Genomic DNA, 255572 nt, shown 5'->3' with positions numbered 1-255572 from the left:
AGAGTGTCGAATACTCAAAATCTTGGTACCATTCCATTGGTCCTTTTAAAAATTGAAAACATTCGCAAGAACTTATTGTGTATAAGTGAATGTGCACCAATTATTTGCAATACTTGCATATTATGAAGCAATCAATATATCCCTTAAAACAGTTATTTACAGCTATTCAGCTTTATGCTAAATCCAAAAAGTGTCCACACATTCAATTATGTGTATACTAAAGCACTCATCCTTGATTTTGGGCTTTTATGTTAAAATTACTGGTTGTCCTAAGGCTATTAAGCTACTTGCAGTTCATGCCATTATGCACTATGTGGGGAGAGCCTCGAACTGGCAGCATGAATGTATGCTGCCAGTTCGAGGCTCTCCTCGCACATAGTGCATAATGGCGAACCGCAAGTAGCTTAATAGATTGGTATGTAAGTTAATAATTAGTCATCCTCGTAATATTCAGTGACAACTACGGTTGAAATCATGTATGCTGCCAGTTCGAGGCTCTCCCCGCACATAGTGCATAATGGCGGAACCGTGCAAGTAGCGAATAGATTGGTATGTAAGTTAATAATTAGTCATCCTCGTAATATTCAGTGACAACTACGGTTGAAATTAAGGATTTTAGAGTAGAAATAACAATATTGTCCTATATATATTTTGTGTATGATTTTCTGTGATTTCCCAATTTCAGAAATATAACAGTAATGGGTCAGGACATGTAATATAGAAAATTCAGAGTTTCCAGCTGCACTTTATCAACCAGATTTGTACAGCTAAGTATATGAGTTGTCTTTTTGTCATATTCATTAATCGCACTTACATGTAGGCACGATTCGTCCAAATCACAATATCAATATCTACGTCGGGGAGTAAGACTTATCATTAATTTTTGGTGGAAATGAAAGATTTTGTGAAACATAACCACAAGCATACAATTACTCAATTTGCTCAAAATGCTTGATTCGTCACTCTGCCAAATTTATAACGATATATAAAAGGAAGTAAAATAAGGATTGATCCATGTTATCTGAGATATATTGTTTGACATTGCTAGAAATAAAGCAGGTCCTGGGTCCAAAATCCTGTGAAAATCACTGTATGCTTGTTGATATTGGCCCATAAAATGTTCTTTTGGCCAGTCAGCAAGACTGATGACCCAACTCTGACTTCAACATAAAGTATTCCCTGCTATTTGGCATTACCTGTTGTTAATGAACCTGAAGTCTTGAAAAGTGTCACAAAATGTGGACCAATATGACATTAAGGTAGCACTATTGGATGGATATGGATTTTTTTTACAATTGAAATATGTAAAAGTCCATTCTCTCCTGATTACAAGACTGAACATTTTATTTTAATCTGACATTCGGTTACCAAAATATGGCCTGTCAAAATGGTGCAAAACCAAGAAGTTGGCAACAACTTTCTTTTTATATGAGTGGATATTCATACGTACAGTGTAGTGGTAGAAAAATGATTTAACAAGTTTATTTTCAACACTACATTATTTTTCGCTCACCTGAAACGTTTTCACTAGCTCGAATAGCGTCTTCAACAGATGATGATGCTGTGATACTTATGAGACCATTTTTGGACCATAATGTACACATAAGGACCAGTGATTACACTGACAAAATTTCATCGGTATAGCTCTTTCACTTCTGGGTGATGTCAAAAACTTTTGGATACCCCCGCGTACCATACCTCAGTACCATAGCTCTTTTAATTTGTCGCTGTTTTGGCATAGTGTCGTATGACGATTTTTGGGCAAAATGAGTTATATAAACTTTCAAAATCTATGAATGAAACTCTATACATTCACAAAGTTTTGAGACCTAATGTAATTAGTTAATGAGATATGGCACTAATTAGTATGATACAACATGTTTTTTTATGTAACACCCTCCCCCAAAAAAATCTTCATTCTGTGTTTTGGCATAGGCCACCGTGTATCTGCGGCCCCTGTATTAATAAACACAGCACAAAAAGAAAGTGCACACTTGTTTAATTGTTCCTAGCAATGAGGAGAACAATATGAGGAACATTACATCATGATAGAACAAATTTTAGATTTTGGCCTTATTATCACCTTTGACCCATCGTAGGAAGTAGAACTAGAAGAGGCATAGAAAAAACTGATTCTAGTTTTGAGGTGTAAGGGTGCCAAAAAACATTGATGCCACTAATGTTGCAAGACACAATGCTTATTCAAATATCACTACACAGCGCTATGGACTATTTAAATTGTCCAGATGTGAACAATTTTTGCAAAAGTTGCAAATTGAAAATTATGTCACAAAAGATGAGCTCTGTTTCCTCACATGCAGGGAGTGGCCATCAATGTGTGTTATTGATCAGAATAACTTGGCTGAATAAGTACCTCAATTGACAGCGGTCTCCTCAATAAGTTGCATCATAATACCCATCTTTCTACACAATGTACATTTTAAATTGGCATGTACCCATTGATCAGAATAAGAACCTGCATTGACAGCGGTCTCCGCAATTTGGATTACATTGTACCTTGACGATACCCATCTTTTTACACAAAAGACAATACGATATTCGGGGTCTCGAGGATTTAGAATTTTGCAAAAACACATGATCATTTTGCAAGAAATAATAACTTAATCCTGTTCAGTTTTATATCTTTAAATTATAAAGGACCATAATTACTCTTAATTAGGGAAATACCACTAGATTAGTTCTTATTTAAATCAGTGTAAAAGTAGTACAGTTGTAACTTAAGTTTTGTAACCATGGCTTTAATTTTGTTTACTATTTTCAGTAGCGGTGCTATGGTAGGGGGCTCGAGGTGGGAAAATGACCCTCGGTCAGAACTCTGTCTCCGGGTCAAAACCCAAATTACGAAAATGTCCACTTTTAAATTATGCAGCAGTTTTGTGCAAATTTAAAAAAAAAAATTTCCCCCTCCTCCCTTTGCCACTAGGTATTTTTGACTGTGTCAAGGTGAAGAGTGATGAAATGTATGTTTTATGTATCAGCATCATAAACATTTATATCCATTGTCCACCAGACAACCATCAGGGTAACAGAAGTCCAACACTAATTTAGTGTTTAGTAATATAGTTTGTATGCACAGACTACCAGTGGTGTAGCCAGTGATATCTACTGGAGGTGGGGGGGGGGTTGGTGGTAAATGATGTGACATGCTTTACAAGAACATTGTTACTTTTGATTAGTTTGTATGTACAGACTACCAGTGGTGTAGCCAGTGAAAGCTACTGAAATGGGAGTCAATGATGTGACATGCTTTACAAGAACATTATTACTTTTCACTGAACAGTTTCATCTGTAGGATTGGTTTGGTTATCAAAGTAAATTTAGGTAAACAAATCCAGTAAACTACTCACGTCTTTAGCTTTCGCCATCTCGGATGATGGCTTTCTCAAAAGTGACTTGGTTCACTGCTTCTCCCGCGGAAAGCGGCTGTAGCCTCATTCCCAGAGTGTGATGACTCACTGCTTGTACCGACCATAGCTTAGCCCCTCTGTTCCAATAACCTGGCTACACCACTGCAGATTACCACTAATGCAAATGCTGCCAAGGACACATTTTTCTCCTTTTTTAATTTTTTAATACAAATTGTATGGTTTTTCAATATCATCACAGGCAGAGGATGAGTTCATCATTATTAGTTGGATTTTCAGTATAGCACTATTTCATGTATGTATTTTTATTACATATTTTTATTCTTTCACTTTTTATATATTTTCTTTATAATGCTATTCTGATGTTACTGAAAACATTTACATGTAATTAGTATTGGTAGTTTATCATTTTACCCATATGAAATCACACCACTAAAATCAAGTCCCTCTTATCTGAACAAATAAGAGCCAGTGTTTCCAGTCGCTTGTCAGTGGTTGATTTTAATTGGAAAAAAGTTTAGGTTGAAGGCCGATATGCCCATTTTTGTGATAATTGTGGTCTGTGGATGTTTTGCAACTAACAAAGCATAAAAAGGTTTAAAATATTATAATTCTGATATTTTAGGAACGCCCAAATGATGACATAACATAGGGCCTAAATGCCCTGTGCTGTAGAGATTGATATGGTGTATCATGTTTGAACACGGAAAATTGATTCCCTCAACTACCAAAAAATTGCATATTCTAGGGTAGAATATATCATAAACTTTTAACAAAATGGTGTTTTGAATGCATGATGACATTTTAACGATGAGAAAATTACAAATTCCTCTGTACCTTTTAACACATAATAGGAACTTGATTTAGTGGTGAGATACGATATGCAAGCATCAGGTGACTTTGTTGAGAGGGTAACATTTTACTAGAGAGATCTTGAAAGGATGTGTAATAATTATGAGCCCTAGGGAGGAAAATTTTTTTGAATGGCATGCCAAAGAACCCCCCTTTTTTTTTTTTGGTGTATCCAATATTGCTTACACTCACCAGCGGAGGGGGACATATTTCGTTGGAACCTGAAATTCGCGAAATTAAATCTAATATAAAAACTATATTGAAACTAACAGTAAGTCTTCTAGATTCGCGAATTTAAAACCCTCAAAATATTTTTCTCAATTCACGAAATAAAGTACCCACGAACTTTAAGTGTTTTACAGTATGGGATCACTGAATGGGCCTTTAATGTTTTTGTAAAATTGAATATTACCTTCTAGAAGCTCGTAATATTGCACAGCCGATAATAATTTTATTGTAGATCAGTATTGAGTTATTCAAATGTCAGGTTAGTAATGTTTTGTAGTATAGCCAGTAATTTCTAAGAACCACATAGGTACAGCCATGTGTTACAATGTGCCTTTAAAGGAGTATTTTGTAAACCCGGCATCCTCTTTTTACGATATTTTTCAGTATATATTCACGAAAAAATTTCAGTTGATTCTGATTTTGCGTTAGCGAGTTATGCATGATTATGCGTATTACACTGCTCATAGACAATGTGTTGTAATTTCGTTCTGGTGCACCAGAACGTAATTTAAAATTCACAATATCTTTACTAAATGAATTATTCTGCCAGAAATATTTGTATATAAACATTATGTAGCCAGAGGTTTTCAGTGGTATAAAAATCTCAACTTTTTTGGAGAAAAGTTGGGGGGGGGGGGTGATGCTGTGAATCACGAAATGCCCTTTTAATAAAATATTAAGTATATTTTTGTAATCTGGAAATACTAAGTCTTGTAAAACTGCTATTGCAATTGGTTTAACTCTTAATATAAATGATCTTGGCACTCCTGATCTTTAACGCACTTAACCCTATACACTACACTCTTTTAAAAATTAAAGGTCCTACTTCTGCTTCTACAGCCTGTCTCAAAAAAAATTTTGCAGGTAAAAAGCGCCCTCTTTGGCAATTAGAAAATACCGTTGTGACATGATGCTTACATCAACGTCAAGGGCACAGTCTTAGCTCTCAAATACCGTTTGTTCTGTTCAATTTGCTCTTTTTAATCTCGAGATATGTTTAGTTAAGAACAAAAGGGTAAAATCACAATTGTGCCACTTTTACTAGGGAATAGGGCTGTACATGTAAATCAATGATAGTTGATGTTGATGCATCTAATGCACCCCCCCTTCGGGCTCGTGCATAACACCAGCCAGCGTGCATTATTTTGTCTAATTTCATTTATTTGTCAAATTTCATGAACTTGTCAAAGTTCATTAACCCATAAGTGTGTAATATTTGTTTGTCTTTTAACATGTCTTGAATGAAAAAAAGAACAGTATTTACCATGGTAAAATCATTGACATGCACATGTATTTAATTTTACAGCAGAATGTGAAATATTTATTTATCGTTTAATTTGTCGTAAGAGGAAAAAGAGAATCATCATACCTTTATCATGATAAAACATTAAAAATAATTTTGTATTGTTGTGTAATTGATGCATTCTTTTGATTTCACGAATGAACTCTTGATAAACTTGATGCTATCATTGATTTACATGTACAGCCCTCTTCCCTGGTAAAAGTGGCACAATTGTGATTTTACCCTTTCGTTGTTAAGTAAGCATATCTCGAGATTAAAACAAGCAAATTGAACAGACTAAATTTGAGAGCTAAGACTATGCCCTTGACGTCGATTAAGCATTATGTCACAACGGTATTTTCTAATTGCCACAGAGGTTGCTTTTCACTTGCACAATTTTTTTTTTGAGACAGGCTGTATTTATTTGAAAGAACCCCAAAATGGATCATTCTGGCCTTTCCAGAATCTTTTTCAAGTCTGTGATGAATCGTTCTAGCCTTCCCAGAACCATTTTGGTTCTAGAACCATTTAATTTTCTACATACAGGACAGCTCCTTTATGTTCCATTTATTTGAACAGTCAGTACAAAATTACCATACACTACAGGGATGTGCCGCACACATGGGTAGCATTTTTGGCCTTTTGGTATATCAATAACCCCCTTTTCTAATCGATTGGTCATTTTTTCCAAAATTTTCTCAATTTTTGTTTTTTGGCAAATAGCCAAATTTTGACTTTTGGTATATCGGTGGATTCAAATTTCTTTTCAAATTTCAAATTTATTTTGAACTTTCAAATTCTCAGTGGCACACCCCTAATCATGAGTACTCCCCCTCCTGGATAGAGGAGGGGGGGATGGAGAGGAGGAAATTTGCATTGTGATTTTACACTCGTTTGTAGAGCTTGTAGTATTTTGTAGAATAACAGCACTTTTGTCATGATATTGTTAACCTGGTATTAAACAATAAACATGTTTTCTTTAACAAAAACAATGTTGGGTTTCATTGTTTTGTTTTATTCATTGGATGAAGCTAAGATTGTTTCCTCTCCACTTGGTTGTTTCTTTCTGTAGGAGCTACATACAAAGATATGTAAAAGATGGCTTCAAAATCCAACTCTAGTTGAACAATCTCCCCTTGACAATTTTGGCATGCTTGGGAGAACCCAACCCAGGCTTGAAATTTAGCTTATGGTCCTCTAACACATTCAAGATGTTAACAAAAAAAAGCAAATATATCATAATAAGTTAATTTTGATCAAGTTTATTAATCTCCTTTAAATTTAAATTTAAATTTTATTGATATTGTTTATTTGATTACACAAGATAAAATGATCGGAAAAAGGAAGCAAGGGTGTAAGACAGAATGACAAACGTTTTCAATACCATGGATACTTTGGAATATATGGATGCCAAGTCACATAATTATGAATACTAATATTATAGCAATGCTGTTCGTGAGAATATTATTATTATACTAGGTCTAGTCTATGATGTTACAAATTTACATATTTAATTATAGGGAGTCTTTAGGGCTATGATAAAATTAATTAAAAAAATCCTATACACCTTAGTCTAATTATAATTATCATTATTTTATAACTATTATTTCTTTTTAATCGTAATCATAAAGAATCAATGAAGTCTTCCTGCTGCTGAATCATTAAGTATTTTGTATATAATCACCACTAGCTAGTTTACATGGTTTAGGGGATCTTTATCCTATTTTCATCGATCAATTGGACACAGTAGATGAAGTATTTGATTGCCAAGTTTAGGCTACTCCTGTGTCCCCTATGTCTGGGGGTGATCAGTTGTTTGTTTTGACAACACTGGGGTCAAAAATTAAAAACCCTCGAATTTTAATGCAAATGGTCTCAAATATATATTGCTTGCATGTTGAAATTTGACCTGTGTTGACCTTGTCTTGTCCCCGGGGTCTTGTCTTGTCTTGTCTTGACCTTTGAACAAATTGAATATGGCTGGAGTGCCGAATTATTTTTGTTAACGTCTTGAATGTGTTATCGTCTCAGATATATATAGGACCATAAAAGGAAGCTAAAAAGTTGGGTTTGTTAGTAGAGTCCTGGGATATTTAAATGGGGGAATGCACATTAAATCCCTGTATATGCTAGACTATATTGCCGATGTTAGGATCATTTTAAAGCCATAATGTGTGATTTGCTCCACAGCGATGCCATCAATTGAATTTAATGCCCAATACTGTGCTAAAATATAGGCCTACCATGTTAAAGACTAAGCCTGAAGTACTTTAATTTAAGTACAATTTTAAGTTTTTATATTAAAACCGGAGATCTCGGGTTTATTCAGAATTCACCGATCAAGTGGTGGCAGCTGGTGGCTAAACACAAGCTAACACATCGCGTGCATGTGTAATTATTGAATCAGTGACGTATAAATTCATGGTGTGTGCATATCAGTATTATCACTGTTCATCTTACATCTTGACGTATAAACTGCATATTGCTATTCGTCTTATGTCTTGTTTGTTTGTCCTGGCTGTATGAAGCTATGCCAATATTCATGATAGCATACTAATACGATCGGTGACCTAATAAGCTCCAATACATGCAAAAGGCACTGGAATAAGATAGCAATTTTCTTTGTTTTAACTCATTTGTTTGGCACAAAGTTGAGGGGACAATGTGATCAATGAAAATTTAAAGGAGAATTTCATGATCCTAGCATCCTCTTTTATGACATTTTTCAGTAGATATCCAGGAGAAAAGCTTATTCCAAATTTGTCAGTGGATTCCGAATTTGGGTTATGCATGATTTGTGTATTACACTGCTCCATAGGCCACTGTTGTAATTTCGTTCTGGTATAGGCCTACCAGAACGAAATTCAAATTTGACGATATTTTTGCTAAACGAATTAATTTGCAAGAAATTGTTGGTAGATAAACATTATGTAGCCAGAGGTTTCCAGTAATGTAAAAATTTCAACTTTTATGTAGCTAGAGGTTTTCAGTGGTATAAAAATCTGAACTTTTTTTTTGAGAAAAGTGTGGGGATGAGGCTGTGGATCACGAAATGCCCTTTTAAATAGGAATCTATTCTTTATGCAAATCAGACATTATGGCCGCTTTCTGAGCACTAATGAGTTTGAGCATACATGATGATGTGCTGTATGTTATATAAGACCCATGTTTTTCCCAGTTTTTCTCCGAGAGACCGTAGGCCTACTTTTCTTTGCTCTCCAAAGACCCCCCCCCCCCACACACACACACATTTTTTTCTTGTTCTCCACACTTTTTTGTGCAAACAGTTTTACCCATGTTTTACTATTGTAGGACAGGGCCTACTCTAAAGTACTCTTCTTTTATAGTGCTGGACGTACCGTAAAATGCCGGGTAACTTCGGTCAGCGGGGTAACTTTGGTCGGTCAAATATATTTTTTTAAATGGTCATATTTTCGTACAGCAATATTGTTTTTAGTCACATTTGGTGTCAATTTGTTAAGAAATATATTTGGAAGAAATAATAGCCGTTCATGTCCAATTTCCTCGAAATTTACGAAAAAATTGGGATTTTTGACCAAAAATGGGCATTTTTTAAAAAAATTTTCAGTAAAAATAAAAATCGATATTTGTGAGCAAGGATGTGTGCTTGACTAATTTTGCATGGGGTCAAATGTCACCAAAAACAACAACTTTCCCATATACAGCGAAGATAATTTTTTTTTGATTTTTTTTTCCTTCATGAAATGTAGGCCTAATACTCTGACCAAAGTTGCCCCAAATGCGGGGTAACTTTGGTCAGGTTAATTTTAACCCCTAGGGCACCCTTACAAAATTATTAAAAAATCTTTCTCAACTTCAAGGTGTAGATGGGACCCCTAATGTCATAAAAAAGAGTTAATTAGAAATATAATTGGTTCTGTTTAGAAGCAGTGGTTTAAAAACTCTGAAAAGTGCCCAAAGTTACCCCATTTTACGGTAGGTCTACAAATATCCTTGAATAAAGACCCAATTTTTAGCATCTGCCCGGCGCCCATAAAAGACTCGATTTTTAGGACCTTCCCTCAAAAGTTTCCTATTTTGTAGCATCTTCCCATAAAAAAACAATTAAAAAAAACAATGGAAGTGGCCTGGCCTCGGAAAACTTGCCGTAATGTATGCCGTTGGAGCAATTTATTTAGTGGTGTGCTCCCTTAATAGTAGACGACAAGCTGTATTTAACGATATGGCTAGGGCGCATGCGCATGCGCAAAATTTTAGCGCAACGAAGGGCATGGAAATCGAATTTTAGGTAGCAAATTCTTTAATAAATTGCTACTTTTTTCTTCCTTCACTTGTCCTGACAGAACCAAAATCCACTCTGCACAGTAATCAGCACATACAGTTCCTGTAGGTAGGTTTTATGATGTGAGTAAACACTGTATTAAATTAAAATCAGGTAAGAAATTCGCAACCAAGTTAGCCTGTGTTATGTATGGCATCATGCACTTCAGTGATGCCAACGCCGCGCCTTAGGCGCACAATTGGGCTACTTGGCGATCACTTGCCGCTACTCAAAAAAGCATGCCGCTACTTGTCTAAAATTGGGCTACTTTTGTCAGTCTCGGGCCGCGGCACTAATTTAATGCATTTTCCTTTCAAATTAGCCGATTTATAAAGGTTTTGAGTCTTTGAAGGTCCAAATTGAAATTACAATGGGTTTTGTGACCATTTATTGGTCAGTAACTTCCCAGTAAGTACCGGAAGTTTCAAAGTCAAGTGCTTTTCCGCCCAATTGGGTGTTTTATGTTCTAAATTGGGTAAATCCGCCCAAATATCCGGTATTGGGCGCTTTTTGAAGCTTAAAAATTGGGCTACTTGAGAATCCTTTACCGCGGCCTGGCGAGTCAATGCGCCGCGCCTTGACGCTGAAAAGTTTTGGCAACACTGTGCACTTTCGGTTTCGCATGCGTTTGAATGGGAATTATTTTGCCCAGTCGCCACAAGTTTAGGGAGCAAATTTCTTCAATATTTTGACAAGTTGACATAAAATGTTCTATTCTATATTGTTTGGCAATAATGTCTTTTGCCAATAGTACGTCCAAAGTTGTAATTTTGTGTTTTTGATTGCAAAGATCGGATATTTTTTATTCCCGATTCCAATTTTGCACCCTTCGCAAGGGTGGAGAATTCGGCAGAATTTTGCCTTTTTGGCCCGCTTTTTGGACACTAAAATGCATTCGATCCTTAATTTTGTTTCAACCAAGTCTTAAATTAGCAAGCACAATAAGGTGGGTACGGTATTAATTTTATATACCTTTGATGAAATTTTTCAAATATCTGACCTGCGCAAACCGTAGTGTGTATTTTCCATAGACAGACAAAATGGTGTGAGCCAGTCCTTAGGTATGTTATGTATCGTAGGATTGGCGAGTGAGTCTAAACCAAGTGCGAGAAAAAATCCTTTTGGATTCTCCCAGTGGAATTTTGCAAGAATCCATGGATTCTCGCCATGTAACTTCGTCTGATAAAACTGAAATATTTACGAGAGTCCATTTAGATTCTTGTAATTTTGTTGACGAGAATCTTTGCGAGAACAGATTCTCGGATTCTCTCCGAATTTCTGACCCTTAAACTAAAGACATGCGATGTAAATTTCTATATAATGTTAAATATGGAGTTGTCTGTCCAATTAAGGTCATGTTCACATATAAATTATTTAACCGGGACCCGAGTTAATCCGGGTTGTACCCGGGTCCCGGGTTGAAAAAAATTCTGTTCACACTATAACCACTCTCATGAAGAAAATTGACCCGGGTTGATTATTTTGGCTAAAGCCTACTGGAAAAATGCAGGCGTGTACATATTCTGTCATTGACTATTACCGGTATAATAACAGGCTCCCGGCCTAATTATGCTCATTTTTTATATTTTATTTTCTAATTCCACCTCATGTAATCTTATCTAGTTACTTCTTGTAGCTGTTTTGGGTTAAAAACTCACAAAAATAATTACTTCTTGATTCGATAATACTAGTAATTTGTTTGCTTTTATTGCCAAAGAACCGAATCATTCTTTTCCCAGTGCAGACAGAAACAATAGAAAGGGAATGATAATGGTTGTGTTTATACTTCTAGTAATGCGGGTCAAACAGTGAATTTCTGTTCACACTACAATTGACCCGGGTCATACCCGGGTTTGACCCGGGTTTTAACCTGCTCATTCCTAGGTTGAAAAATATTGACCCGGGTCGATTTTTTTAAGGTTTTTTCCTGTTCACACTTATAATCAACCCGGGTCTAACCCGGGTTATACCCGGGACCCAGGGCAAAACAGGCATAGTGTGAACACGCCCTTAACTTAGACACCCAGTTTTTGTTACTTATTTGAAAAAATATCCACTTTCAAAGAAAGTCATGAAAGAAAAGTGTTAACATTCGCTGAGACCTAACTGGATTTTTGTGTTTCCAAAGCATGATTGAGTGAGAGTTTACCAGAAATTCTATTGAAATTGGAAGGTTTTTCTCAACACTTTAAAAATAATCCGGTAGCAGTTGGGTACCACTATTTTGGAAGGTCTCATTATACAGATTTGTAGGTAATATTGTGATTTTGGATAGTGAATGGATGAATAGTAAATTAATTATACTCCTCCCCAAAAACATTTTATAAAAATGAAAAATATAATTCAGTTCATAAAATGCAGACAGTGTTTCTAATTGGCATATTTATTCTTAGTGTAAAACCAATTACAACAATTCGGCACGGTATTTGAATCTTGTTCTGTGCATGCTTTTGGCTTGGCCCAATTCCAAGAAAATACAAATTGTATGAATGTTCTGATGTTATTGATGAGGAGTATAATTCACAATACACTCCAGACGCATAGTAACTTGCCCTATCATTTGTTATAATGCACCAACTGAAATTATTGATTGGCTCCAAACAAAGGATTTCAACCGGTGTCCTTCACCGAAATCATGGCACATTGCAGTCTATTCAATCAAATATTGTCATCAACCTATTTGATTGTAGTATATTTGTTATGCGTGTGAGACGACCTCTCGTGGTAGATTGCAAACATGCTTTTGTTGAATGCATTTGAGTAGACCGCCATTATTGTGAATTAGTAAAAGGATCAAAGAAAGAAGGGTGGCATCACTGATAAAAAAATATAAAAAAATAAATGTAGATATTTATATATAGCGCTTTATGCCGTAAACAGCCTCAAAGCGCTTTACATTTATTCCGCCGTTATTAGAATATGTCGGAACCACGTTTGCTGCCTACAAATGGCGCAGGGTTCATTCAGTACAACGACTGTGACTACCCCTAACAGCTTCCCATTGCACCTGGGTGGGGTGAGGCAAGCGTGACAAAGCGCCTTGCCCAAGGGCGCAACACGGTGGCGGGACGGGGACTCGAACCCACGCACGTCAAGCAAGCTCTCAGATTATGAGTCCAAGGCTGTAACCACTGAGCCACCGTGCACCAATATGCATGATTACAATGTTCAAAGTCACACCCCTTACTGTAAATAGATTATCCCATCAAAAGTTTCAAGCCATTAGGAAAATTCGGCTGGACCCAGATATCTTGCTGTAAATTGGTCAAAATTTAATAAAAGTAGACAAGGAAGAATATTTTTTCATCGCTTTACAAATAATTTCTGTTAGGTCTGACCGTGTTTAGCAACTTTTCTTTCATGACTTTTTGCCAAAGTAAAAACTTTTCGAAATATATCCTAAAAACCGGGTGTCTAAGTTATTTGGACAGACAATAGTAACTATACATGTACTACGGAAACCAGACAACTCGCCCCAGGTACCAACTCGCCCCAACGCTGGACAACTGGCCCCGCGGACAACTCGCCCCAGTGATAACTCAATGGAAGGTATTGATTGATTATGTGCATTATATAGGCTACCGTGATGCAGAGGACATCATTTATAATTAAGAGGCGGAAATTCAAAGAGGCTATGCATGCCGTGGGGTCCTGCCCGGGTATGTCTAGGCATAGGTATTGGAGGAGATACCTATGGTCCCAGCCTATAGCGTCAAAAAAAGCTGTGCGGGAACATTATTCAAAAGGAAAAAAATGTTTGGCAAATTTTTCAAAGACAAAATTAATGCGCACAACTAGCAAAACAAACGCCAGCAGCAGCTTAGAGATATTGTGACTTTCGCCCCCTTTTTTGCACCGCGTGTTAGTGGCGGATATTAGCTGCCACTTACACGAAAACGCCGGGTGTGACATGTGGTCAATCAATGGTATGACGACAAAGCACGCAAAAGTGCCAGAACTTGACACGTACACTGAGCGTGCCGTACCTTGCTTGACAAGTCCCAAGCCCCGCGCATGGCCGCATGCCTTACACACTGATGTACGATGATTGCTTGACAAGTTCCGGGTCAAGTAGTATATGCTCTCATTAAGACCCTGAGAATTACAGGCCGTGTTTTGAACTTGTGACGTAGGCCTATATATCGGGACCTGGTTCAACGATCAGCTGCAAGGATGTGTCTCAACGACTACTCACGCGAGTCCAGCGTGTCAGCTATGATTTCATCCCTGAATTGGACTGATCTTGAGACCAGACGTATCATCGTTAGACTTGCTATGATGTACAAAATCAACGGTGGACTAGTGGATGTTGATTGGGAACCCCACCTGACCCGACCTAACTAAAACGCTCCCATCCTGCTTCATTTCAACGACCGAGAACTAGAACGACCATCTACTCCGACAGCTTCTTTCCTTGGACCGTAAAGCACTGGAACGACCTACCACACCACATCTAATCAACCAGAACCAGACCTATTAAAATACGATTTCGGTCAAATTTAAATTTGGTTATCCTTTGCAAAAATATTATTAGTAATGCGCTCCTTTACTCACATTCAAAGACCTGTCCTTCTTGTTTTCACGCAAAAGGACAGTTTTAGAGTATGGCCCAGAAACTCATTGGGGGGGAGCAGGGGTCTTCCCTCGAAAGGTCCCATTTGTTAGCATCTTCCCCAAAAATACTCCATTTTAGGATCCTACTCCTATTTTTCGCACAATTTTTCCCCCGAAATACCTCATGACCACAAATAATAATAATATATTATACTTAACTAGCGGGCGCCGGGCCTCCCGCTCGTTTTACTTAATTTAAGACAAGCGAGGAAAACTGAACTTCTGGTATGGAAGAATGGGATTTCCAACATTTTTAGGCCTACTCATGTTAATGGTATCTTGCAGTGCATGAAGCATGCGTTTGAACTTACATATGTGTACATCCATATCAAAACGATGCAATTGTCGGCTGCTACATGTGTCTCATTTCACATAATAGCTAGGAATAAATATCTCAAGTGGAGGTCACTTCAAATCATCACCAAGTCACATGGTTTAGGAATATGTTCTCTGTATTCCTAAATTAAGTGACTTCAGTATGAACATCAGCGCGCATGCATTATTTTGTCTAATTTCTCTCCCAACAAGTAATACACGTTCATTAACCTATAAATGGCTAGTATTTGTATGCTCAATATAGCCACAGTCATCACAGTAATAACTCCGCCCTAATGAATATGAATAGCTGATTTCTAATGTGCCTTTGTGTCAACATATTTTGCCGCGACTGGTGATCTCTGAAAGTTCCGATGCACGCAGTGCTGGCGTGATTGTTTGACACGGCACGATCGAACAATCGGCCCTCAAATTTTTTTGATCCCCCAATAGTAAGGTCCAACTATGGGGGTGAACCAGTATTTCCAAAATAGAGTAAAGGATTTTGTTTGTGTATACAGGGATCCAAATAGACAAAGAAATTATACTAATAAAACTAATATTAAGAATATTATTTGCACTAAAATGTCCACTTGGGCTAGCCAAAACTATATTTATTTGACACACTTTTTATACCTTGAACATCTCCCCCCTGTAAAAATGGAATGGCTCAATGCTCATCTATTTTACGGAATAAGACCCATGATTTTTTGATGTATTTTCACCACCAAAATAAAATATTGGCCATAGTTTCAGCTTACTCTTTGCTGAAATTTGAAGGATCTGAAAGTTCCTGAAACACAATTTTCCTGGATTTTCCCTGGCTGATGTCCATCATTTTTAAATCACACAATGCTGATGTCATCAACATGTACAGGCCTACTTTTACTATTATTATACTCTTGCTGACGGCACTGCCCTTTAATATTTTACGTCAACTGTGAGTTTCTTAAGTGGGAAATTACTACTCCCAACTTTATTTTGGTAAATTTAAATATCCTTTTATGAAAATATTTAAATTATATATTTTGAATTTGTAAATTTAAGTTTAGAATTTAGAAACTAAAGTCAATTTATTTGGGCCCGCAAAAGTTTGTGAGGGCCCCCAAAGATTTAAAAACAAGGGTCCAAATGGCCCGTGGTCATTTTTGCTTATTTGCCATGCTGTTTACCATCAGAAAATACTATGTACTAAAATTTGGGAATTGCTGCACAAATTAAATTTTACAGGAATGCACTTTTTGCTACTAAAAAATTGCTGCAAATCCAACACTGCCAAACACGGTCAAGCAAAGAGGAATCAACAACCAAACCAAAATAATACGCTATTCAGTAAAAAATTCCGGTCCTACCTCTGTCCTGCTGGACTCCGAAAATGACCCCGGACCTCAAAATTTGTGAAAATGAGGGGTAAAGGGGTTCAACGGACCCAATTTTGATCCAGCGCTAACCCTGGTTAGGAAATGGTCCTTTTTTTTTTCATTTCATTGTAGCCCTAAAATGACTTCCTTGTAAAGCCCATGCAGGTTGCAAATTAGATCCAACACTGTCTTTTTTCCTCCTTGCTGCAATCATGTCAAACATGTGCTAGAAAATGGCATGTGCCCAAAGTGACATCACAGGCTATTCACAGCTCAATTACACATTTTATTCAGTTTTCAGTTGTTTACCTTTTTACTAGATTTAAAGTGCACTTTATCACTTTGTTAATAACTTACAGGTGACAAGATGGCAAATGCAGAACATAGCATGAACAACATGGATACTGAAAATCAACGTTTATTAGATCATGTTCAGAAAGTATGTGAGGGGCTTCACAAACTTCAACAAAACAGAACCTTGTGTGACATCACTATAAAGGTTGGCGACGCATCATTTGAAGCTCACAAAGCAGTCCTTGCCTCAAGCAGTGACTTCTTCTACACCATGTTTACATCAGGATTTCAAGAAAGTCATGCATCCGAAGTTAGTATCACAGGCAAACCAGAGGCCTTCCAGATTCTGCTTGATTTCTCTTACTCGGGCAAACTTGATGTTCCTTCCGATGAAGCCACTGCTGTTATAGACGTCTTAAAAATGGCTCACTATCTGCAGTACAATTTAATTGTCGTCAGGTGTGAAGAGGTGTTACTGCGAATCTTCCGTCAATTTAAAATGAAGGATGTTCTACAGATGATTTCTGACAGTGATGTGTTTGGGCTTGGCAAGTTGAAGACCAGATGTAAGCAGTACCTGGCTCAGAATTTTGAAGGGTCAGAAGAGTTTCTCCAATGCATGACCAGTGAATTGATTGTGGAGACATTGAATCACAAGGACTTTAACGTTATGGATGAGAAAAAGGTACAATATCACTTAAAATCATTATATTTTCAGGATATAGCAAGAATGCAATTTCGTTCAACTTTGTGTGAATGAAAATTTATTCTCCCAAACTCATTTAGTGAAATGTAACTTACTGTGTGTGTAATAGAGGTACCGGTAATCATTGTGACATCACATATGTACGCCATCTTGTAGGTACAGGCCTTTTCTTCTCATAAATGCAAACACATCATAAACACACGACAGTAGTTGGATGCCGCACTGCATTCTGCAGAATTGCCCATCAGGAAAAGTCAGCAATAGAGTAGAAAGGTCATTTTTGACTAATTTCAAAACAATTTGCCTACAATAAGGTAAAATTTGCTATTTTCCGAGTTTTGAAAAGATGATCCATCCATGGTCGCATGTCATGAATTGGTCATCTTTTGTGTAACATAATGTAAAATGAGGAAAATATCACCAATTGTGATTCACTTCAACACAACTTTTAATAAATACATTTTAGACCATTATAAGTATATATTTCTGGAAAGCTTATATTACAAGGATGCCAAATCAACAAAATATAACATTATAATACAGGGTGGGTAAGAAATATACAGGGTGAAACATCAACAAAATTAGCATCTTTCTTGTCACAGTGAACCCCATATTTTTCTTTTCTGAAAGCTATGTAGCTCAAAATAAATATGGATTCAGAAAGACATTTCATGGGCCCTTCAAACAAATTAGGAAGAAAGAGTTTGGTATCCCTTGTGTTAAACATACAGGGTGGTCAAAAATTGTAAAATAATTTTACAATTTTTATGACATTTATCAATCAAAACTGTTTTCCTCCATTTCTGGCACTAAAACTAATAGCATAATTGAATTCCTCATCAAATTTCCTTTAAAATATGTGTACTTTTGAATAAGCAGGATGACTCGGGCCAAAGATGGGCCATTTAGAAATGACAGAGCATTACGTGTACACTTTGTACAGCAACATTAGGAAAAACTGTCTTAATTAGCATTTAATTAGGCAATTAATTAGTTACATCTTTTGTTACAGTTGATCTACTATGAGGTAGATCTACAATCCAGGATGATATATGTGCAATTTGTGGTCCATGCTAGTTGTACTTTTTAAGATACAAAGGTTTGAGGTTTGCCATATTTTCACAATTTTGTGTACAACCCTATGGGGCTCCCCCGCCCCGGCTCCCCCATTGACACGTCTTACATATTGAAGTATAAATCTCAAAGTAGTTGTCCAATTGACTTGGGGTTTTTTGTATTTGACAAAGAACATAATTATCTACAAAATGACACCAAACTTTCCACAATAGGTACTATACTTTTAGAATAAACCAAACTTGAAGTGTGAAGAAAGCATTTTCATGTTACGGCTCCTCCATTTTTGGGTGACCTATTTGTGACATGCGACCCCGTGTAAAAGTGGCCTAGAAAAACGACCCATGTTTGTGCAGATCCCAATATGCAGAGATGCCAATCTTCTGATTTTTATCAGAATTCTGATTCTTTTACATTTCCAACAAAAAAATGTGATTTTTTTTTTCAAATTTTCTACAAAAAAAAACTTAACAATTTTTTTTTCAAATGGGAGCTCCCATTGGTGTAAATAGACTTGTATGCCATACCTTGTAATACTGAACTTCAGATGGACTTTCAAGGTATTAAAACTGTTTCAAACGTCCAGGGACCCTTGGCTTAAGCATGCCTCTGGACCCCCGGCCATTACACGCTCCCTACGCTGGCGACTTAAGTTCAGATTTTTTTCACAAGCTATTTGCATCTCTGTATAATTTATGGTCATTGTACTAGATTGATAGATTGGCTGATTGATTATATTGATTTGATTGACTGATTGGATTGCTTGACCAATTCATTTTCCCTTTAAAGGTGTTTGACATCATAGTTGCATGGCTCAAGCATGACTGGGAAGGTCGCAAGGAGTTTGCACCCTGTCTTCTTAAAGCAATGCGTCTTGGAGCAGTTCCAGTGTTCCACCTGAATATGACCTTCCTACAGATGCCGGAGCTAAATACCATCCCAGAATGCCCGCAGATGGTTATCAGAGTGATGCAACTACTTGATTCCAAGAAGCCAAATGACCCTCCACTGAGCATGTCCCACCCTGCTTTATTTGAAACCAGATCAACAGTTACTGTAAGTATAAGGAATTGTAGAAACTTTGAAACATGAATTGCTCACCCATTTATCATGTTTCTATCATTTTTATGCAAAGGAAATATATACACAAAAGGCCATGTGTCATGAACTGGTGTGTCATAAATTGGAGATGTTTCACTGTATCGTAAATTTTGAGCTGTTCCCTATTAGAAAATACATTTCCTTTTTTATCAAATTGTCATTTTTATCAAATACACACTTATTTTAAACCTGGAATGTTTCCTTGAATTTGACACCAAAAGAATTACAATTGGACCTCAACCAAAAAATATATTAATTAGCACTGATTAAGCTAACGAAGATGCAAAGTTTATTTTCTGGATCAAAAGAATAGTTGTTAAATATGGTTCGATTTGAAAGCCTAATGAATATTTATTTTATTGATTATTCATATATCAGTCAATAATTTGATTTAATCATGTTTACAAGTACTCACTGAGAACTGCAAGTCACAAGAATCACAATTTTTCCCTATTCATTACACACAAAAGCCAAAATTGTCAATATTTGGATTTGGATATTTTGCCTTATATTTTCCACATTTGTAATGAAATGAAAAACTATACTCACCAAAAATATCATCCTACATGCATTGCTTATCGTGTATCCTGTAAAATTTTCCGACGAAAGGAATAAATTTACAATTTTATTTTCTGCTGCACTTTAAGATTGCACTATAATGATGTTGTGAAATTGTGGTGGTAAGTTGCCAGCGCAATAACCTCAATCCCGATCTACTCCCCTACATATTTACGATTGATTCCATATTCATTATGTGATAAAAATTTAGGGGATTAGATCCCGATTCAGGTTCTTGCATTGCCAGCTCTCTCAACTTGGAACTATACATGTAATGGCTGACATAATTTTTTTACCACAATGCGTCCCCATGCAGATCGCTATAGTTTGGCTTCTTCTTGTTCTCCTTCGAGAGAGTGACATCATACGTCAGTCAGAGTTACTTCGCACAACTATGTATTGCCATTGATCGTGGGTGTAAACACCATTTATGGTACATGCACTGACATTATTCTCTTGAGGAAGCCAGTTGGACTGTAATAAATAGTCAGGGGAATAATTCCTAATTTACATTCAACCAAAATTATGGAGGGGTCAAGTAGACCAATCTGGTTTAAATACAATGCATATTTCTTTCATTATGTGGATTTAGAAAAGTACTAGGTTGACCTATCTTGTGTATAGTTTTTGATTTGGTCAAATGTCACATTTTGGGCTCAAATAGTCTTAAATTTTGGGACAAACTGTTCATTTTGTTTTGCCCAAATGCAGGCCCGTACACAGGGAAGGGGGTGCGGGGGTGCGACCGCACCTCCCAAATTTGCAAAAGTATACAAAAAGTCCAAAAATGTAAGAATTTGCGAGTGTAGCTAGCAAAAAAAATCAGGTTTTTAATGGTTTTTTGGTCAAAAAAGGTCCAAATTTTTGGGGAAAAGTCCATTTTCCCCAAATCGCCCCCCCCCCCCTTTGGAAAAAGTCCACTTTTTCAAAATCAGCACCCCCAAAAAAAATCCTGCATACGGGCCTGCCCAAATGGAAAAAGATCATTCATAAAATGAAATTAACAACATACGATACAATAATAGAATAAATTATGTCCTAAATATCCATTTTATGAGATTTAACTTCCTATTTACTACGCCAACTGTCAAACTGCACAGGCACAAAATCAATTATTTTTATATCAATACTGATAGCTTGTCCCCAGTACTTGAAAACAGCACCAAAATAATATAAAATTCCGAAATGAGTTCAAAAGGTCATCATTTTTATTCCATCCAACATGCTTGATTTCATCTGACATGGTGGTATTTCCAGGGGGCGCTATTGGAAAAGTGGCCATTATCAGGTGGCATAGGACACGCAATTCGGACGTACGAGGCTGGCGAAGATACAGGGCTGACAGCCCCATTCACAATACACGGTTAGCGATTATAAATGGACAATTAACATACTTGCAGTGGGGTACTTTGCAGAACCCCAACGGTTTTAGAGTAAGATAATTTTGCTTTGACACCACATAACAAATTTAGAATTGTTTGTGAAGATTTCATGATTATGTGTTAATCCAATGGCGACGCCAAAAATAGCGATATCGCATCCACCATCATCTGGCCATTATAACATTAAAATGATCAATTACTTCATAGTAATCGGTAGTTTGTTGTCTGAATATTAACACATATTTTATAGAATCGTGCTCCTTTTAAGTTGAATTAAAAATTCACGAAGAACCCTATTTTTGTTAATTCCGACCGACAATGTCAGTTTTTTAGCGATAAATGGACTCACGCATTGCCATTTTCCCAAGTTCTATCATAATATGTGATGCGATCAAGCAAATTCAGTCGAAACACGGAAATATTGATTTTGAGATATAGCCAAACAAAGGAAATATTTCCTCTTGATTGTTTTGCAAAGTCTTTTTAAAGACTTTGCAATTAAAATTGCTCAAATCTTTGGAACTGGTTGTTCAATTTCAGTGCGGTTTTCTGCAAAATGCAGCTTTGTAAATGTTTTTTTACTATCCTATAAGAAACTGAAAATTTAATATTTCCGAGTTCCGACTGATTTTGCTTGATCGCATTATAGTAGTTCAAAAATGCCAACCATTTTCTTTATCAGTCCTGTATTCCTTATTTATAAATACGAATTTATAAATTCTTGATCAAGAGAACTAGAGGTTGCCTTTATGGCTGGGCGTCAGTATGTCTGGAGAGTTTGCCTCTAGCACAGATGGTAGTCTTCCTGTACTTTTCAATGGTAAGGCAGTTGACTTCAGCAACTTGTCGCTCAAAATTTGGTGTGTTTTACCAAATAAAAACCATTATAAAATGAATGGTGCTCGATAACATTTTAAATGCTTTTCCCTAAAATCAGTTAGTCATATGTAACTTACAGGATCCCCTATCTTCAGATTTTTGAAGTAGTCATTTTTGTGAAAATTCATGAATACCGACATCTTGTTTTCCTATTCATTTGTATGGAGTGAATGCTTATCTAGGTATATTTTGCTGATACAATGATTTGTGTAATGGCTGCACTCATGTACCCCATGGTGAATTTATAAATAAGGAATACAGGACTGTCCTACATGATAACAATATTTTGAAGAATGGCCACATTTAGTTTTCTTGTAACTAAAGCAAGGCTATTATTATTATCGCTCTCTTTTTTTTTAGGCAATTATTAGTGTAGAAGATGGTAGTTTGAGATTCTTTGATGTAGGTTGGAAAATAATGACCAAACTTCCAGCACTACCAAAAAAGGACTTCTCTGACAGCTCTGATAATTGTGTGGTTGTTAATAATGCTCAACTGTACGTAGCACGTGGTACACAGCAAGGCACAAGGCGTTTGCGGCACCCTCAATTTCTATCATTAGACGTAGTAAACAAGAAGTGGACACCCCTAGCCGCCATGACACAGAGACGGGAAATGTGTTCTTTGGTATCACTTGGTAATAGACACATATATGCCATTGGTGGGGTGTGCAGAGGCGTTTGTATCAAAAAGTGTGAGGTGTACATCATTGACGAAGACAGATGGCATGAAATTGCACCCATGCCTCATCCAGTATGTTCAAAGTCTGCTGTTGTTCACGAAGATAAAATTCTTGTGTATGGCGATCAAGATATAGACTATGCTTATATTAATAATCGTTTCAAGCTGATGATGTACAATCCCACCGTCAATACATGGCATGTTCTTGATACTTTTGAACATGACACAAACGGGTGTGTGTTTACCTCAGGTTTGGTTGTCCAGAATGGAAGATGCTACCGAGTTGCCGGTGATGAAGATGCTGGTTTTGTCGTCCATGAGGTGATCATTGATCACAACAACAGGTTTTGTACAAGTGGTAACGATCAAAGACAGGGGCAAGATGCTATTCCAAGCAATTTTAAAGATAAGGGCTTGTTTTGTATTGACCAAGTTGTGTATGAGGTAAGACTTCATGGCTATTTTAAGATGGACGATATAGTTCCAGAAGCTTTAAACCAAATGACCGATACTTACATGATGAGTCGGATGCAGAATGTATATGGTGTAAGAGACACTGAATGTGTCGCCACTTTCAGATTTGACAAAGCTTTGTTGGTTTAAATTTGCCATGTTTCAGACAATCAGCCTGGTGTTGTCACTTGCCATTCAAAGGTGTAATGCATGATCGTTCCCGTAGTCAAAAATGAACCCCTATTTTGCATGCTTTCAAGGACATTTACAGCAATGATTTTGTACCCTATTTTGCACAAAACCAGGGACAAATTAGCCATAAAAATTACCCCCGAGAGTTAAGGACACTTTTGTTAAAGCATCCCTTTGTTAACATTTCAAGAACACAACAAAAACACATTTTTGGATTAATTTTATTGTCTAAGAAGGACTCTGTTGTCCCTGTAATCGACCAAGATGAGTTCCAGTACATGTATAAACACTCCAATGGATAAAATGCCCTATTCTTGAATTTCGAGGACACCATCATCAGAAACGCCCCTATTTTTTAAATATAGTAGCCATGCTTTAAAATGGCCTTTTTCTGTGAAATTGGGAACAACGATTATACAAATAGTCAATGGTAAGACAACTTCGGGAGTAGCAGTAATAGCTACTATACTGGAAGACAGAGATAAAAAGGCTAGTTTGCCTGTGACGTCATCTGTCAATCAAACTTGATTATGGTTTGTTTACAAGTGTCGCGATGATGTGAGTTGATGAACGTGACGATAAAACCGGGCACCTTATTGTTAATTTTGCACCTTCAAACATACAAACCATCTCAAAAGATAGGTCTTTATACATGTTATAGTAGGACTTTCTTTCTTTCGCGAAGGCACCATATGTCAACAATGCCCCCCCCCCCCATGATGCTTGTTGATATTGGCCCATAAAATGTTCTTTTGGCCAGTCAGCAAGACTGATGACCCAAGGCTGACTTCAACATCAAGCATTCCCTGCTATTTGGCATTACCTATTCTTAATGGGCTGAAGTCTTAATCCCATGTGAACTACTTGCCGATTGGCCAAAAAGAAGTTTTCATTATCAATTGGACCATTCAGCAACATTGTTACAATAATTTCACCACACAAAAAAATTGGTGTGAATTATTTGCAAAGCTCCATTCTGATTGCTATCGTGTAATTGGCCAATCAGAGGCAATGTTAGATCGGCAGGTAGTGCTCAGAAGGTTGAAAAGTGTCACAAAATGTGGACCAATGTAGCATTAAGGTAGCGCTATTGGATATAGATTTTTTTCTAATTAAAATATGTGAAAGTCCATTCTTTCCTCATTACAAGACTGAAAATTTTATTTCAATCGGACATTCGGTTACTAAAATATGACCTGTCAAAATGGCACAAAACCAAGAAGTTAGTAACTACTTTCTTTTTTATTTTTATTTTTGTCATGCAGTGTTGTCAAGTAATTTTCTAATAATAACATGCAAGAATTATTCAAAGTAAAGTTTCCAGATACACTTAGAAGAGGTGTGGGACTGAAACTTGGTACATGGGTAGTACACATGAAATGCAACAAACCTATGAATGCGTTTGGCAAATTTCCATTTGCATAATTAATTATGGCCTTAATCAACTGGCCCTAATTAATTATGCAAATGGAAATTTGCCAAACGCAACCATAATTTTATAGTATCTTGTGTGTACTACCCATGTACCATGCCTCAGTATCATAGCTCTTTTAATTGTATGTGGAAACTTTACTTTGCATTATTCATGCATATATAATTAGAAAATTATCTGGCAACTGGACTTGTCAAAAATATAGAAAATAAAAAAGTTGTTGCCAATTTCTTTGTTTCGCGCCATTTTGACAATGCCATATCTCAAGAACCAAATGTCCGATTGAAACAAAATGTTTAGTTTTATAATCTAGAAGGCAAGAGCTTTAACATATTTAAATTGAAAGAAAATCTAAATTTTTGCATTAGCCAATAGGGCCACCTTAAAATATTTTCATGAAATTTATCTTGATTTTTTACACCTATTGTAATTAATCTATCTATAGTCTATTTGGCTTTCTCGTAACTGCAGTAGCGTCTGTTTGTGATACCAGCTCAATCAAAGGCGGTGTATATGGTGCAGTCATTTTGCGCACTGCGAATGCACTGCCTTGGACTGTGTGTGTGATGGCGCTCTCCTGTCTAGAGGAAGCCAAATGGACCATGATAGTAATAAACACTTACAAAAAGTGCACACTTGTTTAATTGAGTGGTCATAATTATTCTTACCATGATTGATTGTAAGAACATTGTAATTGATATAAATGTATGCAAAGAATTTTAGCTTGAATTTATATTACTGTCTGTTCAATTTGCTTAGATTCTTGTATTCTTGTATTTGGGGTTTTAAACTGAATTTGAAAAGTGTAAATCACGTTGGGTCTAAAGCTGTGCTAACACTTTTCTTTGATGATTTTGACTGCAACTTTTTATTTTTTCAAATATCTTAAAAATACAAGAATCTAAGCTAATTGAACAGACAGTAGTACATGACAGTGAAATGTTGAATGTCACTGAGAACATGGAGATGTAATAAGTATTGGTAGTTTATCACTTTACCCATATGAGATCACACCACAAAATCAGGTCCCTCCTATCTGAGCAATTAACAGCCAGTGTTTCCATTTGCTGACAACTCCTGGTTTATTTTAATGGGAAAAAAGTTTGAATGATGGCCGGTGCATGCGCATATTTTTTTTGGGGGGGGGCTTTGGGGGCGCGAGCCCCCGGGTAAAAGCAGGAGGCGGCCAAAACGAAGGGCGGCTGAAGATGAAGGGGTGGCAAAAATAGGGGCGGTCAAAACGAAGGGGCGGCAAAAAGTATTATTAAAGGGAAAAGGGCGGAAAAAATTGAAAAAGTATAAAAAGTTTTGAAAAAATGGTACTAAACATCAAAATTTGTTGCTTTTAGAGCGCTAGCGGCAAAATTGAATATTCTTCAGCCCCCCGGGGTAGGAGCGGCCATGGTACGCCACTGCGGTGTGCCCATTTTTATGATAGTGCTCTGTGGATGTTTTGCAGACTAACTAAGCATAAAAAGGTTTAAAATATTACAATTCTGAAATTTTTGGAACGTCTTGAAGCCAAATGATGACACAACAGAGATGTGTAGTGCTGTAATAATTGGTGTGGTGTACATCTTGTTTGAAGCACCACCGCTAAAAATCAAGCCGTTCAACTACAAAAAAATTGCAGGTTCTATATAGGGTAGAATATATCATAAAGTTTTAGCAAAATGGTGTTTTGAATGCATGAGAAAATTACAAATTCCTCTGTGCCTTTTAGCACATAAGGCCATCTTTATTTAATAGTTCGTCTCAAAGCCCCATGTGCATTTGGTTTTTTTTTGGTTATACCCGCTGGATTGAGTAAATTTCATTTTTTTTCCGTTGTTTTATTTTTTTCCAAATCCACCACACAAAAATCTCACGTCTGACATCATCAGATGTCAAAATCGCCTAAATCGTAAACCTGAATAAAATTCTTCATCTTGACCACAGTGAAACCTCCTTGAGAGATTAAAAGGTGGTCTATTCTTGTCAAAAAGTTCGTTCCAAAGATTTAAAAATATAAAGTAAAAAAAAAACTAAGAAAGGTTTTTAACTTGGGAAGGGCTTTGAGACGAACTATTAAATTAGGATTTGCCTAAAAGAATAGGAACTTGATTTAGTGGTGTGATACCATATGCAAGTATCAGGAGACTTTGTTGAATGGAGGGTAACATTTTAGAGAGGTACCCATCTATCTCATCTTGAAAGGATGTGTAATAATTTTTTGAAAGGCATGCCAAAGACCCCCCCATTTGGTGTATCCAATATTGCTTGTACTCACTTCCTACCTCCCTTGATGTGATGTAATGTGCCAAAAATTCCCTCTTATCACATGTTAAATTGGGGGAGGGGCATACTTTGAATTATGATATGATTGCAGGATTAGCAATTGGGAACTTTAGAATGCTTTAAGGGGTACTACACCCCTCGATAAATTTGTGTCTATTTTTGCATTTTTCAAAAACTAATAACACAGTGGTAACAAAAGTTATGTATATTATAGGGGCAAGGAATCCAATTACTACACTGAAATGTCAGTGACTCAAGACAAGCGGTTCAGTATATATGATAAGAAATAAGGTACCGCTAGGATGTACCTCTTTTCCTATCATATATACTGAACCGCTTGTCTTGAGTCACTGAAATTTCAGTGTGGTAATAGAGGTTATCCACTTTACTCATGCGTGACTTCTAACAAAAGGCACTGGTTCCCGTAGTATTCCTCATTCAAACTAATTCAATGCACGACCTCTGAGTTACCTGCATGACTTTGGCGGGCTATTTTGAAATAGTCATGGTTGCACATGCAGGTAATTCTTTTGAAAGTCCTAAACAAGGTATAGGAGTCGCTGGTAGGATATGCAGCTTATAGAACACGGATAACCTCTATTGGATTCCTTGCCCCAATAATATACATAACTTTTTGTTACCAGTGTGTTATTATTTTTTGAGAAAAATGCAAAAATAGTCACAAATTTACCACAGGTAGTACCCCCTTAAAGGCCCATTCATTGATTTGCTCATCGGGAGGATCATGAACATCAAAATTCAGGTATTTTCGCCTTTATGTTACTGTCATAGATGCTAATATAGGCTGCTTTTGCATAGACCTTTTGCGTGAATCTGTAATTTCTCTACTTTAGTAAAAAAATAGCTACATGTATTTGAATTGGGCATCAGATCAACTTTGTTAATACTCCTGTTTTCTTCACTTTAAGACAATTTATAAACAATTTAAATTTTGTTACACTTACGATGGGATCACTTGAATATTGCCCTGCCAGAATCTCATAATATTGCACAGCCCATAATAATTTTATATTAGATCAGTATTGAGTTAATCAAATGTCAGGTTGATAATAGGGGTGTAAATTAACGGTTATTTGTCCAACCGTTTAAACGGACCACAATCCGGTCGGTTAATCGTGTAAACGTATGTAAAAAAATCTTTAAAATTTTTTTTTTTTAAATTCAAAGTTTTCTGCGACTTTGGAGAACACTGGACCTACCGTATTGTCTGTATTAAACACCCCCCTCTCATAAACGACACCTCAAATTTTTCAATGAATAATTGACAAAAATGCAAACATTTCCAAATTCCGACCATGCCATATCGTTTGACTTTGAGTAAGCTTTAAACTTGCATCAGTCATGTCATTGACAATCGCTAAATTCAATTGCATGGACAAAACTTACTATGACTCAAACTTCCATCCATTTCATTGCTTAATTATTGCTTGATGATGCATTTCTACAGGAGCACCATCAGGAAATTTAACCCGATTTAAAAATTTTTTTTTTTTCACTTTTTTCAATTCATTTCCAATAAAGGAAAAATGTAAGGCAGATGTATTACAGATAATACGGTAGATCCAGTGGTTCTCTAAAGTCGCCGAAAACTTTTTTACGTTTAAACGGTTAGTGATTTTCCTAAACGGATAGTGCATTTTACGGTCGGTTAAACGTGAAACGTGTAAACGTAGACACCCTTAGTTGATAATGTTTTGTAGTACAGCTAGTTAAATTCTAAGAACCACATAAGTAAAGGTACAGCCATGTGTTACGATGTGCCTTAATAAAATAAAGTATATTTGTGACCCATCACATCGAAACAGACCACTTCGCAGCTAGCTTCATTGGCAGATAACAATGAAAGAAGATGAAAAAATATGAAGAAAATAAAAAGAATTCTGAGCTTGCTTTGCCGCATAAAACATTTTTACTGTATCTGATTTCAACAAGTAAGGTGTCATTTTCAAGCTAAAAAGCAGCAGTTTATCTTAGTCTTTAAATCTCCATTTTCATTTCTGCCGCAAGGTGGTCTGTTTCGATGTGATGGGTCACATTTTTGTAATCTGGAAATACAAACGCTTGTAAAAATGTTGCTGTTGCATTTGATTTCACTCTTTAAAACATGCAATAATGTAAATGATCTTGGCACTCCTGATCTTCAGCGCACTAAACCCTACTCCACTACACTCTTTAAAAAAAAGGTTTTATGGTTCTATACACTATGGACCACAATGGCCTCGTCCCAATGGCATAGTTCTATAACCCCAATTAAACAATTATAGTACAAAATTTAACCTTAAGTTTCAGAGTATGAGCTTTTGTACCCAAATTTTCAAAGGTCGTTCAATGAATGTTCAAATGAAGTGGGGTTAAAGAACTGTGCCTTGATAGATGAGCATGTTTATGTTGTGGATCCTAGTGATACAGGACGGCTAAACATGCTAAAGAGAAAAGGGTGCTATTTATTTGATAGAAAACACCATAATTGATCTTTCTGGCATTTGAAATTCCTTTTCAGGTCTAAGCTGGGTCTAAGATGATTCGTTTTGGCATTCCCAGAACCATTTTGGTTCTTCATAGAACCATCTAAGGTTCTACATACAGGACAGTTCAAGAACCGTTAGGTTCTATTTATTTGAAAGAACCCCATACGCAGTACATAATGACCATGCAGGGATGTGCTGCAAACACGGGTAGCACTGATTTTTGGCCTTTTGGTATATCAACGACCCCCTTTTCTATGCCAATTTTGGTTTATCGATGTCCTTTTTCTTCCAAAATTATCTTTTTTTTTTTTTTTTTTTTTTTTTGAAAATAGCCCAATTTTGCCTCACTGTAGCCAAAATTTTGGATATTTCCCAAATACTTTTTTTTTTTACTTTGGTATATCTATGGGTTCAAATTTCTAAAAAAATGGTGTTTTGATGGGTTTTCAAATTCTCAGTGGCACACCCCTACCCTAACCAAACTTGAGTACCCCCCCCCTCACACACACACACCTCCTGGAGAGAGGAGGGGGTGGAGAGGAAGGGACAGGGAAGTACTTTAACAGTGCATTATGCATGATTTTATACTGTAGAGCACATAGTATTTTGTCAATGACAGTACTTTTGTCATGATATTGTTAACCTGGTATTAAACAATAAATATGGTTTCTTTTACAAAAACAATGTTGGGTTTGATTGTTTTGTTTCATTCATTGGATGAAGCTAAGATAATTAAGGGGAACTACACCCTTGGTAGATTTTGTGCCTGTTTTGCATTTTTCTCAAAATTATAGCACATTGGTGACAAGTAAGATATGTATATTATAGGGCAAGGAATACAACTACTGTACTGAAAATTCAGCAACTCAAAGCAAGTAGTTATTGATTTATTGATCAAATATTGGTTTTCCCTCATTTTTGACTGTAACTCCACAACTGTTGTCTGTGCTGAAATGAAATTTCCAGTGCAGTAGTTGTACTTCTTGCCCCTATAAAATAAATATCTTACTTGTCCCCAATGCGCTATAATTTTTGAGAAAAATGAAAAAATAGGCACAAAATTGGGCAGGGGTATAGTACCCCCTTAAAAATGGATATTGTCCTTTCTTTCTTTAGAGGCTAAAATACAACGATACATACAAAGTATAACATGATATCGCTATTCGTTTTACGTCTTGTTTGTTTTCCTAGCTGTATGAAGCTATGCCAATATTCATGAGCTAATACAAGCATTGTAGGCGCTGGAATAAAATGGCAATTTTCTTCGTATCTCATCCCCCCCCCCATTTTTCGCAAAAAAGTTGAGATTTTTATACCACTGGAAGCCTCTGGCTACATAATGTTTAATTCGTTTAGCAAAAGTATCAATTTTGAATTTCATTCTGGTATATACCAGAACGAAATGCATAACTCACAAACACAAAATCGGAATCAACTGAAATTTTGGGAATAAGCTTTTTTCATGGATATCTACTGAAAAACGTCATAAAAAGAGGATGTTAGGATCACAAAATCCTCTTTTAACTCATTTGTTTGGCTCAAAATTAAAAGGGGACAATGTGATCAGTGAAAAGTAACGTTTAAATAGGAATCTATTCTTTATGCAAATCACACATGGCTTTCTGAGCACTGAGTTTGAGCATTAACGCATGATGATATACTGCCCTTATATAAAAAACCTGTTTTTCTCCCGGGGGTTCTCAGTACAAATGACCATACGGGACGTGCCGCAAATATGGGTAGCATTTTCAGCCTCTTGGTATATCAATGACCCCTTTTTCAAAGCCTATTTTGGTATATGAATGGGTCCTTTTTCAAAATTTTCTCATTTTTTCGGAAAATAGCCCAATTTTTCGTTAATTTAGCCAAAATGTTCAAAATTTTGGGAAATTTGTAAAAACTAGGACAATTTGGGTTAAATTCGGCCGAAAATTTTGACTTTTGGTATATCAATGGGTCTAAATTTCTTGAAAAATTGGTATATTTATGGGTCCACTTTCAAATTCTCAGCGGCACGTCCCTACCAAAACCAAACTTGAGTACCCCCCCCGGGTTTTCCTCCCAGATACCGTAGGTACTTTTCTTAGCTCACCAAAGACCCCCACACACACCCCCCCACACACACCCCCCACATTTTGTCTTGCTTTCTTCTCCACACTTTCTTTATGCACTGAATCAGTTTTACCCAAGGAGGTTAGATATAGAAAGGAGAAGAAATAGATTACGTAACGCATATTGTTCCTTTGTGCCAATTAGAGTTTTCGCCAAGCTATATTCATCGAGGTACCAAAGGGCTTCCGCAATCGGTAACTGACCTGACAGCGTATTAACGCTATATAGGCAGGCCATTGTTAATAAGTGATCAAACGAAAGTCACGTGAAAGCGCCTACATTAGCAGTGGCGTAACTACAAAAAGGTGGCGCCCGGGGCACGTTTCCCCACCCCTTCCCCCCGGTAGTTACGCCACTGTACATTAGTGAGAGGTACCTTTTGTTATAATACCACCCAAGGGTGTGCTCGAGTTGTCGCATAAACACAAAAGCACAAATTTCCGTCGATATAGAATTATTTACCACCCATCATAATTTAGGCGCCTCATTTAAATAAATTCAATAGAGTCGCTGACCGATTACCCGTAACAACGTGTCATTGCTGTCAGGTAGGCCTATATAGGTCTATCTGTGTCACTTTCTATAATTAACTACTTCGCAGCTATTTGTTATTATCATGGTTATAAGCCTGTTTAATAAAATCAAATGGATTTCTTAAGGGATCTGGAATGAGCGTTTTGAGCGTTTCGACAGCATTTTTTGTGGGACTTGAGATCACATCAGACATATCGAATTGCATTCTGAATACGAAGAATGTCTTTCTGATATCAAATAATTTTCATTTTATGAAATTCACGATATAATACAAATTTTATGACAAATTATTAAAATTTGATATTTTTCACATTTTTGATATATAACAGTCCTCGAAGTAAATTTTATAAATCTAATGATATATTCTTGAAGTGTAGGTAGCTGGGAGGAAAAGCCGACGATCAATTGAAAATTTTGACCTTTCATATTGAAGATATGGATTTTTTTCCCAAAAAGACCTAACTTTTTTTGGTGTTTTGGGGAAAAAAAAAATCCATGCATATCTTCAATACGACAGGTCAAAATTTTCAATTGATCATCGGCTTTTCATCCCACCTTCATACACTTTAATTATAAATCATAAAATTTACTTAGAGTACCGTAAAACGGGGTGAATCGGGACACCGGGGTGAATCGGGACAAAACTCAAAAAAGTTTTTTGACACCAAATTTTTCAAACCTATTTGATTGTTTTGTGTGTTTCTCTTCCCATGTTAAAAAAATGGACTGTCAGTATCAGAATGGTGGCTTTGCACATGTGATACAGGAAATATGGAGCCCAGGACACTAAAATGAAATTTCCTCCAATTGCTCCAAAAAAATGATGTGGTCAGAACTTTATCCCTCCCAGTGGAACCATTGGAGGAAATGAGCTGGAAATGCACAGGGACCTCACAAAAAGTGTCATACATGTGCTGTAAAAGTGAAAATTTGGTTAGTCCAAAGAAATTTTTAATTTTGTTGATTTTTGTACTTTTCAGATTTGAACTTTTGAGAACGGGGTGAATTGGGACACAATGTACTGTAGCTTTAATGGTATTAAGTTTGGATTATTCTCTATGTGGCATCACCTTAAGCCTGTAATAGTTAGTTGTCCTCTACCCGGTACCACCCACCACTAATTTTAAAAACAGGAAGTGAGTTTTTACTGTCCCGGTACAAAATTTACCACACCTAATTTTCAGAATTCCAGAAATAATTTGTTGAAAGGATTTTCAGGTTTTAAATAAATACGTACTTTGTTTTAAAAATATTGTTATTAATTTGTTTGTATCTTTAATGGTATAACTTGTATTAAGATATGTATTGGTAAAACAGACCTATTTGCACCTTCATTGGGCACAGGTCATTGGGTAGCTCTATAATTTGACTTAGAATTAGAAAATTAGAAAAACAAATTTGAAAGCCACCCACCCTTAACCCAAAAAAGTTTTGGAGGACAACCATTTGAACTATAATGTTGTTAGTCTTATCCTGAAGTTCCAGTAATTATTGAGTTTTATGCTTTGAATATTGCTGTTAGAGTTGGAAAATGTTTGCCAATGTTCAATTTGTTGGACTGATAGAAATCATTCGTGAGTTGTTTTTAATGGCACTGGTTGCAAGTTGGTACCAGTATGGTATTGCTAAATTGCCCATAATGTGTTTGGCCAAAGGTTGTTTTGCTTTAGGCTGTATGTACATGATAATTGTTATTGATGGAAAATCACATGCAAGTAGCAAGAACATTTAACAGTTGTCTGCAATATGTGCGAGTTGTCCATTTTTGACTTATTTTTTCCTTTAAAAATGACACATGATTATCGGTATTTTTTTTAATGTTTAGGGAGAAATGCAGTATTTATTTGGTAAGAAACACTGTAGTATTACCTTATGTAAGTAGTGATAAGAAAAGAACAATGAAAACTTAAGTTTTAACATGAAATGTGAAGGTCAAAAGTTTTATTACTTTTTTACCGTAACAAGTACAGTCCAGTTGAGGGTACCAAAGAACATCCAAGTTATGGCAGTAAACATGACATCAATTGTTGTTAAATTGTTCTAAATTATTAGAGAAGTATTTAAATACTTGTTTAATGTCCCAATTCACCTCATTTGTGGGGATAAAGGGTACAAAAACTAATTCAAACCTTCATCAAATACTATTTACTTGTTGTCCTGATTCACCCCAAACTCGGGGTGAATCGGGACAGTCACTTTTTTTAAAAAAAAGAGGTAAAGCACTTGAAATCCACTCAATCTAACATTACCAGTATGTAGATCTCATGTGTGGACATAAAATGCACCAATGACTGTGGCAATTAAAGCTACAAAGAAAAAAATACAATTAAAGCCATGCCCAAACTGTCCCGATTCACCCCGTTTTACGGTACGGTACTTATAAATATCAAAAATATCAATTTTTAATCATTTGCCATAAAATGTGTATTACGTTGCGAATTTCAAAAAATCAAAATTATTTGATATCAGAAGGACATTCTTTGTATTCAGAATGCAATTCGATATGTCTGATGTGCTCTCAAGTCCCAAAATAAATACTGTCCCAACGTTCATACCCCATCCCTTAAGGGATCTGGAATGAGCGTTTCGACAGTATTTTTTGTGGGACATGAGAGCACATCAGACATATCAAATTGTAATACGAAGAATGTCTTTCTGATATCAAATAATTTTCATTTTTTGAAATTCACGATATAATACAAATTTTATGACAAATTATTAAAATTTGATTTTTTTTAAACATTTTTTATATATAACAGTCCTCGAAGTAAATTTTATAAATTTAATGATATATTCTTAAAGTGTATGTAGCTGGGAGGAAAAGCCGACGATCAATTGAAAATTTTGACCTGTCATATTGAAGATATCGTGGATTTTCTTCCAAAATACCTAAAAATTTAGGCCATTTGGAAAAAAATCCATATATTCAATACGAAAGGTCAAAATTTTCAATTGATCGTCGGCTTTTCATCCCACCTACATACCCTTTAAGTAATTTACTTTGAGTACTGTTAAATATCAAAAATATCAATTTTTAATGATTTGCCATAAAATGTGTATTACATTGCGAATTTCAAAAAATCAAAATTATTTGATATCAGATGGACATTCTTCGTATTCAGAATGCAATTCGATATGTCTGATGTGCTCTAATGTACCACAATAAATACTGTCCAAACGTTCATCTATCTATCTTGCGGACGCATCCGAGAAAGAGTTTACAATTCTTTTCCAGGAATCTCTATCAGCCATCAGATTTGGGAGGTCATTCATTTCTTGGTTGACGTCCCTTGCCACACAGTCAATGTAGTTGAATGGTCTTCTTCCTCTACATGTTCGTGGAAGCCTCATACAGATGACATCTGAAATTATTTGGTCTTTTGCACGGTAGCAGTGGCCTGCAAATCTGGCTCGTTGTTGAGCAACGATGGAACACCATCATAGATCTCTGCTTTGGTTTTATGTTCACGCCAGGATATATTTCGAACCCTCATCAACAGCAGGGTGTAGGTACCATCAAGACGGTCCTGAAGATCTTTCTTCATTGTCCAGGTCTCACTTCCATATAAGAGGATACTCTCTATGCAGGCTCTAAAGAAGGCAAGCTTGGTATTTCTTGATATGTTGGACCGCCAGATGGTGTGCAGCTTGTTGCAAGCTTTCCATGCTTGAGCTTTGCGAGTCAGAAAGTCTTTCTTGCTGTCGGCAACAAATGAACCAAGATATTTAAAGTCCGACACCTCCTTGAGTTGTGTGCCATCCCGAGAAAGGATTGGAGTTGGGTTCTTATCTCCATTAATACACATATATTCTGTCTTCTTGGAATTGAGAAAGAGGCCAACTTTGGCGGAAGCATCTTCTAAAGATGACAGAAGATCTTGGGCATCTTGTGATAACGTAGCTGTTAAAGCTATGTCGTCTGCGTAGTCAAGATCGGTTAGATACTTGTTCTTCTCTCTGCTCGTCTTATTGGGCATGATGTCAATCCCTTTGGACTTGTCAGTGTCTATCGACTGTCTGAGGAGATAGTCTACCACTATCACAAAAAGGTAAGGGGCCAATGTGTCGCCCTGGAGGATTCCAGCAGTAGAGAGAAACTCTTCAGTTGGTCCATCACCTGTTTGTACAAAACTTGAAGGATTATCATACATTATTGCAATAGCATTCACAATCTCCTGAGGGATCCCATAATTACGAAGAATATGCAGCATGGCCTTCCGGTTAACACTGTCGAAAGCTTTTGAGAAGTCAACAAACACAATATATGCCTGCTTGTTTGAGATTTTAAGCTCTTCTATTATCGTTCTAATTAGGGCTAGAATCTGTGGTGTGGTTGATCTACCCTTGCGAAAACCATTTTGGTTACGTCTGAGAATAGGATCTAGATGAGGTGTGAAAATCCTGTTGAGCAGCATAGTGTTATACAGCTTGGCAGCAAGTGCTGACAGTGTGATACCTCTATAATTTGATGGTTGTGAAAGATCCCCTTTCTTCGGGAGAGGTATAATTGTGGATCTTGACGCTTTTGGCTTATTTCCCTTCATGGTTTCATTACAGAAATCAAGCAGTTGCTGATGGAAGAGTGGGTTTTTCCAAACAAGTAGAGAACTAAAGCGGTTATAGACTGCTACCACAAACCGCTCACCCAGGATGGTGTCTCTGGTAATCTTCTTCCAGTCAATACGTTTCATTGGGTCTTTCATGGAAGTTCTGCATTTCCGGTAGCTGATTTGACATTTGCATGAAACAATCCTATGGTCCGAGTTCACACCCTCGAAGGAGCTGTATGCACGTGAATTCTTGATTGAGTTGATCCACTTCTTTCTTATCAGGACAAAGTCTTGTTGAACTAGTTGACCATAAGGACGCCTATGTGTCCATAATCTGTTGATGCGGTTTTGAAACCTTGTGTTTGTTCATACCCCACCCCTTAATATCACGAATATTGATTTTAAAAGCCAGATCCAATTGAGGTAGTGAAGGAGGGGTCGAGAGGTGAAAAGAGGAGAATCGGATGGGTGATCGAGATTGTAGGGGAGGGGAGGAAGACACAAAAAGGAAAAGGGGGAGAAGGAGAGCGATGGAGTCACAGGTCTCTAAATTCCATAGGCATAGATCGGGGTGGGGGTGCAATATTTTGGTCGATATAAACATTTCCCCCCTCCCAATATTAACGCCTGTGTATTGGTTTCGGTCGAAATTAATCTCATATTATTTGGCCATTTTAGCCACAAAATGCCATTTTTAGCGATTCGCGCGAATTAATTCAACTTATTTCACCAGTTTAGTTTCAATAGGCCTATGCTAAAATTTCCCAGCGCATTTGTACCATAAGGTTAACTGTACCGGGTAGGCCCTACTTAAAAAAATCCACCACCCCCCCACCTCCATGTCAAAAAGAAGTCTACGCCACGGCTTTAGTGTGTGCATAAGAAAGAATAAGTGCAGAGAAAGGAAAAGAACGAAATTAATAAAGAAAATAATAATTATTATTATAGAATCTAAGCATAATAACAGCACTAGGCAGCCATTTAATGATGCCAAAACCTTAATACGTTACGTAATTAAAACACCGGATATATTTCACACCTGCCAAACACAAGTCACCCAATTTCGACCGAACTGGACGTTGAATGTACACTCGTGAATATTGATTGGCAACATTTTCCATATGTCAGCGCTCAAATCGGACACAATAGAACAATAGACCCTTCAGTGCATTGGTTTTACCCAGGTGGTAAGCGCAATGCATTCTCTAAATTCAGTAAATTCCCTTTGTCGGCCGTGTGATTGAATGGGATTATTTTGAAATTTTTAAACGCTTAAAATATCACAAACAAGTAGGAAGTCTAGTAATACTAACTAGGTTAAAGCCGGAGTGAAAACATCAAAATAAAATTTTAAACGTCTACGTTCCTATTGAGGTCATAGACGGTATAAAGCAGGCTATCAGAAATTAATTTTTCCATGATATTTTGCCTCGATGGGCGGGCAGAGCGATTTTAATCACATTGAAATCCAAAAGTAGAATTTAATATATGATTGTTTTCTTTCCGTTTTTAATGATTGCGTTCTTTGCTTGTAACAATATTATGACAAATTTTATTGAAATGATATTCTTGATGGCAAATTTTGAAAAATCCCTTAATTTTGGTGAGTATGTTAAACTTAAAATTAATCCAGCTATGATATAAAGTTTATGGTTAATATTTTGATTTTTAATACATGGTATTATTAGTTTCATGAACCCCACAAAACTAACCTACAAATTAATTAGAGTAAAAACGGCTGAGCAGTTTTGCCGTCTCTCTCTCTTTAGGTTCCTGAGATGACCCCAAAACTTAATCAGGATGTTCCCAAAATATAAACTGGCCCCAAGGGGGGGGTAAAAGGCCATCGAACTTTGCATAGGGTCAAAATTTCACACAGATTCAGAAAATGTATAGTTTGACCTATCTAGGATGTACCATTCTTGAGTTATAACCAAAAAGGTCAAATGTCACGTTTTGGCCTCTATGGGGTCGAAAACATCAAAGTGTTCCGATTTTGCCAAAAGAGGTGTCAAAATGTTCGTTTTGATGAAACAAATCAAATAAGGATCATGGGATTGCACCATCTTGGATGTTCGTTACCGAGGTAACACATCAAAATAGATCAAGGTCAATAGGCCTAGGCCTCAATGGTCCCAGATAACACACGGACGTCGGTCCAACGTCGGATATAAGGAGCTAGCAAAGTCGACCGGACGTCGGGATTCGTGTCGGGTGCTCATCGGGGGTGCATCCTGCCGTCGACACGTAAAAGACGTTGTTCCGACGCTGGGCCGTCGTTTTGCCTACTGTCATGCCGATTTTATTCCGATGTTTAAAAAGGGTTGTCCCGACGTGGGACCAACTTGTTCATGTCGACTTGAAAAGGACGTCGTTCCGACTTAGGGGACAATGTTTTGCCGGCTACGGACCTTACTTATGCCGACGAGAAAAGTACGTTGGATTGTTTTAGGGCCAACTCTTTGCCTACGCTAGTGCCGATGGTATACCAACATAAAAAGTACGTTGGTTTTACTTACACTTTTTGCCAACGGTCCTGCTGATTGTATACGACATGATGGGATGGTCCGACTTCGTTAAGTACGGCAACGGAAGTTGTGAAGGCATCGTAGTGAGGAAAATCCTAGTTGTAAACACATAAAACCATGACGTAGTCATACACCGACCAAAGTAAAGTACATCATGTAGTAAATGTATGACCCCGTGGTTAAACATGTTTCTGTTGACCGTTTTCTTTCACAAACATCAGTAAACGTCTGTGCCTACCTGTTTCGAGATTTAAAAAGATCTAATATAGCAATACATTAGGCCCTAACTGGTTAAACATGAGTGAATTTGATGTAGTTTAATAGGTTTACACGTTAAAAATTCAAATTGGAAGAAAAATATTTAGAAAATACTTACTTGAACCTGCATAGGCCTATTAAAACTAGATCCTTCTACTTCTACGCAAGTGCTTGTCAAAGCCAGCTCGACAACTAGACAACACTTATCTCCTCATCACTCTTCAATGAATACGAGCAGCAATCATATAAACAGTATAATGTACAGCCAAAAAGATATAATATTATCCATAACTTCCAAAAAATATTAACGATATAGCGCTTGTCTCTTTGTGCCATTTGAATTTCAACTGCCACGCACTGATGTATGTAATTCTACGTAGCATGCATTGGCTGTACATGTTTACGGCAACGGAGGCCAAAAGTTCACTTCCAACACTGGGCAACAGGGGTTAAGATCAGTTCAAATGTTATAACGGTTTTGTATAGTCTCATCACCCGTAAGCTGCCTACTCATTTCAAAACAAACATCGTCATGATAATAGCTAGCCTATGACTGGGTCATCATTTCAACTCTAAAATCGAGATTATAATATTGCTTGTAGGCCTAGGCATGTGCCTATTTATTTTTGGGGAAATCTTTTCGTTTTGCGTTAGTCATTTACACAGGTTATTATTATTATTATGACGCGAGTTTTAACATTGTTCAACACATTATTAGTAGGGCCTATAGCACTTTCGACCAGGTAATGTACAGTACAGGTAGGCCTATAAAGATGAGCCATTGCCTGGGGGAGGGGCTATGAATTAATTAATAGGCCTACCCCATTCCAGGCAAAGAAATTTTTAACCCAATTTTGCAATTTAAATTATGCAAATAAAGATCGCATAGGCCTATACGGTTCACTGTCGTTGGAGCAACGTTTTACCGACTACCCATAAAAGACGTCGTTACTCGACCGTAGGTTCGACTTTTTTCCGACTATGCATGAAAGACGCCGGCTGACTGTTGTTGGCCCGACGTCCTTCCAACTATCTGAAGAAGACGTCGTTACATTGCCGTAGGCCCGACGCCGTTCCGTAGAAGCAAGGGCGACTCCGACGTGTTCCCACCATGTCCAACCCATTGCCAACGTAGGCCCGACGTATCGGTGTTTACTGGGGTAGGGCCTACGGTAGGCCCACTTGACCTATTTTGCTGTGTTACCTAGGTAACGAAGCGGGTATACGAAGCATCCAAGATATTACAATCCTATCCTAATTTGATTTAAGAGCCAGTCTCCCTTATTATGTACATGAATAAAGGGGGTTGTGATACAAAAAAAATAGAATTGTCTCTAAAAAATAATTTTGGTACATATTAGCACCAACAACTCACATGTAAAATATGAGCGTGCACAGCGCCCTCGTTCAGCTTAAAAAAATTCTTGAAATTTCAGCCTCTCTGAGCCTTACTTTCAAATGGTTAACTTTGGAGGTGCATAACATCGTGCGCCATCATCATCCCAACCTGCATTTTGCATTTTTTTAAAGTACCAAATGGTTACATTACAAAAACCAAGAAAAAAAATGGGATCTTGATGGCGCACAAAATCAGCAAATCCAATGATTTGATGAAAAGCGCCCTCGTGCAAACTTCAAAGCATCATTACGGGCTGCGCCATCAAGATCCCAAGTCCAAACAAGTTTGAAATTAAAGACCTTCATGGCAAGTTTCATTTTTCAGCAAAAAATTTTTGGGATTTCGTTGGCGCACCGAGTTAACAGAGGTCAAAGGTCAAAATATCCTATTTTCGCACATATTTGCACGCCTGTATTATTGTGCGCCAAGGTCACCTGACGCTCCGAATAGCATTTCATCAAAGAAGAGGTAATTCTCTGCAAGAACTGAAAAAATTAGCTTGGGATCTCTTGATCTTCATATTTTCTGATTTTTGAAAATGGACTTAGCCTCATTTTGGAGGTCAATTTGACCTCTTTTTCCCACTCGCTGCACAATGTGGGCTTTTTACTGCATCACAAAAAGATGCGCCAACAAGATCCCAATTTTATTAGTCATCGTTTAGCTTCTTTGGCGACCAGTAGATAAAACACAAGCAACAGCTAATTGGGATCATGTGGGCGCACTAATATAAAAGAGGTCAAAGGTCAAGCTTTGTGCCAAAGTGATGCATATTTGCCTATGTGCAGCACGAAAGTGAACTTTGACCCGCAATAAAATGTGCGCCAACAAGATCCCATCTTACTTTTTGGATGATTGGATAAAGGGGCCTATGTATAACTGATAACAAGTAAAAAAAAAAGTGGGATCATGTGGGCGCACTAATTCAATAGAGGTCAAAGTTCATACTTTGTGCCGAATTGGCATTATTTGCCTATGTGCAGCACAAAAGTGGAACTTTGACCTGCAATAAAAATGTGCGCCAACAAGATCCCATCTTACTTTTTGGATGATTGGATAAAGGGCTTATGTATAACTAATAACAAGTAAAAAAAAAAGTGGGATCATGTGGGCGCACTAATTCAATAGAGGTCAAAGTTCATACTTTGTGCCGAATTTTTTTTTCAATGGGGATCACCAGACATGTCTCATAGAAACTTGTGTGAGTGCATTTCAGATGATGCTGATTCCATCATGGTAGTTGGTGAGAGTAAAAAAAATTTTTGTCAAAATACTAACTTGAGTGAAAGGTTGCTGAATTCGGCAACTTTAGGCTAAAAATCAGTTAATTTTGTATGAAGTATGAACTTTGACCTCTATTGAATTAGTGCGCCCACATGATCCCACTTTTTTTTTTACTTGTTATCAGTTATACATAAGCCCTTTATCCAATCATCCAAAAAGTAAGATGGGATCTTGTTGGCGCACATTTTTATTGTGGGTCAAAGTTCTACTTTTGTGCTGCACATAGGCAAAGTAATGCCAATTCGGCACAAAGTATGAACTTTGACTTCTATTGAATTAGTGCGCCCACATGATCCAACTTTTTTTTTTACTTGTTATCAGTTATACATAGGCCCCTTTATCCAATCATCCAAAAAGTAAGATGGGATCGTGTTGGCGCACATTTTTATTGCGGGTCAAAGTTCCACTTTCGTGCTGCACATAGGCAAATATGCATCACTTTGGCACAAAGCGTGACCTTTGACCTCTTTTATATTAGTGCGCCCACATGATCCCAATTAGCTGTTGCTTGTTTTTTGTCTACTGGTCGCCAAAGAAGCTAGACGATGAAAAATAAAATTGGGATCTTGTTGGCGCATCTTTTGTGATGCAGTAAAAGCCCACATTGTGCAGCGAGGGGAAAAAGAGGTCAAATTGACCTGCAAAATGAGGCTAAGTCCATTTTCAAAAAATCAGAAAAATATGAAGATCAAGAGATCCCAAGCTAATTTTTTCAGTTCTTGCAGAGAATTACCTCTTCTTTGATGAAATCCTATTCGGAGAGTCAGGTGACGTTGGCGCGCAATAATACAGGCGTGCAAAAATGTGCGAAAATAGGACATTTTGACCTTTGACCTCTGTTAACTCTGTGCGCCAACGAGATCCCAAAAAATTTTTGCTGAAAAATGAAACTTGCCATGGAGGTCTTTAATTTCAAACTTGTTCGGACTTGGGATCTTGATGGCGCAGCCCGTTATGATGCTTTGAAGTTTGCACGAGGGCGCTTTTCATCAAATCATTGATTTGTTGATTTTGTGCGCCATCAAGATCCCAATTTTTTTCTTGGTTTTTGTAATGTAACCATTTGGTACTTTAAAAAATGCAAAATGCAGGTTGGGATGATGATGGCGCACAATGTTATGCACCTCCAAAGTTTACCATTTGCAAGTAAGGCTCAGAGAGGCTGAAATTTCAAGAATTTTTTCAAGCTGAACGAGGGCGCTGTGCACGCTCATATTTTACATGACCGTGAGTTGTTGGTGCTAATATGTACCAAAATTATTTTTTAGAGACAATTCTATTTTTTTTTTGTATCGCAAATCCGTACATAATAAGGGAGATTGGCTCTTAACCAAAACGAACATTTTGACACCTCTTTTGGCAAAATCGGAGCACTTTCTTGTTTTCGACCCCTATAGAGGCAAAAACGTGACCTTTGACCTTTTTGGTTATAACTCAAGAACAATACGTCCTAGATAGGTCAAACTATATATTTTCTGAATCCTTGTGTCGTGGGGAATACATTGGAATGGTTTTCAACACAATTTGAGCAAGTTTGAAATTTTGACCCTATGCAAAGTTCGATGACGTTTTACCCCCCTTGGGGCCAGTTAATATTTTTGGGAACATCCTGATTATGTTTTGGGATCATATCAGGAACCTAAAAAAGTTGGTTTGGTTTGGTCCTGTGGGGGGGGGTGCACATAAAGCAGGGCTGTCAACTCTCACGCATTGGCCGTGAGTCTCACGCATTGGGTCACTTTCTCACGGTCTCACGCCAAGGTAGTATAATCTCACGCCTAGGAAGTAAATCTCACGCAAAAAGCTGGAAAATGAGTAAAATCTCACGCATCGTGAGATGATAATAATTTGTTACTCCCCCCCCCCGCTTTTCACAGTCTCGAGCACCGTGGCTCAAATAATCACGGTACAAAATGAACATTTGAGTCGGCTAAGCCCGGTACGCCTCTGTCTCACGCCAAGCAATTTCAAAAAGTTGACAGCCCTGCATAAAGTGGAGGGCTAAGTGGTCCTAGCTCCCCGAGTATATAATATGCCGCGCCGTTAGAGCAATTATTTAGTGGTGTGCTCCCTTAATAGTAGACGACAAGCTGTATTTAACGATATGGCTAGTGCGCACGCGCAAAATTTTAGCGCTACGAAAGGCATGGAAATCGAATTTTGTGGCTTCCAACTTCTTTATTAAATTACTACTTTTTTCGTTCTTCACTTGTCTTGACAGTCAAAATCCAATCTGCACAGTAATCAGCACAGTTTCTGTAGGTAGGTTTTATGGTACATGTTAGAGTAAAGACTGTATTAAAAATACAATTGGCGTGAATCGTGATGTTTTATTTCCCTGCCGACTCAACCATCATGACCTTCAGACACAGACCTTAATTTTTTTTAAGGTACATATTTCGAGGAGCATAACAAACACCAAATTGGTGTCGTATGACCTTTAACATGCATGCATTCTTTTGTCGAGAGTGACATGGTCTTTCAATTCGTACCGAGTGTCCTTGGCAGACTTGACTTTGCTTCAGTGGTCATGAAAGGATTCGTTACCTCTGCCCCAATAATCCCAAGCTATTGTCTGAAACTGCACCTCGGAAGATGTATGGTAAGAACTCAGTCCTCAAATGATTGATAGTCATATAACGACCAAAAGATAAGTGACTGACTATCATTGAGGACTGAGTTCCGCAGTCTACATGACCATTAGTCCGAATAATAAATCAGTCCCGGGAATCAGTCCCAGAACAAATTATTAATTTCTGACATGATCGTGTTCTGGGTCTGAACTGTTTCCATATGAAATCTTGATGGCAAATTGGACAAAAGAAGCACATGGTTCGACTAGACAGCTTTTTAATTCCTATTCATGTTACGCGAATCATGCTATTGTGGACCATCCTGCTGATACTTGAGTGTTTGGACAAGCGCGGAACGGTCTTTTGTCTACCTCTCTGTTTGTAAACAGACAAGGAGGTCGAAATTGTCATCCTCCCCGAATAGGAAAGTCAGCGTAATAGTACGGCACATGTAGTGCCGTACTACATGAAACTATTGCGCTATGTTTTGTATTCGGCGAGGATGACGATATTTACATCCTGAACTTGCAAATGGCCACAATGTGTTTTACTTGATATTTTTCACCCCTAAATAATTGTATAATTCCCTGCAACGTGATAATAACTTACTTATCTCTCGAGCGCAATACTTCAAGCTTCTGCCTGGATGGGCACCGAAATGTGCACAAAAAATCCAATTTCTTTCGCTCTCACCTTCGAAATTTCCTGCTCATCGCGAATCTTGTTTGCATGGACAACGGAAATAAATATGGCCAACCCCCGCATTTAGGGTTCATCCCATTAGTCTTCAACTGCTACGCACGGTCATCGAATGAGAAATGGCCATTTCGTTCCACTGTTTACTAGCTTCAAAATCGGGGCCGGAAGACTTATTAGGCTAAAACTAAATTTATACTACATCGCTAAGCGATAGCGATTTTTTTGGGCCAATGAGGTAGACCACTTTTTGTTATGTTGGAAAAAGCGTGTACATCCCATTGGTCAAGTACTGATCGGGGATGGAGTATAAATTCAGCTTAGGCCGTATAGAATTAATGTTTTGGTTCTCGTACCCTCCCTTCTCAATTTCTGGGATTTGTCAGATTTTTTTTTTTTTTTTAGATTTTTCAATTATTTTAGACTTTGGAATGATTTATGAATTTTTCATACATATAAATAAGTTTATTAGAGAACAAGGATCACTTCCAAGTCTTTTTGTGGTACTCTAGGGGTTTATCCTCAGAATCTCACATTTGAAAAAAAAAAAAAAAAAGTGCCTCATCGCTTCCTCAAGCACTGTTGGAAAAGACCGAAAACTACTGACAATGCTGATTTTACATTGAAAAAAAAAAAAAAAAAAAAAAACACCTCCCTCCCTCATCAATTCATGAAAATCCTCTGGACGAGAACCAAAATATTAATTTTATATGGCCTTAGCCGCGCATGCTCCATATGCCAGTTTAAAAGTAAATACGCGAGCATGCGACGAGAGAAACTGCGCTGAAAACGTAACTACAAATTGTTTTTTTAAGGAATGCATTGATGTCGATTGTACCCAAACCTCGTATTATATACAAGCAACAATTTGGAGTGGTTCATATAAATGCAGGTGAGACAAATTCAACAAAAAGTGACATAAATACGGTGAAATACCACCATGGAAATAGTATTGTAACCACCAGGGATGCAAATTGTGTGGGAGCGGGGAGCACCGCTCCTAGGAAATGAGAGTCAAAATTGAGGAAATAATGCCATGGGAAGAAAAAAGAAAGAGAGGACAAAGGAGGGAGAGAGACGAAAAGAGGAGAGAAAGGGGGGAAAGAGGAAATTAGAGGAGTGAGGTACAAGATAATAGGGGAGGGCTGTGAGGCAGTGAAGCTACTGAATGGAAGAGAGGACACTGGTTGTGCAAAATTTAGAGGAATTCACATTAGGCTAATGGAACTCGATTGTTAGTTTCCTATTGACCTCCCGCATCACTTTTTCAATTTGACCAAAACTGTCATTATTTTCATAAAAAAGTCAATTATCTGAACATTGAAATGGAAATAATCAAAATTGAAACTCTCAAAATGTCTGACATCCGTTGCTGATCATAAGGGGGCACACCACTAAATCAATGCGCCATTTGTGTAACCCTAATGAGTTCCGGTAAAAAACAGAAACTTTTTGAGGTATTTTGGGCTGGTCTGTAGACTTATTAATCAGAAAGAGTGGCGAATTATAGCTTAAATAAAAGTGTAAAGCCTATACATAAATTTGAGTCGTCAAAAAAGTCGCATTTTTATAATTATTGAGAAAATAGGTCCGCTAATTAAAAAATGGCAGAATCGGGTTTGCAGTCTTGAGAGCATGTCAAAAACAGTGAGGGCGCTGTTCGCGGCATCCTAGCGGGAAAACGAGATGGAAGAACCCCCATACATTGAAACATATGTTAAACTTTCATCGATTTGCAATCGACTGGTCATCATAAAATATTTTAAAACGAGCCCAAAAGGCCTCAAAATGAGCAAAGAAAACCGGTGTTTTTACACGTGTTTCAATGGGAAGATTATTTAGTGGTGTGCGCCCTTCAAGGGCCTAGGCGTAATATCGTGCTCTTGAGAGATTCAGCCAAAATTGAAGTTGGCTTTCGATTAAATTGCGGTTTTTGATTTATATAGATATTTTTTATGTTAGTGAATATATTTAATGCGTTTTAGATGAAAGTCGCGCTAAGTTTATTCTCTCAGAGGCCTTCAAAGTTAAAGAAACTGTCAAAAATGTGAGAAACCTAATATTTCTCAGATTTGAAGCAAAATTGTCTTAAGGTGACAAATCGGCACAAGTCTTTAAACCTCTCAAATCTTAATTATTTTATAGGGGGTGATTGTTGTAAAATCATTAATATATAGACCTTTGCCATTATGAAACCTAATTTCTTTTCATTTTAAAGCGGTTTTTAGCAGATAAACGGTCTAAAACTATATGTTGAGAATTGGTATTTAATGCAAATCTAGGGAAATAAGCACAAATGGTCAAAATGTTGAGAATGTGCACATTTTTGGAATGCACCATGTATCTTTGATAGGACATTTCTCTTGATGTGGATGTCACAGAGCACTCAAACCTTGAGTGTTTTACTCAAAAAATTTTATATTTCAAGAAAATATAAAAAAAATCGATTTTATGAACATCATTATTTCTTGAAGGGGCACACCACTAAATCAATGCGCCATTTGTGTAACCCTAATGAGTTCCGGTAAAAAACAGAAACTTTTTGAGGTATTTTGGGCTGGTCTGTAGACTTATTAATCAGAAAGAGTGGCGAATTATAGCTTAAATAAAAGTGTAAAAGCCTATACATAAATTTGAGTCGTCAAAAAAGTCGCATTTTTATAATTATTGAGAAAATAGGTCCGCGAATTAAAAAATGGCAGAATCGGGTTTGCAGTCTTGAGAGCATGTCAAAAACAGTGAGGGCGCTGTTCGCGGCCTCCTAGCGGGAAAACGAGATGGAAGAACCCCCATACATTGAAACATATGTTAAACTTTCATCGATTTGCAATCGACTGGTCATCATAAAATATTTTAAAACGAGCCCAAAAGGCCTCAAAATGAGCAAAGAAAACCGGTGTTTTTACACGTGTTTCAATGGGAAGATTATTTAGTGGTGTGCGCCCTTCGAAGGGCCTAGGCGTAAAATCGTGCTCTTGAGAGATTCAGCCAAAATTGAAGTTGGCTTTCGATTAAATTGCGGTTTTTGATTTATATAGATATTTTTATGTTAGTGAATATATTTAATGCGTTTTAGATGCAAGTCGCGCTAAGTTTATTCTCTCAGAGGCCTTCAAAGTTAAAGAAACTGTCAAAAATTGTGAGAAAACTAATATTTCTCAGATTTGAAGCAAAATTGTCTTAAGGTGACAAATCGGCACAAGTCTTTAAACCTCTCAAATCTTAATTATTTTATAGGGGGGTGATTGTTGTAAAATCATTAATATATAGACCTTTGCCATTATGAAACCTAATTTCTTTTCATTTTAAAGCGGTTTTTAGCAGATAAACGGTCTAAAACTATATGTTGAGAATTGGTATTTAATGCAAATCTAGGGAAATAAGCACAAATGGTCAAAATGTTGAGAATGTGCACATTTTTGGAATGCACCATGTATCTTTGATAGGACATTTCTCTTGATGTGGATGTCACAGAGCACTCAAACCTTGAGTGTTTTACTCAAAAATTTTATATTTCAAGAAAAATATTAAAAAAATCGATTTTATGAACATCATTATTTCTTGAATGGAGCACACCACTAAATCAATGCGCCATTTGTGTAACCCTAATGAGTTCCGGTAAAAAACAGAAACTTTTTGAGGTATTTTGGGCTGGTCTGTAGACTTATTAATCAGAAAGAGTGGCGAATTATAGCTTAAATAAAAGTGTAAAGCCTATACATAAATTTGAGTCGTCAAAAAGTCGCATTTTTATAATTATTTAGAAAATAGGTCCGCGAATTAAAAAATGGCAGAATCGGGTTTGCAGTCTTGAGAGCATGTCAAAAACAGTGAGGGCGCTGTTCGCGGCCTCCTAGCGGGGGAAACGAGATGGAAGAACCCCATACATTGAAACATATGTTAAACTTTCATCGATTTGCAATCGACTGGTCATCATAAAATATTTTAAAACGAGCCCAAAAGGCCTCAAAATGAGCAAAGAAAACCGGTGTTTTTACACGTGTTTCAATGGGAAGATTATTTAGTGGTGTGCGCCCTTCGAAGGGCCTAGGCGTAAAATCGTGCTCTTGAGAGATTCAGCCAAAATTGAAGTTGGCTTTCGATTAAATTGCGGTTTTTGATTTATATAGATATTTTTATGTTAGTGAATATATTTAATGCGTTTTAGATGCAAGTCGCGCTAAGTTTATTCTCTCAGAGGCCTTCAAAGTTAAAGAAACTGTCATAAATTGTGAGAAAACTAATATTTCTCAGATTTGAAGCAAAATTGTCTTAAGGTGACAAATCGGCACAAGTCTTTAAACCTCTCAAATCTTAATTATTTTATAGGGGGGGGGGTGATTGTTGTAAAATCATTAATATATAGACCTTTGCCATTATGAAACCTAATTTCTTTTCATTTTAAAGCGGTTTTTAGCAGATAAACGGTCTAAAACTATATGTTGAGAATTGGTATTTAATGCAAATCTAGGGAAATAAGCACAAATGGTCAAAATGTTGAGAATGTGCACATTTTTGGAATGCACCATGTATCTTTGATAGGACATTTCTCTTGATGTGGATGTCACAGAGCACTCAAACCTTGAGTGTTTTACTCAAAAATTTTATATTTCAAGAAAATATAAAAAAATCGATTTTATGAACATCATTATTTCTTGAAGGGGCACACCACTAAATCAATGCGCCATTTGTGTAACCCTAATGAGTTCCGGTAAAAAACAGAAACTTTTTGAGGTATTTTGGGCTGGTCTGTAGACTTATTAATCAGAAAGAGTGGCGAATTATAGCTTAAATAAAAGTGTAAAGCCTATACATAAATTTGAGTCGTCAAAAAGTCGCATTTTATAATTATTGAGAAAATAGGTCCGCGAATTAAAAATGGCAGAATCGGGTTTGCAGTCTTGAGAGCATGTCAAAACAGTGAGGGCGCTGTTCGCGGCCTCCTAGCGGGAAAACGAGATGGAAGAACCCCCATACATTGAAACATATGTTAAACTTTCATCGATTTGCAATCGACTGGTCATCATAAAATATTTTAAAACGAGCCCAAAAGGCCTCAAAATGAGCAAAGAAAACCGGTGTTTTTACACGTGTTTCAATGGGAAGATTATTTAGTGGTGTGCGCCCATAATCAGCACTTTTTCTTAGTTGTAGGGGTAGAGGATGTAGTAAATAATGGAAATTTAAGGATTACCTCATCATGTTTCTAGTGATTACAACAATTGCTAATTTCTTTTCATTTTTATGAAAACAAATTCAAATCTTTTCTCAATCTGTTGCAAAATGCCTGTAAAGATGATCTAAGGGACCGATCGTTATTTACGGCAGGGGGGGTAATGGGCGTTTTGGAAAAAATATCGACAAAAAAATTTCGCGTTCCCCCCCTCGCGTCCGCTCAAAATTTTCGGATTCCCCCCTTGTTTTCCCGAATTTCTCCATTTAAAACTTAACATTCCCCCTCTTGGTTCAACGAAAATTTCGCGTTCCCCCTCAAGACCCAAAAAAAAATTCGGATTCCCCCCTCAAAACGCCCATTCCCCCCCTGTCGTAAATAACGATCACTCCCTAAGCATTAATAACAGTTTTGAGATGGTCTTTCATCAACAATATATACTTTGGTACTTTTGGGGTACCTTAGTCTGGAGAAAGCTGTTCATAAAATCACTGATTTTGTTGACATAATGGATAATGAAAAGAGACCGAATAATGAATAATGAAATAGTGACCTCGTCCTTTTTTTCAAACATCCAATCGGAAACTAATAATCGAGTTCCATTGGCCTTATTGGCTCACCTTTTCACCTAATGTTTCCTCCCTCTTGCATTTTTCCTTTTCCATAGCGCTTTGTTTCTTCATTTAAAAAGCGCTCTCTAAATCTGTGTATTATTATTATTATTATTGTTCAAGAAATAAGAGCAAAAAAGAGGAAGGTGTTGGTGTTAATAGAATATCGAAATGGGATATGAGGAAATTTACAATTCATCACCAAAGGAGTTATTCAATGCAATTTAACAGGAAAAAAGAAAGAAGTTGGATGAAGGCAGGTGGAAACAGGGCACATATCTGAGGAAATTTATAGAGAGGCAGCAATGAGGATTTATGGGAACAAAAGTCATGAAGGAATTCAGTGTATCAATACTAATGCCACTGGGAAGAGGACAAACTGGAAAGTATTGAGGAAATTTAAAAAGAAGAATCATATAGCATTGAACAAGTTGTGCTCCCTCTGACAAAAATGAAAGAGGAAATGGGGGGGGGGGGGGTAAAGGAAAATAAAAGGGCAAAGGAGCCTCTGTCCCACCAAAATTACCCCAAACTAGTGTAAAATAGCAAATTTTTGCGGGCTACTCGCGCACATTGTCCTCGTAAAGCCAAGCTCGAACACTTAACATATATGCTCTAAAAATACACGCTATGTTAACATTCTCATCTTTTGAATTAATGAAGTTCAGAATAAAGCAATTTTACGCATGGTATGATTGAGGAAATCTTGAGCCTAAAAACCTTGCTCCTGAGGAAGAAATCACAATTTGCACCCCTGGTAACCACTTCTGTCGCTATACAGAATGTTGTATTGCGACTGATTATTCGGTCTATAAATGACCATGCATGCACAGTTGTAGTAAAGTACAAATTTCGAACATTTGAGGACTTGTTCTCAAGTTGTAGCAGGTTCCAATATGGTGCCCAGTATGAAAAATGTTGGCAAGTTTGCATTTAATAATATATAGTAAAATACTCACTTCAGAAACCTGTGGCACTGATGTACATGTATGTTATCTGTGATTCCTGAACTTATACTACGCATCATGATCAGCTTTTGTCCAAAGAAATATTTAAAAAGATGATTTTTGAGTGATTTTTAAGAGCAGCGAAAAGTCCATGCCTTGACTAAATTAATTGCCTATGTCGAAAATGTCGCCGTAGACCAGTTGTCGACCCACTTACGGAGCTGTTTGAGCTTAAACTGGTCCGAGTTGTTTATTTATTGAAATCCACGTGCTACACATGCGCACTCAGTCACACGCCCGGTTGATGAATTCTTAGAAAAATCAAAAGCAAAAAATTTAAGATGTGGATAAATGTCCTCAAACTCGATCCACTTTTTTATTGTTTTTAAAATATTCTAACTTAAGAATGTACCATTTTCAGGTTGTTTATTTAAAGAGAAATGAAAATTATTGACATTTTTATCAAACATTTTCTAAGACATAAATGAAGATGGCGCTGGATGGTACCTGCGTACTGCAACAACTTTCTCTAAAATCCACTCAAAATTAACCATCAAAATTAATTTCTTTTTAAATATCAGCATAACCGAGGTTAGTTGAGATACTATTTATTTGCTTTTTACAATAAATATTAGTTTCAATGCATCAAGTCATTCGATGATAGTGGATGGAGTTTTTGTATTTTGTTTCAAGGCAGAATGACAGATTACATTAATTCTGCCGGCACAAATGGCAGTCTCTTCATCAGCACTACTACCATAATTTGAATGTATATTCGTATCATATGTATTACACATGTAGCGCCCTATAAGCTAGGGCTGAGTCTAGGTTTAATCCACCAGTCCTTCAATTGCTTACACACGGTCATCTGGTTGTGCCATGTTTATTGTTTCGAGATTGGGGCCGGGGGACTCGGGCTAGGCTAGGTCAAAATGCATCGCGGATTTGCAACATTAAAATGGTGGAATGTTTGAAGCGATGCTAGAGGATTTCAAATGTGTGGAACTTTTTCGATGCATATATGAATTTTGTGATAGGCCCAGTTTAAGTATCATTCCATGCCAGTGTTGGTGAGTACTGACCGTTTGGGAAGTCACAGGTACTGTTGGCAAAATTTGTAATTTGCAAAAATCAGTGAATATGGCGAATACCCATAAACGAATACTAGCATACACACTCTACCTGTTGGAACTCATACCATCACCCGATAATGAGGGCCAATTGTTCCATGACATGCGACAGGCAAAATTGCTACGCAACTTACCACATTTTTTTACGGTCTTTCACGTAATCGTGAAGGCACGCAACGCTCTATGCCTAAATTAAAATCGCATATACGCGAAGGTATGCAATGCTGGCGTGATTGTTAGACACAGCCATTTCATTTCATTTCATGTTTGTTTGACAAATCGACTAACATCACAAAATACAAAACATTACAAGATAAATCAAGCAAGGAAACAACAAACATTGTAATCAGACACCTAAATGTCGCGATGTCAGGATGACCCATAAAAGTCTAGCTAACAGTACAAACTTAATTCTAATGGGTCCCACAAACAAAACAAACAGGTGCCCAGAACAAGGAAAAGATCAAAACAACAAAAAACAAGAGGGACCAAAAGTTAAACAATGTAATTGTAAGCAGACTCATGGATCAACCTGGCATTTCTAGCAAGGTGCTTCTTCATGGTAGACTTAAAAGTACATTTATCAGAAATAGAATAATGTGAGATGACAAATTGTTCCAATCCAAGGTAGCCTGGTAAAAGAAAGACTTTTTGGCATATATGTGGAAGTTGAAAGAGCTAGATCTGGTTGCATGTGAATGGATATCAGAAATTGTGGTAATTGGTTAACGGCTCATATTGAAATTCCCTTACACAGGAAGGTGTGCGCCATCCTGCTACTTTCCTGTGCTAGCCTTCTTTTGTTAAAATCCTGGGAACGCTTAGCGAGGGGAATCCTGCCTTCTTTCTGTGTGAAAACGTGGTAGGGTATTTCAATATGAGCCCTAAAATATGATAGACGGACCAAGAGAGTGGAAGATGTTAAACATGTGGTTGAGCCTTAACTGCCTGGACATGTTTTGAGGATCCAGGGACCCAACTGCATGATGTACCAAATCATTTTATTTTGGAAAATTTGCAGTTTTTGTTGATGGTATTTTGGCAATCCATGAAACCAAGAAGTGCAGCAGTAATCTAAGTGGCACTAAGCATGGCTGAACCAAGATTTTTGCGAAGTTTTTGGTTGAAATAAAAGCCCAATCGACCCTCATGAATATGCGAGAATTCACAGCATACAATCCACAGGGACTTTGAATGTTGATACATGGTCTGTAGTAAGGCTAATGAAATGATTAGTTTCCCGTCACATTTTTTCAGTGAAATTTGAGGTCATTATGATTTCATTATTCATTATTTTAAATATTTTGGAAAATTTCATTATTGTCAAAACTTTCATTTATATGGCTATTACCTATATTGTTGATGAAAGAGCTGTACTTATTGGCCCCACACAATTGTGGGACTTACATGTATGTTATCATCCAAATGGTTGTCTGGTTGTTTCTTTGTTTGTTTCTTTCTTTATTTGGCTGTCCGGGCGGAAGCAAATTCATTAATCCACTCTGCAGCTCCAACGCAATAACCGATTAACTTCATTATTATGTTTTCAGAGTTATTAGGAGTTGAGAAAACCTAATAATGATAATATTGGATGGCTTATTTCGCATGACACCATAACATATCGGATTCGTCATACAAATATCGAACTCGCCGTTGGCTCGTCCGATATTTTTATGACTCATCCGATATGTTATGGTATAATGCTCAGCCATCCAATATTATATCAAACTTGGTACAGTGATAGGATATGGTAGCCTGATTGTCATGCATATTGGTCCCTTTTTTCCCCCACATATTGGCATGGAAAAACAGGGCCTAATATACATACATACAATTGTACCAGACTTGACTTGCAAGTTATTTATTATTATTTATAACTTCAGATGACAAGATGCAGAACATTGCTATGGAGGAAGACCCTGGATTGAGACCAAGACCGTGTAGACCCAGACCACCAGGGAATAACAACAGTACTATTACTGAGCTGAAACATACCTGGCAAGTATGCACAGGTCTTCACAGGCTTCAACAAAACAGAACCTTCTGTGACATCACCATAAAAGTTGGAGACACATCATTTGAAGCTCATAAAGCAGTTCTTGCCTCAAACAGTGACTTCTTCCACACCATGTTTACATCAGGATTTCAAGAAAGCCATGCATCGGAAGCTACCATCGCTGGTAAACCCGAAGCTTTCAAAATCTTGCTTGACTTCTCATATTCAGGCAAACTTGTTGTTCCTTCCAATGAAACCACTACTGTTATGGATGTCTTAAAAATGGCTCACTATCTGCAGTACAATTTAGTTGTTGTCAGGTGTGAAGAGGCGTTGCTGCAAAATTTCCATCAATGTACCATCAATCATGTGCTACAAATGATGTCTGAAAGCGACGTGTTTGGGCTTGGCAAGTTGAAGACCAAATGTAAGCAGTACCTGGCTCAGAATTTTAATGGATCAGAAGAGTTTCTCCAATGCATGACCAGTGAATTGATTGTGGAGACATTGAATCACAAAGACTTTAATGTTATGGATGAGAAAAAGGTAAGATATAGGGTGGGAGGACATGTTGGTTTAGAAGGAGTGTACTTACTTGTACCACACCAACAAATTATAGACTGGAAATTAATAAAAGGCCTCACATGTCAATGAACAGATCAAATCCAATTCCACCCAAACTTGAATCATAGCTGCAATATGGTCATGTAATGTTGGTGTTCAGGATCACATACCAAGGTCAAATATTACTTATTTGAGGTCAACTTGTAAGGAAATTTGAATTGAAATTGCATCTCCAAGGTAATTGCCAAAGCAGGCGACACTTGCTGTTCAGGAACCATTTTGCTTTCAACCCAATTTGATGTGATTAGGTTTATGTAAACTTGCACGTAATTGCAAGCGGCCAATCACTGTGCTTGTAGGAAAAGCTACGTAAATGTTTAGTATCGCTTTAATATTATCACTCTGTATAATTGTGTTATATGGCTCTCCCTTTAATGTTTACTGTAAAAGTCAATATTTTCGCGAGAAGATATTTTCGCGATTTTGACGATTTTGGAAATAGCTCGAGAATTTAATTTCCCGGTTTTGATATTGATACAATAGAAACCTAATGCAAAAGGTTATTTTCGCCAGTTTTTATTTTCGCGATTTTATGTCCACTCGCGAAATTCGCGAAAATAAGAACCTCGCGAAAATTTCTACTTTTACAGTATTCCTCCCATTTCGTCGGTCGCAACACATAGTGGCGTACGTGAAGGACAAAATACGTCTCCGAGCAAAACGTTTTTGAAGGATATGCTACTAGTAGCTACTAGTAACGGAGTCGATACTCCTCCATTGTTATCTCTCAGTGGCCCGATTCCGTTTAAAATTAAAGTTTAAGGTTCAAGCTATTAAACTGTATCTTTAATAGTTAACAAAGAATAACTATTATAGGATATTGGCTAGCTCTAAACTTATACGCCACTATGTGAAACGGAAAATTTGGAAAATGGCTATACGTCACTATGTGTTGCGACCGACGATTTGTACCCCTAGTGAAAACGAAAAAATCACTTGAATTCCATGCAATTCACCCATCCCTTACCTGGATAAAACATTGTGGATTTGGCATTGAGTATTTTTAAAATGATTTATTGATTGATTGTTTGATCAAGAAATTGATTGACTGTTTTTTTTAAGGTGTTTAACATCATAGTCACATGGTTAAAGCATGACTGGGAAGTTCGGAAAGAGTTTGCACCACTACTGTTTCAAAGCATCCGCCTTGGAGCAGTTCCATCAGGCCACCTGACTGTGACCTTCCTACAGTCACCAGAGTTAAATACCATCCCAGAATGTCAGCAGTTGGTTGTGAGAGTGATGCAACTACTTGATTCCAAGAAGTATGACGACCCTCCACTGAGCGTATCACATCCTACCTTATTTGAAACCAGATCAACGGTTACAGTAAGTATTTAAGGAACTGACAGTAGGTGGATATACCTGTAATATCGACTATGGACTTTCAATTTTAAACAGGATTTTGAACGGGCAAAGTCCCTAACACTCACACTGTCAATCATACTTGTTTATCAATCAAATTTAACCACAAGCAAATACAAGATGCGCTCATGCACTTACTGACGCGTTCATGCAATACACAACACAAAGGCCGCATACTTGTGTACCATGTAGTTATTAATGGTAATGACAGGTACCCGGAGGATTTAAACCATAACGAGATCTGGGCGACCAATCACAAGCCAGATCCATTTAAAGATGCATTACATCATGGCCAATTTTAGTAGGCCAGATTTCCGACAATCTCATCCATAGAAGCTCATAGACAGCCGTTTTTAAAGCATGTAAACCACAATCCAAAGTCAGTAGTCCACTTGGGAAGCTAACAAACAGGGGGAGTATATAGGGTGACTGAAAAGATCAGATGTGAAAATCTATCAATCGTGCAGAATGTGCACACATTAATTAAATCAGAGTTTTAAGCTTTTAAAATACAATATCCAGAGTATGCACAATGGGCAAGTGGACTATGGGGTAGTCTAGTAATATTGAAGAATGGCTCATTGATAATGTGATGTGCCTGAGTAATTTAATTTGATTATTTATCTTTGTTTACAATTTAAACCTATGTCATGAGAGTTGGGAATCCCCTTGTCATGATCACAGTAAACAAAGCCAGGACTATTTATGGATGGGGAATCCCCAAGAATTGTACAGTTGTTTGTTTGTTTAAACGGTCGCTCCGTGTGGAGATACACTTGGGTCCTGATGGGACCAGGCTCAAACAAAATGCTCAAGCCAGGCTAAAAAGCCTATAAGCATGCGGGCCTATGGAGTAACTTTATCATATTGGGAATACCCACGGGAAGTGTTGTAATTTGAAAGGTCAATGTATATAATTAATCTGGGGAAATCCCAGGTTACATCATATGTTATGAAAGTAGTAATTGGCTATTATAATAATAGAATGGGATATTTTATTGGTGCTTAGTATATAAAATGTACATGATTTTGATCACAGTGTAGGGATTCGTAGTTGTCCACTTATCCTGTAGGAAATGGAAGTACGTTCATTATTTTAAGAGATACGCGAATGGGCCTACAATCCATCTGGGTTCGGTTATCTTGATTCTGAAGAGACAAACGTGACTTGATTGAAAGACGTTAAGACATTCTTTTTGTTACTACTGTCGAGATACCTCTCTTTTATTAACGATGGGCATTCAGGATCGATGTGCAAATCATCCTGGCCCGAGCCTTAATGTTTAATAAGACGAGTTCTCAGTGTACTTCTCCTGCCTAAAGAATCATGCCATATTGAAACCTGTTAACTTCTACATAGTTAACTATCAGCTTTAATTACCAATTCACTTCACAGTGATGGTCTTAGCTCCTTCTCTGTTGAATAGCTACACACAACTCCCACTCTACTGTCTACTTTTAGAATGGCATATTCTCCAAAGGAGAGGGCAGTAGCACTGAAAACACGTGGACTTATCTAAGAGTATTAAAATGTCGACACATCATTTTCTTCTCGAATCTGAACTATGTACGACCTATCTTATCCAGGTACTTCTTATATGAAGGATTATTACATCACTTCACGGCCTGAGGAAATTGGTCCTCCAATTTAAAAGAGGAAAGAAAATCAATTAATTTGGTGTACCTGGCAGTTGTCTTTACATAATTAGATTCAACTTCTCACTGAGTGTGTCACCTGAAAGAAAACACAATATGACTATGCGAAAAACAAATAGTTCAATTTCTGCATGGTGGTTGACTGCTACTGAAGAATCTCTGACGTGTGGCTGGCACGCGACTGCAAAGGTCAATTCCAGTGTAGGGTACGCGAAGGAATGTTATCAACCAATGTTTACATTATGAAAGTTCGCTGAACTGTTGCAGCACTATAAATAAACACGGTGTCCTTGCGTGAAACCAACTGAAGAAATTTCAATTCCTATAATGTTTGACTGACTGCAGTGACCTCTTTCATGAGTCCTGTAAGTTGCAACAAGAAGAAACATTTTACGTACACAGCTTTGCTTGTATTGATATTGTAGAAATGCATCGCGGATCACAGTTGACTATTAAGGCAATTTCTGTCCTTATAAGGCAATAAATGTTTGTGACCGAAGAGTTCAAGATGCCACCAAAACAAGTTGTGAGCAAGGGCACCAACAGCCAAGGATACATATACACCCAACAATTAAAAATAGTTTGTTTAATGTTCTGGGTGTTGTACACAGTTTTCCCTTTGTAAACTGACGTAGAAGGTAGGCATGATGACTTTCATGTTGTCCTGTAGACTCGGTGAGGAAAGAGAAATGATAAGTACCAACATACATATACATTTAGGGTGCACATTGTTATTGACATTGTGCTTGGAGTGAACGTATGGAATGAATGACTCTAGCAATGAGTATATTTGAATATAGAGTGTGGCACTCGACAATATTCTGTTGTGGCAATAATGAGAGAAAAAAAACTTAACTTACTACAACTTAATGTACTTTGTTTAACTATATATATGGTTACAAAGAATAAGTATGTTATAGTACTGATTCAGATTATAACCAATCCATGTTAAAACATGTATTGATGTTTAATGTAACTCTATACAATTCAAGAACTATATCAATCAAAGCCATTTTTGGCAGTAAACAACATCTGGGAATTGTACACATATTGGGAACTAAAATTTGCCAACAGTAAAGGTTAAAGATCAGAAATGACCAAGTTATAATCAGGTTATGGTGATTTAAGTTAATATTTAGAACACATCAGACCGGATCTCAGACTGTCGTTTTGATGGATTACACCATTAAACTTTTTGTAATGGAAAAGTTAAAACATGCCAGGTGAGGATGGTGACAGGCCTGGGTAAAGTATTTTTGCTGACCACAAGGGTCACATGTACAATTCCATTAGTGAGTAAAAATGAGCCCTGGATATTGTGTCACAACTTGTGACGTTGCTAAAAGTACCTGGGAGTTTTTCTCCAAGGTAAAAGAGAGAGCTGTGATTGGTTAAAAGTTCTTAAATTGAATATTTGCTGTTTGCGTGGGTGAAATTTGGGAACAAAGATGCTATGTTAGCATTCTACTGACAAATGTCAGAATAACGAGAAATTGACATTTGAAATTGATAGATCTAACCATTTCCAAAGACCTTTTAACACTAATGCCAAAAGATTTTGTGGGAAACCTGATGACTATAGAGAACTGAAACTAAAATGTGGGTCACTAATGGAGGAACCCGTGATTTAGAGACATTGTTTAATATGGTTTAATACAATGATGTACTTAGTACTCAACATTTTTGTATATTAATCAGTATGCAAGAAATTCCTTTTGTAGGAAACAGATTAGTTACCTCTTAAACATGTTCTCATTTGTATCAGTCTTGAATTCCCAAATATTATCTGACACTTGAAAGAGCCTATATAAAAATGACATACGCTTATTCAATTCGGTGTGCATACACGCACTCTTGAAAAAGATATATAACAAACATGTGGATGATACAATAACGTTTACTATGTATGTAAACATAAAACATCCTGAGACTTTAATCAGACAATTTTTTTTGATGTCTATATTTGGAAAGACATAATAGTGTCGAGAAAACACAAAAATTTGTCTGTCTATACACTAGACAGTAAGTATTAGAATATTAGCTGCATTGTTAACAGCATTATACAGAGCATTGATAAGAACCTTTCATTATTTATGTGCTCTACTGATGTATGGTACATTTCGTAACAATTTGTAAAACAAAATGTTGGATGAACATTTGGAAATGTCACAGCAAATTGTTTTATTAAAGAAGAATGGGGGGGGGCAACATGTACTGGTGTTTTATCCAGTGACATGTGGTATACATTAAAACGTGCACACTTGTAATAACAATGTGTCTTGTTTAGCAATTTGTAATTCGATTGGAAAGAATGAATTATGCGTATTACAACAATTAAAAATCGCACATATTGGTGGCCGATTATGATTAAAGGAACAGTGACTGTGTAGGCCTATATGACACAAAAGATGCGAACAACAAAGACAATGTAGTTAGGTAAGCGATATGACAAATAGTTATGAGTAGAGTTTTGAAACTTGGAGGAACATGACAAAGAAGAAGAAAAAGCACCCATAAGATGGTGTCAGAATTAAACTGAATATGCCACGCTAACAAACTGGTCACGCAAAAAAGGCAGATGTTAAAAGGAATATACTGCACAACAAAGTAATACTTAGTTATAAATGAAACCACATGAGGTGACTGACAAACAAGAGGGACACACTTCTGCTCTTATCTCATGAGGGAGGGGACACACAGCCTTTTTATGACTATGATTACTTTGGCTGTTCCTCATTCCTTCCACATAATGCCTAGTTTTGTATCAAATTGTATGCTGGAATATTAATTAATCCCCACAATGTTTTAAAATTGGGGACAATCTCCGCCAGGTGGCCCCGTCTTCTGCACTGATAGCACAAACCTGGGCGTTGTCGTGGTTTGCGCTGTGCAGAATACGAGGCGTCGACTGTATCAGCCTGACTTTTTGTTGAATTCACATTAAGTTTCTTTAACTCTTGTAATATATCTTGCATGATTGGGTTAGATTTTGAAATTGAAGGGGGTGTTATACTATCAATTTTCGCCACTTGAGCCGACGGCGTAGCTAAGCTCTGTGCTGAAGGCAAATATGGGCCGTATGGCAAAAGATAACCGGCGCGTTGGTAATCAATGTGAGCCTTTTCTATATTCCGCACGACATCGACTACCCTTCGGATAGTATCTGCGCCTAATTCGTGTACGCGACCCCTTGTAATAGGATCTAAGCCCGCAATTAAGCGGCGTAATACTTCAGCGCGTAGTTGAGCCTCTGTAAAAGTTGGAAAACTTTGTCTAGTTAAATTACGTAACTCTGCAACATAGACCTCAATGTTTTCGTTCGGGGCCCTAGATCGCGCTGTCAATGACTCCCTAAAAGCTGATAGGAAAGCATCATTATTGAACACTCTGGACAATTCCGTTCTAAGAGATTCATAATCGTCGTGTGTGTCTTGAGATAAACTTGTATAAACTCGATAAGCTGCACCCGATAATCTATGGGGGATTACTGCACACATACGATCTGCCAATTCTTGATCGGTTATATCTTGATTTACAGCTCTCAATGCATGTTCTAAACGATCAAACCACGGATCGATAACTTCGCCAGGAGTTCCTTGAAACCTATCTGGCAATTGAAAATGAAATTGCCAATTGTTCGCCATAGTTAAGAAAGATGTATAAAGGATATGCCTGAAACGGCGAATGCCTATTCACATATAAAGTACTAGACAACAATAACTGTCAATTATCATTTAAACTGGGTGCAAATACTCTACACGCATAGCATGTATGAAGAACATACCAATAATATTGGTTATAATAAGAAACCAAATGACCAAATCATATAATATAGTAAGAATCAAAAACAGCTGATGGCACCCACGTTGGCGTTGCCGTGTTGGGTCTTTTCAAACCATACGGTATCGCGGTATTAGTATTGAGAATGGCAAAAAATTAAAACGCCGCGAGCTATACTTGGTTACAATAGAAGACAAAATTAGACATCTATTGACATTTATCACATGTGATTAATCAGAAGCATGAATGAAATCAACCGCTACAATGTAAAGATGGGACTGTCTTTTGGACCATGAGCGAGGACGAAATCTACATATTAATGAACAATCTCTATGTCACTTAATTAACCGCTACTAGGCAAAACAAATGATGCGAGCGTGTACAATTTGTTTTGTAAGGGAATAAAATTTTTCACCTCAAAATTTAATTAACCGCTACAGTAAAACCTGTTAGATGCCGAGCGTGTACAATTTTTGAACGCGCATAGATTGTAATGTGATGTCAATAGATGTCAAATTAACTAATTATAATATAAAAAGGCTACCACACCTGAATCAGGCGATATACATAATGTGGAAGTGTCTATCGCTTAAACATCATTATCATTTCTTATTAATGAAATATAATAAAAATTTCTAACTTTACCACCTTTGTGGAAACAGTATTGTCGCATATCACAAATAACTAAACACAGTGACTCATGAGATTCCAGAGTATGTGTAACATTTGATTCACAGTACTAAAAGAGATTTTCCTTAAAAACACTTATAACCGCTGAGAGCTATATACCTTGAGTGAAGTTAAAGGAATTGTGTGTTAGTAGGAATGATCGCGCCAAACGACAATTCATTTTCACAAGATATAAAAATGTTTGGAGAAAAGGTGGCATAAGATTTTAGTCACTTATTTTGTAGCTGTTTGAAAGTCCACTAACGTTTAAAACACATAGTCCAAATATTTCCACTTTTCTTGCACTGACATTTCTGAAAGCATAGACATGTTTTTAGTCAGTGGTGGAAGATGGCTGGTTCGATCCAACGGAGCCTCGTGGATATGAACGAACGGCTGGGATGGAGTGAGCCACGTCACCCAAACCAACTGGAATTTCTGGCGGCTCGAACCCGGGTATGGAGCGTATACCTATGGACGTAGTATATGTGAGACACAATTGGTGCCTAGAAACAGCAGGAATTGTTAGTGGAATTTCACTACAAGTATATGAGACTAGTTGACATCTGCCACCTAAAAACCCTAATATATATGCACAATGGGTATGATCCACCACTGTAAAAAGAACTTGAGTATCTACTCGACAATAAACAACATTGTTCCGAGAGGTTCTATATTGTAATTTTGTCCAAATAAACTGACCTTGGTACGGTAGTGGCCAAGGACACGGAATTAAAACATTGAGCATTATTAATGACCTTCAAAATCATGGAATAATCATTACGCTATCAACTTCAACCAAACTGCAAATGAAATATTTTATATGCCACTTTGAAAAAAAATTGTTGCCACTAATACTCATTGCTAATTGTCATTATTTCATACATTCACTCACCCCTGCGTGTTGGTTTTTTCTTCTGCTCCATTCCTCACTTTTATACACACTTCTGCTCCACAATCAAAATAAGCCCTCAAATTGGGCACCAGTCTGTAGGGATTCGTAGTTGTCCACTTATCCTGTAGGAAATGGAAGTACGTTCATTATTTTAAGAGATACGCGAATGGGCCTACAATCCATCTGGGTTCGGTTATCTTGATTCTGAAGAGACAAACGTGACTTGATTGAAAGACGTTAAGACATTCTTTTTGTTACTACTGTCGAGATACCTCTCTTTTATTAACGATGGGCATTCAGGATCGATGTGCAAATCATCCTGGCCCGAGCCTTAATGTTTAATAAGACGAGTTCTCAGTGTACTTCTCCTGCCTAAAGAATCATGCCATATTGAAACCTGTTAACTTCTACATAGTTAACTATCAGCTTTAATTACCAATTCACTTCACAGTGATGGTCTTAGCTCCTTCTCTGTTGAATAGCTACACACAACTCCCACTCTACTGTCTACTTTTAGAATGGCATATTCTCCAAAGGAGAGGGCAGTAGCACTGAAAACACGTGGACTTATCTAAGAGTATTAAAATGTCGACACATCATTTTCTTCCGAATCTGAACTATGTACGACCTATCTTATCCAGGTACTTCTTATATGAAGGATTATTACATCAGTTTACAGTGTTGTTATGGGCTAGTTAATGTACTAGATCTTCTCCGATATTACTGGATACATAAGATATGTCTAGTTTGCAATTTCCTTTCTTTGCAGGCATATGGACTGTAAACATACTAACTAGCCCACAACATTGTAAACTGTGAAGGATTGTGTTTACATTCTCTTATATACCAAACACACTAAAAATCCCATTACATTAATATATTAATAGGCAATTACTACTTTCACAACATATGATGTAATCTGAAAATTCCCAAGAATAATTATAAACATTAGCCTTTCAAATTACAGGGATTTTCCCACTGGTGCAATACAATGAACATTCTAGAGAACAGGGGATTCCCAACAATCCAAAATTAGATATGATTCAATTTGTTTTTGATCAACTTGATGCATGAGAGGGGATTCCCCAAAATGTCATCTCTCTCATGAAATAGATTTTAATTGTAAACATTAAACAAAGATAAATTATCAAATTAAATTACTCAGGGCACATCACAACCATGATATTTATACTACCGCGGTATACCATGTCCTGTTCCCTTATTCTTGGGCATTACGAAAACTATGCAGACATTCTTCATTGATTGCCTAACAGCCACATACTGCCCACTCACACAGCAACACAGAGCATGTATAGGGACACCAAAAACTTCCCCTGATTTAACACACTTAGCTCTCTCGTATATTTTTAGCCCCACATTCAGATTTTACCTTTTCTATTCAGCTTCTCAAAAATACATATATTTTTAATTTTTATAAGGACTTATTGTGCAATATTCCTGTTTTACTAACGCATCTTCTAACTTGTATTACGCCTGAGCATCTGGTAATTATACATACCCATAACATGATCACTCAGCCACCGTGCAACTCTTGGCAACCTGTAAAGTGTGCTGAGGCTTGTGGATCAACGTCTAGGCATTGTGCCTGTGCGTAGCGCACTATAAATCACTGCGCCTTTTTTTTTTAAACAACAATTTTAATGACACTGTATCCTTTCCTACGCTTGAATATTTTCTGCAGTGGTCTCATATGATTGAAAATATCAATAACATATCATGTGTACAATTTCAACCAATTATCAGGTCGCTATTACGTATCTGTTTATCTAACCTGATGACCTGGATCAACAAACTGGAGGACTCTACCATTGTTAGGGAGGGGTAATTGCCATGTGAAAATAACTTGGAATGTTTAGGGCTGTTATAAAAAAGCCTAACATATATGAAAACGGGCATTTAAAATTTTGGCAATAGTTTTAATTATTACTTTTTTTCTTCTTTTTTCTATCATTTGGTTACTTTCAAAGTTATTTTCTTTCTGATAATCTGAAATCTCAAAAGGCTCAAATTTTTGCCAATATTGCTCAAAAATCAATGCATAAACCATGATGTTCATGGTACTTTTAATTGGCAGACTTTTGCCTTGAAACTTGGTCAGACTTTTGCCTTGAAAGTGTTTCTGACGTGTTTTTTGATGTGCATTAAAATGCATACTAGTATTTGTATTAATTATTAGCAGTAAAATAGTGGATGCAGTAATGGAATATGGTCATTTTCACAGTAAAGGGTGTAACTTTTGATTTTAGGGTCAAAATTTCAAACCACTTAAATATGTTTCTGTTTACTGAAATCATGCATAGAAGCAACTTAAATTCCAGTAAAATAATGTTTCAAGGCTTAAACCTTTTGATTTCTAATAAAAATTTGACATTTCCATAACATTTTGGTTAAAATCGAAGAAAAATGTATTTTACATAACCTCAGAAAATTATGATATGAAAGCTGGAATACATGTGAAATCCCATTCCAAAGTCAACAGATATAAGTTAAATTTTATACCATGTTTTGCTATGTTTGTAATTGCAGTTTTGAAAATTTTCAACATCAAGTGTCATTAACAATGGAAGTTTCCAAACCTTAAACATATTTTTTAAGTTTTATTTGGGTTCCTAAAATAATTTGAATGTCTAACTTCATGTACAAATACTACTTGATGAAAGGAACCTCCCAGCCAAGTTTCACAGAAATTGGAGTTATTTTTTAGAATTGGCAATTCAAGCGATTTGTGTTTCGGAGGCTTCAGTTAACAACACAGGTGATCATAAAAGTAAAATATTTGGCTAACTACTACAAGTTGACATAAAAAAATAGGTAAAAATATCACAATTACCAATTTTCATGCTTTGCTTCTAAGTATTGAATTTCAGTTGTGACAAAAATTAAATTATCACAGCAAGTCATTTTTTTTTGTTTCGGAGGCTTCATGTTAACAATTGTTAAACATTGCAGAAGTAGTTTTTTTGAAAACAACAGTGTTGGGATCATCTAAGCTGTTATTTTCTTGTGTGTATTGAATCAATGATACTATGCGGCAGATATTGTAGATTTATCACATGTTAATTTTTTCACCCATTTGTTAAGTATGGTGTTTTTTGCATGTGAAGCCTCCGAAACAGGCTTTTTTGGGTATCAGTATATTTTTCAAACATTAACCATAATGTCAAATTTTTTTAAATTTATGACATTCTGCACATATCAAGTAATAATTACAATGCAGATATCGGTATGAAACACACCAATTTAGATATGCATAGATGATAATTAATCTTATTGTTGTTTCGGAGGCTTCATTTGTTTCGGAGGCTTCAATTGTTAACAGAAAGTTTGTATTGGGTCCCATTTTCAAACGGTGATATATATCTCCATGATTTAAAAACATGTGACTTGAGGATCTACTTTGCTACATTTTGATAAATAGATAGGATGAGCTCTTTTATTTATATTTGCACAAGCTTGCTGAACAGTTTGTTTCGGAGGCTTCAAAAAAGTTAACGGAAAAACGGCTCTTTGAAGTCAAGATTTTATAAAAATTTTAAAAGCTTGCAAATTGACTCATTTTTGTTACCCATAAGATATTAACTGTTATGAATCAAGAAGAAGTGAAGAAATAACCAAGAATTATGAACCAAAGCTACACCCACAAAGTTTGTTAACAATTGTTAACGGAAAATGAAGCCTCCGAAACGACAAATATCAAGTCCGGTTCTCAAAAATACAGGGCTGTTCACAATTAAATCTAATGTGGCAGTGTTTACTGAACATATGACTGTACTTTCAGGATAAGAAAAATTATCCATGAACTAACTGAAGAAAACACAGGGTTTTACAAAATGTTACTGTTTTTATAGTTTTTCAAAATGGCAATATTAAGTACATTTAAGCCTGCTAAAACTGAACGCAGTAACTCCCAAAGCTGATTATGCTACCCAAGGTAGCTGCTAACTAGATGACTTATGTGGCCAAAAATCATGGAATTCTGTGGCTTTATTAGAACGCTGCGGATTAAAATGTTAAAAATCCAAAGTTACACCCTTTACCGTGAAAATGACCATATACATACATCATATACATTGAGGTTAGTATACAAGTTGAGCTCCAGTTGCATTACATGCTGACAATATCTCAAATAATCAACAGAAATCAAGTACCGTATTTGTTCCATTAACCACCCAAGGTGCTTAGCAAAGTCATTTTGGGTGGGTGCTAATTATTTTTTATAATGTTTACATATTAAATATTGCATGTAAAAAATGGCCCAAGATATGTATTTTATGTGTAGATGGTATGATACATGTGTAGTTGGATGCACATATTAATGGTAAAAAATAAAGGATCATGTGGAGTAATATGTCACTGGGTGGGTGCTTAAAGGGGCATGGGCAGTTAATGGAACGAATATGCTAAGTCCCATATACAATTTTATGTTTATTGTTAAAATAAAGTAAAGCTGCTGTCTCTCTCGTTTTTGTTTAACTGTTACAGGCAATTATTAAAGTGCATCCATTACATGGCAGTTGTTACTTTGCCGAAGGTGGGTGGAACGATTTAACCAAACTTCCAATGCTACCAACAAAGGACTTCTCCAACACCTCTGATAATTGTGTAGTCGCGGATGCACAACTGTACGTAGCACGTGGTACACGGCAAAATCCAAGGCATTTGATCTACCCTCAATTTCTTTTATTGGACAAGGTAACCAAGAAGTGGAAAACCCTTACCGCCATGACGAATAGACGAGAAAGGTGTTGTTTAGTACCTCTGGGTAGAAATCACATATATGCCATTGGTGGGATGTGCGGAGGAGTTGGCATCAAAGAGTGTGAGGTGTTCCTCATTGATGAAAACAGATGGCGTGAAATTGCACCCATGCCTTGTGCATTACGTAAGGTATATCTAAATTCTGCTGTTGCTCACAATGGTAAGATTCTTGTGTATGGTGAGGCAATACATGATGGTAATAATAATTACAATAATGTTAATCGTATGATGATGTACAATCCCACCTTAAATACATGGTGTGTTCTTACAGCAAGCGCCTCCCAATCCAGGCCCTTTACCTTGGGTTTGGCTGTCCAAGATCGCAAATGCTACCGAATCTACAGTGATGCCCGTACTGGCTTTATCATCCAAGAGGTGATACTAGTTGTTGATCGCAACAACATGATGCGTTGTACAAGTAATACCGATCAAACACAGAGCCAAGATGCTATTCCCGTCACTTTCCGCAAGGAAGTGTTTCGTATTGATGAAATTGTGTATGTGTTGTGTGGAGGTGGGTATCACAAGACGGATATAAAAGTTTCAGAAGTTGGTTGCGTAGGGAACCGCCTAGAGGATATGCGTATTGTAGGGGTTGATGATTGTGCCACTACTTTTAGATTTGACAAAGCTTTGTGGGTTTAAATGATGGGTCTGTGTCAAGTTGAGATACGTTCAGAGATCAGATCCATTGAGGACAAGTAAACTATCAAATTTTCTGAAGTCACTTAAAAATGGTTGATAAATTGGAATGCCCTTAAACCATTTTTCTGTTCAGAAATATTGGCAATATATAAAGAAACTGAAAAGTTATGTCGAACTGTCTTTGAGATTAAAAAAAATCAGATTGTGTCCTGTATTGAAATTGAAAATGGTGGAATGCCTTAATGTTGTGGCATAAAGAATTAAGATTTGTCTCTCTTAGTTAACATGAAGTTAAAATCCTGTGTTTAACTTACTGTACATGTATTCATAATTGTAGCTCATTACCACATTAGTAAATATTATAAAAATGTCACTGTCAGTAAAATATGGTATACATAATGTGTAGTTTGGGAGTGATGGATCTCTAATTTAGTCTCTATTTTGTTGCAAATTAGACACCCAATGTTTGAATTTTTGCTATTTTTGATATCCTAAACAGTCTATAATATCGAATTGATTAATTCGAATTAAACAATTCATCGAGTGGCCATGGGCAGCGCCATTAGACATGTTACAAGACTACCAAGTGACAGGTGATGGACCGTACACACACAAAAAGAATAGGCACTTTTTTGATGATTTTCATCAAGGTTACTCACAACTTACGTAGCTATTAAATTTATTATACAACAGGGGTCTCTGACTTTTTAAGTACGTTATGAAAAACTTAAAGCCTTAATGTACGATCTTTTTAAATTTTTAGATTTTTCTTTTTTTCTTCTAAAATGATAATATGCAATCATTATGAAAGTTCACAATACATTTGGACGCGAAAAACATTGGGAATTTGCAAAAAAAAACCCATCATAAACTTCACCTCTATCACTCAAAACATCTCGCACTATTTGGATTAGGACAGCGAGTGCGGACTCAGAGTTAGTCTCCTACGCGGCCAGTTTTGTACGAGACTACGGTTTGATCGTGGCCAACATAAAGTCATAATCTAAAAATTATGACTTTATGTCGGACCAACAGAAAATCGTCCCGTTTTACTACAAATAGGACGAATAATATTTGACAGTTTGCTCATAGATTTAAGTTAGAACATGTGTAAGTATTACAAATATTCCAAAAAAATCGGTTTTGAAAAAAATAAAGGTAAATTCTGAAAAAAGATCGTACATTATGACTTTAATTTAAAAAATATTTACAGACGGAAATAAAAATCCATCGACGGAAAGTTTTGTTATGCTCTCACAAACTTAGAAAAAAAATCTGAAAAATCTTGGTCTAAAAATTGGCCAAGGTTACTGCTGTCCCATTCAAAAGCACAGGAAGACCACCCGCAGGCCAGCGTTGAGGTCACCTTTCCAGACATCCTGTCTACAGGCAGTAATGGATACTACCAGTGCTAGCATCAATGAATTGTTTAAAACAAATTAATAAATTCGGTATTATAGACTGCTAAATGAGAGACTTGTTCATCTTACCTGACCATGAAAAATGTATCTGTTTCATTTTTTTTATACACAGATACAACATACATGTTGAAATAGAAGTAAACCTCAGAAACCAACCTGTTTTACACTATGCTTGATTTCAACGAAGTTTATAATGATATCAAATTCTTCATCATTTTCAGCAAGTCACATATTTTTCAAATTTCAATGTATACTATGATCAGCTCTTAATAGGCGGGAATTATTCGGTTTTTGTTACTGCGCGAGTCAATAAAGTTCCAACTTACGCACGCGTAAATTCACAAAAGCACGCGTCATTCACGCAAAGCCCAGTTCGCGTAGGTGCTGCGCCTAGCTGTGTGTACGACATTCTGTATCAATCCACGATGTTATGAGTCCCGCCTATTAAGAGCTGATCAGAGTATAGTTCTCATTATCTGGGATGTGTTGTTCAAAGTGTTCATCATGATGTAAAATCAAGTTAAGTAAGGAATATTTGCAATGTAGTTCTCATTATCTGGGATGTACATGTATAATTGTTAAAAGTGTTCATCATGTAAAAGCAAGTCAACTAAGAAACATTTGCAATGCAACTCTCATTATCTGGGATATACATTACATTTTGTTACCTGGAGAGGTTTGATCATGTCTCATCTCCTTTTTCAACCAAATCGACGGTAATAACTCTTGTAGTGAGGGATCAACATTTTTACCACAAATTGCCTCAGACAAAACTCAATTCCTGGGAACCAAATACCACACAAGGTCAATTTTATGTAACTCATTGACCCATTTGTTGTTATATACTACCTCTAGCTATAATGATATCCTTGTGATCTGGTCAACTCATTGACAGATACGAACCTCAGGAGGGAATTCAATTATTGATCAATTCTCACCAGATAGTGAAACATAATGAGTGTTAAAAGTGTTAGAACTAAGGCAAACCCTCATAGTGAGGCGGATATGTGAAATAGATGTTCACTTCTGGCAGAAATCATAGAAATTGGTAGTTGGGGGTTCTGAAGTATGCTGATTTCCCGGGGGGGTCACTCCCATTGTGGCCTGTACACCATCCACGATAATCAACTTTTGAAAAGCACCCTAAACAAGGATTTAACCCTTGGCTAAAACGACACCCTAAACGGGGATTTCATTCCTAACATCAAATTTCATACCCTAAATTTCATTTCCGCGTATTTAGAAATTGCAATTTTGCTACCCTTTTTCCAATTTTTCATGTTTTTGACACCCTAAACGCGATACGCGCGTATCGTGCCTACCCACGAAAAACGACCCTTTTACGCGTTTTCATTATCGCGGATGGTGTACAGGCCACAATGGGAGTGACCCCGGGCTGATTTCAAAAAATCTTCGGATACAAATGATATGTGTATCCGTTTGGCGGCCATCTTGGATTTCAAAATGGTATGTTGAATATCTTGGCCTGTGGAGATCACAGGATGCTAAAAATGGTGGCACTCCCATATTTGTAATGCCAAGGGTACCGTAAAAAAGTATTTTTAAACATGAGAACTGTTACCTCAAGCGACCAGCTTGGATTTCAAAATGGCCGCCATTTAAAAATAGTATGTTGAATATGGTGGCAATACCCATATGTACAAATGTAATGCCAAGGGTCCCATACTTATACATAATTATAAACATGAACAATTTGATCTTAAGCAGACATATTTGATTTCAAAATGGCCACCATTTGAGTTTAATAGTATCCTTTGTTATTTGTGACGTAACCAAGATAAATAAAACGGTACTAGGTAATGGTAGTCCTATAAAGGGTCCTAAATACTACTATTAAACAATAAAACTATTCCAGTGGACTTGTCATCTTGAATTTCAAAATGGTTGCCTTTCCTAACTAGTTTACTAGTATGTGTTTGAAAGTGGTAGTACAACTCATCAATATCTGTATATTCAATACATGATGAAAGGATTACATTGGTTGTCAGGAGCAATTTACCTTCTGGTACCGACAACCATTTTGAAATTCAAGATGATAAGTCCATTGAAACTGTTTAATAGTAGTATTTAGGACCCTTTATAGGACTGCCATTACCTAGTGCTGTTTTATTTGTGTTGCTTACGTCACAAATAAGGATACTATTGAACTCAAATGGCAGCCATTTTGAAATCAAATATGTCTGCTTTAGATAGTATTTTTCATGTTTATAATAATGTATAATTATGGGACCCTTGCCGGCATTACATATATGGGTATTGTCACCAATGTTAGCATCCTGTGACCTTTACATGCCAATATATTCAACATACTATGTTTAAATGGCAGCCATTTTGTAATCCAAGCAGGTTGCTTAAGGTAACAGTTCTCATGTTTAAGAATACTTTTTATGGTACCCTTGGCATTACAAATATGGGTATTGCCACAATTTTTAGCCTCCTGGGCCAGAGCCAAAAATGGTCATCACTCAACCTAAAATTTAGAAATTGTTACAGGAGTGAATTTCTCCTCTGGTTTAATAGACCACTTACCAAAGATTATGAATCAGCAAAAAAAAATTAAAATTTGCCCGTCAATTTTGGAATACAAGCAATAAAACACACACGTAGCGCCCTCTCGGTGTGGCGGGACGGAATTGTTAAATTTGATGTTACTGCATATTTAAAAAAGATTTTTTGTTTATGGTATTATAAAGGTTTTCTGTATACACAATTTCAGCACTAAAAAAAATGTCAGTGGACTTTGTAAAAATAAAAAAATAAATTAAAATATGTGTAAAATTCCGTCCCGCCACATTTTGAGGTGATTTTTTTACGTTCCGGAAGGGACTAAAAAAAAATTTTTAGTCAAAACTTACCAAAATATCAACTATTATGGTAATAAACATTACTGAGTACATAAAAATTGAATTCATCAACTTTGCTAGGCTCAAAACCATTTTAACTTCTTCTATTTCAGGCCTTTTGTGGTAGGATGCCAGCAATAATTCTATTTTCAGGGTCTTTGGTGTAAAACACGGCGCCGCCACATTTTGAGATGATTTTTTTAAGTTCAGGAATCTATGAAAAATTTCTTTCTCAGTCAATATTTTGCAATAATTTTTCATTGGAAGTGAAAGAAAAAACAATTTCCCAAGGCGATGGGAATAAAACCCTGTTGCCCGAGAAACCCAGATTTTCTACCCGGGGGGGGGGGGCACCTCCAACTTTGGAGGTGATGCGTATGTAGGGCTGAAGACCCCCTTTTTCAGCATCGCTGTCACCCAAAGACCCCATATTTTTTTACGAACACATGTTCTGTCACCCGAAGACCCCTTATTTTTTCATTTGATCTGTCACCCAAAGACTTTGACTTGTTCAATTTTAACAGCAACTTTCATTTATCAATGATTTTGTCACTTATTTTGATAAAACAAAGAAATTTGAAGCCATTTAGAACTAGAAATTTGATTTTTGAGGTTTCTGTTGCGCTGTTTTGGCTCTCACCCAAAGATTCCAGTTAAAAAAAGGTCATGTTCTCACCCAATAACCCCATATTTTTTACATTTTGCTCTCACCGAATGCCAAAAATCATGCTCTCGCCCAATGACCCCATATTTTTTTCATTTTGCTCTCACCGAATGCCCCTTAGTGCGAAAGTGCCAGCCCTACACATATCCATTTCGAATTGAAGTGCACCCCCCCCCCCAGATTTTCTGTTTAGGGATATTTTTACAATGTACAAATATTTTCTGTATTCATGTTAAAATTTTTGTTACTCATTTTTTACATGACAAAATTATTTGAGACACTCACTGTTTGTTGAAATCGATGCACTTTCTTAGGCACTCATGGCTGAAGAACTTTGAAATTGATATGAGCATGTGAAGAGAAGTTTGTTAGCTTGAGTGAGATAGCTCAGAATTCCGTATCGTCCAGATTTGAATGATTTTGTGAAAATTTGTGCGATTCACATGCAGTGTAAAATTGATTAAGTATGATATGATATGATATGATATGATATGATATGTTTTACTTGCCTTCAGTGAGTGGCTGTCAGTGTGTGTCATCAGTAATATTGCCCTTCCAGAATCTCATAATATTGCACAGCCGATAATAATTTGATTTTAGATCAGTATTGAGTTATTCCAATGACAGGTTGGTAATGTTTTGTAGCTTAGCCAGTAACTTCTATGAACCACATAAGTAAAAGTACAGCCATGTGTTACGATGTGCCTTAATATAAATTATATATTTGTAATCTGGAAATACAAACGCTTGTAAAAATGTTGCTGTTGCAATTGATTTCACTCTTTAAAACATGCTTAATGTAAATGATCTTGGCACTCCTGATCTTCAGCGCACTAGGCCCTACTCCACTCCACTCTTTAAAAAAAAAACGTTCTACGGTTCTACACACAGGACGGATAAACATGCTAAAGAGAAAAGGGTTCTATTTATTTGAAAGAACACCATATCATAATGGATCTTTCTGGCATTTCAAATCCTTTTTCAGGTCTAAGATGATTCTTAAAATTTTGACTTTGGTTGCTATATCTTTGGGTTCAAATTTCTTGAAAATTGGTATTTTGATGGGTTTTCAAATTCTCAGTGGCACACCCATACCCTTACCAAATTTAAGTACCCCCCCCCCCACCACCACCACCTTCTGGAGAGAGGAGGGGGATGAGGGGATGGAGAAGTACTTTAATAGTGCATTATGGTTTTTATACTTGTTTGTAGAGCATGTATGTAGTATTTTGTAGAATGACAGTACTTACTTTTGTCATGATATTGTTAACCTGGTATTAAACAATAAACATGGTTTCTTTTACAAAAACAATGTTGGGTTTGATTATTTTGTTGTATTCATTGGATTAAGGCGATTTAATACCCTGATTTTCATCAGTACCCATCTTCTTTTTTTTTTGTGCAAATTTATAAAGTATATAATATGTTCATCATCTCATGTCCTGAACTTATAAAATATCTCTACATACAAAGTGGTTTTAAACCATTTAAAAAAATCATTTTAGCTCTATATATTTTTTTGTTTACTGTATCCTGGTAACTGAGATGTGTGTTTCATAACAAACCATAATGTATTCTATTGAACATGTCCAAGTAGAATACATGAATAGAATACATTAAATCCTTTGTTATACTATCTATAGAAATATACTCACTGATTATAACACTGAATAAATTAAATAGGCCTAAATAATCTCTTCCACATAGACAATTTAATACTACGCCATGTATGTATCTTCTATAATATGTTGTTAGGAAAAGAGATTAAAAAAGGCTATAAGGTCATCAAAGGTCAGGTTATAGGTCAATTGGTTCAGGTCAAATTCAGGCATCAATTTTGAATACATGTGATAGTCTGTGATATCATACATGTCATAATGAGGCATCAATTTTGATATTTTGTCTGTTACTGGATATATAATGGAAATTTGTGAGGTGGATATACTAAAATACCTTGGGATGTAAATGGTGAGTACAATTTAGATTGCCTAGTTGAGTTGTATTGGGCAAATAAATATAAAATAGTTACCAAAATCACAAAAATTAAGCTTGTACGGAAAACTACCTAATATGGCGGTATAGGTGACAAAAATACAATCTTTTTCAACATTGCTGTAGTGTGGTTGTGGTAACCTGTTACCTATGGCTTAATTAAGTTTCAGTGACATAGTGTTGCAAGTTCAAAATACAAAATATAGCTCGACATTGAAAATAGAAGCATTTTAACCGGTTCGTTTTTTGATAGTTGTGGAGCACCAAGTTCATGAAGTCATAAAAGAAATCAGGGACCACTTATTCCCATTTTACATATCAACATTATTTCCCTAATGTGTTAGCAACACATATCCAAAATTTTAACGAAATCCGTTGATAGTAAGCTTTCCAAAATGAAGTGAATTTAAATCATCAGTGATGCCTCCTTTTGGCTTCTATCTTCCAAAGCATGTAAGCTACATTGATACCGATGCCACCAATAAAACGAGAAGATTTGCCCCTTCATTTTGCATACCACTTTGTCCAATTTTTTTTTGTAATTTCTTCACAAAATGCAAACAAAAAATCAATGGGTGTAGTACCCCCTTAAGCTAATGGATATTGTCCTCTCTTTCTTCAGGGGATAAAATACAAAGATACATACAAAATAAGGGATGGCCCCAATAAGGCATGCTTGGCAGAACCCATGCTTTAAACTATGTTCATTATCTGGCTTGAAATTGCGCTTATGGTCCTATAACATACTAAAGATGTTTTTAAAAAAGTTCATTCTGATAAATTTATTATTAATTTCCTTTAAATTTAAATTTGATTGATATTGTTTATTTACACAAGATCAAAATAAGAAAAATAAAGATCTAGTCTATAATGTTACACAATTTAAATATTTAATGAGGGCTATGATAAAAAACAATTACAATTTCTTTATTTAAAAAAATCCTATACACTAGTCTAATTATATCATTTTATTATTATTGTTTCTTTAACCCAGTACTTTTAAAATCATAAATAATCAATGAAGCCGCCCTAGCTGCTCCAGAATTGGAAAGTATTTTGCATATTAAAAATACTCCAATTTCAATACAAATGGTCTTAAATATTGCTCGTATGTGTTGAAATTTGACCTCTGTGCTGACCTTTGATCAAATTGAATATGGCTGGGAGTGCCAAATTATTTTTTGTTAACATCTTGAATAATAGGACTATAAAATGAAGCTAAAAAGTTGGGTTGGTTAGTAGAGTCCTGGGGGATGATTATCCCCATATATGCTATACAAATGAAGAGCTTTGTTACAAAACCCCTAACATCCAGGGCAACACAGTAGTTCCCTCGCTTTGCACCACTGAGGTCCCGGGTTCAAGCCAGGCGTGGCCCAAGGACTCATGTGCACTTGGTTTATCCCAATTCCATGCTCGCTCTCGTAGGTTTTCTCCGGGATCTCTGGTTTCCTCCTGTTTTCAAAAAAATTGGTAATTAGTTGTTTGGTAGTTGTGGAGCACCAAGTTCATGAAGTCATAAAAGAAATCAGGGACCACTTATTCCCATTTTACATATCAACATTATTTCCCTAATGTGTTAGCAACACATATCCAAAATTTTAACGAAATCCGTTGATAGTAAGCTTTCCAAAATGAAGTGAATTTAAATCATCAGTGATGCCTCCTTTTGGCTTCTATCTTCCAAAGCATGTAAGCTACAGTGATACCGATGCCACCAATAAAACGAGAAGGTTTGCCCTTCATTTTGCATACCACTTTGTCCAATTTTTTTTTTTTTTTTTCTTCACAAAATGCAAAAAAATGCAAACAAAAATCAATGGGTGTAGTACCCCTTAAGCTAAGATAATTAAAAATGGATATTGTCCTCTCTTTCTTCAGGGGATAAAATACAAAGATACATACAAAATAAGGGATGGCCCCAATAAGGCATGCTTGGCAGAACCCATGCTTTAAACTATGTTCATTATCTGGCTTGAAATTGCGCTTATGGTCCTATAACATACTAAAGATATTTTTTTTTTTTTTTTTTTTCATTCTGATAAGTTTATTATTAATTTCCTTTAAATTTAAATTTGATTGATATTGTTTATTTACACAAGATCAAAATAAGAAAAATAAAGATCTAGTCTATAATGTTACACAATTTAAATATTTAATGAGGGCTATGATAAAAAAACAATTACAATTTCTTTATTTAAAAAAATCCTATACACTAGTCTAATTATATCATTTTATTATTATTGTTTCTTTAACCCGGTACTGTAATCATGAATAATCAATGAAGTCGCCCTAGCTGCTCCAGAATTGGAAAGTATTTTGCATATTAAAAATACTCCAATTTCAACACAAATGGTCTTAAATATTGCTCGTATGTTGAAATTTGACCTCTGTGCTGACCTTTGATCAAATTGAATATGGCTGGGAGTGCCAAATTATTTTTTGTTAACATCTTGAATGTGTTATATATAGGACTGTAAAATGAAGCTAAAAAGTTGGGTTGGTTAGTAGAGTCCTGGGGGATGATTATCCCCATATATGCTATACAAATGAAGAGCTTTGTTAACATCCAGGGCAACGCGGTAGTTCCCTCGCTTTGCTTGCACCACTGAGGTCCCGGGTTCAAGCCAGGCGTGGCCCAAGGACTCATGGGCACTTGGTTTATCCCAATACCATGCATGCTCGCTCACATAGGTTTTCTATGGGATCTCCAGTTTCCTACTGCTTTCAAAAAATTGGTGATTAGTTGTTTGGTTAACAAAAATTTCCTTCACTGGAATTTGGGAAGCTGCACAGAACCATTGGTGGACTTATGTTACAATCTATAGGTTTGCGCTATTCCGGCTGCACAATGCCTAGTTGATGGGATCTGATTGTGATGATTCACCATGCATGGCAGCGAAATTACAGTGCTTTGAACACTCTGTGATCTGTGGTAGGCCTAAGGCGCTATATAAATACCGAAATTTATTATCCACTTGCTCAATTTTGAGGACACATCAAAAATTCATCAAAAATTCACTGCTAAGGGTAGCCTAAAAGGCAGAAAAGACAAAAAGACAGAACAATTTGGAGTAATGAATTAAAGAGTTGACAGGAAGTTATAGGAGTTAATGCTTGGTTTGCTAGTTTAAAAAAGAATTATCTCTTTTTTATGACTTAGGGTTCCCTTCTACACCTTGAAGGTGAAAAAGATTTTTTATAGTCTTGTAAGGGTGCCCTAGGGGTTAGAAATAGCCTGACCAAAGTTACCCTGTATTTGGGGGCAACTTTGGTGAGTAGGCCTATTACATTCTATGAAGAAAACAAAAATTGACCTCAGCTGTATCTGGGCAAGTTGTTGTTTTTTGTGACATTTGACCCCTCACAAAATTAAAGGAGTATTTCGTGATCCTAGCATCCTCTTTCTATGACATTTTTCAGTAGGCCTATCCATGAAAAAACCTTATTCCCAAAATTTCAGTTGATTCCGATTTTGCGTTTCTGAGTAATATGCATGATTATGTGTATTACACTGCTCCATAGACAATGCGACGTAATTTCGTTCTGGTATACCAGAACGAAATTAAAATTTCATGATATCTTTGCCAAACGAATTAATCTGCAAGCGGTATTCCTTCATTAATATATTCCGTACAATGGGGGTAACTTTGGGCAAAGAATTGGGCACTCTTGAGAGTTTTTAAACCACTGCTTCCAAACAAATCCGATTATCACCTGATTATATTTCAAATTATCTATTTTTGGTGACAATATAGTTCCGATCTTCACCTTGATGTTGAAAATTTTTTTGTAAGGGTGCCCTAGGGGTTAAAAATAGCCTGACCAATGTTACCCCGCATTTCAATTGGGGCAACTTTGGATAGAGTAGGCCTATTTATACATTCCACGAAGAAAAAAAATTGATCTTCGTTTTATATGAGCAAGTTGTTGTTTTTTGTAACATTTGACTCCTTGCAAAGTTAATCAAGCACACATCATTGCTCACAAATATCGATTTTTATTTTTTCAGAAACAAATTTAAAAAAATGCTAATTTTTGGTCCAAAAACATTGCCATCAAATATGACTAAAAACAATATTGCTGTTCGAAAATAAGACCATTTAGAAAAATATATTTGACCATGGAAGTACTAGTAGGCCTACTTCCATGATTTGACCGACCAAAGTTACCCCGCTGACCGCTGACCCGGGCCGCTGACCGAATTTACCCCATTTTACGGTCCTTTGTGTAAATATTCTCTTGTCGTGTATTATTTAGTGGTGTGCTCCCTTAATAGTAGATGACAAGCTGTATTTAACGATATATCTACTGCACATGCGCATAATTTTAACGCAACGAAGGCACGCATGATGAAAATTGATTATTTGTTTGGCTTGCAACTTTCTCATAAAATTGCTACTTTTTGTCTTCCTTCGCTTGTCTTGACAGTCAAAATCCAATCTGCACAGTAATCAGCACATACAGTTCCTGTAAGTAGACATTTATTAAGTAGAGGATAGACGTTTTATGATACATATCATGCATGTGAGTGAACTTGTTCTTCATGTTGATGTTCTTGTTCGAATACCACATACTGCATCACTACATGCCCAGTTCCAGTAACTGAAATTCCCGGCTCCGACCGGGAGTTCCAACAGGTCCTGTGTATATGTTTATATGTGCTAATGTGCATTCACATCAACAGGTCCTGTGTCATGTCAGAAATTAATATTTTGTTCTGGGTCTGATTATTCGGACTAAACTATTATTCAGATTTCCTTTTACAAATTAAGCGTACTGCTAGCCGTCCAGCGCGTATTATTTTGCACATGGTCCAATGCACGCGCTTGACGTCGCGCACGTATACGCGATGGTTAATTTGTAAAAGGAAATCTGAATAATACTTTAGTCCTGTGCATGTGTTTATAAATATGTACTAATGTGCATTCCATGATTCACATGCATAGGCTTTAGGAAGATTTTCAACAATTTGGGGGGGCTGAAACTTCAAAAAAATGTGTGGAGCCCGACTGGGGGTGCGCGAGGGGGGTTTCCCCCCTGCCCGGGCAGTCAGAAAATTTTGCAAAATATAGGTCACAAAGACCCCTTTTCCCTCTATTTTATCACAATTTTTAAGTTTACCTAGGATTATGGGGGGGGGGGGCTGAAAGGTATTCCAGCCCCCGCACCAACATTATTGAGGGACTGATCCCCCTCACCTCAAGCCCCCCAGTTCTTAAGCCTATGACTTGTATACACACTTAGCCGCCGGTACGAAGAAGTCATTGCTCGAAAAATGATTGCAAATTACACATTTTACCGGGTAATCATTTTTCACCACAAAATATCATGACATATCGTCGGGTGTATTACAATAATTACATAATGACGTATGTTGATTTTTGTCATTTTTATGAAAATTGGCCAATGTATTTTAAATAGTGAGTAGTATAATATTACCAAGATTTGAAGCTCAAGTTTGCATAATTAATTAGATGATTAATTATGCAAATGACGGATGTTGATATATTACATTACCCAACGTTTACATAGTGGCGTATCTAAACATCCGTCACTATGTAAAACGCAAAAAAACTCGGAAAAACAACTAAATTGTATGGCGTATCTGTCACATCCGTCACTATGTAAAAACATTATTTTTCAATTTGAACGTACGTAATTCAATATTGTTCATTGAAACCTACATGATTTCTTGACGGATGTTGATAACTGGGTATAAACCAAAATCTTTTACGTAGACCAGATATTCAATGGATCATTATTTTAGTAAAATATCACTTTTAATAAATTTTTAATGGTTCGAGTTGATTCGACAATTATTTAGAGACATATTATTTCAAAGCTTTACAATATAAAAGGGATGATTAAGTAATAAAAAATGAAAATATGATCCTTTTTAAGGGCTGGGGTATGAACGTTTGGACAGTATTTATTTTGGGCATTAGAGCACATCAGACATATCGAATTGCATTCTGAATACGAAGAATGTCATTCTGATATCAAATAATTTTGATTTTTTGAAATTTGCAATTTAATACACATTTTATGGCAAATCATTAAAAATTGATATTTTTGATATTTACCAGTACTTGAAGTAAACTTTATGAATCTGATGATTTATACTTAAAGTGTATGTAGGTAGGATGAAAAGCCGACGATCAATTGAAAATTTTGACCTTTCGTATTGAAGATATGGATTTTTTTTTCCCAAAACACCAAAAAAAATTAGTTCTTTTTGGGTAAAAAATCCATATCTTCAATATGAAAGGTCAAAATTTTCAATTGACCGTCGGCTTTTCTCCTGCTACATACACTTTAAGAGTATATCATTAGATTTATATAATTTACTTCGAGGACTGTTATATATCAAAAATTTGAAAAATATCAATTTTTGGCTCTTAGCGGAGCTAATGGGCCTAAGGAGTCCAACTCGATGGTAGCCATATTTTACCTCATTTTTCGGCAACTTCCGGCGCTGCTTTTTTATACTAAGGCTTTTTTGTGTGTGATATTTAGATATCAAATTGGGTTCTAAGCTTTGCTGAGTTATTTTTCAATCGATTGCACTCCTTTAGAGGTGAATTTGGGGTGGGGAAAGTACTTATTTTGAAGTGAGAAAAGTCAAAAGTCATCACGAGAAACAAGTCATTTCTATCTTTTGCTTGGTTCCCTGTATGCGCTAGAGATTATTTTGGTCTGAGTAATTTAAGTTGCGAGATCATGGCGGGAATTGACGGATTGCACTATTTTTCTTTGGGAAAGTGACCTTTTATCATGAATTTTTGCGGTGATCTCACATGGCTAGAAACGTGATTGGATGATTCCTTTGTCCAGATTGTTTATTGAGTTCTCAGGAGTTTCGTCACCATGGGACAACACTTCAAAATATTTAGAGACCAGTGGCGTAGTAATTTAGTTAAATTAACGCTAAATAACCAGGGTTGCCAAAAAAAATTCAGCCCGAATCAAATAATCGAAAAGTCGCCCAATTTTTTTCTTTACCCTTTGTATTCTATGGGGCAGGAAATTGTCCCGGTTAAAATCTTCAAAAGTCGCCCAATTGGGTTACCAAATCGCGGGTTTGACAACCCTGATAACAACGTCTCGCCAGCGAAGGTCACAGCTGGCATTGTTTGTGCGGCACGCTTTCTACCAGCGTGGGGTTGGGAATTCTGAAAATCTGTAAAAAGGGTGGGGGTTAACATTTTGTGGAATAAATGGTGGGTTTCTAAAAAGCGTGGGAGCAATATATAAAGCGTGTGGGTAACGCTACCAATTGAAAAAATATATATAATAAAGTAATTTGATGATCTGTTGAAAAACATTCATATTTTCTTCATAAATCTCGAAAGAAAATGTCGGAAATTAATTTGCTGCTGTTTTCAATTCGTACGACGTCACCCATATAGTAGAATCGACGCGCCGTGAATTTTATGAATGAATCAGGAATGAATATAATTTTCAGTCTCTACACCAGCCGCTTTGGTCCGCTCGCTCCACACTAGAAGTGAAGGGACCGGAACCACAGCGGTTGTGTAGAGACTAGAGAGTGATGAGCATGACGTAATGCAATTAATTCAGGATGTCAGCCCTCTACCATTCGCACATGTGTTCACAATAAACAATTCTAATGGCGAAAGTCGTAGTTTTGGAAAGATTAAATTGCAGTGATTCAGTTGTGCAAATAATGTCGCAAATGTTTCAGATGAAGAAGAAAATCATGAGTATTTGTTAGATGAGGATAAATTCTGCATCAATTCGGATTCTGAAATGGATCAATGGTGCAGATAGTGATAAAATGGACCCGGAAGTGACTGTGCAGTCTTCCGAATTTGATTAAAGTAATGTTGTAAACCGGGGTTGTAAATGTAAGCATAAGCTTTGGATACAAACACTGCAAAAGAGTGAGGGTTTGATTTTTGTCTCGTCTGATTTTTGTCTCGTCTGAACTATGTTTATATCTGGTCTCATGAACCGATACCTCGTTCAGGATGGGCCTTAGTAATCACTATTTCTGTCTGTCCGTGTGTGTGGGGGAGGGGGCGTGTGTCCGTCCGGAGCTGTATCTGGGGAATCGTAAGACCTGCGGGGACGTTACTTGGTGGGAGGAAGCATATCCAAGTTTGCTCCGTAACCGTATGTTTTCGGTGAATGCGAAAATCAGCATAAATTGATAGCATGGTAACGAAACCTGGTGGCAGGAATGATCAGGGGTATAGCGCTAGGTTGCTTTTTGGGGTCCCGGACCCACCAAATTAGAGTTCGGACCACCTATTTTTAAATTTTCTGCAAGTTCAGGGGTCCCTGCAGATCCCCAGTTTTTTCAATCTAGCGCTATTGCAGGCATATTTATGCTGCATTTGTGCAAATCGGACTCGCCAAACTCTACTCCGGACCCCCTACTTTTTAATTTTCTGCAAGTTCGGGGGTCCCTGCGTACACTGGAGTGTTTAGTTCTAGCGCTACCCCTGGGAACGATACACACCTGCTGATCACCTGGTTAGTTTTTTGGCAAAGATTATGCGCATTTAGTTGTTAATTAAATTTGCATAATTTATGCGAAACACTTCTACAAATATGGTTGGAAACCTGAAGAAATCCTCCTTGTGGAGCTGCATATGGGGATCCATAAGAACCCTTAGCGCTATGATGATGTTACTTGATAGGGGGTAGCATGACTAGAGGGTCTCGACCTGATTCGATTTTGAGCACAAAGTATGGTTATGAAATACTTAATCTGCATAGTTTGTGCATTACAGGCGAAAACCCATTTTCTCAGAGACTGGGGGTCACACATTCTTCAAACTTGGTGGGTGGGTGCATCTTGACCCCAGACAAAACAAGTGTGTATTGTTTCGTGGGTCAAGGTCACCCGAGGTCATCTGAGGTCAAATTACTAAAACTGTCGTATGGGCATGAAACTTGGTGGGTACAGTCAACATTTAGAGTCAGATTTTTGGAAAGTCATTGCGGGGTCAACCAAGGTCATTAAGGGGTCATCTGAGGTCAAATTACTAAAAAGTGTCGTATGGGCATGAAACTTAGTGGGTACAGTCAACATTAAGAGGCAAATTTTTGGAAGGTCATTTCAGGGTCATCCGAGGTCACCAAAGGGTCATCTGAGGTCAAATCACTAAAAACTTGTATATGGGCATGAAACTTGGTGGGTACAGTCAACATTTAGAGTCAAATTATCAGGTCATTTCAGGGTCATTCAAGGTCACCCATGGGTCATCTGAAGTCAAATTGCTAAAAACTGTCGTATTGCCATGAAACTTGTTGGGTACAGTCAAATTTATGGAAGGTCAATTCAAGGTCATCCAAGGGTTATCTGAGGTCAAATTACTAAAAACTGTCATATGGGCATGAAACTTGGTAGGTACAGTCAACATTTAGAGTTAAATTTTCGGATGCTCATTTCGGGGTCATTCGAGGTCACCCAGGGGTCATCTGAGGTCAAATTACTAAAAACTGTCATATGGGCATGAAACTTGGTGGGTACAGTCAACATTTGGAGTTAAATTTTTGGAAGGTCATTTCAGGTTATCCGGGGGTCAACCAGGGGTTATCTGAGGTCAAATTACTAAAAACTGTCGTATGGACATGAGACTGGGTACAGTCAACATTTGGAGCCAAATTTTGTGGGGTACCATGTTCCTCAAACTTGGTGGGTGCATCTTGACCCCAGGCAGAACAATTAAGTTTGTATTGGTTAGTGGGTCAAGGTCAACTGAGGTCATGCAGGGGTCATCTGAGGTCAAATGAGCAAAAACTCGTATGGGCATGAAACTTGGTGGGTACAGTCAACATTTGGGGTCAAATTTTTGGAAGGTCATTTTGGGGTCATCTGGTGTCACCTAGGGGTCAGCTACCAACCTGTTAGCATTCGACTTCAAGAACAATCGCTTTCCCACCAAAGAAGCGTAGAGCCACAGTACCATTGGTGCTCTTGTTTATAATTTGTCATAAAATTTGTATTATATTGTGATTTTCAAAAATGAAAATTATTTGGTATCAGAAAGACATGCTTCGTATTCAGAATGCAATTCGATAGGTCTGAGGTGCTCTCATGTCCCACAAAAAATACTGTCGAAACCCAATAAATGCTCATTTTAGATCCCTTAATGAGTAGGTTATTGAAAGATGATCAAAATATGTTCAGAGGCGTTTAGAGGCGGCTCCAAATTTACAGATAATACAGTGTAAATTGGCAAAAACTGAATACAATTTATTTTATTTTTATTTTATTTATTTAAACTTTCTTTACCCAGGGTAGCTCCTTCAATGTCAAACACTGATTTCCAAGGAGGCCCTGCATTTACATTGTGAACAAGAAGCATAATATTTATATACAGTAATAAATCAGAAAATACATTATAAATGGCACATGTATGAAATTGAAAACAATTGAGAAAACATGAAAATTCAGATTAAAAGACGTATTACACTGGTTTGATCAAAAAAAAATCATTGGCATTTTGTAAAAAGAAGTTACAGCTTGTGTGATTAGCTATATCATGAGAGTAAGTACTAGTAAGATCAGGAGTAAATACTCAAATACAATATGCCATGTACGTCGTGGGCACTCGTGACGAGTCGGTTTTATCATGAAAAAAGCGTTTAGTAATAAGAGTAAAGAACCGACGGATGCTTCGAAGTCCTTCCTTGATCCGACTTTTATGCGCAAGACATAGTGACGGATGTGTGACGGAATGTCCATAGATCAACACGAGAGACCAGATTAGCGTGCGCGATATTAGCTGATATTGGCGCAAGACATAGTGACGGATGTGTGACGGATGTTAGGGTGCAACGTTTTCACGTTTTTACATACTGACGTATAACTTTGTAATCATTTTACTGATTTAATAGCGAATAATTCTTCATGTGATAGATGTTTCAAGATACTTTAGATACTAGTTTTTTCGTTTCCCATGCGTTTGAATGGGAATTATTTTGCCTACTTGCCATAAGTTTAGGGAGCACATTTCTTCAATATTTTGACAAGTTGACATCAAATGTTCTATATTTATATTGTTTAGGCCTATAGTACGTCCAAAGTTGTAATTTTGTGTTTTTGACAGGGTGCGTGCAGAACCTTGAAAAGCCAAAAAGTGCTTGAAAATACTTGAAAATCAAATTACCTTTTCAAGGCCTTGAAAGTCCTGGAATTTCCTGGAAAAATGTGCTGAAACAATAAAAAATTATGGTACAAATAAGTAAGAAAAGAAATTCAGAAATAAATCTGTGTTGTAGGCCTATATATTTTTCATTTTATGTAGGCTATTGATCTCTTTCTGGACTCATATATCTCCAATTTTAAAATGAAAATTCCTTAAAACCCTGGCTGGATGACCCCCGATTTTTCTCATTGTTGATGAGTTTTTGGTATCATTTAATAGATTATATTTTTCTCATTACCATCCTGAAATTTGACTATCCAATTTGATGTATTTTCGGAGAAATCAAGAAACAAACAGGCTATAGTGGTAGCTACGTCCGACATTCTGGGTAGGAAAAAATGATTCCGTGAATAAGAGCCGTTTTACTCCCATGCCAATTCGCACGAACGGAAATAGGTCCAAAATAATGAGGGCGCTATAATGATAAACGCTTAAAACAAAAATAAAGAAATACATAAGGCAGGGGTGGAATTTTGTTAAGTGCCACGGGAGTCCAAGTGGATTCTCGCAGGAGATTTTTGCGAGAGTCCATGGATTCCCGTAAACGGATTCTCGTAGTACAAATGTACAATCTTGCGGGAGTCCAAAATAAATTGGCAAATTTTGTTCACCAACTAGGGTGTACAGAATGCAAATAAAATTATTGTCAAATAACACACTCTGATTGTATTTGTACCAACTTTTAATTAGCCAATGTCATTATCAGTCACCATTTTATTTAAGGTTTATAGGTACTAATGATACGCCCCACATGATTGGCTGATTATCGGGTTGTGGGTGGGTAGATATCCACTCACTGCATTGGTTAGAAATTTTTATTGATTAATCGGTTGTAAGTATTGATTTAAATTAGTTAAAAATCAGTGGAGCTGAGAGCTGGTCATATAATGTTTTCGCGATGGCGAGTGTTGAACTTGAACGTAAGTTTGCTGAGTGAATGAGCCGATTAAGTTGACTGAAGGCATGTCCAGCGGGAGTCCACAAGGACTCGCGCAATAGGACTTTTACGGGAGTCTCTGCGAGAGTAGACCCTCTGACTCTCGTCGAAATTCCACCCCTGTAAGGGATGAAATAAATACAAAACAAGACCTTATCTTGTTATGTATGATACGAGGAATATGAAAAAAAATATGAGAAAAATGCCCCCTCTATAAAATTAATTAATTAATTAATTAGAAATAAAATTGAAAAAATCATTTTTTTTTATTGAATAAGTTCATCAGGTTTGTAGATTAAATAAACAAGACATTTTTGAGTGACAAAACCAAGTGAAAATTAACTCACTACAATATTTCGTCCTTCACGTCGGAGGACTTCATCAGGTATGACTGATATGGTCATCGGATCAGCAGTCACTCAAAAATGTCTTGTTTATCTTTTTTTTTCATTAAAACAAATCCTAATAAAAGAAAAGTGTAAAATGTACGGTACATGATCGATAATATACAAAATTAAAAGGAAATGGATCAGGGTCAAATTAAAATAAAAAGAATGAGATATTTTGTCACAAGAATGATGGGCGTAGTGGTATGGCGAAGCACTCGACGGGAGTGGACTTGTTTCTGGATGCCGGACCACAATGCAGTTCATGCGTACCAACGTATTGGCTTGGTAATTGTGCTAATTATTCACTTTTACGCTGAAAATGTTCTCGTTTTCTCACATAGATGCATAAAGGGGACAATATTTGAAATTGTATAAGTTTGAAAACAATCCATATCCTAAACCGATAGGGTTACCCCGGCCGGCCATTTTAAACAACTATTGATTCATTTTCTACATTAAATTGATGGATACTTCACAGGAATAGATAAATAAAATTTTGAGTAGTTTTTTACAGGAAACACTTCTTAGAAAAGAAAATTCATGCATGTCGGACGGAAAATTCAGTGAACATTTACATTTGTAAAATTGCAAATGTGACCATCCGCACAACTGAGCCCTGAAGTCGCCAATCATCATTTTTGAGATATTCAACCAAAATATTCTGCTTGAAATTAGCTTTAAAATGATGTATATCATGTTTATAGTACTTGACATTTAAGTAGTGAAAAATCAATAAAACAGTCAATAAATCCTTTGTTTCCTATTGTTTATTGTTAAGTTCAATGGAGCATATCTCAATAGTGGCACTGGCAACATCCGGCTCAGTTGTGGAGGATGGTCACAAATTATAAGGCCAAACAACAAAAGTTCATCTCAAAGCTTGTGCGCGCATTTGTAAAATCACAAGATTTGAAAAAAAAGAAAATGCAGAATTTTTTTTATTTCAACAAAAAAAAAAATTTCCGGAAAAATCCGGCGAAAATCAGACTTTTTTTCTCAAAATACCATAAAAATGCCAAGTCGGGAATAAAAAAAAGCATTTCGTATTTGTTTTAAAACCACTTGGGAGCTTTGAGACTAACCTTTTTTCTTGTTTGGCCTAATAATATAGTTTAAGTTTAGGGATTTATGGACCAGTCATTAGACTCCTATATGTTAGTGTTATTGCAAGATGGGGCAAGCCTTCTAATGAGGGGGGGGGGGGGGGCTTGGACTATGTTAATGAATGCAATTTTGTTTTAAAATACATTTTAGGTATTGGTGATTTTTTTTTTCATTTCATTTCATTGTAGCCCTAAAATGACTTCCTTAAGCTCAGTTGCATACTGTCATTTTTGCTCCTACATGTAGTTGCAATCATGTCAAACTTGTGCTAAAAAATGGCATGTGTTCAAAGTGACATCACAGTCTATTCACAGCTTAATTTCACATTTTATTCAGTTTTCAGTCGTTTAAATGTTTTACTAGATTAAATTTAAAGTGCAATTTATCACTTTGTTAACTTACAGATGACAAGGTGGCAGATGCAGAACATAGCATGAATAACGACAACATGGATACTGAAAATCAACGTTTATTAGATCATGTTCAAAAAGTATGTGAGGGTCTTCACAGACTTCAACAAAACAGAACCCTTTGTGACATCACCATAAAAGTCGGTGACACATCATTTGAAGCTCATAAAGCAGTCCTTGCTTCAAACAGTGACTTCTTCCACACCATGTTTACATCAGGATTTCAAGAAAGCCATGCATCGGAAGCTACCATCACAGGCAAACCAGAGGCCTTCCAGATTCTGCTAGATTTCTCATATTCAGGCAAACTTGATGTTCCTTCCAGTGAAATTACTACTGTCGTGGATGTCATGAAAATGGCACACTATTTGCAGTATAATTTAGTTGTTGTCAGGTGTGAAGAGGTGTTACTGCAACATTTCCATCAATTTACCATGAAGGATGTTCTACAGATGATTTCTGACAGCGATGTGTTTGGGCTAGGCAGGTTGAAGACCAGATGTAAGCAGTACCTTGCTCAGAATTTTGATGGCTCAGAAGAGTTTCTTCAATGCATGACCAGTGAATTGATAGTAGAGACATTGAACCACAAGGACTTTAATGTCATGGAAGAGAAAAAGGTAAAATATTATTTTTTCAGTCGTTATTTAGTTAGGATATATTGTTATGGTCACTAAAATGACCCAGGCCATAATCACCTGCTTCCGAGTTCATGCAACAGCTAACATACAAACACACTGTTTCGCAGATCCACAAATAAGTTCATCAGGATTGTCAATAAAACAGATAATTCAGAGTTTCTTGTGTACAAATCCAAAATTTGGGATAATGTTACGTACCTCAATGACAGTTTCGTGTTTATTATAGGCCTATAACAACTTAAGGGTTCTAGAATGAGCGTTTATGGCGTTTCGACAGTATTTTTTGTGGGACATGAGAGCACCTCAGACTTATCGAATTGCATTCTGAATACGAAGCATGTCTTTCTGATATCAAATAATTTTCATTTTTGAAATTCACGATATAATACAAATTTTATGACAAATTATTAAAATTTGATATTTTTCAAATTTTGATATATAACAGTCCTCGAAGTAAATTTTATAAATCTAATGATATATTCTTATAGAGTATGTAGCTGGGAGGAAAAGCTGACGATCAATTGAAAATGTTGACCTTTTATATTGAAAATATGGATTTTTTTTTTCCACAAAAGACCTAATGTTTTTTGGTGTTTTGGGAAAAAAAATCCATATCTTCAATACGAAAGGTCAAAATTTTCAATTGATCATCGCCTTTTCATCCCACCTACATACACTTTAAGTATAAATCATCAGATTTATAAAGTTTACTTCGAGTACTGTTAAATATCAAAAATGTCAATTTTTAATGATTTGCCATGAAATGTGTACATTACATTGCGAATTTCAAAAAATCAAAATTATTTGATATCAGAAGGACATTTTTCGTATTCAGAATGCAATTTGATATGTCTGTTGTGCTCTAATGTCCCACAATAAATACTGTCCAAACGTTCATACCCCTTCCCTTAATTGCTATTTATTTAATTAGTGCAGTGTGGAGTCAATCAACTAGCAATGCAATATCATACAAAAATCAATCTTGAAATTACTGCAATGAATACCTTTAGCTATGTTTACTTAAACCAAGCTGGGAAGCCTGGAGATCTTGATTGGCTAACTTTCTGATGGGATTCCGTTGATGGTCTCGGTTCTTGATCCAAGATCCGGCAATGTCCAAGATCCTGTCTATCCAAAATAAACCCCTGGTTACAGTCTCAGTTCAAAGTCCTGATGACTATATTTTTACTATCCTAGCTGCTATGCTAGTGTTCTCCAAATGGTCTTCTATGTTGACCGTAAGCTCCTCTCTCTGAGATCTCTTTAGCAAGCTTTCTGCTCCAATTGACAGACAGACAACACACTACGTTAGTCCAGCAAAATGTCACAGTTTGTTGATGGGGACAGTTTGTTGATGGAGATACTTCAGTCTGCCGCTTCTTTGAGTTGACAAAAATCGAGCACTGTTGGCTCTACTACCGCCTTTGGTGTATTTTATTCTCTCCAGCACACGCACAAGAACTGTTATGAAATCCCATTATTTTTATAGCCAAATGTGATCTTGGGAATTCCTATTTCTTAATTTAATATAACATTAATCTTTCACATGACATCACTTCCCCAGGGGAATCCTATGACCTCACTTCCTGAATCCATATGATGTCATCGTCACTTAACAATCTCAGGGGAATTCCCAGATGATCCAAAATTAGAAATGATTCAATTTGTTTTTGATCAAGTTGATGCAAGAAAGGGGATCCCTAAAATGTCTCATGAAATAGACTTTAATTGTAAACAAAGATGAATCATCAAATTAAAATAGTTGCTAACTTTAACAGGATCTTTAGTTTTTAAAATAACATAGAATAGGTTAGTTTTGTGCATTCAGAACTAAGGGAGTACAAGTATAATGTATTGGAAAACTTCAAAAGGCAGCAGGGTGAAATGGGGTAAAATCATTAGGCTTTAAAAAAAATAAGTTGACTTGCCCTTATCGACCGACTTATCTGAAAAAAGACTACAGAGAAATGTCATATTTTGGTTTATAATATTCAAAACATGTGTTATATTTATGTTAAACTGCGGTATAGACCACTTGACATGTGACATAGTTTGCTCAGGGCATGTGTATTTTAAATCTCCCACCACATTTCATATAGTACAAGAGAGCAGTTGAACAGCGAAGTGGCTCGTTCGAGCATATCGACAGACCAATCCCTCGCCTTTGTTGATAAACAATGATGTCAAGTGGTCTGTGTAAATGCATAAAATCATCAATTACTCATAAGTCAATTTGTGCAATTGGTATGTTAATTTCAGCAGTGTTGGTTCATTCAGCAGTGTGGTTCGTTAATTTCAGCAGTGTAAACATACCGTACGCTGTAACTTTAATGTCCAGGGAAATGTGTGATGGAAATTGTGTTCAGTCGCGTTTCCTGCATTGATTTGAATCACATTATCTGTAGTATTTTTGATAAAGCAGACACTGTCTCAGTTTAACTAAAATTCTCTATGCAAAGTATTAGGCATCATGTTGTTTTTTACAGAAATTGCAAAAACCGACCAACCCAGGTGTTGGTACCTAAAGGGCAAGTCAACTATTATTTTAGCCTTATGGTCACTGTACAGTGACAGATTGATTGATTAATTCATTATTTAATTGTTGCATTAATTTATTGACCAATTAATTTTTCCTTTTAAAGGTGTTTGACATCATTGTTGCATGGCTCAAACATGACTGGGAAGGTCGCCAAGAGTTTGCACCACTACTGCTTCAAAAAGTCCGTCTTGGAGCAGTTCCATCAGGCCACATTACTGTGACCTTTTTAGAATCACCCGAATTAAATTCCATCCCAGAATGTCGGCAGATGGTTGTGAGAGTGATGCAACTACTTGATAACAAGCAGCCAAATGACCCTCCACTGAGCATATCACACCCTGCCTTATTTGAAACCAGATCAACGATTACCGTAAGTGTGTAAGGATTTGGAAATGGAATGAATATTACCCATTTGTACCATTTTAGCTCATTTGCAAGCAAATGAATTATAGTCGTGGTACAGATTTTTCTATGTTTATGCCTCCACCGGAGGTATTATGTTTCCTGGATGTCCGTCCATCCATCCGTCCGTCCGAGCTTGCGGGTGCAATTTCTCGGAACTGGTAAGATGTAAAGTGATGCAATTTGGTGGAGGAATGGTCATTGGCGGTCTTCAAATTCTAGTAGGTTTGGTTAGTGGGTCAAGGTCACCCAAGGTCATCTAGGGGTCATCTGAGGTCAAATGAGCAAAAACCGTCATATGGGCCAACTGGTAAGATGTATAGTGATGCAATTTGGTGGAGGGATGGTCATTGGCGGTCTTCAAATTCCAGTAGGTTTGGTTAGTGGGTCAAGGTCATCCAAGGTCATCTAGGGGTCATCTGAGGTCAAATTAGCAAAAACCGTCATATGGGCATGAACCTGGTGGGTACTGTAAACATGGGCATGAACCTTGGTGGGTACTGTAAACATTTAGAACCAAATTTAGAACCAAATTTTTGGAAGGTCATTTTGAGGTCATCCTGGGTCACCCATGGGCCAACGGAGGTCAAATAACTTAAAACTCGTATGGGCATGAAACTTGGTGGGTACAATCAACATTTAGAGTCAATTTTTTGGACGGTCATTTTGGGGTCATCCAGGGTCACCCAGGGGCATCTGAGGTCAAATAACTTAAAACTGTCGTATGGGCATGAAACTGGGTGGGTACAGTCAACATTTAGAGTCAAATTTTGGACGGTCATTTTGGGGTCATCCGGGGTCACCCAGGGGGCATCTGAGGTCAAATAACTTCAAACTGTCGTATGGGCATGACACTTGGTGGGTACAGTCAACATTTAAAGTTAAATTTTTGGAAGGTCATTTTGAGGTCATCCAGGGTCACCCAGGGGTCAGCTGAGGTTAAATTAGTAAATTCTGTTATATGGGCATGATACTTGGTGGGTACATTCAACATTTAGAGCCAAATTTTTTGAAGGTCATATTTTTTGAAGGTCATTTTGAGGTCATCCGGGGTCACCCAGGGGCAATACGCCTCAAGGTGGAGGCGTTGCGGCCGACGCTTTGCGTCGAGAACCGCGCAAGTCGAGAACCGCTCTAGTTTTTACTTTCTCTTGCTACATCGTTTGAGTAATGCACATATCAAATGTGGACTTGACATCATGTGACCCGGGATTTGACTCAAAGTGTGTCCCGGGGGAGCCGGGTGTTGGCCGGACTGGTATAAGAATTGACGTCGGCCAAACCCCGGGAAATTGGGCTGGGACTTTACCAGAGGAGGGCCGTGATTATGTCGTAACTTACCCGGGGTTTTCCAGCAAGTAAAATGAGCCGTAAACATGGCTGTGGTTTGCTAGTAAAGGATGCAAGCATTTACAGGCCGGGGAATCCTATCACTTGGTCGTACTTGACCCGTGGATGTATATTAATAGTCCACTGAGTCACCACATTAATGTTTCTGTTCATATAAATCCATTCCAAAAACAAAATCTTGGCTGTTGTTTCCAAATTTTGCAGTAGGCCATGTATTTGCTATTTACCGGGGCTCTAAAGTTAGCATGTTTAACTAGACCACACTAGCTTCTTGACATGCACATGCAAACGAGAGCCTGCTATATGCTTATTTATGCCAAATGTATTGGTTTTTATTTTCTTACGTTAAGTATTAACCATCCTCCAAGATTAAAGTTAAAAATTATTAGGTCTACACTCAAAAACAAAACTGTCCGTGATAATAAAAGTATCCATGATACTTTTGTGACATCTGCGATCGACTGCTACATGGCCATAATACATAATAGAAGACTATACATGTACTGTAGGTAGTGTACACATTCTTTAAAAAATAATTATAGGTGTACCGTGTATGATATAAAAATTAAATTCAATGTCTTGTGTTAATATACAGATTTTCAAAACTATAATATATTTTCATGTTGGAGCGTTTAACAATATTATTAATCACAAATCGTTGAAAGGGTGTTTTAAATAATATGCATGTTAGAGCCTGTGTGTTGATACTCAAACAGAATAAAGCAAGTAGGCCTCACACCTAATAGGAAGGAAAGGAAAGAATTATAGAGAATCTAGGTAGCCTAATTTCGTTTATCATTTTTAGATGTTCCGTAACAAGGTGAGTAACTGACGTATTTGCAATGGAACACTATGTAGGCATATATTTGAAGCGTTGAATCCACCAGCATGTCCAGAACTCGGCAGTCCATTGAAGACATGCCTGCATGCCGAATATTGAACCCGCATGACAAGATTGCCGCGATATTAAAACCATATTAAGATCCAGGCCTATATCCGATGCTCAGGGCCGGGAACTTGGGCCGAGGAATACCCGGGGTTTGCATCGGTATTTGCATCGCATATTCGCCCCAGGGGGCCGGGGAGTGGCTGAGAGTTTTGTCCGGGTGGGTCCGGGACTGGGCAGGTGTTTACCCGGGCCTTGAACTTTTAAACCCCAAATCCACAGCTCCACAGAACGGCCCAGAGCCTAGAGGGCATAATGACCCATCCACCTGTTGTTAACTCGTCAAAATTGACATATGGTATGAATACACCAGTACTCCAGTAGCAATTCTAGCTGACAGCTTTCAAAATTTGCTATCAAAACTTTTTAAGGCTATGTACGTGTAATGTACCTTTTCATTTTTAATCACCTCTGAGTGTGCATGAAAAGTCCCTGGGGAAAAGTCCAGGTACCCGACAATTTTAAGGCTATATGGTGGTTCTAAAATACTGGTACTACTTTAGGCAACTACATCCTGGTAGAGGGGTCTAGTGATAGCGTATTATAATACCGCCACATTGAAGGTTATACGATGGAAAGCGTGAATATGCTAACTTCCTATTTTTTCTACTATCGGAATTCCGATTGTTTAAAGATTTTGTCACCAAAAGTTTTCTTCGGACATTCTTCGTATTCAGAATGCAATTCGAAATGTCTGATTCGCTCTCATGTCCCACAACAAATACTATCTCAAAAAGCTCATTCCAGATCCCTTAAGCTGAAAATTGCATATAATGGGATATATTTTTGCTTAAAACAAATATTTTGAAAAAATGAGAAAACGTTCCCTGGACTTTGATGTGCTCTAAACGATAGTGCAGAAAGTTTACCTTTTGCTTGCATATTTTTCGAGTTATCTTGTCACAAAAATCGGGCAATATTGTCAAAAGTGAACTCTGAGAAATCAATGTTTTAGTAAAAAAATGTCGAAATTGTGGATCAAGGGAAATGAGTCGTATGTCACGAACATTGATTTTGAGATATTGGCAAAGAAAGTTTTACAATTCTTTTGTTTTGTAATGTTTTCAGGAATTGGTAAATTGACGTAACTTTTCAAAGATAAGTCATATCAACATGGGGTTTCCAGTTTCTGAAAGCTTTAAATGTCCTCTTTAGAAACATATGTGTAAAACTCATTTTTGACCAGGGTCGACATGTGACTCATTCCCCTTGACCATGTCCTTATATGGCCTTACATTTTAAAACGGTACTTAGACTTTCATGCTTGTAAAAGCTGTATCTGGTGCATGTTTTTCGAATTTTGCACCAATGAATCTATTTGCGCCAAAATTCAAAATAATTTTTTAAAGTAGGCCTAAATAATTTTGAAGTCTCATTACAAATGTTTTCAGCTGTTTTTTTTTAATCTTTTCCTATAGAAAGAGACATGTAGAGCATAAGCATAAATAAATTTAATAGGCGTACCTTTTATGTTTTTCACCTTGTATAGATGGGGCCTACTGCATTTAGTCCTGGTGCCTGACAATTTTAAGGCTATATGGTGGCTAGTATCCCATATACCAGCATTTTCTACAATTACATGGTAGTGTATGACGTGCAGTTGTGCTAACTTATGGACTTGATTCCTACTGACAGTTCCTGATCCTGAGATGGGGCTGTCAGATGGCGGAGCTCTGTCCATTTTTTTAGCTGCGGGTAGCAGCTCTATAAGTCACCATGTCTCTCCGTTAGTCCGTCCGTCCGTTAGTAACAAATGCTAAAAAATGCTGTAACATCAACATCGTTTGTTGCATGGCTATGGTACTTGGTGAGGGGGAGGGCCTATACTGGCCCCATACTGGAAAAGAGTTTCGTCCAGAAATATGCTAATTAGGTCATTAAAGGCGCATTACACGATTTTCAACAATTTCTAAAAAATGCTGTTACGTCAACATCGTTTGTCGCATGGCTATGGTACTTGGTGAGGGGGAGGGCCTATACCGGCCCCATACTGGAAAAGAGTTTCATCCCGCTAATTAGGTCATTAAAGGGGCATTACACGATTTTCAACAATTTTCTGCATTTTTGAAATTTAGATTTTTTGGATGCAAATACTCTTCTGGCATTATTTGCATCAACATCGTTTGTCGCATGGCTATGGTACTTGGTGAGGGATAGGGCCTATAAGGAAATTTGGGAAAAGTGGGGAAAATTAGGGAAATTGAGGGGAATGGGGGAAATTAAGGGCAATTTTGGGGAAATTGAGGGAAATTCAGGTGAATTAATTGAAATTGTGGGCAATTAAGGGAAATTGGGGAATGAGGGGAATTAAGGGAAATTTGGGAAAATTGAAGAGAATTAAGGAAATTCAGGTGAATTAAGGAAATTCAGGTGAATTAAGGAAATTGACAAAAAATAAGGGAAATTTGGGAAAATAGAGGGAAGTTAAGGAAATTTGGGAAAATGAGGAAAATTGGGAACATTGAGGGAAGTTAAGGGAAATTGAAGAGAATTAAGGGAAATTGAGGGAAATTCAGGTGAATTAGGGAAATTGACAAGAAGGGAAATTTGGGGAAATTGAGGGAATGGGGAAATTAAGGCCAATTTTGGGAAAATTAAGGGAAATTGAGGGAAATTCAGGTGAATTAATTGAAATTGTGGGCAATTAAGGGAAATTGACAAGAATTAAGGGAAATTTGTGAAGATAGAGGGAAGTTTAGGGAAATTTGGGAAATTGAGGGGAAATTGGGAACATTGAGGGAAGTTAAGGGGAATTAAGGGAAATTGAGGGACATTCAGGTGAATTAAGGAAATTGACAAGAATTAAGGAAATTAGGGGATTTAACACTTTTGATGTCAAGGCGCTTTTTTCCTGAAAATCGTGTGGACATCAAAAGTGTCCGAAATCGGTTTCCAAACACTTGCGATGTCAAGATGCTTTTTTCCCGAAAATCGTTTGGACATCAAAAGTGTCCGAAATCGGTTTCCGAACACTTTCGATGTCAAGACACTTTTTTCCCGAAAATCGTTTGGACATCAAAACTGTCCAAAATCGGTTTCCGAACACTTTTGATATCAAGACGCTTTTTCCCGAAAATCGTTTGGACATCAAAAGTGTCCGAAATCGGTTTCCGAACACTTTCGATGTCAAGACGCTTTTTTCCCGAAAATCGTTTGGACATCAAAAGTGTCCGAAATCGGTTTCGAACACTTCTGATGTCAAGACGCTTTTTCCCGAAAATCGTTTGGACATGAAAAGTGTCCGAATTCGGGTTTCGACCACTTTTAATGTCAAGACGTTTTTTCCCGAAAATCGTTTGGGCATCAAAAGTGTCCGAAATCGGTTTCCGAACACTTCTGATGTCAAGACGCTTTTTTCCCGAAAATCGTTTGGACATGAAAAGTGTCCGACATCGGTTCCGAACACTTTTGATGTCAAGACGCTTTTTTCCCGAAAATCGTTTGGACATCGAAAGTGTCCAAAATCGGTTTCCGAACACTTTTGATGTCAAGGCGCTTTTTTCCCGAAAATCGTTTGGACATCAAAAGTGTCCGAAATCGGTTTCCGAACACTTTTGATGTCAAGACGCTTTTTTCCCGAAAATCGTTTGGACATCAAAAGTGTCCGAAATCGGTTTCTGAACACTTTTGATGTCAAGATGCTTTTTTCCGAAAATCGTTTGGACATCAAAAGTGTCCGAAATCGGTTTCGAACACTTTTGATGTCAAGACGCTTTTTCCCGAAAATCGTTTGGACATCAAAAGTGTCCGAAATCGGTTTCCGAACACTTTCGATGTCAAAATGCTTTCTTCGCCGAAAAGCGTTTGGACATCAAAAGTGTCCGATATCGGGTTCCGAACACTTTTGATGTCAAGACGCTTTTTCCCGAAAATCGTTTGGACATCAAAAGTGTCCGAAATCGGTTTCGAACACTTTTGATGTCAAGACGCTTTTTTCCCGAAAATCGTTTGGACATCAAAAGTGTCCAAAATCGGTTTCAAAGACTTTTGATGTCAAGACGCTTTTCAAAAGTGTCCGAAATCGGTTTCGAACACTTTTGATGTCAAGACGCTTTTTTCCCGAAAATCGTTTGGACATCAGAAGTGTCGAAATCGGTTTCGAACACTTTTGATGTCAAGACGCTTTTTCCCGAAAATCGTTTGGACATCAAAAGTGTCCGAAATCGGTTTCAAACACTTTCGATGTCAAGACGCTTTTTCCGAAAATCGTTTGGACATCAAAAGTGTCGAAATCGGTTTCCGAACACTTTCGATGTCAAGACGTTTTTTCCCCGAAAATCGTTTGGACATCAAAAGTGTCCGAAATCGGTTGCCGACACTTTTGATGTCAAGGCGCTTTTTTCCGAAAATCGTTTGGACATCAAAAGTGTCCGAAATCGGTTTCCGAACACAATTTTTCAAATTTTGATTTTTTTTTTTTTTTTTTTTAGGTGTGGATGGAAATACCCTTTCTGGCATTATTTTAAGATGAGCGCCCTCAAAGGTTAAGCTCACAGAGGGGTTACAGGTCAAAATAGGGGTCAAACTTAAACCTGCTTCAAAGACACCATAACTGCAAAATTGAATTCCTTGTCCTGCAGCGACCGCCACGGTTACCAACGGTCCTTGTTTTTCAGGAAAGCTTTGTTTTAAAAAGCTCTGATGCAGTTCATGTATATGAAGGTGACTCGGTTTTCAAGTTATGAGTCAAAATTGAAGCTTTTGCATTTCAACTGCTTTACAGTGTGTCTTACCTTTTACTCTAGTATGGCCAGAATTTTGCATCGTAGGCCTAAAATTAATGCTGGAATGGATTGTTTAATGGTTGATACAGCTAGATAATCACTCTTTGTTTTATATTTTGCAAATCAACACAAAAGTTAGACATTTTACAGAGTTTTTCACTATTTTGTGGCATTTTCAAATTTCTGTGAGCAAACCCCTAATTCCGTGAATTTTTCTGTTTTTCCGTATCACGGAGAAATCATGGCTTAAGCCATATCCATGTGAAACCACCCAGTTCAAAACTGCTAAGCTGTGCTAACCATTTTCTCTATCGAATTCCATCCTCATGATTACCATAATTATAATATTTTGAAACAGGGCCACATTTAGTTTTCTTGTAACTAAAGCAATTTAGCTATTTTTATTACCTCTCTCCTCTTTTTAACTGTCATAGGTAATTATTAGATTCCATCCATACGGTAAAACATGTTTCTTTGATGGAGAGCGGAAAGATATGAGCAAACTTCCAGCATTACCACAAAAGGACTTCTCCCGCAGCTCTGATAATTGTGTTGTTGCCAATAATAACCAACTGTACGTAGCTCGTGGTACACAACAAGGCACAAGGCGTTTGCGGCACCCTCAATTTCTTTCCTTGGATGAGGTAAACAAGAAGTGGACACCCCTGTCCGCCATGACACACAGACGGGAAAGGTGTTGTTTGGTATCACTTGGTAATAGTCACATATATGCCATTGGTGGGGTGTGTAGAGGCGTTGGCATCAAAGACTGTGAGGTGTACATCATTGATGAAGACAGATGGCGTGAAATTGCACCCATGCCTCATCCAGTATGTTCAAAGTCTGCTGTTGTTCATGAAGATAAAATTCTTATTTATGGTGATCAAGATATGCATGATGATCAGGTTAACAATAATGTTCATCGTTTCAAGCTGATGATGTACAATCCCACCGTCAATACATGGCATGTTCTTGATACTTTCCAACATGACACAAGCATGACTGAGTTTACCACAGGTTTGGTTACCCAGAATGGGAGATGTTACCGAATTGTTGGTGATACAGATGCTGGTTATATTGTCCATGAGGTGATAATTGATCACAACAATAGGAGTTGTATAAGTGGTAATGATCAAAGACAGGAGCAAGATGCTATTCCAAGCAACTTAAATAAGCGCTACTTTTGTATTGACCAAACTGTGTATGGGACGTCAAATTTTGGCTATTTAAAGTGGGATGATACTGTAGTTCCAGAAGCATTAAACGAAATAAAAGGTCTGGAAAGTCAGATACGAGGCATATGTAATGTAAGGGACACTGAATGTGTCACCACTTGGAGATTTGATGAAGCTTTGTTACTTTAAATTTACTATGCTCTAGAGTACTTTGTAGTAATAAAATTCACGGAATAGATCCATCAGGTTTGTAGTTATGCAGTAAGGAACAGAACCAAATATTTTATTCACTATTGACGGTTTTGCCTATCATAGTCAATAGGTATCATCAGAATGATGATGGATGATCCTTACTTCCGGTTGAAAACTCTACTTAACAGTCGGGAAACATCCAACCGGCGGATGCCTATCGACCATGATAGGCAAAACCGTCAAAAGTAAGTAAAATATTTGGTTTTGGTCAGAAGAAAATTTTCTTACAGTAATGAAATTATTTAAAGCAAATGAAACTAAGCTTTGTGATGAGGGTAAAAAGCATTAACTTGGAATCTATATGTAAGAATTACTTGATGCAACACAGTCAAAAAGGTACAACCCATAATGCACCCACTGAAATACTGACCATATTTGACCATGTCGCAGGGGGACCAATTGCATTTCAAGTTTTGTATCCCTTGTGTACACCAGCTTTTAAAGATCCTTGTATAATAATCACACCTAAGCAAGTAACAGTTGTACAATTTATTTTGCAACACTGTATTAAAATATACCTCTTACTTTCATTTGAATGTAGCAAGTGTTGACAATTTAGGGAACCTGTGTTTTGAATATTTGAAAATTTTGCTCACAGTGTTTTGGATACACTAAATAAGATAATTGCCTTGAGCAGGTCATGAGCAATATCCTGTTTCATTTTGTTTTTGTGGCGCCCTCTACGGAGGGGCCACATATAGGCATGTACTTTGTGAAATCTTCTAATTTCAGTCTTGCTAGATTTACTCCTTAATTGTTTTGCTAAAATTATGCCCAGCTCAGAAATAAAACCACAATATGCTAGGATTTTATTATTGTTTTCTGATATGCACGGGATAAAATGATGTGTGTATATTCTTTGTTTAAAATACAAAATTAATGGACTTATAAAAACACCAAATAACCCGTGACCTTTGTATGGTTTAAACCAGTTTACCGCCTCTTAGAACCCGATAGACGGTGACATTTGACCATTCTAATTATGTATGTTTTGAACATGTTTGCACATGAACTAGTTGTTTACAGTGTGAAGAATCTACAACATGCTCATCTATCAGGGCACAGTTCTTTAACCCCAATACATTTGTGCATTCATTGAATGACCTTTGAAAATGTGAGTACAAAAACTCATACTTTGCAAATTAAGGTCAAATTTTGCACTATGATTGTTTAATTGAGGTTATTGATAATATAGTGATTGCACACAGTGCACCTAATCCTAAACAAACACCAATTAATTATAGTTGACCAACACAACCACTGACCAAACATGAAATCACTAATGGTTTATGTGCTTGAATACAGCTCAGTATCTTTGTGGTGACTATCTCTGATAAAAAACAAAACATTAATTAACGAAAATCAACCCTGGTCAGCAGAGAAAGGAATAAATTTGGAAGACATGACTGTGTTGAAGGTCAGAAGTTTATTTGCAAAAATAATATTTATTGTAATATGCCTAACTGCTGGGATGGGTTCCTAGCAAGGTAAAGTGAAAGAAACCCCAATGGCTATTTTGTCTGTTTAAAATAGAGTTCTATGGCCGACTTAAAGTCATAATTATGACGTAATTTTGTTATTTATTAATTAATTTTTAGCAGAATTAATAACATAAAATGGGCTGTGCCCGTTTCATGAAGAATAACGATCGATCTTACCCTTGATTTAACAGGCCTGTCAATTTCTTGGTATTGTTTGATATGAAAGGAGGGTATGATTGTTTTGTATTAGTTTAAGTATTTCCTAGCCTCTCTTAGCCACATGGTTGGCTACAAAAGACACAGAGTAGCCTATACCTTATAAACTGGCATGAGTGCGCCGACCCCAAGTTTTCAACATTTCAGGATTGTTTCTGGACGGAGGTCGGGTGAAAAACGAAATTACGTTTACATGACTTTGTCGAAATTCGTCGTGTGACAAGAATGAGTGTATAGATGACTAGGGGAAGCTTACTTATTTGTGTCTTCTAGTTATCCATCATATACCCTAGGCCCTGATAACGAAATTCAACAATATTCAATATCCAAAGCAATATCCTCACTACAACGGCCCCCAAAACAGAACTCCCACCCCACATAATCGCAAATTGACACAAAGCTTCATTCCATGAAGCATTTCTCTCATTTGATCATCTTCTACTCTTCCCTAAAAAAATCATTATAATACCAAATCTAATCACCATGGAATTCACCATATCCCGTCCAGCTCACATTGGGCGCCACATTCCTTTTTTAAAGGAATTTTTATTTAATACACAGATTGATAAATGTTGAAATACAAGTGACCCTCATATCTTAATTATTTTGTGAATTAAATGCTCTGATCATGCTGATTGATTTCAATGAAGTTGATATCAAATTCTTTATCATATAAAAGGAATGACTTCAGGATTTATTTGGTTGTAATTATCTGGGATGTATTGTTTGATAGTGTTAGAAATAAGGCAGGCAATCTGCCCAGTTCACTGTATGCCTGCTGATATGGACCCCATATTTTTTCCACCATGTCAGCAAGACTGATGACCCATGGCATGCATGGCTGACTTCAACATCAAGTCTTAAAAAGTGTGGACTTTTCACCAGTCAGCAAGACTGATGACCCAAGGCTGACTTCAACATCAAGTATTCCCTGCTATTTGGTATTAATATCTATTGTTAATGAGGCCGAAGTCTTAATAAAAATTCCCTTTAAAAGGGAAGGCCAGCGTCAATGCAGAAGAGGTCTTGTAAATAGTTTGGGTCACCGTGAAAGGCATTTTTAGGATCACGCTTACATCCATGTTACATGACAGTTCACCAAACCATCAATGGTGAGAACATGCACACTGAAACAGCAAAACACATTAACTCCTATAACTCCTGTCAACTCTTTAATTCATTACTCCAAATTGTTCTGTATTTTTGTCTTTACTGCTTTTTACCCATGCTTATTATAAAAATCAAGAAATACACTGCAGTTGTTAGTTAATTCGCTATGTTAACTCAACTTACATGCACATTTTATTTTAAAATAATTTTATATTATTTCGCAATGTATAGTTTACTATAAAGTAGATAGTGGCAAGCACATGATAAAGGACTGATCATTCACTACAATCTTCACTTTTAAACTGTATTTTTTGAATGTGTTGATTGTTAGTCCGAAACTCCTGCAAAGCTATGGACATGGCATCTTACCTACTCCATTCTGTAGTCTGCATTGTGTGTTTTCTCAGTCTTCAATCATTTTGTTGAATGTAATTTTATGAATCAAATAAAAAAGATAGAAATTGGCCTCACTTTAGTTATGTGTCATTTTACAGTATTTATCATTTATAAAGTAAGACAATAATTTATTTATTTTCTATAAGTGCATGTCAAAATATGGGATATATATTGTTCAATATTATAGCTAGCCCCTAAAAACTTTATTTTCAATCGGATTTTTCCCGTTGAAAAGACAAAACTGATGTTAAAGATAGCAATAATATCATCAATAACATTTTGAGTCAATTTTATCCATAAAACGATACAGGATAGGATAGATAATTACTTTGACTTCAATGTGGTCCATATAATGAAGATTTTGATTCCACAACATTATTAGATCTGTTATCAACATATCAATTATGCACTCACAGGCAACCAAAATTACCAAACATCATGCTATGCTCCACTGATATGACCTCGTGATCATTCCCCCGCTTTGACCATGTCATTTTTTTTATACTAGTATGCTGATTGCTGAACAAGTTTATGTTTATATGTGTAGGCCTAACCTATGATAACTTTTTAAGTCATAATTAATTCAAACATAACTTTGGCAATACTCAATCGTTTTCGTTCGTTGAAACGGCAAAACATACTTTCTTTTCCTTGCAAATCGAATTAGCAGACATCAAAAACATTTCCACCACGAGAAGTAAAAAAAATAATTCATACCAATAGAAGAAGGCTATAATCTTAGCTAATCTTTAGTGTACAAAAACCCCATCTCAGAATTAGGTACCAGCGCCCTATGCGCTGGCGAAAAGTGTGGACTTTTCACCAGTCAGCAAGACTGATGACCCAACTCTGACTTCAACATCAATCCTTCCCTGCTATTTGGCATTACCTGTTGTTAATGAGGCCAAAGTCTTATAAAGTGTCACAAAATGTGGACCATTGTAACATTAAAATCTTTACTTTCCAATATGTATTAACATTTATTGTACATTTTACAATTGGGTTGGACCTGTAAATATTGGACTACTATTTTTAGTTGAAATCCATACACCCCTAATGTAAGACAAGTTTTAGGCCACAAGTGGGTCAGAAACTAAAAGTGCTCAGATTTCAATGAAAATTTTCACAAATTGTTCGTCATGTGAGATAAAGTCAATGAAGAAATAAAGTCTGCACAAAAAGTAACATAGCTGTTATAAATACGCCTATAGCTTTCAGAACTAATAATTGTTTTCACAATATTTCAACATAAAAAGAAGGATAATTTATTTACATGCATTTTGATACCCAATTTGTCCAGTTTTGTTCAATATTAACAACACAGTAGTGTTCAACCCCGAATTTAAAAGTTCCAGCTTTTTGTATTGATTTGAAGTAAAGCACAAAGATAATGATGTGCTTTACGTGCTATACAGGGTGTATCAAAATTAAGTATACAGTTTGATAAATTGAGCTAGATTAAAAAGTATGAGGTCTGTGGTCAAAATTCTCTTGTTGATAACTTAATCAACATCTTGTCCTCCTACAGCTGAAAAATCACTGGCGTGTGACCAAGAATAAGGATTTAGTGGACACTTTTGTGAACCGAGTACAAAAAGGAGTTGCGCGAAGTCAATTAAAATCAAAATAACACACAAATCACAAAAAAAGGTTCACCACTTTCTTTACTGTTTACAGTTATTGACAGTTTTATTCTTAGTCTTCCACATGCCACAATTCTTCTGTATGCAGATTTCGGCTCTTCTCAACATGGCGTTCACACCACGTCTAATGAGAGGTATGTCCTGCCTGAGAATGTCAACATGTGCAATTATGCATCTCTGAAGTTTATCAAGGTATGCAGGAGGACTTGTGAAAACATTTAATGCAAACCCTGCTTCATCGCCAATGATGAAATCTTCCAGGGAACGTAAAGGACGGGCAAGAAGCCACTGACAGAACACAGTGCGACGTTGGTTTCCTGCTTGTTGACGTTGATGTCTCCTTACATCTGATAGGGATAAACTCGCAAGTCATAAACGAGTTATTCTGTTAAAGGTTGCAGATGGTATTCCAAGTCCATTTTGACGGCAGCTAATTTGACCTCCTGCTTGCCCGCCTGCATAGTGTTACGGACTGCTAGGATATTACATGATAGTAGCAGCAGATCTTCCAGTTCAGGGGCGACCACAATGTTTAGGTTACGACTCGTTCCAGTTACCTGATACTTCGCAACATTTCTGTCAATAGCGCCACGTGGAGGGGGACGAACATGCATTTGGGTACTGCTGACGGAATCTCCAAAACACTTCTGCTGGCCCCTGAGTGCGATGGTACTTTGCAACAAGGAAGGCGGTTTGCTGTGGAGTATCCATTCAAATGTTGCTATTCTCCTTGTCAAGTAAAACCTAGCATATGTAAGGAGATAGTTGCCCAGATTTACCACATGTTATGTTACTCACACATGCACAGGATTAGAACCCTAACAATGAGGACAAATGATCTGAACACCTGCATGTTTCTCTTGGCTGCACAACAATAGCAAGCACCGGGCATTCAAAACCGAATTGACTTCGCGCAACTGCTTTTTGTACTCAGTTCACAAAAGTACCCACCAAATCCTTATTAATGGTCACACGCCAGTGATTTTTTCAGCTGTAGGAGGACAAGATGTTGGTTAAGTTATCAGCTAGAGAATTTTGACCAAAGATCTCATACTTTTTAATCTAGCGGCATTTTTCAAACTGTATACTTAATTTTGATACACCCTGTACAGTGCTGGCACAATAATACAGTGCTGGCACAATAACAACTTTTAAATTGGGTATTTTTCTTTAAAAGCACTATATTACTGCGTTGTTAATGTTGGACGACATTTGACAAATGGGGTATCAAGATGCAAGTAAATAAATCATCCTTCTCTCTATGTTGAAATATTGTGAAAACAATTCTGAAGCTATAGGCGTATTTATAACAGCTGCGTTTTTGTGCAGACTTTAGTTTGCTCTGTCTAGAATGATTTTTTGTGTAATATTAACCACAGTTTATCAGCCTAATGCATTTTCAAATCATGGCCTTATCAAACTGTTTTATTAAGATGGTTTTATTAAGATGGCCTTATCAAATAGATTTTTAGTATAGCTTATATTTATGTATTTTTATTACATATTTTCAATCTTAGCAAATTGCATTCTGAATATGAGGAATGTCCTAATATCAAATAATTTTTTTTTATTCACAATATAATACATATATTTTATGGCATTGGCAATTTGTTGACATTTAGCAGTCCTCGAAGTAAACTTACTAAAATATAATGATATGTACTTAATGTGTATATGTGACCATCTAGCACAACTGAGCCCTGAAGTCGCCAATCATCATTTTTGAGATATTCAACCAAAATATTCTGCTTGAAATTAGCTTTACAATGATGCATATCATGTCTATAGTACTTGACATTTAAGTAGTGAAAAATCAGTAAAACAGTCAATAAATCCTTTGTTTCCAATGTTGAAACGTGCAATGTGTTCAGCGTGTCTCCAAAGTGTCGCAACATTGAATGATGGGGGTGGGGAAGGGAAAAGTGTTAATTGATGGCCCAGCTTTCTTCTAATTCCAAATATTGAACATTTTATCCACATTAAAAATACACTTTTGATTTCATTCAAGATGCCTAAAGCGTTCCAAGGACATATTTCGTGGATTGTGGTTTGCTATAATCAAAATATTTCATTCTCAATCATAAGAGCAAATACTGCATACAGTGTGTCAAGTGCACTTTTTATGGAATAACACAATCCTGACTTATCCTTGACCAAGCCTAGCGACACCCCTATTCGAAGACTGTGATTGGTCAGTCGTGCTTGTGATAGCTTGTGATGCTTTTTCTACCATTTGGTAATTGTACACTGTCAACGCAAATATCGCCGGTGCTTACCAAGTGGACTCAGATGATTGAAAATGTGATATTTTGATTATAAATTTAGTACCCTGCAAGGTGATAGACCGAAAGCACCCTGTAAGGATAATATGTGACATTTAAGTCAGGTCATAGTTGAATTATGTTGAATGGAGCTTCTGCTCTATATTTATCCCCGGGTATTTATCATCAATGCTGGTTTGGTGAAATGAAAAAGTGTACCACTGGAGCCAATTCACATAATAAACAGCTATTTTTTCTGTTATAAATGCACTTTTCAAGTACTGCCCACCACCCCTCCCCCACCCTAGGCCCAATCCCATCCCCAGAAATGTGGGGAAATAATGTGGCTTGTAATTTTCAGGTGTACATTCAAATACATTCGTCTGACCCATGGGAGACCAATGGGTATTACATGACCCACTATCATGTTGTTTTTACCATTACCATTATCCCAGGTTATATGGTTGGGAAATATTATAAACAATGTTACAAAATGCTGCATGTGCACTCTCGAGTTGAAAAAGCAGTTAATTCCTATGAAATTCCTTGTTTACCAGATGACCAGTGGCTTATATTTCTTTTTGACATTGGGGGATGGGGTTGGAAAAAAATTCTTGGAAGTATAGTGAATCCAGCACCTTTTAGCACCAAAATATGGTTTATGTTACAAATGCATGTTAATTTTAGCCACATTGAAGCTAAAATGGTGAAATATGGTACACAAATTAACAAATTTGCGCAAGAGCACACAAATTTGCACCAATTTGCTAAAATGGCCAAATGTCAGTCGGGTTAATTGATCTGAAACCCACATACATGTATGTGTCAACATGCATGGCAGGATGATTGTATGGACCATCACCCCTTAATCAAGATATGGGGTGGATTTATTCCTCCCCCCCCCCCCATATTTACACCCGTATGCAATTTACAATCCCCACCAGTGCCCTACATATCCCAGGATGGGGCATGAAGTACTTGAATAGTGCAATTTATTATATAGATGAGTTGACTTCTGACGTCATTGCCTGGCATTATGTGTGCATGCGTCGATCATCACAATTTCCATTGTTTTTTGCGTGCAGTTTGCGCGCACATCATATTTTGTTCAGGGCCCATGCTTTTAAACCTCCCGCAACATCACAATAGGCTATTGAACTGGTTGTATAGAGTACACTCAAGCATATCGATATACCAGTCCCTTGCCTTTGTTGATAAAACATTAATGTCAATTCATCTGTACTCATTTGTAGAGCATGTTGTATTTCGTAGAATGACACTGAGGACAATTTTGTAATTTTAACAATAAACAATAAACATGTTTTTTCTTACCAAAAAGAATGTTGGATTTGATTTGTTTTTGATTTGTTGGCTAAATGGATAGTTTCTATTCTTGCAGGGGTTCAAACACAAAGATACATATAAAAAAGTAAGGGATGACTTCAAAACCGGCCCCATAAACAAGGGGAAAAGTACAGATCATCAAATAAGTCAGCCACCCAATAACCATCTTCATAGAAAGTGACCAACTAGAACTGAAGTAAGTCAAAACCTTCACCTACCTGGGAGGAGTTATCACAGAGCACAATTTTTGTGCGCTTCACACGCATTTCAGTGCAAATAGCCATTTAGATCAATTTAAGACCGAAATTTAACTTCATTATAACCAAAATTAATGAATGGTAGTTGTGCAAATTTCTCACGCTGTGTGCGCAATTGTGTCTAGAATGTATCCTTAGCCCCGGGTGCCACTACCCCTAGCTATGCCACTGTTTATTGGAGAGAACTTTCTGATGACTAAGGGGCTGAAAGGTATTGCAGCCCCAGCACCAAAATAGAGTAGAAGTTCATGAAGAGAATACAACACCTTTTATTAAGTGTGTGTCATTATCCATGTGTATGCAAATTATGCAAATGAGCATAACGGTCTCCAATTCCCTACCTTTACCCTGAGGGTCTCTGGTGACAAGATTTTTTTGTGCCACTTTTCTCTTTCATTTTTTTGTCAAGAGGCCAGTAGCGTAGCCAGCAAGGGGCAGGTGGGACCGAGTTCCCCTGAAAAAAAAATCAAAAAGTGCCCCTGACAAAAAATTAACAAGCAAAAAAAAAAAAAACATAAAAAAACAAGAGTGAGTAAGTGGTCACCATGACCAATAATCAGTGGCGTAACTAGGGTTGTAGCGCCGGTACCAACCACCCGAGAATACCGGTATCTTTAAAGGGGATGTGCAATAATTATGAGCTCCGGGGGGGGGGGGGGTAAAATTTCCAAAAGGCTCGACAAAATTGCTTGCCCCACCCTCTCGGCCCGCAAAATCGCTCCCCCCTCTCGGCCCGCAAAAAACTTTGCCCCCTTGCACATGCCAAATTTTTGGGGATCCCAATTTGCAAACTTTAAATGGTCTATATACGAGGGGTCTAAAAGTTTTTGAAATCGACCAGAAGTGAAAGAGCTATATCAATGAAATTTTGTCAGTGTAATCACCGGTCCTTATGTACACTATGGTGCAAAAATGGTCTCATAAGTATGTTTACTTTTTGTACAGGTGGCGTTAGATGCCAATAACCTGCTGCCCCAGTTACGTACCACCGTACTCCTTCGGTCATGTTGTGGTACGACCCTTTGTTGTGTATATCACAACGCCGTGTACGTACTGTGTGTTATGAACATCGTGTATGCGTTTGACTAATAATTCCATCGTAATAATAAAGCGCCGGTTCCTGCGTTTTATTCAAAATTTTGGATTTTGACAAAACAACAGCACCTTGAGTCTTGATTTTTGCAGGGTATATTAGTTTAATGAAGTACAATTTAATCGTGTAAAAAAAGGAATTCAGTGAGGGCGTCTTCCTCAGCGAATGTTATAATATGGCTTTAAAGGGGCATTTCGTGATCCACAGCCTCATCCCCCACTTTTCTCAAAAAAAAAAGTTGAGATTTTTATATCACTGGAAACCTCTGGCTACATAATGTTTATGTACAAAATATTTCTTGCAGATTAATTCGTTTTGCAAAGATATCGTGAAATTTGAATTTCGTTCTGGTGCACCAGAACGAAATTACAACGCATTGTCTATAGGTCTATGGAGCAGCGTAATACACATGATCATGCATAACTCGCAAACGCAAAATCGGAATCAACTGAAATTTTGGGAATAGGCTTTTTTCGTGGATATGTACTGAAAAATGTCATAAAAAGAGGATGCTAGGATCACGAAACACTCCTTTAAATGGACCTCCATATCCTTTCCTTATGTTGTCAATGTCACCAAAGCTACATCGTCTGCAAATCTCAGATCTGTAAGCTTCTCGCCATCAATGTATTGTTGATCCCCCTCTCCTCTAGGTTCAGCTTTCTGAATATATCTTCCATTGCTGTTGTGAATATTTTCGGGGATATTGGGCTATTCCAGAAAATAGATCCACACCCCCTATAGAAGAGTTGGGATATCCGGACTTTTTGTCCAGTCGTGACTGTTGGAAATCCAGACTTTTAAAGTGCCCAAAGGCAAACAAATCCGGCAGAAAAATAGTTCAAAATCAAAAATCCTCAATTTGAGAGCTAATTTTCAACATTTCCGTGATTTTTCCTTCATTTGATTGGATTTCCAAGCTTTTTCCAGTAACATTGGCAACTGGAATTCCAGTCGTTTTCAGAAAGCAGACTTGGAAATCCGGACATTTCTTTGATTGAAAATTTACTCCTCTATGTGCACCTATTTTCTGGAATAGCCCATTGTGTCTCCCTGTCTCACACCACGCTGAATTTTGATTGTTTTTGAAACATCATTTTCAATGTGGATTTTTGCTGTGGCTAGTGTTACGCGCCCATAAAAGTTGTAAATTGGCGCACACCACCAATTTAACGTCCCATTGAAACACGTGGGTGAAAACACGCATTTTTTTTGCACGATCTCCTTTTTGGCTTTCCGAAAAGTCGTTTCTGATCATTTTTCTATCCGCGGGCCTACTTTATTCACAAATTGTGTTTTCCAACTTTCTGGAGGATCCAAGTTCATGTTTGTTTAAGCTATTATAACATGCTTCTCCTTTTAGGCCCGGGCTTTTAGGCCCTAAAAAGATTTCGTTTTTACCGGAACTCATCCACATTACATGATTTGGTGGTGTGCGCCCTGAATTGGCGTGTGCATGATCGGAGTGTGTATTTTCGTGAATTCGGCTAACTGTTTTCAGTGCTAGATCAGAGATGACAGGCGGTATTATGGCTTACAATGATGAATTGTCACTAGTGGTAGACGAAGGAACCCCAAGTCAAAGGACAGGCGTCGGCGCTGCACTTATCTGTTATCCTAACTTGAGTTTTGAAGAAATGAGATTCAAATTCACAGGTAAGCTTACCAACTAACCAAGTCCTCTCCTAGTCCGAATAATCAGACCCAGAACAAAATATTAATTTCTGACATGATCGTGAAAGGCAGCGTAATAGTACGGCACTAACCAAGTCCAATATTTTATATGTGAGACCCAGACTCCGGACCCAGTAATGCACATATCAAATTCATCCCCGGCCCTGGGGGCCCGGAGATGGCCGGGTCGTGGATTTTGGGTTTAAAAGATCAAGTCCCGGGTATTAAACACCTGGCCAGTCTCGGACCCACCCGGGCAAAACTTTCAGCCCCTCCCCGGCCCTCCCAGAGCGAATATCTGATGCAAACCGATGCAAACCCTGGCTATTCCTCAGCCCAAGTTCCCGGCCCTGAGCATCGGATATAGCCTAGGCCTGGATAAGGGCTGTCAACTCTCACACATTGGCCGTGAGTCTCACGCATTGGGTCACGGTATCACGCCAAGGTAGTATAATAGTGAGGGAGAGAGAGCTCTGGGAAGGCTGTCTGCTGGAATTAATTCCTCAATCGACAATTTTTGTACTGGTAGACGTGGCTTCAATTTTTCTATCACATATCCAAAATCGACCAAAATCCACCCTGGGCAAAAATATCTACATGTACAGGCACATGAAATCACTATTTTACAGTAAAAATACACAAATCACGAACGTTTCCGACTGTTAAGCCGCATTTACGCAAACATGGTTAACGCGTCCACGCTTACTGTTTTGTATTTGCGTGCGCGCAACAAGTGAGCGTGTTGGCGTTGCATACTGCGTAAACCAGAGCGTCGCGTCACACAACACACGGCACGAAGTCGGTGTCTAATTGATCGACACCTTCTGTAAGTTTTACCTGTCATACCTGAATTAAAGTGTCCCCATTTCTTGAATGGATATGAAAAAAATACATATTTAAGTAATACATTTAATGTATAAAATACATTGATGTCATTCACCAATTAATTGTAATTCATTTCACAGTTAGGTGCCACTTTTTGATTTTCAGCATATCTGGCCTGGTGTGTAAAAAATAATGGGGTTACAGAATTTACTGTTGGTGATTTTTCATTGTCTCTGTATGGCCTACCTCCACTAGCTTAATCGGCCTTTCTGCTTTTATCTTTCAGGGCGCACAGGGGTCAGAAGTGGTTAAAAAACCACATTTCACTAGCAACCTGGAAACAGACATTTGTTTTCCAATGCTGCCACTTTTAACTATGTTGAGCCTACCAGCTGCTTTTGTTGTTTTTATGTAGTGAACAAGTTGCACTATACAGCCATACATGAACAAAGTATTAGTTGTCAGTTAAACTAGCGTGAGAACCATTTAAATTTCAGAATTCGGATGTGACATTTTCCGTTCACATCTATGTACCTTATTCAATGTGGAATAGATCAACTAATACTTTAGATGAATGGCAAACTAGTGTGTTTTAGTGAAGTTCAGAGTCTTGTTACTATTTGTTGAACAAATTACACTTGTTGCTCTTAATATGTAGATACAGCGATAGTTTGAATTTTTGCCAACAAATTCCGTTCACAATTTTGTCACATCCGATTAATTTTCCAAATAGTATAATTTATTTACAAATATGTTGTAGAATTTTTTCTCCTTGATTTTTAAAAATCCCCTGCTATGAGCTATCTAATGACACCATTTAATGAAAAATCCTTCATCAACTTAGCTTGCAGATGTCATTTCAAAGTTTCCGTTCACATGTGTCACATCCATGGTACCTGTCACATCCAAAATAGTTTCTTCAAAGAACTAAGACAGGAATAGGGCTAGGATGCCAATTTGAAGTTATTTCATTACAGGTTTGTGGGGGTTCAAAAGGCACAACAAATCCTTAATTCAGTATGCTTTCTTTAATTGTGACAGGGGACTCAAAAAGCTTCAGTTTCCGTTCACATGTCACATCCTCAAAATTTGTAGTTTTGGGGCAAAAATACTTGAACAACTTGATATTTGACTTTCTAAAATAGGTTTATTATTTCATGTATACATGTCACATATGATTATTTCATGGCTTTGTTGTTGTCTTTAGGGGACAGTTTTGCATACAATTTATAGAAGCGGATGTGACATTTTCTATTGTGAACGGAATATTTCAGTATTAACTGAAAAAAATTCAAAAATATAAAGAGTCAGAAAAAGCATTGTAGCATCAATGCTCAATTCAATAGAATCTCACAAAATATATGTGTTAGAAGTGCCCAAAGCTTACATTTTTGACAAGCAAACTGTTTATAATAATGAAATATTCCGTTCACAAATGAAAATGTCACATCCGCTTCTTTCAATTGTAAACAGTGTTTTAAAATGAAAGCTAACACAGGTTGATATGTTTCAATATATCCCATTGAATTTACTGAGTGTGTGAAAACTCTTTATATCATTATTTTCTAAAACATACTTTGGTTTACAGTGTGTTGTTTCCGTTCACATTGACATCAGTCACATCCAAAATTGCACAAACATCAGAATCTTGAATTTGATCTGTGTTTTCAAACTGGCTAATATTATTTGTGAACATTACCCATATTATGACCTTCAAAGCTGTGAAATATCAGAGTCATTCATTGATTATTAAAATTGATGAGTAAACCTTTTCATGTCAATTCCCTTTTTACCACAAAAATCACATTTAATTGGCCATAAATTTGTCATTACACAACCAAATATGCCCAAATTTGATCACAAGTGAGCCTATGACATACTTATTTATGTTCAATATCTATTATATATGTATTGGACAGTCAAAGTTTCATATACACTACTCAATATTTATCAAATTTGTTAAAAAATTACATAACATGAGATAATAAATCATAATTTTCTTTGAGAAGTAGAGAGATTTAAGCTAGGAAATTATATTTTTATGAAAATCTGGTCTTATTTGGTTAAGAAAACCTCTATTAAATGAAATTTAATCCATTTTGAAATTTTTGCGTTTTTTTCACCAAAAGTGGCGCCTAACCGTGAAATGGGCCATTAAGCTTAGTCATTAAACCTAGACCTATACGTCATTATAGTATAGGCGTACTAAACGTCTGATCAATTTAGACCTTAGGCCTATACCGGTATACGTCTATAAATAAGCCCATAGGCCTTAACACTTACGGCCTAAATACATCAGAACGGTCGACAAGAATGTATATTGTTTTCTGTTGAAAAAGTATAGGACTTTGTTATGAAAAAGATATTAAAGTATAGGCCTGCATGGTATAGGCCGGAAATTAATAGTTATCTAAACCTAAGTATCTCCGTGGATTGGCTTTCTCTCATTTCCCCTCTTTTTCCATGCACCTTTATTCCGTTTTTTAACCAGTTGGTTCGATAACCATTTAGATAAGTCTAAAACCATTTGGTCTAATAACCTTTTGGTCTCACAATTGGTCTAATAACCCATTTGATCTATACAAACCATTTGGTCCGACAAGCATTTAGTCACCTAACACATTGGTCCAGGCCTACTAACTGGGTGGTTTATAAGCCTATTTATATGCAATTATTTTGCTAATGCAGTAGATTTATCGTGTTTTTATTTTCGTAATGTCCCGCCTAATGCAGGCCTAAAATATAACTGACGGCCTATTAGTAATAGGATAATGATAGGCCTACGTCATTGTATACCTGCATGCACATGCTTATACACCTGTGATATCGCATTTGTTTGATAAATATTAGGCCTATACCATAATCCATGACTATAGGCCTAAATGATGATCTGTTGATTAAAATTAAAATTGTTGGCAATATTATCCGATATCAGTTTAATTGGTACTTATGGTAATTAATGTTATTTTGTTCGGGAAGAAATGTAGGCAAGAGTTATTAAACGTGAACGTAGCCTATTGGGTCATTATATTGATTAAGTTGAAATGTTATCGCCCCATGAAATTGAGTCACTGACAATGATGGCGGATTATCATTAAAACAACCTTGCTCAAATATTATTTTATTTCTAAACGAAAGTTGACGGAACTTAGTTTAACCTATAGCTTTAATACATTTATCTGTAGATTTGTATAGGATTGAAGTAAAACACGTTTAGATTTTTATGATTGATAAATCCAGTTTCTACTCTATTAGACTTTCACCATCTTGACACCATGCTTCACGAGGGAAAAGGTCAATCGGGACACAGGCTACCGTACTATACACGCTACCCTGGACATAGGTATAGGCCTACGATCCACTTAAAAGAACCAATCACATATAGGCCTAGCCAAATTAGATGGGCCCTACCCCCGGCCCCGGGGGCCTACCTCTCAGAACAAATAACTAGAACGCTAGATTATTCATAAGAAATAAAAAAGCAGCTCTTCCTCTTTTTTGTTTTTAAAAACCCGGACTAGAGCCGAGGACGAGAGACATTTTCCCCCTAATAATAGACCTAGTGGGGTATCGTATAGCGTAGGGTCATAACATAATTATAGGTTAATAACTGCGCATTAGTTATTTGGAGGGCATGTGAAAAATCTAAACATTTTGCCTTTGGAACCGAGGAATATTCCGAGGTCCAAAGCAAAATGTTTAGATTTTCACAATGCCCGACATATAACTGATGCAAAGTTAGGCTACTACTAAATACGACACCTTCGAAACAGCGTGCCTTCGAAATATCTTGTAAGCTAAAAATATGCTGAAGATCCAAATTAACAACCGCATTTCATTGGTAAAACAAACGCAAACAATCCGCCGTCAATAAATGGCAAAATTGGCATATTATGCATCAATGCTGCGAGCCGTGTGTCAGCGGAAGGATAATTATGCCTATAATAAAATGTGATTGAGCGCGGAAAACGGTGTATGCGCAGTATACGCAATTTGACGCGCATGTATCAGCGCGTAATGCCGTCGCGATAGCCGATGCGACCACGCTTCGCAAAAGTATTTTTTATTTACCTCTTCGGAATTAAACTTGCTCAAAGTTAAAATAAGTGCAATTTTCAAAGGCTTGTAAATTTTTTTGCCCAAAGTAGTTTTTAGTCGATTTTTGTTATACAATATTACAATATATCCTACAACCATTGGTACAAAAATTGTCGACTGAGGAATTAATTCTACCTAAACTGCTTTCACTCCCTGACTATAATCTCATGGCATGTCTTCAATGGCCTGCCGAGCTCTGGACATGCTGGGTATTATATTCAAACGCTGGCCTACATGTGTGTTCCATCAATTGCAAATACGTCAGTTACTCACCCTTGGCCTTGTTGCAGAACATCTAAAAACACTAAACGAAATTAGGCTACCTAGATTCTCGTCACTAGTGCACAGAGCAGCGTAATTCTTTCCTTTCCTTCATATATATTTGGTGTACGGCCTACTTGCTTATACTGTTTGAGTATGAACGCTCGGGCTTCAACCTGCACAGTTTACCTAAGGCATGGAATCAGAAAATTTGATATATACCCTTTATTTTGCCACTAGTTTTGAGGTACATTTCAGTGATGTTGGTGTATCAATGGGTGGGTTTTCAGTGGAGACTATTAATGCACCCAACTGGATGCCCATTTAAGACCAGAATGTTGCTGAGTATGTAAGGAACTGAGAAAGGCAAATAAGCTGAGACCATTTCATGGTTCAGCAAAAACGCTGCTTTAAAGGCCCCAAAAAAAGAAAACAAGTTTGTTTCCTGTAGCGCGCGCATTTCGTTTTTGATGGCTTATTTTGTGCGCATTTGAAAAAAAATTTCACTTGCAAAGAAGAAAAAAAACCGGAAATATAACAAAAAAAAATAATATACAACACTGGAGTAAACATTTTACACATTACATTAACTATTACGAGGCATGAATGGCGGGTTGGAAAATGCCGGGAATAAACCAGGAATAGTCTATATGATTTTAACATCAGCGATATGAAAGAATCACTGCATTTATAAATATTAATAATAAATATTGGTATTTATACAGCGCCTTTCACATGTGAACATGTACCAAAGCGCTTTACATTTATTCCGCCGTCGTTAGAATATGTCAGCTGCCATACAATGCCCAAGGCATGCTCATACCTTTGGGCGGCGCTCAATGGACAGTATTCATAACAGCTCCCCATTTCACACCTGGGTGGAGAGGAGTAATCGAGATAAAGTGCCTTACTCAAGGGCACAACACGATGGCGTCGCCGGGGCTCGAACCCGCAACCTTCCGATTATGAGTCGTAGCCCGTTCCGCTCGGCCACCATGTTTCTTACTTTTTTACATCTGTCCAGGATACGGGAGTGGCAAATGTTTGATCTTTGCATAAACATTTTTTAAAAGCACATAATATTAGGCCTACATGTATATGTGACTGGACGCTACGAATCGGCCGTAAAGTCGGCCCCCGGTCAATTTCGTTTTATTCAGTGTTTAGAAAATATATATCATAAGCCAGATGATGGTGGCCGACGTCATTTCAATGCGGCAACAGTCAATATCGTAAACAAAACAAACAATATGACGGCAACACTGCCTGGACGTTCGACGCAATTTAATATTATTTTTCCCCAAGCTCTATTAACCCCGTTACAGAAAAAAAGTGCACAAAATATATTTCCTAGTGCAATATAAACATTTTCACATGAAAATAAATGATTTTGGATCCAAAATGAATGTGAAGAAAAATAATTCTTGCGCTGGGGTGGGGATGGGGAATCAAACTCGGACCGTGTGGGTGGCAGGTAATCTTGCATACCACTACACCACGGAGGGCTATTGCGAAACATGGTTGATAAAATCATTTAAACGTTTAAAAAAATCACTAAAGGTGTAAAGGTTAATTTTTTAGGCCCTAAATTACTTTTTATTCAAGGCTGGTAACCAGAGAAATACTGGTACTATTTCGAAGTTGGATAAAGATGTATATTTTGATTACTTTTGCTTCTATTGAACAGCCTGGGACAGAATAAAATGGACACTAATCCAAGACTAATCCAAATTAAGATTAAAAATTACATCTAATGGATTTGAATTTCAATCTCAATTTCAATGGTAATCTTAAAGTGATAAAATTAGTTAATTAAATTACATAAAGTTTTCCTGAAGCATTCAAAAATCTTCAAATTTTTAAAAACTCTTTAAAAAACCTGTGACTTTTAGAATCACAGAAATTGAGGCGGGGAACAAGAACCAAAAAAATAATCTTATATGCATTGATTTTATTTCCCTTTTTATTTTTCAAGGTTGTGAAGATTATGTTCCTGGTTGGATGCCGATCAATGTCATGGCAGACGATGACCACAAGTCTCAGCTCAGACACATGTTCAAAGTATTCAATGGAATGCAGAAATTGCAGCAGAACCAAACCTTATGTGACATCACAATCAAAGTAGAGGAAAGATCATTCCAAGCTCACAAAGTAGTTCTAGCAGCATGTAGTGAGTATTTTGCTGCAATGTTAACATCCGATTTTCAGGAAAGTCTCCAATCAGAAGCAGTTATTCCAGGTAATACAGAAGCCTTCCAGATCCTCCTGGATTTTGCTTATTCAGGCACCTTGAATCTCTCTTTAGACACAGTCATAGATGTGTTGGAAATGGCCCACTACCTTCAATTTGATATTGTTCTACAAAGATGTCATGCCTTCTTGAATTGTCAGTTACAGCGGGCAGAAGGAGTTAATTTTGATATCGAAGCAGTGGTAAGAATTCTTACCAAAGCAGACTTGTTTGACTTTGAAGACCTGAAGAGCAGATCCAAAGAATACCTTGCTAAGAATTTCAAGATGTCCGAGAAGTTTCTGCTACATATGACACCAGAACTCATGAAGGAAATGTTGGAGAGGTCAGATCTCAGTGACGAGAAAGAGGTGAGAGTTTTTCTTTTTCTCTACATGTATGTACATTATATTGAACATACTTTCTGTACTGTCTTGTGCAGTGGTGTGCGCAGGGGGTTGCTTGGGGCCTGAAGTGGGCTTCTTATAAAATCAGGAAAATTCAGCCTCTTTTGACTTGTGCTCATTTCGGTACCTAAGCCTTGGTTTGAAGTTTTTTGTGTGCCTCTTCAGTGTGCCACCCCAAGAGTGGCATAGCCAGGATTTTTCAGAGAAGTGTGGTAAGATTTGATGAAATTGTCAAAAGTGAGCCAAAATATTATATGCTACAAATCTCAACAGCCAGCATTTCGGGGGAGGGGAGCAAGAAGTCCCACTGGGGCCTGCAGCTGTAAAAAGACTTTATTGTTGTATTCTTACAGGTGTTTGACACTACATTGGCTTGGCTTCAGCATGACTGGCAAGAACGGAAAGAGTATGCCTTTTCTCTGTTTCAAAGGATTAGACTTGGTACCCTACCCATAGGCCATCTCTCAAAAACGGTCTTCAAATCACCAGATTTATATGCGATTCCAGAATGCAAGAAGATGATTGATAGGACCTTAGAACTGCACGATTCTTTGAAGCAAGGGGATCCACCTTTGTACAACATTGACCCTGGCTTATTTGCTACAAGAACTACAACCAATGTAAGTAAACCTTTGGAGGAACTTAAAAAATTTCAGTGAGAATTGGAGAATCAATTTGCCAATGATTCTTGGTAAAAAAATTTGTGTGGATCAAATTCAGTTTAGTGAATGTAAAATGGAAGCTTTGCCACATCTTCAGGTAACCAATTTCATTTAAAATATCGTACATTATGGCTTCACGAAATAAATACAATATATATTCTCCTCAAAACTTGCCAGGTGAGCTGTAGGCGAGTGATAAAAAGCTCTCCTCAGCTTCATTTTAGGCGAGTGATCACTCTCACTCGCCTTAAAAGACGAGGCCTGTATCTTGCACAAATTTCTGTTTCAATATTTTGAAGTTATTCTTTCATAACTTTGTAAAAATCTATTTGACATTTGAAATTGAATTGTTTATAGGCCAGATATAGTGTCATAGTGGACTTTCTTATCTTACTGTGCACTGCAGGGGTAGTGTTTGAGCAAAATGCCCACGCCCACAAGGTACACTTCCTCCCTAGTAGCTCCTGTAGCTAGCCATCAAGGCTTTCGTCCTACACAAAAAATCTGAACTGACTAAAAGATTTGAGAGAGTCCAGTATGAGTATATGATACTTCTACCACTGATTATACATGGGTCCTATGCCCGGGTCCTATGCCGGGGTCCTATGAAGAGCATGAATAGAAAAAAAGTAAAGGAGGAAACCTTGATGGCTACTTTTGAGAGAACCAGTGAAAAGGTTCATGTGTCATGCTGCAAGTTATTTTATTTGCTTTTCTTACTTATGCGATGAAATGGTTTTTTTTTTAATATTTTGCATCTAACATTGACAAAAAAGTAAGATATTGTTACAGTTGTACAGTTGGTAAAAATATCCATCCATATTGTTCATAATATAATGTGTACAAAAAATGTAGTATTTTAAAATGGTAATGGAACTTTTGGGATGTCACTGTACATCCTAATTTTGTGTCCAATATGATTAATATTTTGGCAAAACGGGTTCCTTGGGCGTGGTGTCACAAGGGCCGGCGGACCGAGCGGCGATGGCGGGCGAACGTTTTTGGCCAATGGAAGACCAGTGAGATCTACAAAATTTAGATTGGGCAAATAACCAGGGTACAACACACTGATTTACATATGTTTTAACTAGGGATTTACTTTAAAGAAGAATAATTGAGACTGCACACATCTATTTAACTTTCGTGAACTCTATTCATAATAAACCAACACAAACAATGTAATGATGGAGAGAAATGGGTGGGCCTGCTAGCTGCTGGACTCTTAAAAGTGATACCAAAAATCAATAATGTAATTTAGAAAGAGGCCAGGGACACATAAAAAATATACCTAGCAAAAATGTGTACATGTACTGTCCATAAAGGGGATGATACAAAAATCCTTGCGCAATCACGGTGGAAGATCATCAGGGACACATAAAAAATATGCATAAAAATATATCTGTAAAAAAATGTGCACCAATATAAATAAGGGATGATACCAAAAATCCTTGCGCAATCAGTGACACATAAAAAATATATCTGTCAAAAATGTGTACCGGCAATAAGGGATGTTACCAAAAAAAAAGCGCAATCAAGGCGGAAGATCATCAGGGACACATAAAAATATATCTGTCAAAAATGTGTACCGACAATAAGGGATGATACCAAAAATCCTTGCGCAATCAGGGACACATAAAAAATATATCTGTCAAAAATGTGTACCGGCAATAAGGGATGATACCAAAAATCCTTGCGCAATCAGGGACACATAAAAAATATATCTGTCAAAAATGTGTACCGGCAATAAGGGATGATACCAAAAATCCTAGCGCAATCAAGGCGGAAGGTCATTAGCAGGGACACATAAAAATATAGTAAATAAATACACAATTGTATGATGAGTCAGCACAACAACACAATATTGGCAATACCAATAGTCATTCAGATGTGTAACAATATGTATGTAAGCAATCGCGAAAGGTGCACCTATTCATGATCATGATCATTTTAATATTCATATTGTCACTACTTCACTTTGTGTATGCAAATTTAGCACTGATCAGTTTATGTCACTTTTATTTCCCATGTATGCATTCTTCGCGATCGCGATAGGCCTATTATTTATTCTTTATTGACTGAATTCAGTTTTATACTCGATGATTGATTCTGCAATGCTAGCTAAGCGTTATCGACGATTTTAAATGTCCCACACTCACTCCGCAAGAAAAAACTTCGATCACAAGCTGCAGAAATAGAATATTATCACTGCCGTAAGCTTCCCTTGAAATCATCCCCTGCAAGCTATAATATATAATCGTCCTCCCTACCATGTAAATGGCTAGATTAGTTACGAATTACCGCTGTTTTAGCTCTTCGATGCAATCCAAATCACAGAAAAATAAGATCTTCTCATAACAATATCCAAACGTAAACACATCGTGGTTCAGAGAGGTCAGAGGTCGCCTAATTGGTGACGGCTGCGTTTAGTCGCCTAATTGGTGACGGCTGCGTTTAGTACTGAATACGGGCGCATACCATTAAATCTGTCCAAGGGCATACCTCTTAATTCAGTTTAGAGGGGTTATGGTAGAAATATGATTTTACTACACAACCCCCTCCCCTCTGAAGCGCTGTCCTCAGCGCCTAATGAAAATATATGTGGCTCATGTGTTGTCTCTAGTCTCCATCCGCATACAAGAGTACATTGTCTGCATCCGCATACAAGAGTACATTGTTCGGGACATTATCCAATAAGTGGCACAAAACAAATATTCTCCAATCGCACACAATAAGAGTAATATCAGTAGCCATGGCAACCGCTCTCTTCCGTATAAGTTCTGAACAATGGCATAACAACTTGTTTCACTATGCATCTGTTATACATGTAAGAGTATGTCCACTGGATATCATTCAGATCCAATTAATGTTAATAGCATAGCATAGAGAACATGTAATTAATTGTTGCTGTCTATTTACAGTGTGTGTCCGATGGATATTTCACAGCATAGAGTACATGTACATTGTATCTGCTTATTTTTAAGTGTGTGTCCAATGGATATTATCCATCAACTTAATGTTCAAAGCACAGAGTATGTGTACATTATAACTGCTGGTCTTTAAGTGTGTCCAATGGATATTATCAATCAGCTTAATGTTCACAGCATAGAGTACATTCATGTGCATGTGCATTGTAACTGCTGTTTCCTTGATTGAGCCAACATTACATTTAAGAATAATCAATACATAAAGTGTTAAATTGAATGGATAAGAATGAATGAATGAATAAATGAATGAATGAATGAATGAATGCATGAATGAATGAATGAATGAATGAATGAATGAATGAATGAATGAATGAATGAATGAATGAAGCAATCAATGAATTAATGAATGAACAATAAATGCTAAGCACAGTGAGTAAATATCAACACTAGGTATATATCACACAAGAATTATCCAAAGTGGATAACTTTTTAAGTATAAACACAATGCCATGAAAAACCCAAAAGCTTGATATATTGTCAAGAGTTAAGACAAGAGTTACTCATTTTGCAGCACGAGTCATACACATCCACCTGTATGGTGCACACAAAAATATTTCGCCTGCAAATGGAACAAATGGTTAGTGTTACTCATAGTCAACAACAATTTGTGATTGGTTATGCACAATAAAAATATTTCACCTGCAAATGGAACAAATGGTTAGTGTTACTCATAGTCAACAACAATTTGTGATTGGTTATGCACAATATCCTCCATACATCATGTATTTAGGGTCCAATAACATGCAGCGCTCATACATTTACTACCGGTACCTAAAAAGGACTTAAAAGGGCATAATTTTGGACTGTGATGTGTGCAGCAGAATTTATATGAATCAGACATGACCAAAAAGATAATACAAGAGAAAAATTTAACCAACCATGGGGATAGCAAGAATAGACATGCCAAAACTGTGTGTTGTACTCCAGTTAGTTAGCCCAATGTTCACGATCGTTCAATGCTCAACTGGTATCCAGTGTTCAGAGTTCTACAAAATCACATCAGGTGTATGTAGCAGTTTATACATTTAGTCACACAATATGGCTCAAAGTTCTGTTGTAAAAGTTCATGTAGTTCACATCAACAGACTTGTTCACTTCAGAATAGTTCTTCCATTGCTTCACTTTGTAGTAGATCTCAAATATCTATACATTTCCTTCAGACAGTAGAATACAGACTGTGTGCCTTGAATCAGTAATTATTCTTGACAATATTTCATATCCAATACTTCTCCACACATATTGATTATCTTCTCTCTCCACTGGATCACATGTACCCTACACAACTGTACTGCTCCCAATCATGATTAGTTTCTCCAACACAAATAATAATCTTCTGAATTACTTTCACACTCCTTCTGTTCAGATATCATAATTCTGAACTATGATTAGGTCTCCATAAACTCCCACAAAACATTATTGTCTGTCCCTCCTAGATTAACTGTTTCACTCAGGTCTCATTATTCTGAATGAACATGTAGTGGCACTTTAAATCTGCAATATTGTCACTTCTTCTTGCTGTATTTCTTACACTGGCAGTGAAAAAACATTTCTTTATAATTTGAAGCACTTGTCCATTGGCTAATGTATTTCACCAGTGTTTTGTAGAACTTGAGTCGGCGATCTGGATGGAACGAATTGGTCACAACATGACTTCTGTAGCACCGGCCCGGAAAGACACCAGCCTACAAGTGAAGCCGAAACTTCACCGATCCAACCGGTTTTAGCATGTCATGTGCAACCAATCGTTCAGGGTGCTAACGGAATCTGACAGGCTTTTGTCTATTCTGTCGACGAGGATATCGCATCGGGTTGTCCTTCTTGCTTGGATCCATTTGTCGCTGATTTCCAGTTGAATCTGCAACCGTTGGGTGCCTCCTGGTTGGCTGCTTATTGTGAGGATCTTCATCATCCTGATGACTTGGTTTATCTCTTGTGGGCTTCTTTACATGTATGCTGTCACTGGCTGGCTGATTTACATGCAGGTTGTCACTGGTTGGCTTCTTGTCACTGGCTGGCTTCTTTACATGTAAGTTGTCACTGGTTGGCTGATTTACATGTAAATTGTCTCTGGTTGGCTGATTTACATGTAAGTTGTCACTGGTTGGCTGATTTACATGTAAGTTGTCTCTGGTTGGCTGATTTACATGTAAGTTGTCACTGGTTGGCTGATTTACATGTAAGTTGTCACTGGTTGGCTGATTTACATGTAAGTTGTCACTGGTTGGCTGATTTACATGTAAGTTGTCACTGGTTGGCTGATTTACATGGAGGTTAATGTCACTGGTTGGCTGTGATACATGGAAGTTGTCACTAGCTGGCTTCTTTGTTCTGACACTATCTGGCTTATCGGCGTCTCTATTTGGCTGGTTTGGGTTATCTTTGGCTGGTTCTGTATTTATTTTGTCACTCTGTTCCTCAGGTATGGAATCAAGAGATACCTGTCCCTGCTGATTGCCATTGCTTTTATTCAGTACTGGTCTCTCTTCTTGAGGTTGTGTAAACTGAACTTTAGCTAACCAGGACTTTGGGGGGTTTCCATGGTATGGTTTCAGCTTATCATAATGGACAACTTTCATCTTTCCTTTGGGTCCATTTTGTTGAATTCTGAAGACTAGATCTGACAGTTTAGTTATCACTAAATATGGACCTGTCCATCTTGGCTGGAGTTTTGGTGAGAGTCTTTGCTGATGAGCAGATTTCTCCATACATACGAAATCACCAACATTGATGGGGTCTCTGGAGACTTTCCTGTCATACAGATTCTCTATGTCCACAGTAACTAACTCCATGGGTGCTCCAACTTTCGGTTGTTGCCATACGCCACACCTTTTCTTGCTGGGAGACTTGCGCATGGCACATGCATCACACTGGCGAATCCAGGATCTGACATCAGCTGACACTCCATACCATGTATATTGGGACCTGAGCTTACGTAAAGTTTTATTTACACCAAGGTGTCCATATGCTTGCTCACCATGCACTTCTTGTAACACTGCTGTCCTCAATTCTTGGGGAACTATAACGAGCCATTTAATTAATGTCCTGTCACTTGACTCCCAACGCTTGCAAAGGACTCCTTCCTTGATCTCTAGCTGTTCCCACTGATCCCAATAATACTTGGTTGCCAGAGAGTGCTCACTAATTTCTTGCCATTCAGGGCGTCTTGCTGATGTCCCTTTTGCTAATACCAGTGGAGCTAGGGTGCTATCTTTTAGCTGCATTTCTCTCAAGTTGGCAGGAGTCCAGGTTGGTACAACTTCCACATGCTTTATTTTGGCACAAGTTCCATTATCATATTTAGTAGCAGGTACATTCAGCAAAACTTTCATGTCTTGTTTCTCATCTACTATCACTGCACACCGTTGGCACTGTTTGCAAGGTACACACAATTGTGCATTAGCATTCTTGTGTTGAAAGCTGCTGGAACGGGTATATAGTTTTACAGTTTCATTCGGTGTCACCCATCGGTACTGTGAGAGATCAATGTAGCCACCAACAGCACATAGGAAGTCTCTTCCAAGTATGCCTCCTTCTCCATCTAAATCAGCCACAATCACCCGTAGTTGAACATGTACTTTCCCCACACTAATAGTCATTATAGCACCACCTGAATTGGGTAGGTAGGTGCCATTTGCTTGCTTAAGACTGGTGATGGGTGATGTTAGAGATGGGCGTTGCTCTTCTGGCAGACTATCAAATATTTCTGGTGAAATTAAAGTGTCGGAGGACCCAGTATCCAACATAAATGTTATTGGCATATCTAGAATGGTACCGGTCAGAAATAATGAAGTGTCACCTGACTCTGCTGCTGGTTGGGTGGGCACTGCTGGCTGAGAGGGTGCTGCTGGGAGGCTGGGTACTGTTGGCTGGATGGGTACTGCTGGGAGGCTGGGTACTGTTGGCTGGATGAGTACTGCTGGGAGGCTGGGTACTGTTGGCTGGATGGGTACTGCTGGGAAGCTGGGTACTGTTGGCTGGATGGGTACTGCTGGGAAGCTGGGGCACTGCTGGCTGGCCACCCCCTGCCCCTTGGGTCTGGCCCCTGGTCGTTTCCCGAACCCAAATAAGGGCACCTGGGACGAATGTGTCCAACTTCGTTGCAATGATAACACCGCATCACGTTGTGCGTCGTGGAGGTGGTTGCCTTTGCCAATGTGGACATGTCTTGCGATATGCCCCGTCTCCCGCAATTGAAACATAAAGGTGGAGACTGTAAATTGTTATTTGTCGGCACTCCTCTCCCTTGTATGGATTCATTCTGCCGTTGAGTCAGCAACCGCAACAGTTCATCATGTTTTCTTTCCATTGACGATAACCGAGAAGCAAGGTCGGTGTCACCTGTTATGCCAATTTGCCGGACATGTCTCTTGTCTCTTTGCGATTCTATTTTGGTGAAACTTTCTGCCTCCAGTGCAATCTGCATGGCTTCATCCAATGTGGCCGGTTTTCCCCGGTAAAGAGCAGCACGTGTCTCGCTGTCTTGAATTGCATCTTTGAAATGCATGATTGCCATTCTTTCTATGAGGTTTGTTGATGCCTCAGGGTAGGCCTGTATAGCCAGTTCATTTACTTTTTCACCAAGCTCTTGAAATGTCTGTTGGGGCTTTTGTTTAAGGGTTTTTAGTTGTACCAAGTAGCCCTCTGCCAACTCCCCAGGACCATATCTTTGATCAAGACGTCGTCTTAATTCATGAATCGTTAACATCCGCTTCCTCCCAAAAGAATCTTGGGGCTTCAAGCGTCAACACCTTACAAGCAGAGGCGCTTAGGCTTGACGCCAATACTAGCGCGGCTCTCACGACGCTCCATTGATTTAACTCCCAACAAGCTGTGAAATGGGCCCAATAATCCGTCCCACGGACTGCGCCATCAAACCTATCTGGGGTTTTCTCGCTGGCCCGGACTGCAGGTGGATGGGGAGATGCTGATGGTAACGGTAGGAAAGGATTTGACTCCCTTCTGGGGCCACACCCATCAAATGCATAGGGGACTCTCTCCTGTGCTGGTGATGCCACAAATCCAAAAGAATTTTGTTCCCTCTGGTCAACAAGTTCATCAAGAAACGGATTATTCCCACTAGACTGCATGTTGTACACCGGTTGCATACTTCCCACGGGTGAAGACTGGGGGTGATAAGCAGACTCAGCACCAACCTCTGAAAGAGTTTGAAAGGATCCCACTGAGGATGCAGGGCTCAATAGAGGTATTTCCTCCATAATTTAATTTGTGTCTTTATTTCTCAATTGATCCTGTTTTTTTCTCAACTTAATCCCACCGCTGCCACCATGTTTGGCAAAACGGGTTCCTTGGGCGTGGTGTCACAAGGGCCGGCGGACCTAGCGTCGATTGCGGGCGAACGTTTTTGGCCAATGGAAGACCAGTGAGATCTACAAAATTTAGATTGGGCAAATAACCAGGGTACAACACACTGATTTACATATGTTTTAACTAGGGATTTACTTTAAAGAAGAATAATTGAGACTGCACACATCTATTTAACTTTCGTGAACTCTATTCATAATAAACCAACACAAACAATGTAATGATGGAGAGAAATGGGTGGGCCTGCTAGCTGCTGGACTCTTAAAAGTGATACCAAAAATCAATAATGTAATTTAGAAAGAGGCCAGGGACACATAAAAAATATACCTAGCAAAAATGTGTACATGTACTGTCCATAAAGGGGATGATACAAAAATCCTTGCGCAATCACGGTGGAAGATCATCAGGGACACATAAAAAATATGCATAAAAATATATCTGTAAAAAAATGTGCACCAATATAAATAAGGGATGATACCAAAAATCCTTGCGCAATCAGTGACACATAAAAAATATATCTGTCAAAAATGTGTACCGGCAATAAGGGATGATACCAAAAATCCTAGCGCAATCAAGGCGGAAGATCATCAGGGACACATAAAAAATATATCTGTCAAAAATGTGTACCGGCAATAAGGGATGATACCAAAAATCCTTGCGCAATCAGGGACACATAAAAAATATATCTGTCAAAAATGTGTACCGCAATAAGGGATGATACCAAAAATCCTTAACGCCAATCAGGGACACATAAAAATATATCTGTCAAAAATGTGCACCGGCAATAAGGGATGATACCAAAAATCCTAGCGCAATCAAGGCGGAAGGTCATTAGCAGGGACACATAAAAAATATAGTAAATAAATACACAATTGTATGATGAGTCAGCACAACAACACAATATTGGCAATACCAATAGTCATTCAGATGTGTAACAATATGTATGTAAGCAATCGCGAAAGGTGCACCTATTCATGATCATGATCATTTTAATATTCATATTGTCACTACTTCACTTTGTGTATGCAAATTTAGCACTGATCAGTTTATGTCACTTTTATTTCCCATGTATGCATTCTTCGCGATCGCGATAGGCCTATTATTTATTCTTTATTGACTGAATTCAGTTTTATACTCGATGATTGATTCTGCAATGCTAGCTAGCGTTATCGACGATTTTTAAATGTCCCACACTCACTCCGCAAGAAAAACTCGTATCACAAGCTGCAGAAATAGAATATTATCACTGCCGTAAGCTTCCCTTGAAATCATCCCCTGCAAGCTATAATATATAATCGTCCTCCCTACCATGTAAATGGCTAGATTAGTTACGAATTACCGCTGTTTTAGCTCTTCGATGCAATCCAAATCACAGAAAAATAAGATCTTCTCATAACAATATCCAAACGTAAACACATCGTGGTTCAGAGAGGTCAGAGGTCGCCTAATTGGTGACGGCTGCGTTTAGTCGCCTAATTGGTGACGGCTGCGTTTAGTACTGAATACGGGCGCATACCATTAAATCTGTCCAAGGGCATACCTCTTAATTCAGTTTAGAGGGGTTATGGTAGAAATATGATTTTACTACAATATGAAACAAATTATTTTGTTTGTTTTCTAGACAATTCTAGGCATTGGCGATGATGCCAATCCAGCTATGTACTACGACACAGAGTTGAAATCATGGGTAACACTGAAAAACTTTCCAAAATTACCAAAGAAAGATTGCTCCAACACAACGGATACTTGCATCAATGCAGGAGGTAATCTCTATGTTGCACGTGGTACATTGCGCTTACCTCGTGTACCGAAATGCCCACAATTCCTGAGGCTAGATATTGCCAATAATACGTGGCAACCATTGAAACCGATGACAATAAGATGCAATTACAATCGCCTTTTCTTCCTTGATTGTAATATCTACGCCATACGTACATCACAAGGAAACCAGCATCCAAAAATATGTGAAGTTTATAGCATCAGTGATAACACCTGGAAGTCAATTGCATCATTACCAAATTATGTACGTGTGGAGCATATGTCTTGTGCTGCCTATGATGGCAGGATTTTCGTATATGCATTTGATTCAAATCAAGTGCAACTTCATGCGGAAACAGTCCCTGAAACAGATCACTACCTCCAGATGTATGACCCAATGACAGATTCATGGCCAGTACTAATGACCTGCCAGCATTATTGCACATTTGCATGCAATTCTGGTCTGGTGGTCAGTAATGGAAAATGCTACCGTGTGACATTGGGTAAATGCAAGTGTAAAGTTAAAGGATGTCAATGGCACGAAATAAACATCCATGAGTTGGTGATTGATGCGGAAAACAAGAGCGCAAGTGTTGCCGACAAACAAGACCAGTCGTTGTTACCTGAGATGTACCGAAAGAGGTTCTTCTGCATCAATGGAGAGGTTTTTACAGTTTTTAGAGGGCAGATTCACAACATCGGAGTGAAAGCTGGAGATAATCAGCAGATATTTCTAGAGCAACTGCAAGTGTGGTGGAAACTTTTTTGCATCAAAGCATCTGTCAAAGCAATGATCACATCCTTTACACTTGATAAGACCAAGTGGCTCTGATAATAATATAGAGTGAGTTATTGTAGAGAACCGAACTGTGCCACTGAGAAAAAAGGGTCTACTGTATTTGGAAAATACAATGAACTATATACTCTAATACTGGCTATGATGTTACCTCATTAAGCAGCCTTAGGCTGTTATGTTACCTTACCCAGCTGGACCACATGGGGCAAGTTGTATGTGCATAATGCATTATTCATAAGAAATGATAAATATTATTATTGTTATTGGTTAAGAGTTACCACCCACATTGATATTTACTTCATGAACATTCATCTCAGATTGAAGATGAATGTAGTTGAGCCGATGTGTTAAGATATGGTGGGTCAAATGGTCAAAACCCAAATACAGCAGGCCCATTTTTCACTGGGCAGTCACTGGGGATGTGTGGCATTTTATGTATGGAATGGCATAGCTGGTGTGAATTGGTTATCAAAAAGGGAATGCAAAGCAGTCTATTGTAGATATTGTTGAATCTACTTCCAGATTCATGAAAAATACAGCACTTAATTTCTTTGGATCGCAAAAATATTACCCTGTGTTAAAATGAAATAAAGCTCAATCCTTAATGCTTTACTTCTCTTTTGGCAATAAATGTAAAAATACTTTTTCAATTTGAAGGAAAGTGTGCCAAAAACAATTTTCTTGCAATGCAGTCACAAAATTCAAAGACTTGGCACAAGTATAAGCATTCAAAATCTTGAGTAATAAGCTAATTAAAAAGTTAGGTCATAATTTTTATATTATATTAATTTTGGTAATTGAATATAAAAGACAGAGATGCCAATTTTCCATATTTTTATATGGAAATTCTGGGTTTTTTTAACTTGACCAAAATGTTCATTTTTTTTTACAATTTTGTTGAAAAAAAAATTAAGTTAATTTTTAATATTTTCCAACTTTTTCCCAATTTTCGCCATACTCGCAGGCTTACGTAAAACACTAACCCATCCTCCAAACTTTACCTTAACTTCAAACTTTAACCCAAGTAACCTTTACCCTAACCCAAAATCTAGCCCTAACCTAGGGATATTGCAAAAATATACAATTTCCCACAAAAAAATGTTTTTCTGTGGTTTTTTTTTTCTATTTTTTTCAGTGGATTTAGACCCCTGGGATTTAGACAACCTGTGGACCTATTTTGACGTTCTAGGATCTTCATAGTTAATTTGAAAGAAACTTAAGTTTTAAAATGTACAACCAAAAATATATTAATGTCAGGAGGAACCTTCCAAGAGTCAATATGCCCCTGATTATGTCCCAAAATAAGTGTCTGAAGTTGGTGATTTTTAGTTCTCAAGAGCCTAAAAACCCACCAGCTTTCTAGGGGCTTCATCCCCTCGACCCACACCAGGGGCGCTGCTCCTGGACCCCACCAGGGGCCCCCTGGACCTCACTCGTTAAGGGCTTCACGCCTTCCGTGCTCAATGTGCATGCCCATCACATTCTTGTAATTTGTCTATCATTATTTGATTTCCGGGTTTTTTTTTATCAAGACCTTAGTGGCATCTCTGAAAAGAGATAAGAGCATGTGCTTTCAAAAATTAGAATGCATTTACCTGAAATTAGGCTTATTGTCACAGCATACAAAAAACACATGTTTTTGTCCCTTATTTCCAAAATTTGGGACAAATATTAAAATTTGACTTTTATTACCTGAAAGTTCCAACTAGGATCATATTTGTGTTGTATTTTTCTGGAATCTGGAATAGATTCTGATTATTCCACTTGCTCGATCAGTACAGAAACACAGACCGAGTGTTCAAATGTCCCTGCCAAATGAGTTAGGAAAGGGATAAAGCGAGCTAATTTTTCTGTGTGAACATACATTTTTAACCCTGGGCTTGGACAATTTCTCCCACATGCTTGAGTGGATTTTACTGGGACTTGGGACACAATGAACCTTGCTTTGGGTAACAATGGCATTTGTGAGGTAAATGGTCATCAATGGCACATTTTAAAATAATCTTGTTAAAAATGCTTTACCATGTACCATGGACGTCCATGCATGTACATAAGCGCAATATTATGTTTCTTCTGATTGTACAATATGGCAGGAACATATTTTATGTGCAGCGTTAAAATACACTAATCTACTTGTTATGTTTTTAAGATTTTAACAAACTTTTTAGCACACATGAGCCTAATATTTATGTAATTTTTATAGGTGTGAAGTTAATTGGTCGGCTTCATTCCATAGTGGCATAATGTCTAAAAAAATTATTTGATTGGCGTGACATAAAAAAAATTAATGTAGGTAGGTAGGGATTTTTTTTTAGTATATCAAGGATTTTCTTTGTGGTAAAGATATTACCAAAGTTAATTACCAATGCAACTTTTAAAGCTGTAAATTGCATTTGATAAAGGCCTTGGATCTTTTTTTCTTCTTTTTCCCGCCATGCGGGTATAATACTGAATTGACACTCAATTTAGGTGTAATTTATCTTGGGTCGAATCTCTATCATGGAAAGTTTGCTATATCTTTATAAATATAATGATCAGCTATGTTCGATTGTTCTCGATTTGGGTTTTAGCGTTTTATATTTGAAAGAACTAATGTGTAATTTTGCAATATTTTGAAACAAACCAAAACTGGGTGCTATGACGTACGAGATTGGGCTACAAGTGTGCATTTTACCAGGGACCTTGTATGGAGGGACTGGAAACGGCTTCCACCCATTGTACCATGCAGGAGCGTAACCAGACCTGACCTTCCGGGGGGGCAAGATTGAAAAATTTCCCAATTTCTGATCCGAAGTTGTAGTATTTAGGCCTATGTGCGAGCGGCTTGCCGCGAAGCGTTTAACGGGTGGGGTCCAGGGGCCCGGCTTAGGGCCCCTGGTGGGCGCGGCGGGGGTCAAGGGGGTGGAGCCCCCTGAAGCTCCTGGTTTTGGGCATATTAGAAGCTAAAAAGTCAGTGTTTCAGAGTACAAATTTCACAAAGAAAGTAGTAGCCCCTATAGATCTTCTTCCTCTTTCTTTCCCTTTTCTCTCCCTCTTTCTCTTCTCCTTCCTTTTTTCTTCTCTCCCTTTTCTTCTTCCCTCTTTTTCTCTTCTTTCCCTTTCTCTTCCCTCTTTTCTCTCCTTCTCCCTTTTCCTCTTTCCCAATTTTTTGCTCTTCTTCCCAGTTTTTTTGTGCCCGGGGGGGCAGCTTGCCCCCCCCGGCCACCCCACTGGTTACGCCACTGGTAGGCCTACCATGCGAGTTGCTGGTTTACAAATTATCCTCAGTTGAGCAAGCATGAATAATACATTGATCAATAGACCCTGGTACGAATCCAAGCACAGTTACAACACAGCGCGCAGCTTGTCTTGTACATTGCGAAATGAGCCTACATATTTGCCTATAATGACAGACTCTAGAAATGCCAACATAAATCTTCAAAGAACATCATCTTAAGAATTATTTCAGTTTCGAAATCAGTAGGAATACCAAGCGTACGGTGTACACATTCCAGAAAAAATTCAATTTTGTTTGTTCTAGCATTCTGTATCTCCACAAAATTATCACATTTTGTCTGCAAAATCCTATGTAAATGATTTTTCATGCTACACAGAAATTGTGTTCGACAAAGGATAGACATTTACACAATTTTAGATAACTTAAAAAGATATTGGAATATTTTGATGTTTTTTTTTAAATATTTAGTAGGGCAACATGAGTAAATAATAAAATTCAAACATAGTGCACTCGCATACAATCGAAGGTCGAAAAGATAAATCCAGACCTGCCAACTGTCCCGCATTCCGAAGTTTAAAACCCCGAAAATGCGGGACGTCCCGCATTCCCGCATTTCCGTCCATTGAAAGAAAATCATTAAAAAAACCCAACAAATTGTCCGATATCGTCTGGCACGAAAGAATTGCGGCGGCGCTATACCTATTTAATTTTAACAAGTAACAAACGCACGGCGCATGCGCGAGCCGGGAAATTCAGTTTTGGTTTTGAAACGTAAACAAAGCCGAATATCAAAACAACTCCATGCAGAAAATCACTTCTTTTTATAAAACTAAGCAAAATTACAACAATTACTTCAGTGAATATAAACACCAAAGTCATATCTACCACATATGTCAAAAAGAAGTTGAAAATTCATCAGATAAGCGAGAAAGGGTCGAATTTTCGGTCAAAAAAAATTTCGAAAAAAATCATATTTTTTTGGCCTAAAACTTGGCCATAACAAAATTCCCGTACACCACCAATTTCATGATTTTTGTCCTCAAAAATTAACTGAGTAATCCTCATAGTGTTTTCAAGTCAATTCCCCGGGAGACGGAGAAACGGACATATAGAAAAAAAGATATTTAATTTTATTTTATTTAATCCACAAATTGACACCTGAGTCAGGGCGTTGCAAACATGCCATATATGTGTAGGGACCGAGCCTACAGCAAGCTTGAACTTCCCGGCTCGCGCATGCGCCGTGCGTTTGTTACTAGTTAAATTTAATTTTAACTAGTAACAAATGCACGGCGCATGCGCGAGCCGGGAAATTCAGTTTTGGTTTTGAAACGTAAACAAAGCCGAATATCAAAACAACTCCATGCAGAAAACCACTTCTTTTTATAAAACTAAGCAAAATTACAACAATTACTTCAGGGAATATAAACAACAAAGTCATATCTACCACATATGTCAAAAAAGAAGTTGAAAATTCATCAGATAAGCGAGAAAGGGTCGAATTTTCGGTCAAAATTTTTTTTTTTAATAAATCATATTTTTTTTGCCTAAAACTTGGCCATAACAAAATTCACGTACAGCACCAATTTCATGATTTTTGTCCTCAAAAATTAACTGAGTAATCCTCATAGTGTTTTCAAGTCAATTCCCCGGGAGACGGAGAAACGGACATATAGAAAAAAAGATTTTTAATTTTATTTAATTTAATCCACAAATTGACACCTGAGTCGGGGCGTTGCAAACGTGTCATATACGGTGAGTATGTGTGTACATGTGTAGGGACCGAGCCTACAGCAAGCTTGAACTTCCCGGCTCGCGCATGCGCCCTGCGTTTGTTACTAGTTAAATTTAATTGCATTGAAAATGTGGTGGCGCTATTAAAAGCCTGATTAGCACGTGCTTGCGTGTTAAATTCACGTTGCCCATTGTAATACATTGGATATGTATGAACGTTGCCATTAAAAGGAGGCTATTATTTTCGCCTCATCGCTCGGTGCATGGTTCATTGATGCAACATTGTATAACCGATGAATTGCGTATCTTTTTCGGATTGGTGAAGAGGTTATTTTCAGCTTTTCACTGTGTCAATGTTTCCGAATTCGGAAGGTTCGTCGTAATTTCGTTGGAATTTTGGAAGAATTTCGTTGGAATTTAATTCAGAATGGCTACCAAACCAAGCAATAAGAGAGGTTGCAGTTATACCAAAGACTATTCTGTGCAAGTTCCGTGCACGAATACCATTTCTTAACATGTTTACAAGACAAGTGCCAAAACCCATCAGCTTCCCCTGGACCCCCACCAGGGGCCCTAAGTAGGCATGTTCATAAAATTTTGAAATTTAATAAATTCATCTAAAATTGCTTTCATTAAAAAGAGAATCATTTAACGTAAAAAATGAGGGGTCAATCATGTATGTAGGCCTATAATTGGCAATGTTATGAGGAAAAGTATGCTCGCCTGAATGTCCCAAAATGGGCCAAATTGTGTGTCCCAGCATTATCAATGGCTTCCTATGTCATAACATGTGTGTATGTACTTTATGGCTAAATTTTTGAGCACGAAGGGCCATTTTACAAAACTTTCGCAAATGTTTCATGAAATGTGGCTTTCATTACTTGATAGTATCAAATATTATTCAAATGCAGATTTTTAAAAATCATGCTACATTGGAGTTTTGAGGGTCAAAATCCAAATTTTCTTCATTTTCCTATTGGATTACACAGTTAAGACAGGATCTTGGTGCACAAGTAAGCTTAATGAAGCCCGCCCTCACATGTTCAAAATGTGATCATGTCTACCCTAAGGCGGGCCCCTGGACCCCACCCGTTCGCCGTGCTTGCTTCGCACGCACATTGTCACTACATTTTTAGTGTCCCGCATTTGGACTTTCAGGGGTTGGCAGGTCTGTAAATCTGATAACAATAGCTTGACAATTAGCTATCAATAATCTGTTTATACACAGTCCCTGATTTTACCAAGTTAGCAATAGGGAATTGCTTCATTTTGCATATGCATGAGTTTCTTGTGATAACCTTCAAAATGTGGTTATTTTCAGAAAAAAGGATGAGGTTGTTCAAGAGTTCAGGTTTTTTTGCTCATGGATGAAATTTGCTGTAATCAACGAAATCTGGTGAATGGCTCATTTTCAGTCCAGATTGACACCCAACATATTCAAATTGGTTAAATTTTGACCAAAATAGGATATTTTCTTTTGAATCAATACTTGTCCAATTGTTTTCCACCTATCCCATTGTTTCAATGAAATTCCTAGTACAGTAGTAGGCAAAGTTCTCTAAATATATAGTCAGTATCCATCCATGATGGTATCTGAGTTTTTTTCTATACTAAAAAACAGATTTTATAATAAGAATTAAAGTTGTTTACGTGCATATAGGCTCCTTCACAGCCGGTTTCTGTCGTGTATGTTTGCTACTGAGCCACATGCAGACTGGGTTGCCAGGGACCACCAGGACAAAGTATCCGTTTTTGACTATAACAATGTAAATATGACTGGATTTGGCAATGAATGGGGTGATTTTTAATATAAATTGCCTACTAATGAAGATCATTTGTATTCTTAAACAATAAACATGTAAATAGTTATTGAAAATAACAAGAGGCAGTTATTGTTCTTGACACTTGCTTGCAGTGTACATTTAATTAATGATCTTATTACTGTATTGTAGATGGACTTTACAACTTGTAATTAAAATGGGCTTGACAATTAAATTATACTGGCCTAATGGACACTGATTTCACTTGCCCAACTGAAAATTTTAATTAGCCAAATATTTTAAAGGGTCATCCAGATATTCTCAGTAGAAAAGGTTCTACTCATCAAGTGTTGATAAAGACAACAGGTGTTGCTGAAACTTAATGTAAAGACAGTATGTTACACTATTAACAACTATTTTTGATTTCTTTTTTATGATTTTGTCTCACATATATATGGCCAGTGCGTACTGAAAGCATGCAATACACACTAATGGATTTGCATGCTGCATGCAAACTGCGCACTCTCATGACCTGCACGCATTTTGATGCATGCATGTAGCAAGCATTTGCATGTTTCCCTGCATGCGTGCCTTGTCCAAATATACGCATCAGCATGCTACCCACACATGCTGCATGCATGCTGCACAGGTGCAAAAACTGCGCGTCATTTTACAGCTGCTTTTTATAATTGTATTTAAAGGAGTATTTCGTGATCCTAGCATCCTCTTTTTATGACATTTTTCAGTACATATCCACGAAAAAAGCATATTCCCAAAATTTCAGTTGATTCCGATATTGCGTTTGCGAGTTATGCATGATTATGTGTATTACACTGCTCCATAGACAATACGTTGTAATTTCGTTCTGGTGCACCAGAACGAAATTCAAATTTCACGATATCTTTGCTAAACGAATTAATCTGCAAGAAATATTTTGCACATAAACATTATGTAGCCAGAGGTTTCCAGTGATATAAAAATCTCAACTTTTTTTTGAGAAAAGTGGGGGGATGAGGCTGTGGATCACGAAGTGCCCCTTTAATGCCATTAATATGTAGTTAGAGCATATATTATGTAGATATTTTGTAGAATGATATGACATTTTGTCATGACCTTGATGTTAACAATAAAAGTGTTTTACGAAATAAATGTTGGGTTTGAATTTGTTCTTTTTGATGGGTGAACATTAACCTCCATTCAGGTTTTAATGTGTATCACTTGTTGAGAGAGAAAATTGGAATCAATAATGCACACACACTGAGATTTTGATGTGTCCAATTCACAAGCCCCGCAGCGCAAGTGCTTTATGTCCAATCTCTCAAGGGTCAAGGAGTCTGCATTTATCAACTTATTTCATACATAACAAAACATTTCTGGTATTTTTGTTAAAAAACAAAATAGATCTCAGACAAACTGGCATTTATTATAAAGGAGAGAAAAATCAGAAGCGTTTGGATTCGAACCAGCGCGCACTCACGATTACATGTCGTAGAGTTCACCATGCCACAACAGCTCATGGCGGATCTGCCGTCAAATCGAACATAATGATTTAGGCTCTCGAAAATATCTCACAGCCAATGAGACATTTTTTATAGAAACCTTTGAACCACATTTAGCCTATCAGAAAAGCTGTTAGAAAAATATCATCAATATCAATGCACCCACCTTCAAGAAAAATGATTCAACCCTACAAGACGCACAGCGCATGGTATGTGCAATTGTACAACATTTATGTACTCCGCACATTTTTAACAGCTTTTCTCATTGGCTATATGTGATTTAAAGGTTTCCCACTGAGGGACGAAGTCAGGAAGATTACTTCGGTTTTATCTATAATTAACCTTTGGACCTACATACTAGTCCGACGAGTACAACTTGGCAGGTAAGTTTTTCTTATTATTAGACATAAAACCTGGATCATTTTAAATCAATTCTGATAGAACAACAAAAGTTTATAAACAGTAATTTTACTCGGAGCCTCTCCACATCCACATGGATCGTGGTCTCCCAGAGGACTCGGTTGTTGGGCCTGGTTCACTGTTCCTATCATCAGAAAACATCAAATTCGTATGTACATGTAACTAGATAATATTCAACTCTACCTCAACTTCAGTTGAGGTAGAGTTGGTTTTGAGAAATGTCCCACTGATTAGGCAAAAAAAAATTGTTTGCTTGCCCTCCCAAAATTGGCCAGAATCGGGGTCGGCCCTTTTTAAAAAATTGCTGTTTTTTTTTAGTTTTTAGTTTATAATTTTAATGGTGTTTTATTACTTTCTCTGTGTGTAAATTTCAGGTTCACAGCTAAATTTGGTCAACATTTTCTTAAGAAGAAAATCATTACTGTAAACTCATAACATTTATAATTGTCCATTCCTGCAATATTTCCAATAAACTTTGCATCTCATGTCTGTAAGAAATTAGAATGCAGTCATTCTAACTATAGTGTATCTTGCATATTGAAGGTCTGAAGTATTGATTTTTATCTTTCCACATGACTACTATTGAGTCAAAAAAAAAAACTTTTCCCGGCCAACTGACCCACCCCAAAACTCCCACTGGAGGGCAAGCAAAAAAAAAATGGAGATTTCCTACCAAAACTGGGACAAATATTTTATTGGTACTCACCATTTACCAAATAAAAGAAAACAATCAACCCAACATTTGTTTTTAATCATGTTTATTGCTAAAACAAATGATGGTACAAATGTAATTTCCTACAGAAATATTACAGTTCATGCACTATACACATTTATAAAAAAAAAAAAACATCACAAAATGCAATTAAGGGGGTACTACACCCCTGGCCAATTTTTTTGTCTATTTTTGCATTTATATCAAAAATTATAGCACGTTGGTGACAAGTAAGATATGTATATTATAGGGACAAGGACTACAACTACTGCACTGAAAATTCAGCAACTCAAATCAAGTAGTTATTGCTCAAATATTGGTTTTCCCTCGTTTTTGACTGTAATTCCACAACTGTTGTCTGTGCTGAAATAAAATTTCCAGTGCAGTTGTTATAGTCCTTGCCCCTATAATATACATATCTTACTTGTCACCATATAGGCCTACTCGATAATTTTGGAGAAAAATGCAAAAATAGGCACAAAATTTGCCAGGGGTGTAGTACCACCTTAACACCCTTTATACAAGATAATATTATGAAGCTGTTTCAAATGTATTGAAAATGTGTTTTTCCAACATTGATTTACTAATGTTATCAATCTAACATTGAGTGGTAAAAGCGTTTAAAACACGGAAACTTAATCTTGCATCCAGGCCAGCATGGCTCATTAAATGTTGACACAAAAGTTACCAAGACTGATCCAATGCTGACTTTAAGGTCTGAAGGTGTTTGATTCTGGTGCAAGAGGTCCCCAGTTTGATCCCTGGTGGAGGTAAATTTCATACTTCAATTGTGAGATGCAGTGAAGGACTAAGACAGTCGGCTGAGTCAGTTCTGATCACAGTGATGGATGGTTATTTGTACACTCTACTCTATTATGGGTATAATTATATTAAGCACCGTTTCCCTCCTTTTGTCAGCCATCACTAACCATGGCCAGAGAATTATCGGTCTTCGTTGCACAGCAGATATTTACCAAATTCCCCACACCTCTGAAATTTTGACATAAAAAGTGGGAATTTTCACACATGTAATTTTGTGTGCTTTGCCAATTATCAACTACAGGTTAAATTTGTGAGTATTCTCGCAGTCCTAAACATGAAAGAATATAATTCTCAATTGAGCATTATTATTTTCGTGGTATAAGAGTTCAGCAGGAAAAGCATTTTAATATTCTGTGTTGTACACTCTACTTTACGTGGCCCCTGTGCATTATGGGAGAGCAGTATTTCAATACTGAATGATTTACGATATGCAAAATAATATAAAAAACCTGTTGCAAAGTGTCACATAAAGTGGACCATTCTGACATACAAATTTTCTATTTCAATTTGGGCCCGCAAAAAATGACAAGGGCCAATAGACTTCAAACCCAAGGGCCTGAATGGCCCTGGAAGAGGTTTATTTTAATTTTCAAGTACTGCTCAAGCTGTGCACACAAGTCAAAAATTCAAGACTTGAATTTAAACAATGTCCCTGATTTGCCCAAAGAAGAGATTTGTAGTTCCAAAAGAATATGTACCGTACCGACTCAAAAGTGGCCTGTGTGTAAAGCTTGGTAAAGCCAAAAAAAAAGGTTTATCTTATGTCCCCCGCACACATTGGATTTCTGATGGTGAAAACTAAAATATAATTCTAATAATATAATTTTTAATAGAATTTTATTCTATTTTTCTTCTTTACCCAAGATAAGAAAACATGAAGAAATAACAATATTTTTGGCTAAGTACAAGCAGGGACAGATTTCCAACAATAAACCATTATACGTCAAGGATCAACAGCCAATCAGACAAAAGCCCGCCCAAGGATCCTAAAAACGGACCAATCAGAGCAAAGCTAAAGATGTCCAATCAGGCAAAAGCCCGCCAAAGGATCCTAAAAACTAACCAATCACAGCGCAGCCCGACAAAATGTTAGAGGCACCGGCCAGAGCAGCGCTATACATGTCCAGTTGCCTACACGCTTCCAACCACGCATCATCCATGGTTAACGATATCCATACATGATATGCTTAACCACAACGTCGTATACCACACACAACTCTTCAATCGAGCCTTAGTATCTCATACGAAAAGGTTTTTTTAGTTTGCAACCTTATAGGTTTGCACCTCTACTCACGAGTAGTCATCAAGAGCTAAAACATGCTCTAAATAAACGGCTAAAAACAGTTATTCAACATTGGGACCTACAAGATTTGTACCCATTTTTGAACGGCTCTTTTCAGAGCCACCACTTGTCTCCTCATCTTATGAAAGAGTCCAAGATATACATGGAGTTTTGACCGGATGTTTTAACACTCCCCTCTAAAAGTATATACCTCACAGTGTGGTAAAGAAAGAAACTACATAAGGGTCCACGGACTTTTAAAGAAATCTAGAACGGAGATTTCTAACGGAAGCGTACATATCACCATCACCCTTCCCTCACTATATTAAATTACTAGAGCAACAAGACACGTAAGAAAGATTGATGTTGTAGTCCACGGACTCAAAAGTTAATCAATTAACTAATTTGTTTTAAAAATAAGTTTAAAAACTTTTTTTTCTTTAACAAATTAATCAATTATCAGGATCAGGGCCTACGCTATACAGAAAGATAGCGGCTTTTCTCACATGGCGAGGAACAACAGAGTCAAACGCACCCTCCACCAAAGGAAAATTAAGAAAACATCACGGTGCTCAAGACTAAACCACAAGAGCACGCAGAAATTAAAGAAAAACAGCAAGAAATAGAGAGAGCCTCGGCTTTCATTACTAACCTATCGGACTATGAGCTTTCGGACGACCAAATCCTAGCTCTATCCAAAGGTCTTGGGTTCATCCCTACTCCCGACAAACCGAGCAAAAACGCCATCATGCGTGATTGTAATGACCTCATAAGAATTATGAGAATAAGGTACCACGCCTCACTCAGTAAATGGCCTAAAAGACACAAGTTCAGACTTCCATCGCAATGGCAACCAGGTCCCACCATGTGCAATGACCTGGAAGATTTTTTCGAGAATCTTAAAGTGGAACTGTCCGAAATCCCAACCAAAAAAGTCAAACCCAACTATAACCCAAATGAGAAAAGGGCATGGGAAACTCTGAAGAAAAACACTCAGATAATACTCAAACCCTACGACAAAGGTAGAGGTATAGCAGTAATATCTAAGCAACACTACCTAGAAGAGGGATACCGACAACTAAGTAGAAATGACCAGTACCTAAAACTAGATTATAACCCTACAAAGGCTACAGCAGACATGCTACACAGTCTAGCCTGCGAAATGTATGTTGAAAAACAAATCGACATAGCTTTGACAGACTACCTGGACCCATTTAATGGGCAAATGAGAACCCCGGTTTTCTTCATGCTACCTAAAGTCCACAAAACCCCTCCACCAGGAGTACGATTTGTAGGAAGACCAGTTGTCTCCAACTGCTCCTCTCCACTGGAGAGGGCCTCAGAACTCATAGACTTCTACCTTCTACCAGTGGTGAGATCCCAACCCACTTACCTGAAGGATACAGGGGACACCATCAGGAAGATCGAAAACTTGACTCTACCTCAAGGCATCATTTTAGCCAGTCTGGATGTGGTTTCGATGTTCACATCGGTCCCACAAGATCAAGCTTTTCGAGTTACTTTGGAGACACTCGCAAATCTGGACCCTTTTGATTACGACCCAATCATTCCAGATATGAAATACATGGCAGAACTCCTACGCCTGGTGTTATACAGGAATTCTTTTGAATTCAATGACGAATACTTCCTACAAACCTCAGGGGTACCTATGGGCCAAAGATCATCAGGTAGCATCTGTAACCTTGTAGTCCATGAATTGGAAAACAAGATCTTACAATCGACTACACACATCCACACCTTATACAGGTATATGGATGACACGTTAGTTTTCTGGACGGGGAGTTTAGAAGACCTACAAACTTTCGTCCAGCAGGTGAACACCTTCCACGACACTTTGAAGTTTACATATGAAGCTTCCGAGGACACCATCCAATTCCTAGACCTGGTCATATACAAAGGCAAACGCTTTAAAGAGAAAGGTATCCTGGACATCAAATGTCATACAAAGAAAACAGAGACAGGACAATTCTTACATAGATCATCATGCCACCCACAGCCAGTTTTCGATGGTTTCGTACGCGCTGAAGTCATGCGATACGCAAGAAATAATAACAACTATGAAACATTCTTGGAAAAGAAAGATTTCTTCATGGAGAAACTTTCCACCAGAGGCTACAGCGAAGCTGAACTTCTCAAGGCGGGTTCCCAATCAACTTTGAAGACCGCCATTTATTCCTCGAGGAGAAACCAAAATCTCGAGAAATACCTTTGGTTTTCAAAACCAAATATGCCCCGCATTTCGCGGGGAAGCGCATAAAACAGGCTATACAGAAACATTGGAATATTATCAGCAACAATCAGAAGCTGAAAATAACATTCCCCAAACCACCAATGATAGCCTACAGCAGAGCTGAGAACCTGCGGGACTCACTAGTAAAGGCCAAACTTCCATCTCCAGAAGAAGATGATCACACTTATGAGGACTTCATGAGGCACAAGGGCACCCCTCCCGCCTCACCCACCTTACAACAACTTCAAGAACTGGAAACAGAGAGTAGGGGTTTCAACAAATTTGTAGCCATCGAGGATTCAGATACTGAATCCACCAACATACAATAGATCTCTCAATCTGAAGATTTTGAAGAGACGAGGTATCCAGCAACTCTTCTTAATTGTAAACATTAAGAAAATATGCACGAAGACATATAGGCCTACGCAACGCCTTGTTAGGTGACAACATGACTCCCCCACCAACAAAATAGATAGCCTATAACTTCACGAAGATCTTTCAAATATACACAGGAAGAGGCAACAGATATAGGCCTACGGACCTATACCAAACACAAAGTCACCCAAGCACCCACCTAAACCAGGAATAGACAAGCTCTCCAAAGAGGTTCCAAAGAAATAGGGCCTCCAGCAAGCTACTGATGAAGGACCATCGTATTCCGTTTACATGGTCCAGAAACACGTGTCTAGCAAGCTGCTATATAGCCTGGACTCGACCCTGTTAAATGTTACAAGGTAACAACCCCTAGTGAATCACATATAATTCATGCTTCACTGAGTAACAGTTTTCAGACTCCAAAACGGAGCCTGAGAGTCGTAGTATCCCGCTATACTCCGGTCACATGTCTCAGGACATGCGACCCACCTTGTCTTAATCATCAAGTGGACACAGAAACCGAAGATCTCCCCATAACATGAAGTCTCTTATAAAAAAACTCAAATGACAGGGATTTCTAATCCTATGCGTCTCTTCTATTTCGGAGCTAACTATCATAGTTAATTACTACGTGTTATCTCCGTCCCCGACACTAGCGTGCATGCACGCTGGATTGCGTCTATACGCACCATACGCGAAATACGTGCACATACCTCTCACAAAATGGTCAGAGATGCAGCACCATAACCAAGACCCAACAAGGATGACAACTACACTTTTTTCTTTAATTTCTATGAAATTAACATTTGAAATTTCTGCATGTATACGACACAAAAAGGAGAACAATAATTAAGACCGAATCTTCAAGCACATCCATCTATATTACTGCTTTGTACTAATAAACCGGAATATAGAGTTTTTAATGTATATAACCTACGGGTACGTTACACTCTTTTATGGGATAGAGAGGCAAAATACCGATTTGGACTTTCATCAGTTTGGCTGGACGTTCTGCTACCCCCCTTCACCCCCCCTTCCCCAAAATATTATTTCAGAATTTTTATTTCATTTAAAATAAATGAAGACAAATTGCCATTGGCAATAACATAATGGGCTTTCAAGAGGTAAGACCCCCCCCCCAAACATGAACACCTGATTTATTGATAAAATAAAAAAATAAATAACAAATGCATAGCGCATTGGATTTCAAACTCCCATGGGACATGAGACAAATCTATTTGTTTTTTGGTCTAAGTAACCCATTTTTATATTTCTTATGTCGCTCATGGAGCAAATCAGGGCAAATAGTGTACCTGCTGCATTCTTCGGCCTACAAGAGCCCAAATTAAACGATAATTTGCGTCTCTTAAGTGGAAGTCCCCGTTTTGGTTCAAGTTCCTTAGGGAATAAGTGTAAATCAGTTCTTCTGTGGCACACTCAGGCCAAGCGGTGCTTCCTGTTTAATTAAGCTTGAGTGTTGCAAAGTTTTGTGCACTCTGTACTTATCGCACATTTTTGGCACAATGCATTACACGCTAATGGATTTAAAGTTGACCCATGTGGAGCCCAAAATTTGACCTTTGACCTTTTTGCTTATAACTTGAGAATGGTACATCACAGATATGACAAACTATACTTTTTCTGAATCCTTAAGACTAGAGGAATGCTTTGGTATAGTTTGCCACTCTGTACTTATCGCACATTTTTGGCACAATGCATTACACATAGAATGCAAACAACACACTTTGAATCAACGTTTACCTAGCGCATAGCAAAATTATCCAGGGGTTCACCATTTGCCCTTCATGAGTGACACACAAACAATAAGTCTAAACAATCATAAGGCACCGTATTGCAGGAGGGTAAGAGTTAATAGGACAATGTTGAAATAGTACTAGGTCGCTAGGCACTTCCTAATAATCATGATAATACTGTTCATGTCGTAAGACCTACAATCTTGGAAAAAAGTCCTTGGAACACTTGGTACACGTCGTCGTAATTCTGTGTAGAATTTGCAATGTTCATGGGAGTGACGTGTATTATGGTTTGAACAAACATGACATCTACAACAATGATTTACCCTTCCCCTCTCCCCATCAATCAATGTTAGAACACTTTGGAAAACTGCTGAAGACATTGGCATTTCCCAACATTGCACCGGGCCGGGGGAGAGGGGTTGTCAGTTTTTAAATCTTGACACAAAAGTGTTCCAAGACTTATTTCCAAGATTGTAGGTACACAATTTACACAAATGAAATTTGTTAACAAGCTCCCCTTTCCCACTTACTAAATATGAACACAATGTACAAACGCACAGTACGAACTAATCGATAACGATCAAATATTGATGAAAAAGAGCCACAGACTATCCAGTGAAACCTGTAGTTACCAAAAATTTCTACAAAATAATCCATTACAACCTCTAACATGACCTTTGACTTCTATCTCTTTGACATCTTTATAACAAGCTGGGATCAGTCGTTTTCAGGCCAAGTACGGTCAAAATTGACTGAAGCATTTGGGCACAAGTAGCATTTTATCAGAATCAGAAGCAGAAGATCCAAAAGCTTAAGCAGATGATTCGTGAGCTCAACAATATCAGGCATATTTTCAATTTATATTTTCTTTTTGTTTTTACCAATAACCAGTGTATGTAGTTAATATCAAGGTCAAATGACTGAAAAAATGAACAAATAATGTGAACCAATATGTAAACCAACCAAATTTATTTTGGTTAAGCTGCTAAGCATTAGGCGGAGGTGCCCTATTTAGCGTTAGCTTTGGATATTTAATTATTTTATTTATTTTCCACCCGACTTACCTGGGTGACAAATAAATCAATTAAACATCCAAAGCTAACATTAAATAGGGCCCCTCCGCCTAATGTCTCCCAAATTTGGTACAAAAATTTGCTCTTTCTGATAGAAGCAGGTTCCACATATGCAGAACCAAAGTTAACTTGATGCGGAGATATTTTTGATCGGACCCCTAGTGACTGCTAGAGGTCACAAAAGGTCATACAGGGGTAATATAAGGTCATTTTCACAGTAAAGGGTGTAACTTTTGCTTTTTTGAGTCAAAAGTTCAAACCACTTAAATATGTTTCTGTTTACTGAAATCATGCATAGAAGCAACTTAAATTCCAGTAAAATAATGTTTCAAGGCTTAAACCTTTTGATTTCTAATAAAAATTTGACATTTGCATAGCATTTTGGTTAAAATCTAAGAAAAAATGTATTTTACATAACCTCAGAAAATTATGACATGAAAGCTGGAATACATGTGAAATTCCATTCCAAAGTAAGTCAACAGATATAAGTTAAATTTTATACAATGTTTTGCTATGTTTGTAATTGCAGTTTTGAAAATTTTAACATCAAGTGTCATTTACAATGGAAATTTCCAAACCTTAAACATATTTTTTAAGTTTTAATTGGGTTCCTAAAATAATTTGAATGTCTAACTTCATGTACAAATACTACTTGATGAAAGGAACCTCCCAGCCAAGTTTCACAGAAATTGGAGTTATTTTTTAGAATTGGCAATTCAAGCGATTTGTGTTTCGGAGGCTTCAGTTAACAACACAGGTGATCATAAAAGTAAAATATTTGGCTAACTACTACAAGTTGACATAAAAAAATAGGTAAAAAATATCACAATTACCAATTTTCATGCTTTGCTTCTAAGTATTGAATTTCAGTTGTGCCAAAAAATTAAATTATCACAGCAAGTCATTTTTTTTGTTTCGGAGGCTTCATGTTAACAATTGTTAAACATTGCAGAAGTAGTTTTTTTGAAAACAACAGTGTTGGGATAATCTAAGCTGTTATTTTCTTGTGTGTATTGAATCAATGATTCTATGCGGCAGATATTGTAGATTTATCACATGTTAATTTTTTCACCCATTTGTTAAGTATGGTGTTTTTTGCATGTGAAGCCTCCGAAACAGGCTTTTTGGGTATCAGTATATTTTTCAAACATTAACCATAATGTCAATTTTTTTTTTAATTTATGACATTCTGCACATAATTACAATGCAGATATCAGTATGAAACACACCAATTTAGATATGCATAGATGATAATTAATCTTATTGTTGTTTCGGAGGCTTCATTTGTTTCGGAAGCTTCAATTGTTAACGGAAAGTTTGTATTGGGTCCCATTTTCAAACGGTGATATATATCTCCATGATTTAAAAACATGTGACTTGAGGATCTACTTTGCTACATTTTGATAAATAGATTGGATGAGCTCTTTTATTTATATTTGCACAAGCTTGCTGAACAGTTTGTTTCGGAGGCTTCAAAAGTTAACGGAAAAACGGCTCTTTGAAGTCAAGATTTTATAAAAATTTTAAAAGCTTGCAAATCGACTAATTTTTGTTACGCAATTCAAGTTAAGATAACAACTGTTATGAATCAAGAAGAAGTGAAGAAATAAGCAAGAATTATGAACCAAAGCTACACCCACAAAGTTTGTTAACAATTGTTAACGGAAAATGAAGCCTCCGAAACGACAAATATCAAAGTCCGGTTCTCAAAAATACAGGGCTGTTCACAATTAAATCTAATGTGGCAGTGTTTACTGAACATATGACTGTACATTCAGGATAAGAAAAATTATCCATGAACTAACTGAAGAAAACACAGGGTTTTACAAAAATGTTACTGTTTTTTATAGTTTTTCAAAATGGCAATATTTTAATACATTTAAGCCTGCTAAAACTGAACGCAGTAACTCCCAAAGCTGATTATGCTACCCAAGGTAGCTGCTAACTAGATGACTTATGTGGCCAAAACTCATGGAATTCTGTGGCTTTATTAGAACACTACGGATTAAAATGTTAAAAATCCAAAGTTACACCCTTTACCGTGAAAATGACCATAAATGAAAATGCTCCATACTTGTTGAAAGATGCACCAATTGATTCATCTGATCATAAGGATTTCAAAATTGTACTATATCTAACCTATTGTTAAAGAGTTAGTCTGTACAAAACTCACATTTTTGGGTCAAAACAACACATTTTTGGTTGTACCGGGGTTGTACCCACATACAAACATTATTCAGGGATGTGCCGCCCAAATGGGTAGGTTTTCAAAGCAAAATACTTAGACGTGGGTCTATGTTTTGAAGAAAAAATCCTTGGACATGGGTCTCTCCTTTTTAAATTTTCCGTGCTATGTGTGAAAAACATGTTGCTTTTACTATATTAAGTACCCACCCCCACCCCCCCCGGCTTCTCAGGGCTCCACCTAAACAGCATTTCATACTTTCTACCCTCATCACACAGCTGGGATTTATTACATGACAAAACAACCCTTACTTACTTCAAAATACCTGCTGCTCTGCAGTGGCGTAACTAGGGGCAAGGGGTGCAAAATGCCCCGGGCGCAACCACTACAGGGCGCCAAACACTTAAAAAATATGCCGATGCCATTTCCACACCTCCAGGTCTAAGATATTCCCGGGTGGTGGGGGTAGGGGTACCAATTTTGTTTCTTGCCCTGGGTGTTACCAATCTTAGTTACGCCACCGCTGCTCTGAAACAGAATATCTTTTAAACTAACAAAGTTTTGTCAAAGGTAAATGTGGTGGCACATGTAGTGCCCGCTGCTAAATTAAACATATTTGGTAGCATATTCTCTAACCAACCAACTGGTGGAACTTTCAAGCCTTGCTTGTGATAGCCGCCTTCATAAAACACATATACATTCTGGTCAATACAGAATGCTTTCTTAGTGAGCCTGCTTGGAATAGCATCCTGACTCTGTCTTTGATCAGAACCACTTGTACATGTATAAGTCCTATTGATGTTATCAATTATTATCTCATGGACAATAAAACCAGCATTGTCAAAACCGACACTGCGGTAGCATCTTCCATTCTGGACAACCAAACCTGAGGTAAAGCCAACCCTGTTGGTGCCATAGTCAAAGGTACCAAGAACTTGCCATGTATTGAAGGTCGGATTGTACATCATCAGATGATACATATCATTGGTACTGTGACCACCTTCCATACGATTGTCCTCACCATAAACGAGAATATTACCTTCATAAGCAACAGCAGAATTTGGACCCAACTTGCATACTGGACGAGGCCCTGGAGGCATGGGTGCAATGACACGCCACCGGTTGTCGTTGATGATGTACACCTCGCACTCTTTGCTTGAGTCCTCATTGCAAGGCCTACTAATAACATAGATGTGGTTCTGACCAAGAGGAACCAAACAACACCCTTCCCATCCATACTTCATGGGGGCTAGTGGTACCCACTTCATGTTTACCAAATCCAATGAAAGAAATTGTGGGCCCGTATCCATCATCGGATCTTCCCGTTTACGTGCTATGTATAGTTGAGAATGGGCAACTACACAATTATCAGGTTCAGTCATTTCTCGAAATGGTGGAAGTTTGGTCAATGACGTCCACTCTAAATTCTTTGTGTCAAAGAATAGGCACCTAGGGTGTAGTCTGCGACCGAAACTGTTATATACTCTTAAACAGATAATTGCCTGTGACAGTTGAAAAAAGGAGAGAGAAACAATAAAATATTACAAAAAAAATCAATCTTGATGCTTAAACTTGCTATTAAGGTCTCAGTAAATAGATACATTTGTAGGATTGTAGATAAATAATTCAAACTTTTTAGCTTGACAAATCCATTAAGTGAGTACTCACGACTTTAGTTTTCGCTATTGGGGCTGATGGCTTGATCACAAGTGAATTGGTCCACTGCTTTTCCCGCGAAATAGCTTGTTGACATTTGCCGGAAGTGAAGATGTTTTGTTTTGAGCAGTGGATCGTACACGTGATCGAGAGATACGAGACCTTCGTCGCAGTTGATTGCTTTGGCCCCCTTTTTACGAATGTTGAAGGCATTTGAGTCCTTGTCGAGTATAGTTTGCCCCTTCCCATTCTATGATATGGTTTTCTTGTGCTATGTGGTCTGTAATGGCTGATTTGTGCTGTTCTGAGGTGGATTCGTTTCTGTTTGCTCTCGTGAACTTTCTTTCTGCAATAGTTTTAGAGTCCTTTTTATGCTCTTTTATCCTTGTGCCAAACTGTCTTCCAGTCTTCCCTACATAAGACTTGTCGCATCCTTTGCAAGGAATATTATATACCACATCACTAGTCTGCTCAATGTCCTTCTTGTCCTTCGTGTGGACCAGCAGACTTTTCAGAGTGTTGGTAGGTCTCATGGGTGTGGAAATATTATGTTTCCTGAAGATTCTTTGTAGTTTCTCCCCCAAGCCGTCTACGTAGGGTATGACTACCATGCCTTTAGATGGTGTGTCATCCTTCTTTTTCTGTCTAACTTTCGGTTATTTGTCACTCATTTGCTGCGTCACTGTATCCAACAACCATTTGGGGTAACCACATTCTCTTAGCGCTGTCCTGATCTTGTTCTCCTCCTCCTCTTTCTTATCTTCTTCCTCTGTAACTATGTTCTCCATTCTATCCATCAATGTCCGGATGACCCCAAGTTTGACTGAAAATTCAAATACTGATCCGTGTGTGTTTTTTGCGGTATACCAGCAGTTTTACAGAGCCCTGATCTTCTCCCTCAAAGGTAAATTTGATATTTCCAGTCCTGTCAACTGAGTTCAAGTGGTCTGCGAGTTTTTGAGTGCTGTCTGTCTGTATTATCTCTTGAACATCATTGACGTATCTTCTCCACATCTTCGGCAGGGGTCGTATTTAAGGAGTTTGCACGTCCAGGGACGCCTTATTTTTTTATTTTACCCATTTTGGACTCCTTAAATCTCAAGTTGAAAGTGACCAAAGGGTCCGCTAAAAACTGTATGGACTCCTTAATTTCACAATGCACGGAGGCATAAATCATCAATTAAAAATTAAAAATTAAAAAGATCAGTAAATCTTTTGAATCACCATAGGCCAATTCAACACTAATAATATTTGACAAGTTCCGAAGTTTAGAATTTCGGACAGATGGACTCCTTAAATTCTCATCGGACCCCTTAAATTAAAGCCAAGAATTTTCTGCTTTACAAATGCTAAATTCCGCTTTTCTCCGCTTTATAATTTTAGCACATTTCTGACATAGTAAAATTTCACAAGAATCTTGTGACGATCATTGCGATTTGCAAAGTTGGGATTGGTGATTGGGTATCATGGCTGCAATGGGAGGTAGGACATGCGTTGTACGGTAAATCTATGACGGATTTTACTTTATTTTGATAAATTTTGAAGACCCATTTCATTTAGTATTTTATTTATTTCTTTTCAATTGTGTTTTTTTTTTTTTCTAGGTCGTTTTTGCTTATTTTTTTATTTTTTCTTAGAAATGCGTTTTCCGCTTTACCTCCGAATTCCGCGATTTTCGCGGAATTTCCGCAACGCGGAAAATTCTTGGCTTTACCTTAAATGTTGGTTTTGCAGGTACCAAAGGGTCCAGAAAAATTAAATTGGACCCCTTGATTTTTTGTGCTCGCGCTACCCTTGATCTTCGGTTTGCAGTCAAGAGGTGCTGTAGCTACCGCTTCCTTCTCTAGCCACTCCATAAACAAATTGGCGACGATTGCACTGACTGGGCTGCCCATGTACGATCCACTGCTCAAAACAAAAACATCTTCACTTCCGGGAAATGTCAACAAGCTCTTTTGCGGGAAAAACAGGGGACCAATTCACTTGTGATCAAGCCATCAGCCCCGATGGCGAAAGCTAAATGGATTTGTCACGCTAAAAAGTTTGAATTATTTGCTATTAAGGTCATTTGTGCCATTACTGTACCATATCCATCTAACTGCATTTGAATGGGTTTTTTTCCACTAGTCATGATCAGTGGTAACTATGTTGTGGAAATTTTAGTTTGAGTTTCGAATTTTTACCTATCTTAGCTTGATTTTGGCATTGACATCAAAAGGCATCACAGCATTGAAGTGCATTCGTGAGAGAGCATTATATTATTCTCTGTAGAGAATGGCATGTGTGATTCAAGGTGACACAACCTAAAACACACAGGGACATAGCTACCAAGCTTGAGGTGAGTAGATCTACAACCCTAGCTAGGATGTTGATGTGGTCCAGGGACAAACAACTGTTTTGTGACATTATGTTCTCTTTGAACTACAGTATAAGGCGCCTGTAAATTGCAGTCCCCACCCCCGGGACCCCGGCAATAGCAGGGATTTAGCCGGGACTTAGCCTGGAATGTAACCGTTCACTGGGTCCCCGCACTGCCAGGACATAGCCGGGACTTATATGGGGATGTAATGCATCTCGAAAGGGCTGGGTATCTACCTAGGACTTTATAAATGAATACTCTCAACTGTACTGTGCAGGGTCGTAAAGCAGGGGAAACACTAAATCTGTTCTATCCATTTACCAGGGGAATCCAGGTTCTTTGATATTATGATTTTAATCTCAGAATTCATACACGTTTTGTGATCTTTCTGGCCGTTGCCCCTGGGTTAGGGGGCAGGGACTTGCCCAGGACGTACAAGATAATATTGCCTGCCCAGCTAGGACTTAGCCAGGACTGTTACATGTTTGTAACAGTTTTCAAAATTATGTCCCCACCTAAGTCCCCGCTATCCCCGGGTCCCGGGAGCAGGGACTACAACTGACAGCCGCATAAGAAATTGGTCGATCCAATGCCCCTCCAAAGATTCAGAGCCCTCCCATGAACGCAAGCTATTCCATCCACTGCAAGAGTGTTACATGTTGATACCTTCAATAATTCATGTGATTTAGTGGTTTACATACATGCAATGGTGACCGAGCCCAGGTGACCGAGCCACATATTTTGAGACCAGGTAGGGCAAATATTGCATTAATCTTGCTCATAATTGGTGAAAATTATTCAGTTTTTGTTACTGCGTGCATCAATAAAGTCCCAACTCATGCTCGCATCCAAATTCACAATTGCATGTGCTAGTAGTCGCATATTACCCAATACGTAACTAGTGTTGGTGCTGCGCCCAACTGTGTGCACCCCATTCTATATCAGTACACGATGTTATGAGTCTCATTTTTGCACCAATTATAAGCCAAACAAAGTTTAACCAGTTTGAAAAACTAACCCTAAAGGCAACCCCTTTTTTCAGTAACAATCTTTATTAATTTCAATGGCAAAAGGTTCAAGTTCTAGTACAAGTACACAAAGTAAGATTCTAAGGTAGTCTCTGTTATCGTTGTCAATGAGTGATGAATCCTTTAGTATTCAAATCCTAAACACTTACGGTAATCATTGACCTCTGTCCAAATAAAGCAGGATGTGATAGACTCAGTGGAGGGTCGTCTGGCTTCTTGTTATCAAATAGTTGCATCACTCTGACAACCATCTGCCGACATTCTGGGATGGAATTTAGCTCCGGTGTCTCTAGAAAGGTAACAGTAAGATGGCCTACTGGAATTGCTCCAAGACGGACTTTTTGAAGCAGTAGTACTGCAAACTCTTTGCGGCCTTCCCAGTCATGCTTGAGCCATGCAACAATGATGTCAAACACCTTTAAAAGGAAATATTATTCAATCACTAGTCATCTTGATTACAGTAAACTAAAGTCTACACAAAAAATTACTCAGCTGTTATAAATACGCCTATAGATTCAGAACTAATAATTGTTTTCACAATATTTCAACATAAAAAGAAGGATGATTTATTTACACGCATTTTGATACCCCATTCGTCAAATGTCGTTCAATATTAACAGCACAGTAGTGCTTTTACAGCAAAATACCCGAATTTAAAAGTTGCCGTTTACAGCGATCAATGGGGGTGCATAACCCCTGGGCCTTTGGGGGCCAGTGTTTTAGGGGTAAATACAGTGCTGTACGGTGCAACCATTTTAGGCGCATTGGCGACTAGATTTTTGCTGATAGAGACTAAATATTCAATCCCTGGCGCCAATGGCGACCAACTGCTGAAGCTTTAAATCGCCAAAAACAAAACATGTATGTAATGTAGCAGAGTACGAATGTATGCTATGAATATGGATAATCATGTCTCTATGGGGACTTCCTGGAAAACATATAGGCCTGCACTGTACATGCTGCGTATGAAGTATGTAGCGTTCAATGGGAATATGTAGATCAGAGTACAGCAGCTATGAACATTCAACACACGTGGCTGTTCAGTTTACGTTGGCACCTCAGATTATTTACCTGGGAGCAAAATTTGGGCGCCTAAATTTATAAAGTTAGGAGCCATTGGCTCTCAATCAGTTTTTGCACCGTACAGCACTGGGTAAATAATGCTTGTCAGTAAAAAAACGATTGCTCCATGCACAGAAAAGGTAATACATTTCTTTGCATGTCTGTCAAAATGATTGCTCCAAGCACAAACACACAAGAATTTGACTGCAAATTTATGGACCTAAGCAAGACATTACCTGTACACATAATAGTTAATGTCCAGCAACTTTACCCTTTCTCCCAAGTCTTTATATTACCTTCTTTTCATCCGTAACATTAAAGTCCTTGTGATTCAACGTTTCCACTATCAATTCACTGGTCATGCATTGAAGAAACTCTCCTGATTCCTTAAAATTCTGAGCAAGGTACTGCTGACATCTGGTCTTCAACTTGACAAGCCCGAACACATCACTGTCAGAAATCATCTGTAGAACATCCTTGATGGTATATTGAGGAAAGATTTGCAGCAACACCTCTTCACACCTGACAACAACTAAATTGTACTGCAGATAGTGAGCCATTTTTAAGACATCCATAACAGCTGTGGTTTCATTGGTATGAACATCAAGTTTGCCTGAATATGAGAAATCAAGCAGAATCTGGAAGGCCGCTGGTTTGCCTGTGATGGTGGCTACTGATGCATGGCTTTCTTGAAATCCTGATGTAAACATGGAATGGAAGAAGTCGCTGTTTGAAGCAAGGACTGCTTTATGAGCTTCAAATGATGTGTCGCCAACTTTTATGGTGATGTCACAGAAGGTTCTGTTTTGTTGAAGTCTGTGTAGACCCTCGCATACTTTTTGGATATGATCATGTGTCCAACAATTTTCATTCTCAATGTTGTTACTCATCCTCAATCTTGTTATTCTGCATTTTGTAATAAAAAAACAATATTGATACATAGCCAAGTTATCTCATACTTTTTAAACAGCACATAGCATGGTAGACTGCATTGCATTCCTTTTTTAAACAATTCATACCATTCCATGCATAAAACACAACACATCCACATTCCCAGTGACCACATGTCCAGAGAAAAAAAGGACTGCACTAGCTGAATATGACCTGTGTGACCCACTATATCTTAACAAATAGACTCAACCTCTTTCATCTCTAATCTGAGATGAATGTTAATGAAGTAAAAATCAATGTGACATTTTTGAAGAAAATGGTCAAGACTGCTAGAATGGTCAAAATCACAAAAACTGTACATTTTCTGTATTGGACCCATGACTTCAAAGGTCATTTTTTCTAAATCTATATATCCTAGAGCAGGGGTCCGCAAATAGCGGCGCGCGCGCCACATGTGGCGAGCCATGGCTTCCCGAGTGGCGCGCGACCCTGTTTAGATTTTTTTTTTAAATCAAACCCTTTCATCAAACTTTGCGGGAATATCTCCAATATTCTATATTTCAACATTAAACAATGCGATTCCCAAGTTATCCTTGTAAAGACATACTAAAATAGTACAAAATGTTGCACCAAATGGCGTCATTTGCACCTCATATGTCAAAAAATCAATAGCTTCTGACTCCCCCCGCCGACTTCGCAGCCATTGAGTGGCGCTTTGCAGTTTTCTTTTATTTCACGTGGCGCTTCAACAAATCTATTTGAGGAAGCCTGTCCTAGAGTAATAAAACTTAAGTTAAGAAAGTTTCTAAATCTATGTAAAGAAGAATTAACATTAAAACTTCGTGCATTATAAGGGCGCACACCACCAAATCAATGCGCCATTTGTGTAACCCTAATGAGTTCAGGTAAAAACAGAATCATTTGTGAGGTAAAGTTGTTTTCTTTAAACTTCCGTGGTCGTGCCTGTGCGTATCGCGTACACGAGCGTAAACACAAAAGCAATAAACAATCACGCTGATTGGCTGATCAATGCACTTGACAACAAGCCGGCTGACCCATTGGTCTTCAGCGCGGCGCGTAGTAGGCGACCTTGTCACTTCTACACGATCGCAATTCACCAGCGCGTACCCGGACCACGGAAGTTTAAAGAAAACAACTTTAGTTTGGGCCTCTCTGTGGATTTGTAATCAAAAACAGAAGCATGTTACAGCTTATATAAAAGATTGAGACCTATACATGAACTTGGATCGCCCCAAAAGTACTTTTGTAGTCAACACATGTTTCAATGGGACGCTGAATTGGTGGTGTGCACCCTTAAGGACTGGCTTACGCCATTTTGGATGTCAATTGGAAATACACACTTAACGATTTGCGCCGGTCAGAAACTTGAAAAAAATTCTTTAAAATGTCATCAATATAATTATATAAAAGTGGTACCAACCTTATTGTGCTTGCTAATTTAAGACTCGGTTGAAACAAAATTGAGGATCAAATGCATTTTAGTGTCCAAAAAGGCAAAATTATCGTCAAAGTTGTGCAGAAATCGGCACCCTTGCGAAGGGTTCAGAATTCGAATCGGGAACAAAATCACAACTTTAAACATACTATTGGCAAAATAAATTATTACCAAACAATATAGAATAGAAAATTTGACGTCATTTTCTCAAAATATTGAAGAAATATGCTCACTAGACATCAAAAAAGTACGCAATCCAATTCCCATTCAAACGTGTGGGAAACTGAAAGTGCATAATCCCCACTATCATGACACAATTTTTTAATTTTAATAAATCATTTGTAAATGGTTGCAGGGTGATGTCTGGATGTGCACAGGGCCGTTCCGACCATTTGGCCCGGGGGGTGCTACTCAAGTTTGGTTTTGGTAGGGACGTGCCGCTGAGATTTTGGAAGAGGACCCATAAATAATAAATATACCAATTTTTCAAGAAATTTAGACCCATTGATATACCAAAAGTCAAAATTTTTGGCCGAATTTAACCAAAATTGTCTTAGTTTTTAAAAATTTTCCCAAAATTTTGGCTAGATTTTATAAGGAAAAATTGGGATGTTTTCCAAAAAAATGAGAAAATTTTGAAAAAAGGACCCATTCATATACCAAAATAGGCTTTGAAAAAGGGGTCCATTACATGATTGAACAGATTCATCAGGATCGGTATAGTAAACTGGTTAACAAAGTTCTTTGTATCTGATCCAGAATGTTCACTTACTTGTGTACGTTTCAACAACACCTGTTGTCTTTATCAACACTTGATGGGTAGTGACTGCTACGTACACAAGTGAACATTCTGGATCAGATACAAAGAACTTTGTTAACCAGGGGTCCATTACGTTTTTACTACCTGGACAGAATTGATCAAAAATTCCCTCCTGAGATTTGTATCTGTCAATGAGTTGACCAGATCACAAGGATGTCATTATAGCTAGAGGCAGTATATAACACAAAAGGGTAAATGAGTTACATAAAAATGACCTTGTGTGGTATTTGGTTCCCAGGAAGTGAGTTTTGCCTGAGGCAATTTGTGGTTAAATGTTTATCCCTCACTACAAGAGTTATTACTGTCGATTTGGTTGAAAAAGGAGGTGAGACATGATCAAATCTCTCCAGGTAACAAAACGTAATGCATTAATATACCAGAAGGCCGAAAAAGCTACCCATGTTTGCGGCACATTCCTGTATGGTCATATACCCCCCCCCCGGCATTAGGACAGGTAAGGCGGTCGCCTAGGGCGGCAAACGCACAGGGGCGGGTGCAAAAAAAAAACGGCAATAGGGAAGAAACAATGAAGGCGGATAAAAAGAAAAAAATAGGAGGAAAAATAAAAAGGGGTGAAAAGAGAAACAGAAAACAGAAATGGAAAAGGGGGGACCTGAGAAAAAGAAAAGAAACGGGGCATTTTCTGACCCTTTCCGTATCTGTTGCAAGTGGTGAACATACCGGTATCGGTATCTTTTTTTGACGTCACTACAGCCCAAGTATCGATACCTTTCTTTCTAAACACCAACATTTTTCCTGGGAAGGAGCTTCCCAAATTCCCCCGGGCAAATTCCCAACTTTTTCGAGCCATGGCAGCAGTGTAAACAATCTTTGCAAAAACCTGCATAAAATAATTTGTCTCAAATGGATGACATCCTTGGTAATAGTAACAAATGTTTTTATGCCTCCACCGCGAGGCATACTGTTTTTGCACTGTCCGTCCTTCTGTGCTTCCGGATGCTGTATCTTGGGCATGGATGGGCGGATTGACTTCAGATTTTCAGGATAGGTGGGTCATGGTCAAAAACTCTGGATACTTTTTTTTGGGTTAGGTTCAAGGTCGTATACTGAGGTCAAAGGTCATTTGAGGTCAAACAAGGTAAACTTGTAAATTGGGTCTCATATGAACAGTTCAAATCATATTGCAACCAAACTTTCCGAACCCTCATAGGCCTATATTGGTGGTGATATAAGGTCATATACTGAGGTCAAAGGTTATTTGAGGTCAACTTGTAGAATACCATTATTTTGAGACTTTTGGTTAAAATTTGGTCTCATATGAACATGGAATCCTAATGCAACCAATCTTGGCTCATAGCTACACTATGGAACCCTCATTTATTTATCGGGGGACCTTTTCATACTTTGTTGCATGTAGTCCTACAGGACCTCTTTTCTCAGAGACTATAGTGTTGCGTGTTCCTCAAACTTGGTGGGTGGGTGTATCTTGACCCCAGGCAGAACAAATTTGTATTGGTTAGTGGGTCAAGGTCAAATGAGGTCATCCAGTGGTCATCTGAGGTCAAATTAGCAAAAACTGTCATACATGTATGGGCATGAAACTTGGTAGTCAACATTTAGAACCAAATTTTAATTTTTGGAAGGTAATTTTGGGGTCATCTGAGGTCAAATTAGTAATTGCTGTGGCGTGAGCATGAAACTTGGTGGGTATGATCAACATTTAGAGACACATTTTTGGAAGGTCATTTTGGAGTCATCCGGGGTCACCCAGGGGTCAACTGAGGTCAAATTAGTAATAACTGTGGTATGGGCATTACACTTGGTGGGTACAGTCAACATATACATTTTTTGTAGAGCCATCTGAGTGGGGTCATCTGAGGTCAAATTAGTAATAACTGTGGTATGGGCATGAAACTTGGTGGGTATGATCAACATTTAGAGACACATTTTTGGAAGGTCATTTTGGAGTCATCTGGGGTCACCCAGGGGTCAACTGAGGTCAAATTAGTAATAACTGTGGTATGGGCATTACACTTGGTGGGTACAGTCAACATATAGAGCCACATTTTTGGAAGGTCATTTTGGGGTCATCCAGAGGTCATCCAGAGGTCATCTGAGGTCATATTAGTAAAAACTGTTGAATGGGCATGAAATTTGGTGGGTAAAGTCAACATTTAAAGCCAAATTTTTGGAAGGTCATTCCAGGGTCATCAGAGGTCATCCACGGATCATCTGAGGTCAAATTAGTACAAACTGTCGTATGGGCAGGAAACTTGGTGGGAACAGTCATTATATAGAGCCAAATTTTTGGACGGTCTTTTTGGGGTCACCAGGGGTCATCTGAGGTCAAATTAGTAAAAACTGTCATATGGGCATAAAACTTTGTGGGTACAATCACCATCAGTCAGGAAATCGTGACAGCCGAGTCATCCAGGTGTCATCTGATGTCAAATTCAGTCTGCCCTTGAGGCTTGAAACTTTGTATCAACTGGAAAATCAGGGTTACATAATTTTTTTTTTTTTTTTTTGAATGATTTTTACAGATTTGTTAAAATAATCAAAGTTTTTCACTTTTTAAAATTAATATTTTATTGAGAGACTAGTCATTAATTGATCCCCAGGTATCCAGTCAAAATTGACAAATGTCTCCTAATTGAAGACAACAAATTTTTTTTGGCCTAATAGACAATGTGTTGTAATTTCGTTCTGGTATACCAGAACGAAATTCAAATTTCACGATATCTTTGCTAAACGAATTAATCTGCAAGGAATTTTTTATAGCTACAATTTTTCTTATTCTAACAGCAAGCGTTTCTAAAATGCAGTATGGCGAAATGTGGTGTAATATGGTCATTTTCACAGTAAAGGGTGTAACTTTTGATTTTTAGGGTCAAAATTTCAAACCACTTAAATATGTTTCTGTTTACTGAAATCATGCATAGAAGCAACTTAAATTTCAGTAACATAACGTTTCAAGGCTTAAATCTTTTGATTTCTAATAAAAAAATTGACATTTCCATAACATTTTGGTTAAAATCTAAGAAAAATGTATTTTACATATGCTCAGAAAATTATGACATGAAAGCTGGAATACATGTAAAATCCCATTCCAAAGTAAGTCAACAGATATAAGTTAAATTTTATACCATGTTTTGCTATGTTTGTAATTGCAGTTTTGACAATTTTTAACATCAAGTGTCATTTACAATGGAAATTTCCCAACCTTAAACATATTTTTTAAGTTTTAATTGGGTTCCTAAAATAATTTGAATGTCTAACTTCATGTTCAAATACTACTTGATGAAAGGAACCTACCAGCCAAGTTTCACAGAAATTGGAGTTATTTTTTAGAATTGGCAATTCAAGCGATTTGTGTTTCGGAGGCTTCAGTTAACAACACAGGTGATCATAAAAGTAAAATATTTGGCTAACTACTACAAGTTGACATGAAAAAATAGGTAAAAAATATCACAATTACCAATTTTCATGCTTTGCATCTAAGTATTGAATTTCAGTTGTGACAAAAATTAAATTATCACAGCAAGTCATTTTTTTTGTTTCGGAGGCTTCATGTTAACAATGGTTAAACATTGCAGAAGTATTTTTTTGAAAACAACACTGTTGTGATCATCTAAGCTGTTATTTTCTTGTGTGTATTGAATTAATGATTCTATGCAGCAGATATTGTAGATTAATCACACATTAATTTTTTCACCCATTCGTTAAGCATGGTGTTAACTTGCATGTGAAGCCTCCGAAACAGGCTTTCTTGGGTATCAGTATATTTTTCAAACATTAACCATAATATCAATTTTTTTTTAATTTATGACATTCTGCACATTTCAAGTAACAATTACAATGCAGATATCAATATGGAACACACCAATTTAGATGTGCAAAGAGGATTGTTGTTTCGGAGGCTTCATTTGTTTCGGAGGCTTCAAGTGTTAACGGAAAGTTTGTATTGGGTCCCATTTTCAAACTGTGATATATATCTCCACGATTTAAAAACAAGTGACTTGAGGATCTACTTTGCTACATTTTGATTAATAGATTGGATGAGCTCTTTTATTTATATTTGCCCAAGCTAGCTGAACAGTTTGTTTCGGAGGCTTCAAAAAAGTTAACGGAAAATCGCCTCTTTGAAGTCAAGATTTTATAAAAATTTTAAAAGCTTGCAAATCGACTAATTTTTGTTACCCATTTCAAGTTAAGATATCAACTGTTATGAATCAAGAAGAAGTGAAGAAATAACCAAGAATTATGAACCAAAGCTATACCCACAAAGTTTGTTAACAATTGTTAACGGAAAATGAAGCCTCGAAACGACAAATATCGAAGTCCGGTTCTCAAAAATACAGGGCTGTTCACAATTAAATCTAATGTGGCAGTGTTTACTGAACATATGACCATACTACTTTCAGGATAAGAAAAATTATCCATGAACTAACTGAAGAAATCACAGGGTTTTACAAAAATGTTACTGTTTTTTATAGTTTTTCAAAATGGCAATATTAAGTACATTTAAGCCTGCTAAAACTGAACGCAGTAACTCCCAAAGATGATTATGCTACCCAAGGTAGCTGCTAACTACATGTAGGTGACTTATGTGGCCAAAAATCATGGAATTCTGTGGCTTTATTAGAACACTACGGATCAAAATGTTAAAAATCCAAAGTTACACCCTTTACCGTGAAAATGACCATATAGGACTAGCCGGCAAGCGAGTCCATGTCATGACACATCATGTAGGTATGACAGGGAAACCTCGGTTAACACATTTGCTAGTCAGTCAAAATGGCCTAAACCGGCAATACAAATTTACATTAAAATTTAAAAGAACCGCTTGCTCAAGGAAACCTTCATAAATATGTTGTCTATACTTCACTTGACCCAAATATATGTTCTTTTTTGGTGATGAGAGACTCGCACAAGGAATTTCAGAGGGATTTTGATAGCAGTTCCATTAAAAATAGCTGCTATCGTCATGAGACTAAGATAGGCTAGCTCATATCACACACTATAGGTGGCGCTATTCGTCCATAGGGAAGTGGAATGTGCATGTACGGTCCAAAAATGGCTTTACTGTGGGGCTCAATGGAGATGGAGAAAATCACTAAAAATTAATTTTGACAACCAAAACCTAAGTGATGTTGACTTATGTAGGTACTGGCATGATACTGGATTCATAACCTATCACATAGTGCAATCCATGTTCCACCAAGTGGACACTGATTTAGCTCAAAAGCAATTTGTGTGTAAATCAAGACCATCCAAAACAGCTTTCTTACAGTAAAGAATAGGAGGTCATCTGGGGTCACATACAGTAGTGTAGGCCTACATTGTACATGTGCCTGCTGTCACAATTTCACACACAAAATTTTGGGCAATTTGATGACACTATTTTTGTCTGTAACTTCAAAAAGTATATGCACTAGAAACATGATTGACCCCTTATTGTTTAGGTAATTTAATTCTCTTTCAAATGAAAGAACTTTCAGCTAAAAATATTGAACTTCAAAATTGTATAAACATCCCTAACTAAGATCTAGAAACACCCCGTAATGCTGTTTTGGGGAATTTTGCTAGCAGAATCTTTTTGATGAAAGTCAATCTTTGACTAGATGTAACTAATTTGCTAAGGAAAGTGCTATGACAAAAAGGTTTTCAGTGTTGGCTTTCTTTACTCAAGGGCTTTAATTTGATATAAAATGATGCAGTTTGATGGCAAATTTGAATTCACCTGGCATACCAACATCCCGGGACCTACATCGTGGACAAAAACACATATGATTTAACCGTCGGCCTGGACTAGCTCAAGATACTCTAGCTCTAGCCCGATTCGAATTCTGAACCCTTCGCAAAGCAGGTGCCGATTTCGGCAGAACTTTGACGATAATTTTGCCTTTTTGGACACTTAAAATGCTTTCGATCCTTAATTTTGTTTCAACCGAGTCTTAAATTAGCAAGCACAATACGGTTGGTACCCCGGAGGGGGTTCTCCTGGTTGAAGGTATACGGGGATGTGCCACGGTTTTGGGGTACCTTTTCAGCAATTTTGGTATATCGATGGGTGGGTTTTCAGTGCAGACCAATGCGCCCAATTGGGCGCATTTGGGGAAAGTGCCCCTAAAAGCGTACAATTAGGGCAAATTTGGGTGCTTTTTGTGAAAAATTGGTATACTGATGGGTGGCAAAAACAGCAAAAAGTAAGTATAGAGAAAGTCGGCATCCGAAAAGTCTGCGTGGCACAGCCCCGTAAAATTTTTTTCGAAGAACCCCCCCCCGGGGCTGGTACCACTTTTATATATACATTGATGAAATTTTAAAGATTTTCTAACCAGCGCAAATCGTTAAGTGTGTATTTCCCATTGACATCCAAAATGGCGTAAGCCAGTCCTCAATATACATAGGTACGGCGTATATAGGACTGGCAAGCGAGTCTAGAGTAGATGAGTGTATTTTGAAGTGAGTTATTTTTTACTCTGGAACCTAGAGTAGATGAGTGTATTTTGAAGTACAGTCAACATGCAGAATTAGACCCCGTCTGGCCTGGACTTACCTGATTTCAATTAAATTGGAATTTAATATTATACCTAGAAGCTGTCCTGAATGCTGATGGTACTTGACTCAGCTCTGAGCTCTGTCAGAACGCCGGGTCAGAACAACTTAATATTATCATAAAATTCACGAATCGGATGACCCACGTCGAAAAGCACCGAGCAACAGGTTAATTGTGCGCATGCGCAAATGGTTACTGTTAAATACAGCTTGTCGTCTAGTATTAAGGACGCGTACCAGTAAATAAAAATTAATAAATTAATAAGGGAGTGTTCAAAAATACTTTAGCAAAGGGGTCGGAGATTATGGTACTTAAAATGCTACAGGGTCAAAACCACTAAAAACGAGCAGTTCGGCGAAAATCCTGTCGCAACCATTCAACTTAATATATTGTACCAATGTGGATCATAATATATGGAAATGATCTTGGAATATCTTTAACACATTACAGGCTATATGAAAATTTGATCATTCAACTCGTATTAGGGGTGGTGCAATAATTATGTGTACCCCCGGGGGGTGAATTCTCAAAATGGTCTGCCAAAAATATCGCTTGCCCCCCCTTTGGCCGTGCCAAAAATCTTTGCCCCCCTTTTGACGTGCCAAAAACCTTTGCCCCCTTTTGACATGCCAAAAAAATCTTTGCCCCCCCCCCCTTACACATGCACAATTTTGGGGAACCTGAATTTGAAACCTTAAATTGTCTTAACTGGTAATGCGAGCGCAGGGAGCAGGAAATTTTGCATAATATTTGAACGTGTTCGTAACGTTTTCCTACGCGTTTTTAGGGTTTAATATAGAAACGGTGCCCAAAATATCTGTGCCAAAAATTCCTTGCCCCCCCCCCTTTCGCCTGCCAAAAATCGCTTGACCCCCCCCCCCCCTTTCGACCTGCCAAAGAATGCTTGCCCCCCCCTTTTGGCCTGGCAAAAATCTTTGCCCCCCTATAATTCACCCCGGGGTACACATAATTATTGCACCACCCCTTATGATGTTTCGAAGTTGGCTGAGTGGTCAAAACCCCTATGTCGCAAATCATGAACTTCACATATTTGTGTAGCCTATAGGCCTAATGTGCTTAAAAGGAATACAATGAATATGCCTTGAAAAAGTATTAAAATTTAATTTATAGTGTTTTCCTACTAGAAAAAAAAAGGAAAAAACCATCCCTAAATTGTAAAAGATGATTTATTTACAATTGAAATTTGTCGCAATACTCTGTGTAACCTATGTTACATTGACACGTTTTCTAACCCTTGATAACCTTTTTATCAATTTAGGTATCATGTTTTGCCTTTATAATGTCAAATTAATAGCGTGGAAATAAAATTCATGACTGAAAACGTAATGTGGGTATCCATTTTAGAGAAAAGCAAGACAAAGTACCATGATATATATTTAAGGAAAGTAACCTACGTTACCAATTTTCAGAAAATCAAACGGTAGAATATATACCTGGTAGGTAGTAAACATTAGCATGTGATACCCTGATAAAAGTGAAATAATTTTGTTGCACTGCTATCATTAACAAAACATCTGGAAATTTTAGAAGTGAACTGAAACATCCGTTACTGAAACATACGTTACCAGTATTTTGTACGACCATGATTAAATTTAAGAAAATCACATCAGACTCTGCCTGTATGTAATTTTTAATTAGTCTAGCGCCCCCATGCACGGCTAGCAATGTACAACATTTTTAGTTTTTTTGTACGGAGCCTCATGGGTGACATGTAACAAATATTTTTTTTGAAAATTATCCCGAGATAATCAGGTTATCTCGGGATAATTATCCCGAGATAATCAGGTTATCTCGGGATAATTATCCCGAGATAATCAGGTTATCCCGGGATAATTATCCCGAGATAATCAGGTTATCCTGATAATTATCCCGAGATAATCAGGTTATCCCGGATAATCAGGTTATCCCGGATAATTATCCCGAGATAATCAGGTTATCCCGGATAATCAGGTTATCCTGGGATAATTATCCCGAGATAATCAGGTTATCCCGGATAATCAGGTTATCCGGGATAATTATCCCGAGATAATCAGGTTATCTCGGGATAATCATATTATCCTGGATAATTATCCCGAGATAATCAGGTTATCCCGGATAATCATATTATCCCGGATAATTATCCTGAGATAATCAGGTTATCCCGGATAACATGTTTATCTCGGGATAATTGTACATGTGCTATCTCTTTAACATGTACAATTATCCCGGGATAACATGTTTATCTCGGGATAATTGTACATGTCACAATCTCTTTAACACAGCAATGTTACGCAAATAGCGTCAATTATGTAATAGACGTCCGTACAGGATGTACGGCGATGGAGTGTACATCTGGGTAAGAGACTGTATAACCCCTTCGTACATATTGTGTACAATTATTGTATACATGAACTTATAATATTGCCACTGGCTACGTGGTGCGCAACCATCCAGGAAATGACATTTCGGACGTAAACATTGCCGAAATTGAATGACAATAGTCACAAAATACAGCCTTTTATTTTCATCAGAAGTACAGTCGGATAAAACCAATAACATATTCATGAAAGGTGAAAACAAAATTATATATGTGCCGAATGATTTGGCTTGATTGGGTTAAATAAAGATAAAATCGACAGTTTTCCTCACACGAATCACGCCGAAAAATATTACAAAATTTCGCTCCAAATTTCGCGTGAAATTGCCCACCAAACTGGTCGATTGTGGCCTCCATTTTTGATTTTGAAACCTTAAAATTAAAAATCAGCTTTAATAAGGGATTTTTATTTCAACCATAACTTGAAACGCAGGACTGGACAATTATAAGTAAAGTTACGAAGCAAAATGGACTGCAGGGTCATTTCAGATCATAGCACCCGAGTTTAACCCGAGAGTAGTCGAGCGAGCATGCACACATGATACATCGTACGGGGACCGGCCCGGTAGTTGCCCTCGCGGGCTGCCGGCTGGAGTGCCGTTACACTTCTGACTTATGCTTTTTACACATTTGCATCAGGCACCACATTTTTTACACCAAGACTTAAACCCGGTGGGTTCAGTTTGTATTTAAAGGTAGGACGTATGACCGTTCCAGGATTTGAAAATGACCCCTATTTCACGGGGAATCAAGGACATTTGCAGCAATTTTACCCCCTATTTTGCGCCGAAATCAAGGAAAATTTTCCCCCAAATACCTCCCCTATTTTTATCATTTTGAGGACGCATTTTCATTTCACCCCCTTATCACGAGGAATCAAGGACATTTTTCCGCAATAAATACCCCTATTTTTACCATTTCAAGGACGGTTTTGAATTCCCCCCCTATTTCACGGGGAAATGAGGACAATAACGAAAACTGTAGCGGTAAAACGCGGACGAAAGTCCTAGAAATACACCCTATTTTCCATTTCAAGGACAATTTTGCTCCAAAACACCCCTAATTTGGACAATCGCGAACAATTTTGTCCTCCAAAATTCCGCGGACATTTCTTGAAAAGTACCCCTAATTGGAACCATCATGCGTACACATTGTCAGTGAAGACTGAACCCACCGGGGACTTAAAAACCTGTCTAAATTTTGGTTCCGAATTCCCTGCATTGATTCGAACACGATTTTAACAAGTACGCTTAGGCCTATTCACAAGTTTGATCACAGCCATAGTGTATGATTAAATTATCAAGATTCTGGTAACAGATCCAAGAAAATGAAGTACTCACTCCCGGGACTCACTCGATATATTTCAGTTCCTATCAGGAACCTTGTTCACTCTGCAATGACTGTAAAAAGTGTTTCTAGTTGTCAGCAGACCCAAGTGGCTGTGATGACGTCGCCACTTTTGTTGGTTGCACTATGAACAAGGACGAGGGGGCATACAAATTGGACAGAATCTATGACCAGATCATAGACTACAGCAACCAACAAAAGTGGCGACGTCATCACAGCCACTTGGGTCTGCTGACAACTAGAAACACTTTTTACAGTCATTGCAGAGTGAACAAGGTTCCTGATAGGAACTGAAATATATCGAGTGAGTACTTCATTTTCTTGGATCTGTTACCAGAATCTTGATAATTTAACTTGACTTTGAACGATCCTGATGAATCTCTTCAATAACATAGTGTATGATCTTAGGCCTATAGGCCTAGGCCTAATATAAAATTGGGTTATTTTTTGGCATATTTGTAATACATAAATGGAATCAGCCACATTTATTGTGTCTGTAGGTCATGTTGTAGGCCAACCAGAGCAATTTAAACAGCCAAAATAGCCAGTGGGTTTTTTTTCACTTTACCTCGTTATCAGCTTAAGGAATAAAACCCTTCCCTATTAGGCCTAATAGCAGATTAATATCACTAGGCCCTATCTTCAGTAGAAAGCAGTTTAATATATCTTCAGTAGATAGCAGATCAATATAGGCCCTAGCTATCTTCTGTAGGCCTAGGCCCTAGATAGCAGATCAATATAGGCCTAGGCCTATAGGCCTAGCTATCTTCAGGAGGCCTAGAAATAGCAGATCAATAATTATCGTCAGTAGACAGCAGATCGGCATAGGCCTAGCTATCTTCAGTAGATAGCAGATTATTATAGCTATTTTTAGTAATTAGCCGGTTAATAGATATATAGCAGATCAATATAGCTATCTCCAGTAGATAGCATTGCATCGGGGCCAAGCCTTTGCATCGGGGCCTGAGATTGGAATTCCAGTTTCCTTTCTCACGAAGTAAGGGCTAAGAGTAAAATTGTACAATTGTGTTTGGGAGTGGCCTTCTCTTTTTCTCTTTTCCTAGCTATTTCTTCCATTTCTTGCTTTGTTTATCAAAGCTATCTAGGCCAGCATGCATAGGCCTATATTAGCCTACACTGGCTATCCAGGCTTGTGCAATAAATAGGCCTATGAGCTTGGAACGGTCCATGGTTTTATGGATTAGCATGTGTTCCTCACGGACCAACCTGGGTAAACAAACAAACAAACAAACAAACAAACAAACAAATATAGCTATCTCCAGTAGATTACAGATAAATATAGCTCTCTTCAGTAGATAGCAGATCAATATAGCTATTTTAGTAAATAGCAGATTACTATCGCTATCTTCAGTAGAAAGCAGGTGAATATATAGCTATCTTCTATAGATAGCAGATCAATGTAGCTATATTCAGTAGATAGCAGATTAATATAGCTATCTTCTGTAGTTAGCAGATCAATATTGCTATCTCCAGTATAGCTATCTTCAGATCAATATATCTATCTTCAGTATCACGCTCATTCTACAAAATCCGGTGCCAATAGCCTTTTTTCCATTATTTGGTCCACAAAAACTTTGTCGAGCATTTAGGGCATCAAATATGTTGTTTTTCTGGTAGAACTCAACGAGATCTACACGGACATATATAGTTTTCCATACTTTAAATGCTTTCTTCAGCCTGATTAACCCTTGCAAAGGCTCAAAAATCGCTAAAAATGCGTTTCCACAGCTCAAGTGTCACATCTAACCCTGAATATTTTCTTTGAATAAATGCGATTTCTTTACATATTTGTTGTTTTTTTAATTAGATAACGCACCATCATATTGTTTATCAACATTATTTTTTAGTGATTAAAATGTCTTTGTGTAATTCTAAAATAAATTGCACTTTCCGCCAAAACGCTGTGAGCTACGTTACCCCGTTTTAACACACGTTATTGGAAAGAAGTAAAACAGAGGTATCAATGTAATTTGCGGTTTTTGAAAGGAAACACTCATAGGTTTTAAAATCACAGTAAAAATCGTGATGCTGTAGCATTTTGGCATAGAAATGTTGTAAACATTGAAATTTCGACCGACCATGTTAAGATTGGTGAGCTACGTTACCAGGATTCTATAGTATGCACTTGTATTACATGTACTTCCTAATAATATGTGAAAGCTACCAGTGGTCGAACCCCATTTATATTAGAATTAACCGACAGAACGTTCTAACGTTCGCAAATCACATTAAAAACATTAAAAACCAGTGAACTACGTTACTGTGAGCTACGTTACACACTCATTTAAGCATCTTCAAAACTTCTATGAAATGGTGAAATCTGTTTTACATTTCACTCAAGTGATCTTTAATTTGCTTTTTATGACCTTGGATTGAGTAAAACCAGCCCATTTTATAGTCGGTAACGTAGCTCACATTACATTGAGTTTTAGTGTTAAAAAACATCATGACTTCCTGAAAGAAAAATATGCAAGTGGTGTTGGCAATTTTTTACATCTGAAAGTAGTGATACATTTACTTTTAAAAAACACAAAAGCAGGTCTTTTTGAACAACTTTTATTTTTTCAATTTTTTTAGTGGATTGGCACCGGATTTTGTAGAAAATGAGCGATCAGTAGATAGCAGATTAATATAGCTATCTTTAGTAGAAAGCATATCAATAGGCCTATAGCTATCTTCAGTTGATATCAGATTAATATAGCTATCTTTAGTAGATAGCAGATCAATATATACTTATCTTCAGTAGTTAACAGATCAATATAACTATGTCCAGTAGATAGCAGATCAATATAGCTATCTTCAGTAGATAGCGGATCAATATATATTTAGCTATATTCCGTAGATAACATATCTTCAGATTAATATAGCTTTCTTCAGTAGAAAGCAGATATAGCTATTTTCAGTAGATATCAGATTAATAGAGCTATCTTCAGTTGATAGTAGGTTGATATATAGCTACCTTTAATAGATAGCAGATCAATGTAGCTATCTCCAGTAGATTGTAGATGAATATTAGTACCTTGAGTAGATAGCAGATCAATATACCTATCACCAGTAGATTGCCGATGAAAAAAGCTATCTTCAGTAGATAGCAGATCAATATAGCTATTTTTAGTAGATAGCAGATTAATATTGCTATCTCCAATACATTACAGATGAATATAACTACCTTCAGTAGATAGCAGATCAATAGCTGTCTTCAGTAGATAGCATATCAATACAGCTATCTTCAGTAGATAGCAGATTAATATAGCTATCGTCAGTAGATAGCAGATCAATATAATTATAGCTATCGTCAGTAGATAGCAGATCAATATAGCTATCTTCAGTAGATAGAAGATCAATAAAGCTATTTTCAGTAGATAGCAGATTACTATCGCTATCTTCAGTAGAAATCAGGTTAATATATAGCTATCTTCAGTAGATAGCAGATCAATATAGCTATCTTATGTAGATAGCAGATCAATATAGCTATCTTCGGTAGATAGCATATCAATATAGCTATTTTCAGTAGAAAGCAGATTAATATAGCTGTTGTCAGTAGATAGCAGTTCAATATAACTGTCGGTAGATAGCAGATCGATAAAGTAATCTTCTGTAGATAGCAGATCAATATATCTATATTCAGTGGAAAGGAGATATAGCTATTTTCAGTATCTTCAGTAGATATCATTTTAATATATAGCTATCTACAGTATATTGCAGATGAATATAGCTATTTTCAGTAGGTAACAGATCAATATAGCTATCTTCAGTAGATAGCAGATCAATATAGCAATTTTCAGTAGAAAGCAGATCAATATAGATATCTTCAGTAGATAGCAGATCAATATAACTATCGTCGGTAGATAGCAGATCGATATAACTATCGTCGGTAGATAGCAGATCGATATAGTAATCTTCTGTAGATAGCAGATTAATATAGCTATCTTCAGTGGAAAGGAGATATAGCTAATTTCAGTATCTTCAGTAGATAGCATTTTAATATATAGCTATCTTCAATAGATAGCAGATTAATATAGCTATCTCCAGTAGATAGCAGGTCAATATAACTATCGTCGATTGATAGCAGATCTATATAGTAATCTTCTGACGATAGCTATATTGATCTGCTATCTACCGACGATAGTTATATTGATCTATCTACTGACAACAACTATATTGATCTGCTAGCTACTGAAGATAGCTATATTGGTCTGCTATCTACTGAAGATTGCTATATATTACCCTACTTTCTACTGAAGATAGAATTATTAATCTGCTATCTACAAAAGATAGCTATATTAATCGGCTATCTACTGAAAATAGCTATATTGATCTACTATCTACTGAAGATAACTATGTTAATCTGCTATCTACTGACGATAGTTATATTGATCTGCTATCTACTGAAGATAGTTATATTCATCTGTAATCTACTGGAGATAGCTATATTGATCTGCTATCTACTGAAGATAACTATATTAATCTGCTATCTACTGACGATAGTTATATCGATCTGCTATCTACCGACGATAGTTATATTGACCTGCTATCTACTGACAACATCTATATGGATCTGCTATCTACTGAAGATAGTTATATTCATCTGCAATCTACTGGAGATAGCTACATTGATCTGTTATCTACTGGAGATGGCTATATTTTAACCTGCTTTCTACTGAAGATAGCTATATTGATCTGCTATCTACAGAATATAGCTATTATTAACATGATATCTACTGAAGTACTGATATTCATCTGCAATCTACTGGAGACTAATATTAATCTGCAATCTACTGGAGATAGCTACATTGATCTGCTATCTATTGAAGATAACTATATATTAACCTACTATCAACTGAAGACAGCTCTATTAATCTGATATCTACTGAAAATAGCTATATCTGCTTTCTACTGAAGAAAGCTATATTAATCTGATGATATGCTATCTACGGAATATAACTATATGTATATAGGCCTATTGATCTGCTATCAACTGAAGATAGCTATATTGATCTGCTATCTACTGGAGATAGTCCTATTGATCTGCTAACTACTGAAGATTAGTATATATTGATCTGCTATCTACTGGAGATAGCTACATTGATCTGCTATCTACTGAAGATTGCTATATTAATCGGCTATCTACTGAAAATAGCTATATTGATCTACTATATACTGAAGATAGCTATATTGATCTGCTATCTACAGAAGATAGCTATATTGATCTGTTATCTACTGAAAATAGCTATATTGATCTGCTATCTACTGAAGATTGCTATATTAATCTGCTATCTACTGACAATAGTTATATTGATCTGCTATCTACTGAAGATAGTTATATTCATCTGTAATCTACTGGAGATAGCTATATTGATCTGCTAGGCCTACTAAAGATAGCTATATATTAAAATGCTATCTACTGAAGATAACTATATTAATCTGCTATCTACTGAAAATAGCTATATCTGCTTTCCACTGAATATAGCTATAATTGATCTGCTATCTACAGAAGATTACTATGATCGACCTGCTACCTACCAACGATTGTTATATTGATCCGCTATCTACTGAAGATAGCTATATTGAGCTGATATCTACTAAAAATAGCTACATTGATCTGCTATCTACTGAATATAGCCAGAAAATGGCCAGAAACGGGTTTTCAGGGTATAGAAGGGGTCGAAAATGGTCATGGTGCTGTTTAAACGCCCATATCTCGAAAATTAATCATAAGACTACCCGTACATTTGCAATCGATTGGTATTACAGTTATAGTCAATTTGTTGCCGAAAATGTCTAAAATTGCGCAAAGAAAATGCGTGTTTTCCCGTGTGTTTCAATGGGACGCTGTATTGATGGTGTTCGCCCTGACTGTACGTAGCCAGTAGCACAGTTCGTCGTATAAACAGTCTCCTGCCCAGTAGTACACTCCATCGCCGTACATCCTATGATAAGAACATCTATTACAAAATTGACGCTATTTGCGTGAGCAACATTGCTGTGTTAAAGAGATTGTGTATGTACAATTATCCCGAGATAAACATGTTATCCCGGATAACATGATTATCTCGGGATAATTATCCTGGGATAACATGATTATCCTGGATAACATGATTATCTCGGATAATTATCCTGATAATCTGATTATCCCGGGATAACCTGATTATCTCGGATAATTATCCTGGGATAACATGATTATCCTGGGATAACATGATTATCTCGGGATAAATATCCCGGGATAATCTGATTATCCCGGGATAACCTGATTATCTCGGCATCATTATCCCGGGATAACCTGATTATCTCGGGATAATTATCCCGAGATTACCTGATTATCTCGGAGATAACCTGATTATCTCGGGATAATTTTCAAAAAAAATATTTGTTACATGTCACCCATGAGGCTCCGTATTTTTGAGTTCTATGAGTATGTAAACATACACTACCATTCTTAACAGTGACACAATACAATATGAGGAACCTAAGTTTGCCATATTTTCATAATTTCCTATTTGACACATCTTTTTACGTATTAAAATACGTAAAAATTGAAGTATAAATCTCAATTGCCCAATTGACTTGGGAGTTTTGTATTTGACAAGGAACATCATATTTTTCTACAAAATTACACCAAACTTTCTACAATTATAGGTATTATACTTTTAGAATAAACTTGAAGTGTGAAGAAAGCATAATATATTTTTATTATAAACTTATACCGTAGGCCTACTCCAACCCCAACCCCCCCCCCCCAAAAAAAAACCAAAAACTCTAGAACACTCCCTAAATACCATTCGATATAGTGTTATGCGCCCATAAAAGTTGTATTGTGGCGCGAGCAAAGATCGGGGTGCAGTGATTTCGACACGTGTGCTACTTCGTTGGAGAATATTAAATGATATATTATGTATTGCAAAATTACAATGATGAATTTTCACTAGTAGTAGACGAAGGAACCGCGATAAGTCAAAAGACATTTAACTGTTATCATAACTTTTAGTTTTGAAGAAAATCAAATTCACCATGTTCACAGGTAAGCTTATAATTTAGGTCAGTCACAGTTGTAGTAACTACAAATTATTGGAACTGGGTCAGTCATGCATTTTAGGTATCCCAGGCAAACCTTAGTTAACACAAGGGCTTTAATTTGATATGAAAAATGATGCAGTTTGATGGCAAATTTGAATTCACCTAGCATACCTACATTTTTCCATGGACAGGACTGGAAGCAGAGGTGTGACGTGACCACGCTGGGCATCAGGACAGGGCATGGAATGGTAGTACAGGGAAACCATACCGTAGGCGTAGTACTAGCTCTGCACAACGGTATGGGATAAAATGTATACAAAAAGCTAGTGCAACGTAGACTGCGGACATGGCGGAACTCGGTCTTCAATGATAGTCAGTAATTTATCTTCTGATCGTTACATGACTATCATTTGAAGACTGAGTTCTTATCATACATCTTCCGAGGAGCAGTTTCAGACAATAGCTCGGGATTATTGGGGCAGAGGTTATCTTTTGAATTCTTTCATGACCACTGAAGTATAGTCACGCCTGTCAAGGACACTCGGCGTGAATTGAAAGACCATGTCACTCGCCACAAAAGAATGTCAAAGGTCATAAAACACCAAATGGTGTCTTTTCGCTACTTGAAATATGACGCTTTTTTTAATAAGGCCTATCTGAGTGCAACGCAATTGCATGATCTCAATTAGAGTTTGCACTAAGGGGCTGTGCAATAAGTAAAATTTCCGCACGGCTCACCAAAAATTGCTGGCACACCCCGCCTGCCAAAATTGCTTCCCCCTTCGACCGCCAAAAAATCTTTTGCCCCCCTTACACATGCCAAATTTTTGGGATCCCAATTTGCAAACCTTAATGGTCTAGATATATGTTGTTGCAAGCAGGAAAATTTGCATTTTTAAGCATTTCCGTAGGCCTACTGTTTTCCTTTAGCCTTTTTAGAGCGTTTTATTTAAAAGGCGCCCCATGAATGTGTGCCAAAAATCGCTTGCCCCCCTCTTGGCTGGCCAAAATTGCTTCCCCCCCTCAGCCCGACAAAAATCTTTGGCCCCCCCCTTACACATGCCAAATTTTTGGGATACCAATTTGCAAACCTTAATGCCATGGTCTAGATATATATGTTGCGAGTGCGGCGAGCAGGAAAATGTGCATATTAAAGCGTTTCCGTAGGCCTACTGTTTTCCTTTAGCCTTTTTAGAGCGTTTTATTTAAAATGCGCCCCATGAATGTGTGCCAAATATCGCTTGCCCCCTCTCGCTGGCCAAAAATTGCTTGCCCCCCCTTTCAGCTTGCCAAAATTTCTTGCCCCCCCAATTTTTCCCTCCCCAGGGCTCATAATTATTGCACAGCCCCTAAAAAGGCTAGCATGTTTGTCATAATTCTGTCGGTCGGACATCCGGGCATGAACCGGCAGACAATAGCACTGCAGTGAAAACAACATTCGCATTCACTGAACTCTGGAGTGTAGGACCCTATCTGTCACAAGCTATCACACTATTGTGCCAGGTTCGACTCTCTGCAAATAAAAATATGCGGTAAGTTGTTTTCACTCCAATGCAGGGCCGTCAACTTTTTGGAATTGCTTGGCATGAGACAGAGCCGTACCGGGATTTGTCAACTACAATGTGACAGGAAACTAATCATTTCATTAGCCTTAAAGCTTATGTATTGTATATTTTGGTAAACTATTTTATGGATGAATTTGGGTCTAGGCAGGTCATTTATGCAATTTGTGTAGAAAGAAAATTTTCAGTGTCTTTAAAATTGATGTTTTAGCTAAGCTAGGGATTTTCGGGTGGGCTGGCGGGGTACCTGCCCTAGATTACATTTGCAGGGTCAGAAATTTGCAACCATGTGGAATTTTCCAAGAATCCATGGATTCTCGCCATAAAACTTTTAAGTTTTAAAAATATTTATGAGAATCCATTTAGATTCTTGCAGTTTTGTTGACGAGAATCTTTGCGAGAATGAATTCTCGGATTCTCGCCGAATTTCTGACCCTGCCCGGTGCCTGAAATTTAAAAAAAACAAGAAACAGTTTGTTTGTTTTTCGGTTTTGTAGTGTCCCAGGACCTAGACCTAAATGCTAGGATCATTCATGGTTGACTTAAGGGTATACGAGGTATTCGTTGAATAGATTCATCAGGTTTGTTCAGTAAATAAACATTTTGGATTTTTGTTTGACAAAACCAAGTGAATACTCACTACAATATTTCGTCCTACTCATCGGAGGACTTCATCAGGTATGACTGATATGGTCATCTGATCCACTTTCCCGGCAAACAAGTTTGAGTGGTTTCCGGTATTCCTTAGTCTCTTTTGCAGACTTCAGTAGTGGATCATAGACGTGACTTAGGAGGTATGTGCAAACCACGTTATAGACTGGGAAGAGTCTAAGATCCTTGGACGGGAACACGATAAAAGGTCTAGAGAAGTGCGGGAACTCGGAAGCAATGGAAATAAGGAGACGGGGCACCAAGACCCTAAACAGGGAGGAGGGCACATACCTCCTAAGTCACGTCTATGATCCACTACTGAAGTCTGCAAAAGAGACTAAGGAATACCGGAAACCACTCAAACTTGTTTGTCGGGAAAGTGGATCAGATGACCATATCAGTCATACCTGATGAAGTCCTCCGATGAGTAGGACGAAATATTGTAGTGAGTATTCACTTGGTTTTGTCAAACAAAAATCCAAAATGTATACGAGGTATTGTTGGTCGAAGCAGCCAAAGAAAATCGATTTTCATTATCTGAATCAATATATTATTGAAAAATAACACTTTGGTGTTTTGCAAAAGTTCATTCTACAAATCATATACTTTGAAAACTTGCTAAATTTATTGTTGTTTTATGTACGTTTTACAAAAGTGTTGTTGTTTCAGCCCTCTTTACAACATAACTCAAGAACCACAGGACCTACAAAAGTATATCTGTGATATTTGAATTCTTCTACACGCCGCTATGAATTGAGCAATGCAATTTTTGCTAAAGCTCACTACCATTCTTAGCTGCTTCGACCAACAATACATCGTATGTACCCTTAAAAAAATTGCATGATTGTGTTTTTAATATGGAAATTGATCATTTGTATTCATGTCATACTCTATTAATGATATCAAAATGTATTCAAATTCAATTCATCGAGATGCATTCAAAAAAAAAAAAATTTTTAGGTCAACCATGAATGATCCTAGCATTTAGGTCTAATAAATAACTTAAATAACTTTTTTTGCAATTTCGGGGGCCGGTTTACCCGCCCGAAAAAATGCGCCGGCTACCCGGGCACAAAAAGAAATTACCCGAAAATTACACCCCTAGGCGGGAGGAAACAAGAACCAAAAAAGTAATCTTAGTCTAAGAAAAAAGGGTTGTCTCAAAGCTTGCGCGCGCATTTGTAAAATCACACAATTTGAAAAAAGAGAAATGCAGAATTTTTTTTCAGTTTTTTTTTATAGTTTTTCCGAAAAAATTTGGTGAAAATCAGACTTTTTTCTCAAAATATCATAAAAATACCAAGTCGGGAATTTAAAAAAAATCGCATTTCGCATTTTTGTTTTTGGCCTTACATTGATTTTATTTCCCTGTATATTTTTCAAGGCTTTGAAGATTGTGTTCCCAGTTGGATGCCGATCAATGTCATGGCAGACGATGACCACAAGTCTCAGCTCGGACACATTTTCAAGGTATTCAATGGAATGCAGAAGTTGCAGCAGAACAAAATCTTATGTGACATCACAATCAAAGTAGAGGAAAGAACATTCCAAGCTCACAAAGTAGTTCTAGCAGCATGTAGTGAGTATTTTGCTGCAATGTTAACATCCGATTTTCAGGAAAGTCTCCAATCAGAAGCAGTTATTCCAGGTAATACAGAAGCCTTCCAGATCCTTTTGGATTTTACATATTCAGGCACCTTGAATCTCTCTTTAGACACAGTCATAGATGTGTTGGAAATGGCCCACTACCTTCAATTTGATATTGTTCTACAAAGATGTCATGCCTTCTTGAATTGTCAGTTGCAGCGGGTAGAAGGAGATAATTTCGATATCGAAATAGTGGTAAGAATTCTTACCAAAGCAGACTTGTTTGGCTTTGAAGACCTGAAGAGCAGATCCAAAGAATACCTTGCTAAGAATTTCAAGATGTCCGAGAAGTTTCTGTTGCATATGACACCAGAACTCATGAAGGAAATGTTGGAGAGATCAGATCTCAATGATGAGAAAGAGGTGAGAGGTTTTCTTCTACTCTACATGTATTAACATACTTTCTGTCCTGTCCTGTGCAGTGGTGTGCCCAGTGGGGTTGTTTTGGGGCTATTGGGCATTTCCTGTAAATTCAGCTTCTTTTGTGCTAATTTCGGCCACTCTGCACCCCACCCCTCCCCACATGGTGGTATCCTACATTTTGTAAGCCTCTGGTTTGAAAGTTTTTGGGTGCCTCTTCAGTGTGCCTCCCCCAACAGAGGCATAGCCAGGATTTTTCAGAGGGAACTTTCAAGGGTTTCGACGTTGAAATTGTCAAAAGCGAGCCAAAATATATGCCTTAAAATAAGCATTCTGAAAGAAGGCAAGATGTCCCAGGGTCAGCTGCGGAAGTGTAGAAATTTCTTTGTTGTTGTTTATAAAATATCAATATAGTTTTATTTCATTCATCTCACTCTCATTCATACAGGTGTTTGACACTACATTGGCTTGGCTTCAGCATGACTGGCAAGAACGGAAAGAGTATGCCTCTTCTCTGTTTCAAAGAATTCGACTTGGTACTGTACCCTTGGGCCATCTCTCAAAAACGGTCTTCAAATCACCAGATTTATATGCGATTCCAGAATGCAAGCAGATGATTGATAGGACCTTAGAACTGCACGATTCTTTGAAGCAAGGGGATCCACCTTTGTATAACATTGATCCGGGCTTGTTTGCTACAAGAACTACAACCTATGTAAGTAAACCTTTGAAGGAACATGAGAATATTTAGTGGCAATTCGAGAATCAATTTGCCAATGATTCTTGGAAAAACATGAATTTGTGTGCATCACATTTTCAAATGCTACAGATATTTGATTGAACTCATGGATGATGGAAATTTTCATTGCAATTTTCAAGATTGATGCTAGCAGTGTGGCAAATTCTATCCCTTTCATTCAGGTAATTAAGAATTGACCTTTTCAGAAAATACCTTAAGCATAAATGTGACGTGTCATGTCAAAAGGAGACACTTTTGGGCAGATTATCAATTTTGAGGTTTTTACATATCTTAAATATAGAGATATTTTGCTCCACAACGCCGTTTTCTCCAATGAAATCTGACATTCCTAAGCAAAGATATTGAGTTCGTAAGTTATGGTATTATAAAATTAGAAATTGAGATATCGGCCTTAAAAAATATATTGACAATGTTGAGAGTAGGAATTACCTTGAAAAATGTCTTTAAAAAATACAAGATGCTAGTTATATTTCGGTCTGAAACTTTCAGACAATATTTTTAAAACATTAATAACATCACAAATTCATAACAAACGCAAATTGTGTAAAATTCAACCCCGGGCAGATTTTTGGTTATTTCTCAATTTACGATCCTGCCCAAAAGTGTCTCCTTTTGACATGACATGTCACAAATTTTTGGTTAGACCTGTGATGTGACATGTCGTCATGGCAATGCACACATCGTTACTGCACTCTTCACGTCTTGCAAATGCACAGTAGCGATGTTCGCTAAACGATGTGCACATCTGCGTGACGTCTGCGTGACGTCAATATTGCTTGCTTCATATTGCTACGCAAATTGATCACCGGATTGATATTTTTTAACTATTAGGGGACTGGAAAAAAGCCTGTTCTACTGGCCTGACCGACCTAGAGTTTAAGAAACTGGGGAAAAAATTTCCTATACATACACAAATAAATGCCGACCCAAATTTCTAAAATTCAGGGAAATATTTGGATTTGTTTTCGAAACCTGAAAGGAGTGCTTTGAAGACAAACTCTTGTGTAGGGATTCAAAGTGATACAAAAATCACAGTTAATTCTTTTTTAGGGACGGGGGCATTGATGCTTTCATTCCATTTACACAGTCATGACGTCAACCATTACATTTGCTCTAGCACTTACATACTTACAAAAATGTACATCGATTTTTACCAAACTTAGTCACAAGTTATTGGGGTTAAAAACATGATTTAAACTCAGGATGCTTCTCCCACAAATTACGAGGACAGTGATGCCACATGAACACATGCATTGTTATAATGTAACCCAGTCTTTTTAAAATGTACACAGGCTTGGGGTCAAAGGACATTAAGGGGTCACTTCCGGTGTAAAACAAAATACCTTCAAAATGCTTAAATAACGTAGCAGAGTGACGCCACTTGCGTACAGTGTCTATAATACAGATTTGGGGTTAAAGGTCATTAAAAGGGTCACTTCCAGTATTAAACCAAATACCTTCAAAAATATTTATTAGCCAAGAAATGCATAGCACAGTGAGGGTATGTTCATACCTGAATTGATTTGTTACCCAGTGCATATAGTATTTTTGGGGGGGTCAAATGTCATTAAGGGGTCAGTTCTGGTCATAACGAAATACCATCAAAAAATTTTATTAGCCAGGGAAAACAGCAGAGTGATGGTATGTTCACACATGAATTGCTGTTACCCAGTGTATATGTGGTATTTTTTTAATTAGGGTCAAAGGTCATTAAGAGTCACTTCAAAACGTCTCTTCTACCACAAATAACATAGCAGAGTGATGCCACTTATACATAACATCAACTTTAGCCAGTGTGTATTGAATATTTATAGATTCAGGGTCAAATGTCATTAAGCGGTCACTTCTGGTCCGCAACAAAATTTCTTCAAAATACCTCTTCTGGTACAAAGAATATAGCGATGCCTCGTGCACACATGCATTGACATTAGTAAGTGTTCAGATATTTTGGGGTCAAAGGTCATTAAGGGGCCACACTAAGGCTGTGTTTGTGGTCTTAGACCACTGCTATGTCTAGTTACCTCCTATATCCTAACTTGGCGTATGGTATGATTAATTTGAACCAAATTGTTTTCTTGTTTTGTAGGGAATTCTGGGCATTGACGATCCAGCTGTGTACTACGACACAGAGTTGAAATCATGGGTAACACTGAAAAGCTTTCCAAAATTACCAAAAAAAGATTGCTCCAACATAGGGGATACTTGTATCAATGCAGGGGGTAGTCTCTATGTTTTCCGTGGCACTGCACGCTTACCTCGTGTCATGAAATACCCACAATTCCTGAGGCTAGATATTGCCAATAATACTTGGCAACCATTGGAACCGATGACAAGGAGAGGCTGTTACAATCCCCTTGTTTACCTTGATAGTAATATCTACATCGTAGGTAGAATAGGCCAGTTTCCCCAATCATGTGAGGTCTATAGCATCAGGGATAACACCTGGAATTCAATTGCATCATTACCAATTTGCGTAGCCGTGGGCAATAATATGTCTTGTGCTGTCCATGACGGCAGGATTTTCATATATGCAGCTGATGTAGAACAAGTACTGCTTGATGTAGATACATGTCATATTGACCACCACCTCCAGATGTATGACCCAGTGACAGATTCTTGGTCAGTACTAATGACCTGCAACCATTATTTTGAAGCTAAAAGCATTTCAGGTCTTGTGGTCAGCAATGCAAAATGCTACCGTATGATACCAGGTAACTGCAAGTGCAAAGTTAAAGGATGCCAATGGCATGAAATAAATGTCCATGAGCTGGTGATAGATGCTGAAAACAAGACCACAAGTGTTGCTGATAAACAAGACCAGTCGTTGTTACCAGAGATGTACCGAAAGAAGTTCTTTTGCATCAATGGACAGGTTTTTGCAGATTTCAAAGGGCAGATTCACAACATCAGAGTGAATGCTGGAGATAATCGGCAGATGTTTCTAGAGCAACTGCACATGTGGTCGGAGCTTGACTCCACCAATGCACCTACCAAAGATATGTTGACAACCTTTACACTTGATAAGACCAAGTGGCTCTGATAAACATTAAGTGAGTTAAGTTGTTGGTAGAGATGGTCTACAGTCTACTCCACTGATACCAGATTTTTTTTTTTTGATTTACAGAAATGTTTCCCTGTGTTGCCAAATGAAACATAGCTAAATCCTTAGGTCTGTATGCACAAAACAAGTTAGGTAGACCAGATACTCTAACTAGACCTGGTCTGACTATGGAGGTTAGACTTTTAAAGGAGGGATACTCTTTTCTTTTCATGCTTTAATACTCCTTGCAAAGTCCAAACTGCAGCTGTCTGATATTAAGCTACAAAGCTAAAAATTGCCCTTAGTAGTGTAATACAATAACATGTAAATACTAAAAAGTTCCTTCTCCGTAGGACTAATCCCTCATAGTTCTTAGACCGGTCTAAAGTCAGACCCAGTCTAATTTGTTTTGAGCATACGCACCTTAAGAGGGCATTTCGTGATCCACAGCCTCATCCCCCACTTTTCTCAAAAAAAGTTGAGATTTTTATATCACTGGAAACCTCTGGCTACATGTTTATGTACAAAATATTTCTTGCAGATTAATTCGTTTAGCAAAGATATCGTGAAATTTGAATTTCGCTCTGGTGCACCAGAACGAAATTACAACGCATTGTCTATGGAGCAGTGTAATACACATAATCATGCATAACTCATGAACGCAAAAATCGGAATCAACTGAAATTTTGGGAATAGGTTTTTTCGTGGATATCTAATGAAAAATGACATAAATAGAGGATGCTAGGATCACGAAATACTCCTTTAAGGCTTTACTTGGCACTAACTGGCAATAAATGGGAAATTTTAATACTTTTGCAATTTGTGCACCAAAAACATGCAATTTTGTTGTATTCACAAAGTTTCATGCTACAATTTGTTGTATGTGTCTTTCTTACTTAAAAGGGCATTTTGTGATCCACAGCATCATCCCCCACTTTTCTCACAAAAAGTTGAGATTTTTATATCACTGGAAACCTCTGGCTACATAAGGGCTCATATTGAAATTCCCTTACACAGGAAGGTGTGCACCATCCTGCAGCTTTCCTGTGCTAGCCTTCTTTTGTTAAAATCCTGGGCAGGGTATATCACTGATGCATATAATGCATCCGCTTTATGACCGAGCTTTCTGAGGCGCCGCTTAGCGAGGGAATCCTGCCTTCTTTCTGTGTGAAAACGTGGTACGGTATTTCAATATGAGCCCTAATGTTTATGTACAAAAATTTGTTGCAGATTAATTGTCTATGGAGCAGTGTAATACGCATAATCGCAAAACGCAAAATCGGAATAAGCTTTTTTTCATGATATCTTCTGAAAATGTCATAAAAAGAGGATGCTAGGATCACAAAATACTCCTTTAAAAGCAATGAAATGTTTCTGTATATTTTGCATCTATTTCTTGACCAAAAAACTGGTCAAGTAAGATATTGTTACAAGTTTCCTCTGTACGAAAATCCATCCATATTGTCCATGATATAATGTGTACAAGAAATGTAGTATTTTAAAATGGTAATGGAACTTTTGGGATACCCTGTACATCCTAATTTGGTGTAAGTGTTGATTAATATCAATCAAATTGTTGTGTTTCTTCTAGACAATCCTTGGCATTGGCGATCCAGCTATGTACTACGACACAGAGTTGGAATCATGGGTAACACTGAAAAACTTTCCAAAATTACCAAAGAAAGATTGCTTCAAACCACTGGATACTTGCATCAATGCAGGAGGTACTCTATTTGTTGCACGTGATGCAGTGCGTTTACCTCATGTACTTAAATGCCCGCAATTCCTGAAACTAGATATTGCCAATAATATCTGGCAACCATTGCAACCGATGACTAGGAGAGCCACTTACAGTCCCCTTGTTTTCCTTGATAGTAATATCTACGTCATAGGTACAGTAGTACCAGGAGTCCAGTTTTCCCAATTATGTGAAGTCTATAGCATCAGGAATAACACCTGGAATTCAATTGCATCATTACCAAAGTGTGTAGCCGTGGGGCATCTTAGGTCTTGTGCTGTCTATGATGGCAGCATTTTTGTATATGCAATGGATTTTGAACAAAGGAACCACCTCCAGATGTATGACCCAGTGACAGATTCATGGTCAGTACTAATGACCTGCCAGCATTGTATCACATCTACATACAATATAGGTCTGGTGGTCAGCAATGGAAAATGCTACCGTGTGATATCAGGTAACTGCGAGTGTAAAGTTGAAGGATGTCAGTGGCATGAAATAAATGTCCATGAACTGGTGATCAATGCTGAAAACAAGAACGCAAGTGTTGTCGACAAACAAGACCAGTCGTTGTTACCTGAGATGTACCGAAAGAGGTTCTTCTGCATCAATGGAGAGGTTTTTACAGTTTTCAGAGGGAAGTTTCACAACATCGGAGTGACAGCTGGAGATAATCGGCAGATGTTTCTTCAGCAACTGCACGTGTGGTGGAAGCTTTTCCCCTGTGATACGTCTGTTAGACTAATGCAGACAACCTTTACACTTGATAAGACCAAGTGGCTCTGATGAACATAGAATTCAGTAGTAGAGTCTACTACCCTGTGTTGCCAAATGAAACAGTGAAATCTGTAATGCTTTAGTTAGCACTACTGAACTGGCAATAAATGTCAAATATTAATATGTTTATAATTTGAGAGAAAATTTGCCAAAAACATGCAATTTTGTTGCAGTCATGGAATTTTATGTTAATTTTGGTAATTGTAAAAGAGATTAGAAAATGTGTTTTTCAAAATTAGAATGTATGACCTGAAAATTCGTCATCGTATATTCAAAGGTTTCTGGCTTGATTGTCACAGCATACATACATGTTTTTGGCCCTTATTTCCAAAAATTTGACCAAAATATAAAAATTTGACTTTTATTATCTGATACATATAATGTAGGATAATATTTGTGTTGTATTTTTCTGGAATCAGGCGTTAACTCTGATTATTCCACTGTTGCTTGAGTCAGTACAGAAGCACAGAGACTGAATGTTTGTTCAATTGTCCCTGTCGAATGAGTTTGGAAGGTCTATTGCCAATTGGTCTAATTCGTCTAATTCCCGTATAGTCTATATTCAATTGGTCTATTACCAGAAAGGCTAATTGCCACGTAGTCTAATAATCATAGAGTCTAATGTCCATTTAGTCTAATATTGTTTGGTCTAATAACCGGTATGTCTACTAACCATATAGTCTAATAACCATTTGGTCTAATACCCACTTGATCTTATAACCGTTAGGTCTAATACTCGTATGGTCTAATAACCATTTAGTCTAATACCATTTTGTCTATTTATTAATATAATAAACTAAATGTTTGTAAGACTAAATGGTTTGTAGACCAAATGAGTATTAGACCAAATGGCTATTAGACCTATTGGTTATAGACCAAATGGGTATTAGACTAAATGGTATTTAGACTAAATGGTTTTAGACTTCTTGGTTATTAGACTAAATGGTTATCGGACCAAATGGTTAAAGGACCAAATGATTAATTGGACGTAGTTGATATAGACCATTATGGGTTTAGACGAAATGGACATTAGACTAAATGGCATTAGACCAAATGGCAAATCCCTGTTTGGAAAGGGATAAAAAACTGAGCTCATTTGGCTGTGAGCATACATTTTAAACCCTGGGCTTGGACAATTTCTCCCACATGCTTTGATGGATTTCATTGGGACTTGGACACAAATGAACCTTGTGTACAATGGCATTTGTGATGTCACATGAGGTCAATGATCATCAAGGGCCAATTTTAAAAATAATTTTGTTGAAAATCAGGCATGAGAATTTTCATGCTTTTGCAGGATTTCCTTCTTTTTTGTGGTCCAAATGTCCGCACTTTCTTTTAATTTCAGCCTGTTTTGCCTTTTTAGCCTCATTTCACTCTTTTTCAAACTTTTCAGGTTTCTTCATGGATGATCATTCTCATGCCTGGAAAATGCTTCACCGTGTACAGAAGCACATTCTTATGTTTCTTCTGGTTGCATAATATAGCAGGAACATATTTTATGCGCAATGTAAAATATACTAATCTTCTTGTTAACTTCAACATGATACATGTAGCTCGGCTGTAACATGTTTCTTAAGATTTTTGCAGACTTTTCCCCCATATAATTTTTATGGTGTGATTCATGAGTAAGTTTTGTAAAATGCATTAAATTTGAAAAACTATATTACTATGTCAAAAATATGAGTGTGTTTCAACAAGATTCCAAAGGTGCGGACAAGTTATATAATTTACATGTAGAAGGGAGTTTCTGCTTAACCAATTAAGCTAATTGGCTGGCAGGACAGTTACAAATTTCAAGGTCAACTCAGCATTGTGAACCAAAATAATACTATTTTGTTCTATGTCCCATTTACGGAGCTAAACCTTTCCCTTTTTAAAAACAAGTTCACTCATTTGTGAAGTAAAGCCATGTCCTTGATCACATAAAATTCAGGAAAGCAATTGGCCAGCCCTCGAATTAAGGATCTGAAGGGGCACGGCTACTTTTTTAGGGCAAGTTGATAATTGCCTTGGATTTTCACTGAAAAGGCAAGGCAGCACGGCAGTTTGTAATATTGCAAGAGGGCATCATGGCAACTGTTGAAAATTTGAGAAGGGCACCAAGGCAATTTCTCAAAAGTGAAGAAAACACACACAAACAGTCTGATAGATGATTTTATAATGAAGGGGCAGGGCTGGGGCACCGACGGCAACTTCATTAGAGATGGGTAAGGCCTTGTATCCATAGGCTGTTCCCTTGTGGCGTGTGCCCTTGTTCCGTATTCACTTGTTCTCATGTGACCTGCCACACAGACAACAAACCTTTGTTTTGCTTAGTGGCTGTATCCATACATTGTAGGTTGTCTGTGTGGCAGGTCACATGGGAACAAGTGAACACGGAACAAGGTCACACACCATAAGGGAACAGCCTATGGATACAGGGCCTAAAGGACATATTTTGAGGGCATTACGCAGTGGGGATGGGCACACATGTCAAAATGCCATGGGTGCCGTGGGTTAATTTGAGGGCTGCAATTGGCATATTAAAGGGGACAGTTCCGAAGTGTTGAAGATGTTAAGCATGAAATTCTATGATACATGTATATTAATTTTCTTTAAAAACAATTTTAGCTGGTTAATCTCCTTTGCGAGCAATTAAGTGTATGCATGTTATGTATCGAGTCAAAGATGAAAGGTCATTTTAGGTCAGTCATTATTCCACAGATTCCAAAGAAAATTCCAGGATCTGTGGTCATTCAAAGTGAAAAAACATTTTCAGTGGCATCTGCATAACTGTCATTTTAATTTTGGTTTAGCTCCTGGTCTTCATGAGGAATTAAATCAGCTTTTAAAATTAGCTCAAATATCTTATACTTAAGTTGATTTTGTTGTGATTTTTGATATAAATTGTATGCCTATACTGATGAAGATCATCTGTATTCTTAAACAAAAAACATGTAAATGGTTGTTGAAAATAACAATTAACAAGAGACAGCAATAATTATTGTTCTTGACTTGTTCCAAGTGTACATTCAATTAATAATCTTATTACTACATTGTAGATTGACTTTAAAACTTATAGTGGACTTGACAATGCAATTATACCGGACTATTATGGACACCCGGTGGGTTCAGTTTTCACGGACAATGTGTACGCATGATGGTTCCAATTAGGGGTACTTTTCAAGAAATGTCCGCGGAATTTTCGAGGACAAAATTGTTCGCGATTGTCCAAATTAGGGGTGTTTTGGAGCAAAATTGTCCTTGAAATGAAAAATAGGGTGTATTTCTAGGACTTTCGTCCGCGTTTTCCCGCTACAGTTTTCGTTATTGTCCTCATTTCCCCGAGAAATAGGGGTAAAATTCAAAAGCGTCCTTGAAATGGTAAAAATAGGGGTATTTATTTCGGAAAAATGTCCTTGATTCCTCGTGATAAGCGGGTGAAATGAAAATGCATCCTCAAAATGATTAAAATAGGGGAGGTATTTGAGGGCAAATTTTCCTTGATTTCGCGCAAAATAGGAGGTAAAATTGCTGCAAATGTCCTCGATTCCCCGTGAAATAGGGGTCATTTTCAAATCCTGGAACGGTCATACGTCCTACCTTTAAATACAAACTGAACCCACCGGGTATGGACACTGATCTAACTGGCACAACTTGAAACTAGCCAAATCTAAACTATTTATTAAAGGGGCATATATTCTCAGTAGACAAGGTTGTTTGTATGTGATCCAGAATTGCACCTGTGTACGTTTCAGCAACACCTGTTGCCTTTATCAACACTAATCATCAAGAGTTGATAAAGGCAACAAGTGTTGCTGAAGCGCACACAAAATTGTTGCTATATATCTCATGTTGCGCTAAGTTTGGTAGCGATGAAAAAGCGCATCTCTGTATGCATGGTATGTGATAGAGCAGTCCGATTATGTGACGGGCGTATAATTCAAGGCCACACGTCCTAAAACATGCAGTGATGACCAAACTTGAAGCAACATATTAAGGTATAGTATGGCAAGTTCACTATGCATATTAAAGTCAGAGGTCTAGTATAAATAGTTTAGGTAAACGTAATAACATATCACTTGTCATCTATAACATGTAATGCTATCAAGACCATGGTTTGTTTGTCAATTGATTCTTGAAAACACAACCATAATGTGGTGGTGCCACAATGTTAGTCTTCCCTGCACCTGTGTCAAAATTTGTTTTGAAAACTTCACTATTTCAGGCAAAGTTGCCTATTCTTTTAGCAAGTATGATCTTTCTCATCCCAAAAAAGCAATCAGTTTGACCCCCACCCCAAACACAACAGAAAATGGCATGTGTACCATTGTAGCACATTCAAGTGTTGATGAATTCAATACTAAAGACTGCACAAAAAGTAACGCAGCTCTTGTAAATATGCCTGTAGCGTCAGAACTAATAATTGTGTTCACAATATTTTAACATAGAAAGAAGGATGATTTATTTACGCGCATTGTGATGCCTCATTTGTCCAATTTCGTTCAATATTAACAACATAGCAGTGTTTTTAAAGAACACAACCCAAATTTAAAAGTTGCAGCTGTTTGTATTGATTTGAAGTCAGCGTGAAGATAAATGGAAGGTTTTACGTGCCACAATGCTTGCGTAACAGCCATTGATCGCTGTATACTGCAACTTTTAAAATCGGGTATTTTTCTTTAAAAGCGCTACTGCGTTGTTAATATTGAATGATATTTGACGAATGGGGTATCAAATTGCGTGTAAATAAATCATCCTTCTTTCTATGTAGAAATATTGTGGAACCAATTATTAGTTCTGAAGCTATAGGCATATTTATAACAGCTGTGTTACTTTTTGTGTATACTTTATTTATAGTGTTTGTAGATAGAGCATTGTGGAATGCTATGACATCATTGGCATGACATTGTTAACATGTTATTACAATAAACTGTTTTTTACAGAAAAAATGTTGCGTTTGATTTTTTTGCTGACTGAAGATCCTCATAAATTTAATTGTATTTTCACATTTTTCATAATTATTACTCTTTGTACCTACCTATACCCTGGCTAGATAATAGTACTATATATATACTGCGCCCAGAAAGAAAAATTCCTAATTTTATAAGTAAATCTATTCCTGCACATTATTATGACACCCTATTGAATCCAATGTGACCTCCAGAAGTAAAGTTATAAGCATTTGATTGAACGAAGGTCCAGTTTTAAAAGTGGCCTATACAAGGCGAAAAGAGACAACACAGTTTCTTCAGGCAAGCTTTATTTAAAGCAGTAAGTGTAAGGATACTTTTTGGGCACAGTAAATTATGTGTTCAATCAGAGAAGCAGTGGCGTAACTAGACATTTTCATTTGGGGGTGGGGCAAGCGAGGGCACCACATGAAAAAGATGTCAAAATGTGAATGCAGTAGCTTGGAAGGCTTTCAGCAAGCTTTTAAAAATCTGTACGTGAACTCTCCCCATAGCATATTCAAGCCAGTACTATGGCTTGAATCCATCTTGAATGGATATAGTCTTGAGTGACTTTGGATACTGTAGGATAGGTAGACGTGTGGCAGGCCACAGTCAGAAACTCTGGCTGCGTTTTTTATTTGGTTGGGGGCGGTTGGGGTGAGAGCCTAATTTGAATATTCATTATGAATAGCGTGTGAGACCGAAATCTGCTCCGATTGCTTGTGGATCAAGTAGTAGCAGTCTCGTAATAAGCAGTGGGTAGATACCCAGGTCACATCAGGAAGATGATTCAGCAAACATGTACTTACCATTAGGGACTGATCGTTATTTACGGCAGGGGGGAATAGGCGTTTTGGAAAAAATATTGAAAAAAAATGTGTTCCACCCCCTCCCGTCCGCTCAAAATTGTTGAATTTTGTTATGCAGGGCCTAGGGTATATGATGGATAGTATAGAAGATACAAATAAGTAAGCTCCCCCCTAGTCATCTATACACTCATTCTTGTCACACGACGAATTTCGACAAAGTCATGTAAACGTAATTTCGTTTTTCACCCGACCTCCGTCCACAAACAATCCTGAAATGTTGAAAACCTGGGGTCAGCGCACTCATGCCAGTTTATCCTAAGGTATACTTTGTGTCTTTTGTAGCCAACCCTGTGGCTAAGAGAGGCTAGGAAATACTTAAACTAATAGTACAAAAAAATCATACCCTCCTTTCATATCAAACAATTCCAAGAAATTGACAGGCCTGTTAAATCAAGGGTAAGATCGATCGTTATTCTTCATGAAACGGGCACAGCCCATTTTTATGTTATTAATTCTGCTAAAAATAGTAATTAATAAATAACTAAATTACGTCATAATTATGACTTTAAATCGGCCATAGAACTCTATTTTAAACGACAAAATAGCCATTGGGGTTTCTTTCACTTTACCTTGCTAGGAACCCTTCCCAGCTGTTAGGCATATTACAATAAATATTATTTCATTCAGCATTTTGGGTAAACACTAACCAAATGATGTAGGCCTAAATCGTACATTATTGCTTTAAACTGCCCAACAACGGTGAACCACGAGTTAAAAGTCGCCTAATTGGGCTACCATATCGCGGGGTTGGCAACTCGGGTTGCAAATACACTTCTGACCTTCAACACAATCAATCATGTCTTTCGAATTTATTCCTTTCTCTGCTGAGCAGAATTGAAATTCGTTAATTAATGTTTTTTATCCGAGATAGTCACCACAAAGATACTGAGTTGTGTTCTAATATTTTTGGTCACAATCAGTTAGCAGTGAAGCATGATAAAGCAATTAGTGATTTCATGATTGGTCAGTGGTTGTTTTGTTTGGTTGAAGGATTAGGTGTGCAAAGGTCACGGCCCTGTTGCTACTGCATTCACTATGGACCACAATGGCCTCATTCCAGTGGCATATTATCAATAACCTCAATTAAACAACCATAGTGCAAAATTTGACCTTAAGTTGCAGAGTATGAGTTTTTGTACTCATATTTTCAAAGGTCATTCAATGAATGCACAAATGTATTGGGGTTAAAGAACTGTGCCCTGATAAATGAGCATGTTGTAGATACTTCACATTGTAAACAACTAGTTCATGTGCAAACATGTTCAAAACATACATAATTAGAATGGTCAAATGTCACCGTCTATCGGGTTCTAAGAGGCGGTAAACTACAGTTTAAACCATACCTGACCATACAAAGGTCACGGTTCATTTGGTGTTTTTATAAGTCCATTAATTTTGTATTTTAAACAAAGAACATACGCACAACATTTTATCCCGTGCACATCAGAAAACAATAATAAAATAAAATCCAAGCATATTGTGGTTTTATTTCTAAGCTGGGCATACTTTTAAGCAAAACAGTTACGAAGTAAATCTAGCAAGACCGAAATTAGAAGCTTTTTGCAAAGTCAAGCCAAATAATGGGGGGACGCCGCCGTAGCGGGCGCCCCAAAAAAGAAACTTATATTTTTTACAATGCGTGAATCACAAGGTCATAGGCCTATCTTAAAATACTGTCAATCAAAATGAACCAAAATTACACACAGGATTACTTTAATACTCTACTCAAAACACATGTCAGTAACCAAGCAGTTGTCCAACTGACACAACAGCAAAATGCACTGTCATGGGACAGCTTCCTGGACTTCCTCCACTTTCACAGCCCAACATTTGGCACCCAGCACAAAAAATCTGTGAGAATGCACACAAGATCCTTGCACAGATGATAAAACGGTGCCGCTTTCTGATTTTCATACACTTTTTTCATGAAACAGGGCTGGGCTGTGAATGTGTTCCAGGAAGCTGTTCCATATCAGTGCATTTTGCTGTTGTGTCAGTTGGATAACTGCTTGGTTACTGACATATGTTAAGAGTAGAGTATTGAAGTAAACCTGTGTGTAATTTTGGTAGAATTTGATAGACAGGATTTCAAGATATGACCTTGTGAAAAATTATATAAGTTTCTTTTTGAGCTCAGTTTAGCAGTCCCATCTTGTCAAGATGTTAGTGTGATTGCAGGGATATTACTCTATTCCAGAAAAATACAGTAGGCCTACTAATTTTTGGGGATTCTAAAAATAGTATCCTAGCTGTTTTGCCAAATTTATACCTTAAAATAAATAAATAAAATAATTCTTATATAGAAAGATTTAAACTCTTGATCTCAATACAAAATGTTTACCTCCGTAATTTTCAGCTGTTGTTACTACAGCCTTCGTCAGCGGAATGACCCGATCGTGCACTCTTGAAGTGTGACGTAATGACCGGGTCATAGACCTTTGGTAACTTGTAGCGCCCTCCATCTTTGTTCAGAGATGGTTGGTTGGCCCTGATGTGGATGGCCTCCTTGACTCCTCTCTCAAACCAACGAGGTTCCCTATCCAAGATTTGGACTTTGTCCAGGTCGACGTGATGGCCCGGTGACTCTATGTGGATATGTTTGGAGACCTCAGACGAAGTTGTGCTAGGACGTCTGTGTTCGAGAAATCTGGTCTTGAGAGAACGTTCAGTCTCTCCAATGTACGATTCTTTGCAGGTGCCTCTTGTAGTCTGCCCCTGGCATAGAATCAAGTATGGGTAACATTTAAACCTACACAGACACTGCGCCAATTTTTAGTGGCGCCAAAAGACAAAACTGAGAAAAAGGACGTCCAGTGTACTTGATTCCATGCCAGGGGCAGACTACAAGAGGCACCTGCAAAGAATCGTACATTGGAGAGACTGAACGTTAAATATTCTCTCAAGACCAGATTTCTCGAACACAGACGTCCTAGCACAACTTCGTCTGAGGTCTCCAAACATATCCACATAGAGTCACCGGGCCATCACGTCGACCTGGACAAAGTCCAAATCTTGGATAGGGAACCTCGTTGGTTTGAGAGAGGAGGCCATCCACATCAGGGCCAACCAACCATCTCTGAACAAAGATGGAGGGCGCTACAAGTTACCAAAGGTCTATGACCCGGTCATTACGTCACACTTCAAGAGTGCACGATCGGGTCATTCCGCTGACGAAGGCTGTAGTAACAACAGCTGAAAATTACGGAGGTAAACATTTTGTATTGAGATCAAGAGTTTAAATCTTTCTATATATGGATTACCAATACAGATGAACTTTCATGCTAAAACAATTCTTGAGTTATAAAAGTCAAATTTTAATATTTGGCAAATTTTTGGAAAATAGAAATGAAATTTACACGTAGAAAAAGTAATAAAAACCCATTAAAATTATATGACTTAAAATCTATTAAAGAAAAATTGAACCAATTTTGGGTCGGTTGGTGGACTGGCAAGCAACAGTGGCGGCAACGGGTTTTTTTCGTGGGGGGATCTATTGAGCTCATAAGGGGGCCTTTTGCGATTTACGTTTTTACTCAAAAAAAGTGGACCTCTTAATTCGGATTGGCATTTTGTCACATTAATGTGAACCAATTTAACAACATCAAAGACGAGAGGGGCGCTAGATCCCCTGAAAACACCAGTGTCCGTGATAATCTTGTCTTAATATCCAGCATTTATTGACACAGGCATTGGTACTTCAAACTTAACAATGAATTAAAGTTACCATCAACAGATCAACTCACGTTTCTGAACTTGACAAAAGACTTACGAAAACTGAAAGTAGTCATAGGATCCACAATTTTTCTTTGATCCCCCTTATTATTTTTCAACCCCTCACCAATATTTAGGAACACGCCCTAATAGTGCTCCAGAGAAATTAAATGCAATGGGAGTTGAATCTGTACGACTGGTTTCATTCGTATAGTTCAAATTAACAATGCTGATTCTCAATCTCTTAATATATCATGTGGTGTTCCCCCAGGGTAGCATACTGGGGGCCACTCTTACTTTTATGTTACATTAATGATATGATCATTAGTATAGACCCAGACTGTAAATAATTGATGTTGTATGCAGACGACAGTACAATCCTATTTTCTCATACAGATCCTATAGTGTCATATCACAAAATTTTTCGGATCCAAAAGGAAAATAAAAAATGTTGAAATTTTTTCTTTTGAATGCTCTGGCCAGATTATCAAAGGCCAGGAGTCTGTGAAATATCTGGGTATTAACATTGACCAATCTGTGTCTGGGGAAGCAATTGCAAGCAATATTATTCAAATTCAAAAGGCAAATTCCAGGATGAAATTTATGTATCGCAATGGCAGCTGTCTCAACCAAAACTGTCGCAAAATTCTGTGTTCGGCTCCCGGTTCGGCTTTAATTCAATGCCACTTTGATTATTCATCTTCTTCATGGTATTCCGGACTCAGTCAACGGCTTAAAAACAAACTTCAAATCACTCAAAATAAAATGGTGCGCTATATTTTAAATCTAGAACCCCGGCACATATTGGTCAAACCAAACTCAACAGTCTGAATTTTTAGAGTGTCGAGTAAAAAATTTTTTAATTATGTCATGTGCACAAAATTTATTATGGGTCAAGTGCCCCCTACTTGTGCCAGTTTTTCACTAAAACCTCAGAAATTCACAACTATAGGCCTACTAGAAGGCAGCTTTTTAATTTCCATGTGCCTAAAATCAAAAGTTCAGCTGGCACTACTTTTTACTACAGTATACTACAGTCGGGTATGTTGTCCATTGTGCCGGGCCATTGTGTGCTTTGTTTAGGGGTGGTGCAATAATTATGTGTACCCCGGGGTGAATTCTCAAAATGGTCTGCCAAAAATCGCTTGCCCCCCTTTGGCCGTGCCAAAAACCTTTGCCCCCCTTTCGACGTGCCAAAAACCTTTGCCCCCCCTTTGACGTGCCAAAAATCTTTGCCCCCCCTTACACATGCAAGATTTTGGGGAACCCGAATTTAAAACCTTAAATTGTCTCAACATATAATGCGAGCGCAGCGAGCAGGAAATTTTGCATATTTGAACGTGTTCGTAACGTTTTCCTACGCCTTTTTAGGGCGTAATATAGAAATGGTGCCCAAAATATCTGTGCCAAAAATTGCTTGCCCCCCCCTTTCGACCTGCCAAAAATCGCTTGACCCCCCCTTTCGACCTGCCAAAAATGCTTGCCCCCCTTTTTTGGCCTGCCAAAAATCTTTGCCCCCTATAATTCACCCCCGGGGTACACATAATTATTGCACCACCCCTTATTGTTTATGCTCTCTGCCTGTTTTGCCAAAATCTTTCTGGAAATAAGCCTGAAACACTGGCTTTATATGGGTTATCCCGGTTCCTAGTTTATTTTTATCTTCACATTGTAGGGCCTACATGTATATCTTTTAATTTCTTATTTTGTCAAGTGTCATATAATATGTAATGTATTTTAATCTTGTTATATAATATATTTTTGTATTTTGTATTATGGAACCAAATAAAATCAATCAATCAATCAATCAACCAGCTCTGCAAGCGCTGGATTTGCTTTATTTTATTTTGTTGGTATGCGCCCTTAATATAATAGGTGACAGGCTGTATTTAACAGTAGCTACATGTACCTGTTTTGCGCATGCGCGTATTCGACTGCGTTTCGTTGCAGTTTTGATCACGTTTGTTGAATATCTAGGCCACAAAACACTAAAAAACTGCCCTTTCCTTCCGTCACGTTGTTGTGACATAGTGTCAGTTTTCATCAGCATACGGCACATTTTCTGTAAGTAGACCCTCTCTTGTCAAATTAAGGCATTTAATGAATTATTTGGTTCATCATGATGACATGTGATGATTTATGTATTAATAAAGTACATGTTGTACTGTAGTAGGTATCCCAGCTGCAAACTAGCTCGAGATACTCTAGCTAAAATACAGGTTTACATTTACTATCTTACATTATCTTGCTGTATTTCAGCTAGAGCTCCAAACGACAAGCTTCCGGGTTTTTTTGGAGAACAATACTGTTACATAAGATGAAGAAGAAACCCGCCTCGAGCCCGCCTACTCATTATTTCATTGTACTTATTGCAATTTGCCTCCACACATTACGTAATCAACACAAAGCTTTTGTGAGGATTAGTGAGTGGATAAGAAATTGACAGTGGAGGATACAAAGGACACGCCGATTGTTAGTTGTCAATCATGAATTGCCGCAACGTATTAATATTTTACTGCATGGCATTCCGCAAACACCAAGACAAATTATGCCGTATTTTTCCCAAGATCATCTCATATGAAGTAAGCTGAATGCGATCTGTACTTTTGTAACATTCCGATCGCTTTTGATCACCTATTATCGGCGAATTTGCTTGAAAACATGTGAGTTCATTTTTGTGTAAACATAATTAGCATAGACACAAATGAAATTACGATGCAATACAATGCAATTTGAATGCGCAGCCGCAGCAGATCTATAGAAATAACGTTGCCCGGTTTTATGCAGAATTAGACCCTGTCTGAGGCAAACCTTAATAACACATTTGCTAGTCAGCGAAATTCGCCGACAATGTCAATGCATATTAACATAGAAATTTAAAACAACTGGCCGAAGAAGGAAACCTACATAAATATGTTTTCTATACTTTAGATACTTGACCCAAATATATGATTTTTTATGGTGATTTTAGAATTAGAGGGATTTTGATAGCAGTTCCATTAAAATAAATTGCTATCATATAAATGAGACTAAGATCTAGAAACACCCCCAAAATGCCGTTTTGGGGAATTTTGCTATCTGAATCTTTTTGATGAAAGTCAATCTTTGACAAGATTTTTTTTTTGCTACGGAAAGTGCTATGAAAAAAAGGTTTTCACTTTTGGCTTTGTTTACTCAAGGGCTTCAATTTGATATATAAATAAATGATGCAGTTTGATGATGGCAAATTTGAATTCATCTAGCATACCTAATTAAAGTAGGTATGCCAGGCAAACCTTAGTTTTAAACACATTTGCTTGTCAGCGAAATTCGCCTAGACCGGGGACCAAACACAATACATATTTACATAGAAATTTCCATTTTTTTCAAGAACAGGTCGGTCATGGAAACCTACATAAATATGTTTTCTATACTACACTTGACCCAAATATATGATTTTTTATGGTGATGATGACACCGGCCGTCTAAAGCAATGGAAGTTCAGAAGTAAACACAGCCGAACACGACAGGCGAATGCATCAAAAATGTTGCTAAAATTACACTTCGGCAAAATTTTAGACTATCCAAAATACGCAAATCTTGCTCAAAAGATACATGCAGTTAACTCATCGAAATAACATCCACATTTCAACATTAACAGAATAAATAACGTCCGGTGTAAAAAAATGCACCGCTGTCCGACCGAAAAACCATAGTAAAGTACTCTAGCATCGAATGCGTAACTATCATGTGCAAATTCGAAGCTAGAGTTCTCAAGTAACTATCATCATGAGACTAAGATCTAGAAACACCCCCGTATAAATGCTGTTTTGGGGAATTTTGCTTGCAGAATCTTTTTGATGAAAGTCGATCTTTGAAAAGATGTAACTTTGCCACGGAAAGTGCTATGACAAAAAAGTTTTCAGTTTTGGCCTAAACCGGCAATACAAATTTACATTGAAATTTAAAAGAACCGCTTGATCAAGGAAACCTTCATAAATATGTTGTCTATACTTCACTTACCCAAATATATGATTTTTTTTGGTGATGAGAGACTCGCACATGGAATTTCAGAGGGATTTTGATAGCAGTTCCATTAAAAAAAGCTGCTATCGTCATGAGACTAAGATCTAGAAACACCCCCGTAATGCTGTTTTAGGGAATTTTGCTAGCAGAATCTTTTTGATGAAAGTCAATCTTTGGCTAGATGTAACTTTGCTACGGAAAGTGCTATGACAAAAGGTTTTCAGTGCTGGCTTTCTTTACTCAAGGGCTTTAATTTGATATATAAAATGATGCAGTTTGATGGCAAATTTGAATTCACCTAGCATACCTAATTAAAGTAGAGTACCCCGGTACATAAGCCATAACAATTAACATTTACATACAAAATAGATTAGCATTTCTTTTCCATAAAATGTCAGATATATCCCCTTTTATTTTTGAGTCGAACAACTAAGGCAAAAGCAAAGAACTTGACATTGGAATTTACTACCAGCACCGATGTCGCCAATTCCAATACATCACTCCTTCGGTCGTGTATGGTATGATCCTTTGTTGTGTAGATCACCGTCCCACACACCATGTAGGCCCTATGTACTGTGTTATGAACATTGTGTATGCGTTCGACTAATAATTCCATCATAATATAATAACAAAATGATGGTTCCTGCGTTTTATTCAAAATGATAAATCTCTGATTTTGACAAAACTACAGCACCTCTAGTGAGAGTCTTGATAATCAAGTTTACAGGGTAATCTTTTTACAGGGTATGTTGGTTTCATAAAGTACAATATAATTGTGGAAAAAAAAAAGAATTTTGAAAAATATTGAGGGCGTCCTCTTCAGCAAATGTTATAATATAGGCCTATGGCTTTAATGTTAAACTTCAAGCACGGTATTAAGACCAGAGACAACAGACCGTGTCCAAACAAAAGTCTTAGCATCACCAGATAATGATCGTCGAGGCCCGATTGTTCCATGAAATGCGACGGGCAAAACTGCTACGCACATACCGCATATTTTTAGGTCTTTAGCGTAAATGCGCAAAGCTGGCATGATTGTTTTAAAAAAAAGCGCAGTGATTTATAGTGCGCTATGCACAGGCACAACGCACATAGACATTGATCCACCAGCCTCAGCACACTTTACAGGTTATCAATGACCACTATGGCCCGCATCATTCAAACCATTTAACAACAATTGAGGGACTTTGCTGCAAGTTCCTTGTCCAGGGGAATTTTAAGCTAAATCAATTTTTCCACGAACCCGCAACCTCTTGCACCATAGTCGAACGCCTTATGGATTGAGCTAACTTAGACACGAAAAGATCGACCCTCATGAATATATGCAAGAATTCGCAGCATACAATGCACGAGAACTTTAATTGTTAATGACATAGTCTTTATTAGTCTGTAATTCTGTCGGTGCGACATCTGGGCTATATATTTCTAGTCTTGGGCCCAAACTGTATGTGGCTCAGGGTTTGTTATGAACAACATAAACCGGCTGTAGAGGAAGCTACATAGCGATGTTGTGCACTCCAAATTCAATTTCGGAAAAACCAACACTCGGCCATGGAATTTAATTTTAAGTTTGTCAGTATAATTTAATGGTAAATCAAGTCTACTTCCACTCTACAGACTAATTAGAAATATGTTTGATTCCACTGACTATTTGCGATCGAAATGTACACAACACCAATGGCAGAAATCATCAACAACAAATCGAATCAAGGACTTGTTTTCACAGAATAGTTTGCAGAACAGTTCTTCAGCGGTCTGCAAATTTGGCGCAGTTTATGGCGTATATGATTGTGGGGTTCTGATTGGCTATAAATGAATCATGATTATCACACTTGTCACATACATGTATAGACAGGGGATGGGGGTAGTGCGACTCGTTAACGCTCTCCTATTATGGGTCGTTGTCGAGTTCCTATCTTCACATTGGCACCTTTTTTGCTGGTCAAGCTGCGTAGTATCGCATGACCTAATTCTTTTTACGCGATAATCTGACAGAGCAGACAGACACTGCTTAAGTACTTTGCGAAATAGTTAATAGTATATTGTTTAACTTTCAAGGTTATACAGTTACAATGTGCTTGATACTCTTGATTCCAGAGGGGCGTACTAGGTGAAATTACAGAAACTGACATGCAGAGAATGAACTCAAGCATACTTATAATAATATATTTAAAATATATAAGGATTTTCATGAATTGATGAGGGAGGGTGTTTTTTTTTTCTCTCAATGCAAAATTAAGCATTGTCAGTAGTTTTCCAACAATGCTCGAAGAAAGGATGGGGCCCTTTTTTCAAATGTGAGATTGTTAGGAATAAATCCCCAAGACCACAAAAAGACTTGGAAGTGATCCTTGTTCTCTAAAACTTATTTATTTGTATGAAAGATTTCATAAATCATTCCAAAGTCTTAAAAAAATATGGCCTAAAATATTGATCTACATCAGCTTCGAGCTCATTACGTCTAAGTGGGTCAATCTTATTTCTATAGAAAAATGGTTGCACATAATCGTCGCTCTCGTTTCTCACATTTTGATGGGATTTTGTAGCTTACTTTTAAACAAGCCAGGCTTTATTCTGGCAAAACCTTGTTTGTCTATCTGCAGCAATAATCCCACAGTAACCTGATTTTCAAAATTGAATTGACAAAACCTCATCTAATATAAAGGATAAGATAAGATAAAGTACAAAGTTACCAGGTTTTGTCATTACACATTTCAACCAATATCTAAAGGAATGTTATTATACGTATTGTACAAAACCTTGTATCTCCAAACATCAAAATTAGAAACTACTCGCTACTGGTTTAAAAAAAACCATTTTCTGCGCTATTTGGTAACTCTTACGGTTACCAACTTTTGTGTTTAAAAGTTGGGGGGCTGGGGTCCCTATTATAGAGTGGCAAGTTTTGCGTGATTTAAAACACCGTGATTTTGCGTGCGTGGTTTTAAATACTAAATTCCGTGATTCTATTTAGGTCCGTGATGTAATTTCAATTCCGTGTTCACATTCGGGGTAAAAAGAAGTTACTTCCATTATCTTCTTAGTTGTTTTAAGGCCAGTGTAATGGGAGAGAACATGGACCTTTTCGGGCATCATTATTTCTGAATTGTATGTCTAAAGTATATAAAACTATACATTTTTGGAAAAGAAATGAGTCAAGGAATCCCATGGTGACGTCAGATTTGTTCCAAAATCTCGAGTTAATGAAAAAATCACAAAAATTCACTTTTTTACCCCAATTTTTTGTGACAACATAGAAAAAAATCCGTTCGGAGTAAAAATAATTCAGTTAGCTTTTCATGAAGATGAGACATGAACTTAGGGAACTTTTTTTTATTTTTTTGAAATTTGCCTCTTTTTTTGAAATATAGAAAAAAACATGTGAAAAAAGCCATTTTGTCACTCTATTAAGCTAAAAATTGCACATAATGGTGTATATTTTTATTTAAAACAAATATTTTGAAAAAATGAGAAAACCTTCCCTAGGCTTTGATGTACTCTAAATGATAGTGCAAAAAGTTTACCTTTTGCTTAAATTGCTTGCATATTTTGCGAGTTATCTTGTCACAAAAATCGTGCAATATTGTCAAAAGTGAACTCTGAGAAATCAATGTTTTAGTAAAAAAATGTCAAAATTATGCACAAAACGTCCTTATATTTTAAAACGGTAAGACTTTCACACTTGTAAAAGCTGTATCTGGTGTATGGTCTAAATATGCATTTCTTTGCACCAATAAATCTATAATGTCTGCTTTCAGTCCGCCAAAATTCAAAATAATTAAAAAATCTAAGTGGCATTTTGACTGCAAATTTTTGTTTTGTTTACACCACATTTGCTGGCGTGAACAACATACCGAATGCGTCTTGACTGCGTTTGGCATACGCGCAGAGTTGCGTCGCGTGACGCAGCAAGAATCACGCGCGTAATCACGATATTTCGCATTCGCGCATTTCTGACTCATTATTTCCCGCCAATTTACTAAGCTTGAGCCATGTGACTTTTTAAAGTTGAAAAGAGTGAAACAAATCAAGCAAAAATACGAGTAAATATTAGAAAGTTGTATTTTATCAGTTTCAAGTGAAAGAATACATCTTAGTGTTGATAAATATCAAGAAATCTCAAATTCGGGAGTGGACGAATGTGTCTTCCATTACTCTGGCCTTAAGCCTTTGAAGATGGGCTTCATTTTCATTATTCTAACCTCAAATCTCAAGATTTTTTCTTCTTTTTTATTATTCTCAAGGAAAAAACATGTTTTCCGTGAATTTCTGTGTTTTCCATTTTTTGCCACTCTACCCTATAATTGGACTCATTATTCTAAACGACCCCCATGACTGTCAAGGTAAAATGAATTTTATTATAATCTGAGATGAATAGGTATATACCTATTCGTCTCAGATTATACTAGCCTCGCAAGAAGTTGTACGCTTCTTTACTAAAAGTAGCAAGAAGCTGTATAGCTTATAACTGATCAGGCCAGAAAAGGTAACAAGTCAAAGTGACTGTACGACTTTGACTGGTGCACTTTGTGCAGCTTTCTTGATTTCAGCTAAAAATTAAGCCAGTGGCTCATCCCTACAAATACATGCCGCTCATTTACATTTGTACACTCCGAGCTTTCTTGATATCAGCTTTAGAACAATTAAAGCCAGATACCCAAATCTGGTTTTTATTGAATGTGTGTAGGGCCTATATTTAACAGTACTAAGGACAAGAAATATTTCTCTTCTTTTTTTTTGAGTTGTCATGCCCCCCTTGTTCGGCACGCCACTGTTGCTGTACTGTACTGAGTCAGATGGAGACGTTTCACTTGTGGAAAAAATTAGCAATATCCTCAGACATCTGGAATATACAAAACAATGTAGGCCTAACTACATTACTAGCATTTATAAAAATTATAGTGACTTTTTAACTTCTAGTCAAAACAAGGATAGAAACTTCATAAACCTTTGCTTTCATTCAAGCCCGCATTCAAGCTGTTTCAATCATTATTGTTAATTTTCTACAGATGACAAAATGCAGAATATCAATGACACAGAGCAAGACCCCGGTCCAAGATGGTTGAATAATGATATGGATACTGAGACTCGCTGGTTACTCGACCATGTCCTGAAAGTATGTGAGGGTCTTCACAGACTTCAACAAACCAGCACCTTCTGTGACATCACCATTAAAGTTGGCGACACATCATTCGAAGCTCATAAGGCAGTCCTTGCTTCAAGCAGCGACTTCTTCCACACCATGTTTACATCAGGATTTCAAGAAAGTCATGCATCTGAAGTTAGTATCTCAGGCAAACCAGAGGCCTTCCAGATTCTGCTTGATTTCTCATATTCAGGGAAACTGAATATTTCTCCCAGTGAGATCACCACCATCATGGATGTCTTGAAAATGGCTCATTACCTCCAGTTTAACCAGGTTGTTGCAAAATGCCAAGATACCTTACTGCAAAATTTTGATCGCTGTAATATGAAAGAAGTGCTGCAAATGATGTCCGAAAGTGACGTATTTGAGCTACCCAAGTTGAAGATTAGAGGTAGTCAGTATCTGGCTGAGAACTTTGATGGCTCTGATGATTTTCTCCAATGCATGACCAGTGAATTGATTGTGGAGACATTGGGCCACAAGGACTTCAATGTTATGGATGAGAAGAAGGTAAGAGATAAGATGTTATTGAATACTGGGTTATTGGAAGTTAAACCCATTGGCATATATAGCTAGGGGAAAAGCAGGGGTACTGTATCAACAGAGTGGATCATTTTCAACATATGTCACAATTTAACACTTTTAAGTGAAAACTTCAAATCTGCCATTGGTGCCTGTGTGTTCACATCATTGGCCACAATATTCATAATATTATTCACTGACAATGTAAATACAATGTAAATTATACCACCATGATAAATTTCATGCGCAACAGAAAGGTGGGCACCGTGATAGGTTTTTGTGGCAGATTCGGGTAGCATTTCAGGCAATGAGGATTAACTATGTGTTTACATTTCAGAAAACTGGTTTATAGAATGGATAGTGTTAGGATTAGTCAAAATTTTCTTCACAAATTTGGGAAAAGTGTATTCATAGATTTTTTTTGTGCCCGTTTTGAGTTCTAGTTTGCAAGTATGGGATTTTGGCAGATTTAGCTTCATTTTGATCCCGGATTTTGATTAGAAATCAATTCAAACTAGACTGTTGAATATATGGCCAATTCCATGCCAAAAGTGCCTTTTGTAACGTCCGTAACAAAATTTTAGAACATTATTGCTCAAACAAGGAGCATTTATTTCAAACTTGCTAATCATATGCCTCCATAGATTGATGCACACCTACTTCAAGATAGTAAAGAAAAAAAATCTGAGGAAGCACCTTGAAAGTTTTTTTTCGTTATGAAAAACGTTACGGACGTTACATTTGAGATCAAATGTAACGACCGTAACACTAATTCAACAGTGTAGGACGATACAGGAGTATTAATTTCAAACTTACTTTTCATGTTTACATAGAATGGAGTCAGGGCTTGCTCAATATAGTTAACAGAAAAAAATAAAACACAGAATTGAATGGAGATTTAAGGATATGTACCATCTGTCAAAAAGGCAGGCACTTTCGCGTAACGTCCGTAACGCTTCGCTTTCTAATTTCTGTAGCTAATTAACAAAGAAAGCCAAAACAAAATTGCTTCATTATATTGAACATTAGAGTGTGTACTCATAGCATACTAAGAAATAAAGTGTTATCCTAACAGCAAACATGTGTGCTATTCACTTAAAAGTTGCAAGTTGCATGTATCTGTAACGTCCGTAACAGTGGAATTGGCCATATGTAGATGAGTTGACTTCTGACGTCATTGCCTGCCAGTATGCACACACGCATCATCATAATTTCCATTGTTTTTTGCCTGGCAGTATTGCGCACGCATCATATTTTGTTCAGGGCCTGTGATTTTAAAACTCCCGCCACATCACAATAAGGCTATTGAACAGTTTAGTGGTTGTGTGCAGTTTGCTCATGCATATCAATATACCAGTCCCTTGCCTTTGTTGATACACATTGAGATCAATTCAATTATGTTTTTATATTTGTGTATTTTTGGAAATCGAACCTTTTGTGTAAAAAGTGAGACATGTATCTGAATGGAAATTATATCTCGGAATAATAAAGAATAATATTTTAACAATTTGGTAGGTTTTTACCTACGTAAAAATATAAAAAAAAGTTTTGATATTCTCAGGCACTTTCCTAAACAATTCATTACATGTATCACTTATTGCAAAATATATTCCGATTTTTGATTTTTTAAAATAGAAACATTTGATAAATAGAAAAATTGATCCAGGGATGGAGACATGAAGCCTGTGCCTATACATTCGAGATCATATCTTCAAAATAGTTTTGTGAGCTCGGGTAGACACTTCATTTTTTGCAAATGATAGATGGTCATTTTCACGGTAAAGGGTGTAACTTTGGATTTTTAACATTTTAATCCGTAGTGTTCTAGTAAAGCCACAGAATTCCATGATTTTTGGCCACATAAGTCATCTAGTTAGCAGCTACCTTGGGTAGCATAATCAGCTTTGGGAGTTACTGCGTTCAGTTTTAGCAGGCTTAAATGTACTTAATATTGCCATTTTGAAAAACTATAAAAAACAGTAACATTTTTGTAAAACCCTGTGTTTTCTTCAGTTAGTTCATGGATAATTTTTCTTATCCTGAAAGTACAGTCATATGTTCAGTAAACACTGCCACATTAGATTTAATTGTGAACAGCCCTGTATTTTTGAGAACCGGACTTCGATATTTGTTGTTTCGAGGCTTCATTTTCCGTTAACAATTGTTAACAAACTTTGTGGGTGTAGCTTTGGTTCATAATTCTTGGTTATTTCTTCACTTCTTCTTGATTCATAACAGTTGTTATCTTAACTTGAAATGCGTAACAAAAATTAGTCGATTTGCAAGCTTTAAAAATTTTATAAAATCTTGACTTCAAAGAGCCGTTTTTCCGTTAACTTTTTGAAGCCTCCGAAACAAACTGTTCAGCAAGCTTGTGCAAATATAAATAAAAGAGCTCATCCAATCTATTTATCAAAATGTAGCAAAGTAGATCCTCAAGTCACATATTTTTAAATCGTGGAGATGGAGATGTATATCACCGCTTTGAAAATGGGACCCAATACAAACTTTCCGTTAACAATTGAAGCCTCCGAAACAAATGAAGCCTCCGAAACAACAATAAGATTAATTATCATCTATATGCATATCTACATGTAAATTGGTGTGTTTCATACTGATATCTGCATTGTAATTATTACTTGATATGTGCAGAATGTCATAAATTTTAAAAAAAATTGACATTATGGTTAATGTTTGAAAAATATACTGATATCCAAAAAAGCCTGTTTCGGAGGCTTCACATGCAAAAAACACCATACTTAACAAATGGGTGAAAAAATTAACATGTGATAAATCTACAATATCTGCCGCATAGAATCATTGATTCAATACACACAAGAAAATAACAGCTTACATGTAGATGATCCCAACACTGTTGTTTTCAAAAAAACTACTTCTGCAATGTTTAACAATTGTTAACATGAAGCCTCGAAACAAAAAAAAAATGACTTGCTGTGATAATTTAATTTTTGTCACAACTGAAATTCAATACTTAGAAGCAAAGCATGAAAATTGGTAATTGTGATATTTTTTACCTATTTTTTTATTTCAACTTGTAGTAGTTATCCAAATATTTTATTTAATGATCACCTGTGTTGTTAACTGAAGCCTCCGAAACACAAATCGCTTGAATTGCCAATTCTAAAAATAACTCCAATTTCTGTGAAACTTGGCTGGGAGGTTCCTTTCATCAAGTAGTATTTGTACATGAAGTTAGACATTCAAATTATTTTAGGAACCCAATTAAAACTTAAAAAATATGTTTAAGGTTTGGAAATTTCCATTGTAAATGACACTTGATGTTAAAAATTTTCAAAACTGCAATTACAAACATAGCAAAACATGGTATAAAATTTAACTTATATCTGTTGACTTACTTTGGAATGGGATTTCACATGTATTCCAGCTTTCATGTCCTAATTTTCTGAGGTTATGTAAAATACATTTTTTCTTAGATTTTAACCAAAATGTTATGGAAATGTCAATTTTTTTTTTTAGAAATCAAAAGGTTTAAGCCTTAAAACATTATTTTACTGGAATTTTAAGTTGCTTCTATGCATGATTTCAGTAAACAGAAACATATTTAAGTGGTTTGAAATTTTGACCCTAAAAATCAAAAGTTACACCCTTTACTGTGAAAATGACCAGATACAAGATGTGGCTTTCACATGTAAACACTGAATGATTGGAAAAAGCACATTTTAAAATATCACAACATTTGTTTTGGCCTGCGTCTTATGCGTCTTTTATTATCAAACATTGTTGGTTTTATTATTACATGCTTGCATTCTTAATAATTGATCATTTACTTTTAAAGGTGTTTGACATCATAGTTGCATGGCTCAAGCATGACTGGGAAGCGCGCAAAGAGTTTGCACCACTACTGTTTCAAAGCATCCGCCTTGGAGCAGTTCCATCAGGGCACATTACTGTGACCTTTCTAGAGTCACCGGAGTTAAATTCCATCCCAGAATGTCGGCAGATGGTTGTCAGAGTGATGCAACTACTTGATAACAAGAAGCCAGATGACATACCTGTGAGCATATCACATCCTACTTTATTTCAAACCAGATCAACTGTCACGGTAAGTGTATTGTATTTTCGGTTGTCAAAAATAAGGTTTGCTATACCAAATATAACATAGCGAATTATAACCATATCATATTTTTTACCGTAACCAGGGTTTACTTTAAAACACAAATCACACATACTTACACGTTCACATACTTACGTGTTCACGTACTTTACAGATTCAAATCCAAAGTCAAAAGTCCAACGCGTACAAAATCTTGAAAACATACGCGTTCAAATATTGCATGATTTGAATATAGCAACACCTGATATTGTGCATTTATTTTCTCAATTTTTTTGGAAATAGCCCAATTTTGCCTCACTGTAGTCAAAGTAAATGAGATTTCCCTAAAATGTGTATTAAAATTAGGACAGTTTTTGTTAAATTTCGAATATTGGTATATCGATGGGTCCAAATTTCTTGAAACAATGGTATATTGATGATTCCACTTTCGAATTCACAGTGACACATGACATCCCTACCCAAAGCAAACTTGGTTCCATTTTTATTTGGGGGTGATGGCATGGGGGGTCTTCATCTATAAGCATTGAATCATTTGTATATTGTCAAAAAGACAAAGAAATTTACCCTTTTTATTATGATAATAGTATCATTTTATGTGATTCATGCACCTTATTCAGTGAAATTGCTTACATAAATGGTAATTCCTTTTAAAAATGTCTTGGGCAATGTTTTGGACCCCTTCAGAGGAAAAAAAATTGAAAATACCCCTTCAGCAAAATGCTTAAAGAAAACCCTGCTCGTAACCATGGCTAACCTTATTTCATATTTGACGTATCGAACCTTGCATATTTGACAAAGCAGGCAGACACCATATTATAAATCACAGTTTAATCATTAAAGGGGCACTTCGTGATCCACAGCCTCATCCCCCCACTTTTCTCAAAAAAAGTTGAGATGTTTATATCACTGGAAACCTCTGGCTACATAATGTTTATGTACAAAATATTTCTTGCAGATTAATTCGTTTAGCAAAGATATCGTGAAATTTGAATTTCGTTCTGTTGCACCAGAACGAAATTACAACGTATTGTCTATGGAGCAGTGTAATACACATAATCATGCATAACTCGCAAATGCAATATCGGAATCAACTGAAATTTTGGGAATATGCTTTTTTCGTGGATATGTACTGAAAATTGAAAAATGTCATAAAAAGAGGATGCTAGGATCACGAAATACTCCTTTAAGTGCCAAGCATCTGTGTTAATAAGCAGTTAAAAAGGGCCAGGGCTGTCAACTTTTAGAAATTGCATGGAGTGAGATATTGTCAATGGCCGTACTGGAACATAAATAATTGTTTGGCGATTAAAATTTGTAATCATTTTTTCGCCACGGCACTCGAGAATCTAAAAAGTGGGGTGGGGTAGGGACAAAATCTTGACAATGTGTGAGATTTTACTACCTTGGTATGCGAATGCTTGCAGAGTTGGCAGCCCTGTGTCAGATTTTGCTACCTTGGCATGCGAATGCTTGAGAGTTGACAGCCCTGTGTCAGATTTTGCTACCTTGGCATGCAAATGCTTGAGAGTTGGCAGCCCTGTGTCAGATTTTACTACCTTGGTATGCGAATGCTTGAGAGTTGGCAGCCCTGTGTTTATGCCAATTGGTGTTACACCATTTAGAGGGAAATTTACAGGGTATTTGCAGTTATGCCATTTAACACTGCTTAAGGCATGTTATGTTACTGTGTTTTGAGGGTTCATTAATGAGCATGTGTAGCACTTTTATTTTTGATTGATAACCCCATGATTAGGCAAAAAAAAAATTGTTGTGTTGCCCTCAACCGCCCGACCCTAAATCCTAAAAAATCAGGGTCGGCATTTTTATTTTTATTTGGAATGATGATTTTTACAGATTTGTTCAAAAAATCCAATGATTTTCACTTAAAATTAATATCTTATTGAAAGACTAGTCTTTATTTGATGTCTAGCAGGTATCCAGAAGTCAAAATTTACAAATGTTTCCTAATTGAAGAAGCATTATTTAATATTTGATGGGATTTTGAAACAACTGAAGGTTTGAAAAAAAAAAAAATAAAAGAAATCCGACCGTCCGACCCAACTTTCCCATTTTCCCACTTGAGGGCAACACAACAATATTTTTTTGGCCTTATGATATATTCATTTCATTGAGTTATTTCTGTTTTCTTTCTTTTCTAACTGTATAGGCAATCTTTAATGTTCGTCATGGGTGTTTCTTTGATGCTAAAGAAAACTGCTGGACGAATTTGTCCAAATATCCACAATTGCCAAGAAAGGAATATACCAATGAATTAGATAGCTGTGTGGTTGCAAATCATGAACTGTATGTAGCCCGTGGCTGGGCACCGCAGGAATCAAGGAATTTACATGGAATTCCCAATTTTGTGTCATTAGATGTAATAAACAAAAGGTGGAAATCACTGGCCCCCATGACACAGAGACGAGGTAGGTGTTGTTTGGTACCTCTTGGTGATGATCACATCTATGCCATTGGTGGATTTTGTGGAGAAGATGAGGAGAGCATGAAAAAATGCGAGGTTTACTCCATCAAAGAAGATATATGGCGCGAGATACCACCCATGCCTCATCCAGTATGTAGGGTGTGGCCAAATTCTGCTGTTGCTTACGAAGGCAAGATTCTTGTGTTCGGTGAACGTAAACTACAAGTAGGTGATGCTAATGATGACATTCTTTTTTTCAATGTAATGATGTATTATCCTGCCATGAATACATGGCATCATCTAGGAAATTATGGTTACCGCCTCAACCTAGGTGCAACAAGAAATCAGCGTCCACCCTGGAGGAGCTGCAGCTCGGGGTTGGTAGTCCAGAATGGAAAATGCTATCGAGTTGTAGGTGGTGGTAGTTCTGGCATGCCTTTCGGCCTTTCTGAGGTGATTATTGATTACAACAACATGAGATGTATAAGTAATGCCGATCAAAGACAGGCGCAAGATTCCATTCCAAGAAGTATCAATACTCAAGCCTTCCGTATTGAACGCAATTTTTACATGATCTGTGGCGGTGTGTATCACAAGCAAGACCTCAGACAGCCTGTATGCCAAGAAGGTGGTTTTTGGAATGATCGGCTACAGAAATTGTGTAGTGTAGGGAATGCTGAATGTGTCACCACTTTTACATTTGACAAAGCTTTGTTGATGTGAAAGATGTTGTGTTCAGAGCAGCAGGTAACTAAGTCCTTTGTGAGGGTTTGTATGACCCTGTGTCACCATGCTAAATTGTAAAGCATTCAAAATAATATACAAATATTGACTGCTATGACTGAGGGGCATGGTTTTAAATTATAGGTCCGCGGTGTAGCCGAGGGGTAGTCCAGTGTTGTAGTCAAGACCTCTATGTCCGAGACCGAGGCCAAGACCTGCCTGTCCGAGATCGAGACCAAACCTTCCGAGACCAAGACCATCCCTTCCGAGACCGAGACCTTGGTTTATAATCCCAGGGATACTCAAGTTTGGTTTGGGTAGGGGTAGGGGACCCATCAATGTACCGATTTTTCAAGAAAATTTGGACCCAAATTTAACACAACTCTTAATTTGTACAATTTTTCCACCAAATTTGGGAAAATTTCAAAAATGTTGGCTATAGTGGAGGCAAAATTTGGTCTATTTTCCGCAAAAATTTAGACAATTTAAAAAAAAGAACCCATCCATATACCAAATTTGGCCAAGAAAAATGGGTCATCGATATACCAAAAGGCTGAAAATGCTACCCATGTTTGATATAAAATTGGATCGGTTGAGCCCATATTTATTGGATGAGCTATGAGTTTTAACATATTGGACGAGACGTAGTCGAGTCCAATATTTTACAACTCATAGCGAGACCAGTAAATATTGGGCGTAAAGCATCAAATTTTATCATTATTATGTTTTGGATCCAATATTATCACAACTTGGATCCATCAAAACATAATAATGCGCGGCATATCGCCCATATGACCATTTGCACTGAGTACCCGGGTTAATCAGAATGGCGGCGGAAGCATTAGAATTGAGGGAAGGGGTTTGGGACGAGATATTTTGTTCCGGTTATACCGGGACGTTTTAGCGCACGCGAAGCAATTTTGGACTTTTTTGAACCCAAATGAAAGTGTATTTTACCATATATGGGCCCACAACACAGTGTTGTTTGTGCTGAAAAGAAGATGCACACTGCGCAGGGCAACTATTGTTTTATTTGTTCTTCTATTATGCTTTTGTGGAGGATGTTCCCCCTTACAAAAGTTTAGTGGGAACGTGTCCCCCCTTCCTCCACCTGCCCACCTATGTTTAATCATGAACTGAAATTGGAAGCTCATATCCGAACATGCTGACTTATGATTCATTTATAACTCCATTTAAATATCATAAAAATGATTTCAGTATTTATATCTTTATTCTTAACAATTTCTTCAACATTCCTTGAAATTTAGGGTAAGGAATAAGTGATGAACAACAACAGAAAATCATATCTTTTTCTTCAGGTCTCGACAGGTCTCGAACTAAAAAATGTTTAGAGACCGAGACTTTTGAGTTCCGAGACCGAGACCTTGACATCCGAGACTGAGACACTGCAAAACCAGGTCTTGAGATGGTCTCGAGACCGAGACCTGGTCTCGAGACCTACAACACTGGCATAGTCATGGTTTTGAGATCACCGCAGGCCTATAATTTTAACCATGCCCCGAATAATAAGCAGTCAATATTTGTTTTATACCAAATCTTAAGATTCTTGTCATCTGGTTGGTTAAAAGCATCGATTTTTAACACACGAAAATATTAACGTGTGCGTAATATCATTTTACGCTGGGAACAATGCACACGCAGAACTATGCCCGGGGAATAGTTCTCTTTTAACCAATCAGATGGCGCACATCGTCATCATCCCTATATCTTTGTGTTAAAAATTGCCGTGATAGTACAGCGAATCCTCTCGTTTTTTAACAGCTACGCATCGCGATTTTGTTCGAGATAGGCCGAGCGACTCAGGCTAAGCATACCATGACTATCATATGATATACCACAGCGTTTCTATATTCTACACATTATTACGATTTGTGCATGCTCAAGTACCCCATATGATGTTTCTATTACAAAAAAAAAATTTGTTTTCAGGTAAAAGCAGGGTTTTGTTTTCAGTACACTCACTTTCGAAAAGCAGTACACTAATTAGCGGGCCTTGCAGCTTGCTGTGGATATCTTTTACTGCATTTTTAATGTAAAAAATTTGAAATCCAATGTAAAAATTTAGATATATTTAATTTTGAGAATGACAATTGTACTTTATAGGTATAAAGGAACGCGTTTAGCCCATTTAGTTAAGTTCCAGGTGCACGACCTATAACACAATGCATATGTAAACTTCCTTTATCTATGTCAATAATAGAATATTGATTTCAACGGAGTATTGAGCTGTATGGAAAAAATATTTATAATACAGGGTGTTGACACTGTGTGGCGGGAATCTTTAGGTGAGGTATATAAATTAAAATAGCAACATCTGTAGCAGTCCTTGGACATGCATGTGCTATTCCAGTTGAAATATGTACACACCCTATGGTAATATGTGATGAGATCGAGCAAAATCAGTTGGAACTCGGAAATATTGATTTTGAGATACAACCAAACAAAGGTTATAATTATTTCCTTTTTCCTCTTAAATTGCCCGTATCTTTGGAACTGGTTGTTCAATTTCAATCATTTCAATGGGGTTTCTGCAAAATGCAGCTTTGTAAATGCTTTTTTCTATCCAATAAGAAACTGAAAATTAAATATTTTACTGATTTTGCTTGATTGCATCACATATGACCTTATTCTCCCACACAGTGGGTGTGTGGATTTCAAATCGAGTCACCCATTCCGGTAACCCATTGGAAATTCACACTCATTGTATAGGAATAGTTATGTCTTCCACAGGGAATTTACGGAATATGCCAATTGACAAATTACTACAGAAGTCTTGTATACATGATATTGGTGTTCAAACTCAGCCAGTGAATCTTGAATGGGGTATTGAATTGCCATTTATGTGCCTTTTTATTATGAAATATTCAAAACGATGTTCTTTTTACTTTTGATAAAATTTGCCCATCTCTGGTTGCATTGTAGACTTGAATTCACATTTTATTAACAGTCTGTACTAGGGTAGCCATGTGTTGTACATAATTCTCAAACAGAAACCATGTAACATATTACATGTCAAATAGTGTACCGTATCTACCTCCCAGCAAACACAAAACGTTTTACAGAAAATAATTTATTTTGGGGTTATATAATAAAACGTTGTTCAGAAAATATTATTGCAAAGATTTTTACCAAAAATGTTTTACAATAACATTTTGCAACACTTTTAAGATGAAGTATTTCATGACCTTTATCATGTTTATATAACCTGACATAAAACGTTTTGAAATACTTGATTATAACACATTTTTAATGTTTTAAAAACATGTTTGTGTTTGCTGGGTATTAAAGTAGTCATAGGGAGTCTCAGACAAGAGAAAAAAATCAGGGGGTATGGCAAGTGTTATAGTTGCATTTTACTTGCAAGGGAAAATACTGGGTATCTGATGAGGATAACTGGTATATTCTAAAACCCTACTCAGCAATCACAAAACATTGGAAGAATAACACTCATAACTATGTTACATTCTATTTTAATGAACAAGTTTAATTAATGTAAAGTATGCATGAAAGTATCTTTTCTACATGTATGTAGTCATGCGTATATGACACTGTCACTGACTGAATATGACCATATCTTTGGTCTGTAACAACTCCATTATTTATATAAGTGTATAAGTGTTTTTGCACTGATAGGCTTTATTTCGCTTTTCGGAACTAGGCTTTTTTTATTATCTTACTATAATTTGCCTAATGTTGTATGTATGTATGTATGTATGTGTGTAAAAGGCTCCGTCAGTTTTGATCCCAGCCTCGCCAAATTCGCACGGGGATACAGAAAAATACGGGAGTGTCGTAAGCTACCTTCGGTCGAAATCGGAGGTCGAAGGTCAAAGGTCAAATTTTAAACTTGGTCCGATTGGGCTGCCATTCATACGGAGATCAAGGAAAATACGGGGAGTATCCTAAGCTACCTTCGGTCGAAATCGGAGGTCGAAGGTCAAAGGTCAAATTTTAAACTTGGTCCGATTGGGCTGTAATTCATCACGGAGATCAAGGAAAATACGGGAGTGACCTAAGCTACCTTCGGTCGAAATCGGAGGTGGAAGGTCAAAGGTCAAATTTTAAACTTGGTCCGATTGGGCTGTAATTCTTACGGAGATCAAGGAAAATACGGGAGTGTCCTAAGCTACCTTCGGTCGAAATCGGAGGTCGAAGGTCAAAGGTCAAATTTTAAACTTGGTCCGATTGGGCTGTAATTCATAGGCCTACGGGAGATCAAGGAAAATACGGGAGTGACCTAAGCTACCTTCGGTCGAAATCGGAGGTCGAAGGTCAAAGGTCAATTTTAAACTTGGTCCGATTGGGCTGTAATTTATACGAGAGATCAAGGAAAATATGGGGAGTGTCCTAAGGTACTTTCGGTCGAATGCGGGGATCACATTTTGTTGCGATCGGTAAAGGATTGGGCTCAAAATTCGCAAAAATGTGCATTTTCAAAAGTCAGTGACCATGGTATAAACAATTGCACTTGCTGCCTGTGTTCTATAAATAGCTCTGATGCATTCTGATTCATGTACTTGAACTTGGTAAAATCTATATTAAGCCAATGTCTTCCACTGTGGGTTTTGAAGGCTAAAAGGCTCCGTAGCATACGGCCATACGGGTATACCTCTAGTAAATACAATTAATGCAATATTGCAATAAGTGCGGAAACTTTATAAAGCAAATTGAATTCAGTTATAGGGTGATTTGCTAAGAGCGATATTTATTTCTATGGCAAGTTGAAAATCTCTCACTCAGTGAAAATCAAGTTGAAAAGAAAAGGCTTGCATAAATCTAAAATTACCACACTTTATATACAAAATATGAGGGCAATCGCATTGTTTAGTTAAATTCATCCATATACATTGCATTTACACACACTTGCACATGGCTGAATCAGGAGTTAGAACGTTGAATAATGTCATTGCAGTTCACAATTTTGGACAGCTATTTAGGCTAGGGTATGTTTAAACATGTAATTTTTTTTATGTTTTTATGTTTATTATTACAGAATAAATCTAAATATATAGAATATTTAGCTTTATTAAAAATTAAATGGTGTCATGTATATGAAAGTTCATCTGTGTTGGTATAAATAATGATTTTGATTTAAACTTTTGATCCAAACACAAGGAATTAATTCCTACCTCAGAATTTTCAGATGATACTCCATCTTTCATCATGGAGTGAGTAATTGTATTAGGTTGTGATCTTTTTGACCTTTGACCTGATAAATGTCAATTTGGTCCACTCATTAGGACAGCTGTCAGTTAGTCTTTTTTTTTTTTAATATTAATTTTATGGAATGAAACTGAAATTAGCTTTATTCACTTGCAATCAGGGTTAAAAAGGTAAATGTCATTTTGGTTCCCTGTTTTGGGCAGTCGTCATGGTTTAAAACTATTCAGGTTTTTGATATTCATGTTACGCTATAAAACTAAAATGTGAATATTTAGCTTAATTTCACTTGCAAACAGGGTTTTTAAAATTTGAATTATGTCATTTTGGTTCACTCTTTTAGACAGTAGTCTGGGTTAAACAATTCAATTGTTGTTTTATAAACATTCACTTTTATGGAGTAGCTAAATATATGAATATTTAGCTTGATTTCACTTGCAATCTGGGTTTTAACAAATGGGTTAACAAATAATTAAATGATGACATTTTAGTTCACTCTTTTGGACAGCTGTCAGAGTTAAACTATTTATTTTTAATATTCATTTTACAGAATAAAACTAAAATATATTTGAATATTTAACTTTATTTCACTTGTAATCAGGGTTACAAAATTAAATGATGTCATTTTGGTTCATTATGTTGGACAGCCATCAGGCTTAGACTATTCATTTTTGTAATATTAGTTTTTACGAAATAAAGCTTTTATCTCACATGCAAGCAGGGTTTTAAAATGTGTTACAAATCAAAATGTCATTTTGGTTCACATTTTTGGACTGTCAGAGTTAAACCATTCTATTTTTTAATCTAACCCAGTAAACACAAAAACGTTTTAAAGTTGTGTTTTGGTTTAATAGGTAAAAACGTTTCTCAAATATTAAATGTTGGGTTATATAAATATCATGAAAACGTTTTAAAAATATTTGTATGAAAACATCCTGCAACAATATTTTTAAAATGTTTTAAAGTTGTGTTTTAGCTTAGGTAAAAACGTTTCTAAAACATTAAATGTCGGGTTATATAAAGGTTACCAAAATGTTTTAAAACTTTATGTATGAAAACACTGCAACAATAGAGGTTATCCGTGTTCTATAAGCTGCATATCCTACCAGCGACTCCTATACCTTGTTTAGGACTTTCAAAAGAAGTACCTGAATGTGCAACCATGACTATTTCAAAATAGCCCGCCAAAGTCATGCAGGTAACTCCTAGGTCGTGCATTGAATTAGTTTGAATGAGGAATACTACGGGAACCAGTGCCTTTTGTTAGAAGTCACGCATGAGTAAAGTGGATAACCTCTATATTTTTGTAAACTATTTCTTGCAAACATTTTTGCCAAATATTTTGTCAACACGTTAATAACATTGTGGTAAAATATTTGCAGTGTGTTATCAAAAGATAATTTTTAATGCTATAAAAACGTTTTATACCCTTTTTATAACCTGACATTTAAACGATTTCTAACCACCTTTTATAACCTTTTGCGAATAATGTCGACAACGTTTTGTGTTTGCTGGGAAGTAGTAGAATATCAGAGTTCGTGACTAACTCATAGAACAAAGATTTGAAAGTTATTTTGGGATCTTTGATTGATTCTGAATCAATTTAGCTTGGGCTCACCTCCTGAAACTTTCGAGCATTCCGGGGAGGGGTCAATCAAGGTTACATGGGGGTCAAATTCTTAGAATGCTCCAATTATGTCAAGTAATATATCAAATTACTTGTGTGGTCATGAGGACTCCAAAAATGTATAGTTTGTTATGTGTCAGACCTTTCAAGAGGGCGCTATGATGAAATATGTTCATAGGTCAACGACCTTTTTGAATTCTGACCATAGAGGTTATCCGCTTTACTCATGCGTGACAAAAGGCGTTGGTTCCCGTAGTATTCCTCATTCAAATTAATTCAATGCACAACCTCGGAGTTACCTGCATGACTTTGGCGGGCTATTTTGAAATGGTTGCATATGCAGGTACTTCTTTTGAAAGTCCTAAACAAGTTATAGGAGTCGTTGGTAGGATATGCAGCTTATAGAATACGGATAATTTTGGTGTCTAATTATATGTTTTCTTGCATGAGCAATACAACTACGCAACTTAAAAAACTGTACAAGGAACCAATGACCTCTTAATTACAATATGGATGCTGGGTCATCGGTTCCTTATATATTTTTTTAATTTGGTTAGTTGTATTTCTACTCTACAGACTGGTCTTCTACTAAAGGCCATAATCTAACAAAATCTGGATTCACAATCACAAATAACAAACTCATTAATATAAATATACGCAGGTACACAATAAATTGCGATATACCCATAATACCGAATAACAAAACACTCTGTTACCATGGTTATAATCATTAAGTCTGCCATATTGCATCTCAAGTTCCGACAATTGTAGTTTTTAACAAACTAACAGCAAAATGAGTTTTTCATTTGCGTCAAATGTGCTACTTTTTACTTTCCTTTTGAGGTGTTAGTTTAAAGGAATTATGGTCTCCACTCGTATGGTCAAATATGCACTGACTTTGGAGTCAACATTTTGATTAAATGTTAACCCCGTTTTTAGTCAGTGCGTACGAGTATTTGACAGTGTCAAAAATGATCACAAGTCAGTGTGAGCTTGGTAAATTTATTGGTAGTGTTTTGAATTGAGTCAGGTAATAAAAATAAAAGGGTATGCAGTAAATTAACTTGCTTGTCAATGTCTGTCCATAATAATCATGTATTTCACAATGAATAGTGTCCTTTGAACAGCCACATAAACTTTGTACTGGTAGTCTGGTACACTGTAAAGATACCCAAATATAACTTTTTAACACTTCAACATACTTTACAAGTAAAAGTGTATATAAGAGGCATTACCTATAAAACACTACAACACGTTTGTTTATAATGGCATTTTTCATAGCAATTATTAACACACCATTACCCACATGTTTATATTGCTGATATACATGTAAGCATGTTGGAGTGTTAATAATTGTATTGAAAAATACCCTTGTAAAAGCTGTAACATATGTAGTCTTAATCGTAATTCCGCACTCTAACATGTAAAATATGCAAATAAACTTGTTAAAATGTGTTATCTGGGATTGATTTTTTACATACAGTGTAAATGCTATAGAAGTGACTCATTGAGATGCCATGTTTTATTTCTTTTGATATGGATATTGATATGATGCAAAAATCTTCATAAATTTAAAATGTTTAACATCCGTTTCAATGATTTGCATTTATATACAATATAAGCCTACATGAAATTGTACGAGCGTATGTTTGAAACTCAAACCAAACTCTTTGGGTGGCAAAAGATCGATTTAAACTAATGCACACAAAATACAATCATGTCTGCTGTTTCCAGCAGGTGCTCACAAACCAAAATTCGAGATAAGGTTTTTATTTTTGAATGATGATTTATGATATATGCTTCATAATTCATATCCCAAATATTTTTAATTTTTTTATCATTTGCTATGTAAAAAATACAACTGCAATTTTTTAAACAAACTGTACAATATATTTCTTGGTCATTAAAGGCTTATTAAGTGATCGGTGATACCAGCAAAAGTGTAAAAAAAAATTGTGTAGGGCCTATAAATTACCTAAAATTGAAGGATAAGTCATTAAAATTACCATATTTTTGAAATGAAAGATTTGACAAAAACAAGGAAAACAGCAGTATTGATAAAGTTGAAGCCCTATTCAAATACATGTAGCTTCTACTTACGAAAAGAAATTACAATTCATGTAAAATGTTTCATTTTGCTACTTTTTATTTAATCACTAGTAGGCTATGTATCAATGACACTAACAAAGGTGCAAAAATCTGAATTTTGATGATTTGTCACGATCCTCCGGTTGAGCAAACCACTGAATATGCCTCTAAATGCATCAGACTGGATTTCATCTGAATTTTCAAATAAAAAATAACCACATTTTTTTAGTACATGTACTCGATCATTATGTACACCACACAAAACAAAATGCAGAGTTATGGTTTCGATCTGCTCATGAGTAAGCAGTGGCAGCCCCAGGGGGCATGAGGGGGGAAATTCCCCCCAGTCAGAACTGCAGAACTGTTGCCCCCCAGTAAAAACCCAAAATTACGGCGAACACTTCCATATTTTGCTGCAATTTTGCCCCCCCTGAAATTCACTTTGCCCCTCAATGCCCCCCCAAAAAAAGAATTCCTGGCGCCGCCACTGTCAATAAGTTAACCTGCACTAAGGGGATATCTGATTTTCATCTCTATTTCCATCAAAGACCTATCATGAACCCATATAATACCATGCCATTCTGGCTTTGGTTCTCCTGATTTGTAATAAAAGCCATTCGGATTACTGATCATTGGTGTTGGCGAGTCCTTGTCAAACCACCAACCAGTCTGGTATTCTTCAGCCCAATTTAGATCGCTATCGCCATCCTGATCCGAATCATGTGTGCTGAATTTTTTATCCTCTAGTGTGAATAGGCCATCACCTATAGAAAAGATGAAATAATCAAAAGGGATAATTAGTCCTTTGAACGTTTGGGCAGTATTTATTGAGGGACATTATCACATCAGACATATCCAATTGCATTCTGAATACGAAGAATGTCCTGATATCAAATAATTTAGATTTTTAGAAATTCGCAATGTAATACACATTTTATGGCAAATCATTAAAAATTGATATTTTTGATATTTAACAGTACTCGAAGTAAACTTAATAAGCCCGATGATTTATATTTGAAGTGTATGTGGTGGGATGAAAAGCCGACGATCAATTGAATATTTTGACCTTTCGTATTGAAGATATGAATTTTTTCCCAAAACACCAAACAAAAATAGGTCTTTATAAAATTTACTTCGAGGACTGTTATATCTCAAAAATGTGAAAAATATCAAATTTTATTAATTTGTCATAAAATTTGTATTATATCGTAAATTTCATAAAATGAAAATTATTTGATATCAGAAAGACATTCTTCGTATTCAGAATGCAATTCGATAGGTCTGATGTGCTCTCATGTCCCACAAAAATACTGTCAAAACGCTCATTCCAGATCCCTTAACTGCTGCAGGGCGTTAGAGTGAATCTGTCACATGGTTGGGATCGGGTCATCAAGCAACTTCCTCATCGATTGACCTCGGATGACCCAAGATCATCCACCCAGCTGAAGGCCAAAGGTTTTGGCCGCAACGTCGGTGATTCCATCTGACCAAAAAGTGAGTTTTTCTGGTTGACCAGATTTAATTATCTACTAATTGATCAAATCCCAGATGACTGAAAGTATACAGTGTTGCTGCAGGTAAACTGAGAAGAGGATAGACTAAGTGCCGCAATCTACATGATTTACGTCAATATGGAGTGACGCACAGTAATCCTAGTTTAATGGTGTACCATGGAAAGAGAGTTGTGATTATCTTCTGTAAAAACATGTGCATCGGCCTGATTTGTAACAACTCGACTCGGCCTCAGATAGCCATCTCGACATGACTTTGCTTAACACTCATTGTGATTCAGCCTCGGTTCATGACTGTTGACTCGACCTTCTATCCGAGTATGAAATCGGAATGAAAGTCATTTTTAAAATGTGCCGAATCTTCAAGCACACCCATCCGTATTACTGCTTAGAACCGGAATAGAGTTTTTAATTTATATAACCTATGGGTACGTTACACTCTTTTATGGGATAGAGAGACAGAATACCGATTTGGACTTTTATCAGTTTGACTGGACGTTCTGCTACCCCCCCCCCCCACCTTCCCCCCCCCCCCTCCCCCTCTCATAGTGAGACACATCACTACCAACCTGAAAACGACGCGTAATGTATACAGTGTAATACAATTTTGGAGACCATGTTGAACGCTATATTGAAAAAGACTTCTGGCTACCCTTGTCACTTCCCCTTCCTTGGCGTTGTCTACATCAGCAGTAGAAATACCCGGGTAGAAATAAAGGAGTGACATTGCCTTACTTCAGAGGTACTATAATTCTGCTCCATTTGAGATCGTCTTGGTGAATTCGACAATGCCGGTCATTCTTGAGTGTTGTTGGAGATAACAGGATGAAATTTCGATTGAAAACTGTGCACTTGTCCAGACTTGGTAGTGTCCTCCTGATGGGATTCCCTATAACTTCCGAAATGCAATAATTCTGCTCCAGATGTGGTTGTCCAGTCAGATCTGAAAATGATGGTTTTTCTTGATGCAGTTGATTCTTGATCAAGTCAGTGTTGACTACTTTGCCATGTCAATGGTAGAATGAACTTTCTGACACAAACTGTATTTCTGTTCAGGCTCAACATGGACCATAATGGAGACTTGGCATTACACCCGGACATTGAACACCGGGCCTTGCCTGCCATACATGAAACCAGGCATCAACGGCGGTGCCACACTGAAATTTTACAACTGCAGATTTTGATTATGACTTTCTAAGGTTTCCAGTCTTCTCTTCCAGTCTTCTCTTCAAGGAGAGATCTTGGATTTGTAGGTTTTTGATCACTCTACAATATTTTGATGATCATAGTAGAATCCTTGACCCCAAAACGTGGGTTTAGACACCAAAATTGCAACTCTGTGGTGAAAATTAATTAATTGTAGTAATTTTAAGATTTTTTGGCGGCCATTTTGTACGCCATCTTGGAAAACCACTTTCCTGTAGCCCGATTTTTTATGACTTTTTTTTCTGTTATTCCCGAGGTCCCATAGTACCAAAATCAGTTAAAAACACCTTTTGTTGCAATTTTTTGGGTCAAACCGTATATACCCCGTCTAAGACGTGGTACTTGGCTTGAAAGTTTTTGTTACTTCAAAATACTACATGTAGGCCTAGTTGTATTCATATCTTATACCTGTCACGTATTTCCAGTGTTGTAGTCGAGACCAGCCAATCCGAGACCGAGACCAGGCAGTCCGAGACCAAGACCGAGACCGGCTGGTCCGAGACCAAGACCGAGACAAGCAGGTCCGAGACCAAGATCGAGACCGAGACCGGGCTTGAAAAATGAACAGTGGTGCCGGAAGCATTAAAATTTATGGGGGTCAGCGTACGAGCATATCGGTTTTATTGAGACTTTTTTGTGCGCGCAAAATGCAAAAAAATAATATATGTGCCCATTAAAGCCGAAAAAATACACTTATAGAGCTTTATGATCCGCCTTTGATCATTATATGATGTTGCAAGTTTTGTTTAGCGTTATCCGCTATGAATGGAAAAAAAAAAAAAAAATATATCCTCGGTAAACATAAATGTTCCTTTTAAAAACGATATTAAATTCACTTATAATAAATTCATTTAAAAATCATTCATATATAATTTTGAGGTCAAACGTGATGCAGAGCATTCTCCCCAAAAGTTGTTCAACACTTTAATAACTTAAAGGTCTTTAATGTGGACTTAAGGAAAGATTTTAAAATAACTATTATCAAAAATACCATAAAAATGCTGTTTGTTAAATATTTTCTGCCAAACGTTATTACATGTATATAAACAAATGTTTTGCCAACTTTATAATAACATTATGTACAACAAATGAAACCTTATTGTAAAAAAAATAAGAAAACATTTCATAAACCTTTCCTAGCATCTAAAGTAGACAAGACATTTTAACATTATTTGGTAACCTCTGAAATGTTATGAAGAAAACCAAGAAGGGTTTCTGTCTGTGTTTGCTGGGATCAACTGTAATGTTGTTACATTTTGAATGCTGTGCGTGTATGATTATTTGGGCAAATGGAGATTGAGATAGAGTTTGTTTATGATGAACTTATTCAAGATTTTGAACAATTAATAATTGGGCCTATAAGTAATTGAGGTCTTGAGGTGAGAATGTTAATTGGAGATTTAGTTAATCTTTAATGATTCAAATTATGAAAACTGTTTGAGCAGAATTAAGGGCTGCCAAATGACCAGAATGGTGCTATTTTACTGGTCTCGAAGCCGGTCTCGGACCGAATCCTCGAGACCAGGAGGGCCGAGACCAAGACCGAGACCAGCAGGTTCGAGACCGAGACCAAGACCAGGCTTAGCTGGTCTCGAGACACTTTTTTTTTACACTCTTCTATAATATACAGGTATGATTCGCTAAACTTACAACACCTTTATGTGGTAACCTCAATCGTATAAGCCGAGTAAGAGTTGATGTGAATTATTTATACTCAGGGAGCTAGAGGCACGTCCTGTGCATCCCCCAGGACTAAACCAAACCAACCTTTTTAGGTTCCTGAGATGACCCCAAAACATAATCAGGATGTTCATGTTCCCAAAAATATAAAAGTGGGTTTTTCTAAGATGGCGTCCAAAATGGCCCCCAAATGCAGGTAATCACTACAAATGACCATGAATATTTTCTGAATCAAACTAACCCTTTTAGAGCCCAGCATAAACTCAAGTTGATATAAAGGATGCAACGTCCCAAAAGTCAGTGTATTTTCTAAATGGCGCCCAAAATGGCCGTCAAATGCAGGTAATCACTATAAATGACCATATATGAATACTATTTCTGATTCAAACTAACCTTTTTAGCTTAATTAAAGAGCCCAGCATAAACTCAAGTTGATATAAAGGATGCAACGTTCCAAAAGTCAGTGCAGTTTCTAAATGGCGCCAAAATGGCCGCCAAATGCAGGTAATCACTATAAATGACTATATATGAATATTATTTCTGATTCAAACTAACCTTTTTAGCTTAATTAAAGAGCCCAGCATAAACTCAAGTTGATATAAAGAAAACGAACTCCCAACAGTCAGTATATTTTCAAAATGGTGCCCAAAATGCCGCCAAATACTGGGGCCAGTTTATATTTTTGGGAACATCCTGATTATGTTTTGGGGTCATCTCAGGAACCTAAAACAGTTGGTTTGGTTGAATCCTTGGGGAATGTACAGGACGTGCCTCTAGCTCCCCGAGTAATTAATTCCGTTCGATAGGCACATTCTCCGATAAAGTGTTAAAAATACCAAATCTGTGTCACCCATAGTTTCAAGTCGTATTCACACTTGTTTCGTCAGAAAGAAATAACTTTTATTTATGTAACTTATATTTAGCTTTCTAAAATGTGTGGGGCTAGAGGTTGTAACATGCCTAGAAAGTATAAAACAATAAAGCTGATTATGCATATCCATTGTTTTCCTCCATGTCCCCAGCCAAGGTGGGTTTCTTGTAATGTGTCCCTGCTAACTAAACATGCGCGCATATAGTGGATTATTGGTACTTTTCATTAGCTGGTATCATGCCCTAATTATAAAGTATAAAACATCACAACACGGGTTACTAAATTTTTCCAACAGGTCTTTGAGACTGTGTCGCCAATATTGTTCACAGATAGGTTACCATATTTCTAATGGATAATAATCTGTGAAATAATTGGCTAGATGAATGTTCTCATATGATGGATCAAGCAGGCTCCATAGTTATATTATTTGTGTGGTACATAACACAATGCTTTCAAAGTAAAAAAAAATAATCAGGTCTATTAATTGCAAAAAGTCCTGACGTTACGTTCATGTCGTCACAGATACGTTACCTAAATTCTACTCCCCTGTAAAAAAAACGCTGTGATAAATGAAACCAAATACCATACCAGACTTTAGTACATTGGGTGATGACTGATCAAGTATGGGTATTAAGTCGGTAAGTTTTTACACCTACACGATTTAGACACAGGTGGGAAAGGACTTCACAGATACGTTACCACAGATACGTTACCCACCAATACGTACAAGTAATATTGCTCAAAAATGAAGCATTGTTAAAAAAATAACCACGCATTGTTTTGTGTTCTGAAACTATTAAAGTTTACGATTCTGAATGATTTTCATGAATTCTTCGTGGTTGGCATTTTGTCATTCCTGATACCAAACTTGAACACTTTACCGGGACACTTTATCGGAGAATGTACCGATACATTGCCTCATATCATCTTTCACAGTTATTTTATATCAGAGACTCCATGTATACATAACTAACCTGCAGTTCCCGTACCAGCTTGAGTTATATGGCAATGCCAATTCGCCTTTTTTTCAATCCAGAATCCGGAATAATCTTCAGATTGACTGGTTCCATCAAAACTAACCACAGTAACTCGCAGGTTCCAAGGAGTATCGTCAAATAATAGATTTAAGATGGTATGTCCCCAGAAGAATTCCTTGCACAGATTGCCAAATCCAGCTTCGTATTCGGATCTTGTCAGATTAAACAGTTGAGATCCATCTACCCGTCTTTGCATTACCTAAAAGAACGAATAGAAATTAAGTTGCATGCAAAAGTTATATAATCATACTGAGGATTTTGTTCATTTTGAAAAATTCTGGCGATTCTCAATTCCAAAAGAAAATGAAGTTGTTAGACTCACATTTTAGTGATGTTTCACCACTACACTAGTGGTTTTATCAAACTGGCAACCCATCACATCTGACTGTTTCCTTTCATAGGCAATAGGAACCGTCGTTGAAGCAGTACGCTTCATAGGCCCTCTAAATAAGCTTAAATAGGAACTACGACTTTGCCTTTGGATTTCTTCCGCAGGCTTGGGAATTTTCAGGCTTTTGCCTGAATTCAGGCAGTTTTGTTGTCCAACTTTACGCTTTTTTCAGCCTATTTTGGGCCTTTTAAGGCCGAATTCACGCACTTTTTCAGGCAGTTTTCAAAAAAGCCATTCTCATGCCTGCTCACGTCATCCATTCGCTTTGAGATAAGTTTTGTCTTGGGAGTGGATCTGTCTTGTTTGAATTTCTTGATTGAACAATCTAGGAATCCGCAACTTGTCAAGATTTCGCGGATATTGTTTTCCTCTCTTCGTCCGCTTCCTCGGTTACCAACGCGTCACTCCTGTCTAATAGTCCAGGAGCAAGATCCCACAGGGGGCCTAAATAAGGACTTGGTTCACCCTCCACTACATACAAGGTTTGACACCATAGGTAGTTAGTATGGACCCTCTAGATCACTGCTAGGTAGGTAGTGGACTCAAATTGTGGTATCACTTTTTTTTTACAGGTCATTTTATGTATGGACGTATAATCGCATAAAATCACCAAAAATAGGGGTAGGGAGATATAAATTCCCATAACTCAACTTTTACTCGTGATTTTGAATTCATTTTGGTATCAATATGTAGCTAAATGATTTTCCTAACTTTCTAGTATTATTTTTAAACAAAAAACAGGTTTCATTTGAGCATATTTGGAAGTATATAGTCCATAAATGAGTGGTAATCTGATTTTTTAAACCATATGTGTAAAGTTTGACATTGGCCTCAAATCTCACAACTATACCACTTTATATTTTCAAAATTGATTCAGTTTCCTTTTTTAATTAAAATTTTAATGTTTAATTTTGTTTTTAATGTTAAGCATATCAAGGGAAACATTATTGTAACAGTTCCAATCATTATAATATGTATGAGTTCGTTGGGGTGTCTGTGGGACGAGGTGTGTGTGGGGGGTTGCTGGGTGTACATAGGGTATGTGTGGGGGTGAAGGGATGAATGTGTGTGTACATGTCTTAATATGTCACTTCACTGCACCAACTTCCATTTACAAAATCCGTTAAGTTTCCATTGACGTGAATATTTATGTGTAGGACGTGAGTAACCACTGGGAAAAAGACAAAAAATGTTTGAAAAAAACCAAAAAACCCAACAAAAACTGATGTTGATTTCCCTCGTATATCAGCATAACATAGAAAAATATTAAGGGGTAGGGGAAAATAAATCATCAGAACTCAATATTTTACTCATGATATTGACTTCATCTTGGTATTAATTCTATTCAATTCAATTTAATATGTATATCTAATTGATTGTTCTAACTTTTTTGTATTATTTTAAAGCAAAGCGACCATTAGTTGTCAGGTAGATACACAGAAACTGTGAGAAAAGGGTACGTTTTCTATGTCTAACAGCGTAAATATGACAATATTAAGGGGTAGGGGAAATATAAACTGCCATAACTCAACTTTTACTCATGAAAATGAATTCATCTTGGTATCAAAATGTATCTAAGTGATTGTTCTAACTTTCTAGTATCATTTTAAAGCAAAGCAACCATTAGTTGTCAGACAGATATACAGAAACTGTGAGGAAAAGGTAACTTTTCTATGTCTAACAGCGTAAAATGACAATATTAAGGGGTAGGGGAAATTTATAACTGCCATAACTCAACTTTTACTCATGAAAATGAATTCATCTTGGTATCAAAATGTATCTAAGTGATTGTTCTAACTTTCTAGTATTATTTTAAAGCAAAGCGACCATTATTTGTCAGGTAGATACACAGTATTTGTGAGGAAAAGTTAACTATTCTATGTCTAACAGCATAAATAAATATGACAATATTAAGGGGTAGGGGAAATATAAACTGCCACAACTCAACTTTTACTCATGAAAATGAATTCATCTTGGTATCAAAATGTATTTAAGTGATTGTTCTAACTTTCTAGTATTATTTCAAAGCAAAGCAATCATTAGTTGTCAGGTAGATACTATACACAGTAACTGTGAGGAAAGGGTAAATATTCTATGTCTAACAGCGTAAAATGACAATATTAAGGGGTAGGGGAAATATATAACTGCCATAACTAAACTTTTACTCATGAAAATGAATTCATCTTGGTATCAAAATGTATCTGATTGGCTGTTCTAACTTTCTATAAACAAAGCGATCATTAGTTGTCAGGTAGATACACAGAAACTGTCAGAAGAAGTCATTTTCTATATCTAGCAGCGTAATAGACCGTTCACAAACACTTGTAAGGGGGAGGGGCCTTTCATCGCAAAATATTCTTTCGAGCCCCCCCCCCTACAGACCTAAACAATTGTAGGGCCCACTATTTGACATGAAAATCATGGGTCAACCCTGTAGAAAATCATATAAACTCAATTTTTCCAGGAAAATTTTTGATCATTTTTTTTCAGCCCACCCCCTTACAAGTGTTTGTGGATGGTCCCTAAATATGACAATATCAAGGTAGGGGAAATATAAACTCCCATAACTCAACTTTTACTCTTGATAATGAATTCATCGAACGTTCTGGTATCATTAGTTGTTATGTAGATACAAAGGAAATGTGAAAAAAAACTTCCATGTGTAACAGTGTCAAATATGATAATATTAAGGGTAGGGAAATATTACCATAACTCAACTTTGGCTGCATTAACTGTGAAGGGGAACACAGGAATACAAATCGTTGCACCAAAATTTGAATGTAGTATACGATTGAGGTTTCTTACGTTAATTGGTGCAATTGGGCCATTTTAAACATTTGACCTTTATTTATGATATTGATATATTCGACGTTATAACCCCTGAACTAAGCTTCGTAGAACTATGACAATTGTCTTTTTTTTTATTCTTAGCGATGAGAGGAACAATTTGAGATTACAACATTACAACATGATAAGATAATTTTTTAGTATTGGCCCCATTATGACCTTCAACCCCTCGTGGGAAACTTAATTGCTTTTAAAATAATGCCAGAAAATGAGAACAATCAAATAGCTACATATTGATGCCAAAATGGAATTCATTTTCGTCAGTGAAACTTGTGTTTTGGTGATTTGTATGTCCCTTACCCTTAATATTGTCATATTTTACGCTGTTAGACATTGAATATTAACATTTTCATACATTTTATGTCTATCTACCTGACAACTAATGAATTTTAAGTTGCTTTTAAAATAATACTAGAAAGTTAGAACTATCAAATAGCTACATATTGATGCCAAAATGGAATTCATTTTCGTCAGTGAAACCTGTGTTTTGGTGATTTGTATGTCCCTTACCCTTAATATTGTCATATTTTACGCTGTTAGACATTGAATATTAACATTTTCATACATTTTATGTCTATCTACCGGACAACTAATGGCTTAATTGCTTTTAAAATAATACTAGAAGGTTAGAACTATCAAATAGCTACATATTGATACCAAAATGAATTCATTTTCATCAGTAAAACTTGAGTTTGGGTGATTTGTATGTCCCATTACCCCTTAATATTGTCATATTTTACGCTGTTAGACATTGAATATTAACATTTTCATACATTTTATGTCTATCTACCGGACAACTAATGGCTTAATTGCTTTTAAAATAATACTAGAAGGTTAGAACTATCAAATAGCTACATATTGATACCAAAATGAATTCATTTTCATCAGTAAAACTTGAGTTTGGGTGATTTGTATGTCCCCTTACCCCTTAATATTGTCATATTTTACGCTGTTAGACATTGAATATTAACATTTTCATACATTTTATGTCTATCTACCGGACAACTAATGGCTTAATTGCTTTTAAAATAATACTAGAAGGTTAGAACTATCAAATAGCTACATATTGATACCAAAATGAATTCATTTTCATCAGTAAAACTTGAGTTTGGGTGATTTGTATGTCCCCTTACCCCTTAATATTGTCATATTTTACGCTGTTAGACATTGAATATTAACATTTTCATACATTTTATGTCAATCTACCGGACAACTAATGGCTTAATTGCTTTAAAAATAATACTAGAAGGTTAGAACTATCAAATAGCTACATATTGATACCAAAATGAATTCATTTTCATCAGTAAAACTTGAGTTTGGGTGATTTGTACGTCCCCTAACCTTTAATAATGGGTCAAATTTTACGCTGTTACACATTGGAAAATTAACATTTTTATCATATTTTATGTCTATCTTATGGTTTTTCTGTTAAAAATAATACTGGAAAGTTAGAACAATCAATTAGCTACATATTGATACCAAAATTAATTCATTTTCATCAGTAAAACTTGAGTTTTGGTGATTTGTATGTCCCCTTACCCTTAATAATTGTCATATTTTACGCTGTTAGACATTGAATATTAACATTTTCATGCATTTTATGTCTATCTACCGGACAACTAATGGCTTAATTGCTTTTAAAATAATACTAGAAAGTTAGAACTATCAAATAGCTACATATTGATACCAAAATGAATTCATTTTCATCAGTAAAACTTGAGTTTGGGTGATTTGTACGTCCCCTTACCCCTTAATATTGTCATATTTTACGCTGTTAGACATTGAATATTAACATTTTCATACATTTTATGTCTATCTACCGGACAACTAATGGCTTAATTGCTTTTAAAATAATACTAGAAGGTTAGAACTATCAAATAGCTACATATTGATACCAAAATTAATTCATTTTCATCAGTAAAACTTGAGTTTGGGTGATTTGTATGTCCCCTACCCCTTAATATTGTCATATTTTAGACATTTAATATTAACATTTTTCTCATATTGTATGTTTAACTACCTGATAACTAATGGTTTAATTGTTTTTAAAATAATGCCAGAAAATGAGAACAATCAAATAGCTACATATTGATACCAAAATGGAATTCATTTTCGTCAGTGAAACCTGTGTTTTGGTGATTTGTATGTCCCCTTACCCTTAATATTGTCATATTTTACGCTGTTAGACATTGAATATTAACATGTTCGTACATTTTATGTCTATCTACCTCACAACTAATGGTTTAATTGCTTTTAAATAATACTAGAAAGTTAGAACTAACAATTAGCTACATATTGTTACCAAAATGAATTCATTTTCACCAGTAAAACTTGAGTTTTGGTGATTTGAATGTCCCCTACACCTTAATATTGTCATATTTTACGGTACTGCACATGAAAAATTGACATTTTATGTCTTTCCAGCTAACAATTAATGGTTATTTTGCTTTAAAAGATTACAACAACCAAATAGCTATATATTAATGCCAAAATGAATGAATTATAATGAATAAATGTCGAGTTACGTTGGTTTGTACGTCCCTAACCTTTAATATTGTCAAATTTTACGCTGTGACACATTGGAAAATTAACATTTTTATCATATTTTATGTCTATCTTATGGTTTTCTGTTAAAAATAATACTGGAAAGTTAGAACAATCAATTAGCTACAAGTTGATACCAAAATGAATTCATTATTATGAGTAAAGGTTGAGTTATGGTGGTTTTTATTTCCCTACCCTTAATAATGCCATATTTGACATGGTTATACATAGAAAAGTAACCTTTTCTCACATTTTATGGCTATCTACCTGACAATTAATGTTTGCTTTGCTTTAAAATAATACTAACACGTTTGAACAATCAATTAGCTACATATTAATTCCAAAAAATTAATTCATTATCATGAGTTGAAGTTGAGTTATGATGGTTTATATTTCCCCTACCCCTTAATATTGTTACACACGCTGCTACATGTGGAAAAGTAACTATTTTTTTACATTTTCAGTCTATTTTCCTGACAAACAGCGGTTGATCTCACCCCACACATATAAATATTCAAAATATTACATGAATGGCAACTTAACAACCAAATTTTGTTAATAGAACTTATATAGTTCAGCCGAGTGACATATTAAAACATGTAAAACACCCCAACCCTGAACCCTATACACACCCCTGCACCCACCCCCACATACCCACACACACCCTACCCCAAACCCACACAACACAAACCAACATGCAAGCAAACATGCACATACATAAATATTTGAACCAGAACATCAAAGTTTGCCTAGATATGCTTGATATTAAAAAAAAAAAAAAAAAAAGGAAACTTAATTAATTTTGAAAATAGAAATTGGCACAATAGTAAAATTTGAAGCCAATGTCACAAAAACACCCACCCTGCGCATTGTTGTGAAAAATCAGATTTTTCACTAGTGTATGGACTGGCCACTTCCAATCATGATAAAATGAAACCTAGGTTTGCTTTCAAATAATACTAGGCAGTTAGAACAATCAATTAGCTACATATTCATACCAAAATAAATTCATTATTATGAGTAAAAGTTGAGTTATGAGAATTTATATCTCCCCTTCCCCTTAATTTTGTCCTATTTTTGGTGATTTTATGCGATTATACGTCCACACATAAAATGACCTGTAAAAAAAAGTGATACCACAATTTGAGTCCACTACCTACCTAGCAGTGATCTAGAGGGTCCATACTAACTACCTATGGTGTCAAACCTTGTATGTAGTGGAGGGTGAACGAAGTCATTTTTTTGAGGTTGCTGCTCCTGTACTATAACAGCGTTATAACAACTCCCAGCTTTTGATCAAGGGATGGTGGGAGGAAAACTGAAATTACAAATCACTCCATTAATTGGGAGGATTCTAAAGTCAATGATCGTTAAGCGGACAAAGAACCCAGCAAACACAAAAACGTTTTAAAAACGTTTTAAATAAGTTATATTTGGGCTTTTGGTTTATGTAAAAACGTTTTAATAACATTAAAATGTCGGGTTATATAAAGGTCATGATAACGTTTTAAAACGTTTTGTATGAAAACACACTACAACAATATTTTGAAATGTTTTCAAAAAATGTTATTGTAAACTATTTTTGCAAACATTTTTGCCAAATATTGTGTCAAAAATTATCTAACATTATGTTAAAATATTTGAACCCAGCAAACACAGAAATGTTCTTAAAATGTTTTTTCAAAACCTTTTAATAACATTTAAATGTCGGGTTATATAAAGGTCATGAAAACGTTTTTAAAACGTTATTGTAAATATTTTGGGCAAACATTTTTCGCAAAATATTTTTTCAACCCCAAAATAACATTATGATTAGAATGTTTTGTATCAAGTTTTCAAGAATGTTTTTGGACTGTTATTAAAACGTTTTATACCCTTTATATAACCCGACATTTAAACGTTTTCTGTAAAACATTTTGTTTGCTGAGCAGTAGATTATCAAAAATGTTTTTTAAGGTTATGAAAACGTTTTATACTCTTAATATACCCTTTATATAACCCGACATTTAAACGTTTTTGACAACCTTTTATAACCTTTTGCGAATGATGTCGAAAACGTTTTGTGTTTGCTGGGAAGCCATTTGGATCCGCAAAAAAAGGACATAACACTCTGAACAAATCTAGTCTTTGACCAACTCATCACACGCTCTACCCTTGTCTACGGCGGCTAATCCTGTTGCATATAAAAGAGACTATGCCATAGTCGAATTTTATTTTAAAAATGTTATTATTAGTCATGATGAACCCATTTCGTTGAACTCAAAATTATACTGATGTTTATTAAAATTAAAGTATTCAATAGTAAAATGGTCATAAAGAGTTCAAAATATCAGATGATTAGTGACAATAAAAGTAATTGAATGCAACATTATCTTGCATAATTATAATGGCTCACTTTAATACTGAACAATTCTGATTTTGGAAGCTACCAGTTTATGGTCGATCCTTCATGTAATTATTTCGTGTAATCTAATCCTAACTCTAACCCTAATCCTAACCCTAAGCCTAATCCTAATCCTAATCCTAACCCTAACCCTAACCCTAATCCTAACCCTAATCCTAACCCTAAACTAACCCTAACCTTAACCCTAACCCTAACCCTAATTTCGTGTAAAATTACATGTAGGAATAACCCAGTTTATTGATAGCGAGTCCCGAAAATCCGACTATGGACTTTGAATTTTAAGCAGAACTTTACCCCGGACTTGGCTCTCTAAAACACACTGTCAAGCATACTTGTTTATCAGTCCATTAACCACAAGTACTAAGCATGGTATAGTACAAGACGCACTAGATGTTTGATGAGAGATTAACTTTGGCGGCAACACAAAAGCGCCGCAAATACCACAGATAGTTGTGTACGGTGTAGGCCTAGTTTAATAATTGTAATGACGCGGGCCCGGAAGATTTAAACCATAGTGAGATATGGGCGACCATTCACAAGGCAGATCCATTTGAAGATACATTACATCATGGCCAATTTTAGTTAGGCCAGAAATTGGCCTAACTCTCCATAGAGTCCCGTGTTAAAAATCTTAACCGCAAGGCAAAGTCAGTAGTCCACTTGGGAAGCTAACAAACAGAGGGAGTGCGGTGACTGAAAAGATCAGATACAGATGTGAAAATCTATCAGTTGCACACAAATCAATATAAATCAGAGTTTTATGCTTAAATGTAATAGCCAGAGTTTGCAAAATGGGCAAGTGGACTACGGAGAAGTCTACATATAAAAGGAACCAGTCATATGTGATGGGTTGCCATACCAGTCTGATGAAACCACTAGTGTAGTGGTGAAACGTCACAAAAATGTGAGTGAAATATTTTAATTTTTATGAACAAAATCCACAGTTTAAATTAACATTCCTAATGAACTTGTTGAAATAAATATATATTCATAATTATCTAGTAGGCCATGATGGTTTAGAACATTGATTTAGTGACGATGACGAATAGTATGTCCGTCTGTCTACCAGATAAATCTATTCCAAGACACAAGAAGAAAGAAACAGACAATTAAAATTTAAGACATCCACAGAACATACAAATCTGTATAGATTTAAAGGCATGGCGAACATGATAGGATGGCGCTGGACGAAGTATTTAAATTTGTCATCCATGCCGAGTTTTACCCACTTGAAATTCTGCTCTCCATTGTGCGCATTATATTATAAGTTTCAACCTAGCCTCGCGTTCCAACTACGGTGACACCTCGTGACGTCAAGCTGAACAAATTCAGTTCAGTCGGTCATTTCAGGATTGGTTTTGGGTTTAGTCACGTGGTTTCCTATTATCCTGCCTATCCTGCTCTTAACTGACGTCATTACCGATACCTTTAACTTTGTACTCTTTGTTAGAAACCTAAAACTTGTAGAAAGCAGTTTCGGTTTTCATTTCAGCTTGTTACATAATCATGCGACCACAGAATATATTGTTTTGAACTCGGGTGTTATGCTTTCGGTAATTACGGTGATATGAAAGTAGGCCACCTACGACAGACTTCGGTAAACGCGTTTTGGAAGTAAGACGAATTCAGATTTGATAGACAGCATCAACTACCGTCCGCGCCGCGGTGATAGATATCCGATAATAGGCCTACTTATGTTTAGCACAATAGGCTATTATTATACTTATGGTTATATGCCCTACTGTGTCCTCCCAGCACAAAAGTGTTATGATTGCAGACCAGTTCTGCTCCACTTTTTAATCCCTTGCTTTTTGGTTTCTGAACAATAGAGAAACTAAAAACAAGAACTTGAAACGAGGGACTATCAGAGGATATTTGTGGGTGTTAATAAAGTGATTTGACCAGAATACAGTGCAGTCTTAAAATGATACAGAAAACAATAATAATGCGACGTTACCATCCATCCGCCATTTGTCATGTCACAGTAGGCGCGATATAGTCCTGCTGATAATGCCACTATGTAAACTCCATCGGTTGTATACCCTGCGTCGTATGCAGCTCTACAACTCCCAAAACTCTGATCCGCTGGATAAAATAACAAGTTGTAATTTAATGAATATAAACGACTGTAAATAGATCTCTCAGAAAATAATGGTATACTAGTAAGTAGAATAAAGGGGCTACCCTTTAAGCAAGATATGAGCTTGCTTAAATTTCCCGATCGACAGTCTCATCCCGTTTTTCTTCAAACCGAGATTTTGGTATCAGAAGAAAGCTCGTATTTTTCTCATTACCTTAAATTTAACGCCCATCATTTAGGCTTAGATGGAGTTAAAGAAAAACGCATATCAATTTGTAAGCGCTCTTTTTTAAAAGTCATACAGTCATAGAAATGACTTGTTCGCCTTGTTGGCGCAATTCAAAAGGAGTAAGTTTGGACAACTCAAAAATAGTGTAAAAGTTGCCAAAACAAAATTCATTTTAGTTATCCGAACTTAAAAAATACTGAAAAAGCTCAAAAGTTCCGTCAACTAATCAACTTTGTTGGCATTACTTAAAAGTTGATGTAAGTCGTTGCGTCGTTACTTTTAAGTAATGCCAACTTCTGAATTCAAGTTCAGGGAACTTGGAAAATAAACAAGGTTCAAAGAACCAATTAGTTGAGTTATTGTAACTCAACATGTAAGTTGATGTAACTCGTTCATATTAAGTTACTGGTACTTATTGTTTTGAGTTATTCCAATTTGGTACTTTGTTACTTAATTCACGTAATTGGATCATTTTCTGCACAATTAGCAGTATTCAAATATTTATTTTTGTAATCAGTGCAAAATTTTGTATACTATAGCACACCTCTAGAAAATTATGCTAACCTAGTTTCATTTTCTGAGTTGTAACAACTCAATAAAGTAAGTGCAAATGAGTGCGACCAACATAATGATATCGAATCAGCGTTACTCACAATTGTACGCGTTGGCATTACTCGGAAAGTTGACGCAACGACTTACATCAACTTACTGAGTAATGCCAACGAACAATTTCTATGAGTGTAGTTCATTGAATTTACAACCGTATGACAAAACAGGCGAAAATAGTAACTTTAGCGACTAATTTTGTACGTTTGCTAAATAATCGCATGCGGGTGATTGTCCTGCGCATTTTGACACCTCAATCACTACTCTACGACACTCCTGAGAAAAGATATGAATGTTTAAGTAACACGAGGTCAAAAAATGAAAAATGCAAAAAGGCCTATTCAAGTTTTCAGCATAAACATGATAAAAGAACACAAGAATTTGTCTTTAAAAAAGACAAGTTCACGGATCAGCTGTAGAGTACATGTACTTTGAGCTACTTTGGTCTAACATTTAATATTCATATCTAACCTACTCTGCACGTATTCGACAATAAATAAGTGATATGAGGCTTAATAATGATACCTGCGTCTTGACTCTAGAAAACAATTTTTTTTTTAAACCCCATTTTGCATTTAGTTTTTTAAGCCCTGGCCTCGGGAGCCACCTAGAGGATCTCATTTTGCATTTAGGTTTTTATTGCGTTGCAATGTAGCAAAACTTTCTTTATATTGGCCCAATTTGTGCCTGGAAAAGGCTATCCCCTCTTACAACCTATCGACAGGTCCGACTTCTATAATGAGGTGTCACCGGGTTTGCAAGAGATAATAATACCAAATCTAAACACCATGAAATTCACCACATCACGACCAAGTTCACATTGGGCGCCCCATTCCTTTTTTAAAGGAATTTTTATGTCAGGGTCATGGTCCTGCTTTTACACATGGGTTATTACACAGTACAAGAGTCAATAAACATTCAATTAACTATAGATAATGGACTTAGTTTTGTGCAATGTCGTTATATTAAACTTTTCTGAAGTAAATTGCCTGCTGCATAGTTTTCTAATTACAGATGATATATTTACTTTGTGATTAGGCCTCTAGTTTTGATTACCCAATCAGTTATGTGTATTGTCAGCATGTGATGGCTATAAGCCAATTGTAAACATGTTTATAAAAAAGGCTAAAAAATTCCTCCACCTAACAGACTCTGCCGGGTTTAATATTTTTTAAGGGCTTAATAGTAACTTGTCATGTGTGGAAGATTAGATAAAGGCATACAAACTAGGGTATGATATATTAGGAATTATTTCCTAGTCTCTTAATCACATGGTTAATGGGCTATATAGCTATTCAAGACACAGGATGTATAAGGGATAAACTGCGCATATGAGATGTGGGTGCAAGTGGCATCATTTCACTACCGTGAAAAAAATAGATTTGTATTTATTTTCCATAAAATGTTAGCTTTTACTGTCAGATATATCCCTTTAATTTTGAGCCGAACAAGTGAGGTAAAGCAAAGAAAATTGGAATTTACTACTAGCGCTATTAGGCCTATATGTTACTCCGGCGGCTATAATACGGTACGATCTTCTGGCGTGGGGGTGTGTGTCCCGCACGCCGTGTACGTAGTATGTGTTATGAACATCGCATACGCGTTCGACTAATTAATATTTCTACCGTAATAATAAAACGACGGTTCCGGCGGTTTATTCAAAATCTCGGATTTAGACAAAACTACGGCACCTAATGTCTTGATTTTTGCAGAGAATCTTTGTTTACTAAAGTACAATCGTGTAAAAACCTGAATTCAAAATTTTTGAGGGCGTTCTCCTCAGCAAATGTTATAATAATGGCTTTAACTAAGTGTTTGAGAGTTCTTATGTTAAGGGGGGTAATTTGAGACCAGTTTCGAATTTTTTTTAATTCATATGGAAAGGATTGGCTACAAAACAATTCTCTAATAAACGCATCTATGCACAATTTCCACCTCGATACACGTACCTGAGCACACAATCAATTTCGTCCAAGAGCTTCCAAGCACGCAGTGATAATTGTAGCTACACAATATTTGTTTACACTACACTGATGCAAAAAAGGGGGGTCCCTCTGAATTGGGAGCCTTTAAAAAATCACCTTAGTTTTTCCTCACGAGTAGAACATGAGTTTACACTATTTTCTATAGACCACTTGACATGTGACGTCATTGCCCGGCAGTATGCGCACGCATTATGGTACTTTCCACTATTCTTTGCCCTGCAGTGTGCGTGCGCATCGTAGTCTGCTCAGGGCATGTGTATTTTAAATCTCCCACCACATTTCATATAGTACAAGAAAGCCATTGAACAGTGAAGCGGTTCGTTCGGGCATATCGACAGACCAATCCCTCGCCTTTGTTGATAAACAATGATGTAAAGTGGTCTATTGGGTTGACGTACATTTTTTTTTATGGCCAAAGGGGGACCCTGAAAATAATTTTAGGTCTGAAAGGGAGCCCTGAAAAATATGTGAATATTTCTTTTGCATCAGCCCCCCCGTTACAAATGTTTATGAACAATCCCGAATACCCCAAACACACACATATACTATTAATGCTATTTTAGATAGATGTGAAATGCACATCCTGTAAGGAGGGAAAGTTAAGAGCTGCCACTTTTTGAAAATAACATCAACAACATAGGCGTAGATCCCGGGGGATGGGGGGATAAATCCCCCAAATATTTTGCCAGGGGGGATGGTCCATACAATCATCCCCCTCAATGTTGACGCCTGAATATGGGTTTCTATCCAAATTAACCTTTTATTTGCCCATTTTAGCCTCAAAATTACAAATTTTCGTGCGCTCCGCTTGCATTTATTCCACATTTACACCATATTTCATCAGTTTAGCTTCAAAATAGCAATATTTTTCGCGCGCATTTGTACCATAATCTTATTCTGTCACCAAAAGATGCTGGATTTACTATACTTCAAAAAAAAATTCCAACTAATCCCCCTCCCCATGTCAAAAAGAAATCTACGCCACTGATCAACAACCGTATCACAACCGTATTTTTTTTACAGAACTTTTGCAATTTTTTGAGCGGTAAAGTGGAAACCGTAAGAAGTTTTGTCAATTTAAACGATAAATTGTGTAAAATAAGAATAATCTTTACAAATGACACATCGGTTAAGTTAAACAAATGTGTGATGTGTAAAAAAATACCACATCAATGTGTAAGCCCAGAAAAAGTTACCACATCGGTGTGTTAAGCCCAGATAAGTTTACGGTGCGGTGTAAAAACATCATCCCGATGCATGCATAAAACTTCCGCCATGATGGAGGACACTCGCAAATATGATCAGGTCCGAAACTTTTTGCAAGCAAGTGGCTTATGTCACTTGTTGGAAACATTTAAAGGTAAGAAAAGAAACAAGCCTGTGCATTGTTTTGTGCCATTTGTTGTTGTATTTAAGAGCGAAGTTTAAACCTATAGCCCGGGACCTATACCCATGAATTATAGCCATAGCGTTAACATGGTTAAGCTTAACCAAATCTCATATCATTATGATCATGTGACGGATGTCAGGGTCGGAGCAGATTTTTGGGGCACAGACGAAAAAAATTGCAGTTTGCATCATACAATACATAGAGACTGTATGTCTTCGAGCTTCCCGAAAAGGGCCTTATTGGGATGATGTGCGCGCGTAGCGCGAAAAAATGGTATTTTACACCATTTTAGAGTTTAGGTTTTGAAAAGGTTAAAACTAGTACAGACATAAACATGTATCCATGCAAAACTCAGTAGTACAGACTAAAACATTTATCCATGCATACACCTTCCCCCACATAGGCCTACAGCTGAGACAAAGGCAATTTGTACTCTTAATCTCTACTCAAACATAGTCAAGCCTAAACTCAGTAAACACACCTGAAAAACTTAAATCTTTCACATTTATTGATTCCACCCTATTAAACATGTTAAATGACAAAACACACTGCTCTGAACCACTTTGATTTATAGACCACAAAATCTGGACTCCCCATTGAAAAGCATTACTGGTCTGAAACCTAGGTTTAACACAGTGGTCTATACAGGCCTTTATACTACTAATGGGGTAAAGTTTTACCTTTTCAAAATTGTGTAAAGTTTACCCACAAAATTTTGTTGTTCCCTGTGAACCGTGCTGATTTGTATTTTTTTACCATTATTGTGTAACAACAACACTAATTCTAATAATTATTATTACAAATAATGAGATTTCTATAATCAAGATATTATATTGTTAAGAATAAGTGTTAACAATGAAATTTATTAATGAGCTATTATAATGAAATATAATGGGGCGAAAGGGTCAGTATTTAATTTAAACAAGATATATTATTTTGCATGTACTAAAAATAATAGGTTTTTCAACGTTTTTAATTAAATCGATGCATTCACCGAGTGTGGTCACGCGACCAGCTATTGTTTGTTACTAGGAGACTAAGTAAAATGAAATAACTCAACCGTATCAGATAATAATCAACCATATCTGGTCAATCGCTATTTGGAACGTGAATGAACGTGAATAAAAACGATCAATGTTCATCACTCAGTGATCATCTCGAAATACGACATAAGGTCCACCTAATTTGTAAATTTATACTATCGAAATGATTGGTACCCATCGGTTTTCAGTGATTACGGACAAAATGCAACATAAGATCCACCAATTTGTGTTAGATTAATGTGATAAAAGGTTTAAATTCTGGCCATTCCAAGAGGATCCTCTGTTGCATTTGGTAGAAGCGGGCTTTCAATAAACACCAAAATCAATCATTTTGATATAGCCTCTATTCTGGTCATTGCAAGAGGATCCATTGTTGTTTTAAATTCCATGAGGGACAATCCTAGATTGACCCAGAAAGGCCATTTTTTAATCTTATATGTTAAAATTCAAATCAATAAGATTGACTTTTTAAATCTAAGAATGGATTAATCTTGGATTAAAATCCCGGGGGGGACTCAAATATGACAGTGTACGCATGCGTGACCAATTTTTGGTCATTGCAAGAGGATCCATTGTTGTTTTAAATTCCATGAGGGACAATCCTAGATTGACCCAGAAAGGCCATTTTCTAATCTTATATGTTAAAATTCAAATCAATAAGATTGACTTTTTAAATCTAAGAATGGATTAATCTTGGATTAAAATCCCGGGGGGGACTCAAATATGACAGTGTACGCATGCGTGACCAATTTTTTTTTCAAACACCCCTAAACGAGTTTTACCCTACCAGCAAATTTAGCCCCTTAATAAGGTAATTTAGTGTAGAATTTACCCCCTAATGAGTTTTTGGCTGGTGAAAATGCAACAAATGTATACCCTTTTTGGACTCATAATTTATCAAAAATTTGAAAAGGTACCCTAAACAAGTTGTCCAGTTTCAGAAAACTACCCTTATTCTTGAAAATTACTGTTTTTTAGACCCTAAACGCGTCACTCGCGTAACTTGCCTTGCCTTAAAAAAAACACCCCTTTTACTTGTTTTTTGGTCACGCATGCGTACAGACCATTTATGTGAGTGATCCCCCGGGATTAAAATATACATTAATCAAAGACTAACTCAAATTAAAAGTTCAAAATAATGGATTTAAAAATTAATCTATTATATTAAAAATAGGTAATCTAATTCAGATTAACTAATTTTAATCTATTAGATTAAGATTTTTTAATATAAGCTTGGATTTGTACCTCATCGCAATCCAATAGATTAACGTTTTAATGGTGTACGATGTATTGTTGGTCGAAGCAGCAGGAAAAAAAAGTAATTCACAACATCTTGCGAATGGTAGTGAGCTTTAGCACAAATTGCATTGCTCAATTCATAGCGAGCGTGTAGAAGAATTCTAATATCACAGATATACTTTTGTAGGTCCTGTGGTTCTTGAGTTATGTTGTAAAGAGGGCTGAAACAACAACACTTTTGTAAAACGTACATAACTCATTAACAATAATAAATTAAGTTTTCAAAGTATATGATTTGTAGAATGAACTTTTGCAAAACACCAAAGTGTTATTTTTCAATAATATATTGATTCAGATAATGAAAATCGATTTTTTTTTTGCTGCTCCGACCAACAATACCTCGTATACCCTTAATGCTAGGAATTTAGAGAGAACAGAACAACGCGTACGTTAGCTTACGATGCTACCGCGAAAACACGTTCTCAGCAATTTGTGTTTTGTATTTTAAGTCGTGTTTACACGGTCAGACTTAAGTCACATAGTACCGGTAATAAGTCCCTATTACCGGTTATAAGACGCCTATTACCGGTAAAAACTCACTTATGTCCGGCCGTGTGAACACGATTTATGATTATAAATAAAAGCAACCGATTATAAAGTCAATATTGTTGCCATTTTTACCAAGTGAGTATGGTATACTTTTTTCCAAACCACCAAAAAGTGGTCTAGTGGTTACTATGGTCAACGAATAAAAGTGGACTGGTTTGTCTTCATTGTTAAATAAAGACGTGATGGATGTTGGTGGAATTTAGAGATTTTACAGTTCGAAGTGACCGAACTGTTGATCGTCTATGCAAAAATGATGGGAGAAAGGGTAGATAAGCCTATCATTAAATGAATTAGGATAGCTGAAGTTCAGTTAGCATTTTAGCTCCCTTATTGTTTTGGCAATGTTTTTTTTGAATAATATTACAACCTACCTTGGAGTGTAGGACATGCATTTGGTGCAACTTCGAAGTTGTCAACCGTAGATAACGGTGTGGGTCCGGGGGTGGTACTCATAGGCATTGTTGTGGTGGCCCGGGTGGTAGTCAGAGGTTTAGTGGTGGTCGCAGATGATGTAGTCTCACCCACCGTTGTGGGCGGTTTTGAAGTGATAGGTACAGAAGTGGTTTTGTCAGGTGGTGATGTAGGTACAGAAGTAGTTTTATCAGGTTGCGACGTAGTTGGCCCTGTCGTGGTTGAACCGGCCGAACCTGGTGACAGAATTAATGTCCGTCCAATGTAATAACACTTAAAATAATAACACTGCCAATAAGATAAGCTGTGATATTTTTTTATTTATAGATGAATGTCATGAAAGGTCTTAAAACTACCCATCCTGTGTATTTCGAAAGGACCCCGATGTTGCATATTGAAGATGCAGGCTTGTCAATAAACACCACATACTGCAGTTACTGTCCGTTTTCCTATACACAATACACAGTGCTCTCACCATTGAGGTGTGACCTCTACAACTAAATAGCTTGCTTACTTGCTTAATTCGAGTGGTGTCCTCGAACTGTGATGGCTTTCCACAACTTCCTGTCCTCCATTGCTGTCTTGAAGTCTGTTGCCTCCAGTCCAGTGTCATCATGCAGAATGTCAATGTAGGTCATAGCAGGTCTTCCAGGTTTCCGCCTCCCATGCTTGGGTATCCAATGAACCATTTTTGATGCGGGCTCCTCGCTTCTGGAACAGTGGCCAGCAAACCGGGTTCTTCTTTCCCTGATCTTGTGGCTTATTTTGGGAATATCTCCATATAGGTTTGCATTTGACATATGTTCCTTCCAATGTACATTCAGAACAGTTCTTAGCATGCGGTGTAACAGCCATCCAGACCCTTTGCAAGTTTAGGGGTGAGGGTCCATGCTTCGCAACCATAAAGCAGCACCGACTCCACTGTTGCAGCAAAGGTTCGGAGTTTGAAACTCCTGGTAAGAGTTGACCTCCAGATTTTCTTAAGTTTACTGCACGCCCTCCATGCTGCTGCTTTACGTAACTTTACATCCCTTTCAGTGCTTTTCATCCAAGCGCCTAGGTACTTGAAGTCATCTACCTCCTCTAGTACCACACCCTCATTTGTTGTGATGTTTTCTCTCCTGTTATTGTAGGACATATACTTTGTTTTACTTCCATTCATCTTCAGGCCCACTTTAGCAGCTGAAGTCTCCACTCTATGAAGCAGTTCTTGTGCTTGGTGTATTTCCTCAGACAACAGTGCAATGTCGTCAGCAAAATCAAAGTCTGTCACCACGACTGGGCCAACTCTCCTACTTCGTCTCTTTTCCAGATGAAATCCTAGCTCCTCTTCATTTCCTTCAATAGCTATTCTCAGTGCAAAGTCGAGGACAATCACGAACAGGTATGGGGCGAGGTATCCCCTGAAGTACTCCTGCTAAGATTTCAAACAATTCTGTCTCGCCATCTGGTGATATTACTTTGGCTTTTGTGTTTTGGTACATGTTGCCATTAGCTTCAACAATGAGTTCCGGAATTCCGTAGGCATGGAGTATCTTCAACATCTTGCCTCTATGGATGGTGTCGAAAGCTTTCTTGAAGTCGATGAATGTTATTATCGCTGGCAGGCTATGCGCCTTTACCTCTTCAATCAGCCTACGCAGTGCAAGGATGTGTCCAACAGTCGTTCTACCAACTCTAAATCCATTCTGATTTGTTCTCAGATGCTGGTCAATTTCAGGTCTGATCCTATTAAGTATCATTCTGTTGTAGGTTTTGGCTACGATGGAGGTTAGACTGATACCGCGGTAGTTGTTTCCGGAGCTAAGATCTCCTGTTTTAGGGATAGGAACAATATTAAGTATGGACCATTGATCCGGTTTCTTCCCTTAGAGAAGTGCGTCATTGCAGAACCCTGACACAATGTCATCTAGGTTGCATCTCTTCAGCACTTCTGGAGGTATGTTGTCCTCTCCACAGCTCTTTCCCTCAACCAAAGATGCTTTAGCTTCTTCATATTCTTCTTTGTCAAATGGCCCCACTTTAATATCAAGCTCGTCTAAAACTGGTGTTATTTCTTCTTCCTCATCATCGATGTCAGGAGGGCTTCCAAGAAGGCCTTTGAAGTGGTTGTACCAATTGGTGACCCTTTCACTTTGTGTATTTCCTTCAACTGACCTGTACTGCATGCCTTTCTACCAGTGATGTCGTTGATCAATTTCCAACTTTCACCATGTTTGGAGTTGACATGCGCTCTTTCAACCTCTTGCAACTTGCCATTTAGGTCTGCCTCGATGACTTCGTTGTATGCATCATCAAGGTTTTTCTTCGCCTTCTTGTACTCCTCTCTTTTACAATCAGTAGTGTCTAGTTGATATTCCTCATACGTCTCCCTGATATGGTCTCTTGCCTTTATGACTCTTGGATCACGAGAAAAGTTTGCCCTTCGAGATCGCTTCTTTGCAGGGATGATCTTCTCAGCTGCTTCCTTGTTGGCAGCGATAAATCGGCTGTACTTATCCGTGGCTGTTTCCTCCATGTCTTCAAGGATTTCAAACCTGTTGTGCACTTCTATGGTGTACATCTTTTGGATATTTCTATCAGTGCTCAGGGATTTCCAATCGAACTGGTTCTTCCTTGGTAAAGTCTTGCTCTTCCTGAGGCTTAGTCTTATTCTTGCCGACACTATTCTGTGATCGGAGCCCACACTAGCAAAGGTGTTGTATGCCTCAGCATTCTGCAGACTGTTCCTCCATTTTCTTCGTATGAGTATATAGTCTAGTTGACCAGAGATTTAACCAGAGAAGATCTGATTTAATCAGTTGAGCTGTTTTCAATGATTGTTATCTTGGTTTAATAGCTTTTAATGGGGTTTAAGTCCTGCAAAGGTCGTGGTGAATTCTACTGTGGACATGACTGCATCATGGAAAACTGACGGGTACCAAACATTTTGATACAGCCTGTATTGAATTCATTATAGTAAAGCGGTGTTTCTTTCATTGTACATTTTGACCTAAAATTGTTACTAATAATTTCAATAACAACAAAATTACCATTTGACCGAAACCGTATAATTATTATGATTTTATGAGGATAATTATAGATAATGTCAGTTACAATCTTTTTACCTGTTTTTAGTAAAGGTATAACTTTCACACCAAATGCATTGAAACCTCCCAACTGAAGCCTGCTACATTGTTCTTCATTAGTGGCATCAGGTGACGTCACCTGACGGTGTCGTTGACCAGTCACAGACGAGGAGGTATCACTGATGTAGCAGTCATGACCTTCAGTGATGGCTGTAAAGGATGAGGATATAATAATAATAATAATAATAATAATAATAGTAATAAATAATAATAATAACAATAATAATAATAATAATAATAATAATAATAATAATAATAATAATAATAATAATAATAATAATAATAAATAAGATTTGCAAACCTTAAATGATCTATGATATTATGCGAGCCTAATGGGCAGGAAATATAGCATATATTTGAACGTTGATGTATGGTTTCCTAAGCCTTTTCAGAACGTGTTATTTAAAAGGTGCCCTCTTAAATGTATCCCACAACTCACTTGCCTCCACTTTTCACCTGCCAAAAATTGTTTGCATCCCAATAGCATACACATAGCCTTTTTTAAACGGGCGTGCCACCCCGCCCCACCCCCAGCATCCTTTTCAAAATTGGAATCATTTTTTATATTTCAACTTGAAATACGTATATTCTGCATGTCAATCGATACCATCTCAAGAACATTGTATTGGCAAGAGATACTGCGTTGTTCTTATAATTTCCAGATAAAATAAAATGCATCTAAATTAATGATGAGCTATCTGCTTTAGAAATATTATCAACATGATCAAAACATTGTAACACTGAAACTTACCTATGGAAAGTACAGAAATGGCAAAAATTATCCTTACGTATCCACACATGATTATCATTACTTATACTATTTTCACATGAATTCAGCTTCGATTCGATCGATGACTTATTCCTTAGCTCTTTCCTCGCGTAATGTGTAATCAAATGCTGCAAAAGCAATATTTAGTTTGCTTTATTAATGGCACAGGTACGTGTTAAGGCGACGCTTAATGATAGGTTCATAACCATCAACGTCAATTCGTATTTATATGCGTCTTTGTGATTATTCAAATTCCGAGCGGCTAATTAAGAAATAGGTTCTCATTACTATCACACAAATGCACCAAAATGGCTACCCGTATTGTCGTCGCCATCATCATCGTCATCGTCGTCGTCGTCGTCGTCGTCGCACCTGGATCTGAGCTGAATGGGCCACACGTGTTCCTTTATATGATTGTAATTCTCAAACAGTTGAATATATCACATTTTAACGTACGATTTCAAAATCGTTACACTGAAAATGCAGTGAAATATATCCACAGAAAACAGCAATCGCCGCTGATTAGTGCATTGAATTTCCAGTTAGTGTACTGAAAACAAAACCTGGGTTTTACCTGACAACAAAACGAGTTTTTTTTTTGTAATGGCAACATCATATGGGGTACTGAGCATGCGCAAATCGTAAAAACGTGTAGAATAGAAATTCTGCGGTATCCAAAGATGTTTTACTTTAGTAAAACAATATGAGCTTATCTGTATATCGCTGCGTGGCCGCAAACGTAACCGTCTCGCCAGTCGGCTGAAACATGCTAGTAAATGAATCAAAAAAGGTACGGCAAGACTTTTTCGCATCACGTACGTAGAAGTTCACTTTCCAATTATGCAATCTGTATTTAGGATAACGAAAACGACTGGTAAGCAAGTCTATACTAAATTACCTCAAAATCTGAAGAAAAAAATGTCGGACCGTCGCCGGACCCTTTCCAGAACTAATACAGCATATTTAGCCATTGTCAACATGGGGTCATCGCCAGGAATATTTTCCTTATATAAAAAACTAACACCTCCGCTATTTCATGATATAACATTAATGGAAAGAAAAGTGCAAACGTTTTTCGTGTTTCAAGTAACAAGCTCTATAACGTCATGATGTAAACAACGTCCGGGTCATTAATAATTAATTAGGTAAACCCAAATATGGAAACCTCCAAAACTATGCAAATTAGGTGTTCGACGAATCAGAATACGATCAGCCCACCTCCAAAAGTATGCCAATGAGTTGAGGCGGTTACGTGAACATGTACAGTGGTTCGGCTCTTGTGTATAGTGGACTTCTCTGGTGGTATCTCATATCGTGTAAATGGTATGCTTAGCCTGAGTCGCTCAGCCTATCTCGAACAAAATCGCATCGCATGCGTAGCTGTTGCCGGGAGCTGTTGAAAAACGAGAGGATTCGCCGTACTTTCACGGCAATTTTTGACACGAAGAGATAGGGATGATGACGCTGTGCCAGGCTCAAGTAAAATACTCCAGCTAAAAAACCCTTTATATAAGCGCGCTGTGCTGTATAAAGAGAGAAACAGAAACATTGAAGAAAGTAGCAAGGAAAAGAAAGAACACTCCCAAGAAATCAATTTGTGCAAAATTGCTCTTAGCTCTGGGGTCGAAAAATAAGAAATTCAGAATGAATTCTTTTTCATGTATTCCGTGCCCAATACAAAGGTTCTGATTGAATGTGTTGAATATAAAATTACCATGGACTCGTTTGCTAGTTTGTAATGTTAAAATGTTTCTATGTTCCAGTGTACGATGCGTAGGCCTAAGCCTCTTCCTAAGTTTGTTTGTTACCACGGACTGCCAAACGCCTTTGCGCCACCTTAATAGTTGAATATACAATCGATCCTTAATCGGTCTACAATCTTAATGTATACGTCTTAATTAAGTATCTTGCCCGCTCGTGCAGTTTTTGTTATATTTTGCTTGAGGTATTTTATGGTAACCATGGTATCTTTTATTTTGTCATTTGCGAAACGAGTTAATAAAAGCTAATTATGTCGCATGTCTACCCAACTACCTCAGTGTATTCTCTTTTTTTTTTTTTTTTTGGTTTTTTTTTTTTGGTTTTTTTTTGGGGTTTGTTTGTTTGTTTGTTTGTTTGTTTGCTTGTTTTTTGTTTTGTTGTTGTTGTTCGTTCATTCCTGAACCAAAAAGATTGAATAATTTATGCAATTTTACACTCTAACTAAAAGTAG

At 37.1% G+C, this 255572-nt stretch overlaps 9 protein-coding genes across 10 annotated transcripts; 7 read left to right on the top strand and 2 right to left on the bottom strand.

The window, feature by feature from the left end:
• Positions 1-9984: 9984 nt before the first annotated feature.
• LOC140142871 (kelch-like protein 25) lies at positions 9985-25365 on the top strand. The gene is made up of 4 exons (XM_072164892.1): positions 9985-10120; positions 16701-17320; positions 19205-19471; positions 22696-25365. The coding sequence occupies exons 2-4, from the start codon at positions 16709-16711 to the stop codon at positions 23617-23619; spliced, it is 1803 nt and encodes a 600-aa protein (XP_072020993.1). The 5' UTR covers positions 9985-10120; positions 16701-16708; the 3' UTR covers positions 23620-25365.
• A 19312-nt stretch (positions 25366-44677) lies between these two features.
• On the top strand, positions 44678-70063 carry LOC140142301 (kelch-like protein 25). The gene is made up of 4 exons (XM_072164270.1): positions 44678-44786; positions 55538-56196; positions 57337-57603; positions 69143-70063. Exons 2-4 carry the CDS (start codon positions 55546-55548, stop codon positions 70061-70063), a joined length of 1839 nt encoding a protein of 612 aa, XP_072020371.1. The 5' UTR covers positions 44678-44786; positions 55538-55545.
• An 11300-nt stretch (positions 70064-81363) lies between these two features.
• Positions 81364-103723, top strand: LOC140142859 (kelch-like protein 25). The gene is made up of 4 exons (XM_072164880.1): positions 81364-81476; positions 91025-91650; positions 94314-94580; positions 102067-103723. Exons 2-4 carry the CDS (start codon positions 91054-91056, stop codon positions 102994-102996), a joined length of 1794 nt encoding a protein of 597 aa, XP_072020981.1. The 5' UTR covers positions 81364-81476; positions 91025-91053; the 3' UTR covers positions 102997-103723.
• A 10651-nt stretch (positions 103724-114374) lies between these two features.
• LOC140142300 (kelch-like protein 12) lies at positions 114375-125965 on the top strand. Its single transcript, XM_072164269.1, has 4 exons — positions 114375-114516; positions 121694-122319; positions 122709-122975; positions 125936-125965. The coding sequence occupies exons 1-4, from the start codon at positions 114375-114377 to the stop codon at positions 125963-125965; spliced, it is 1065 nt and encodes a 354-aa protein (XP_072020370.1).
• Positions 125966-146071: 20106 nt separating this feature from the next.
• On the top strand, positions 146072-147601 carry LOC140142299 (uncharacterized). Its single transcript, XM_072164268.1, has one exon. It carries the CDS (start codon positions 146072-146074, stop codon positions 147599-147601), a length of 1530 nt encoding a protein of 509 aa, XP_072020369.1.
• A 5589-nt stretch (positions 147602-153190) lies between these two features.
• On the bottom strand, positions 153191-168865 carry LOC140142856 (kelch-like protein 7). The gene is made up of 4 exons (XM_072164877.1): positions 168760-168865; positions 159366-159975; positions 158157-158423; positions 153191-154466 (listed from the first exon to the last, which is right to left on the bottom strand). Exons 2-4 carry the CDS (start codon positions 159957-159959, stop codon positions 153510-153512), a joined length of 1818 nt encoding a protein of 605 aa, XP_072020978.1. The 5' UTR covers positions 159960-159975; positions 168760-168865; the 3' UTR covers positions 153191-153509.
• A 10524-nt stretch (positions 168866-179389) lies between these two features.
• Positions 179390-190223, top strand: LOC140142854 (kelch-like protein 28). Of its 2 annotated transcripts, XM_072164875.1 has the most exons (5): positions 179390-179522; positions 183116-183741; positions 184187-184453; positions 186585-187548; positions 189130-189204. In XM_072164875.1, the coding sequence occupies exons 1-4, from the start codon at positions 179513-179515 to the stop codon at positions 187536-187538; spliced, it is 1857 nt and encodes a 618-aa protein (XP_072020976.1). In that variant the 5' UTR covers positions 179390-179512; the 3' UTR covers positions 187539-187548; positions 189130-189204. The 2 variants fall into 2 exon arrangements, with proteins under 2 accessions (XP_072020976.1, XP_072020977.1); XM_072164876.1 differs by lacking the exon at positions 186585-187548 and having other exon boundaries at positions 189130-190223.
• Positions 190224-201508: 11285 nt separating this feature from the next.
• LOC140142571 (kelch-like protein 15) lies at positions 201509-216751 on the top strand. Its single transcript, XM_072164565.1, has 4 exons — positions 201509-201634; positions 208585-209231; positions 213061-213327; positions 215507-216751. Exons 2-4 carry the CDS (start codon positions 208593-208595, stop codon positions 216482-216484), a joined length of 1884 nt encoding a protein of 627 aa, XP_072020666.1. The 5' UTR covers positions 201509-201634; positions 208585-208592; the 3' UTR covers positions 216485-216751.
• Positions 216752-225848: 9097 nt separating this feature from the next.
• On the bottom strand, positions 225849-253445 carry LOC140142586 (fibrinogen-like protein 1). Its single transcript, XM_072164581.1, has 6 exons — positions 253343-253445; positions 252571-252741; positions 249424-249699; positions 241829-241956; positions 231623-231884; positions 225849-226144 (listed from the first exon to the last, which is right to left on the bottom strand). Exons 1-6 carry the CDS (start codon positions 253398-253400, stop codon positions 225879-225881), a joined length of 1161 nt encoding a protein of 386 aa, XP_072020682.1. The 5' UTR covers positions 253401-253445; the 3' UTR covers positions 225849-225878.
• Between the last annotated feature and the right edge of the window lie 2127 nt (positions 253446-255572).

This window comes from Amphiura filiformis, chromosome 20, assembly GCF_039555335.1.
Source record: "Amphiura filiformis chromosome 20, Afil_fr2py, whole genome shotgun sequence".
NCBI lineage: Eukaryota > Metazoa > Echinodermata > Ophiuroidea > Amphilepidida > Amphiuridae > Amphiura > Amphiura filiformis.
Note: the sequence above shows the minus strand (reverse complement) of the source record. Positions and strands in the feature narration are given on the sequence as shown.

Coding starts and splice junctions, on each gene's coding strand:
- LOC140142871 (XM_072164892.1), top strand. CDS start 16,709: ATGGCAAATGCAGAACATAGCATGAACAACATGGATACTGAAAATCAA. Junction 17,321..19,204: donor ACGTTATGGATGAGAAAAAG/GTACAATATCAC, acceptor TTCCCTTTAAAG/GTGTTTGACATCATAGTTGC. Junction 19,472..22,695: donor AAACCAGATCAACAGTTACT/GTAAGTATAAGG, acceptor CTTTTTTTTTAG/GCAATTATTAGTGTAGAAGA.
- LOC140142301 (XM_072164270.1), top strand. CDS start 55,546: ATGCAGAACATTGCTATGGAGGAAGACCCTGGATTGAGACCAAGACCG. Junction 56,197..57,336: donor ATGTTATGGATGAGAAAAAG/GTAAGATATAGG, acceptor GTTTTTTTTAAG/GTGTTTAACATCATAGTCAC. Junction 57,604..69,142: donor AAACCAGATCAACGGTTACA/GTAAGTATTTAA, acceptor TAACTGTTACAG/GCAATTATTAAAGTGCATCC.
- LOC140142859 (XM_072164880.1), top strand. CDS start 91,054: ATGAATAACGACAACATGGATACTGAAAATCAACGTTTATTAGATCAT. Junction 91,651..94,313: donor ATGTCATGGAAGAGAAAAAG/GTAAAATATTAT, acceptor TTCCTTTTAAAG/GTGTTTGACATCATTGTTGC. Junction 94,581..102,066: donor AAACCAGATCAACGATTACC/GTAAGTGTGTAA, acceptor TAACTGTCATAG/GTAATTATTAGATTCCATCC.
- LOC140142300 (XM_072164269.1), top strand. CDS start 114,375: ATGACAGGCGGTATTATGGCTTACAATGATGAATTGTCACTAGTGGTA. Junction 114,517..121,693: donor AATGAGATTCAAATTCACAG/GTAAGCTTACCA, acceptor TTATTTTTCAAG/GTTGTGAAGATTATGTTCCT. Junction 122,976..125,935: donor CTACAAGAACTACAACCAAT/GTAAGTAAACCT, acceptor GTCTATTTACAG/TGTGTGTCCGATGGATATTT.
- LOC140142299 (XM_072164268.1), top strand. CDS start 146,072: ATGCGTGATTGTAATGACCTCATAAGAATTATGAGAATAAGGTACCAC.
- LOC140142856 (XM_072164877.1), bottom strand. CDS start 159,959: ATGAGTAACAACATTGAGAATGAAAATTGTTGGACACATGATCATATC. Junction 158,424..159,365: donor ATGTTACGGATGAAAAGAAG/GTAATATAAAGA, acceptor TTCCTTTTAAAG/GTGTTTGACATCATTGTTGC. Junction 154,467..158,156: donor GACAGAGGTCAATGATTACC/GTAAGTGTTTAG, acceptor CAACTGTCACAG/GCAATTATCTGTTTAAGAGT.
- LOC140142854 (XM_072164875.1), top strand. Junction 183,742..184,186: donor ATCTCAATGATGAGAAAGAG/GTGAGAGGTTTT, acceptor TCATTCATACAG/GTGTTTGACACTACATTGGC. Junction 184,454..186,584: donor CTACAAGAACTACAACCTAT/GTAAGTAAACCT, acceptor CTTGTTTTGTAG/GGAATTCTGGGCATTGACGA.
- LOC140142571 (XM_072164565.1), top strand. CDS start 208,593: ATGCAGAATATCAATGACACAGAGCAAGACCCCGGTCCAAGATGGTTG. Junction 209,232..213,060: donor ATGTTATGGATGAGAAGAAG/GTAAGAGATAAG, acceptor TTACTTTTAAAG/GTGTTTGACATCATAGTTGC. Junction 213,328..215,506: donor AAACCAGATCAACTGTCACG/GTAAGTGTATTG, acceptor CTAACTGTATAG/GCAATCTTTAATGTTCGTCA.
- LOC140142586 (XM_072164581.1), bottom strand. CDS start 253,400: ATGATAATCATGTGTGGATACGTAAGGATAATTTTTGCCATTTCTGTA. Junction 249,700..252,570: donor TATACCTTTACTAAAAACAG/GTAAAAAGATTG, acceptor TTCTGTCACCAG/GTTCGGCCGGTTCAACCACG. Junction 226,145..231,622: donor AGCTGGTACGGGAACTGCAG/GTTAGTTATGTA, acceptor TCTTTTCTATAG/GTGATGGCCTATTCACACTA.